At 42.4% G+C, this 214,687-nt stretch overlaps 1 protein-coding gene and 1 long non-coding RNA gene across 6 annotated transcripts; one reads left to right on the top strand and one right to left on the bottom strand.

Moving 5' to 3' along the window:
* Positions 1-42,421: 42,421 nt before the first annotated feature.
* On the bottom strand, positions 42,422-83,571 carry LOC148145988 (uncharacterized). Its single transcript, XR_015760954.1, has 5 exons — positions 83,434-83,571; positions 82,844-82,946; positions 59,620-59,738; positions 52,415-52,477; positions 42,422-42,528 (listed from the first exon to the last, which is right to left on the bottom strand). It is a non-coding gene; the product is annotated as an uncharacterized LOC148145988 (long non-coding RNA).
* minpp1b (multiple inositol-polyphosphate phosphatase 1b) lies at positions 81,740-185,923 on the top strand. Of its 5 annotated transcripts, none has more exons than XM_043712383.2 (6): positions 81,740-82,750; positions 105,826-105,923; positions 111,076-111,209; positions 166,434-166,785; positions 184,505-184,590; positions 185,129-185,923. In XM_043712383.2, the coding sequence occupies exons 1-5, from the start codon at positions 81,985-81,987 to the stop codon at positions 184,571-184,573; spliced, it is 1,419 nt and encodes a 472-aa protein (XP_043568318.2). In that variant the 5' UTR covers positions 81,740-81,984; the 3' UTR covers positions 184,574-184,590; positions 185,129-185,923. The 5 variants fall into 5 exon arrangements, with proteins under 5 accessions (XP_043568318.2, XP_043568316.2, XP_043568320.2 ...); XM_043712381.2 differs by having other exon boundaries at positions 166,434-166,789; XM_043712385.2 differs by lacking the exon at positions 184,505-184,590 and having other exon boundaries at positions 81,741-82,750; positions 166,434-166,789.
* The last annotated feature ends 28,764 nt before the right edge of the window (positions 185,924-214,687 follow it).

The following is a 214,687-nucleotide window of genomic DNA, read 5'->3' as shown; positions in this document are numbered from 1 at the left end:
AATTGATGCACTGATTGATTTATTATTGTCAGATGTACTGACATACATTGAAAAGTGTTATTTCTCATGCACCCAGATCCAACTGTCTGCCCATCTCTGCCTCTGGGCTCAGCACAGGGTCCAGTTCTGAGCACCACCAGCTCCTACAGTCGTTTGTCTCCGACACTGAAGGCCACTCTCGGCATTGCTGGGTATTACCACTTGTCACACTCCATATCTAGGGGTTACTCTCTCCAATTCCCGCTGTCCATTGTGCCACTGAATCCAACATCTAAACCTCAAACTCTGACTGCCATCTGATCCTCCATTTCCACTCAATATCCTGCATGCCTTTCACCTCCATGTCTTATCAGGTCTTTCCTATCACGTTCTTCACCTCTAAGCACCAACAGACCATTTAACTTACCTCTCTGCCTCTGGACATCATCAGGTCCTACCACTCAAACTACCACTGAGCAATGCTGCTTTATCTTTTTTTTGCCAGAACCCATGGAGAAACAACGGTGGCTGTCGGTTGCTAAGCACATACTATTCTCCAGCACTCTCATGCCAAAATGCATGTTTACTAACTACAGAGGACATAGCATACCAAACTGCAACAATACACTGACTCAACCTGGCACTTTTACAACTATTCCTTGTCCTCTGTAATCTGACCCTTACACACTGAACAACTGCATCCAATTCTGACACATTCCTGCAATGAGTGAGGACATACCTGGTATTAATGTACTGAATACTGGCTCCTAATTCTGTAGACATGCTTGTCACTAACACACGAACCAACTTGATGCATAAATGGGTGTGATAGTAACACATTGTGGACATTATGACTGACTCCAGGGACACGTGACACTGACACACTGATGATCTGTGTTTCACTTAAGTTATGTGCGTTCGAGACACACTGAGGAACTGTGTCTCACTCCAGGGACGCATGACACTGGCACACTGAGGAATAATGTCTTATTCCAGACACACAAGATACAGACATACTAAGGAACTGTGTCTCTGTCCAGGGAGACATGATACAGAAGCTCTGCGGTCCTGTGTCTCACTCTAATAACATGTGGTCTGAATACACTGAGGAACTATGTCGCTCCAGGGACATGTGGTGTGAACATTCTGAGGAACTATGTCTTATTGCAGGGACATGCTGTACAGATACACAGGGAACTGTATCACACTCCAGGAAAATCATGTATAATATACTCTCAAGTAATGTGTCCCACATGACACAAATTGGTTGGATGGTAAATAATGAGGATAATTGCTTTAGGTTACAGGGCTGGCCAGATGGGCTGATCAGTGATAAACAGACTTCAATCAAGATAGGTTTGAGGTGATGCACTTGGGCAGGACAAACAAGGGCTAGAGAATATGTGTTGAATAGTAGAACCTTGGGAATCACTGAAGATCAGAGGGACTTTGGTGTGCATGTACTCTGGATATGCTGAGACTGTATAAAATATTGGAGAAAGTGAGGACTGTAGATGCTGGAGCCCGAATGCTCATGCAGGAATATAAGATAGGAAGATTCTGAAGAACTCTATCTCACTCCAGTAACATGTGGTACACATACATTGAAGAACTGTGTTTCTCTTGAGGGATATGGTCTGATCACACAGACAAACTCTGTTTTATTGCAGTGACATGTTATACAGATACACGGGGAACTGTCCCACACTCCAGGAACACACTATACAGACACACTGAGGAACTGTGTCTCACTGAAGGAACACATGGCACTGATGCCCTGGGCTGGACATGTCTAGCTATGAGCGCATGCCTGAATGTCGAATCAATGATAAATAGACCTCATCAGTGACAGAAACAAAACTGAAATTGCTGGAAAACCCCAGCAGGTCTGGCAGCATCTAAGAACAGAAATCAATCTTCCGAACTCTGTTTCTGATTTCCAGCATACGTAGTTGTTTCGGTCTCACCAGTGACGGGATCAACTGTTAGGACAGGAAAAGTGCCAGACATGTTAACATAGTAGATCTCAGCTCAGAACAGATGTACAACACAACTGTGATCAGCAAAGGAAAACTTTGCGGGTATACTCCTGAGATTCACCTGAATTGATGCAGGCTGTTTCCAGTGACATAAGTGAAACTGAAACCCCAGTTGGAATACCTAATTTGAGGCACACCTGTAACATGAGACATCAAATGGAAGAAGCTCACTAGTGACCCTCACAGCAATGCCAAGCTAAGCTGCTGACATGGACTCCATCCAGGATATTGATGCCACCAGCATATTGAATGAAATCAAAAATAAACATGGTAATAGAATCCTTATGTTTTATAAACCAAAAACATTGATCGATGCAAAGTGCATATGTGCCAATTGTTGATTCCCAGCAACATCAATGGTCTTAATGGATGCCAACTTCAATCTGGATACAGTCCTTTGTGACTCTGTTGAAGGACAAATTTGAGCCACTTTTGTGGAAGGATGATCAGCTGAGTTACTTTACAGACACGTGTCCAATTTTCCAATATTTGCTGCACCCAGACAATCTCAGAAAATATCCCCGACCTCTCAGCACCAGGTAACTCTCCAAACGGAAAGCTATTAGCTCATCACAGCTCTGTACATCCATAGATTCATCATAGCACTGTACATCCATAGGTTCATCCTATCAATGTGGGCTTGTACTCAAACTAGGATTTGTTTGTTAGTATACTCCCAGGCAGGCTGTTTGGTCTGCTGTTGTCCTAGTTTAGCACTATCAGACTAAATTGTTTGAGATTCAAGGAAAAATAATCTTTCTAGCAATATGTCTATCACTTTTGGGTTATGCATTGCATTAACAGTGTCAGTTCCACAGGCACTTAGCACTGGAATGTTAAGACTTTTAACATATGAACCTCTGTTTTACAGTGACAACCGAAGAGTCTTGAAGGTTCCTTTTTCATCCAACTTCGGAATGATCACAGGTAGCAACAGTTCCAAACTATTGTATTGAGCTTGTTGATACCAAAAGCTTGTTGATACCATATCATTAATATGTGAAATTGTATGATATATATAGTTAATATAAGTAAGTTATGACTTTACTTTGAATCCAAAGACTGAATTAGCTAAATTGATTACCACAAATTTGTTGCAAGGATTGGATTCATTTCTCTCTTACATCATATTGCACTCTTCCAGTTTAAAAGAAGTTACCAACTGATTTGATCATATTTTGGCTTTAATGAAATATGCAACCATTTAGGTATGGTGAAGGATCTTTATGAAACCGTATGTGAGAGAGTTGTTGCTTCTACTTGTGAAGTTAACTATAACTTACTCAGAATATGCAACCTGTGGATTAGAACTGAAAGGTTTGGAGAACTACTGGGTTATAGCATTGCACAATTCAGAATAATGACAACTGAAGGCCTAATGGTGGTAGCAGCATGGACATAATTAGTCAGCATTTCACAGAGGATGCTGAAGTAGGAGCCAACAGCAACTCTCTCTAAAATAGGTGAGTGAAATTGCAGAGTTTCTTTAAAGTTTTGTCGCATAGATGGCAATAATTTAGGAATACTCGATGGAGAGTTAAAAATACCATATGTTTTTTCTCTCCAGCCTAGATTTTTTTAAAAACTAAAATACTTGTGTTTGTATCAGTGCACCCGTCAGCCTCAGCACAGTTGGTAGCATACTTGCCACTGAGGGAGAAGGTTCCATCCCAGACATTTGAACATAACATCAAGTTTGACTCTGCTGTACAGCTCTGACAAAGATGCTTCATCTCAAATGGGATGTTAAAATATTCAAGAGCATATGATAGATATTCTGGCACTATTTGAAGAAGAGCAGGGGATTCCTCCTGGCTCATCTTTATTCCTCAACTAACATCACAAAAATACAGATTTTATGATGATTAACTAACACACACGCACACACACACTCTCTCTCTTTCTCTGTCTCACAGGCACTCATACACCCTCTCGAACACACACACACATGTAAGTTTATGGGGTGAATTTGTACTTGCAGAGTTACGTTTTATTTTGCTCAAAAACTACATGAATCCATGTAAGATTCTGTAAATCTATTTTTTAGATTAGAATCAATCTGAACGTTGGGGCACAGACAGCCTTACACAGGGCAACTCACACCTTCAATGCGTTATCTGTGCCGATACGGCACCTATGTTTAAAGTTCACTTGAGAATGTAACTTTAAAAAACTTCAGGGATTTACATATGAAAGATGAGAAACTTAACAAATAATCCAGGTCTTTTTCAATATATAATTTCAGTTACATCACACTATAAACTTCTGTTATAAATTCTGTGTCTTATGATCTTATACTCCAGGACCACCTGATGAAGGAGAAGCGTACCGAAAACTAGTGCTTCCTGATAAATCTGGTGTTGTGTGATTTTTAAAAATGCGGTAATTTGAAATGATCTGAGGTCATCAAAGTCACCATATAAATATAAACGTAAATCCTTCTCTTTCTCTTTATATTATGGAATTTACTGACTAATTCAAGCATTTTCTGTATTTATTTCACATTTCCAGCCAGAGTACTTTGCTTTTCAGAGGTTGTTTATTTTAACCAGATGATAAACAGATTTAAGGTAATTGGCAAAACAATCAGAGGTGACCAGAGAAAACTGGGTGAGTTGGTTATTGTCAGGACTTGCAACATGCTCCCTGAAAAGGTACCTGAAGCAACATAAAAGTAACTTTCAAAAGGAAAGTGGTTAAAAACTCCGATGGGAAGGTTTCGGTGCCCCAAATTTATTCTATCTCCTAATCTTATTCTTGTGGTAAATGACTATCGGGGTGACTCTCCCATAGGTCTGCCATTGCAATTTGAAGTTGCTGTTGTGTAATCCATCCAGTGTGGACCTATTCCATTTCAGGGGTTAGACTATCAACTTAGTTGCACCCTATTCAACAAGGCTTAATGGTTAACATTGAAATTCACATCAAATCACTGATTCTGTGTTGATTGCCTCTGTAAATCCACAACAGCGAACCCAATAGAGGAGCAGAATCTCATTGACAGTAACTTTCAGATTTTAGAGTTGAATAGCACAGAGCAAATACCAGAAGTTGCTAATATTCTGCACTTTAATTGACTGTAAGTGCCGACAGCTTCACTGACTGCAATTTCTGGATCAATGGCTTTAGTCTTCACCATGTTTATTTGCAGAAAATTATAGATCAAAGATATCAGCTGGGTTTAATATTTTTAAAAATAACCTAGGGCTATAACATTCAATGTCAAACTGATGCAGTCCAATGTATTGTTGCCTCTTTTGTGTATGTTATTCAGCTCTGAGATCCCCAAATATCTTCCAACTAAGAAATTCCTGCTTGATGTTTATCTAGGTCTTGAGTAACAACTAGGTAAGTTAATGATTTTTGTTTCAGATTGCACGCTGAGCACAACAAAGATAAAGGCCAAGTTAAAAATAAAGTGTGATCCTGCTGAAATACACATTGATTCAAAGCAACCCAACATCATGAGGGTAAGGCCAGTCAGCCCTCCAATATGGTATACCACTCAATTAGATCATCATTCATCTGCATCTCAACTTCATCTTTCTATTTTTCTCTATATCCTTTGGTTCAAGTATCTGATGAAAACTTATTATTCTCAGTCTTGATAATTTTGATTGTTCCCCAACAAAGTTTGAAAGTTCTACCACTTCATTGTGTGAAAAAAGTTTCTTAACTTCAGTCCTATTGGCCCAACTCTAAAATTGCCCTAATGCTGAATACCCTATACACACCAGAAATACAAGCTAGTTTTATACAATTTCTCCTGGTAACTTAACTCTCCATTCCAAACTGTTGGAACATTCTGGTGAATCTGCACTGCATCCTTTCCAAGTCCATTATATCCTTGCCAACGTACTGTGGCCAAACCGAACAAAGAATCAGCTGTTTAAAGTGCCAGTGATTGGAGCTCATCATTGAATGTAATGTCACTGGTTGTTGATGTTCAATAAAATAATTTTCTCACAGAAATTATAAACAGTAATCAAATAAATCAAATTCCATGTTTACATGTACAAATCAGGCACACTAATCTTAAGGCTTGAATTCTTTAAATGTGCCCATTTTATGTAACTTTGACTGGGAGCACTACGTTAGAACATTTATCCTTATACATCAATAGTGATTTTCATTGAGCTGTAAAGCAGGAAGTTGAAGGAAACAGATCCCTCAGTCTGGAGAAAGTTACACATATCTGACAAACCTATATCAAGCTCTCCTATTACAATTGAAGGGTATGACAACTGAAAACACCACAAATATAAACAAGTTTATCAGTATAAAAATAAATTATTGCACAAGACCTTCAAGACTTTACACCAGCAGAAGTAGCTTTGTTTACCCTGGCAAAATCCACTATTGTTATTGAAGTTTTCACCCTGATGGAGAGAGGTTGACTGGCCAGAGAGCCTGAAGTAATCTTTTAATCCTGATAATTTACAGCACTTAAATTGAAGGGTGTTTAATTCAGCTATTTGAAAATGTAAATACTTTGATTTGAAAAGCATGAAGAACATTTTAACAAAATTAAAATTGCTAACAAGTACTATAAAAACTGTCAAAAATAAATTGAAAACTGTCATTTCAGTGTATTACTGTGTTCTCTGTACTAATGGATGTTTTAACCTGTTTAAATAAATGGGTTAATGTTTCTATTAAAGGAGCTAATTAGAAAAGAAATGTCATATGAATGTAAGAAGTGTTCACCCACCAGTGATTTCTAGTCTGTAATGTATGAGGCATGAAAGTGATAGCCAGAATTAAGAGCAAGAAAACAGTTCAGAAACCATGAAATGGGTGACTGCAAACGATTTCCTGAATCACAAAACCAATGCTTTGCAAGGGAAAGTGGAGCTGCTTTGAAAAAGCAGCTAATCATTATCTGATAAAAAAAATACGAGCAGATATCACATTCACTCCACCAAAGCGGTTGTCATCAACAGGAAAAGTATCATTGTTTCCTGTGATATCATTAGTTAATTCCTAGCATTGTAAACTGCTGAATGCGAAGAAACACAGGCTGAGTTTTACAGCTATGTGGTATATGCGTTAAATTCAGTTAAGATAATGACATTGTAATGCAGAAAGGAGTTGTTCACGTATTGAAATGAATCCAATTAACCGCACTGTTGGAATCCTGAAACCAATTGTTATGTTTGTGAAGATTGCTTTGACCATTCAATTATGATTGGCTGTGCTGAATGGGGGAATAAAATAACTAACTCTTCATATTTTGAAGACAAACTTGTAGGTTAAAAAGTATTTAAACCAATGTTGTACCAAATCCACACTACAGGTGCATGGTATTTCTTTAGAATGTAGTAAATTAATGCAAACACCATGACAAAAATAGCAATTCATTCTTTCATTTTCAAAGATTTTAAGTAATTACACCCACTTGATATTGAAGGTTGTATCAGTCAGATGCATCATATAAATGCATCTGCAGCAAATTTACTCTCTGTATTGCCAATCCACATGGATAACCTCATCAGCGTTAGGTTGATTAAATCTTCATGTGAGCCACTTGTCTATTGAATTCAGCAGTCACCTTGTCAATCGATTCATTGTGGGTGTGAATTAAATGCAGTTTCACTGTTTTATATCTATGTCCAGCTGCCAAAGCAAAGTGACTGTTTGTTCCCATAGAACCTCGACAAGGCCTTTGGATGTGAACGTATCAGTCTGAAAATCTAATTTCCAATTGTTGTCAGATTTTAAAGACAGACGAGTTGAAACATGTGTGAGTTACTGAGAAATTATTAGCAGCACGTTATTTATTGAGATGTTAGTCTCTTCAGGTGTTGTTTGTAGAGGTAGTCTTCAAAGGGGCAATTTCTATTGCAAAGGGATCCAATGTGTAAATGTCAGGCATGAGAAACATTCGTAAGTTCAAATCATTTCCTGTCACGTGTCAGATGTCACAAAATTTTGTTTGTAGCACTTATTGATGTTCCTTCAAACACTGACTTTTCAAGAAATTGCATCTCATGAATTGGAAAAAGAGGAACTTCAGACACTTTTTGAACAGTAAACACAGTCATATGTAACATAAATGACTATCTATGAAATATAACACTTTGAATAAGTATTTGCTTGTGTGTGTTATTTTCTATTGAAACAAATACTAAACAATAGTTTGCCCTTTACAAAATAGTCCAACAATATGATGTTTTCATTTGTACAAATAGACTGCTCATGTAATGGGTATCGTCTACATTTCCCCCAAAAATATGACAATTAGTTGTTGAAAGTGTTTAATGCTAAATTCACGCAACAACAACATTTTTATTTATACTGTATCTATAAAGTAACCAAATGCCCAAATATTCTTTGAATCTAAGGAGTATTAAAGGCAATCTTCAAATGGGCTGCAGCAGGAGTTTGCAATATAGAAATTGAGCGCAAGAGAGAATAAAAGACAGAAACAGGAATATTGAAAATAAGGAATCTGTCATCAAGTTGCTTCTGTGAGGAAAGGATGTTGGAAAGATATCAGAAATATTTAAGATCACAAATAAAGCCTAAGACGCATTTGTCAATTTGAATTCATTGTATGATATTGTGTTAAATTAAACAGCTGTTAAGGTGACTGCATAGCTAAAACAATGATAGTCAATGGAAAATGTTAACTATCTGCAGGCAAGGAGACACTGGGTGAATTATGGGACCCTACCTCCCTCCTATGACTGGGCATATTTTTGACTGAAGGGCATGCAAAATGTGATGGACAGCTCCTTCCCACCCAACCTTTTCCCCATAAGTGAACAGCAGTTGGGAGTAAACAACACTGACTTCCCTGTTAACTAGAATCTAAGCCTGTTGGGAAAGTGGGGCTCATGATAGCACTTTATAGATGGTTTTGGTCCCAGGGATTCCAGTCAATTCCAGGATACCCTAGCAGTGGTGAGTTGTTCCAGTAACGACATGGGGTAAAATGGGGATAGAATCAGGCAAGAGGAACACCATGGAGTGGGATGGGTAGTTCATCAGGCAAGTTTCATAAGATATAGCAAGAAAATCATTAGGCCGCACCACAAAAAAAATCCTCCTAAAATCTTGACGCAACTCACACTTAGCCAAAAAACTCATAAGATTTAGTTGACCTCCTTCACCTTCCACTCCATCTCTGTACCAAGCAAAATTTCAAAAGCCTTATTTGTCCATTTAGGACAATTCATCAATGACACAGGAAAACACTTGTTGACCATTCCCCAAGCATTCCTGGGGTTCATTTTCTGTTGTGGTTGCTGTGTTCCTGTTGTCTGCTGTAGTTACTATATGTCCTCCACTACTTTTAGTTACAATTCTCCTTTCATAAGTTGCTTGAGGTCCACATCTGGGTGACCTCACATTGTCACCACCATTGTCACCACCATTGTCACCTTCATTCTCTGCGTAACTGCTGCATGTCCCATTTGAGCCATGAAGCTGCCGGGGATGAGTGTTTCCCAGAATTTTTTTTTAAAGCTGCAAACATTTCTTCCAAAGGCATTCTTCTTCCTGAAAAGCAATCTTCATAAAACAAACAAGAAGCTTATCCACATTCAGCACTTTGTCACAACTGAAAGGAAAGCGCTGACTTCAGGATTTTCAAATAGAACCTTTTCAATCTTGAATATAATCCATTAAGTTCTACTATATCCACTGCTATAGAATAGATATCTGACTTTCTAAGTTTATCAAAGTTTAACTATGCCTTGTATGCACTTTAACAAATTGGTTTCCTTAAAAACATTCTCCATAAATGTTAAGGGATTATCCAAACCTTCTACAATATCCAATTATTAAGCCTCTGGCCCCGGAAATACCTGACATCTGATCCTGCTTCCAATGGCTACACTTTTTTTTTACTTTCTTATGGTCTTAATCCATACAGTAACTTCATTTTTCCATTGTTAAGATTCAGTTCCCCCGAACATGAATGGGAAATTATATCCTGACACGTCACACTAATTTTTTTTATCATTCTTCTTAAAAATAACTCACATTACTACCTTCTGTCTGAAAAAAACCCTCAAATTCCAACCTTTACCTTTAGGCAATCATCCTCCACAACCAATGCCTTTTGGTTTTCCTTAATGGATAGAATTTATTGACTATTTGTTACCCAGCTCCTACCACACCCAATTCCACTGGATTCCCCTTCATCATTAGACTGTCACTCAAATAATCAACTAACTCTGCTTAATTTGCATTAATTTCCATTGTACTGACACCTACTGTGTAAAGTCTTCTTTTCTGTTTCAGACATGGTCATTATTCTTTGCAGAACTTATCTTACACAAAAATGAAGAAATTAATCTGCACCGCATGGGTGCTACTATCCACCACAAAATCTGGTTGGACACCAGCCAACCCAGTCTCCAGGAGTCTTAACTGAATAAAGCTCCTAATTGGTAGCAGGAACTCTGTTGGTATGGATCCTGGCTCCCCTGGCTCATTAGATCACTGCAATCCTGACTATGGAATTGGTCTGCCACTCCCTTGAGCTGTTAGACATTCAAAGGCTGGCAGCTCTTCAGTGCCAGCAGCCATTATGGGAGTGTTGACCATCATACTGGACTGAGACTTACCTTGATGATCAACAATACTTTTTATGAAGACAAATAAGTTGAGTGGGTTGGGGTTACCAGGCAGTGGGCTATGACCAGGGAGGGGTATCTACTGCTTCTTGTGAGCACCCATACCTCTTTCCTAGCGTTATGCCCCTTGATCAGGATGTGATTATTAAACAAGGGTCCCCCGCAAAAGGCAATACAAAAACTCAACATGATTTTCTCGGTAGTCACCCTGCTCACTACTGATTGAATCCGCGTAGCACCAGGATAAGGCCCTAGCTTCTACGCACAAGCCTTGCCACCCCCGAGTTAATAATGGGGATGCAGGGAGGTGACAGTATCTTCACCTTCATTTCGGAACTCTGAGTTTGTCTTGTTGGGCGAGGGGGTTAAAATCTGTCTAATGTATGCTAATATACATCACATGGATGTTTACTTTACAAACATCTTTCCTCATCTGATGTGAATGTCTGAAGCCTTTCTCTCTTTCCCTCAAGCTTAGGATCATAGCAAAAAAAGTCAGATACACTACCTTCATGCTACGTTTAGGTTTTTGTCCAGCAATTAGAAGCGCTGTTTTAACTTTAACAGAGGGGCTGCTAAGAATGTTGACTCACACTGTTTGATGGCAGAGATACATGCTTGCTCTGTGTGTAATTTGTTGCCGTTTTGCCTTGCCAATAACTTGCTTTGTTATCGTGCTCACCACTGACACATCTGATTTCCTTCCTCTGGCCTCAGGAAATTGTCCCAGTTGGTGGGAGTTACCTTGTGATTCAATACTCTCACCACCACAACCCCATACAAGGTAAAGTTGCTCAGGTTCCATTCTGCATTTTCAACCATATTCCACATGTCCTTAATGGAAAACAGTAACCAAGGAAGTGAATATTCATTACAATAAACTAAGCATTTCAACACCAGATGCAAAAAATGCTAAAGTTCATAAGAAGACACTTTGCAAATGAGAGTATTCAGATTTCATGCTCCTTGATAATAATCATGGCTTTTTACTTATTGTTTACAAAGTCGCAATGCAGTAGTGTGACGATACTATGGCTTTCAGAGGTTATTTTGTCTTTTTTTTCAAAAGAAGTCTTAAGGCAGATGTGAAAAATGTGTTGCTGGAAAAGCACAGCAGGTCAGGCAGCATCCAAGGAGCAGGAGAAGGAAGGGCTTATGCCTGAAACGTCGATTCTCCTGCTCCTTGGATGCTGCCTAACCTGCTGCGCTTTTCCAGCAACACATTTTTCAGCTCTGATCTCCAGCATCTGCAGTCCTCACTTCCTCCTTAAGGCAGATGTGCCAAGCAGTCTCCACATAACCACTGGAGTAAACAGCTTGTGAGGCCTTGGCTTTTAGAAGCAGCCTGAATGGGTATTGTCAAGCTCTCACAGAACCAGGTGTTTTAGTTTGTTAATCTTTCAGAAGCAGTTGTTGGTGAGGTCTTGAGGAAGTGGAAGCCATTTTTAACCTTCCTTCAGCTAAAAGCTGGGGGTTCTGTTCCTGCTGCCAGAGTTGCATGTGAGACAATCTATTTCTCTGAATTTGCCTTATGCCAATGGTGTGTTCATAGGATGTTACTATATTGGAACAGCAGGTCAGCAAGTGGCAGGATTATGGGGAAGGTACACATTAGGACAAGTAAATTAGAAAGAAAGGATAGAAAGAGACAGGTAAATGAACATGATGGTAGTAATGGACTGAAGTGTGTTTACTTCATCGCAAGGAGTATTACAGGTAAGGCAGATGAGCTTCAAGCCTGGATCAATACATGGGACTATGATGTTGCAGCCATAGCAGAGACTTGGTTGAGAGAGGGACATGACTGGCAGCTCAATGGTTCATTATTTCAGATGAGATAGAGCGAAAGATAAAAGAGGTGCAGGAGTTGCGTAACCCATCAGGGAGAATGTTACATCTGAACTCAGAGAAGACATGCTGGAGGGCTCATTCACCGAGGCAATATGGGTAGAGATCACATGGGCAATGTAGTTAGATGTAATTATTCTGATAGGATTATACTATAGGCTCCCCAACAGCCACCAAGACATTGAGGAACAAATGTGTAGGAATTATGGAAAGATGCAATAAAAATGGAATTGTACAGTGGGTGACTTTAACTTCGAGGAGAAAGTGAGGGCTGCAGATGCTGGAGATCAGAGCTGAAAATGTGTTGCTGGAGAAGCGCAGCAGGTCAGGCAGCATCCAAGGAACAGGAGAATCGACGTTTCGGGCATAAGCCCTTCTTCAGGAATGAGGAAAGTGTGTCCAGCAGGCTAAGATAAAAGGTAGGGAGGAGGGGCTTGGGGGAGGGGCGTTGGAAATGCGATAGGTGGAGGGTGGTCAAGGTGAGGGTGATAGGCCGGAGTGGGGTGGGGGCAGAGAGGTCAAGAAGAAGATTGACTTTAACTTCCCCAATATTGACTGGGACTCTCTTACAGCAAGAGGATTAGATGAGGCAGAATTTGTTAAGTACATCCAAGAGGTTTCTTGAAACAGCATATGAATAGTCCAACGAGAGGAGAGGCCATACTGGACCTTGTTCTGACTAATGAATCTGGCCAGATGACTGCTTTTTCAGTGGGAGAGCATTTTGGAAACAGTGATCATAACTCTTTAAGCTTTAAGATAATTATGAACAAGGATAAGTCAGGACTTGTGCCAAGGTACTAAATTGGGGCGGCGAGTGCAAATTACGTCAGTAGTAGGCAGGAGTTTGGGACTGTTAATTGGGAGGAGCTGTTATCAGGCAAGTCCACATTTGACATGTGGGAACTGTTTAAAGACCTGCTGATCAGAGTTCAGGACCAGTATGCTCCAGTAAGGAGAAAGGACAAAGATGGCAAGGTACAGGATCCTTGGATAATGAGGGAGATTGTGAATTTAGTCAAAAGGAGAAAAGAAGTGCATGTACAGTATAGGAAGCTAAGATCAGGCAGGACCCATGAGGAACATAAAGAAAACAGGAAGGAACTCAAGCAGGGAATTAGGAGAATAAGAAGGGGCCATGAAATGAGCATGGCAAGTAGGGTTCTAGACAATCCCAAGGCATTCTATACATACATTAAAAAACAAAAGGATAACTAGGGAGAAGTTACAACCAATCAAGAATAAAGAAGGAAACTTGTGCTTGGAGGCAGAGGATGTTGGTGAGATCCTAATTGAGTATTTTACATCAGTATTCATCCAGGAGAAGGATACGGAAGATAGTGAGATTAGTGTGGAGTATGCTAATATGCTAGGGCATCAGTAGTTGGGAAGCTATTGGAGCGAATTCCTAGGAATAGAATTTTCATGCATTTGGAAAAGCATAGCCTAATTTGGGACAGTCAGCATGGTTTCGTGCAGGGAAGGTCATCCTCACTAACCTGATTAAATTTTTCGAGAAGGTCACAAACATGATTGATGAGGGTAGAACAGTGGGCATAGTCTACATGGATTTTAGTAAGGCTTTCAGCAAGTTCTGTCATGGTAGGCTCATCCAGCAGATGCTTGGGATCCATGGTGACTTCACCGCATGGACTCAGAATTGGCTTGCCCATACAATACAGAGGGTAATGGTAGAAGGGTGTTTTTTCAGACCGGAGGATGTGACTAGTGGTTCCACAGGGATCCATACTGGGACCTCTGCTCTTTGTGATATATGTAAATAACTGAGATGAAAATATAGATGGGATGGTTTGTAAGTTTGCAGACCATACAAAGATCATTGAGTTATGGACAGTGTAAAAGGCTGTCAAAGGATACAGTAGGATAGAGATCAGTTGCAAGTATGGGCGGAGAAATGGCAGATAGAGTTTAATTCATGTAAGTGTGAGGTGCTGCCCTTTGGGAGATCACATACTAAAGAACAGTATCCAGTCAAGGGGAGGACCCTGACCAGCATTGATGTATAGAGGGATCTTGGGGTTTAAGTCCATAGCTCCTTGAAAGTGGCCACGCAAGTAGATAGGGTGGTAAAGAAGGTATAAGGCATGCATGCCATTAATAGTCATGGCATTGACTACAAGACTCAGGAAGTGACGTTGCAGCTTTATAAAAGCTTAGTTCGGCTACACTTGGAGTACTGTGTTCACTTCTGGTCACCACATTACAGGAAGGATGTGGAGGCTTTGGAGAGGCTGCAGAAGAGGTTGCTAGGATGCTGCCTGGATTAAAGTGTATGAGCTGTAAGGAGTGGCTGGAAAAACTAGGGTTATTTTCTCTGGAGGGCAAAGGCTGAGGGGAGACTTGACAGCAGTCAAGAAAATTATGAGATGCATAGATAGTGTTGATGGTCAGAGTCTTTTTCCCAGAATTGTAATGTCTGAAGCTGGGGGGCATGCATTTAAGGTGAGAGGGAGAAAGTTCAAAGAAAATGTGAGAAGTGCTTTGAAGTTAAAGGCATGGACTGTACCTTTAAGAGAGAGACAATGTTGTTCTGGATGGACAGATTATGTATGTGACTAGATGGCAGTCCCACAGTGTATTGGAAAATTGAAAATATACAACATTTGGCTGTGAAATGGAGTTTTGGTTGCTATTTTGACAATAATTCAAATTTAACCAATCAGTTTAAACTTTGCACCAGGATACTAAAATCCAATCAAATTCAAATTTATTGTTTTGCCAACATCAAACCAATGAGACAATCCGATGTTGAGGTGGCATAAAATGCGGACAGTTTGAAAATTAATCAGAGAGCAATTGCCGTGGAGCCAGAGAGCTAAATGCCCATCTAACATCTTGCTCTCAAAAAAATTAGGAAACACTCTCTATCAAAGGTACCTTTTCACGTGAAACATGCTTGCAGTAAAAAGAAAGAATACAATCCACGGAAATTCGCAGTTGGAAATGTGAGGACACAGAAGAAGACAGGAACTGTGTTGTTTTGAAATTAAGTTGGTGTAATTTTAATTGGTATCTCATTGGAATAGCATCTTGTTATAAAGTTGAAGGCAGATAGTAAGCAGTTAAGAGAAAGGGGGGCTTAGAGTTGTGAATAGTTGTTGTTTGATATTGACTTTTGGAGTTAAAGGATAAGTTTATGTTATCTTCTTGAAATAGTGGAATTTAGAATTTCTCTGTCAGTCATGTTTTAACAGATTATGAGACAAGGCGAGCATTTCTGGGTGTTTGATTTAATTAACATAGGGGTTCAGTACCGTGTAGTAACACAAGTTTTTTCCACGGAGAGTGGTAGGAGTCTGGAATGTACTGGCATGGGTGGTGGTGCAGGCAAACACAAGAGAGGCATTTAAAGGAATTTTAGATGAGCACATGAATATGCAAAGCATTGAGGGATATAGACCAAGGGCAAGCGGAAAGGATTAGTTTAATTGAGCGTCATGTTCGGCACAACATGGTGGGCCAAAGAGCCTGCTCCTGTGCTGTACAGTTCCATGTTCTATGTTCCAGTAATAGTGACTGAAACTATAATTCTGCTAAGAATTTCACTACAGTTACAGCGAAGCCAATATTTTTCTTTTATTTTTTCTTCTGTGGTACTTTAATTAGCGAGCGTGAATAATAGACAATAGATAATAGGTGCAGGAGTAGGCCATTCTGCCCTTCGAGCCAGCACCACCATTTATTATGATCATGGCTGATCATCCTCAATCAGTATCCTGTTCCTGCCTTATCCCCATAACCCTTGATTCCACTATCCTTAAGAGCTCTATCCAACTCTTCCTTGAGAGTATCCAGAGACTTGGCCTCCACAGCCCTCTGGGGCAGAGCATTCCATACACCCACCACTCTCTGGGTGAAGAAGTTTCTCCTCAACTCTGTTCTAAGTGGCCTACCCCTTATTTTTAAACTGTGTCCTCTGGTTCAGGACTCACCCATCAGCAGAAACATGCTTCCTGCCTCCAGAGTGTCCAATCCTTTAATAATCTTATATGTCTCAGTCAGATCACCTCTCAGCCTTCTAAACTCAAGCACATACAAGCTCAGTCGCTCCAGTCTTTCAGTGTAAGATAGTCTAGCCATTCCAGAAATTGACCTCGTGAACCTACACTGCACTCCCTCAATAGCCAGAATGTCTTTCCTCAAATTTGGAGACCAAAATTGCACACAATATACCAGGTGCGGTCTCAACAGGGCCCTGTACAGCTGCAGAAGGACCTCTTTGCTTTCTTCACTACCTGCTGTACCTGCATGCTTGCTTTCATTGACTGATGTACAAGAACACCTAGATCTCGTTGTACTGCCCCTTTATCTAACTTGACTCTATTTAGGTAGTAATATGCCTCCCTGTTCTTGCCACCAAAGTGGATAACCACACATTTATCCACATTAAATTACATCTGCCATGCATCCATCCACTCACCTAGCCTGTCCAGGTCACCCTGTATTCTCCTAACATCCTCCTCACATTTCACCTTGCCACCCAGCTTTGTGTCATCAGCAAATTTGCTAATATTACTTTTAATATCTTCATCAATATCTATAAATTGTGTTTTGCTTAATATAGAGTAGTTTGGCCAATCAAATTGCATCTGGAACACAACACCTTGTATTTGCCTTTTAAAATAAGAAAACGTTAGGGTCTAGTCTACCTTCCAAATATATTTTGAGGGGGTTTGGTCTGGTCCATTACAGTAGCCACATCTGGAATGTAAATTTCATCTACCAACCACAGACAGGAATCGCTGCTTGCATCCAAAGTAACAACATTATGCCATTGTGTTTATTGTTATACCTTTTACTCTAAGAATCACAACTCAGACGGTTGTGTAAAATACTGAGTCATATCAATGTCAGATCATGTGGAACTGGACCTTTAGTATGTAAGATTCCAGAAGATATCCTTTCATGCAACCTTTTAAAAGAGTAGTGTTTAACAGGCAGTACGGTGGCTCAACAGGTGGCATGGCGACTCAGTGATTAGCACTACTGCCTCTCAGCACCAGGAACCCGGGTTCGACTCAAGCATTGGGCGACTGTCTGTGTGGAGTTTGCACATTCTCCCTGTGTCTATATGGGTTTCCTCCGGGTGCTCTGGTTTCCTCCCACAATCCTAAGATGTGCAGGTCAGGTGAATTGGCCATGCTAAATTGCCTGTAGTGTTAGGTGCATTAGTCAGGGGTAAATATAGGGTAGGGGAATGGGTCCAGGTGGGTTACTCTTCAGCGGGTTGGTGTGGACATGTTGGGCTGAAGGGCCTGTTTCCATATTGTAGGGGATCTAATCAGAAAGTCTGTTAATATTCACTTACCAGAGTGTAGACCTGATTTCATTACAATTATGATGTTATTATCTGCAATTGTGGTCCAGACCAACTCCAGGTTTCTGAGTTTAAAAATCAGATATGGAGATTGCTTGAAATTCCACTGCCCCAATTAGACATTGGGGATGAAATCAGCACCAAGGAAAGGAGCTTTTAAAAATCAATGACTTAACTGGAAGAGAAAATCAAGAAATCAAAAATCAAAGGGTGGTGCAAAATGGACTGTCTGTTCACCCAAAGCCAGTTTTATGCTGTTGATGTAAATTGATTTTATTGCACCTGACATACAGTGTGTTTAACTCTTATACCTGGGAAAAAAAACTGAGTCAACTCTTAATAATAATAAATGATAATATTTATTTATTTAACACAATTGATATTATAATAATAAAATACACTACAAACTAACAAATGACACTATAAATCTAATCAACTATCTTGTGCTTTAACGTAATTCTGGATGCTCATACCCCACCACACTAGATCTTGGCCTTGATCCACGTGGTGGTGATTGTGTAGTTTCCTTCTCCCGGTGGTCCTTGGAGTGTTTTCTCTTCTTGCTGATTGGTCTGGAGTTACCGCTCTGAGGATGATATTGCAGCGATTCTTATTCTTAGAAGTCTTTGAGCACTTTGGGAGGGTCTTTGAGTCCACCAATAGATTGGTCAGAGCTTGATCACACTGATCGATCTAACCCAACCAAGTGTTGACATGTCGATGGCAGGGTGTTCCTTGGGGATCCATTCCTGGAGGTGTTAGGCGCTCATAGGTCAGGTAGCCCTTTCCAATATAAGGGTGTGAGATGCTACTATGTCTAGTAAACAACTCGATGTTTCCAATTGTCCTGGGGATGGCATTCAGGTTGATTCTATTCAATTCCAATGCAAGAGTATTGTGTGCAGCTGTTGGGTCAGTTGCATACTATCTGTCTGTAGCTGCAGCCTGTCTGGATTCTGCAGCACGTTAATGCCAGAGTCTTTGAGCACAGACACTTTTAGTCAAGGCTTGTTTCAATTTCCCAGCATGCCTCATTTGTTGTCCGTTTTCCACAAATCCATCATTTTGAGCAGCCCATCCGGCCACAATTTCATCCCCCATTCCCTTTAATGTCACAGTAAAGTGTCGGATCACCGAAGGTGTATTGTGAATGTGCTGTTAACAAGTCCAGATGCTCTAAATCATATTAGTAAACAGTAACTCCAAGTTATCAAGCTGGAGTTTGGAGATGGAAATTGCATGGATTCAAGTTTAAAACATTGTCTCCAATGGCATTGCACTTGCTATTATTAAATCCAATGTAAATGTAGCTCAATGTAAATTCAAAGCTATTAATACAACACTGAGTACTGTTTCCATTAGTGTAAGAAGCTTTAAAACTTGGGTTTTTTTCCCAAAACACATGGGCAACATCAAAACAGTGCAGTTTGGGACCCGATAAAAAGAATAAAGGTTATTATACACCAAATGAGTGGAGGAGATTTAGTCTTGTTGCTACATGTTAACAGGAAACCTAAATATAGCTGAGATGGTATACTCCACTTCCATTACTATTTTGATCTTTTGTAGCACAATTTTACAGGAAACGGTTCACAAGCAAGAACATGAGAAATCCTTCCGCTATGTTTGCAATGACACATTATCAGGACTCATTATATAGAAACATTTCCTAAAATGAAATAGAAACTGACAGTCTGATTTTTGGATTTTGGAAAATACCTGAATATTTTCATTTGAACTTTATTTCATAATGTCAGATATTTTGAGTGACATTTATTTTTGAAGTGTTCATATCCCCTAATGCTCCACCCCCTTTACATTATTTTGCTTACAGGCTGTTGTCACACTATTCTGAGTAGGTCAGATTTCAGTTTCCCATTTTGAGAGAAGGGATTTGCCTGGAACTTTGCCTTTGTCATGTTTCAAGTGGATCAGTAGATCATGTCGCTGTTATTTCCCAGAATACTATTTGTACATAGAGTTTCATTCAGTTCTCTACTTTCTCAATTTGCAATCACACAAACTTAACTGACACTGTTCACAACGAAGAAAAAGTGATAAGCTTGAAAAATCATATCAAATAGGTGAGTACATAGAACATAGAACATTACAGCGCAGTACAGACCCTTCAGCCCTCGATGTTATGCTGACCTGTGGAACCAATCTGAAGCCCATCTAATCTACATTATTCCATTTTCATCCATTTGGTTATCCAATGACCATTTAAATGCCCTTAAAGTTGGTGAGTCTACTACTGTTACAGACAGTGTGTTCCACACCCCTACTAATCTATGAGTAAATAAACTACCTCTGAAATCTGTCCTATATCTATCACCCCTCAATTTAAAGCTAAGTCCCCTCATGCTAGCCATCAGCATTCGAGGGAAAAGGCTCTCACGGTCCACCCGATCTAGCCCTCTGATTATCTTATATGTCTCTATTAAGTCACTTCTCAACCTTCTCTCGAATAAAAACAACCTCAAATCCCTCAGCCTTTCCTCAAAACGCCTTCCCTCCATACCAGGCAACATCCTAGTAAATCTCCTCTGAACCCTTTCCAAAGCTTCCATATCCTTCCTATACTGCAGTGATCAGAATTGTACACAATACTCCAAGTGCAGCCGCACCAGAGTTTTGTACAGATGCAGCATGACCTCGTGGCTCCGAAACACAATCCCTCTACCAATAAAAGCTAACACACTATATGCCTTCTTAACAACCCTATTAACAAGGAGGTAATTTTCAGGGATCTATGTACATGGACACCGAGATGTCTCTGCTCATCTACACTACCAAGAATCTTATTATTAGCCCAGTACTCTTTATTCCTGTTGCTCCCTTCAAAGTAAATCACCTAACACTTTTCCACATTAAACTTGATTTACCACCGTTCAGCCCAGCTCTGCAGCTTATCTATGCCCCTCTGTAGCCTGTAACATCCTTCAGCACTATCCACAACTCCACCAACCCTAGTGTCATCTGCAAATTTACTAACCCATCCTTCTATGCCCTCATCTAGGTCATTTATAAAAATAACAAACTGCAGTGGTCCCAATACAGACCCTTGCAGTACACCATTCATAACTGAACTCCAGAATGAACATTTCCCATCAACCATCACCCTCTGTCTTCTTTCAACTAGCCAACTTCCAATCCAACCCACTAAATCACCCTCAATCCCATGCCTCCATATTTTGTGCAATGGGGAACCTTATCAAATGCTTTACTGAAATCCATATACACCACATCAACTGCTTTACCCTCAGCAGTTGAGGGTATCTATTTAGTCACCATCTCCAAGAACTCAATAAGGTTTGTGGGGCATGACCTACCCTTCACAAAACCAACTTGGGGATGCTCCCCCTCCCCCTCAAGGATCCCAAAAACACAATCCAAAACTACATGAACCTTGGCACCTGGATGGCAACACACCAACCGTGAGTCTGTCTCAATCCCACAGAACCTCCTATATGCCCCCCTAACTATGGAGTCCCCAATGACTAATGCTCTGCTCATCTCCCCCCTTCCCTTCTGAGCAACAGGGACAGACTCTGTGCCAGAGACCTGTATCCCATTGTTTACCCCTGGTAAGTCATCCCCCCCAAAGTATCCAAAACAGCATACTTGTTATTGAGGGGAATGGCCACAGGAGTTCCCTGCACTGCCTGCCGGTTTCCTTTCCGTCCCCTGACCGTAACCCATCTGCCTCCTTCTTGCACCTCAGGTGTGACTACCACCCTTTAACTCCTCTTAATAACTCCCTCCGCCTCCTGAATGATCTAAAGTTCATCCAGCTCCAGTTCCCTAACATTGTTTTCAAGGAGTTGGACTGCAGGTAAAGTCAGCAGGGACACTAGTGGTGATCCTTGCCTCCCACATTCTGCAGGAGGAACATTCACTGGCCCTAACCACCATCCTCACTTCTAATTGTCCAAAGAGACTGTAGAAAAATAAAGTAAAAAAGCACAGACCCTTGAATTTTGGTTAGAAGAGGAGGATGTGTGGGAGACACTACCTGAGTAGTGTTTCAGGTGATTACTTCACGTACTCAGCAGTCCCATGACCACTCCTGCTCAGAGTGCGCTCCGCCTATTCATGAGGTCAGTTAATACAATTTTAAATTTACCTTCCCAGCAGGCCCCTGGTCCTCACTGTCCCTCCACCCACTACTGCTGCTACTGGAAAAATGGAGTAACTTGTCACATTTAGCTACAATATATCATTGACATACAAACATGCACATGACAGCTGAAGATACACAAGACAATAAAAGGAACAAATTACTTCCTTACACAGAGAGCATTGGCTTTTGGAAGCAGTGCGATAGACATTCTAAACATAGAACAGTTCAGGACATGCACTAAGACTCCAAGATCTCTTTGCACATTAATGCTGTTAAGGGTCCCACCGTTAACTGTATGTTATACTGAACATGATGCCAAATTAAACTAGTCCCTTCTGCCTGCTCATGGTCCATATCCCTCCATTCCTTGCTTATTCATGTGCCTATCAAAAATGCCCTTAAATGCCCCTGTCATATCTGCCTCCACTACTACCCCTGATGCAATGGGGTGTTTAAGGGGTTTTTAGATAAGCACATAAATAAGCAAGGAATGGAGGGATATGGGCAGGCAGAAATGATTAGTTTAATTTAGCATCATGTTCCAGGTACCTACCACTCTCTGTGCAAAAAAAGTGTCCCTCACATCTCCTTTGGACTTTTGCCTTCTTACTTTAAATGCATGCACCCTAGTATTAGACATTTCAACTTTGTGAAAACGATTCAGACTATTAATCCTATTTAAATTTATAGACTTCTATCAAATCTCCCCTCAGCCTCCGCTGCTCCAGAGAAAACAACCCAAGTTTTTCAAGCCCCAAGTTATAGCTCATACCCTCTAATCCAGGCAGCATCCTGGTAAACCTTTTCTGCACCCTCTCCAAAGTCTCCACATCCTTCCTCTAATGTGGCGAACAGAACTGAACTCATTACTTCACGTGTGGCTGAACCAAACTTTTATAAACTTTTATGCGCTAAGACTCCAAGATCTCTCTGCACATTAATGCTGTTCAGGGTCCCACATTAACTGTATACTTTCCCCTAACATTTGATCTCCCAAACTGCAACATTCTATTCAAAACATTCCACTGTTTGTTGTTTTAAACAATGATCAGAAGAGGAGTTGATGAATGATCATGAAAAAAGAGATTCTAGTCCATAATGTGCTGCCAAAATAATCCATTAATTCATTTGATCTCAAAAATATTCAGTTTTTCCATTTTCCATCAGCAGGTACAAGGGCTGAAACATATCCTCAATGCCATGTTGGATTCAGCTTGAATTTCTCTCTTATACAGATTAAAATATTGAGCCATAATTAAATAAAAATGAGGTTAATAGAGCTTACCATTAGCTGTGTGTAAAAGGTACAGCAACTTTGGAAAAACAGCAGATGCTCCATTTCTTATTAATGCTTTGACCTCTACATGGGCAAAAGAGCTGAATTCCAGTGGTGCATTTGACAAAGTACAGCATTAAGAAATTCTATTAAAATTGAGTCCACTGGGAATCAATGTGAAAATTCTCCAATGGCTGTAGCCATACTAAACTCAAAAGAAGGCGACTATGGTTACTGAAGGCAAACCATCTCAGTCCCCTGACATCGCTGCAAAGTCTTTTCATGGTAATGTCCCACGTCCAGTTAATTAACAATGACTGTTGCTCCATCATAATGTCAGAATTGGAGCTGTGCACTGATGAGCCAATGTTCAATATCATTTACAATTTCTCAGATATTGACACATATTCAATTCGGTGAAAGTGGGTACTGCAGATGCTGGAGAATAGAGTCAAGATTAGAGCGGTGCGAGGGAAGCACAGCAGGTCAGGCAGCATCTGAGGAGCAGGAAAATCGATGTTTCGGACAAAAGCCCTTCATTCCTGATGAAAAGCTTTTGCTTGAAACATCGATTTTCCTGCTCCACGGAGGCTGCCTGACCTGCTGTGCTTTTCCAGCACCACTCTAATCTTGACATATTCCATTCGGTCCAATTAGTGGCAAGTTACAGTCATGTCACACATGAGCCAGGCAATAACCATCTCCAACAGAAGTCAAGTTAAATATTTCTTCTTGAGATTCAAAAGTGTTCCCATCACTGAAACACCCATCAGCAACATGGTAAATGTTACCAGAACTGAACTGGATAAGCCAAATGAATACAACTGTAGGTCAGAGAATGGGAAGTCTGCAGCAAGTAATGTACCTCTTGACTCCCAAAAATCATTTCACCATCTAGAAGGCATAAGGAAAAGTTTGAAGGGGGAAATGTTGGCTTAGCTAGGTGATTGCTGTTCCAGCAGCACTCAAGAAGCACAACAGTGTCTAAAGCAAAACAGTTCTGACTGGTATTATTTCACCACCTTAAACACTCAGCCCTTCCAACTTTCATCAAGGGCATAGCAACAGTAGTGTGCACCACCTACAACAATTAAGAACACTAGACTTCACAAGAGAATGATGCTTTAAAATGTCACCTTTAATGTGACAGAATTGGGAATACTGGAAACGACCCAGTTTAGAGAGATGCCTATGTAATCAGTTTGCCATGGTGTTGCAACTCAAAAAGAAATGCATTAAAATCAAATATTTTCACATCTTAATACAGTATCTCAATGTAAAATGATAGCTGCTTTGACTGGACACAGAGAAAGAGATAGAGAGAGACAAGGCAAATACTGCTGTGGATAAGTAGAATGCTTATGAGAATTCATTTTCTGTTCCAAAAATCTGAAGCAGGCCAAAGAAGACTTTTTGGAGACATGAGAATCAAGAAGTCAGTGAGATGGGCTTTGCTAGTGAAGGTAGAGATGTAAGAGTCTCAAGCTGAGGAGAATTGCGTTCAAAGGACTCTGGAAGTCACGACTTGGTGCAGCAGAGAGAACTGAGAGCGCTGGAGAGCTGGGAATAACTTCAGATGTTGTCTTGTAATGCCACATACCTGGCCAAAAGTCAGTATACAGTGAAATGAGTTGCAAATAATGTCAGTGATTGTGATTTCTTGAGTTCAATGCAGTATTTGCCCAGTATATTATGCTTATTTTATGTTGAATTTGGATTGCTTTTCACAGTAAAATGTGAAAAGTAACAAGTAAAACTTCTAGAATTTTGTCCTTCAATTATTCCCATGTGCGAGTTGAGAAATAAATCTCTTTTGAACAGTTATCAGCCTACTAGAATTGTGATAATGCAATGCAGTGTAGCACTCACCAAGGCTGCTTTGACAGCATCTTCCAAATTTGTGACACCTACCATCAAGAAGTAAGGGCAACAGGTGCAGAGGCAGCACCTGAAACCTCGCTCCCAACTTTCACAGCAACATGACTCGAAGATATATGATCATTCCTTCAGTAACAGGATTAGGCTCCTGTTGTTCCCTTCACCACAGCACTGAGCATGTGGACCTATCCCACAATCACTGCATTGGTTTAAAACAGTGACTCACTGCCATCTTCTAAAACACAAGAATGCGGCCAGAGCCAGCTATGTCCACATCAGAAGAAATTCTCAAGTTTGGTCTCAGAATCAGTGTGGAAAAGCCTGGATCCAGATCCATGGCTAAGAAGAACTGTAATGTTAAACTTTTAACTTTATTTCTTTATTTTTCTACTTTGTGGCTAAGATTTTGTACCTAGGTGCTTTCATAACTTAAATGGTGCCAGAAATGGCGACTTCATACACTTTTCACCTTGCTCCTGTATCCCTGTACTTGAGTACACATGACAATAAAACCTCATTCTAATTCAGTGTCATGCCACTGCACTGCTCATTTCACAAAACAATTTCCCGTTTTCGGGAATCAATTTCTGAACCATTGAATAGCATAAGGTTGCTGTAGTTGAATGGTAGATATGAACAGACCTTGCCATAGGAAATTAATCCTTATAGATTTTGGCCTGCAAACATTTTTAATATGGACTTTCAAATCATGTGGTCAGGATCCAGCGCAAGCTGGAATTAAAAATCACAGTCAAGGAGCTCACGTCAGAATCTCTTCGGGACAGTTTTGTAAGGAGTGGGGGAATGGAGAACACAGAGCGGGAAAGATCCCTGGAAAATATTTATGGAACTTGTTATGCGGAATCTTTAAAGCTTGGTTCAGTTCTCTCTGCCGCGCCAAGTTGGGACTTCCAGAGTTCTTTGAAAGCCATTCTCCACAGCTTGAGAGACTTACATCTCTACTTTCACCAGAACAGTCTGGTCCTGACAGAGAACAGCTGCTGCAAGCTCACCATAAACTCAATGTCATTGATTTATGAAGAAAAAGGAAAAGATTAATAATTGGCATCTCCTCGCAGCATATTGCACTGGAAACACACCTACATGGCTTCCTTGCATTGTCTTGGATGTTCTCTGTACGACTGCCTACTTTCCTCAGAAGCCCCTACAATGGTTATCATCTACCTTTGTTGCTGTCCCTCTCTTTAGGCACTGAGCTACCCAGTTTGGCTCTCACCTCTGAGCATATTGTCACCAAAAGTGACAAAGCTTGAGCAAAGAGTCAGAACTCAGAATTCACCTGGATGTTGGGTTTGGAGCCCACACCAAGACTGACTAAAAACAAGAGTAAGATTTACAAAGGTTGAGTCAAAAGTTTAGGTTGTAAGGGGTGCGTTAAAGGAGGAAAGGGAGGAAGTCAGGCAGTGAGGCTTTGTCGAAAATTTCAGAAGTCTGGGCAACAAAAGACACCAACAAATCTGCTGGTGGAGCAGTTAAAATTGTGAATCCACATGGGTTAAAATGAGAGGACTGCAGATATCTTGGAGGGCTGTGAGGCTGGAGGAGGTTAAAGGGATAGAGACGATCAAGGCAAGACATTTCAAAACAAGAATGACAATTATGTCAAACATCCTAAACAAAAAAAAAAGAAATGCGGATGCTGGAAGTCATAAACAAAAATAGAAATTGCTGGGAAAACTCAGCAAATCTGACAACACCTGTGGAAAGAAAGCAGAATTAAAGTTTTGGGTTGAGTGAGTCTTCTTCAGAATTGATTGTAGCTAGGAAACGGTTGGTATATATCATTGTTTCCCTGCTGAGTTTCCCAGCAACTTCTGTTTTTATTGTTGATGCCAACATCCATTCTGGCATTGAAAATTACTTATCAATAATGCAGAGTCTCATTGTTTCAGGCATTAATTGTGGCTGGGAATTTTACAGATCTAAAATGATAAAATTCCAATATTTCTTGCTCTCTCTTTAACTCGCTTTCTTGCACCTGATTTGACTTTTAGGTCACACATTGCAATTTATATTTCATTCTCTATCATGGAAGAATTGTGACATTGTCTGCAGAACCTGATTGGTGAGGATGTGCACAATTTCCTGCTCTGTGAATTGTATCCCACATGCCTGCTTCCCTCACAATTTCAGCTACTTGCTGTATTGAAAAACTTAACTGTGCATTGGCAAGTCTAATAAATTGCAGACCATTACGTGGCCTGTTGCAATAAATTAAATTTCAACGTGAATCAATTGGATTACAGAAAAGGAAAAGAATAATACACGTGTAATTTATTGTGCACCAAACAGACATGATGTTCTGTTGAACTCAGCAGGTCCTGTATTGAGCAACAATAATTTATATGTGTTTATAATTAGATTAGATTAATTACAGTGTGGAAACAGGCCCTTCGGCCCAACAAGTCCACACCGACCTGCCGAAGCGCAACCCACCCATTCCCTTACATTTACCCCTTTACGTAACACTACGGGCAATTTAGCATGGCCAATTCACCTGACCTGCACATCTTTGGACTGTGGGAGGAAACCGGAGGAAACCCACGCAGACACGGGGAGAATGTGCAAACTCCACACAGACGGTTGACCTGGTATAGTTTCAAACAATTGTTGCAGATGTAAATGGCAATCAGAAAGTACAAATGTTTGGTGGAGACTCAAGACGATGGATTAAATCTTCCCAATATTAAAACTGAGGAAATGGTTTGTCCCTTAATTTTGCTTTTAATAAGCACTTAAGTAGATATAAGTTCATTTGAATCCCATTTCTTTGCTGCCAAGAATATGAATAATACTAATACTGTTATTCATAACTGAGGCCAGCTGATGGTGTCACAATATTCAGTGAATACAGAATGTCACATTTATTGCATAGAAGTATGATCAGAAGAACTCACGCTTAATAGTACACATTATAAAGTGTCTTTTGGCAAATAATTCTAGCTAGATAATTTCTTATGTATTTAGTAACAAAACAGCAAAGTAAGTTAAAAGTTGCTTGAAAAGTGAGTAAAAAAAACCCAAATGTTTCACTGAATAAATATGTATAAGGATTTGAATATAAATTAATCTACAAGGTTAAGACAAATACACTCTAAAGAAATTATACTGGATTGTGAGCATAGCTTTATTTGAAGACTTAAAGTGGTTTGTATGGCAGACATCAACACTTTGTATCAATTTAAAGCACAGTCGTCATGTCATAACTACCTTTCGTATTCTATGATACAGTATTCATTCCTGTAATACAACTTAGAAATTATTCCTACAATAAAAATTCATGAGTAATGATAAAATTCATTGTAATCTTATCCTTAACTCCTCATGAGCTCACAACTAAACAACAAAATGTGGTTGAACATCCCAGAGACAATTTTAAATGGTCAATGTAATAAAAACAGCATCACCTAGATGTTAGTGACACTCTAGGTCTCATTAAATCTTTGTCTCCTTTATAAGGGATTGTAAATCTACATTTCATAAAATTCCATAAAAAACTGCTGACAGGACTGCTTCAATTCTCTTCCAGCACCACTAATCCAGGACTGCTTCAATGTCTGCTCATGTTCTGATAATTCAATATCTTTCACTGAGACTGCATTCCACTGTATTCCTAAGAATTCACTTCAGCATCAATTCATTTGCATATTTCCAGCTCTTTAGCAGGCAGCTATCTTTACCAAGTTGACACTGCCACTATTAAGACATTTAATAACCCTCAGAAAAACAAAACACTGTGACTTGGGTTTCTCGAATTCCCAATATTATGCAGCTGCAGCAAGGAAGTACTGCTTGTGGACCTCTGTCATTCTGACCCTCATGATACAGAACCATCAACGGCTTTCAGGGATTTCTCCTGCCCTAACAGCTTCAAACATGTTAATTACAATACTTGTAATACCTGAAGTCAAGTCTTTGTTTTAGCACTCTCCCAGCCTCAAATTGTAATTGCAACTAACTTCTCCCAGAAAACACACAGATAAATTAAATTCAGAGAAAGCTCTTAAGCTCCACCCATTTCAATAATCATGTAGCCTGTTCTGCCATCCTTAAATGAGGGTTTAATAGCTCTCATTTACAATTTCTTCTTTTCTGACGATGTAAATGGGTTTTATAGCCTTTCACAGTTCACTAAATGCTTTTAAATTTATTTAGTTCTAACTCTAAAATGAACAATCTCTACTGTTCTGATTCACTTTAACAAACATGTGTAACCTTTTAAAGCAACTTGACCTCAATCTTTTAAATACATTAGACTTCAAGCTGCTTCTTATGCATTCATCATATTTTTCCCGACTAACCTTTGATTCATAAAATTAAAAGATGTATACTGAAATAAATGAAGCATGAATCACATATTTGCAACATCTGCCTTTTTTAAGCCTTGCCTCAGTAACAGTAATTATATATTCCCACATATCAATCTTTGCTGCTTGTTTATTTACCTTATTCCCCAGAAAACTTGCATTGAAGTATATATAATTTGGCAATGCCAGGCTCCCTTTGTTATCTACTTTTATCCTGTGTCACCTCAGTCTTCAAAATTAATAGTTAAACTATTGTGCTCCACTCCCAACTTTTCTTCCATTCTTTCTGAAACTAGTCAAAGTATTCCATCACTGAGTCAAGAGCAGGACTAAAATTCCATGTAAGAATTTTGGGCATGGTCCAATTAGGTTTCAGGCCAGCAGGTAGCCCTAATGCCTCAGGAACCTAAACTCCCCCTCTCCTGCACTAATTCTCTACTCATAGAGTCATATAGCACGGAAATGTCCATGTTGAACATTATCCCAAACTAGACTAGTCCCATCTGCCTCCTCCTAGCCCATATCCCTCTTAATCTTCCATATTCATGTACTTATCCAAATGTTGTTTAAGTGTTGTTCCCACATCCAACACTTGCTCAAGAAATTCATTCCACACACAAACCACCCTCTGTATAAAAAAATTACCCCTCACATCTTTTAAAAATCTCTCTCCTCTCACCTTAAAAATGTGCCCCCTTGTCTTGAAATATCCCATCCTAAGGAAAAGAAAAATATCTAATAAAATAGATATTAACCTTATCTATATCTCTCATGATTTTGTAACCTTTTGTAAGGTCGCCTCTCAGGCTCTCATGCAGCAGTGAAAAGAAATCCCAGCCTAACCAGCCTTTCTTTATAACTAAAACCTTCCTGGTAAGTCTCTTCTGAACCCTCTCCACCTTAATAACATCCTTCCTATAACTGGGCACAGTATTCCTGAAGAGGCCTCTTCAATGTCTTGTACAACCTCAATATGATGTCCTAACTCCTACACTCAAAGAACTGAATAATGAAGGTAAGAATGCTAGTTGTTTTAACCACCATGTCTCACTGAAAGGCAAACTTCAAAGGATTATGTACCTGAACCCCTAGGTCCCTTTGAACTACAACACTACCCAAGGCCCTACTCTTTTTTGTTGTACCAAAGTGCAATACCTTGCATTTATCCAGACTGAACTCCATCTACCATTTTTCAGCCCATTGACCCATTTGATCAAGATCCCTTTGTAATTAGAAAACCTTCTTCATTGTTTAAAATGCCACCAATTTTGGTATCATCTACAAACTGACTGACCATGCCTTTGATATTCTCTTCCAAATCGTTTATATAAATGACAAACTAAACAGGTTCCAGAACCAATCTCCGTGGAACATCGCTGATCACAGGCCTTCTGTCTGAAAAGCAACCCTCCACCACCACTCTGTCTCCTGCCGTTAGGTTAATTATGTATCCAATTGGAAAGCTCACCCTGAATCTCATGTGACCTAACTTTACTAATTAGTCTACCGTGCGGAATCTTATCAAAAGCTTTACTAAAGTCCAAGTAAGCAACGTCTACTGCTCTGCCCTCATCAATCTTTTTTGGCAACTTCCTCAAAATACTCAATAAAGTTTGTGAGATACGATTTTCCTCATACAAAACCATGCTGACTAATCCTAATTGATTTTTGCCTCTCTAGATGTCCATAAATCCTATATTTTATAATCACCTCCAACAATTTACCTACAACCGAAATCAGACTCACCGGTCTATAGTTCCCTGGTTTCTCCTTACAACCTTTCTTAAACAAAGGTACATCATTAGCCACCCTCCAGTCATCAGACACCTCACTCATAGTTATCATTGATGCAAATATTTCTGCCCGGGGTTTCTCAATTTCGTCTCTTAGTTCCCATAACATTCTGGGATAAATTTGATCAGGTCTTGGAGAATTATCCACTCTAATATTCTCTAAGACCTCCAGAACTTTGCCTTCTGTAATATGAACTGTTTTTAAAACATCAAAATTTATTTCCCTGTGTTTTCTCATCTTCATTTCTTTCACCATAGTAAAAACTGTTGCGAAATATTCATTTATTATCTCTCCTGGGGTTCAACACAAGGACGATCACCTTGATCTTTAAAGGCCCTACCCCCTCTCTCTACTTATCTTCTTACTCTTAATGTACTTGCAGAATCTCTTTGGATTATCCTTAACCTTATCTGCCAATACTATTTCATATCCTCTCTTTGCCTTCCTGATTTCCTTCTTTAGAAAGCGCCTACACTCTTTATATTTATTAAGAGTGATTTAACTGAATCAAGTTGTCTTTATCTAAAAGTTGTCTATATCTTTTGTTCTTGACTAGGACTTCAATATCTTTATTCATTCATTGTTCCTTAATCTTACCAGCCTTACCCTTCCTTCTAACAGGACTATAACGCCTCTGACCTCTTCTCATCACACTACTAAAAGACTCCCATTTGTCCTTTGTCCTTTTACCAGAGAATATATTTTCATCAGCTCTATTTGCTATTTCAATATTCACTAATACATGACTCTAGTTGTAATCCTAAAATTATTCCCTCTGCTTTTCAATCTCTCTCCCAACTCTCTATACTCTGTCTGCAGGAACAAATTTCTTTTCCTGCCAATATCATTAGTACAGGTATGAACTATGACCCCTGGATATACCCCTTTCTTCTCAGAATATCCTGATGCTGCTCAGTAGATCCTTGACTGCAGCAATAGGGAAGAAATATACCATGTTCCTGCAGCAGCAGAAACTCTCATTTGTTCACCTTACATATCAAATTCTCTACCACTGTTACTCTTCCTCACATATTCCTCCTTCTGCATGCAGCTGAACTGCCCAGGGTTTATAAACCTGGGTTTGGCTGAACTCCATGAGAAACAGTGACTCTGAGCGCCATTCGGAACTGGGGAGCAAAATGCACTCAGGGAATGCCAGTGCTGCCTGCCTGATGCTCTTTGACATTCATACAATCACTCATTTCCTTGCTGAATACGTTTTTAAGCTGTAGTGTGATCATCTTTCAAAATATCAAGCTCTCAGCCTCCCAAGTGCCTTGCAATGATTCTAGCTCCTGCTCAAACTGTGAAACATAGAGATCTAAGCATCGACACTTCTAGCACAACAAGCTCATTCAGATTGATGAGAAGCATTAGGGATTTCCCACTTTAAACAGGAAACACTCTACGTGGCTCAGATTCCCTGCCTTTGCTCTTGGGACGATTAACCTGTAGCACTCACAGACTACTCCTTAATCTTCTTTCCTTGGTTGCGGCATCACTTTAGCTGTTTTATAGGTGTTGCTCTCTCTCTCACACTTCTACTTTTCAAACACTGTTCTCAGTCCTGCCGGGTCTCTAGCCAGCGGCTATCTGCCTGTTTGTCATGTCGGCCCAGACATCTACTGTCGAGGATGGGAATCTCAATGCTCGATAGAGAATGCAGGTCCCAGCAGTCCTGCAATCAGTGCTCCAGCAAGCTAAAGGAATAACTGAGCTGCAGTCCCATGGGGTTTGCCGTGGTACCATAGAGCCTTGTACTTTCAGGACGACAGTATTCGTGCTCCCACCATTGCTGTACTGCAAGCGCCCTAGAGATTTTTCCTCAGCCAGTCACCCATGCAGAGTTGGTGCACTCCAATGTCAGGCCCTCAAAATAGCTTGAGGATACCATTCCAGGCCATCGATAGTCTATCCCAATGCAGCTGCCATGCTGCAACCACTGGAGGGTTATAGCGTTAGAACACACAGAGAGATCGGCACAAAGGGAATGCACAACTGTTAGTTCAGTTAGAGAAAGGGGGAGATTTTACAGTTTGACGAGACTAATTCACTGTGCGGTGTTTGCTAGTCAGAGGCTAATAATTAGTAATTGTTGGTGGCTCCAAAAGGATAAATGTTCAACAGCCAGAGGCCTATTTCCCACCCAAAATAACAGGCGGCAAAGTGTTGAAAACTGGTGGGTAGGATGTTTGGTGTGGGGGTGGGGTTGACGGGAGGTGGGCAGTGGCGAGATTGAGCTTCCTAATAGCCAAAGCCCAGCTTCCTGCAACTTCTAGGCAGGCCGCTGAATAAATGAGTGACCTACCTACTGGAAACAGGCAGCAGGCTGTGTAAATTGAGGTGTGATTTTGGTTACAATTTTCAGCTACTCATGGCTACGAATGACCCCATGCACTCTGCCCATTTTAATAAGGCACTGACAGGGATTACACCTTCAGAGACCCCCATAAACCTTAGCATCGGAGAAGGCCATTCAACCCTCGAGCTATTGCTTTCTTCAGTTGGTGTCAGCCAGTACTCAGTTGGTCACACCACAGCAGCTGCTGGGTTCAATTGCAAAAGTACAAATATCAAAGTTGACTGTCCAGTGAGGTGCCACGGGAATGTTGTATTCTGGAAGATGCCATCTTTCAGGTAAAACCTCGAACCAAGACACCCATCTGCGCAATCAGATGGTCATAAGACATCCCAGATTACTAATTGAAGAAGAGCAGGAGAGTTATTTTCAGTGCTCTGGTCAATATTTATCCCATAATTAATGCCACTAAATATCTGGTTGTTATCCCATTACTGTAAACAGGAGTTTGTTAAATGCAAATTGGCTGTCTTGCTTCCAACATTTCAATAGTGAATATATTTCAAAACTACTTCCTCCAGTCTAAAGTGCTGTGATGTAAAAAGGTGCTTTATAAATGCAAGGATTTCTTCCAGATTGTGGTCAGTTCTGCTTATCCACCATAGTTCCACCCTTCAGGCAGATGTTTTAAAAATGGATAGCACAGTGGCTCAGTGGTTAGCAGTGCTGCCTCACGGTGCCAGGGACTTATGTTTGATTCCAGCCTCAGGTGACTGTGTGGAGTTTGCACATTCTCCCCGTGTCTGCGTAAGTTTCCTCCAGGTTCTCCAGTTTTCTCCCACAGTCCAAAGATGTGCAGGTTAGACGGGTTGGCCAAGCTAAGTTGCCCATAGTGTCCAGGTGGGTTAGCCATGGGAAATGCAGTTTTACAGGCATAAGACAATGGGGTCTAGGTGGAATCCTGTTCAGAGTATGTGGATTCAATGGGCCAAATAGCCTGCTTCCACATTGTAGGGATTCTATGATTTATGTTCTCTGCCCCCCACTCCCCACAGGCATGGACTAGCGTGTAGCTCATTGCAGGGGCCAAGTGATATCCTGTCCTCCCAGACCCAGCAAACTGTGAAGTGGGTTCCACTCACATTCTGTTCACAGGCTGCAGCCGGCAAGTTGGCCTTAGGCTCAGGTCTCCTGCCAGGCCGACCTGATTCAGCGGTGTCCATTTTGAGTGTGATGTGAAAATTAGCCGTAAATGTGTCCACAAAGTTTGTGAATAAAAGCAAGAGCAAAGCACCTATCACAGAGGTACGGGTGTGAACTCTAGACATCTGAGTCCCTAACAACACGATACCACTTTCCATGGTCAGAGCTTATTGATCAATAATTTGATGATAACGAAAGATTGACATGAAGTGACTCAACGCATATAATTCAGAATGTTTTGGCAAGAGTTCCTAAACATTCATGACCAAGCCTGGATACTGCTGATGACATCAGGGGAAAAAAATCATATGACAGGAAGGTTTATTTTAAGTGAATTAATGTTACAGTTTATTCAGCTGATGAATAGGAATTCCCAGCTAGTCTTTACTCTTTTAAGAATGCACCTAGACTTATTGATACTTAAAATATATTTAATTTTACGTCATTCACACAGTTAGCTCACATATAACTACCTATCACTGGGGTAATATCTTCTATTATTTCTGCAACTTCACTAATTGCGCATTACACTGGAGTTTCAGAATAGGTGTGAAATGATCTGTTATTGAAAATTTGCAGTGAAGAGAAAGACAAAGGCTTACATCGAGGCACAAAGAATCGAATACCTTTTCACCTCAGAATAGAAGGCTGGTATCCAATCATGTCTAAAATATAATTGGGATCCATTAGGATTTTTTAAACTGCTGGCTTAACAATGTGGCATTTTCCATTCAAGCTCCTTGGATATATTTCCTTTCTAACTACCAGAGGAAAAGTTCTGTGTGATGGCACCTGCACGCAGATCTCTCCTGAACTGACTGACTTGAGACAGAGCCAAGTAATACAAACAGGAGGCTGCTGGCCTGGAATTCATACTTCAACATCTTACTCCCAGCTGAGCTATAATATCAAGACAGCCTGAAACCTTTACTGGTGTAATTCTAAATATTGCTACTCAAATGAAGCACTCTAATCACCTCCATTGACACAGAATCCTGGTGCTGCCTCCCACAGATTTCTCTGGGCAGGATAATGGCACAAAAGCCGTATTCTCTGGAAGTTCTGGGGAAGATTCTGGGGTAAGTGGGACGATTACAAATTGGATGGTCTACACCTGAACCAGACTACCAGACTGGAACTAATGTCCTTGTGGGAGTTTTTGCTATTGTTGGGGAGGGTTTAAACTAATGTGACAGGGGGCTGGGAACCAGAGGAAAAAACTAGTGGACAGTGAGGTGGAAACGAGAGACTGTAAAGAACAGGATCATGAAGTTACCATTACCAAGGGGAAGAGTAGACAGACAGCAGATGAATGCAAAGGAACTAGTGGTCTGAAGTACATATGCTTTAATGCAAGAAGTATAGTGGGTAAGGCAGATGAACTGAGGGTTTGGATTGGTGCCTGGGAGTATGACATTATTGCGATCACAGAGACTTGGTTGAAGCAAGTGCATATTTGGCAACTAAATGTTCCAGGATGTAGATGCTTCAGACAGGACAGGGCGGGAAGTAAAAGTGGGGGAGGATTTGCATTTCTGGTCAGGGATGATTTCACGGCTGTGCTAAAGGAGGACACTATGGAGGGCTTGAGCAGTGAGGCATTATGGGTAGAGCTGAGAAATAAGAAGGGTGCAGTTACATTGTTGGGGCTGTATTACAGACCTCCCAACAGTGAGCATGAGGTAGAAGAACAAATAGGTAAACAGATTATGGAAAGATGTCGAGGCAATAGGGTAGTGGTGATGGGAGATTTTAATTTTCCCAACATTGACTGGGATACTCTTAGTGTCAGAGGTCTGGATGGGGCAGAATTTGTAAGGAGCATCCAGGAAAGTTTTCTAGAGCAGTATGTCGTAGTCCAACTAGGGAAGGGGTCATATTGGACCTGGTGTTGGGGAATGAGCCAAGCCAGATGGTAGAAGTTGCAGTGAGGGGTTTCTTTGGGAATAGAGACCACAATTCTGTAAGTTTTAGAATATTCATACACAAAGATGAGAGTGGTCCTAAGGGAAGAGTACTAAACTGGGCCAAGGCCAATTATGTCAAAATTCAGCAGGAGTTGGGAAATGTGAATTGGGGGCAGCTATTTGTAGGGAAGTCCACTTTGATATATGGGAGGCTTCCAAAGATAGGTTGAAGATAGTGCAGGATAGGCATGTCTCATTGAAGTTACAGGATAGGAAAGGCAAGATTCGTGAACCGTGGATGACTGGATAAAGGGCTTTTGCCCGAAACATCGATTTCCCTGCTCCTCGGATACTGCCTGAACTGCTGTGCTTTTTCAGCACCATTCTAATCCAGAATGGAGGAATTGTGCGATGAGCTAAGAGGAAAAGAGAAGCGTATATAAGGTCCAGGCGCTATGAACAGAATAGGCCTTGGAGGAATATCGGGAGAGTAGGACCAATGTTAAACGAAGAATCAAGCAGGCTAAAAGGGTCCTGAAATAACTTTAGTGAGCAGAATTCAGGAGAATCCCAAGGCCTTTTATTCATATATAAGAAGCAAGAGGGTAACTAGAGAAAGGGTTGGTCCACTAAAGGATAAGGAAGGAAGGGGTTATGTGTCGAACCTGAGAAAATGAGTGAGATTCTCAATGATTACTTTGCATCAGTGTTCACTGAGGAGAGGGACATGATGAATGTTGAGATTATAGAGTCATAGAGATGTACAGCATGGAAACAGACCCTTCGGTCCATCCCGTCCATGCCAACCAGATATCCCAACTCAATCTAGTCCCACCTGCTAGCACCCGGCCCGTATCCCTCCAAACTTTTCCTATTCATATACCCATCCAAATGCCTCTTAAATGTTGCAATTGTACCAGCCTCCACCACATCCACTGGCAGCTCATTCCATGCACGCACCATTCTCTGTGTGTAAAAGTTACCCATAGGTCTCTTTTATATCTTTCCCCTCTCACTCTAAACCTATACCCTCTAGCTCTGGACTCCCCAACCCCAGGGAAAAGACTTTGCCTATTTACCCTATCCATGCCCCTCATAATTTTGTAAACCTCTATAAGGTCACCCCTCAGCCTCCAACGCTCCAGGGAAAACAGCCCCAGCCTGTTAACCCCCCCCCCCCCCACCATAGCTCAAATCCTCCAACTCTGCATCACGTTGATATAAGGAGGGAGAAGTGTTGGGTAGGCTAAAGGATATTAATATGGACAAAACCCCAGGACTGGATGGGATCTATCCCAGGTTGCTAGTGGAGGTGAGAGAGGAAATAGCTGGGGCCCTGACAGATAGCTTTGTAGCATCCTTAAACAAGTGCCGGGGGACTGGAGAGTTGCTAATGTTGTCCCCTGTTCAAGAAGGTTAGCAGGGATATTCCAGGTAACTACAGACCAATGAGCCTGTTGTGGTGGGAACGTTGCTGGAGAAGATACTGAGGGATAGGATCTATATATATTTGGAAGAGAATGGGCTTATCAGTGATAGGCAACATGGCTTTGTGCAGGGGAGATCGTGCCTTACCAACTTAATAGAGTTCTTTGATAAAGTGACCAAGTTGATAGATGAAGGAAGGGTTGCAGATGTCATATACATGGACTTTAGTAAGGTGTTTGATAAGGTTCCCATGGTAAACTAATGGAGAAAGTGAAATAACATGGTGTGCAGGGTGTTCTAGCTAGGTGGATAAAGAACTGGTTGAGCAACAGGAGACAGACAGTAGTAGTTCAAAGGAGTTTCTCAAAATGGAGAAAGGTGACCAGTGGTGTTCCACAGGAGTCAGTGCTGGGGCCACTGTTGTTTGTAATATACATAAATAATCTGGAAGACGGCATTGGTGGTGTGATTAGTAAACTTGCAGATGACATAAAGATTGGTGGATTAGCAGAAAGCATAGGGGTCTGTCAAAGAATACAGGAAAATATAGATAGCCTGGAGAATAGGGCGGAGAAGTGGCAAATGGAGTTCAGTTGAGCAAATGTGAGGTGATGCATTTTGGAAGGCCTAATTCTAGAGCAAACTATACTGTAAACGGAAGAGCCGTGGGAAAAGTTGGTGAGCAGAGAGATCTGGGAATTCAGGTCCATTGTACCCTGAAGTTGGCTGGACATGTGGATAGAATGGTCAAGAAGGCATATGGTAGGTTTGTCTTCATCGGACGGGGTATTGAGTATTAGAGTTGGCAGGTCATGTTAAAATTGTTCAGCTGCATTTAAAATACTGGGTACAGTTCTGGTCGCCATATTACCAAAAGGATGTGGATGTTTGGAGAGGGTGCAGAGAAGGTTTACAAGGATGTTTCCTGGTATGGAAGCTGCTAACTATGAAGAGAGGTTGAGTAAATTAGGATTGTTATGAGAAAAAAGGAGATTGAGGGGGGCCCTGATTGAGGTCTAAAAATCATGAATGGTATAGACAGGATGGATAGAGATAAGTTTTTTCCCAGGGTGAGGGATTCAGTAATGAGAGGTCACGCGGTCAAGGTGAGAGGAGAAAAGTTTAAGGGGGTACACGCAGAAAGTACTTTACACAGAGGGTGGTAGGTGCCTGGAACATGTTGCCAGCAGAGTTAGTGGAGGCAAGCAGGATAGATTCATTTAAGATGAGTCTGGACAGATGCATGAATAGGTGGGGAGCAGAGGGATACAGAGGGATACAGATCCTTAGGAATTGGGTGATAGTTTCAGACTGTGGATTTGGATTGACACAGGCTTAGAGGGCCGAAGGGCCTGTTCCTGGGCTGTAAACTTTCTTTTTTTCTTTTTATTAGATTATAGCACTATAACCTCTCCCATCTGAATCACATGCTTTGTTATCAGATCTATTATGAACACGAGCCAGCAACATATGTTTAAAGAGCCTGATTATTTGCACCCATAAAACAATGAAATTGTTATTCTGGGAAAGCACTGTGATCCAAAATTGTGCAATGCAGGCTAATTCAATATTTATACACTTTAATTACAGTGGCAATAATGGATAAAGAATTGATCAAGAGTTTGAAATTTATGCTACCTTTTCTTCATAATTGTTGGCAGCATGGTTACCATCCAGCAGTGCACATTGGTACTGCCATTGCAGCTTACCAACACAATAAGTGGAGATGCCCTTTGATCTAGTCAAATAAGCATGAAGACAACCCAGTCATTTACATTACACTGTGCACCAGAGTATCATAGCAGGTCCAGCACAACGAGAAAACAAATTCACTGAAGTAACATAGAGTCATAGGGTCATAGAGGTGTAAAGCACGGAAACAGACCCTTCAGTCCAACTTATCCAGACTGACCAGATATCCCAACCCATCCTAGTCCCACCTGCCAGCACTTGGCCCATATCCCTCCAAACCCTTCCTATTCATATACCCATCCAAATGCCTTTTAAATGTTGCAATTGTACTAGCCTCCACCACTTCCTCTGGCAGCTCATTCCATACACGTACCACCCTCTGTGTGAAAACATTCCCCCGTAGGTCTCTTTTATATCTTTCCCCTCTCACCCTAAACCTATGCTCTCTAGTTCTGAACTCCACCACCCCAGGGAAAAGGCTTTGTCTATTTATCCTATCCATGCCCCTCATGATTTTATAAATCTCTATAAGGTCACCCCTCAGCCTCCGACGCTCCAGGGAAACCAGCCCTAGCCTATTCAATCTCTCCCTATAGCTCAATTCTTCCAATCCTGGCAATATCCTTGTAAATCTTTTCTGAACCCTTTCAAGTTTCAAACATCTTTCTGATAGGAAGGAGACCAGAAGCGCACGGAATATTCCAGCAATGACCTATCCAATGTCCTGTACAGCTGCAACATGACCTCCCAGCGTCTGTACTCAATACTCTGACCAATAAAGGAAAGCATACCAAACGCCTTCTTCACTATCCTATCTACCTCCAACTCCACTTTCAATGAGCTATGAACCTGCACTCCAAGGTCTCTTTGTTCAGCAACACTCCCCAGGACCTGACCATTAAGTGCATACGTCCTGCTAAGATTTGCTTTCCCAAAATGCAGCACCTCACATTTATCTAAATTAAACTCCATCTGCCACTTCTCAGCCCATTGGCCCATCTGATCAAGATCCTGTTGTAATCTGTGGTAACCTTCTTTCCTGTCCACTACACCTCCAATTTTGGTGTCATCTGCAAACTTACTAATCATACCTCTTATACTCACATCCAAATTATTTAAGTAAATTATGAAAAGTAGAGGACCCAGCACTGTTCCTTTTGGCACTCCATTGATCACAGGCCTCCAGTCTGAAAAATAACCCTCTGTCTTCTACTTTTGAGCCAGTTCTGTATCCAAATGGCTAGTTCTCCCTGTATTCCATGAGATCTAACCTTGCTAACCAGTCTCCCATGGGGAACCTTGTCAAACGCTTTACTGAAGTCCATATAGATCACATCTACTGCTCTGCCCTCATCAATCCTCTTTGTTACTTCTTCAAAAAACTCAATCAAGTTTATGAGACATGATTTCCCACACACAAAGCCACATTGACTATCCCTTATCAGTCCTTGCCTTTCCATCCTGTCCCTCAGCATTCCCTCGAACTATTTGCCCACCACCGACGTCAGGCTAACTGCGCGGCTACACCTTTCAGCCTGGAGGGCTGTAGGGCTTATGGGTAGGTGTTCTGAAATCTTCTGTTTTTCCAGAATATGGTTAAATAAGATTACAAAGAGATCTTGATCAATTGGGTCAATGGGTTGAGGAGTAGCAGCTGGACTTTAATTTGGATAAATATGTGATATAGTATTTTGGTAACACAAACAAGGGCAGAACTTATACAATTAAAAATAGGGCCTCTTTTAATTGTATAATGTTGTAGAACAGAGAGATCTAGGGGTTCAGGCACATAATTCTTTGAGGTTTGTGTCATGTGTAGAAAGGATGGTTAAGAAGGTATTTAGTACACTTGCCTTCGTTGCTCAGACCTTTGAATATAGGAATTGTGACTTCATGTTGAGGTTGTAAAGGACACTGGTGAGGCCTCTTCTGGAGGTTTGTGTGCAGTTCTGATCACTTTGTTATTGCAAGGATATTATTAAGCTGGAGAGGGTTCAGAGAAAATTTACCAGGATGTTGCTGGGAATGGAGGGTTTGAGTTAGGAGGTGCTGGGACTGTTTTCTCTGGAGCAAAGGAGGTATAAAATCATGAGGAGCATAAATAAGGTAAATTTCAAGGATATTTTCCCCGGGAGGGTGATGTCAACACTAGGGGGCATATTCTTAAGGTGAGAGGAGGAAGATTTGTTAAAGACATGAGGGACAACTTTTTTACACAGAGAGTGTGGAATGAACGTCCAGAGAAAGTGGTGGATGCAGATACAGTTACAATGTCTAAAAGACATTTGGATTGGTACATGAATAAGAAATGTTTGGTGGGATATAGGCCAAGCACAGGCAGATGAAACTCATTTAGTTTGGAATTATGGTTGGCATGGACTGGATGGACGGAAGGGTCTGTTTCCATGCTGAATTACTCTGTGCCAGACTCCCGGTACATTTTTTGCAACTGAGATTTCCGCTCAGCCAAATTGTCCGCCACTGACCATGATGATTAGCTGCTGTCAAAGTCATTGCTACATGTTATTGATCTCCAAATTTTCAGTTTGGTAGTCAATTCTTCTTCTTCATTTTTAGACTTAATGTCAAAATCTATTGAAGTCTACACTAACTTTGATTGTTCTTTGTTGCTTTCCTGTTGGCAAAATAGGCATGTCTAGTGAGTGTGCTGATGAGCAGTGTGGTCATGGTGTCACCATGGACTGAAATTTTGGGCTCAAGGTCCAGTTTTCCTGGAGCAGGCTGATGTATTACTTCAACAAACACTGAGAATGCTAGAGAACCTCTGCAGATCAGGCAGCATCTGAAAGTCTGGAGAGAGAAACAGAGTTAATGCTTCGAGTCTGATATGAGTTGTCTTCAGCGCTGGAGAAGAGTCTGAAAAAGTCTATAGAAATGTCACACTGGTCGTGAAATATTCACTCTGATTTTCTCTTCACCGATGCGGTGAGACCTGCTGACTTTTTTCAGTATTCCCTGTATTTGTTTCAGATTTCCATCATCCTCAATATTTTGCTTTCACTTGGTATGATGCTTCAGTTTGATTCATGCTGATCATAGGATGGAAGTTGCCAGACACATTGGACAAGAAATCCATTGCACATTGTATGTTCAGCTTTGAACAGGCAGCTGTTGCACGATCATCAGCAACTGGAAAATAGCGAAGTATCTCATAGGAGACCTTGATCTTGGTGATGTGTCAGTTTGCAGTTTCCCAGTCATGTTATATGTGTTTTCACAGCAATGAAAGAAGGTTTCGGAGAACATGGCAGTGAAAAGCACACTAAAAGGGTTGATGTTAGTACATAGCCCTTCAGTGACTAGGACTGGGTCAGAAAACACACCACCAACCAGGTGAACGAGCTGTCATGGAACTGTTGAACCATGGTGACACATTACAATAAACCTCCCCATTAACTTCCAAAAGCCCCTTACGCTAACTTTGTCGAAGGCTTTGGTCGGGTAAATAATGTGTTACACAAGTCCACATCCTGTTCTTGGCATTTCTCCTGGAGTTTTCTAACCACAAATACCATGTCAGTGGTTTCTTAAACCTTTCTGAAATTGCACTGCCTCTCTGGCAGCAGATTCAGGTCAAGATACTGCATTTAGTTGCTCAGAAGTAGACTGACAGTGATTATTTCAGCAATGGCGGAAAGTGAGATTCCTGCATACCTGTCACAAGCCTGGGGATTTCCTTTCCATGTCTATACGTAGACAATGGAGGCACTTTCCTGCTTACTTCAGTATGCATCTTGAGCAGACATTGACTTCCAGGTTTGTGGGCCTCAGCAGGAATAGCATCAGCTCCTATAAGCTCATTGCTTGATCAAGATTTTGATATGTGCATTTGTAGAACTCCTTCCTTTGTCAGGGAACTTCCCTTGTGATAAGGAAGGGTTGAAGCAAGGCTTTTCTCACAATCAAATCTTCAAATAGGAGGCACTAACATAAGTAGCCACTCACCATGATTCAAAACTGACTGAAATGACCAAGTGTCACAACCCTTCATTGATATTCCCTTTTGACCTCAGTACAAAGAATCTCCCACAGTAACTCAAATCCCTCATTCTGAACAATTCAAATTGTATTTCTCAAATTGTATTTAATGGTTTCAACTGATAATAAATTGCTATAACTTGAAATATTTTCATCTTAAGTGCTTTCTTCCTGCTTTTTTCAAAGTAATAAAGTCATTTTCAGCAAAGAAAGAGACTATTCAGCCTATCAAGACAGTGATAGATCCCCATGAAACAATCTAGTCAACTCCACATACCTGCTTAACCCCATAGCCATGCAAGTAAATTTTCTTTAGAAAATGTCAATTATGTTTGCATCTGCCACTCTCTGAAGCAGAAAATTCCAGGTCATTACCATGAGTTATATATAAAATGTCCTTCTCTATATCTCCACGTCTCTTTTACTATATAAAGATCTTTTGTCAGCGAGTGTTTTGGGGGAACCGGTTTCTCACCAAGATATCATTCCCAAATAAAATTATTTTCCATTGAATTAATAAGAAAGAAATGTGGGTGTGTCACAAAACAGGCTGATGCTCACCATCACCTGTTTTCACAGGATGATAAAAATTAAAGTAATCACCACAAATTTGTCGACAACAATCAGAACTCCCCAAAATTCAGACTTTCAACACAAGTCACCACCAAATTGTTTCCAGCATATCCGCAGTTTTGTAAGGGAGTATTTCTTGTAGGCATTTCTGAAATCAATTATTTCACAAGTTTGTAATTTAGGTAACATGTTCTCAAGTGACTGGTCTAAAATAATTAATTCCAACTGGAATAAGTTTACCTTTGCTTCCAGAATTGTGTCATTTCGCAATTCTGTTATAAGTTTTGTCTCGAGCTGAGTGAATATGAAAGTGAGATCTTGGCCTTTACATGCAATATCAATGCTCATTCAGTCCTTGTGGCATGCACTTATCCCTCTGAGTTAAAACTCAAGGGCTTTAGGGGGAGTTCCAAGATGGCTGTGATCTAGGAAGATCATGTTGCAAAGCTCTGCACCGCATAGCAAGTGGGACAAAGTCCTAACCCACCCTACCTGGACCACTGCGATATCCTGGGACTCCAGAAAGGTCATAGAGTCCCAGAAAACTGTTAGAGAGCAACTTACCTCAGCTTTTGCTGGCCAGGGATGCTGAAGAAAGGAGGAGGTACGTCCGAGGCTGGGCCTGCAGCTCAGCTGCAGGATCCTCGGACTCAGTTTCCTATCAGGCTCTGGTGAAGGAGCTCGCGAAATCTCATGAGATGTTGGGGACACAGATAGAGGAGAAGCTGGCCCCAATTTCTATCATACTGCAGAAGCATGAACAGCAGCTGGGAGACCTGGAAAAAAGGACAGAAGAGGTAGAACGCAGGGTCACAGTGGTGGAAGCTGATACCAATTCCTCCAAGGATAAGATCCAGGCCCTGGACATGCAGCTCCATAATTTTCTTGACCAGGTTGATAACCTCGAGAACAGGAACAGAAGAAATAATTTTCGGATCATCAGTCTGCTGGAGGGTAAGGAAGGTGAATTTATTGAGGACTGGTTGTTGAAATCCCTTAACTTGGAAGCTGGAATGAGAAGCTTGAAGATTGAGAGGGCTCACCGGGTCATGTCTGGACCAATGTCCTTGTCCTGTTTGGTGTGGTGTCATCACTATAGAAATACGGAGAGAATCATGGAAGCTTTCAGAATCCAGGGGAAGGATTCAAGACCCAAGTTTATGAGGGCTCTAAGATTATGTTCTTCCAGGACTTTTCGGCGGTGGTGATCCGGAAAAGAAAATCCTATGGTGGCATCAAGAGAAAATTGACGAAGCTCTCCGAGATATCCAGCTATGCTTCAGATCACATTAGATGGAGCTGTATATCTCTTTGACACGTCGGAGAAGGCAAGAGACTTTGTGGACAAATTAACTTAATCTGAACAATTTAGTATGTACAAATAGTCGTCTTGTTCAGGTATGTCTCTACTTTTCTTTAAAAAGAAGAGGAAGTCCGGTTGGGGCTTTATTTTCCTTTTGTTTAATTGGTAATAATCTGGTCTAAACTATGCTTGGGGGTTGTTAGGATGGGTGCTTTCACTTTCTAAGTTATGTTGTACCAAAGGAAAAGTGCGGTACTTACATTTTTTTTCAAAATTTCTTTGTTCACATTGTTATTCCATGGTTTATTTTCTTTCTTTCCTGCTTGAGTTTATGGTGCGGCTCTAGCTAGGACAAGAGAAAATGGTTGGGATGATTGGGTGCCTACTCACGGGCAGTTTATGCCCAGTTCAGTTCCTTAAATGCCCTGGCTGCAGTATTGGCAGCGGGGTAGAAAGTCAGGTTTTGGGATGTGTAGATGCCCTCTTTTGGCGCGGGTGAGTTCCCTTCTTTAGCGCCATTGGCACTTTATATGTTAGTTTGTTTTTGGTTTTGATTGTATATAGTCTTTGATAGCTTTGTAGGATTGTTAACTGTAGTAGTTTTAGTTCATGTAATTTTTATGTTCAATGGATCTTGTGACACTAAGGCTTGGCGATTTGTAATTTGAGTTCCTCCTCTCTGGAATCTAAATGTTATCACAGAAGGTTATGGCTAATGACTTGATTAAATGGTGTGCCTGGAACATCAAGGGGAGTCACTCACCAATTAAGAGAAAAAATTTACTCTCGAGTCTTAGAAAGGAAAAGGTGGATATTGCTTTATTACAGGAGACACACTTGGATGATGGGGAGCATTTAAAACTTCAGCAGAATGGCTTTGATATGGTTTACTTTTCACCTTTTAATACCAGAAGTAGGGGAGTGGCTATATTGGTTCGGAGGAATCTCACATTTCAGTTACTAGAGTGTGTTAAAGACACACACGGGAGGTTTGTAATTCTCAAAGCCCTAATAAACAGAGAAGAATATGATGTTTTAAATGTTTACTGCCCTCCGGCCCATCCTCTCAAACGTCTGGTAGATGCATTCTCTAAATTGATCAGTCTTAAGTCCCGGCATATCATTATACGGGAAGAGTTTAATTGTCTAATGAATCCCATGGTAGACAGGTTGCCCAAAAGACACACACCCCCACCTCCAACCCCCCCTTCGCGCCATCCCCCGTACCCTCTGTACAAACTAAACAATTAGTGGATCTGTATATGGAGTTAGAGTTGGTGGACAACTGGGGGTGTCTCCACCCTACAGGCAGGGATTTTACGATTTTTTCCAATCCACACAGATGTCACACCAGGATTCATTTTTTTTCTGACCCCCATGGCAACCCTGGACTTGGTGACATCTTGTACGATTGGTAATATTACAATCTCCGATCATATTCCAGTGTACCTGTCGGTTAAGATTAAGGACGCTATAGTGGGCCCGAGGCACTGGCGAATGGATCCCTTTATCCTTAAGGATAATAAGTTTGTGGAGTATTTCTCTAAGGAATTTAGGGGGTTCCTAGACTCAAGCTCGGTTAGTAGCCCGTCCATTCTTTGGGAAACTGCCAAAACCTATGCCCAGTGGTTAGTTATCTCCTAGTCTGCTAGTAGGAAGTGGCAGAAGGGTGAGCAGCAACGTCTCCTTGAAGCACGGTTGAAGGCATCCAAGAAGGCTTATTTTGAAAGGCCATCATTGGCAAAACTACAGAGGCACTGCTTGTCTGCATTGAATGCTGTGCTCACTCAGACAGCAAAGAAGAAGTTTAGTTTCCCAAGGTTGTATAAGCATGGTGACTAACTGGACAGGTACCTAATGTATCTCACCAAGAAAAAGAGTGCCCTCAAGCCATCATGTCCATTAGGGAAGGATCTGGGAACTTAACATGTGATTTGAAAAAGATTAATGCAACATTCCAGAGATTTTACTCTGAATTATACCAATCAGAGGGTTGTGAGGAGTGAGGGGAGTCTTTTTTCAAGGATCTGAAGCTCCTGAATGTGACCTCCGAACAAGAGTCTTTTCTCAATGCCCCCTTATCGGATCAAGAGGTGCAAGAGGCCATGAAGCAGCTTCAGAGTGGAAAGGGGCCCAGTCCTGATGGACCTCCCAGTGAATTTTATAAGAAATTTATAAGCACATTGTCGGGCCCGATGCTCAACATGTTCAATGACTCGAACAGTCATGATCATCTCCCGCCATCCAAAAGAGAAGCCAATATTTCGCTTATTCTTAGAAAAGGGAAGATCGTGGAGGACTGTGCTTCTTACAGACCCATTTCATTCTTGAATGTTGAACTTAAAATCCTTTCTAAGACTCTTGCGTTAAGGCTGAAGACTGTGTTACCTTCTATGGTTAAAGAGGACCAGACAGGCTTCATAAAGGGCCGCGGATCCTCCAATAGGAGGCTGGTTATTGTAATTCAAGCACGTCAACAAGTCAATATAGGGATTGGTGATCTCTCTAGATGCAGAGAAGGCATTTGATTGAGTAGAATGGCTGTACCTTTTTTATTCTCTCGGGCAGTTTGGCTTGGCGAAGCCTTTATAAAATGGGTAACGGTTCTCTACAGTAGCCCTTTAACTGCGGTCATCACCAATGGGGTACGATCAATAATTTTAGCACTTTTAGGGGCAGCTGACAGGACTGTCCCCTTTTGCTATTGCTTTTTATATTAGTGATTGAACCATTGGCAGAGACCATTCATAGACGTCCCAAAACATCGGCTCCAGAAGTGGGGTCAAAATCACATCGGATTTCATTGTACGCGGACGATGTCCTCATCTTTTTGTCAAATCTAGCAATTTCGGTGCCTCGTCTCATACAAAACATCAGCTCATTTGGCACCTTTTCAAGGTACAAGATTAATTTTACAAAATCAGAGGCTATGCCTGTGGGTGGTCTTACAAAGGTGTACGGGCTTGAGGGTGAATATCGATTCCCATTTAATTAGTCACGGGGGGTTTTTATATATTTGGGCATATCCATCACTCCAGTTCTTGATCAGTTGTTTAAAGCTAATTTTGTTCAATTATTTGACAAAATCAAACAAGACCTTCAAAGATGGGAGGCGCTTCCAGTCTCATGGTTAGGTCAGATAGCTCTTATTAAGATAAATATTCTCCCCCGTGTGTTTTACCCTATACAGATGCTCCCCCTAATTTTCGAAAAACAAACGTTCAGGAAACTGAACTGCTGGTTCAGCTCTCTTATTTGGCATCATAAGCAGCTCCTCATTAAATTAGCTAAACCGCAATTGCCTCACAGACTGGGGGGAGTGGATCTCCTGGACATGAAAAACTATTAACTCAGCTTGCTTTTATCTTACGTGAGTGATTAGGCACCTGGGGACCCTCTTTCAATATGGTTAGATATCAAAACCTCTCAGGCAAAGTGCCCCCTTACCAGTTTGCTGTTTTTGGACAAAATGAGGACTGTTAAGGAATAGTTATCTGAATAGATAACTCAATAGTTATCAATACTGTTAAAGCATGGAGGGCAATTCAGTAGAAGGAAGGCAATATTAGCAAAATATCTTCTCTTACACCTTTAGTGGATATGCTGAGTTTTCAGCTGGGGTGATGGATTCAGGATTCAAACATTCGGCAGCTAGGGGTGTGTCTTGCATGGGTGATTTATTTGAGGGAAACACAATGATGTCTTTTGATCCATTAGCACAGAAATGTGAACTATTTAGCACAGACCTCTTTCGTTTTTTTCAAGTTAGGGATTTTATTTTTTAAAAAACTACACTTTTGACTGATCCCTACAAATCTGACAGAGAAGAGGGTGCTCAGTGCTAACAGTACACTTTCTGTCAGCACTTTATATCGTAAACTGGGCCACGGTCCCTCAGATGAGATCCATTGACTCTGCAGGGTGTGGGAGACAGAGCTAGGCATTGAGGTCTCCTCAGAGGTATGCGAAGATATTTGGAGAAACGCAAGAAAGATATCAATTTGCAATAGGACCCATGCTTTACAGTTGAAGATTCACCACAGGGTCCACTTGGCTCTAGACCGTTTGTCAATATTTAAACCAGGAGTATCTTCAACATGCCCCAAGTATAGAGTTATTACGGTACTCTTGTCCATTGTCTCTGGCCCTGTGGTAGGCTTCAAACATACTGGAGTGCAGTGGCGGGTGCAATGGAGGGGATTTTGGGTGTAGGGGTGGAGAAGGACTCGATCTCTCTTCTTCTTGGCCTGCCCAGTGTATTCCCTATAGATGCGCATAAGAAAAAAAACCTTTCAACATCCTCACTTTCTGCACAAGAAAGAATATCTTGTTCGGTTGGGTGTCCGAAGATCCGTTGGGCCTGTCAGGTTGGCATAAGACTGTTACGGAGCATATCCCCTTGGATTTTCTTGCAAGTATGGTACACCACAGAACTGACAATTTCTGTAAGACATGGCGGCCCTTTTTCGAATACCTGTACACAGGTTTGTCTGCCACACTAATAGGGGTTTTATATAGCTATAACGATTGTGCTTTACGAGTCCGATATCCACAGGGGGGATCTGCGAATGTATCAATATGTGAATCTTAATGCTCTCGATATCCAAGAGTTAGTGCTTTGTTTTACTGAGCTGTATTATTATTATTTATTAGTTTGTTGTTAGTTATTATTTATTTAGTTAAGTAGTTAGTTGGGGTTTTTGTTTAAATATTTTAATACATTTATACATCTGTACATGAGAGCGGTTTGGGTTTTTTACATTCCTTTTTGGTGTTCTTTCTTTGTATTTTTTTGAGTTGTATTGTTTTGTATTTGTAGTAATATTAAAAAATTAATTTTTCAATAAAAATATATTTAAAAAATAAATCAATAGCCTAATTCATCCAATACAACAGATTATAATCTTCTGCTTCAGAGTTTTTTTTTAGATTCCCTACAGTGTGGAAACAGGCCCTTTGGCCCAACCAGTCCACACTAACCCTCCGAAGAGTAACCCACCCAGACCCATTTCCCTCTGACTAATGCAACTAATACTATGGGCAATTTAGCATAGCCAATTCACTTAACGTGCACATCTTCGGACTGTGGGTGGAAACCCTTGCAGACACAGGGAGAATGTGCAAACTCCACACAGACAGTCACCCAAGGCTGGAATCGAACCTGGGTCCCTGGTGCTGTGAGGCAGCAGTGCTAACCACTGAGTCACCGTGCCACAGATCATTCTGTTGCTTCCACCATAATGGTTCTGCATTATCTGCATGACTTTATTACAGTATATGTGTTTGCTTTTTTTAACTTGGCCAATTCGTTGTGAAATCTGCATTGTACTGCACCTTTCTGAAAAATGCTATTTTTCTGAGGATCTGTAGAGGCAAGAGGAAGCAAGAGGTTGTTTTTAAAGTTGTCTTTATAAAAAGATGTAAGAAAGAACCAGCTGAGACACACTGGCCTCCTCTTGTGCTGTGCCATTTGACATGCTCGGGATGCTAATGATAATATTACACTTTTTGAATTCTCTTTGATATGGTTTCTTGAGTGAAACAGCACTATTAGTCTAAGAGAGGTCTGAGACTGCACTTTTGTTGAGACAAATATATTGATGTTTATTAACTGCACAAGCTATTTCCACTACTCTAATACTCTAAGACTTAAATAGAGTCTGGGTTCTATGCTGACTGATGTTACAGCTACATTACATGATTTTAACTGTACCCACAGCTGACTGGACTGACTATATTGTACAGTGACTGCTGAAGGTGAGCAATGTGATTGGTTCATTGCATGGTTGCTGAGATAAACAGATCAAAGTTATTAGAAATTAGAAACAAACGATGAATTGAATTAGTTTTGCCTGGGGTCTTTTAGGAGGGTGCACTTGTGGAACCATTCCCCACAGTGTGCCTCAAAAGGTGAGTAGAGCCCTCACCATACTGGAGGCTATGTGAGGGGTCTGAGCACATCCAGCAACAGTGTGTTTTCTCTTCCTGAAATAGTGCTTTCTCAGTGGCTTCTTATTGCTGTTCTTTAGAAAAACTGAGATGAGTGAGCAGGAACTAGCTGCAAGCCTTGGCACCAATGATTGTGAATGTCAGAAGTCACATGACTAGGAGAAAGTGAGGACTGCAGAGCTTAAACATGTGTTGCTGGAAAAGCGCAGCAGGTCAGGCAGCATCCAAGGAGCAGGAGAATCGACGTTTCAGGCATAAGCCCTTCTTCAGGATTCCTGAAGAAGGGCTTATGCCCGAAACGTCGATTCTCCTGCCTCTTGGATGCTGCCTGATCTGCTGCGCTTTTCCAGCAACACATTTTTAAGAAGTCACATGACACCAAGTTATAGTCCGAAAGGTTTACTTGAAGTCCTGTTGGACTTTAACTTGGTGTCATATAATGCTGACTTTCTCCACCCCAGTCCAATACTGGCATCTCTACTTTATGATTCCCAACACAACGCTATAACAGACTGCAGTCTGGAGTCTGCGTACACCCAGGACACACTAGAAAGCAAAATGGAGAACACTTTGGCAGACAGAGCACATTTCAGTTATACATAAATATAAAGTGTTGGGGAGACTCAGCAAGTCTGGCAATACCTGTGGAGAGAGAAACAGAGTTAACATTTCGAGTCTTCAGTTTGAAATTGTAACTCTGCTATCTCCCCACAAGAGCAGCCAGAGCTGCTGTGTTTCTCCAACAATCTGTTTTTGTTTCAGAATTCCAGCATCTGCAGTTTTTTTTTATTTGGAACTTTACTTGTACCTCTTGTGTCTGATTCCGAATGAAAAATAGAAGTGAGATCAGTCCTATACTTCCATATCACTCACCAAATGAGATGAACAGCAATTTTCACGCAGCATGTCAAGATGTTTTGGTATTTCAGTGTATATCTGTCACAAAAAAGATTAATATTACCTCTTGTTGTAGAGCTTCAATAAACTTTGTTCTACATAAAACATTTCTGTTTTCACTATGATTTTCTCAATCCCTTTATTGTAGTTGACTGTTGCTGATTTATTTCTGTTATATTTTTTGGCTTTTTCATAACAGATTCTCATTGATATTCAGTGCAGTAGATTGTATTCTAGCAAGATATTCCTGCGCCCACTAATTATGAAAATTATTTTGCAAGTTAATGAGCTACATTGGAGTAAGTAACTTGCATCTACTGAAAATGACGCAGAAATATAGTAATGCCAGACAGTCAACCATATGTCAGGGGTAATGATCTCAACCAAGGGTAAGGAAAGGACCATGTCATTTTATTTTTGTTTTCAAAAACTGTTGGCTTAAATAAGAAAGTGTTTTAAAAACCAGTGTTTGAAAGAGCAGCTGCATGTTTTGAAAAGCAACTAACCGCTTACCTCTGCCAAACATTGTGTAAACAACTACTTGAACAAACAGTAATTGAAATTTGTATTGCAGATATTTGGGAACTGAGGGCATCTGCAGATGCAGCTTTTGCTGGCATCGAGAGATTGATTGGACAATGGAATAGGGAACAGCTATCAATGGCAGAGACCTTTTGACTTCCAACGATTGTGTGATTGGTTCTCATGTAAGTGAGCAGCTTGCAACTGGGAACAATTTAGAGAGAAAGAGAAAGGGAGAGAGAGAGAGAGAAGTGTTCACTTCTTCCCCAGCTCAGGAGTGATCTGCTGTTCTGAATGGTTAAAGCTCACTGTAAACATGTTTAAGTTACTGCAACAGCTGTGGTCTTCACTGAAAAGTCAGAGACCTTGTCTCTTTGAAACCAGTGAAAGCATCTGGAGAAAGATGACTGAAGCAATGTGTTGGTCAGCAGAAGAGTCATAAAGATCATCTCAACAAAGACTACTGAACTATTTTTCCACTTTTTCCTTCTGCCCAATCATTGTGTGTGTGTGCGTGAGTGGAAATTTATAAGACTATCCAGCTTAGTAAAAATAATTAAACCAGACACAGAAAGATATGAAGTCACTGTATTTCAGTCAACAACTTTAGGAGCATAACAGATATACAGTGTAAAAGGAAATTGATCCATAGCAGCAGAACTGAAGGTTTGCATTAGCTCTCCCTGTTTCTCTCAGGCTCTCAAAAAATGACACTTGGTGCTAAAGCAAATTGGAGAATGATCCATTTACCTGGAACTTAACATGTTGGAGCTTTCTTTTATTTGGCTATAGTCTAAAGCAAGTGGTCTGGCCAGTGCTGAAGTATCTGTTTTATTGATTTAAAACCTTGCACTGAAACAAGCCACTTCCAAGCATGAATGGTCTCTTTGATATGTCTGGGAGAATAAAGGAAGTCCATAGATGCAGCATGACAAATGGCTGGACTTAGAAGGAGGAATAGGGTTCCATACATCTATGGCAATCTTCAAGCAACATTTTGTACCTCAATGTCATTGGAGTTCAATACTTTGGTTATCACTGCTTCACCAAAGATTATGCTTGAGATCTGTCAACTGTTGCAGGCACAATCCCAACCTCAAAGCAAGGCATGGACTGAATTGCCTTAGTTGACAAGGTGTCCATGCCTCATAACTTCAATTTAGTTCCATCCAGGCTAGCACCAGACCTCTAAGCTATGTCTTGCAGTTTGGAGTGCAATGCTGCACAAAGAATGCCACTGAAGCACTGGAAATGCAGAGAAACAATTAATCTCATCAATTTAATCATGTTGAAGTTTGTGCCTCCTTTCCATGACACAGACAAAAATGCACATGGGGTCAGTATGGAGAGGCAGAGGAAACCATTACAGAACAGGCTCTTTGATGAGATGGAAATCACATTTGTACCTGGATGCTTCAAACTGCACAATCTTGCCATTCTGTTGTTCTTTCAATTGTGCACCAAGGCAAGAAGCTGAGGAAGTGATGAAGCTGGAGGTGGAGGAACAGGACAATTTGAACAAATGAGAAAGGCAAGCGGCTACAATACGGGCAGATTTATTGAATATGGTTGAAGTTGAAAGATAATTGAATAATTCTTCCAAACCTGTGAAATCAATCGTTTCTTCTGCTCTTCTGGTCGCAAAAAGTATTCAGACACCAATGCAGTGAATCGTGAGTTGTATATATCTTTTCATAAGTTCAGAAAAAAGTTCTTGTGAGGCCAAGGAAGTCTTCTTCCAGTTCAGCAAGTTTCCATTGATTACTGGTGCTTAGCTTCAGAGCTGATTGTGGTTTTCCTAAACATTGTAGACTTTTAAGAGGAACCTTGTTTTTTGGCTCTGCATGAGATGTGTTGGTTACTGATGATTGTCCACATAATACTGGCCTCTGCACTTTAAGACAGTTTTCAGCATTCATTTGGGTTTGTGTGGTATTCTGCTTGCAGATGGCAACAGTTTCGCTCCCTTCGAGCAAGGGATTTCTTTCAGCTGATAAACACTCACCCAGGGTCAGGTTTGGACCGAATTAGATGATATTGACCTGTATGATTTGGTTCAGATAAGTCACTTATTACCTCTAGGCAAGACTGATTCATAGTTTCCCAAGGTATCATTCTGTTACATAATGATATGTGATCCAATTCTTGGCAAAAGTGTTTTCTGTAAGATGTTAACCTCATTACGCACTGAAACATTCTTAGTTCTTTGGGTTCAATGGTTATTTTCTGACTTTTGTACATTCTCTGGAAATATCCTACTGTTCTTACAAAGGTTGCATTATTGACAAAACTGGCGTTTTATTTCTGGTCATGTGATTTTAAACTCGATCTGGAACAGTAACTTCTCACATCGAAAGATTTAATGATGCACTGTGCCAGTCTGTTATGTGATGTTTTGGCACATTTGTACCTAAATAACTTGACAAATTCTGATGGACTTCTTGAGCAAAGTTGACGTTTTTGAACTGTCTTTGAATTTTAGTTCCCACCAGACTCTCAATGCTTCTTTCCAATTTGAGATTCCCATTTAATTATAACTTATGTAAAAGAGTTGTATCAGAAATTTCGATGACTATTCTGTTTGGACTTCGTTTAATTACAAATGACCACAGTCACAAACTTCTGATAACATGCAAAGATCAAAAATTAATAAAGTTGTCAGTACGTTCTCCCAGAAGCTGTGTTCATCCATCAAGTCTTGCTCTCTCCATTGGCACTTGATGTAAAGTAATTGTCAAATGTTTTTATAATATTATCAAAAATACCTGTCTCATCTTTTACATCCTGGTGTTTTAAAATACAACCTGCTAACAGATTTACAGAATAAGAAATGTGTTTACTTGTTCTTCTCTGGGCTTCTTCTGTAATCCTGAACCAATTCTGTCTCACATGAATTGCCTCTTCCACATTATCCTATTTAATTTCCTGTCTGAAGGTACTGTGGCTTTAATTTTGTTTGGAGGTATAATGTCATTCTCCATTGTCATTGCATTTAACTCCAATTGTTTCTGTTATTTAAATGACTTACTTGAAAGTTGTTGCAGGATTTGATTTGTAAATGTAGCGAATTTTACTGTTCAGTTTTTTTTAATTGGTTAATCACTTCACATATATTAATTGTCTTCTTCCTTTAGTAAGTGAATAATAAAGATGAATTGCTAGTAAAGTTTTACTATTAAAGTTGTAAGCTTCTAAATATTTCAGAATTATTCTTCCATTTGTGCTGATAAAAGCATCTTCAAGCATTTAAAAATCATTGAAATGTGTTAAAATGAAGAAATACTATACAAATAGTTGGTTGATAGTACAGACCTGGAGTAGTGCTGAAAAAAAGACAAATTATGACAAGATTTTTGTGTTGCATTCATCAGGACAATATGCAAGAATACCAATTCATGAGGAAAACCAACATTTATGTTGCATGTGAGAATAGTGATTATGGGTTTGCAAGTGGACTCTGATTAATAGAGGTTTTGCCATAGAGAATGCAACAATTAATGATGATTAACAGTCAACTTCTAGACTTTGTTTACATTTGAATCCAGGCAGGACGATTCTGATTGGTCATTGCATCGCCCTGAAATACTAATTAGCGAATGGCTGTCACCTCTTTCATTCAGTTGTAACAGGCTTAGTGTACAGATATGTTCTTTCTGTCTGAATAGATCCTGTGTATACATATAACAGGCTTCCTGTAAATGCATGTTTGTCACACTGCTAGACTGACTGGCAATCGCAAATTGGTCAATGTAATTTTTCATGTAATCAGGCTTATCCAGAAAATGTCCAATTGCAGAATTACAACTAATGCAGGACACAGTGTTGCAAGTATGGTGCTCATCAGCTGGTTATTTGCAATCAACTGATGAAGGGCTTTGCCCAAAATGTCAATTTTCCTGCTTCTTGGATGCTGCCTGACCTGCTGTGCTTTTCCAGCACCACTCTGATCTAAACTCTGGTTTCCAGCATCTGCAGTCCTCACTTTTGCCTATTTGCAATCAACACCTTGCTTGTTGTGAACAGCTGAAGGCACATGCTGTTTGATAAGATCCGCTATACTTTTGGATGTATGACCTATACACCTTCTATCATAATGACACTGAAAGTGACATTCCATGTTACTGTTTTGTTTTGTTTTTTCGGCTCGATGGCAGCATCCTGTTAGTGACAAACACCAACTTATGTTGCCATTGCATAGCAGTGTGAAACAACTAGCTTCACCTGTTACTCCCACTTTTGAGATACTCTACCCAATTTTAAACCATTTTCCCCTCCCCTTCATGGCTTTCATGATCCTTCTGCTTTTTCTTCAATGGTTTCTGTGCCATTTTAGATTGAAAAAAATGGCGTTCCGCTGTTACTGAATCACTAAGGGAATCGTCAGTTGCACAATGAAAATCAGGTTTTCCCTCAAAACATTGAGTTTTACAAAACTCTTTACTTGTGATTTTATTTTCACTCTAATTGTCTGCTGTTTAACAAGTTTCTTAGCAAATATCCTTCTCTCAGGATCATTTTCACAGCCTTTCCCAATAATTTTAGAGGATTTTAACAACGATAATTTACTAACTGTATAAATTTCAGCACTTCCTTAGGTTTCCAGGCTTGAATATTTTCTCAAGTCTAAGGATTTTCACTCCCCTCTCCAAAGGAACTAATCTACTTGATGTAGCTGATACTGACAACTGTATTCGGGGTATCTCATCCTGATATTTCCCCTTACAGCTTTGGTTCAACTCTTCATGTGCTACTGAAGTATTTTCAATAGTTTTCCCTACAACTAGAACTTGTACAGACAGATTTTTTTAACCCGCTAGTTACACAGAGGTTTACAGGCTCTGGCTGATTTTGAGCTGCTGGGGATACATTGTCAGTTTTCTGACTGGAATTTCTTTCCTTGCTTCTTGTCTTCAGGTGGCTGTGGCTTTTATAGACCTGGCCATTTCATCGGACAGTGCTCTTCAGTCTATGTTAGGCACAGCCATGTTAGCAGTGGTACTAGTCTATGTTCGGCACAGCTAATTGAAATTTTCTGATGACCATTGCTGTTACTATTTACATTTAGCAAAATCCTCACCAATGTCACCATCTATGTTATGGGGTGCAGTTAAACAATCTGGGACACCTTTGGGTAGATTTGCTGCTCCCAGTCCTTCTTTTAGGTACTAGTCTCCAACATAAAATGGCTTCAATCTTGACAAATAGTAAAGACTTTGAAATAACTCCACAAAGGCTCATTTCCCATCAAGGTACTCTTTATTTACACATGCAAATTGCATGACACTGACCCAGCTAGCTCAGAGCCAACTCCTAGTGTGAGCAGAACTCTTGACCCTCCTGTTTATATCTGTCAGCCAGGGCTCCCTGCTTGGGCCATGTTAACTATGAGGTCCACCTGGCTGACCTCATTCCAATCACTATGGACTCATTACATAGTGGCTGCTCTTCCATTAGAGAGAGATGACTGGTGATAGTTTAACCTGAGGGACACTGCGCCTTAAACAAGGTTAATAAGGAGAGTCCTTCATGGTAACCTATGTGAGTCTCTTAGAAGATACTAGGCTCAATGTAAGGGTAGGTTGACACACTATCAGCTACAGTAAATTAGAACAGCTCGAACCCATCACACTGCACACCAGTATAACACTAACAATCCACATTAGCTCCTCCCAGGAACAATCTTTCATATCCTAATGGACGGTGTTTACCGATCACGTTATTAAACCTTTTCAGGTACTAAATTGGTTTCTACAATTTATGTATCACAACATGCTTGTACATAATTGCGCAACAACTTTTAGATTGCAAACTGGAAATTATGCCAGGACCTTCCTGCTGATCCCCTCCAGCAGCAGCCATACCAGGGTATACAAGGTCAGTGGGATGGCACTTCACATCTCTAGGACACCTAAATGCCTGCATCAGTACTGGCACAACTCCAATACCTGCCAGGCTGGTTGACATAGAAAAACAGACCCACATACCCCCACCATTCACTCCCCATGTACCGTAACATGTTGCAGCTTGGAAACATGACCTAAGTAGCCTTGAAAATGAGAAGAAACACTTTCTATCACTCTTACTGCATCTCTTGGTACTACTCTTACTTTCATCCCATTTGCAGTCCTGTCAAACTTTACACAGAGTCAAAAATAGGGCTCATGGGCTATCAGGCTCAAATACAACAAATACCCAAACTTCCTGTATCGCCTGATAGATAAAACATCCAAATACTTCAGCACAGTTCATTTTTATTGTGAAAATGCTATTCTTTAATAGCAAAAACATTTCACTAAAATATTCCATTATAATTCAGTCAAAGAATATAAATTGACATTGCTTATTATTTTGTCAATTACTTTGCAGGACTTGATTGGATTGCTGGAGTGCAAAGCTGCTGTATTAGCTGAACCAATGTTAAAAATAAATGAATCCAGCTCAAATATTATTTAAAAGAAAAGGAGGTATCAATGGCCTTACCTTTAGCCTCTGCCAAGCTGCTGTGGTTTTGTGGTTTAAAAACAACATTATGCTGTCTCTTGCCTGCAGGTTGTTAATCCAATTTATTGCTACATTACTCCATTGATTGGTAATGATGGAAATAAAAGTTTTTCAAGCCACTGCCTGGTTTTCCAGATGCCACTGCCAGAGTTGCTTACCTCACATCTTCAGACTGTAGAACGGCCAATGAGGTTGGATGTTTTTCTTTCCTGATCCACAACAGGAGCTGTCAGCTTGTCTAGGGCTGGAGGAGACTGGAATCGAGCAGCAAACAATGCTGGAGAGGCAATGCAAAAAGGTAGAGGAGGTTTTCATGACACTTTTATTTTTCTGTCTGCATCCCGCATCATGGGATGTGAACATTGCTGGTACTAATTGCCCATTCCGAATTGCCCTTGAGAAGGTGGTGGTGAGCAGCCTTAAAATTGTGAAAGCTGCAGGACTGAGGGAAATGATGTAGGTCTTTCTTCAGGAAAGCCAGTTAGATGGTAAAAGAAATGAAGTTTTGGATGTTTGGTGAGTGAGTGAGTAATAAGGAAAGAACTTGCATCTAAATCAATGCCTTTCACACCCTCGATACATTCCAAAGTGCTTTTTAGCCAATGAATCACAGTTTAAATGCTGCTATAAAACAAAACAGCAAGGATTCATATGTAACAATTGGATAAATGCCCAGATATTGTAGATTACTAGAACAGGCTGCAGATGAGTTCTAGTGGATCTGTGAGGATGGCACAAGACAGAGGAGTCTGGCACAGCAGATCTTCTGACAGACATAGCTACAAGTTTGAGAAACTCAAAGGGAAGATAGGGCTGATTAGAAACCAAAAAATGCAACTTGCTTGAGGAGGGAGATCAAGTGAGCATTCCAAAGGAATACTTTGTGTCTGTCTGCACAGAGGGGTATGATCCAAACATCATAGTTAAGGAGGAGTAGTGTGAAATATTTGATGGGATAAATACAGTGGAGGAGGAAGCATTAAGGGCACACATCCTTGAAAATTGATAAGTCACCAAGCCTGGATGAAAAATGTCTCAGGCTGCTAAGGAAAACAAGTGAGAAATAGTAGAGGCTAGGGCCATCACTCTCTAATCCTCTTTGGCTCATGACAATCTGTCAGAACATTGGAGGATTGCGAAGCTTGTCCTCTTGTTATAGACCTGTCAGCATGACATTCCAGTGGGGAATTCAAGGAATAAGGAATATGGAACATCTTTTCAGAAGGACACTCAAAGGTGGTGCCCCAAAACTGCCTGTGATCAAATGTATTCGGTATGGATCTTTCTGAAGCTCAAAGTGAGCAAGACAGTTTTAAATAATCCAGCAGCAAGCTTGTTGTCCCAGAGCTAGGAAACCACAACCAGAGCTCAGAAATGTTGCTATATCAGTTCCACATGATTGTTTTCACAATCTTGGAAGTTACTGAGAAACTCTCTCTCTCTCACTCACACACATAAAAATAATTCATTATGGATGAAAATGAAAACAATACTTTTAAAGGTTGAATGGAACTCACTCTCTATTTTGGGGCATGCCTGTTTTGTTTTTGATCAATATGTAAACTGCCAGAAGAATTTGGACTTGCAAAGGTTTCTTCAAAGTGTGACGACACTCACAGTTGATCTGCCAGGGTTGTTTTCACAGATGGCTTGCACATGGAATAAGGTAGGGAAAAAGAGATTCTCTTTTAAGGACTTGTGGCCTTATTATGGCCCAGTTGATTACAGCACTCTGATGGCAGGGCTTGTTAGGTCCTTCTATCTGAGGATTGGAGCGCTCTCAGCTTAGAGAATCTGCCAGTTTACAGCAGGATATTTTAACTCAAGTGATTATAAATAACGTCAAAATGGCCCACTCACATATACAAATGTAGCTGGTGAGGTCTCCTGGAGGCCACGGTGTCACAGGAAAGTTCTAATATGCACATGTTCCACTGTCACCAGGCTGTGGATGAGGAGGCTGGGAGCAAGATGGAGGCAGAAGGGGAGACTGAGCCAAATGAAAGGGAGCTTCCCCTCCCAGGAGCCCCTCATTTGACTTGATTGTCCTATCACTTGGTCCTGGGTGGCTGGGTTGCCAGGGGAGGGGCTGTCCCAGAGCAGGAAAACCACGCCTGGGGCTCGGAAATGCTGCTATATCAGTTCCACATGATTTCCTACTTACCCTCACTATCAAAGAAGGTGTGACTCAACTGGTCGACCTCCTGACTCATGAGCAGATGGGGTTGGGGATGTCAGCTGGTTTCAATACACTGTGTTCCAACATGTGTACGCTTGGTGCTCCATCTGGTGGTGGTATTTATAATAATATTAGCCCTTTTGAACAAGAGAAAAGATGGCTGCAGTGTCATGTGACTCCATAACAAATGTGCTATCTTGTGAGGCATCAAGGTCATTTATTTTCAGAGTCCCCCACCCTTGGCAGTAGTTGTCTTTTCAAACCTTAAAGTTTCACAACTGTCTTTGTGCTTGAAAGAAAGCCACCAAATTCCATTGGATCTGTTTACATTTGTGGATATAATCTGAGTTCTTTCACATCTGGAAATAAGGGGATGCTTGAATGTACCATTCGTACTGCACGTTCTGGGAGCCATTTTGTAAAATTGGTCTCTTGTTTTTACAAAGGTAACTGAAGTGATTATAACAAGGTCAGCCAGGTGGACCTCACAGAAGGTGAGTTCTCTAATTAGGGTTGTTAATCTAGTCCAATCAAGGAGCCCTGACTGACAAATATATATAAGGAATGTTACACCCTGGAGTTGTTCAAGGAGAGGTGGGCACCGCAGGGAGTGGAGTGCATTATTTCCCCCGCTAATTTAATCCCTACCCTCCCCTTCACTGTTTGATCACACAGCATTGCCCTTTGATGTGAAGGGCACTGCTTGTCACTGGCCACTCGGGTGTTTCCTTTCTTCCTGGTGGTGGAAATTGAATAAAGATTCGTACACCTTGTGTCTCTCACTGTGTCTCACACCTGCACACACACAACATGGGTGCTGGCGGGAAAAGTAATAAGCACTACCGCAATTAGGTAGTAATGTGGGGTGGGGGGAAATAAATAAATAAACAGTAATGTCATAAGCACTACCGCAGTTAGGCAGTAGTGTGGGGAAACAAAAAAAAAACAGGAGTGTCAGAGATTCTGTCCACTCTGAGAGCTGGCTTTGAGGGAACTGGATCAGTGCCAAGGACTGTAAGGCTGACTTGTTGATGGGATACCGGCTCTGTGGAGTTATTTCACTAATTGTCCTAAAAAAATAAACAGGAATGTCAGGGGCTCTGCTCACTCCGAGACCTGACTATAAGGAAGCTAGCTGAAAATGTGTTGCTGGAACAGCGCAGCAGGTCAGGCAGCATCCAGGGAACAGGAGAATCGACGTTTCGGGCATAAGCCCTTCTTCAGGAAGCTCTCTTCCTCCCTTCACTTTCTCCTATAAGGAAGCTAGATCAGTGTCAAGGACTCTCGCCATGTAAACAAAGGGTGACTTGGTGAGGGGGATATCAGCGTCTGTGGAGTTATTTCAGTAACATTCAAAACATTTTGTCTTTCAAATTCATAACACTGTCATGATAACTCTCTCACGACAAAAGATATGGATTAACGAAGGAGAGCTAGCATGGATTTGTTCAGGGAAAATTGTCTTTTATTAACCTGATTCCATTTTCCAGTATAGACCATGTCAGTAGCAATGTTTGATGCAGTCTGCATGAATTTTCACAAGGCTTTTTAACAAAAGCGTCTGGTCAGAAAAGTAACAGATCAAGGGGGATCCTAAATTGTCAGTGATATAAAGCAAAAATTTTTTCGTTTTGTGTCGAGAACGCTTTTTCCAATGAGGTACCAAATGTGCCAGCACTAGCCCCTTGCTTTTCCTGGTTTGTATCAATGATTTAAACTCCAATAAAAGGAGCATGATTTAAAACGTGGAAGATCTTATCAAAATTAGTGAGCAAGAAAGGTGCAAACTGTGAGGAGATATCAATAGACTGGCCAGGTGGCAGAAAAGTGGCAAATTGAATTCAATTGACTGAAGTGCATGGTATATATTTAGAAAGGCAAAAAGGCAAGAGTAAACGTAAAAAAATGTTGGGATGCTGACAAGTCGTGGAACAGAGGGGCCTTGCATTACATGTCTACAGATATGTGAAAGTAACAAGGTTAATGTGTAGGTTAATATATGATTAAGAAAGTTCATCAGATGGTTTCCTTTATTAAGCAAGATTTGGAGATGCCGGTATTGAACTGGGGTGTACAAAGTTAAAAGTCACACAACACCAGGTTAGAGTCCAACAGGTTTATTTGCTTCCAACTAAACCTGTTGGACTACAACCAGGTGTTGTGTGATTTTTAACTTTATTAGGCAAGGCACAGAAAATTTCAGAGAAAGGAGGTTATGTAAAAACCCAGTTAACCTATGGCCAGCATATCGTGTTAAGTTCTGACCACATTCGAGAGGGACAGAGGAATTGTTGCCAAGCTGGAATATTTTAGCTCTGAACAAAGATTAAATAGCCTGAATTTTTTTTCTTTGGAACAGGAGGCTATGAGAAGTTTTAACTTTGGTGTATAAAGTTATGAGGGGCCTGTTGAGAGTGGATGGGAAAGATCTATTTCCCTCTGCGGAGTGGAGCTTAAATTGAAAGTAATTGGCAAAGGGATCAGAGGAGCGTCAAGGAGAAATTTTTAACTCAGAGGGTGGTGAATATCTGGAACTTACTGCCTGATAGGGCAGTGATTGCAAGAAACTTTCATTGTATTTAAAACACACTTGGATATACACTTGAAGTACTATCATCCTCAGGGCTACAGACCAGGAGCTTTAAGTGGAATTAGACAGCAGAACTCTTAATCAGCCAGCCTCCATCTGTACCGTAAACGCTTCATCTTTCTATTACTGAGAATCCATCACCAACTAATCATTTGGCCCAACTGATCAATGCCAATACCTGTCCATGATTTGGAGATACCAGTGTTGGACTGGGGTGTACCAAGTTAAAAATCACACAACACCAGGTTATAGTCCAACAGGTTTATTTGGAAGCACATTAGCTTTCGGAGCTTCACTCCTTCATCAGGTGGTAGTGGAGGGCTCAATCCTAACTCACAGAATTTATAGCAAAAATTTACAGTGTGATGTAACTGAAATTATACATTGAAAAATTGATTGTCTGTTAAGCCTTTCATCTATGCCATGATGTTTAGATTGATTCTAATCTAAAAAGTGAGATAACGAAGTTTTACATGAATGCATGCAGTTTTTGAGCAAAGTACAATGTAACTCTGCAAGTACAAATTCACCCCACAAAATATATATGTGCATGTGGGTCTTTGTCTGTCTCTGTGTGTGTATGTGTCTGTCTGGGTTGGGGGTTGTGAGTGTGAGAAAGTGTGTGTGTAGGAGTGTTTAGGAGTATCTGTGTGTGTGTATAGTGCAATGGTGGTCACCTGTAATGTGACACGAACCCAAGGTCCCGGTTGAGGCCCTCCCTATGGGTACCAAACATAGCTATCAGCCTCTGCTCAGCCACTTTTCTCTGCTACCTGTCCCGAAGTCCACCTTGGAGGATGGTCACCCGAAGGTCTGAGGCTGAATGTCCTGGACCACTGAAGTGTTCCCCAACTGGGAGGGAACCCTCCTGTCTGTTGATCGTTGTGCGGTGCCCATTCATCCGTTGTCGTAGCCTTTGCTCGGTTTCCCCAATGTACCATGCCTCCGGGCATCCTTGCCTGCAACGTATAAGATAGACAACGTTGGCTGAGTCACATGAGTACCTGCCATGTACAAGGTGAGAGGTGTCCCCACATGTAATGGTGGTATCTATGTCCACACTCTGACACGTCTTGCAGCACCTACCGTGACAGGGCTGTATGGAGTTGTCCTGAGAGCCAGGCAGCTTGCTACGAACAATGATCTGTTTGAGGTTTGGCGGTTGTTTAAAGGCAAGTAGTGGAGGTGTGGGGAAGGTCTTGGTGAGGTGCTCATCCTCATTGATAATGTGTTGCAGGTCACGAAGAACATGGCGTAGTGTTTTAGCTCCTGGGAAATACTGAACAACCGAAGGGTACCCTGTCGGTTGCAGCACATGTCTGTCTCCTGAGGAGGTCATTACGGTTCCTTGCTGTGGCACATCGGAACTGGTGGTCGATGAGCTGGGCATCGTACTCCGTTCTTCTGAGGGCATCCCTGAGTACTTCCAGGTGTCCGTCACGTTCCTCCTCATCTAAGCAGATCTGGTGTACGCGTAGGGCTTGTCCATAGGGAATGGCTGTTTTAATATGTTTTGGGTGGAAGCTGGAGAAGTGTAGCATTGTGAGGTTGTCTGTGGGTTTGTGGTAGAGTGTGGTGCTGAGGTGTCTGTCCTTGATGGACACGCATGTGTCCAAGGATGAGACAGATAGTCGAGAGTAGTCCATGGTGAGTTTGATGGTGGGATTAAACTTGTTGGTGTCACTGTGTAATCTTTTCAGTGACTCCTCACCATGGGTTCAGAGGGAGAAACTGTCATCAATGTACCTGGTGTACAATGTTAGTTGGAGATCCTGCAGAGAGAAGAAGTCTTTTTCGAACCTGTGCATAAAAATGTTGGCATATTGGGGTGCAAATTTGGTCCCCATGGGTGTTCCGTGTGTCTGGATGAAGAACTGGTTGTCAAAGGTGAAGACGTTGTGATCAAGGATAAAGCGGATGAGTTGTAGGATGGTGTTTGGAGATTGGCAGTTGTTGGAGTTGAGTACTGAGGCTGTTGCCGCAATGCCATCATTGGGGAAATGCTGGTGTAGAGTGCGGAAACGACCATTGTGACGCGGAATGTTCCCGGTTCGACTAGTCCGTGGGTGCTGAGTTTCTGTAAGAAATCCATAGTGTCGCGACAGAAGCTGGAGATTCCCTGTACAATAGGTTTCAAGATGCCTTCCATATAACCGGAGAGATTCTCACATAGGGTCCCATTGCCCGACACAATGGGACATCCCGGTGTGTTGCCTTTGTGTACCTTTGGAAGGCAGTAGAAATCGCCTACACGAGAAGTACATGGGATGAGGGCGCGCAGGGAACTCTGAAGGACTGGATCCAAAGTTCTGATCAGTGTGTTTAATTCACAGGTGTGTTGTTTGGTCCGATCAGCTGGTAGTTACCTGTAGTATTCCTGGTTTTTCAATTGTCGGTACACTTCCTTGCAGTAATCTGTTCTATTCTGAATGACAATGTCTCTTCCTTTATCTGCTGGTTTGATGACAATGTTGTGATTAGTTTTGAGAGCCCGGATGGAATTGCGCTGTGAACAGGTGATGTTTTGCTCTACCTTGTGGGTACGGCTGAAGAATCTGGCATTTATATATTTCCTGACAGTTTGAGCATACATGTCACGCCCAGAGCAGCAGCCCTCCGGTGGGGTCCAAGTTGACACCTTCTTTGGTCGTTCCTCTACAGATCCCTGTGATGACTGTTCCAGTTCATCAGTGAGCTCATTGGGATCACTGCTGGCACCTTGAAAGAATTCCCGGAGTCTCATTTGTCTGATGAACTCCTCCGTGTCTGCTGCCGGAACCAACAGGTCCATTTTGGCGGTGGGGCAGAAGTTGAGACGCCTACTCAGGACTTCAATCTCTTCCGGTCGAAGGGTGTGGTCCGATAAGTTGATAATAGACTTCCCTGCAGTGATAATGTTAACACATACACACGGACACACATACACACAGACGCGCACACAGACACCCACGCACACCCTTACAGACACACACACTCCAACATTCACACATGCACCCCCTCACAGACTTAAGATACTCTGCACTCACTACACACACACACACACATACACTTTCTCACACTCACAACCCCCAACCCAGACAGACACACAAACACAGACAAAGACCCACATGCACACATATATTTTGTGGTGTGAATTTGTACTTGCAGAGTTACATTGTACTTTGCTCAAAAACTGCATGCATTCATGTAGAACTCCGTTATCTCACTTTTTAGATTAGAATCAGTCTAAACATCATGGCATAGACAGAGAACACAGGGGGCCAACAAGAAGCTCCTCGATGCTGCCTGAACTGCTGTGCTCTTCCAGCACCATTGATCCAGAATCTGGTTTCCAGCATCTGCAGTCATTGTTTTTAACTTCAACATACTGTCTAGCTATCACCATTGTTAACAGCTAACCCGAGAATACAACTTCTTAAAAAAAAGGACTTTGTGATTTACACATGAAAGAAGTGAAACTATCACAGTATTCTAACAGATGAAAGACTCAACAGACAATCAATTTTTCAATGTATAATTTCAGTTACATCACACTGTAAATTTTTGTTACAAATTCTGTGTGTTAGGATTGAACCTAATGAAGGAGTGTCGCTCCGAAAGCTAATGTGCTTCCAATTAAACCTGTTGGACTATAACCTGGTGTTGTGTGATTTATACCTGTCCAGTGCATGAGCCATGTCCAACTCTAATTAACTGTCCTGACCATGCCCCGTCTTACCTTCTATGTCCTTTTTCCACCTCTAAACATTCTCTTAAATGCATCAATATTAGCTACTTCAACTGTAGGTTCCCCAGTCTCATCACAGTGTAAAGAAATGAATGCTAACTTCTTTCCTTGATTGGTCTGTTGCTAACATAACTTTACTATGTCGCCTTGTTCTGAACTCATCTCGAAGTAGGTAATCCTCTTCACTAAAATGAACCAACGCACACCATTCTGTTGTGAACCCAGCCAATGTTTAATACTGGTTAGGCAGACCACAGAGCGAAGCTTGGCTTGTTTGATCTTAAGTTTGTATTTATTTTACTGTCGAGGTCAGTCACTGAGAAAAAGAGGCTGCCATTGTACTTGTTTACACAAAGAATAGTATGTTTTTAAACAAAAAAAGCATTAATTATATTATACTGGACGAATAAAAGGTGAGAAAGGTCTCATTACATAATCAGAATGGATTCTAATTCACCCCAGTCCCAGCAAGATCCTTTCAAATACCAGTTTTCTTTCGATTTCCATGCAGCCACTGGATGCTGTTTCTCTTCAGCTAGTACCTCTCCCTTTAAGCTTTACCACTAAAGCAACTATAAGTTCCCTAAACAGAGTGTTCGGTATTCCTTCGCTCTCTTGACAAAGGATACCAATAATATGTTAAAGAAGAAAATGTACGCTTATGACAAGTGCCATGTGAAATATAAAACTGAGAACCGAGATAAATATCAAAGATTCAGGGTCATAGAGTCATACAGCATAGAAACAGACCCCTCTGCCCAACCACCCCACACCGACCATGTTCCCAAACTGTACTCGTTCCACTTGCCTACACTTGGCCTATATCCCTCCAAACCTTTCCGAATGGTGAACTTATTCAAATATCTTTTAAATGTTGTAACTGTTCCTGTATTCGTCCCTTTCTCTGGCAGTTCATTCCATACATGAACTACTCTCTGTGTAAAAAATGACCCCTTATGTCCTTCTTAAATCTTTCTCAGCTCATCTTCAAAATATGCCCCCTAGTTTTGAACTCACCCACCCGAGGGAAAAGACCTTTGTCTTTCACCTTAGCTGTGCCCCTCATGATTTTATAAACCTCAATAAGGTCACCCCTCAATCACCTATGCTCCAGTGAAAAATGTCCCAGTCTTTCGATCTATTTTTATATCTCAAACCCTCCATTCCCAGCAAAATCCTGGTAAATCTTTTCCTAAACCTCTCTAATATCCTTCCTATAAAAGGTAAACTAGAACTCCATAAACTACTTCAGAAAAGGCCCCACTAACGTCCTGTACAACCTCAACATGATGTCCTATCCTCAGAGGGGAGGTAAAAGGTATGCGAAGCAAAAAGGAGTTATGGGAAAAGAGGTCCCTATTAAAGTTTTGTATGGCCATATAAATAGTAAAAGGGTGGTAAAAGGAGGAATGGGACAATTAGCGGCCAAAAAGGGGAGGTAAGGTCATGGCTGAGGCATTAAATGAATACTTTATAACTGCCTTTAGTAAAGCAACAGATGCTACCCAGGCCATGATGACAGATGAGGGAACTCAGTCATGATAAGGTTCAGCATTGTTATGGCAGAGATTTTGAATAGACTGTTGGTACTTAACATTGGCAAAGCACCAGCTTCTAGATTCAATTATCTAGGGTAGAATTAGTAGGTGGTTTGATTAGGAAGAGTTAGCATGGATTTCTAAGGGAAATCTGAAGGGGAAACTAACTGGCTGAAGTTTTTTTTGAAGAGGTAACAGGAAGGCTGAATAAGGGTAATACTGTTGATGTGGTGTATATGGACTTTCAGAAGATATTTGATAAAGTATTATACAACAGACTTGTGAGGAGAATTATAGGTCATTAACTAAAACTGACAGTACCAACATGGATATAAAACTAGCCCAGTGATAAACAAGAGAAAGTAATGCTCAATGGATATTTTTCAGGCTGGAGGAAGATTTTCAGTGGAATCAATATTGGGACTCATGTTTCTCCTGATATGTATTAATGCTCTGGATCTTGGTGCGCAGGGGATAATTTCAAAGTCTGCAGAGTATGCAAAACTCAGAAGGATAGTAAACGGTGAGGAAGATAGAGTAAAATACAAGAAGGATATTGGCAAATTGATGGAGCAGACAGAGATGTGTGAGGGGATGCATTTGGATGGAAAGAATATTGAAGGAATTACTAGTGGGGTGCAGGAACATAAGGGCCCAGGTATTAATACACATGGATCATTGACAGTAGCAGGACAAGTAGAAAGAGAAGAAAGTAAAGCAAACAGTATCCTTGGCTTTACTGATAAGGACAAGTGGTTAATATTGAGCTTATAGAAGACACTTGTTAGACCTCAGCTGGAGTAGTGTGTACAGTTCTGGATGTCACATTGTAGGAAGGATGTGATTGCATTGGAGAGAATGCAGGAGCAGTTTACAAGAATGGTTCCAGGGCTGACCCACTTTAGATATGAGAATAGACTGAAGAAGTTGGGTATGTTCTCCTTGGAGACAAGAAGGATTAGAGGAGATTTGATTGAGGTTTTCAAAACCTTGAATGGTCTAGATAGAGTTTATGGGGAGAGACTGTTTCCGCTCATAAAAGAACCAAGGGACAGAGATTCAAAGCAAGCTGCCAAGGAAGCATAGATAAAGCGAGGAAATACTTTTTCACTTATCATCTAATTAGAGAATAGAACTGCTTTGGCTGCAATTGTGATGGAATCGGATTCAATTGTGTCATTCAAGATGGCAGCAGATGATAATTTGGATAAAGCTAATGTACAAAGGGGAAAAAGCAGAGGGATGGTGTTGAGTATCTTTTAACTTCCCAGAGTCACTGAAGGTCTGTTTCACCCAGTGCACTCAATGTCATTGTCTATCTGTGACTGGGTATCTCTGTTTCTCAGTGTCACTGGGCATCTCTGTCTGGGTGTCACCATCTCTTTGGTGTCCCTGGGTGTCTGTGTCTCACCCAGTGTCACTGAGTGGCTCTGTCTTTCTCTCTCTCTCTCTCCGTTGTCACGGTATCCCTCCATCTTTCCCAGTATTATTGGCTGTCTCTCTCTCCCAGTATTGCTGGCTGTTTCTGTCTCACCCAGTATGACTGACTGTCTCTGTCTTTCCCAGTATTGCTGGATAAATCCAACTCTCCAGTATTACTGGCTGTCTCTGTCCCTCCCAGTATTACTGGCTGTCTGTGTCTTTCCCAGATAACTGGCTGTCTCCATCTCCCCCCGTGTCACTGGCTATCTGTGTCCCTCCTAATGTCTGGCTGTCTGTGTCTCTATAAAATTGACTGGCTGTCTCTGTCTCTCCCAGTATTGCTGGCTCGCTCTCTCTCCCTTCCAGTTTTATAGGCTGTCTGTGTCTCTCCCAGTATTTCTGACAGTCTCAGTTGCTCCCAGTATTACTGGCTGTCTCAGTCACTTCCAGCATGACTGACTGTCTCTGTCTCTCCCAGTATTACTGACTGTCTCTCCCAGTATTACTGACTGTCTCTCCCATATTACTGGCTGTCTCTGTCTCTCACAGTGTTATTGGCTGTCTGAATATTTCCCAGTGTTACTAGCTGTCTGTGTCTTTCCCAGTAATAGTGGGAAAATATGCAAAGAAAAAATAAGGTACGAAGGTAAACTGGCCAAAAATATAAAGGAGGATAATAACGGCTTTCTTAGATACGTGAAAAGAACAAAAAATGGTTAAGACTAAAATTGGGCCCTTGAAGACAGAAACGGGTGAATTTATTATGGGGAACAAAGAAATGGCAGAAGAGTTGAATAGGTAATTTGGATCTGTCTTCACTGGGGAAGACACCAGCAATCTCCCAGATGTAATAGTGGCTGAAAGACCTGAACTGAAGGGAATTTATATTAGGCAGGAAATGGTGTTGGAGAGACTGTCAGGTCTGAAGGCTGATAAGTCCCCAGGACCTGATGGTCTACATCCCAGGGTACTGAAGGAGGTGGCTCTAGAAATCGTGGATGCATTGGTGATCATTTTCCAATGTTCTATAGATTCAGGATCAGTTCCTGCGGATTGGAGGGTGGCTAATGTTGTCCCAGTTTTTAAGAAAGGAGGGAGAGAGAAAACAGAGAATTATAGACCAGTTAGTCTGACCTCAATGGTGGGAAAAATGCTGGACTCAATTATAAAGGACGAAATTACGACACATCTGGATAGCAGTAACAGGATAGGTTAGAGTCAGCATGGATTTATGAAGGGGAAATCATGCTTGACTAATCTTCTGGAATTTTTTGAGAATGTAACTCTGAAGATGGACAAAGGAGATCCAGTGGATGTAGTATACCTGGACTTTTAGAAAGCCTTTGATAAAGTCCCACATAGGAGGTTGGTGAGCAAAATTAGGGCACATGGTATTAGGGGCAAAATACTGACATGGATTGAAAATTGATTGGCTGATAGGAAACAAAGAGTAGTGATAAACGGCTCCCTTTCGGAATGGCAGGCGGTGACCAGTGGTGTACCGCAGGGATCAGTGCTGGGACCACAGCTTTTTACAATGTATATTAATGATATAGATGAAGGCATTAAAAGGAAGATTAGCAAATTTGCTGATGACACAAAGCTGAGTGGCAGGGTGAAATGTGAGGAGGATGTTAGGAGATTACAGGGTGACCTGGACAGGCTAGGTGAGTGGACAGATGCAAGGCAGATGCAGTTTAATGTGGATAAATGTGTGGTTATCCACTTTGGTGGCAACAACAGGCAGGCAGATTACTACCTAAATGGAGTCAAGCTGGGTAAAGGGGCAGTACAACGAGATCTAGGTCTTCTTGTACATCAGTCAATGAAAGCAAGCATGCAGGTACAGCAGTCAGTGAAGAAAGCTAATAGCATGCTGGCCTTCATAACAAGAGGAATTGAGTATAGAAGCAAAGAGGTCCTTCTGCAGCTGTACAGGGCCCTGGTGAGACCGCACCTGGAATATTGTGTGCAGTTTTGGTCTCCAAATTTGATGAAAGACATTCTGGCTATTGAGGGAGTGCAGCATAGGTTCACGAGGTCAATTCCCAGAATGGTGGGACTATTTTACGCTGAAAGATTGGAGCAACTGGGCTTGTAAAAGCTTGAGTTTAGAAGGCTGAGAGGTGATCTGATTGAGACATATAAGATTATTAAAGGATTGGACACTCTGGAGGCAGGAAGCATGTTTCCGCTGAAGGGTGAGTCCCGAACCAGAGGACACAGTTTAAAAATAAGGGGTAGGCCACTTAGAACAGAGTTGAGGAGAAACTTCTTCACCCAGAGAGTGGTGGGTGTGTGGAATGCTCTGCCCCAGGGGGCTGTGGAGGCCAAGTCTCTGGATACCTTTCAAGAAAGAGTTGGATAGAGCTCTCAAGGATAGTGGAATCAAGGGTTATGGGGATAAGGCAGGAACAGGATACTGATTGAGGATGATCAGCCATGATCATAATGAATGGTGGTGCTGGCTCAAAGGGCAGAATGGCCTACTCCTGCACCTATTGTCTATTGTCTAATAGTGGCTATTACTGTCTCTCCCAGTATTACCGGCTGTCCCTATCACTTGCGGTAGTCCTGGCTATCTCTCTCTCTCTCTTACTGGCTGTGTCTCTCCCAGTATTACTGACTGTCTCTGTCTCCCCCAGTGTTACTGGTTGTCTCTGTCTCTCCCAATATTACTGACTATCACTGTCTCCCCCAGTGTTACTGGCTGCCTCTGTCTCTCCCAATGTTACTGGCTATCACTGTCTCCCCCAGTTTTACTGGCTACCTCTGTCTCTCCCAGTATTACTGGCTTTCCCTATCTCTCGCAGTAACCCTGGCTGTCTCTTTCTCTCTGCCCCCAGTATTCCTGACTCTCTCTCTCTCCCAGTATTACTGACTGTTTCTGTCTATCTCTCTGAGTGATACTGACTGTATCTCTCTCTCCCAGTATTCTCATCTGTCCCTATATCTCCAAGTATTACTGGCTGGCTGTGTCTCTCCCAATATTCCTGACTGTCTCTATCTCTCTGAGTATTTTTGACTGTATTTCTCTCTCTCTCCCCCCCTCCCCGGTATTTCTGACTGTATTTCTCTCTCTCTCCCCCCCCCCCCCCCAGTATTTCTGACTGTATTTCTCTCTCTTCCCCCCACCCAGTATTTCTGACGATTTCTCTCTCTCTCCTTCTCTCCCCCCAGTATTTCTGACTGTATTTCTCTCATCCCCCGCCGAGTATTTCTGACTGTATTTCTCTCTCTCTCCCCCCCCCCCAGAATTTCTGACTGTATTTCTCCCTCTCTCCCCCCCAGTATTTCTGACTGTATTTCTCTTCCTCGTCCCCAGTATTTTTGACTGTAATACTCTCTCTCCCTGAGTATTTCTGACTGCATTTCTCTCTTCCCCCCAGTATTTCTGACTGTATTTCTCTCTCCCCCAGTATTTCTGACTGTATTTCTCTCTCCCCCCAATATTTCTGACTGTATTTCTCTCTCCCCCCAAGTATTTCTGACTGTATTTCTCTCTCTCTCCCTCTCCCACCCAGTATTTCTGACTGTATTTCTTTCTCTCTCCCACCCAGTATTTCTGACTGTATTTCTCTCTCTCCCTCTCCCACCCAGTATTTCTGACTGTATTTCTCTCTCTCTCCCTCTCCCCCCCAGTATTTCTGACTGTATTTCTCTCTCTCCCTCTCCCACACAGTATTTCTGACTGTATTTCTCTCTTTGCCTCTCCCACCCAGTATTTCTGTTTGTATTCCTCTACCTCCCGCTCCCACCCAGTATTTCTGACTGAATTTCTCCCCACCAGTATTTCTGACTGTATTTCTCTCTCTCCCTCTCCCCCCCCCCCCGTATTTCTGACTATATTTCTCTCTCTCCCCAGTAATTTTGACTGTATTTCTCCCCTCCCACTGTATTTCTCTCTTTCTCCCTATCACACCCAGTATTTCTGACTGTATTTCTCTCTCTCTCCCTCCCCCGCCAGTATTTCTGACTGTATTTCTCTCTCTCCCTCACCCCCAGTATTTCTGACTGTATTTATCTCTCTCTCCCTCTCCCCCCCAGTATTTCTGACCGTATTTCTCTCTCCCTCTCCCCCCAATATTTCTGACTGTATTTCTCTCTCCCTCTTCCCCCAATATTTCTGACTGTATTTCTCTCTCCCTCTCCCCCCAATATTTCTGACTGCAGTTCTCTCCCTCTCCCTCTACCCCCCAGTATTTCTGACTGTATTTCTCTCTCTCCCTCCCCCCAGTATTTCTGACTGTATTTCACTCTCTCTCCCTCTCCCACAGTATGTCTGACTGTATTTCACTCTCTCTCCCTCCCCCCCAGTATTTCTGACTGTATTTCTCCACCCCCAGTACTTCTGACTGTATTTCTCTCTCTCCCTCTCCACCCAATACTTCTGACTGTACTTCTCTCACTCACTCCCCCACCCAGTATTTCTGATTGTATTTCTCTCTCCCTCTCCCCCCCCAGTATTTCTGACTGTATTTCTCTCTCTCTCTCCATCTCTCCCGCCCCCTGTATTTCTCTCTCTCCCTCTCGCACAATATTTCTGACTATATTTCTCTCTCTCCCTCTCCCACCCAGTATTTCTGACTGTATTTCTTTCTCTCTCCCACCCAGTATTTCTGACTGTATTTCTCTCTCTCCCTCTCCCACCCAGTATTTCTGACTGTATTTCTCTCTCTCTCCCTCTCCCCCCCAGTATTTCTGACTGTATTTCTCTCTCTCCCTCTCCCACACAGTATTTCTGACTGTATTTCTCTCTTTGCCTCTCCCACCCAGTATTTCTGTTTGTATTCCTCTACCTCCCGCTCCCACCCAGTATTTCTGACTGAATTTCTCCCCACCAGTATTTCTGACTGTATTTCTCTCTCTCCCTCTCCCCCCCCCGTATTTCTGACTATATTTCTCTCTCTCCCCAGTAATTTTGACTGTATTTCTCCCCTCCCACTGTATTTCTGACTGTATTTCTCTCTTTCTCCCTATCACACCCAGTATTTCTGACTGTATTTCTCTCTCTCTCCCTCCCCCGCCAGTATTTCTGACTGTATTTCTCTCTCTCCCTCACCCCCAGTATTTCTGACTGTATTTATCTCTCTCTCCCTCTCCCCCCCAGTATTTCTGATCGTATTTCTCTCTCCCTCTCCCCCCAATATTTCTGACTGTATTTCTCTCTCCCTCTCCCCCCAATATTTCTGACTGTATTTCTCTCTCCCTCTCCCCCCAATATTTCTGACTGCAGTTCTCTCCCTCTCCCTCTACCCCCCAGTATTTCTGACTGTATTTCTCTCTCTCCCTCCCCCCAGTATTTCTGACTGTATTTCACTCTCTCTCCCTCTCCCACAGTATGTCTGACTGTATTTCACTCTCTCTCCCTCCCCCCCAGTATTTCTGACTGTATTTCTCCACCCCCAGTACTTCTGACTGTATTTCTCTCTCTCCCTCTCCACCCAATACTTCTGACTGTACTTCTCTCACTCACTCCCCCACCCAGTATTTCTGATTGTATTTCTCTCTCCCTCTCCCCCCCCAGTATTTCTGACTGTATTTCTCTCTCTCTCTCCATCTCTCCCGCCCCCTGTATTTCTCTCTCTCCCTCTCGCACAATATTTCTGACTATATTTCTCTCTCTCCCTCTCTCACCCAGTATTTCTGACTGTATTTCTCTCTCTCCCTCTCCCCAAGTAGTTCTGACAGTATTTCTCTCCCTCCCTCTCCCTCTAGTATTTCTGACATTATTTATCTCTCTCTCCCTCTCCCACCCCTCTATTTCTGACCGTATTTCTCTCTCTCTTCTCCCACCTAGTATTTCTGACTGTATTTCTCTCTCTCTCCCTCTCCCCCACTATTTCTGACTGTATTTCTGACTGTATTTCTCTCTCTCCCTCTCCCATCCAGTATTTCTGACTGTATTTCTCTCTCCCTCTCCCCCCAATATTTCTGACTGTATTTCTCTCTCTCCCTCTCCCCCCCCCCAGTATTTCTGACTGTATTTCTCCCTCTCCCTCCCCCCAGTATTTCTGATTGTATTTCTCTCTCCCTCTCCCCCCCAGTATTTCTGACTGTATTTCTCTCTTTCTCTATCTCCCTCCCAGTATTTCTGACTATATTTCTCTCTCTCCCTCTCTCCCCAGTATTTCTGACTGTATTTCTCTCTTTCTCCCTATCACACCCAGTATTTCTGACTGTATTTCTCTCTCACCCTCTCCCACCCAGTATTTCTGACTGTATTTCTCTCTCTCCCTCTCCCGCAAGTAGTTCTGACAGTGTTTGTCTCTCTCCCTCTCCCCCCCAGTATTTCTGACCGTAATTCTCTCTCCCTCTCCCCCCAATATTTCTGACTGTATTTCTCTCTCCCTCTCCCAATATTTCTGACTGTATTTCTCTCTCTCCTTCTCCCCCCCCAGTATTTCTGACTGTATTTCTCTCTTTCTCCCTATCCCACCCAGTATTTCTGACTGTATTTCTCTCACTCCCTCTCCCGCAAGTAGTTCTGACAGTGTTTCTCTCTCTCCCTCTCCCCCCCCAGTATTTCTGACCATATTTCTCGCTCCCTCTCCCCCCAATATTTCTGACTGTATTTCTCTCTCTCCCTCTCCCCCCCAGTATTTCTGACTGTATTTCTCTCTCTCCCTCCCCCCAGTATTTCTGACTGTATTTCTCTCTCCCTCTCCCCCCAGTATTTCTGACTGTGTTTCTCTCTTTCTCCCTATCCCACCCAGTATTTCTGACTATATTTCTCTCTCTCCCTCTCCCCCCAGTATTTCTGACTGTATTTCTCTCTTTCTCCCTATCCCACCCAGTATTTCTGACTGTATTTCTCTCTCTCCCCAGAGGGGTGGGAGAGGGAGAGAGAGAGATAAATAATGTCAGAAATACCGGGGGGAGAGGGAGTGAGAGAAATACTGTCAGAACTACTTGGGGGAGAGGGAGTGAGAGAAATACAGTCAGAAATACTGGGTGAGAGAGGGAGAGAGAGAAATATAGTCAGAAATATTGTGGGAGAGGGAGAGAGAGAAATACTGGGGGGGGGAGAGACGGAGAGAGAGAGAGAAATACAGTCAGAAATACTGGGGGGGGAGAGAGGAATACAATCAGAAATACTGGGTGGGGGAGGGAGTGAGAGAAGTACAGTCAGAAGTATTGGGTGGAGAGGGAGAGAGAGAAATACAGTCAGAAATCCTGAGGGTGAGAGGGAGAGAGAAATGCAGTCAGAAATACTTGGGGGAGAGGGAGAGAGAAATACAGTCAGAAATACTGGGTGGGAGAGGGAGAGAGAGAGAAATACAGTCAGAAATACTGGGGGTGAGGGAGAGAGAGAAATACAGTCAGAAATACTGGCGGGGAGGGAGAGAGAGAAATACAGTCAGAAATATTGGGGGGGAGAAGGAGAGAGAGAAATACTGGGGGGAGGGGGGAGGGAGAGGGAGAGAAATACAGTCAGAACTACTGGGGGGAGAGGGAGAGAAATATAGTCAGAAATATTGGGTGGGAGAGGGAGAGAGAGAGAGAAATACAGTCAGAAATACTGGTAGGGGGAGAAATACAGTCAGAAATACTGAGGGAGAGAGAGAAATACTGTCAGTAATACTGGGCGGGAGAGAGAGAGAAATACAGTCAGAACTACTGGTGGGGGAGAGAGAGAGAAATATAGTCAGATATACTGAGGTGGGTGGGAGAGAAATATAGTCAGAAATACTGGGGGGGAGAGATAGAGAAAAACAGTCAGAAATACTGGAGGGAGAGGGAGAGAAATACAGTCAGAAATACTGGAGGGAGAGGAAGAGAAATACAGTCAGAAATACTGAGGGAGAGAGAAATACAGTCAGAAATACTTGGGGAGAGGGAGGGAGAGAAATACAGTCAGAAATACCGGGGAAGAGAGGGAGAGAGAAATACAGTCAGAAATATTGCGGGGGGAGAGGGAGAGAGAGAATTACAGTCAGAAATACTGTGGGGGGAGAAATACAGTTAAAATTCCCCCCCCCCAGTATTTCAGACTATATTTCTCTCTCCCCCCAGTATTTTTGACTGTATTTCTCCCCTCCCACAGTATTTCTGACTGTATTTCTCTCTCTCCTTCTCCCCCCAATATTTCTGACTGTATTTCTCTCTCTCCCTCCCCGCCAGTATTTCTGATTGTATTTCTCTCTTCCTCTCCTCCCCATTATTTCTGACTGTATTTCTCTCTCCCTCCCACCAGTATTTCTGACTGTATTTCTCTCTCCCTCTCCCCCAAGTATTTCTGACTGTATTTCACTCTCCCTTTCACCCTCAGTATTTCTGACCGTATTTCTCTCCCTCTACCCCCCAGTATTTCTGACTGTATTTCTCTCTCTCCCCCTCCAGTATTTCTGACTGTATTCCACTCTCTCCCTCTCTCACCCAGTATTTCTGACTGTATTTCTCTCTCTCCCTCTCCCCAAGTAGTTCTGACAGTATTTCTCTCACTCCCTCTCCCCCCAGTATTTCTGACATTATTTCTCTCTCTCTCTCTTCCACCCCACTATTTCTGACCGTATTTCTCTCTCTCCTCTCCCACCTAGTATTTCTGACTATTTCTCTCTCTCTCTCCCTCTCCCCCACTATTTCTGACTGTATTTCGCTCTCCCTCTCCCACCCAGTATTTCTGACTGTATTTCTCTCTCCCTCTCCCCCCAGTATTTCTGATTGTATTTCTCTCTCCCTCTCCCCCCCCAGTATTTCTGACTGTATTTCTCTCTTTCTCCCTATCCCACCCAGTATTTCTGACTGTATTTCTCTCTCTCTCTCCCACCCAGTATTTCTGACTGTATTTCTCTCTCTCCCTCTCCCCCAAGTAGTTCTGATAGTGTTTCTCTCTCTCCCTCTCCCCCCCCCCCAGTATTTCTGACTGTATTTCTCTCTCCCTCTCCCCCAATATTTCTGACTGTATTTCTCTCTCTCCCTCTCCCCCCCCCAGTATTTCTGACTGTATTTCTCTCTCTCCCTCCCACCAGTGTTTCTGACTGTATTTCTCTCTCCCTCTCCCCCCAGTTTTTCTGACTGTATTTCTCTCTTTCTCCCTCTCCCACCCAGTATTTCTGACTATATTTCTGTCTCTCCCTCTCCCCCCAATATTTCTGACTGTATTTCTCTCTTTCTCCCTATCCCACCCAGTATTTCTGACTGTGTTTCTCTCTCTGTCCCCCTCTCTCACCCAGTATTTCTGACTGTATTTCTCTCTTTCTCCTTCTCCCCCAAGTAGTTCTGACAGTGTTTCTCTCTCTCCCTCTCCCCCCCAGTATTTCTGACTGTATTTCTCTCTCCCTCTCCCCCCAATATTTCTGACTGTATTTCTCTCTCTCCCTCTCCCCCCCAGTATTTCTGACTGTATTTCTCTCTCTCCCTCCCCCCAGTATTTCTGACTGTATTTCTCTCTCCGTCTCCATTTTTCTGACTGTATTTCTCTCTTTCTCCCTCTCCCACCCCAGTATTAATGACGGTATTTCTCTCTCCCCCTCTCCCCCCAGTATTTCTGACTATATTTCTCTCTCCCCCAGTATCTTTGACTGTATTTCTCCCCCCACAGTATATCTGACTGTATTTCTCTCTCTCTCTCCCCCCCACAATATTTCTGACTGTATTTCTCTCTCCCTCTCTCCCCCGGTATTTCTGACTGTATTTCTCTCTCCCTCTCCCCCCAGTATTTCTGACTGTATTTCTCACTCTCTCACTCTCCCACCCAGTATTTCTGACTGTATTTCTCTCTCTCCCTAAGTATTTCTGACTGTATTTCTCTCTCCTCCAGTATTTCTGACTGTATTTCTCTCCCTCTCCCTCCAGTATTTCTGACTGTATTTCTATCTCTCCCCCTCTCCCCCCCAGTATTTCTGACTATATTTCTCTCCCACCCACCCCAGTATTTCTGACTATATTTCTCTCTCCCCCAGTATTTCTGACTGTATTTCTCCCCCCACAGTATTTCCGACTGTATTTCTCTCTCTCCCTCTCCCCCCCAATATTTCTGACTGTATTTCTCTCTCCCTCTCACCCCCCCCCCCCCCCCGGTATTTCTGACCGTATTTCTCTCTCCCTCTCCCCCCAGTATTTCTGACTGTATTTCTCACTCTCTCACTCTGCAATCCAGTATTTCTGACTGTATTTCTCTCTCTCCCTCTCCGCAAGTATTTCTGACTGTATTTCTCTCCCTCTCCCTCCAGTATTTCTGACTGTATTTCTATCTCTCCCTCATCCCTCAGTATTTCTGACTGTATTTCTCTCTTTCTCCCTATCCCACCCAGTATTTCTGACTGTATTTCTCTCACTCCCTCTCCCACCCAGTATTTCTGACTGTATTTCTATCTCTCCCTCTCCCCCAAGTAGTTTTGACAGTGTTTCTCTCTCTCCCTCTCCCCTCCCAGTATTACTGACTGTATTTCTCTCTCCCGCTCCCACCAATATTTCTGACTGTATTTCTCTCTCTTCCTCTCCCACCAGTATTTCTGACTGTATTTCTCTCTCCCCCCCAGTATTTCTGACTGTATTTCTCTCCCCCTCTTCCCCCAGTTTTTCTGACTGTATTTCTCTCTTTCTCCCTATCCCACCCAGTATTTCTGACTGTGTTTCTCTCTCTGTCCCCCTCTCTCACCCAGTATTTCTGACTGTATTTCTCTCTTTCTCCTTCTCCCCCAAGTAGTTCTGACAGTGTTTCTCTCTCTCCCTCTCCCCCACAGTATTTCTGACTGTATTTCTCTCTCCCTCTCCCCCCAATATTTCTGACTGTATTTCTCTCTCTCCCTCTCCCACCCAGTATTTCTGACTGTATTTCTCTCTCCCTCCCCCCAGTATTTCTGACTGTATTTCTCTCTCTCCCCCCCCCCAGTATTTCTGACTATATTTCTCTCTCCCCCGAGTGTTCCTGGTTGTCCTGTCTCTCCCAGGGTGTGTTGGTCCAGAGCAGTTTCCGGATGTGTTCAGTGCTTTAGCGGCGCCGCTGCGCTAATCGGAGCCGGGGGCTACTCCTGTGTTCGAGCCGGCCTGGCTCCAGGGGCACGGCTGTCAGCTGCGGTGTGTTTCCCGGGACGGCCTGGCCTCTCCCGTTGTCTCTGGGCGATGCTGTGTATGAGCGGAGCGGCCCCGGGTGCTGGGGCTGGCAGCCCGGGCTCGCTGCTGCTCCTGCTCTGGCTGAGCATCCGATTGTGTTCCGCGTCAAGCGGCCGCCTCCCCTGGGCTGAGCATTACGGCACCAAGTCCAGGTATGAGGGACTGAGTGTGGAGCCGCTGCCTGGCACTAGCCGGCTGGCACCTGCCAACTGCACCGCCCTGCAGCTCAATGCTCTGGTTCGGCACGGCACCAGGTACCCCACCAGGAAGAATGTGCCCCGTATGAGGGAGGTGCACCAGCTGATCAAAGAGCAGGGTGACCCAGGCAACAGCCTGGTACAGGCTCTGGCTGACTGGCACATGTGGTACAACGAGCGCATGGACGGCAACCTCCACCCCCTGGGCACCGCCGAAATGGTCAGGCTGGCCAAACGGCTGGCCGCCCAGTTCCCCACCCTCTTCACCGCCCGGTGTTACCGGGAGAGCCGGCTCAAATTCGTCACCAGCTCCAAGCACAGGTGCGTCAACAGCACCAGGTCTTTTATCCAGGGGGTGGAGAGCCACCTGAGCTTGAGGGACCAGGCGGGCGGGCAGTGGGAGGTCAACGACAGGCTGCTGCGTTTCTTCGACCACTGCCAAAAGTTCATAAACCGAGTGGAAAACAACAACACAGCCCTGCATCAAGTGGAGCTCTTCAAGAGGGGCCCAGAGATGGAACGAGTGATGAGAAACATGGGAAAGAAACTTGGCATCTCAGCAGAGGCTCTAACCACCAGTAAGTACTATCAACTAATCCGTTTTCAACAAACAGTATAGGATCTTTGGTAAATAAAATGAGGGCAACCTCAAGAATGCATTAGTGCCTCACCTTGTCGTGTGACTACCACTCCAATTCCAGATTTCTTTCTGACCAATTTCACCCTCTGTATGATGGGCAGGTATTACTCAGCGACGGTCCGTCTTTACTTGGGCTTTGGGGTGAGAAAAAAGGAACAATGTTCACATAAAATGAAAATATGTAAAGTGTGGAAAAAAAATTGAGCTACATTCAAACCCAAAACAAGGTAAGTTGGTTTGTGACATTGGCTCACGATCCACAAAGCTCTAAATATGCACGAACCTCTGTGAATTTAAACAGAAGTAATTGCCAGTTTATATCACTGTCCCATTTCCACACTTCAGCAATTACTTGCAGTAACCTAATCTATTTAATTTTAACACCAACTGCCAGCCATACAACATAGGGAGAGCTAAAAATCTAGTCCCAGGCATGGGGCCTATGTTCAACAGTCTCCTTAAAAAGTAACTCAAAAGCAAGTTGAAAGAAACAGTTGACTGTCGGTTGGTACTGCCATGGCTTGTTTGATATTGTTGTGTAATTTACTTCTGCCTGTTTTCTTAACTTTGTTTATAGAACATCACAAAAGTTTTGTTGTGTAAACCCTAATGCTAACTTGCCTTGTGCGGTTCTGTGTATTCTCCTGTTTGTCCTCACAGCCAATGCAGAATCGCAGCTGTTGAGTTGGTTGTGTTCATTCGTGAAATTGAATGCATTTGAAAATACTGAATTCACAACTCAGTTGACAGCATTTTGAAGTTCTTCTGCTGAGTGATAACAGTGTTGACAAAGTCAGCAGAAGTTTTTAAACACAAGTTGTTACTAACCCCCCCCCCCCCCCCCCCGCTGTCCCAATGCCTTGATGTCTGTTGTTTATTTGTAAACTCTATAACAGTTTAGTTTCTGGTCTGTGAAGATTACCATGTCTAATTCTTGAGCTACAGAAGTATCTATTTTGCATGGTTCTGGCACAAATTCTACCATGAAGTAAGGTTTGTGGAGCCTGGCAGTCATTTTTCTGCTTTCCATTATGGGTTGAAATTGGCAATTTACTCTGGAAATAATCACAATGTTTTATGTTCCCCTGGGGGAATCACTTCTTTAAAAATCAAAAAAATCAAGAACACCATCAAAGTTGAAATTGGAAAGAGAGGTGAATAAGGAACTAGTGATTTGATAACGTTATGTTTAGGTTTTAAAAGCTTTTTAATTTGTCAGAGGAATGGAAGATGTGAGTCATACAGATGTACAGCATGGAAACAGACCCTTCGGTCCAACCCATCCACCCCGACTGGATATCCTAAACTAATTTAGTCCCATTTGCCAGCACCCGGCCCATATCCCTCCAAACCCTTCCTATTCATATACTCATCCAGATGCCTTTTAAATGTTGTAATTGTACTAGTCTCCACCACTTCCTCTGGCAGCTCATTCCATACTTGGACCATCCTCTGCCTGAAAATGTTCCCCCTCAGGTCCCTTTTACATTTTTCCCGTCGCACCCTAAATCTTTGCCATCTAGTTCTAGACTCCCCCACCCCAATGGAAAAGACTTTGTCTATTTATCCTATCCATGCCCCTTATGACTTTATAAATCTCTCCAAGGTCACCCCTCAGCCTCTGACGTTACAGGGAAAACAGCCCGGCCTATTCAGCCTCTACCTATGGCTCAAACCCTCCAACCCTGGCAACATCCTTGTAAATCTTTTCTGTGAGGGTGTAGACTTTAAGAATTCTTTTTACATCCTGGGACACTACCAGTACACCAATAAGAATCTTTTTTTGAGGTTAGATCATTGCTGCTATCAAGGACATTGGAATGAAGCGTTGTGTAAAGCTGAAATCCGTGTGTGGAACTAACTAACAGAGATGCAGGTACGGTTACACCTTATAGTAGACATTTGGATAAGTTCATGAATAGGAGAGGTTTGGAGGGTTATGGGCCAAATGCAGGCAGGTGGGGCTCATTTAGTTTGGAAACATGGTCAGCGTGGACGAGTTGGATGAAAGGGTCTGTTTCCATCTGTACTACTCTTCTAATGGTATTTCTCCTGGCTGCATATTTTGCACCTAAACAACTAATGCCTGTTATGGACTGAAATCTAAATACTAAGGTGTATGATTATAGGCAATGCTTATTATGTTATGCAATCTAGGATATTTGTTTTACGTTAGTGAGATAGACTTCATGAAGTCCGCAGCACAGAAACAAAAATTTGACTGAACTGGTCATGCCAGTATTAAAGCTACCTACAAACCTTATCTAATCCTAGCAGCCTTTTATTCTGTTCCCTCACTGATCTATTGAGCTTCAACTTAAATGCCTATATAACAAGCAACTAGGCCTACCTTTTCATGAGGAACATGGTATTTAAAAATAAATCGTTTTCACTTTTGGCAAGCTGCAACTATGGCAACTCTTTCAGCATGACTGCCAGCATGGAACCATCCACAAAATCCTCGTGCTGTAACACTGACTCATCAAGATCGAGTCCTGGTTAGCTATGGTACAATGACCATCAGCAAAATGAAGTATAATACTGTATCTGACATTAGCGAAACTTCCATGGTGGATTTAATTAGAAAGCCACATCTAAATAAATCTTGCAAAAAGATGTTGCTTCCCATATTCATTCTGCTTACACTTTACACAGGAACGGGAAGATGTAAACCGTCACTGCTAAGATTGTGGAGTTCAGGATGAATATTGTTCGAAACCCTGCTGCGCCCAGTTCTTATTCTGAGCCATGCATGATAGGATGGAGCAAATGTCAGCGTGGCTGTCTCCTGGGGCAGGAGAGTGACGTGAGACCCAATTTCTTCCAAAGCCATGCAGAGTTTGCCCCACGGTTGAATCTGTGCTAAGGTTCCTGTGCTTAGATAATGTACAAACACAAGGAAGTCCCCACCACCACCACCCAATTTTACCCTCCCCAGTTCTTTGTTCCCATGCTGTAGGTGGTCTTGACCAGATATCTATTTTGGAACAGTTTTTTGATGTAGTGTAACATGCCCCTATATCTACCTGAATTCAGTCTTTATATTTTCAGTTCTGTCATCTAAGGAAAGATATCTTGGCATTGGACACATTCCTGATAAAGAGCTTATGTTTGAAACGTCGACTCTACTGCACCTCAGATGCTGCCTGACTGGCTGTGCTTTTCCAGCGCCACACTTTTTGTCACAGTCCAGAGAAGGTTCATTAGGGTGATCCTGGGTTTGGAGGTATTGTACTGTCTTACAAGAAGAGGTTGAGTATGCTGGGCTGAGACTCATTGAAATTTTGAAGAATACGAGGCAAACTTACTGAAACATGTAAGGTCCTTGTCAGGGTAGATGCAGAGAGGTTGTTTCCCCTTAAGGGAAATCCCGGACTAGAGGGCATAATCTCAGAATAAAAGGCCACTTTATTAAGACAGAAGATTAGGATTCATAACCATCTTCTCTTTGATGGTTATGAATCTGTGAAATTCTTTCCTGAAGAGACTGGGTTGTTAAGTATATTCGAGGCTGAGATAGACAGATTTTTAATCAGTAAGGCAGTCTGGGTTACAGCGAAAAGGCAGAAAAGTGGAGTTGAGGATTTTTAAATATGCCATGATCACATTGAGTGGTAGAACAGACTTGGGCTGAATGGCCTCCATCTGCTTCTGTGTGTTACAATCTTATGGTCAATATTCAGTGGAGCTGACAAAATTGATTGTGGGCAAGTTAATGGATCGCTTTTCCTGTATTTCTTATAGCATGTGAAGCTGACATTGAAAATAATACTTTGAATTTCCACTAGACCACTCAAAGAATGACAGGGTTAATGTCTTGTGGCATTAGAACGGAAGGCACAGATTTTGTGTTCCTTGTTCTCATGCTGATCTCAACCTTGGCCAGAAGGAGAGGTCAGGTGGAGGTGAGACATTCTCTCCTGGGGAGGGGGTATGATTAATATTTGACTGGCGTCCAGTCCTTATTCTTAATCTAGTGGCTTGCTGTGAAAAGTCAACAAGGAATATTTGACCACATTCACTCCAAAGCTGTCAGTTGTTGGTGAATAAACGCCAGCTGAGAGAATCTTTGTTGCAGTACTTGATCCTAAATATAATGGCCGCGTGTGTCTGAACACTGCATGGCGATGTTTCATGTTTTGACATCTTTTGTTACACTTGGCTGCAGCAGCAGAATTAAGAGAAGGAACCTGAATTGATAATTTTGCACTTCCAAATGCAGGACACGGAGACTAACTCTAGGCTGACCCCTCCTGAATTCTGTCAAGGAGCTTTGTGTGGAATCAGCTTACCGAGGAAAGAAAGGGCACCGAAGTATTAGTTCAATGTTTGAACACCTTTTAGTGTTCAAACTCTGGCTTCATAAATGCTAAGTGCTGGGCACAGGAAAATTCGCAGAACATGTTCTCAGTAGTGTTCAGTGAAGCAAAGCTGCTGAAAAAGCAGTGCAGTTCAGTGATCACTTGCATTCTAATTCCCAGGATATGGGGGGTTGCTTTGAAGGCTGGCGTTTATTAGCCTTCCTTGTTGCCCCATGACAGGTGAAGTGGGCCTTTCTAGTGAATTGCTGCTGCCTCCTGGGGTGAATGTGCTCTTATAATGTGACCTTGTAATTCTTTGTAGCAGTTTGCCACAACTGAGTAGATTAGCAAGTGACTTCAGAGGATAGTTAGGAGTCAGCAGTGTTCATGTGGGACTGGCGTTGAATATAGACCCATATTAGATAAGGTCAGCTTGTCTCCTTCCCTAGAGCACAAGAGTGAACGAGTCAGGTTTTAAATCACAGTCTCACAGCTTCACAACCACTTTACTGCTACCAGGTTTTTATTTCTCCATTGTTCTTTAAACCGTGATCAAATTCTGAAATGAATATAGGGTTTAACCTCATGTTGTCCTGGATTACTGTTCTTACAAAGGATTGTATATCTTTGCTGAATTGAGACAAGGGCTAAAGGAAGCTCATTGAGTTACCACACTCTGTGCATCTTTGTTCTGTCATGTTTTATTTCCTTTTGTGAGAATGAGAGAGAGACAAACTGCAATTACTGGCTTTGTTTAAGCTTAGCCAGCTGATAACTTGTTGTTATCACCTTGGCAGTTTGTGCCTTTCTGTTAGGAGAGTGAATCCAGGTGAGTTTTGAGACCTGTCCCACAGAAAGAACAACTTATGTTTTCTTAGCGTTTTGGTCAAACTCAGGATGTGTAGACCTTGTTGCAATATGCCACATACAACAGCAACCTAACACAGCAAGTTCTCACAAACAGCAGATGTGACCCGATTATTTAAAAACCGAAAGAACTGCAGATGCTGCAAATCAGAAACAAAATTGCTGGAAAAGCTCAGCTGGTCTGGCAGCTTCTGTGGAGAGGAATCAGAGTTAACGTTTCAGGTCCAGTGACCCTTCCTCAGGACCTGAAATGTTGACTCTGATTTCTCTCCACATCTGTTATTCGGTGTTTAAAAAAAATAAAGGCCAGGAGACACCGACAATAACTCCTTTGCTTTTTTTGAAATAGCCGTGTGCGATTTCAATTGAATGTCTCACATAAGAGATGGCACCTGTGACAGCACAGCACTTGCTCAGAAACGTACTGGAGAATCAGCCTGATTTCGTCCTCCAGTCTTAGAGTTGAATTTGAAATCATACCTGTCTAATTCAGAAGGAAAAGTGCTATCTCAGAATCCTGGCTGAAAGTGAAAGATAGTCTAGTTCTCAAAGACTGCATAGAGGGCAACAGTTAAATAAGTGCATTAACCCAAAGTGCTGTCACCTCACATTTCGCGTGTGATGACAGCACTTTGGGTTAATGCACTTATTTAACTGTGAAGTGTGAGGTAGTATGTTTTAGATGTTTTAGATGTTTCAATAAAACAGAAATGTTTTAAGCTTTGGAAATTTTTACCAGTACGCCATCGACTTGGTAGTCTTTTAAACTATGTTGTCAGTTTATTCACATCAGATTCAATCAATCAGACATTAAGCTTGAGAATAATAAAATATGTTATGGATCCAACCAGGGATAAGGCTATTATTAATCTGGTAATGTGAAATGAGGCAGATTCAATAAATGATCTTAGAATAAGAGATCCCACAGGAAACAGTGACCATAACATGGTAGAATTTAGCATTCAGTTTGAGTGTGAGAAACTTGGCATGAAAATAACTGTGCTGAACTTAAATAGGGATCATTACATGTAGCGAAGAGGGTGAGTTTGATGGAGTGAACTGGAAAGGAGTTTAGCAAAAAAAAAGTTGAGAAACAATACGAGCCATGTAAGAAAATAGTTCAAGTCTCACACCAAAGGTATATCCCAGTGAGGAAGGAGGATTCTAGGAAGTGGACAAACTAAAGTTAACCAAGAAGGTTAAGGATAGTATCATATTGAAAGCAAAAAGATACAACGTGGCAAAGATTAGGAGTAAAGAAGAGAACTGGGAAAGTTTTAAAACCTTACAAAGAAATGACCAAATTAAAAATTAACATTAATCTATGAGGACAAACTAATAAGTAATATAAAAATGGACAATGATCTGTAAAAATATAAAAACAAAACGAGGGGCCAAATTGAACCAAGGTGAAGAGAATGAGGGTGAGGAAATGATAATAGGGAACCAGAAATGGTCATGGTTTAATGGAAGTACTTTGCATCATGCTTCACAATAGAGGACATTATTTAGTATTTTGGAATGCTATCAATCAACAGGCCCAAAGCAGGGACAAAATAAACACAGTAACTAGCATTCAGTGCAAAGTACTAGAGGATTTAAAGGGACTAAAGGCTGATGAGTCCCCTGGACGGGTAGGCTATCTCCTAGAATTTTAAAAGAAATAGCTACAGAGATAGTGATGCACAAGTAGTAATCTCTCAAGAATCCTTAGATTAAGAAAAAGCCTCAGAGGATCAGAAAACTGTCATTGTAACATCCTTATCCAAAAAAAAGAATGAGGAACAAGTAATTGTGTGCCAGCTTAATATCTGTCATTGAGAAAATGCAAGAGTCTAATATAAAGAATACCATAGAAATGCATTTAGAAATAAATAATAAAGTGAGCAAAACTTCATGAAAGGGAAAACATACCTGACATATTTCTTACAGTTCTTTAAGGAAGTAACAAACAGGATAGATAATGGGGAACTAGTCAGTGAAATATAGTTGGATTTCCATACGGTTTTTGGTGAAGAACTCCATATAAGGCCTCTTAATAAGAGAAGAGACCATGAAATTAGGGGTAGTATATTGTGCCAGAGGCTGTCCAGGGAATGTTCAATAAGTGAATCCCAGATATGGAAAGATTTTCTTATGAGGAGAGGTTGAGTAAGTTGGGCTTGTACTCCCTGAAGTTGAGAAGAATGAGAGGTAACCTTAATGAAAAATGTAAGATTCTCGGGGTGGCTTTACAGAGTAGATGCTGAGAGGTTGTTTTCCCTCATGAGCCTCTATCTGGGACCAGAGAGCACAATCTCAGAGAAAGGGGGCACACATTTAAGACAGAGATGGGGAGGAATTCTCTAGGAGGATAATGAATTGCTGGAATTTCTTTTTACACAAAGCTGGGTTGCTAAATATTTTTGAGGTTGACACAGACAAATTTGTAATCAGCAAGTAAATCAAAGGTTTTGGGGAAAAGGCAGGAAAGTGGAGTTGAGGATTATCCAGTCAGTCATGATCTCATTTAATGGTGGAACAGGTTGAAGGGGCCCAATGGCCTACGTTATGCTCCTACATCTTGTAGTCTTAAAGGACAGTGCACTGCTATGGTATCACACCAACAGGCAATGCAAGAATTATTTATCTCCAGAAAATAAAGGAAATTAAATACACCTAAATAACCTGAGAACAAGAATGGAGAAAACGAAACAGTCAAAGGCACTGCAGTATTTCAAACCCTGTAAAATGCTTTGGACCATCTTGAGATTGTGTAAGTTTTTATGTAAATTCAAAATTTCTCTGGGCAAGCAAACTTAAGAAATTAGACCATTGTAAGCTTTTAGGATAAAGATACAGTTTTAGAAGGTTAGTGTAAGTGACGGCTTAAAAGTAAAGTGACATGAACAATTACTGCAAAGTTATATTCCCTGTAGAGCAAAGTGCAAGGGAGATGCAACAAAACAGTGGAGCTGCAGGCAACAACGTTTGGTGAAACGCCCAAATGTTATAAGGCTGACTGAACTATTGGCAAGATAATAAAGAGGAATGGCAGCTAATTATCACAGCATATAAAGGGATCAAGAAAGAAGAAACTGGGTGTGAGATAATTACGTTGACTAGTGGCAACACAAAAACAGAATTTAACTTGCATTCAAGTAGAACAGAATCTATATGTATTGGGAATAAGGATAATAAAAGACCAAACAGATTAATTGGGGTATTGTGTAGACCTGAAAATGTGTTGCTGGAAAAGCGCAGCAGGTCAGGCAGCATCCAGGGAACAGGAGAATCAACGTTTCGGGCATAAGCCCTTCTTCAGGAATGAGGAAAGTGTGTCCAACAGGCTAAGATAAAAGATAGGGAGTAGGGACTTGGGGGAGGCTTGGGGGCATTGTGTAGACCACCTAATAATGGAAGTAAATTGGAGGAGGAATTTTAAAAAGTTAAAAAGCACACAACACCAGGTTGTAGTCCAACAGGTTTATTTGGAAGCACTAGTTTTCAGAACGCAGCTCCTTCATCAGTTGGTTGTGGAGTATAAGATCATAAGACACAGAATTTGTAGCAAAGGTTTACAGTGTAACTTATGATGGGAACTCGCAGATGATGATGTTCCTGTCTATGCACTGTCTTTGACCTTCTAAATGGTAGAAGTCTTGCATTTGGAATATGCTGCTGAAGGTGCCATGATGAGTCGCTGCAGTGCAGTTTGTAGATAGTATGCACTGTTGTCACTTGCGTCAGTGGTGAAGGGAGTGAATGTTGTAGATCGTGGATGAGGGGTACCTGTCCATTGGACTGCTTTATCTTGGATGGTGTGAAACTCGGTGAGTGTCATTGGTTAGGCTGCATTTATCCGGAAAAGTGGGGAGTATTCCATCATGTTTCAGACTTGTGTGTTTATTTTTCAATATTTTTGATTGTGGACTGAAATTGGAAAAGGACTGTTTTAAAAAAGCAAGGATTGTTGAAGGAGCACTGTGTGTTGGAAATCAAGCCCCACTATTCCTTGACATCACAAAAGTTAAACATGCAGAATTCCGCAATCTAGCTGAAGAAGAGTCACTGGACCCGGAATGTTAACTCTGCTTTCTCCGCACAGTTGCTGCCCAACCTGCTGAGTTTCTCCAGCAATTTCTGTTTTTGAATCATACCCACAAGTTTTTCAGTTCCCATTTATATTGTTGTTGGCAGGCAGAAAGCCTTTGTCATCAATAACCAGTCACCCTTCCACTGAGTAATCAGCTCCTTGTTGCTGGCTAAATCAACATTCATACACACTGCCTGACTCCAGCTCATCCACAGTAACCTTCCCCTCTTTTTGAATAAACAGCATTGTCTTGTGAATGTTTGAGTTTTTTTTTTAAACTGATGCACTGGGCTTCACCAGCAATTAGGATGGGGTTTATTGGTGGAGTATCCTCCTCCACTGAGCTGTTTAATTGCACACCACCATTCATGACTGAACGTAGAATCCCTATAGTGTGGAAAGAGGCCAGTTGGCCCATAGAGTCTGCCCTGATCCTCTGGAGAATATCCCACCCAGACGCAGTAGCCCCGCCCTGCTCCCACATTTACCATGGCTAACCCACTTAGCCTGCACCCCTCTGGACATTACGAATAATTTCCCATGGCCAATCCACCTAACCTGTACATCTTTGGACTGTGGGGGGAAACCCAACGCAGACACAGAGACAATATGCAAACTCACACAGACAGTTACCCAAGGGTGCTTGGCGCTCTGAGGCAGCTGTGCTAGCCACTGTGCTGCCCCATGTGGCAGGATTGTAGATCGTAGATCTGATTCGTTGGCTTAGGGATCACTAAGCCTTGACAATTGCTTGCTGCTTCTAATGATTGGAATGTAAGTAGTTTCACCAGTTGGCACCTTATTTTTTGGTATGTCTGTCGTTACTTCTGGCATGCCCTCCTGCGCTCTCTATTGAACCAGAGTTGATCTCCTAGCCTGATGTAAGGGTTGAGTTGGGGATCTGTTGGCCCATGAGGTTGCAGATTCTGCTGGAGTGCAATTCTGCTGCTATTGTTGATGGTTCACAATGCCTCATGGATGACCAAGTACAAAGCCAATCTTGGTGTTGAACATTGAATCCCCTCATTCAGTGCACTTTCAATGTGCTTGCTAACTGCACTGCTTCCTCCAAGTGGTTTTCAAATGGAGGACTACTAATTCACCAGCTGAGGGTAAAGAGAAGGGACGGTGTTGGAAGGTGTTTATCAGCATTAGTCTTTACCTGATACTGTGAGATTTCCTGGGGCCTGGAGTCACTCCTAGGGAATGCCCTCCCAACAATATAAAGTCATATAATCATAGAGATGTACAGCATGGAAACAGACCCTTCGGTCCAACCCGTCCATGCCGACCAGATATCCCAACCCAATCTAGTCCCACCTGCCAGCACGTGGCCCATATCCCTCCAAACCCTTCCTATTCATATACCCATCCAAATGCTTCTTGAATGTTGCAGTTGAACCAGCCTCTACCACTTCCTCTGGCAGCTCACTCCATACCCGTACCACCCTCTGTGTGAAAAAGTTGCCCCTTAGGTCTCTTTTATATCTTTCCCCTCTCACCCTAAACCTATGCCCTCTAGTTCTGGACTCCCCGACCCCAGGGAAAAGACTTTGCCTCCTTACCCTATCCATGCCCCTCATAATTTTGTAAACCTCTATAAGGTCACCCCTCAGCCTCCGACACTCCAGGGAAAACAGCCCCAGCCAGTTCAGCCTCTCCCTATAGCTCAAATCCTCCAACCCTGGCAACATCCTTGTAAATCTTCTGGAGAGTGTTGCCGAACAAAAGGACCTCGGCTTACAGGTGCAGAGTTCCTTGAAAATGGAGTCACAGGTGACAGGGTGGTGATAACATTGTTCATAATATTGAGTAAATTTCTTTTTAGGTTAGACTAGATTCCCTACAGTGCGGAAACAGGCCCTTTGACCCAATAAGTCCACACCTATCCTCCGAAGAGTAACCCTCCCAGTCCCATTCCCCTACTCATGCACCTATCACTATGGGCAATTTAGCTAAAGCCAATCCACCTAACCTGCACATCTTTGGACTGTGGGAGGAAACTGGAGCAGCTGGAGGAAATCCATGCAGACACGGGGAGAATGTGGAAACTCCACGCAGACAGTCACCTGAGGCTGGAATTGAACCCGGGTCCCTGGCACTGCGAGGCAGCAGTGCTAACCACTGAGCCACCGTGTAAATGAGTTGGGAGGTCATGTTGTGAGCTCGAAAGGCTTCAAAAAAGATTTACAAGGATGTTGCTGGGATTGGAAAGTTTGCGCGACAGGGGGAGATTGAATAGGCTGGGACTTCTTTCCCTGGAGCATCAGATGCTGAGGGGTGACCTTGAGTTTTATAAAATCATGAGGGGCATGGATAGGATGAATAGTCAGCGTCTTTTTACCCAGGATAGGGGAGTCCAAAACTGGGCGGCACGGTGGCACAGTGGTTAGCACTGCTGCCTCACAGCGCCAGAGACCCGGGTTCAATTCCCGACTGAGGCGACTGACTGTGTGGAGTTTGCACATTCTCCCCGTGTCTGCGTGGGTTTCCTCCGGGTGCTCCGGTTTCCTCCCACAGTGCAAAGATGTGCGGGGCAGGTGAATTGGCCATGCTAAATTGCCCGTAGTGTTAGGTTAAAGGGGTAAATATAGGGGTATGGGTGGGTTGCGCTTCGGCGGGTCGGCGTGGACTTGTTGGGCCGAAGGGCCTGTTTCCACACTGTAAGTAATCTAATCTAATCTAATCTTGAGCGCAGAGGTTTAAGGTGAGAGTGGAAAGATTTTATAGGGAACTGAGGGGCAGAGGGTGGTGCATGTATGGAATGAGCTGCCAGAGGAAGTGGTGGAACCGGGTACAATTACAACATTTAAAAAGCATCTGGATGGGTACATGAATAGGAAAGTTTTAGAGGGATATGGGCCAAACACTGGCAAATGGGACTAGATTAATTTAGGACATCTGGTCAGCATGGATGAGTTGGACCAAAGGGCCTGTTTCCATGCTATAAAACTCTATGAAACAGCCATGTTTGTTTTCCATTGCCAAATGATCTGTCCAGTTTCATTGCTTTGTTTAGACTTTGTAACAGTTTTGATTTAACAGTGTAGCTTACTTGGCCATTTCAAAGGGAAGGCAAGAGTCAACTTCATTGCTATGAGGTAACATATGTCAGTCAGACCAGGTAAAAATGGCAGGCTCCTTCCCAAATGGAATTAATGTGCCAGATGGGTTTTGACAGCAGTGGTTACATGATCATCATGAGGCTAGCCTTGAATTCCAGGTATTTATTGAATTTAAATTCTATATCTGCTGGGATTTGACTCATGTCTCTGTGACGATATTGTGCTTTAAGAGGTGTGTCCTGGTTTCTTTTAGAGGGAGAGAGAGAGACTGCGGGACAAATGCCAGGCAGTCTAAAAGAAGATAAACAGCTTTTTTTCTAATGTTGAAATAATAGAAGCAGCCTGAGTGAGCGTCGTCAAGCTCTCACAGTTCTAGGATTTTTAGTTAGCTTTCGGCAGTTGTTGCTAAGTCTCAGCTGGGTTGGAAGGCAGTGGATCTCTTCTGGCTGCAACAGTCTGGGGAGCTGCTGCATGTATCTCTGTCTTGCTGCCAGGATTGCACCGGAGACAGTCTGTTGTTCTGAATTTGTCTTTTTGCCTCGGATTACTACAATAAAACAGTTACTGTTTATTAGTAAAATAATCCATTATTCTGTTAAGTTTTCTAATAGAGTTAAGCTATCCCTCTTTATTGTATTTTAACTATAGTGTTTAAATAAATTGAGTTTTGCCTAACATTAAGGAGTTTGACGAATCAAGTTGCACCTGGAACACAGTACCTCACATTTGCCTTTGAAATAAGAAAAAGTTAGGACTTAGGCCACCTTCTTAATATATTTTGAGGGGGCCTGGTCTGGGCCATAACACCCCAGGATATTTGCCTGGGATTCTGGATGGCTAGTGTAGTGATATTATCAGTAAATCACCAACTCTCCATAAGCCACCCCCCCCCCCCCCCCATGGAGAAAACATCTATGCTACAAATAAATTACAAAGTAGATCAATTCCCCATCTTTCCTTTCCAAATACTTTGTATGTGCTGTCATCTTTCAAATCCTTCCCCAACTCTCCCATGCTATTGTCCATGCAAAGACTCAAATCTTTTTAAAATGGAATGAAGCAAGGAATTGCACAGCAAGGTACTATATTTTAAGACTTTTACTGTAACAAATAAAATCAACATTGACCAAACATTACTTAGTAGGAAATTAAGAAAAGGGACAGTATTCCCTCACTTAAAATTATCTGTCTGAAAATCACAACTTTAAGTGAAGGATTGTTTCCCATAGAAATTGATACTAAAGCCAGAATTAGTTTCCTGCAGAGATTTCTTTGCTTAGAAGAAATAATTAATAAGTTGAAGTACTCTACTATATTTATGTATTTACAGTTGAAATAACTCACAAAACAAAAAAAATCAATAAATACAGAAGAATCCCTTTACAGCTGGGCACATCCAGACTTTCTCACTGGAAAAATAAATTAACAACATTATTCAGTTGAAATGGTGTGTATTTCTAAATGTAAATTTGTAAATGAAATAACTGCTAGAAGAAAATAAATTAAATGCAGAATAACTTCAAATACAGGTATGGTAAGTACAGTGTACGTTAAAATTACACTCAATGTGTAATAGGGAAAAACAAATAGAATGCTGCCATTTATTTCAAAAGGAAAGGAGCATAAATATAGGGACGTTTTGCTAAAAATATATGTCACACTAGCCAGACCACAGTAGGAATACTATGAACAGGTTTGGTCCCTTTATCTAAGGAAAGACATACTGCCATTGGAGGCAGTCCAGAGAAGATTCACTTGGCTGATACCTGGTACGGGGGGATTGCCTCATGAGGAGAGGTTGAGTAGATTGGCCCTGTAATTAATTTAGTTTAGAAGAATGAGAGGCGATCTTATTGAAGCATACAAAATTCTTCAGAGCTTGAGAGCATAGATGCAGAATGGTGGTTTGTCACTGTGGGAGAGTCCAAGCTCAGAGGACATCATCTCAGAATAAGGGATTGCACATTGGGCTGACACGGTGGCTCAGTGGTTAGCACTGCTGCCTCACAGCACCAGGGACCAGGATTTGATTCCCACCTTCAGTGACTGTCTGTGTGGAGTTTGCACATTCTCCCCGTGTCTGCAAGGATTTCCTCCAAGGGGTCTGGTTTCCTCCCACAATCCAAAGATGCGCAGGTCAGGTGAAGTGGCCATACTCAATTACCCATAGTGTTAGGTGCATTAGTCAGAGGTAAAAGTCGGGGAATGGGTCTGGGTGGGTTACCCTTCAAAGGGTCGGTGTGGACTTGTTGGGCCGAAGGGCCTGTTTCCATTCTGTGGGGAATCTAATCTAATATAATTTAAGGCCAGGATGAGGAGGAGTTTCTTCTTTGAGCAGATAGTGAATCTGTGAAAATCTTTACCACAGAGAGCTGTTGAGGTTGTGTTATATTTACGGCTGAGACAGACAGATTGTTAATGAGTAAGGGAATCAAGGGTTACCGAATAAGGTTGGAAAGTGGAGTTGTGGATTGTCAGATGAGCGATGATCTCATTTAAGGGGAGAGCAGATTCAATGGGACAAATGGCCTTGGTTTTATGGTCTGTTGAAGCTTTAATTGACCAACTGGTGTCAGAAACTGGTCAGTACAGTGAGAATGACCCTCAGTGCAAATTCAGAATGGGAGACAGGTCAGAAGCAGGCACTGGAGAGATTAAAGGTCAGAGGAGAGTGGAAACGAGCTGGGCTATGGTGGAGAAGGGCAGGTAGTAAAAAGGGACTGGAGACATAGCAGGAACAGGAGGCAGACCAAAGGGAGCACAACATGAGGAAAGGCCTGGAAAGCAGGCTTGCCACAGAACAGGAACCTTGACAAATAGTGTTAAACTGGAACTCCCAGCCTGGCCTGTGCCTTTGTTCTCTCCAGACTTGACTATTGCAGAGCACTCATTTCTGGTCATCTGCATTCTGGCCTCCAGATGAACTTCAATTACATCTTTGATTAAATATTCCATTATCTTTTCTGCCACTGGGTTTATAGTTCCTCAGTCTTAATCCACCTCCCCTTTTAAATCGAGAAATCCCATTTGTTATCTGCCAGTCATCTGGCACCATTCTTAGTTTTTTAAGTCATAAAGTCAGACAGCACGGAAACAAGCCCTTTGGCCCAGCTCAACCATACTGACCAGATTTCCTAAACTGAACGAGTCACACTTGCCTGAATTTGGCTCATATCCTGCTAAACCTTTTCTATCTATGTACCTGACCAAATGTCTTTTAAATGTTATAACTGTACCTGCCTCCACTGCTTTCTCTCGCAGCTCATTCCATCAATTAGTTTACTAAGTAAAATGAAAACTTTGGAAATCTGCTGTCTGTCCCAATTTAGACCTAGAACAAATTCCTCTGTGGCCTTGCACCTCCAATCCCAGGTAATCTCTCGCTTCAGAATCTCAGAAGAATTGGACACTCATCTAATCCAGTTTTAATCTTTCCAGCAGTGGTGAATGAGACCTCAGCTGCTCAAGGCCTAGACTATGAATTCCATCCGTAAACCTCTCTGCCCCTCTTTTCTTCTTTAAGATGTTGCTTAAAACTAACCTCTTTTATCAAACCTTTGATTATTTCACGTACGATCTCCAAATTAGTTCCAAATTTGGTTTTGCAATTCGCCCCTGTGAAGCGCATCGTGATGTTTTAGATTAAAGGTGTTATATAAAGGCAAATTGTTTCTGCTGTGGAAGAGTTCGGTAAAGAATGAAATTTTTGTAGTGTGATCAGGAGCCTTATTACTCAGTGTACAAAAGACTCAACTAGAGAAATGTCATGCTGGATATGGTAATGTAAAGTGAACCAGAGTGGATAACAAAGCTAGCTATGCAAAGTCTAGGCAATGACATTCATAATGTGTCTGTCTCAGTCAATTAATTATCAATCAGTCAAAGTATGACAAATATCAAAGATTGTTAAGCAGCGCTCCGAAAGCTAGTGCTGCCAATTAAACCTGTTGGACTATAACCTGGTGTTGTGTGATTTTTAAACTTTGTACACCCCGGTCCAAATCAAAGAAAATTTCCAAATCAAAGAAAATGCCAGTTTGGAGAGAATGAGAGAAAGTAATTTGGAAAGTGTACTGGAAATAAAGAGATGAAATATTGAGTAGAAAATTTGTTGAAAAGCATATTCCTCTCAAAAACAGAAAACAAGCAAGCCAATAATGCTTAATAGAAAATAAAGAAGTTATAAAAGAAAAAAATGTGCAAGCATTGAAGAACTATGAGATTAAGTTCTCAAAAGCTATAAAAATAAAAGCGGAGGGAACCTACAGATTAATTGATAAAGAAAGATCGGGAGTGGGGGCTATCAACAACTGCTCAAGATAAAGATGCAAGGTCTGACAGTGATCTGGTTGGAATATTATATATTTACTTTTCTAGAGCTGGATAAGGCAGAAGAAGGGAACAAATTAGAAAGTGGGATTAAATTGTTAAACTAATCAAACTGAGAAAAGATAAACCCCTGGGTGAGATGGATTGTGTCGAGCACATTAAAACAATTTGGGAAGAAATGGAAGTCATTTTAGATATAAATAAAAAATAATTATAAAATACAGTGCCAATTAATAAACACGAGTTTTAGGAATAAAAGGGAGCATAGAAGAAGACCAGAGAATTATAGGCTCAATTACTTGAATATTGGTGGCAGGAAAGATAATGGAATATTTAATCAAAGATGTAATTGAAGTACTGAAGAAACTGAATATCTTGCAAAGAGTAGACAGCCCATATTTCAAAGGAGATCCTTTAAAACTTACCAAACTTATGTAATTATTTTGAGAAGTACGGAACTGCTAGATAATTGCAATCAGTAGATGCAGTATTTATATTGGTGATATAAAATTTCCATAAGGCCTTCGATAATGTCATACATAGTAAGTCATGAGCAGGATCAACTCAGAGCATGCAAAGTCAGGGACAAAAATAAAGTGAATAGTGTCTGGCTACCAAACAGGAAATAGTGATGATTAAAGTGCAATAGTTACTAGCAAAAGGTGGGAACACCTGTTCCATAAAGATTGGTGCTGGCATCATCATATCGAGTCATAGAGATGTATAGCACAGAAACAGAACCTTTGGTCCAACTTGTTGATGAAAATGTGTTGCTGGAAAAGCCGCAGCAGGTCAGGCAGCATCCAAGGAACAAGAGAATCGACGTTTTGGGCATAAGCCCTTCTTCAGGAATGAGGAAAGACCTCACTTTCTCCAGTCCTCACTTTCTCCAACTTGTCGATGCCAATCCTAAATTAATCTTGTTTCATTTGCCTGCATTTGGGCCATATCTCTCCAAACCCTTCCTAATCATATACCCATCCAGATACCTTTTAAATGCTGTCATTGTACCAGCCTCCACCACTTCCTTTGGTAGCTCATTCCATACATCTACCACCCTCTATGTGACAAAGTTGCCCCTCCCGGTCCCTTTTAAATCTTTCACCTCTCACCTTAAACCTATGCCCTCTAGTTTTGGAATCCCTTACCCTGGGAAAAGACCTTAGCTATTCACCCTATCCACACCCCTCATAAACCTCCATAAGGTCACTCCTCAGCCTCCGACACTCCAGGGAAAATAGCCACAGTCTATTCAGCCTCTCCCTGTAGCTCAAACCCTCCAACTTTGGCAACATCCTTGTAAATCTATTCTGAATCCTTTCAAGTTTCATAGCATCCTTCCTACAACACAGAGACAAGAATGGCACACAGTATTCCAAAAGTGGCCTAATCAATGTCCTAAACAGCCGCAACATGACCTCCCAACTCCTGTACTCAATGCACTAGCCAATGACAGCAAGTTAACCAAACTTGTGTACCCTGTCTGCCTGCAACTCCACTTTCATGGAACTATGAGCCTGCACCCCTAGGTCTCTTTGTTTGGGAACACTCCCCAAACCCTACCATTAAGTGAAAATGTCCTGCACTGATTTGATTTAACTAAAATGCTACACTTTAGATTTATCTGAATTAAACTCCATCTGCCATTCCTTAGTCCACCGCCCCATCTAATCAAAGTCCATTGTACTCTGATAATACCTTCTTCACTGTCCACTACACCACCAAATTTACTAACTATACCGTCTATGTTCACATCCAAATCATTTACATAAATGATAAAAAGCAGCGGACCCAGCACCGATCCTTGCAGCACAACACTGGTCACAGCCTGCAGCCTGAAAAACAGCCCTCTACCACCACCCTGTCTCCTATCTTCAAACCAATCTTGTATCCAAATGACTAGCTCTCCCAGGATTCCATTGGATCTAATAGTGCTGACTAATCTACCATGTGGAGCCTTGGCAAATGCTTTGCTAAAGTCCCTGTTCATGCTTTGCCTTCATCAATCTTCTTGGGAAACTTGAAAAGGTTCAGAAAAGATTTACAAGGATGTTGCCAGGGTTGGAGGATCTGAGCTACAGGGAGAGGCTGAACAGTGTGGGGCTGTTTTCCCTGAAGCGTCGGAGGCTGAGGGGTGACCTTATAGAAGTTTACAAAATTATGAGGGGCAAGGATAGGATAAATAAGCAAAGTCTTTTCCCTGGGGTCGGGGAGTCCAGAACTAGAGGTCATAAGTTTAGGGTGAGAGGGGAAAGATATAAAAGAGACCTAAGGGGCAACTTTTTCACGCAGAGGGTGGTACATGTATGGAATGAGCTGCCAGAGGATGTGGTGGAGGCTGGTACAATTGCAACATTTAAGAGGCATTTGGATGGGTATATGAATAGGAAGGGTTTGGCAGGATATGCGCCAGGTGCTGGCAAGAGGCGCTAGATTGGGTTGGGATATCTGGTCGGCATGGACGGGTTGGACCGAAGGGTGTGTTTCCATGCTGTACATCTCTATGACTCTATGACTTCTTCAAAAAACTCACTCAAATTAGTGAGATGTGATTTCCCACACACAAAGCCATGTTGACTATCCCTAATCAGTCCTTGCATTTCCAAATGGATGTAAATCCTGTCCCTCAGAATCCCCACCAACAACTTACCCATCACTGACGTCAGCCTCACCGGTCTATAGTTCCCTGGCTTTTCCTTAGCATCTTTCTTAATTGATGGCACCACATTAGCCACTCTCCAGTCTTGTGGCACCTCATCCGTGGCTTGTAATAGAACATAGAACATAGAAGAATACAGCGCAGTACAGGCCCTTTGGCCCTCGATGTTGCGCCGATCCAAGCCCACCTAACCTATACTAACCCACTATCCTCCATATACCTATCCAATGCCCGCTTAAATGCCCATAAAGAGGGAGAATCCACCACTGCTACTGGTAGGGCATTCCATGAACTTACGACTCGCTGAGTGAAGAACCTACCCCTAACTTCAGTCCTATATCTACCCCCCCTTAATTTAAAGCTATGCCCCCTTGTAATACCCGACTCCATACGCGGGAAAAGGTTCACACTGTCAACCCTATCTAACCCCCTAATCATCTTGTACACCTCAATTAAGTCACCCCTAAACCTTCTTTTCTCTAATGAAAACAGCCCCAAGTGTCTCAGTCTTTCCTCATACGATCTTCCTTCCATACCAGGCAACATCCTGGTAAACCTCCTCTGCACCCGTTCCAGTGCCTCCACATCCTTCCTATAGTTTGGCGACCAAAACTGCACACAATATTCCAGATGCGGCCGCACCAGAGTCTTATATAACTGCATCATGACCTCAGGACTCCGGAACTCAATTCCTCTACCAATAAAAGCCAATACGCCATATGCCTTCCTCACCGCACTATTTACCTGGGTGGCAACTTTCAGAGATCTGTGTACATGGACACCAAGATCCCTCTGCTCATCCACACTACCAAGTATCCGACCATTAGCCCAGTACCCCATCTTTTTATTATTCTTCCCAAAGTGAATCACCTCACACTTAGCTACATTGAATTCCATTTGCCACCTTTCTGCCCAGCTCTGCAGCTTCTCTATATCCTGCTGTAACCTGCCACATCCTTCCTCACTGTCAACAACTCCTCCGACTTTCGTATCATCCGCAAACTTGCTCACCCAACCTTCTAACCCCTCTTCCAGGTCATTTATAAAAATGACAAACAGCAATGGTCCCAAAACAGATCCTTGCGGAACACCGCTAGTGACGGCACTCCATGAAGAAACTTTGCCATCAACTACTACCCTCTGTCTTCTTCCATCCAGCCAATTCCTAATCCAAACCTCCAACTCACCCTCAATGCCATATCTCCGTATTTTCTGCAGTAGCCTACCATGGGGAACCTTATCAAACGCCTTACTAAAATCCATATATACCACATCTACCGCTTTCCCCTCATCAACCTCCTTCGTCACCTTTTCAAAGAATTCAGTAAGGTTTGTGAGGCACGACCTGCTCTTCACAAAACCATGCTGACTATCCTTGATCACATTATTCCTATCCAGATGTGCATAAATCCTATCCCTTACAATTCTCTCTAAGACTTTGCCCACAACAGAAGTGAGACTCACCGGCCTATAGTTACTAGGGTTATCCCTACTCCCCTTTTTGAACAAGGGAACCACATTTGCTATCCTCCAGTCTTCTGGCACTACTCCTGTAGACAAAGAGGACATAAAAATCAAGGCCAATGGCTCTGCAATCTCCTCCCTTGCTTCCCAGAGATACAAATATCTCAGCAAGGAGCCCAACAATCTCTGTTGTTCACATTATTGACATTACATTAACTCCAGAATCAAAAGATAAATCAACATCTGTGAGGTGATACTGAATTGGGAAAGTGTGATAACACAGAGGAAGAAAGTAATAAAATTCAAGAAGATATTAATGAACTGGAAGAATGGTTAATTGGCAAATTGTTTTGTTGCAGATAAATGAGAGGTGCTGTATTTTGGTTGAAAGAATAACGAGGTCATCTACTGTTTAGATAATAAAAGCCTAAATGAGGTAGGAGAGGAAAGGGACTTGGGGGATTAAAAAAGCCAGAAATCAATTAAAACAGTCTCGCATGGTAATCAGGCCATAGCAAAGCAAACCCAATCGAGGGTTTCTTCCTACAGGATGGTATTAACAGCAGGAAGATTACGTCAAATGTATTATGATGTTAAAGAGAGGGACGTTGGTGTGAATACAATACGAATAGTGTTTTTGTGTACTTTATAGCATATGTTTTTGGGTACTGGAATAGAGACTACACAAGAGCTGTCCCTTCGTTTCAAATTATAAAATGTTTTGGGATTAATGGAGTTATATTCTACTGCTAATTTTAAAAATCTTTAAATTTTTATTATTAATAGATAGTTTAGTTTGTTTTATTTTTAGGTTAGATTAGATTCCCTACAGTGTGGAAACAGGTCCTTCGGCCCAACAAGTCCACACCGACCCTCTGAAGAGCAACCCACCCAGACCCATTCCCCTACATTTTACCCCTGATTAATCCACCAGTCACTACAGGCAATTTAGCATGGCCAACTCACCTGACCTGCACATCTTTGGACTGTGGGAAGAAACCGGAGCGCCCAGAGGAAACCCACGCAGACACGGGGAGAATGTGCAAACTCCACACAAACAGTGGCCCAAGGCGGGAATTGAACCTGGACCCTTGGTGCTGTGAGGCAGCAGTGCTAACCACTGAGCCACTGTGCCTCCCCCTTCATTTCTTTGTAAATAAACCTCTGTTTTGCTATTACCGCAAAGTCTGCTGCGCTGCATGGATTATGTTTCAGCAAGAGACCATATTGACAAAATCAAAGAACAACATCTATCAAACCAGATATCACTCTGGGATCTGACTCGTTCAATATTACCATTGGCTGAGGTCATACCACATTACATATTAATAAGTGCAATATACAAAGAGGTGTTATTGAGAAAATAAACTGAGAGGCTTATTAACTGAAGTCTCTGAATCAGCTTGCTTTTCTGAATTGCTTTTTCTTTTGGCTTACTCATGTTAATATTTTTTCTTTTACGAATAATTTCAATTTTTAAATAATATGTGATTCTCCAGGGATATTGCTGGTTGTCTTTGGTTACCATCGATTATGGGAATCTGCAGTGATTCAGGCATAGAGATTCCATTCCCTAACTACTGACTGCAGCCCTCCATGTCCCTGGAACCTCTATTTGTGGCTGAATTAGACTGTTAACAGTATTAATTTCACAACGGACTCTGAGATGAGCTTCTGACCATATATTCATGGCAGCGTTTCCACCTCTGTAATGTCAGCTAATTCTGCCCCGATGCCAGCTCATCAACTGAATGCAGTTAGGGCATATCGTAGATTGTGTCATTTTGCAAGTCACTGAGTGTCCTGTGAAATGCTTGTTCTTTTTTTTTAATCTGATTCTGCTTTAAGAACTATCAGCTGAAATTGAACCAAAGGTTCAATTAAACACCTTGTGTTTAATTTGTCCACTTGCTGTCATATACGGTATAGACCACATGGTGGTGCTAAACTCCTTCTGATTTGCTTCCAATGCAAAATTTCAAATTACTCGAGCAGTTTGGAAATGTCACCTGGGTGCTGCCCTAAGTACCGAACCAAATTTAGAATGGTAGGAGTTAAATCTAATCTGCATTTTCAATCAGATTAATGAGAAAATTAATTTCCTTAATGAGCATTATGTTTTGTGAAGTAAAGTAACTCCTCTGACTTGAGTTCAACATGGCTAAATTATAATCTGTTGTCTCAGCACGGAATGGGGCATTATTTAAGTGCAGAGAATTGTAACTTAGATATGCTGTTTTTCTTCTGCTACAGATATGGTGGAAGCAACGTTTTATCTTTGCACTTATGAGTTCATCCTTAAAGGCATCGTTTCCCCCTGGTGTGACGTGTTTGAAAAGGAAGATGTCGAGGTAAAAATTTAAAGAGAATCCCAGCAGTATTTCTTACTGGCGACACTTGCCAAATAAGTCCTTCAAAAATTAATGTTAGAAAAAATGTTTTTGTGTTAGGGGAAAATCTCATCTTTGAGGAAGTTACAGAGCAAGACATGTAAAGGGAAGTCTGTAGATGTGGTGTACTTGGGTTTCCAAAAGTATTTCGATAAGATGTCACATCAAAGGAAACTGCACAAAATAAAAGCTTGTGGTCTTGGGAATAGCAGAGGATCTGGGATAGAGGATCGCTTAGCCAGTAGGAAGCAGAGAGTAGGGATGAATGGACTGTAACTGTTGGAGTGCCCCAGGGTCTAGTGCAATGCCTTTAACTAGTTACAATCTGGATGAATAACTTGGAAGGAAAGATTGAATGTATGCAATTCAGTGTGCTGATGACAGAAAGGTAGGAAGATAGGTGGTCAGGAAAACATAGAGTCTACAAAGGGATCTGGATATGTCACATTAGTGGGAATAATTTGGCAGCTGGTGTATAATATTGGAAAGTGTTAAAATTGTCCACTTGCAGAATAAAAACAGAAAAGCAGTATAATATTTAAACAGAAAGAAACTGCAGAGTTACACAGAGGATTCTGAATGTGCTCATACATAAATTACAGAATATTGGTGTGCAGATGCAGCAAGTGATTCAAAATGCAAATTTAATGTGTTTATTGTGAGGGTGGCACAGTGGCTCAATGGTTAGCACTGCTGCCTCATAGCACTAGGGACCCGGGTTCAGTTCCAACCTTGGGTGTCTGTCTATGTGGAGATTGCACCCCCTGTGTCCGCGTGGGTTTCCTCTGGTTTCTTCGCATGGTCCAGAGATGTGCAGGTTAGGGTGGATTGGCCACACTAGATTGCCCACAGTATCCAGGGATGTACAAGTAAGGTGGCTTAACCATGGGAAATTCGGGCTCACAGTGATAGGGTGGGGTGCTGGGTCTGGATGGGATGCTCTTCAGAGGGATTGTGTGGACTTGATGGGCTGAGGGATTCTGAAGAGGAACAGAATATATAAGTATTGAAAATTTACCATAGTTGTACATTGTGTTAGTAATACCAAACTTGGAGTACTGTGTACAGTTTTAGTTCCCTTACATAAGAACGCATATAATTCTTTTAAAAGCAGTTCAGAGAAATTTTGTTTTTACTAATCACTGGGATGAAAGAGTTAATGTATAGAGTCATAGAGATGTACGGCACGCAAATATACCCTTCGGTCCAACTCTTCCATGCTGACCAGCTATCCGAAATTAATTTAGTCCCATTTGCCAGCACTTGGCCCATATACCCATCCAGATGCCTTTTAAATGTTTTAATTGTCCCAACCTCCATCACTTCCTCTGGCAGCTCATTCCATACACGCACCACCCTTTGCGTGAAAAAGTTGCCCCTTAGGTCCCTTTTAAATTTTTTCCTCCTCATCCTAAACCTATGCCATCTAGTTGTGGCCTCTCCCACCCCAGGGAAAAAACCTTGTCTATTTACCCTATCCATGCCCCTCATGATTTTATAAACCTCTATAAGGTCACCCCTCAGCCTCCGATGCTCAAGAGAAAACAGCCCCAGCCTGTTCAGCTTCTCCTATAGCTCAAATCATCCAATCGTGGCAACATCCTTGTAAATCTTTTCTGAACCCTTTCACGTTTCATAACAGCTTTCCTATAGCAGGAAGACCAGAATTGCACACAATATTCCAAAAGTGGCCTAACCAATAGCAGCCGCAATATAACCTCCCAACTCCTGTACTCAATGCTCTGTCCAATAAAGGAAAGCATACCAAACGCTGTCTTCACTATCCGATCTATTGTGACTCCACTTTCAAGGAACTTATGAGGAAAAAGTTGCACCATTTGGGCCTATACCTGTTTAGACAAATGAGAGGTGATCTTATTGAAGGATGTCAGATCCAGAGAGGACTGGATGCTGAAAGGGTGTTTGCTCTTGTGGAAGAGGATTCAACTGGGGGGGATACAGGTTAACTATTAGGGTCTTGCATTTAAGACTGAGATGAAGAGTTTTGTTTCTGTCTCAGAGGATGGTTAGCCTGTAGAATTTTATTCCCCAGGATGTGATGGAGGCTAGATCATTGCATAGGTGGAGTCTTGATTGATAATGGAGGCAAGTATTATTGGGAGAAGACAGACATGAGCTACTGAGGCCCCAGTCCTATCGATCATGTTCTTACCTTTGGACAGAGCAGGCCCAAAACGCAGAATAGCCTATTATCTGGTTCGAATTCTTGTTTTCTTGGAGTGGAGGAGTGAAGAGTTACAGAAAACTTGAAACATTCCTTTTTTTTTGGAGGAAACAGTAATACTGCAAATGACAAGCTTTTCTTGCTTTCCTGGAAGAGAAGAAAAAGCGAGCACTTTTCACACCCTCTGGATGTCCTGAAACATTTGCTACTCAGTGAAGTACTTTCGTAGAGTTGGTCCTGTTGTAAAGTAAGGAGGCTGACCTGCTGAAGGCAAATTCCCACCAACCACGATATGGAAATAGTTATCTTGTTTAAAACGATTGATTGAGGGACAAATGTTGGCCGAGGGCTAATCAAAACGAAACAGAAATTTATGAAGAAGAGTCACTGAACCCGAATCATTAACTCTTTCTTTCCTCCGACGCTGCCAGACCCTCATCAAATCTAGTTCTTGTTTCAGATTTCCAGTATCCACAGTCCTTTGTTTTGCTTCGTGGGATAATTTTTCTCCTTTTGGTTTTGGAATGATGTCATGTATCTTTGACACCTTACTGTGAGTCTGTTACCAATACTGCAGCACATTACACTTTGGATTTTATAATTTGCTGTTATTCTGGAACAGTATCACAGGCTCAGTGTTAGTTCAGTTGATCAGATATTTGCCTTTGGCCTTGTTTTCCCTACAGTCGCTTTCTGAAGGCGTCACCTTACCTGCTGAATGCTCGAGGATGCCTTTTCTGAAACATTTCATTTTTTTCAGTGATGTGGGCGTCACTGACCAGTTTTTATTATTCAGACTGCCTGTTAAAGTAGCGGTGGGTCATCACATGGAGAAGATCACGAGTCACTAATGTTGAGGATACGTTTGGAACCATTATTCTTCCTCACTCTTATTATCCTGTAATTTTGTTCCCCTCCGTTCCTGAAGGCTGTATCCGACAGGCTTCATTCATGGGTGTGTCTTGAACAACAATGGTCAGCAGGCAAAAAGACCATCATGGCCAAGTCTTAACTCTCACAGTGTCTAGCAACAAGACCTCGGCAAGGACCAGTAGACTGAGTATAGGCCCAACAAGGACCACAGGAATGATCACAGGCTTCACTAATGCTGGTGATGTAGTTTAACATCAGTGGACTTATAGTGCAGAGTTATACATCGGAGAATGTGGGTTTAAATCCCACCATAGCAGATGGCGAAATCATTTTTTTAATTTAAAGAAAATTAAAAGCTCATCCATTGGCAGCCATTATCAATTGCTGTAAAGACCTAATCTCCTTTCAGGAAAAGAAATCTGCCATTCTTACTTGGTTCAGCCTCCATGTAAATTCAGACCCACAGCAATGTGGTTGACTCATCATAGCTCTCTCAAATGGCCTTGCAAGCTATTCATGTTTGAGGTGGGACAATAAATGCTGAATAAGAAAAATTCCAACCAGGATTGTTAAAACGATTGCGGTCATAAAAGAGATGATTGGAATGTCCACAGTCAGCGCCATTAGAATGATCTTAGTGCCAGCAGACAGCAGGAACCTGAACTTTTCATTTCTCTATTTTCTAATTTATTTCTGCAATCTGTGATACTGGACTGTTTATTTCTTCTCTAATTTTTTTTCTCTAAGAACTTGTACTGAAGAATCTGTACTCGGTACCTCGAACCTAAAATGGTGCTGTAAGTGGTGACTTGTAAACTTTTCACTGTATTCATGTGAGTACATGTGACAATGAAACTAATTCTAAGTCTAAGTGATCACCTCTCCAGGAAGTAACGCAGAATTAAAATTCAATCTGCCCTTTATGAGCCCAGTGACTCATCAAAATACAATGATTTGATGTCAGCACCAATACTTGGTCAAAAAGGACAGCTGCTATAAGGTTCTGTATGATTTATACATTTTTTTTTTAGAGTTCGATGTTGTCAAGTGCTTTTTTTTTACTACTTGTTGTTATAAAATCTGTGTGTGCATTCACACTGGACAGGTCGTTCTCCTGTAATGTGTGGTTCGTTAACTCAAATTCATGATTGAAGAATTGGAGACACTGATTCTAAAGTGCAAACTTTTAAAACCTGAGTTGGCTGTAACGCGATTATATCGCCAACACTCTTAAACGCTGTTTCTAAAGCGTAATTTTTCTACAATGCGGAGTGCACAAGAACACAACCATCATGTTACAGAAGAACTACCTGTAGGCATAGAACCATAGAATCCTTACAATGCAGATAGACTCCATTTGATTTATTTGATTTGATTTGATTTATTTATTGTCACGTATATCTTGTTCCAAGGTAGTGAAAAGGGCACCATCTTAAAACACAGAAAACTAAAATAAACCGAAGCACTGAATATAAAGGTAGAAAAATGAAGAAATAAAAGAAGTGTCCAGTTTTACAGTCCTTCTTGTTAAGAGCTATGTCACAGGCTGTCGGCCTGGTGGCGAGGCATGAGTCCTCTTTGCCACACCACTAACACTGGAACAACAACCATCACCCTTTGGCACCATCTCACCTCCACGGACACCCTCACCACTATGAGTTCTCGCTGGCCTGTCGAGTCTGCACCAGCCCTCCAAAGAGCATCCCATGCAGACCCACCCCCTTACCCAATGCCTTGCATTTCCCTTGGCGAACCCACCTAGCTTACGCGTCCCTGGACATTACGGGGCAATTTCGCATGGCCAATCCACCCAACCTGCACATCTTTGGACTGTGGTAAACGTGCAGACTCCTCACCGAAAATTCAATAAAGCATCAGCAAGGATTAAGAACCATTGTTTTGGTTCCAGCAAGACATTTGCAAGTCTGATTGTGAGCTCTGTTCATTTAAAGGTGATTATTTCCTTGAATAAGTATTAATTAGCATAAACAATGTTTCCATGTGAAATAAAGAAAAATTAGAATTAATTATTCTAATTATCAATTTGTCCCTCAGGTATTGGAATATCTGGGTGATCTGAAGCAATACTGGAAGAGAAGCTATGGATACAAAATTAATGGTCTGTCTAGCTACAAGCTGTTCCAAGATCTCTTCCACTATATGGACCAGACCATTGAGGAGAGTGAGAGGTAAAGATCATCATCTCTGAAGCTTGCTGCAGAATGGATGAACTGTTAGTGCCTCAGCCCTAATGAGAATCCCTGGTACATTTTGCACATTTATCACAGTGAATGAATGTGTCCAAATGGCTGCAGCTATTTATGCTGTGATGAATTCATTTTGCAATTAAATTTTATGTAGCTTTTCTTAATATATTCATGAAGTGGCTGCGTCTGCACTTGTTGTCCATCCCTAATTGCCCCTACAAAGGAGATGGGTGTGTGCCTTCCTAACCGTACTGCAGTCAGGGTGGTGTAGGGGCAGTGTTGCTACCGAGATGGAAGCACAAAAGCAGAAATTGTAGCCGGATTTGCGGTATCTATGCAGAGAAAGCAGAGATTCTCTTCACAGATGCTGCCAGACCTGCTGAGTTTCTCCAGCAATTTTTGCTTTCCTTTCAGATTTCTGGTATTCACAGTTCTTTGTTTAATGCCAGAATGTTAGCTCCTGGGATGCAGTTGATTTCATTTGGTACTTGATTGGAGCTCTCTCCAGTCTCCTTGAATTTAAAATGCAGAGGTTCATCTGTGTGGTCAGGTCGAAATGCTGATAATACTTCTGCCTCCAATTTATTAACTCTGATGTCCATTTGCGTTGGCCAGTACAAACTTAGAATAAAACTGAATGCCTATCTGATTATACTTTGCAGTGAACTCAGTCTATTCAAGAGTAAATCTAAACAGGAGCCCTGAAGGGTGAAACTTTGCCCCAGTTCAGTTGATCGGCAGATGACTATAATGTTAGAGTGCTTGAGGAGTTCATTGGACTGGTGATGGTAAAGGCAAGGCAAGAATTATGCAATGTTCTCTGGGTTCCAGTTAACTGAACCAGAAACTACTACCACTGGTGCGAAAACTGCAAAGGAGGCATCTGAAGTAAAAGTCATTATAGTCTCAAAGGACCATAGGCTGCTCCCTCTTTAGAGAGTGACGGCTAGTGGTGAGTTTTACCTCAAGGTCATTGTGCCTCAGGACGAAGTTGAGAGTTAGGGTTCACATGGTGATCTTAGCCAGCATGGGAATTGAACCTCCCCTGTTGGCATCATTCGGCATTGTGAGAAGTCATGTGATTTTACAGTCCAGCCAACTGAACGACGCGAGCCTAAGGAGTGCAGTCAGTGTTGGAATGGTCTCACACCTCTCAGCGAAAGGATGGTGCCCCTTTTCCTCCTCACGTGGAACGTGGGCATTGCTGCCAGGACCCAGTCAACTCTGGGATCAAACTGGAAGTATTTCAGGAGCCAACATCCTGGCATCAATCTGAAGGACTGTGGTAGCTGGGAACCTGAAAGAAAAGCAAAATTTTTTGGAGAACCTCAGCAGGTCTGGCTGCATCTGTAGAGAGAAACTCAACCATTTGCTGCCCCCCCCCCCCCCCCCCCCCCCCCCCCTCCCTCCCCTCATGTTTGTCCTTTGTGGCCATTTCAGAAGGCAATTCAAAATCCGATTCGTTGCTGTGGGTATGGTGTCATGTGGAGGCCAAACTGAGTAAGTTGGCACTGTTCTTTGCCAAGAATGTTGGAGAACTTGATTGTTACATTTTTGACAATCCTTTAATCATCATCAGTACTGATGTGAGGTGTTATATTCCACATTTAATTAACTGAATTAAAATGAAATTCAACCAACTGCAGTGGTGGGTATTGAACCCACTTCTCCAGATCACTAGCCTAGGCCTTTGCATTTATCGTCCAGTGACATTAGCACCACCCCACTGTCTGCTCACCTTCCAGCCAGCTTGATCCGTGTACAGGTGAAAACAATGGCCACATGAGGATTCAACCAAGACGCAGGAGAACTGAGCTTTGTCAATATACATTTCCAAAGAATAGGAAATTAGATTCCTGGAGAAAGATCACAAGGTCGTCACAAGATGATTTGCAAAGAAAATAATTTCTGCTTCTCTTGTAGGGACATGATTCTTTTAAGTTTTATTTGGTCAAGCTCAAGACTCTTTGCTTGATGCTGTGCAATATTCCTGTCAACAGATGGCGATATGGCACCATGAACCATCACCTGTGTATACCCATTTCTTTTTCCATCTGATCTTGTGGAGGGGAACACTCTGGTATCAACATATTCCAAATGAAATAAAAGTACAGGAGGCCCTTGTACAAACTTCACTTTTGTCTTTAGGAAATTAGTTCAATTCTGTCTGACATAGCAACTTTGTTTTTCTTAGCTCAGGGGTTCCTGTGACATTGAAGCCCTAATCTGGAAGATAAATATCATTAAGAGTGCTTTCAAAGTTTTGTTAGTCAATTCTATTCCAAGTACAGTTTATTATATGGGAGTACATGAGGCCCTAATATGTGAATTGAAATGGTATCTTGTGCCTGCAATCTCCACTGACTATATAAACCTTGGATGTACTATAGTACTGTTTGTACTGTTCTATAAAAACAGCAAGAACAACTTGCCTTGATATAGTTTCTTTAATGTTATAAAAAAAAATACATGCTTCACTTCAGCGTTATCAAACAAACTTTGACAACCAGCTGCATAATATTTTTGTATATTGGAACCACTGACCACCACGAGGTATAAGGTGCATCTTAAAGAAGGCAGAGACACGTATGGAGGCGGAGAGGTGTGAGGAAGGAATTCTAGAGCTTAGAGCCTGGGCAGCTGAGGGCTTGGAGCTGGTGCTGGAAAAGCACAGCAGGTCAGGCAGCATCCGAGGAGCAGGAAAATCGACGTTTTAGGTACAAGCCCTGATGAAGGGCTTTTGCCCGAAACATCGATTCTCCTGCTCCTCAGATGCTGCATGACCTGCTGTGCATTTTCCAGCACCACACTCTCTACTCTGATTTCTAGCATCTGCAGTCCTCACTTTCTCCCAGATGAGGGGTTAGTTGATAATAGAGTCATAGAGATGGACAGCATGGAAACAGACCCTTCGGTCCAACCCGTCCATGCTGACCAGGCATCCCAACCCAATCTAGTCCCACCTGCCAGCACGCGGCCCATATCCCTCCAATCCCTTCCTATTCATATACCCATCCAAATGCCACTTAAATGTTGCAATTGTACCAGCCTCCACCACTTCCTCTGGCAGCTCATTCCATACACGTACCACCCTCTGTGTGGAAAAAATTGCCCCGTAGGTTTCTTTTATATCTTTCCACTCTCACCCTTAGCCTTTGCCCTCTAGTTCTGGACTCCCCGACCCCAGGGAAAAGACTTTGCCTATTTATCCTATCCATGCCCCTCATAATTTTGTAAACCTCTATAAGGTCACCCCTCAGCCTCCGACGTTCCAGGGAAACCAGCCCTAGCCTGTTCAGCCTCTCCCTGTAGCTCAAATCCTCCAACCCTGGCAACATCCTTGTAAATCTTTTCTGAACCCTTTCAAGTTTCACAACATCTTTCCGACAGGAAGGAGACCAGAATTGCACGCAATATTCCAACAGTTTATTGCACACAATATTCCAACAGTAGCCTATAATGATGCAGTCCTGAGAGCTAGGGTTATGCAAGAGGACAAAGTTGGTGAAGCGCAGAGATCTCGGAGAGCGATGGTCTTGGGAGGCTCAGAATGCGGTGAAAGTTCCACTGCACTTGAACTCTGAATTATTTGCCTTTGTGTGCCATTGGGCCTAGGATGACAGATGTTTTTCAGCTGTTAGCCTTTGCTGGGTTTCTTGCTTGACATAAGTGTGGTTAGTCTGGGAGGTATGCTGAGATAGCTCTTGTCCATTTCATGTCCATATTCAGAAAATAATGCTGATAGTGGATAAATTATATTGATCTTTTATACTGTTGCTTAACAAGCTTGGAGTCTTGAACTCTGGTGTAATCAGTACAGTAAGATAAATAGAAAGAACATGTTATCTTGTAACTTTTTAACCTAGTTTTTTTTAAGTTATTGCTGCAGTTTATAGGATAATAATAGTAACGGTTTGCACTCCAAGTAAGCATGTGTATATAGTTTATTAAAGTTCATCAGTCTGTGGAATTTGCTGTTACAGCAAATAACAGAGGCTTGGAGAGTCTCCGATTCTCCTGAATTGACCTGAGATCTGCAAAAATATGAAGACTTGTTTTGTTATTAATAAATGCTTGATTTCAAGTATTGCCTGCACCAAATTGCCCTTGAGAAGGTGCTGGTGAGCTGCAATCTCAGAGTATTGCAATCTATGTGGTGTACTTTGTACCCTCAGCACTGTGAGCAGGAGAGCTTCGGGACTTTGGACCCAATGATGGCGAAGTCAGACTGGTGTGTGACTTGAAGGGAAATGTCCAGGGGATGTTCTCCTGAATCTGCTGCTCTTGTCTTTCTATTGGTAAAGGTTGTGTGTTTGGAAGGTATTCTCAAAACAGCTTTGGTAAATTGGTGCAGTGCATCTTATAGTTGATATTGATGGCAAATGCATCAATGGTGGGGGCAGTGCAGATTTTGTAAAAGCCCTTTCAGAACCTGGAGCAACCTTTTGATGATGTCATGGAGCTGCTGTTCACTGGGTATAAATAGCACAGAATGGGAATTCTGCTAGAGAGAAGCACATGGAAAGTTTTTCAGTAGTGGAATAGGAAATTTACAGTCTGGTATATCTCTGATTACCAAATGTAGTAGGATCTAGACTCAATATGTCATAAAGTCTGTTAAAAAAGAAGCCCAAAGACCGTTCTTGACCATTCCTGTTCTTCAAACAGAATGTCTTGAACTCAAACACCTACATGTGGCATAAAAACACATGACAAACAATAGTGACAGTGATGGGATTGGCTGTCTTCAATATTGTGCCAGGAGACAGACAAAAGGCAATGACCACATGATCAGTGAGGGAGAGAGAGAAAGAAATCTACACTGCTAACTGACACAGCAGTGAATCTGCACAGTTACTGCCTTTGCTGTTTGAGTTCATGTATCTCTGGACATCAGAGTGCGTCTAGGAAAGATTAAAAGATAAGTGCATAGCTTTTAAGTGTAACCTTGCTGTGAGTCTACAGTAGTGAGTAGATTGGGTTCTTTCTTGATTATATGTTCTATTGAGATCTGTTTCTTGATGAAACTTTAAAGACATCAACCATAAGTACTAAGTTAGCCCAGCAAACAAGACAGTGCTATTTTCTGGGTCTGTAGATTGTAAAGAAGCAAAGATGGCCTTGAGTAGAGTGATATGTACTTCCTGTTGGATGTGGGAGATTGGGGAGAGTTTCCATGTTACTGGTGATTCTGTCTGCAGGAAGTGTCTTTGGTTGCGAATCCTATAATATTGCATGGATCAGTTGGACCGGCAGTTAGAGGCAATAAGGAATTTTCGAGGGTGGGGGGGTGTGATGGATGGCAGTTACAGGAAGGCAGAAAACCCCCCACAGGTACAATCAGGTAGATGGGTTACCTCCAGGAAAGGTAGGAAGGGTAGGTAGGTAGTGCATGAGTCTTCTGTGGCTATCCCCATCTCAAACAAGTATGCTGTTTTTGAAAATATTGGGGGTGATGGACTCTCAGGGGAATGTAGCACAAACAGCCAAGTTTCTGGTACCGAGGCTGGTTCTAATGTAATGAGGCATACGTCAGGTTCCAAGCGATCGATTGTGATAGGGACTCTCTGGTCAGAGGTACAGAGGAAAGAGCAGCTGAATGCTTTGTTGTGGAGATGGTACATGGGAGAAGGTTTGATATTTTGGATCATTGGAATCTCTTCTGGGGTAGAAGTGACCTGTCCAAGAAGGATGATTATACCTAAATTGGAAGGGGACTAATACACTGGCAGGGAGATTAGCTAAAGTTGCTTGGGAGGATTTAAACTAGTAAGAATTTTATTCACTCAGATAGTGGTGAGCTCATGGAATTCACAGCTACAGAAAGTGGTTAAGGCCAAAACTTTGGATGTTTTCAAGAAGGAGTCAGATATCGTTCTTAGGACATAAATTGGAGGATAAAGCAAGAACAGGATACTGACTTGAATATTAGCCACCATTTTATTAAATGGCAATGCAGTCTCAAAGGCCTACTTCTGTTGCTATTTTCTGTGTTTCTATGATCCAGAGAGCTGTGAAAGGTTTTGTTTTACATCTTGGACTTCAAAGTCATGATTGATTCCTCTCATAAGCATTTGATCGCCTGACTCAATCAATAAGAGTGAGTAAAAATGTATTTTTGTGTACAATGATTTTGCCTCAGACTCAGTATGTCCAGGGCAAACTCAAGCATTGGCAGATGCTCTTTCTGGAGCCGCTGTTGATGTGCTCAATCTGTGATGAAGATCTTGGGGCAACAGCGTTATCTTGGCCAAATTCACCAAACAAGCTTCACTTAGTCTGGGAAGATCAAAAGAAGGATCAAGAATGTCCTGGAGCTTGGTTTACAGTCTGTTCTGATTAGGTTACTTACAGTGTGGAAACAAGTCCTTCAGCCCAACAAGTCCACACTGACCCTCCAAAGAGCAACCCACCCAGACCCATTCCCCTACATCTAACACCACGGGCAATTTCGCATGGCCAATTCACTAACCTGCACATTTTTGGACTGTGGGAGGAAACGGGAGCACCCGGAGGAAACCCACACAGACACGGGGAGAATGTGCAAACTCCACACAGAGGTGGGAATTGAACCCGGGTCTCTGGCGCTGTGAAGCAGCAGTGCTAACGACTGTGCCATCGTGCCGCCCACATTGAAGTACTATTGAAGTACAATTGATACTTCTCTACTGTTAAGGATTCGTGGTTTTTGATGATCAACAGATAATTAACAGTCATTGTGGAATGACACTCTCCAGAGTATTCACGAATGTATGACCATGTGCAGAGCAAGTGCTTATGATGCCAGTTGGTGGCCAGGAGGACCTTGTCATTCATTGTATTGCACATGCCATACACAGTACCAAATGGCAGCATCTTCTATTCTTACAGGATTTCCTGAAGGACCCTGGGTCTGTTCTTGGTTCTTGTATGAAGGCTGTCCTTACTTCATCGTGGTTGGTTACTAAAGATTGTTTAAGGTTAAAAAGCTGACATCAGTGAACACTGAATCAGTTGTGAGAGTCCAGTGGAAGAAGCTCACCACCAATAGTATTCCAGTTGGTGTTGTTTCTGACAGTTTACTAATGAGATGTTCAAAGTATTTGCAAAAACCCTTGCGCTCAGCATGTCACACATTCACCCAGATACCCTCAGTCAAACAGAAAGGCAGAATGAGTGGGTCTGACAGCAAATGGTCCACAGATTAAAAACTCAGTCTTCGACATTACCAAATAACTTCGTTCTAAGAGAAACAAATAATTAGAGCAATTCCGAATACTTCCCAGAAGTAAACCCTGGCATGACCCTGAAGAGATGTCAGTGCTGGAAGTCAAGTCCCACTTTTCCATAAGTTGTTCCAAATAATAAGAAAATGGTCAGTTTGCATGACTGTGACCACTTTCTAAGGTCAGCCCAGATTTCATTACAAACAAGAAAATGAAAACTTATTTATTATAACAAACCCATCCTCTACCATGTAATCACTTGCAGGCAAACCTAAACTAGACCCACTTTAATTCCGGATGTCAACATTCATTTGCAAATTGTACAGACAAAACAAATGGGATAACTGAGCTTCGTTTTACAGGAGGATTGTGAGAGGAAAATCTAAGCAACAAGGAACACAGTGTGTGGATCAAGAATCTGAACCATAATGAGGAACGAGGTGACTTTCTCACACCTCTCTGTTTTTGGTGAAGATGTGATTTCAAAGTCTTCTATTGCAAGGTTCCTTTTCTGAAAGAGAAAGAATGAGATTTGACTTGGCTTGCAGTCTTTTGGAAGTCTGAGTTTAACTTGCTGTTCTCTCAGTTCTGCGACAAAGCTGCTATTTAAAACCAATCCATTAGTTGTTGTCAGGCAGTTTCTTTATTATATTTCAACTCGAAGGCACTGGTGCCAACAGGTGTCACAAAATGATCAAATCCCACTTCAATGAAGATTATATGTTCATCTGTAATCACTATGTGAATGTTACATATTTTCTCTTTTGCATTGCATTCTTTTAAGGAAATCAGTTTTTCCCCTGCAAGACACAGTCCAAAGTTCCATTTTTCTAGTTTACTTTTGAATTAGGAGGAGCGTCTTATCTTCCGACTGGGAACCCTCCAACCACAGGGGATGAACTTGGACTTCACCAGTTTCTTCATCCCCCCTCCCCCCAACTTGTCTCAGCCGAATCCCTCCAGCCCGGCACCGCCTTCCTGACCTGCAGTCTTCTTCTTGACCTCTCCGCCTCCACCCTACTCCGACCTATCACCCTCACCTTGACCTCTTTCCACCTATCACATTTCCAACGCCCCTCCTCCAAGTCCCTCCTCCCTACCTTTTATCTTCTCCTGCTGAACACTCTCTGCTCATTCCTGAGGAAGGGCATGTGCCCGAAACGTCGAATCTCCTTTTCCCTAGATGCTGTCTGACCTGCTGAGCTGTTCCAGCAATAAAGTTTCAGCTTTGATCTCCAGCGTCTGCAGACCTCACTTTCTCCTACTTTTGAATTAGCCACTGTTGAAGTATTGCGTGCAATTCTGGTCTCCTTCCTATCAGAAAGGTGTTGTAAAACTTGAAAGGGTTCAGAAAAGATTTACAAGGATGTTTCCAGCGTTAGAGGATTTAATCTGCAGGGAGAGGCTGAACGGGCTGGGGCTATTTTCCCTGGAGCGTCGGAGGCTGAGGGGTGACCTTATAGAGGGTTACAAAATTATGAGGGGCATGGATAGGGTAAATAGGCAAAGTCTTTTCCCTGGGGTCAGGGAGTCCAGAATTAGAGGGTGAGAGGGGAAAGATATAAAAAAGACCTAAGGGGCAACCTTTTCAAACAAAGGGTGGTATGGGTATGGAATGAGCTTCCAGAGGAAGTGGTGGAGGCTGGTACAATTGCAACATTTAAAAGCCGTCTGTTTGGGTATATGAATAGGGAGGGTTTGGAGGGATATGGGCCGGGTGCTGGCAGGTGGGACTAGATTGGGTTTGGATATCTGGTCGGCATGGACAGGTTGGACTGAAGGGTCTGTTTCCATGCTGTACATCTCTATGACTCTATGACCTACTCTTGGGAAATAAGGCAGTGCGTGTGACTGAGGTGTCAGTGGGGGAGCACTTTGGGGCCAGTGATCATAATTTTATTATTTTTAGAATAGTGATGGTAAAGAATAGCCAAGATCTAAAAGTTGAAGTTCTAAATTGGAGGAAGGCCAATTTTGATGGTATTAGGCAAGAACATAGGCGGCACGGTGGCACAGTGGTTAGCACTGCTGCCTCACAGCGCCAGGGACCAGGGTTCAATTCCCGCCTCAGGCGACTGTCTGTGTGGAGTTTGCACATTCTCCCCGTGTCTGCACGGGTTTCCTCCGGGTGCTCCAGTTTCCTCCCACAGTCCAAAAATGTGCAGGTTAGGTGAATTGGCCATGCTAAATTGCCCGTAGTGTTAGGTGAAGGGGTAGCTGTAGGGAAATGGGTCTGGTTGGGTTGCTGTTCGGAGGGTCGGTGTGGACTTGTTGGGCCGAAGGGCCTGTTTCCACAATGTAAGTTAGTAAAGTAAATAATCTAGTAAACTTTCAAAAGTTGATTGGGGGAAGATGATTGCAGGTAAAGGGTTGGCTGGAAAATGGCAAGCCTTCAAAAATGAGATAACAAGAGTCCAGAGACAATTTGTTCCTGTTAGAATGAAGGGCAAGGCTGGTAGGAAGCAAGGAATGCTGGAAGTTGAGAGAAATTGATGCTTCGGTCAAGAAGAAAGAAGAAGCATATAAGTATAGACAGCTGAGATTAAGTGAATCCTGAGAAGAGTATAAAGGCAGTAGGAGTATACTTAAAAGGGAAATCAGGAGCGTGAAAAGGGAACATGAGATAGCTATGGCAAGCAGGGCCAAGGAGAATTCAAAGGGATTTTATAAATACATTAAGGATGAAAGGGTAATAGGACCCCTCAAAGATCAGCAAGCAGCCTATGTGCGGAACCACTGGGGATGGGGGAGATTCTAAGCAAGTATTTTTGCATCAGCAAAAGGACATGGAAGATATAGAATGTGGGGGAATAGATGGTGACATCTTGAAAATGTCCATTTTACAGAGGAGGAGGAGCTGGAATTCTTGAAACGTATAAGTGTGGATAAATCCCCAGGACTTGATCAGGTGTACCCGAGAACTCTGTGTGAAGCTAAGGAAGTGACTGCTCGGCCCGTTGCTGAGAAATTTTATCACCGATAGTCACAGATGGGGTATCGGAAAACTGGAGGTTGGCTAACATGGTGCCACTATTTAAGAAAGGTGGTAAGGATAAACCAGGGAACTATAGACCAGTGAGCATGATGTCGGTGGTGGGCAAGTTGTTGGAGGGAATCCTGAGGGACAGGATTTATATGTATTTGGAAAGGCAAGGACTGATTAGGGATAGTCAACACGGCTTTATGCGTGGGAAATCATGTCTCACAAACTTGATTGAGTTTTTTGAAGAGGTAAGAAAGAGGATTGATGAGGGCAAAGTGGTGGACTGATCTATATGGACTTCAGTAAGGTGTTTAACAAGATTCCTCAAGGTAGACTGGTTATGAAATACAGGGAGAACGAGCCATTTGGATACACAACTTTGAGGTAGAAGACAGAGGGTGGTGGTGAAGGGTTGCTTTTCAGACTAGAGGCCTGTGACCAGTGGTGCACTACAAGGATCGGTGCTGGGTCCACTGCTTTTTGTCATTTATATCTTTACAAAGTGAAAACAGTGTATGGTCACTTTAAGAGAGGTGCCCTTTCTGAGCTTTGCGATTGTGACGGTACATGTGACTGTGATTAGCTGACAGGTGCTGAGAATTGATAATATGTAACCATCATCTTGTGGTTGTGTTTTGATGTTAAGGCAACCAGATTTGGATTTAACCAATTAATTTAAATTCTGCACAGGATACCAAAAAACTATTTGAATTTGAATTTTATTGTTTTTGCAACAGCAGACCAATGGGAAGGTAGGATTTTGGGAGTGTAAAAGGAAGGGCATTTTGAATATTGGTCAGAGCTAACTGCGCATCAAGCATGAGAGCCAACTGCTGTCTGAAGAAAGAAACATTTTGCTCTCAAAAGAAAGCTCTCAGAAGACATCATCTATTAAAGGTACCAAAGAAATTGTGTACAAAGACACTCAGAGAGAAAAAGTAAGACCACCCAGGGAGAAGACAGCAGAATCGGAAATACAGAAAGAAGACAGCATAAAAGACTGTGTGGATAAATAGAGAGAAGCACATATGAGAATAGTTTTTCAATAATGTAACAGTAAGATGAAAGCCTGGTACATCTCTGACTATCGTGTATGGTAGTATTTAGCCTTAATAGGTCATAAGCTGTGTTATAAAGAAGGTTAAATCTAAAGACAGTTGTTGACTTCACCTTCTCCTTGACCAGTCTGTCTTGAAGCCAAACTCTTGGATGTGGACATCAAACCCCCACATGACAAAAGACCAGTTAAATCATCTGCCTTGTCCTGGATGGTGTTGAGTTTCCCGAGGGTTTTTGGAGCTGTAACCATCCAGGCAAGTGGGGTGCATGTCACCACAGACTGCTGGATGGTGGGGAAACCTTGGAGAGGCAAGAGGTGAATTACTTCTGAATTCCCTACCTTTGACCTGTTCTTGCAATGAGTAGGCAACAGTGTAAACTTTGACCTAGTTAAAACAAAGATGTAAATTTAAAAAGAGCCACAAACATTTGTTTTCTGCTCTGTGAGGTGTTGTCTGCATTAAGTGGTGAAAGACAAGAAGCTGACATTTTTATTACTCCGGGCTTTCCAAAAGCATTCATTTCAGCTCTCTGTTGAAATGAGCTGCAGCACACAGCCTTGCAGCAGAGAAAAGTGAATGTGATCTTCCCAGTTTGTGCCTGATCAGCCTAACCCAACAGCTCAGGCTGCACAGTTGGCCTCAGCACCCCCTAGGCTGGGGTTAGGGAGCCTCTGAGGACCTGTCAGTGGTCCTGCTGGCAAGCACATAGACAGCAACAGTCTGGAACAGACTTGACAGCTTCTGGAAAGCTGTATGATTGGAAAAAGCTGCTTCATCCTCTCGAACTGAGCAGGGATCAAAGGGAGAATTATTTAAGATAGTTTCATCTTGACATCCTCTGCACGTTAATATTTTCCATTCCTAGCTTTCAAACCTGACTTCAATAGTTCAGTTCTTACTTTATTTCTGGTCTGTAATTGTTATTTATACCAAATGTTTGTAAAAGTAACAAAACTATTCCTCAAAACCACAAAGTCTTGAAAATGGTGCCTGGAAGCAGCCAGAAAGAAATCACTTGTTACTAAACTTTACTCAACTCTTCCAGCTATTAAAGTCTTTTTGCATCATGTAACAAGGCAAAAAATCTATACAACTATAACTTAGCATCAGCATTGCTCTTGCTCATTGCTTATGATGTATAAAAGGTTATTTAGTTTTGAGGGGAAGGGTTCTGGCATATGGGCGAATGACAGCAATGGTCTAAAAATATTTGGAAAGAGTTTGATGAAAGATCCTCCAACAGTCAGTCACTTCGATGTTGTCTTGGTTCTTGGACAAAAAGTATTTTGTTTTTCTTACTGGCTACGCAGAGATGGATATGTTCCCTGAAAGATAGTGTTTGTCCAAATACATCCATACTTGTAAAAGTGTATTGTTGCCATTTACTTTGTTTGTGCATTTACAGAAAAGGCCAAAATTTTATGACCATTAACCTATTGTTGAAGTCAAGTATGTCTGTAGTAATGCATTGTGTATTTAAGCAAAACTGTTCACCCAAGAGTTGATTTTAAGGGACGAGTGTAACTGGAATGGCACAGAATGGAAAATGGTATCTGGTCAACAATAGCCACCTGCCCACTGGTGTTCTCGCCATCACCGTCTTGGGTGAGGCTTTGAAATCGGCAGCCTGAGCATCCCCATGTTTCAGGCACATGGTCACTATATCCAGTAAGTCCAGGTTCTGCGTTGTACATGATTCCCTGACTGTAATTATCCACTGATCCGATTAACTGGTGAACCTTATATTGTCGATTAGAACTGCTATGAAATTGTCACAGCTGCTGCTTCATGATTTTCCTGGGACTGCACAAATCTCCGCTGCTCCAGCATCAGCACGCTGTCCTGGCTGGTATCCTACTCTCAGGCCTCCGCCAACTCACCAGTACCATCTGGGTAACATCTGGACTCCATAATAGTAAAACAGATTGGGCACAGTCTGCCCATCTGAACAGTCCATTATTCTGTTCCAGCCTAACTCACTTTTCATTTGGAACTGCCCTCCAAAACCTTCATAGTCTTCCACTCCTCCATGCAGTGTTTGTAAGGGCACTCATTTTCTGAATGTAAGCATAAATCCATGTAATTTTACCCTCACAGTATCGCACAATATGTAAAGTTGCACTTGAAAATTTTGAGCATGGTATGGTGTTTGATTTGTAACATGGAAGAAAGGAACCCTTGAATATTATAAGCCACACTTTGTTGTTCTGGCAAATAACCTAAAAAAAAAAGGAAGGGCCAAAAGCACATTTTGTGAATGGCCATTCATTGACAACAAGGAAGTGGGACAAAGGGAATGCTGGGAAGGAAAGCACGTCCTCTTAAGCCAATAAGGACAGGTCTGGCAATTGGCATGAACTTGAGGTGCAGTCTTCTCAAAGAGACCTAGGCCAGCAATCAAAGCCATCATCCACAATCAGTGCCTCCCTTCCCCATTTAGTGGTAGTGGGGTAATGTAAACAAATAGGGAGTGAAGTAACTCCACTGAGACCACTATCCCAAGACGAAGTTTTACATGTTGAGAGTCCTCCATGCAAGTCTATGGAGTGAATTTGCATTTACAGATACGTTATATTTTGTTCAAAAAGCACATAAACTGCAGGCAGTCAATCCTAGTAACATTTTTTATAAATTCCTGCTTTGGAAATAGAACCAGTTTGACTCAAGATTGGAATATGGACAGACTCTAACTTCATACTTTTAATGCATTTTCTGAGCTGAGATGTCACCTTGTTTTTAATAAAACCTTAAGTTATCTCTGGAATGTGACTTGAAAGAAGTTCTGGGATTTCCATATTAATAAATCAAAGCCTTGAACCCATTCTAAGTGATTAAGACTTAACAGCAATCTAGATTTGTTCAATACATTGTATCAATTGTATAACACTTTGATCGTTTACTATAAATTCTGCGTCTTATGATCCTACCCCACTAGCCACCTGATGAAGGAGCAGCACTTTGAAAGCTAGTACTCCCAAATAAATCTGTTGGACTATAACTGTATGATTTTTAACTTTATCCATCCAGTCCAACACTGGCTCCTCCGCTTCACAATGCTGAAATTCATCCTACAATCTTTGCTTTTAAAACAGTTATTTTCCCATTTTAGTCCACAAAATAAAATAAATTAAAAGCTGCAGTTATTCTGTAGAATTTAAGGGAATGCTTCAGAGGCCTGCTTGGGGTAAGGACAGGAGATTGCAAGCTCAAAGTATAGCTGCAGAGTCACAGACACAAATCCAGGCTTTGTCTGACCCATAACACAACTGAAGTCACACTTTTCCCTTTTAATCACTTAGTATCAGAGTTACACATGAGTTGATGTTCAGTCTTATGTATTACAGAAAGGTCATTGTAGAGCTGGAACAGTGCACTGACTTAATACTATCAGATGAGGAAAGCTTTTGTTGAATTTAACAAACTTGAACTTTCTAAATCTAATGGAAAGATGTTACAGAACCATCTCTTAGCAGATGCCTGTCTTCTTTCGTGATTAATATCGATATTAGCCTGCAACAAATATCCATCTTTTTGAAATTTAATGTACTACAAAAGTCCACCCTGCCACTGTCATTGATCTAATATTAGTGCTGGTATTTGACTAGGCAGTTTAGTACAACACTGTACCACTAATAGCTGTATAGTGGGTTAAAAAATCCACAATGGACTAATGAAAGGACTGGAATTCCTTTGACAAAGCTGTTATTTTAGCAGGCAGGCAAGTTGATTCGCAATCCCAGACTTTGCAAGGTTTGTTGGAAGTCAGGATTTCATTGGCGGTTGTGATTATTTCTGGCAGTGTGCTACAGATTGAGCAACTCTAATCCAACCAGATTGTCAGCAGGGCAGAACCTGGAGTGATCTTGCCCAGGGGGCCAACAATTACTGCTCTGTTTGAGTACGACACCAGAATCCTCAGTGCATTTTCCTCAATATCCTGGAAGCTGGTGAGATGCAGAGTGAGCAGCCAGTTTCAGGAGCCTGAGGTGGTTGATTGCTGCCAGACACGCTTTGTGTCCGATCTCCAACTTTTATGTGTGTGCTTGCTGTCACCAGCCATTCTCACAGGATCACTAGCCTCCCCGTAACAAGGTTTCCAGTGCACTGGTCTTTCTCCTTACAGTCTGTCAGAATTCCCTGAGTCTGAGAACCTCACCAGCATGCTCCCTCCCCTGCTGTTTGACCTCATAGGTCCATTGTCAACCTTCTCCTCCAAACGCCCTCCACCACCTCCTTCACATACACACCAGCAACCCTATCTCCCACCGATATAATCACACCAGAATGCTCCACACCCCACCCTCTACCTGTCAACTACCAACTTGAATGGCAGAACATTCCTTAATTAATTCCCTTGGTAAGATCAGTTACTGAATGGACAATGTCACGTTTTTCCAATGCTCACTGCTGCAAGGTAAGGGAGAGGCAAAAAGTCCTTACAATAACAAGTAAGTGTGCAAGTATCAGTAATTTATCAGTAATTTACTGATATGTTCAGATTCTCATGATGGTGACCTTGTCTAGTGCTGTTGACTTTTCTCAGTAGCTACTAGGTCTTTAATATGATGTCACTTGAAGGGGACCTCATATAGAGTTACTGTTAGGTCTTTCGCACAATTGAGATAATTCAACATGGAGAAATAAAGATCACTAGTCGTCATATTGATGCTCCTACTTGCATAAAGGTGCCAGAACCACTGAAAGTGCATTTGAGACACTTGCTAGGTATTGAAATGGCATCTTGACTTATTCCTGATTATCAGTCAATATTTTAAAACAACAAGTGATTCAGATTACAATGGGATCTTGATCAGATGGGCCAATGGGCTGAGAAGTGGCAGATGGAGTTTAATTCAGATAAATGCGAGGTGCTGTATTTTGGGAAAGCAAATCTTAGCAGGACTTGTACACTTAATGGTAAGGTCCTGTGGAGTATTGTTGAGCAGAGACCTTGGAGTGCAAGTTCATAGCTCCTTGAAAGTAGAGTTGCAGGTAGGTATGATAGTGAAGAAGGCGTTTGGTATGCTTTCCTTTATTGGTCAGAGTATTGAGTACAGGAGTTGGGAGGTCATGTTGTGGCTGTACAGGACATTGGTTAGGCCACTGTTGGAATATTGCATGCAATTCTGGTCTCCTTCCTATCAGAAAGATGTTGTGAAACTTGAGAGAGTTCAGAAAAGATTTCCAAGGATGTTGCCAGGGTTGAAGGATTTGAGCTACAGGGAGAGGCTGAACAGGCTGGGACTGTTTTCCCTGGAGTGTCAGAGGCTGAAGGGTGACCTTATAAAGGTTTACAAAATCATGAGGGGCATGGATAGGATAAATAGACAAAGTCTTTTCCCTGGTGGGAGAGTCCAGAACCAGAGGGCATAGGTTTAGGGTAAGAGGGGAAAGGTATGAAAGAGACCTAAGGGGCAACCTTTGCATACAGAGGGTGGTACGTGTATGGAATGAGCTGCCAGAGGATGTGGTGGAGGCTGGTACAATTGCAACATATTAGATTAGATTAGATTAGATTCCCTACAGTGTGGAAACAGGCCCTTCAGCCCAACAAATTCACATCGATCCTCTGAAGAGTAACCCAGACCCATTCGCTCTAACTGATGCACCCAACACTATGGGCAATTTATAACGGCAAATTCACCAGACCTGCACATCTTTGGACTGCGGGAGGAAACCGGAGCTCCTGGAGCAAACCCACACAGACACGGGGAGAATGTGCAAACTCCACACAGACAGTCACCCGAGGTAGGAATCGAACCTGGGACCCTGGTGCTGTGAGGCAGCAGTACTAACCACTGAGCCACTGTGCCACCCAAAAAGGATTCTGGATGGTATATGAATAGGAAGGGTTTGGAGGGATATGGGCCGGGTGCTGGCAAGTGGGACTAGATTGGGTTGGGATGTCTGGTCGGCATGGATGGTTGGACCAAAGGGTCTGTTTCCGTGCTGTACATTCTCTGACTCTATGACTAATTTTTTTTGGTGCCTTTGTGGTTCAAGCATTTTAAAGGAAATTAATTAATGTGTGCATCGAAACAATTGAAGATATTTTCTCATAAACCTGTTCAGGAATGTTATGACACACCTCTGGAAGTGGGGGAGTGTGGCTCTTGAACTCCTTGTAGCCCAGAGGTATGGACATTACCAGTGCACCATAGAAACTCTTCCTAACAATTGAAACCTCGCCTTTGAATGGTAAACAGGATTTGCAATTAGTGGGTATTAATTGCTAATTTGCAATTAGCAAATCAAATGCCATTGGTGTCCAGAGGATAAGTAACAAGAGCTTGTAAACACTGATTAATGCACCAATCTATACATCTACACTATGACTATTTGACTTATTGAAAGGGGGGAGGCACTGATTCACAGGAATTAACAATGAGGTAATGGCTTTTTCACTGCTCAAGGAAATCCATGACAGAATCAAATAATAGTTTAGAGAGAAGTGGAAAGTATTGAGAAGGTGCATGTTGTTTCTAGATCAATGGAACAGTCACAGGGAAGCACAGACTGTGAATTGTTACTAAAGGATAAAAGAGATTGTAGGAAGAACTCTCTTTCACAGAGGGCTTTGAACATGGAACATCTTACTGTAAATGACTGTTGCAACACGGACTGCGCACTAGAAAAGAGCAGGACACCAGTTGAGAAATAAGCATGAGTTGAAACTTTATTGCTGGAACAGCACAGCAGGTCAGGCAGCATCCAGGGAACAGGAGATTCGACGTTTTGGGCACAGGCCCTTCTTCAGGAAGAAGGGCCTGTGCCCGAAACATCGAATCTCCTGTTCCCTGGATGCTGCCTGACCTGCTGTGCTGTTCCAGCAATAAAGTTTCAACTTTGATCTCCAGCATCTGCAGACCTCACTTTCTCCTCGAAGAAATAAGCATGATACAAGTAAATCGCCTTAAAGTAGTTAACTCTGGCGGATGTGTAAATACCAGTCCAGGTGTATTGATCCATGTAGCTTAGCGCTGCAGTGTAATCTCTCTGCTAACTTTTTCATGCAGGTACAATAAAAATTCTGCCCTTGCTAGGATACTTTGTAATTCGGTTCATAGCTAGATTGCAGCTGTCCTTGTAACAATAAGATTAATGATCAGAAATGTCGATTTCATGAAGCTAAAACTGGAATCATACAGGTAATAATATGGCAGTTCTTAAATCTTTCACAAAATAAATGGCATCTTCAAGCTGCATTTGAAGCCAAGGTCACAAAGCTTTTTCTACTTTTAGAAGATTGAATTATATATCATCAGTCATCCAAAAGGATAATAGGAACTGCCTGTTGGAAGAGCCATGGGAAGATTCTATAATGCTTGATGTACATGGTGTATTTTTATATCTGAAGTACATAGGAGGATAACATTGATGGAGTCACAAACATGATTTCTGCCTAGACCAAACAAGTCCAATAGGCAGCCTGTGGGCCACAATGGGCCATACCAAAGGTCCTCTGAGGTTCATGATTCTGGGTCCAGTAAATTGTCACAACAAGACTATACAATGAGCTGCTTCTCCAAACAGGTTGTTTCTCTCCTGCAGCTAGGTTCCCTAGTGAACTTGTCAACAATAAACATGGGCGTGAAAGAGTGTTTCATTGAAAGAGCAGTGCGTGGGAAGGTGTGACTGTCTCAGCCCAGCCTGAGGCTGGAGCTTGACATATTTTTGATAATATCCTCATAATCAGTTGCTCATCAGGCACTTTATTAACTGTGTAGGTTTGTAATTTAAAACAGTCAAACACAAGTTATAAAGCAGACCAACTAGTTTCTATGTGCGTAGCTTGCAAACCCATAGAAAGAGGAGAAAGTGAGGTCTGCAGATGCTGGAGATCAAAGTTGAAACTTTATTGCTGGAACAGCACAGCAGGTCAGGCAGCATCCAGGGAACAGGAGATTCGACGTTTCGGGCACAGGCCCTTCTTCAGGAAGGGCCTGTGCCCGAAACGTCGAATCTCCAAACCCATAGAAATCCAACTGACAGAATTACAATATTGCATACACACAGCACTTCAAGTTGGACTTCTTAAAGGCAAGGTACACATACAATGCCTTTCTAAAAAAGTTTAACTCTTTATAGACTTAATACAGCATAGAAACAGACTCTTCAGTCCAACTTGTCCGTGCTGACCAGACACCCCAATCAGGCCTAGTCCCATTTGCCAGCACTTGGCCCATATCCTTCTAAATTCTTCCTATTCATATACTCATCCAGATGCCGTCCTCTAGCACCACCCTCTATGTGAAAAAATTACCCCTCAGGCTCTTTATAAATGTTTCCCTCTCACCTTAAACCTATGTCCTCTCTAGTTTTGGACTCCCCCACCCTATGATAAAGGGGTTGAGTATTCACCCTATCCATGCCCCTGATAATTTTATAAACCACTATAAGATAACAACTCAGCTTCTGATGCTCCAGGGAAAACAGCCCCAGCCTATTCAGTCTCTCCCTATAGCTGAAGCCCTCCAACCCTAGCAACATCCTTGTAAATCTTTTCTGAGCCTTTTCAAGTTGAACAACATCCTTCCTATAGAAGGGAGACCAGAATTACATGCATATCTAAAAATGGCCTAACCAATGGACCGTTCAGCCATTACATGACATCCCAACTCCTGTACTCAGTCTTCTGACCAATGAAGGTAACCGTACCAAATGCATTCTTCACCTCCCTGTCTACTTGCTACTCAACTTTCATGGAACAGTGCACCTGCACCCCTTGGTCTCTGTGTCCAGCAATACTCCCTACGGTGCCTGCCATTAACTGTATAGGTCCTGTCCAGGTTTGCCTTACCAAAATGCAATACCTCCCCTTTATGTAAGTTAAACTGCATCTGTCACTCATTGGTCCATCTGATCAAGGTCCCATTGTATTCTACGATAATGTTCTTCACTGTCCACTGCACCACCAATTTAGTGTCATCTGCAGACTTACTAATCATATCTTCGATATTCACATCCAAATCATTTATTTATCCAAGATTTAGCCTTCTGTTCATCCCATACCATTTTCTCTTTCTTAACCTGCTTGAATAACTGTCCAGCCTGTTCAAGTCTTTTTCTTTCTATCTTAATGCTGCTTTCTTCGAAGCCGAGACCCTCGACCTCTTGCTGCTGCAGTGCTTATTTGATTCCCTCTGTATCTTAATTGAGTTGTTGACTAAAGCATCATTGTTGACATTTATTTCTGATCTCTCATTAGTGATTTCTAGCTCTTTATTGTGTGCATTGTTTTAGCAGGGCTGTTGTTTTCTCCAACATTGCTTTCAACATAACCCATTGTATCTGCAGCTCCTCCTGTTGAGCCTGATGTGTGCACGTTGTTCTAGATCTTCCTGTAAAATGGCAATCTTTACACTGAATTGAGATTGAAGGTGATAGTTCATGTTGCTTTAATTCTCTTTTAGTACTTCATTCATCTTTACGAGCTGGTCATGGAATTGATTAACCATTGTGTGCTGACATTTGCATGGACACATCTGTTTCAACCTTCGCCAAAAATAACAGTATTATGGACCAAACCAGAACCCTTCAAAATACTTTAAGAAGATAACCTAAACCCTAACACTTTTTTTTTTATTTTAAAGGTAAATGTAAAGTGTGTTCCTGATGTAATGCGACTGGTCAAACTACTCACGTTAAACAAAACACAACTTATTTACACACAACCAAAGAAAGAGGAATTTAGAATAACAACTTGACTGGAAACAGAATAATAGATACAGTAACTATTACTATTTAATTGTTCCACTATAGCAACATCTCATAAACACATCCCTTGACAAAGAAATAAAAATTCAGACTAAGATTCTCACATGCAGTTCTCCAATCCAGGAGGAAAGTTCTTCAAGAGAAAATTAGGAGAGAATAGCAGCCAGGAGGCATTCACTGAAGCTTCCAACTGTGTAAAGGCCCCAATAGCTTCAGATGTTACTGAAAATCCAAAACCCAGAAATCTTAATCTTTAAGAGCTTGCCACACCTATTCAGGCTTCTTTAAAAAAAAACAACCAAAGGCCTCCCAAGCTGTTTACTCAAGTGGTGTTCAGTCACAAACTCGGCATCTCTCATTCCATCTCTCTCTCAAATGAAATCAGGGCAAAATAACCCCTTGAAGCTATAGGATTGTCACGATAGTCATCGTTTCTGGGGACAACTAATAAAATGTGCAAATACTTCAGGCAGTGTCATGACATTAATGTTTTCCACAAGGTTGACAGTACAGAATATGTGTCTAGATTAGAGTGGTGCTGGAAAAGCACAGCAAGTCAGGCAGCATCCGAGGAGCAGGAAAATCGACGTTTCGGGCAAAAGCCCTTCATCAGGAAAGGGCTGATGAAGGGCTTTTGCCCGAAATGTCGATTTTCCTGCTCTTCGGATGCTGCCTGACCTGCAGTGCTTTTCAAGCACCACTCTTATCTAGACTCTGATCTCCAGCATCTGCAGTCCTCACTTTTGCCTAGCCGTACAGAACATGTGTTTACCACTCTTGTCGTGTAAATCATCAGATTCTGGTTTGTCAGACGCTTCATGTATACTGCTCTGATGTTATCCCAGATAGTCTTCATTTTAGCTTGTAGATACTCCTTGCGCTTAGTTGGTTTGAGTCAGCGTGCAGCTGATGGTGGCTGCATCAGCCATTGATCTGGTGCATTGCTGCTGTCAACAGCCTTGCCTGTCACATGTCCTTCCAGATTGATTGATTGAAAGCAGGACTTTTCATGATGCAAGTAAGAAAGCTACACTTCATACATGTTTAAGTGTTCCAGTGATTGTATCAAATGTCAACTCTGTACTTAGGGCCTATTAGTTTTGTAGAACTGGGCAGATCATTTTGTACTTGCATCCATCATTTAGCCTTTGCTGTAAGTCTTCAGTTTGTTTCCCAAGTCTTTCTGGAAAGCTTTCAAGTGCATCTGCTCACAAAACATAGGCTACTGTCCAAATGAGATGGATTCTAGTCAATGAGATCAGAAATTTAATCTGACTTTGAATTGATCTTCTAATATGATTCATAACTTTTGCGGATCTATTAGCACCTCGGTTGTTACTCCACACATGTTAAATCTATGCAGACTTTCATTCCCAAATACTAGGCAAATCCTCACAGCTACTTTTCTGCATTGGATGCACAGGAATGTAGAAGCTCTAATTCTGAAGGTTGTTTAAACATTTTAAATTATGTTAAGAAGTCTGTCCTGCTCACCAATTTAAACAAGGAAAGTTTTGTGCAGACTCTGACAATATTCCTTTCACACTTCCTTGCTTGCTATTAAACTGGCATGTACTCTGATCAGTCAGTTACCATTTTCAAGTCAGCTAAAGTGGCCTGGTAAGGATTTGTCTCCTTATCACCAAACTATGGTCTCAACACTCTCAAGTGAAAAAGATATTGAAGGTGATCTCGTGTGTTTACCATAATTTAGTATGGCTGGATGCTGGTCTTTTTTTTAATTCATTCATTGGATGAGAGTGTCACTGTCTCGACCAGCATTTATTGCCCACCCCTAACTGCCCAGAGGCAGTTAAGAGTCAACCACATTGCTGTGGGTCTGGAGTCACATGTAGGCCAGACCAGGTAAGGATGGCAGTTTCCTTCTCTGAAAGACATTATGAACCAGATGGGTTTTTTTTCCCGACAACCAACAATGGATTTGTGGTCATCATCGTTGTCTGAATTCCAAACCTTTTATTGATTCAAATTCTTCCATCTGCCATTCCTGTCCCCGGAATATTGTCTGAGTCTCTGCATTAACAGTCCAATGATAATATCACTAGGTCATTTTGTCCTGGTTTGCACTGTAGAGTAATGCTAACGACATAGCTTCAATTCCTGCACCGGCTGGGGTGACTCTCCTTCTCAACATCTCCATTGCCTGAGGCATGTTGGCCCTCAGGTTAAACCACTACCAGTCTTCTCTCTCTAATGAGAGAGTCGCCCAGTAGTCCAACAGGACTGTGGTAACTTTGCAGTTATTTGCCTAGGACGGAGCAGTTTAGCTCAGAAAAGATGCTAGATAAGCTCAGGTTGTTTTCTTTGGAATAGAGAATGTTGAAGGGTGACCTGATAGAGTTGTATAGGATTGAGGGACATGGACAGGGCGAATAAAAAGCATCTGTTTCCCTTAGTCAAAGGGTCAACAACAAGGAGGCATACTTGTAAAGTGAAAGGCAGGAAGTTTAAAGGGGTTTTTAGGAAAAATATTTTCCCCAGTGGGTGGTGGGGATCTGGAAAGCACTGCCTGGGAGTGTAATTGATGTGGGAAACCTCACATCTTTTAAAAGTACTTGGATGAGCACTTGAAGTATCATAACATTCAAGGCCTCGGTGTGGGAAATTGGTACTGGTAAAGTAGTATTTTGGGTGGTATAGACCCAGTGGGCAAAAGGCCCTCTTTGGTACTGTAGGATTCTGTGTTTGTATGAGACTGTTGACCATGTGCTTACCCTGTAGAATAACAAGAAGGATAAGCCTCTCCATGATATTTCCCACTGCTGTTTCACCATGTTGTGTTAATGGTAATGGTCAAATGATCAGTCACTGATCAGGGACCGATTAACTCCATGGGTTAGTTTATTGAAAACGGTAAAACACATTATAGTTTATGAAGCAGATATTGCAGCAAACCAACTGGTTTCTGTGTATGCGGCTTGCAAACTGCCACAGACTAATTAGCAGTACACAGCACATGGATTCTGTAAAGGTGAATTCACTTAAAGTCCATATACGACAGAGTGACAGCATTCTGTGCTGGGTCTGGAGAGAAAGCGGAGTGAGATTCAGTGCAGAAGGTGATGGGGAGTTGGAGGGTTGGGGGGAGGTGCAGAGAATAGGGCAGAATAGGCCCTAGTAATTTCCTCTCTCTTGAGCTCTGTTTCTGAACTGGAAGTGAGGAGAGACTTTTATTCTGTTAGCTTGGCTACTTTTGAATGTTCATTTTTATGAATCAATTCACTTAAAGGATCAATTTATTGTTCCAGAACTTCCCCCCGCCCCTCTAAAATACATGTTGATTGTTGTGACAAATGTTCCCTTTCTGAAAGTTGCTCAGCACCTATGTGGAGAGGTTGGACTAGCCTGATGTAGCTGACTGACTTGTCTCAAAAATGAGTCAAAGATTTTTCCCAGAGCTTTCTTACCCAATGTAGGCATGGGTTGAAAGGGGGTCACCTATAAGCAGGAAAAAGTGAGGACTGTGGATGCTGGAGATCAGAGTCGAGAGTGTGGTGCTGGAAAAGCACAGCAGGTCAGGCAGCATCCGAGGAGCAGGAGAATCGACGTTTTGGGCATAAGCTGTTCATCAGGAATCCTGATAAGCAATCAGAGTCGGAGCCATAGGATTGAAATGTTACATCGACTGAGATGAATGGGTGTGAAGTCACTGGAATGTTAAAGTAGCACAAAATGTCATTTTGCTGGGAAGCTCATTGACTTGGACATTTAACATGTTACAGTGGGGAAAACCTCAAGAGGAAAAACGAGTTTGACTGCATCTTTTATCTCTAATTTTGGCTTTAACTGTCGGGGTTTCCCAGTTGTGTGGAACTTGCTAACTTCCCAACATGGGAAGGGGACGACAGGGTGTTGTAGGTTAGAGAAATTAGTCAATTGGAATGCTTTCAAATACAGAGTTTGTACAGCTGCCTCACAATCGGTCTCTATGACTGAGATGAGGAATTCAGTGTGATGTATCTAAGGTTCTGAACAGTACTCTGGTGCAAAAATAAGCTGTTAGGAAGACACAAAGCTATAAACAGATGACAGGAGTGGTGAAGAAAATGGAAGATAAAATATTATTTGGGGATGAGTGAAGTTATTACTTCTGCTTTAAAATAAAAAATATTTAAAAAGAGCAGAATATCGGTCCACATCTTTGGGACTCCAGATTGTCAGAAACCGGGCATGTCCTGAAATCCTGGTGCCCTGGCTATGCCTGAGAGGTTTAAACTTTGTCTGGGCAATCGCCTTCTATCTGGAACACTTCAAAAACCCTCTCTAACTCTAAGTCAGAGATTTTGAAGGTTTCTAAATTGCTTGCTTTAATAGTCAGCCAGGAAATGTTAAACAGATTAAAATCTGCTCTAACCTCTGACATAGAACATAAAACTGTACAGCACAGGAACAGGCCCTTCGGCCCAAGATGTGTGCTAAACGTGATGCCAAATTAAACAATCTCTTCTGCCTGTCCTTGGTCCATATCCCTCTAGTCCTTGCATATTGATGTCATAGGGTCATAGAGATGTACAGCATGGAAACAGACCCTTCCGTCCAACCCGTCCATGCCGACCAGATCTCCCAACCCAATCTAGTCCCACCTGCCAGCGCCCGGCCCATATCCCTCCAAACCCTTCCTATTCATATACCCATCCAAATGCCTCTTAAATGTTGCAGTTGTACCAGCCTCCACCACTTCCTCTGGCAGTTCATTCTATACACGTACCACCCTCTGTGTGAAAAGGTTGCCCCTTAGGTCTCTTTTATATCTTTCCCCTCTCACCCTAAACCTATGCCCTCTAGTTCTGGACTCCCCAACCTCAGGGAAAAGACTTTGCCTATTATCCTATCCATGCCCCTCATAATTTTGTAAACCTCTATAAGGTCACCCCTCAGCCTCCGACGCTCCAGGGAAAACAGCCCCAACCTGTTCAGCCTCTCCCTGTAGCTCAGATCCTCCAACCCTGGCAACATCCTTGTAAATCTTTTCTGAACCCTTTCAAGTTTCTCAACATCTTTCCGATAGGAAGGAGACCAGAATTGCACGTAATATTCCAACAGTGGCCTAACCAATGTCCTGTACAGCCGCAACATGACCTCCCAACTCCTGTACTCAATATTCTGATCAATAAAGGAAAGCATACCAAACGCCTTCTTCACTATCCTATCTACCTGTGACTCCACTTTCAAGGAGCTATGAACCTCCACTCCAAGGTCTCTTTGTTCAGCAACACTCCCTAGGACCTTACCATTAATTGTATAAGTCCTGCTAAGATTTGCTTTCCCAAAATGCAGCACCTCGCATTTATCTGAATTAAACTCCATCTGCCACTTCTCAGCCCATCTGATCAAGATCCTGTTGTAATCTGAGGTAACCCTCTTTGCTGTCCTCTACACCTCCAATTTTGGTGTCATCTGAAAACTTACTAACTGTACCTCTTATGCTCACATCCAAATCATTTATGTAAATGACAAAAAGTAGAGGGCCCAGCACCGATCCTTGTGGCACTCCACTGGTCACAGGCCTCCACATCTGAAAAACACCCCTCCACCACCACCCTCTGTCTTCCACCTTTGAGCCAATTCTGTATCCAAATGGCGAGCTCTCCCTGTATTCCATGAGATCTAACCTTACTAATCAGTCTCCCATGGGGAACCTTGTTGAACGCCTTACTGAAGTCCATATAGATCGCATCTACTGCTCTGCCCTCATCAATTTTCTTTGTTACTTCATCAAAAAACTCAATTAAGTGCCTTAAATGCTCATAATGTATCTGTCGCCCACACCAGCTCTGGCAGTGCATTCGAGGCTCCTAAATTGCAGCTCACATCTCCTTTGAACGTTCTCCCTCTTGCCTGAAATGAATGTCCCTGGTATTAAACATTTCAACTCTGAGATAAATATTCTGACAACCCTATCTATGCATCTCATAGATTTAGAGACTTCTATCAAGCCTCCCCTCCACCTCCAGAGAAAACAACCCGAGTTTTTCCCGCCTCTCCTGATAGCTCATACTCTCTAATCCAGGCAGGATCCTAATAAACCTTTTCTGCACCCTCTCCAAAGCCACCATATCCTTGCTGTAATGTGGTGACCGGAATTGAATGCAGTTTGATCTATAAAACAGAACAACCTCCCCTTCCCTATTCCCAATCTCCACTGCACTCCCCAAACTCTCATATCGATCCCAAGCCTCAGGACCTGATCTTATACTCTAACCTGAGCCTAACACCTGACCGACCCTCACACCCACTTACATGGCACTTCACAGCCACGTTTGAGTCTGCCTTGCTGATTCGATCACAAAGCTTCTCAGAAAGACAAGAGGTCACAAAAACTAGGAGCAGGATTAGACCCTTCAGCCTCTTGAGTCTTCTCTGCCATTCCATGTGATCTCGGCTGATCATCCAACTTAGAACCCTGTCTTGCTTTCTTCCCATACCCTTTGATCCTTTAGAATCCTATCTAACTTTTCTTGAAAATGTTCAATATATTAGCCTCAACTGCTCTCTGACAGGGAAGGGATCTGGAATTAATTTTGAGTGCTCCCTGCTCAACTCGCTCCCGACTGTATACCACTGAGCCGCCACCTCTGCTGAGTCTGTCCTGCCGGTGGGGCAGGACATCAGCGATGGTAATGGTGATGTCTGGGACATTGTCTGTAAGATGTAACTCTGAGTATGACTACATAAGGCTGTTGTTTAACCACTCTGTGAGGCAGCTGTCCCAATATTTGCAGTTGTTGGTAAGGAGGACTCTCCCAGATTGGTAAGGCTGAATTTGCCAACACGATTTCCAGTACCTAGGTCAATGCTGGGTAGTCCATCCAGTTTCATTCTATTTTGGAGATTTTCAGGCGGTTTCAATTCAGCTGAATGTCTTGCTTGGCCAGTGAGTGAAAATCATCCATATTGTATTGGGCCTGGAGCCACATGTAGACCATACCAGGTATCGACTTACTTCCCTAAAGGATATTAGAGAACCGTGGACACCATTAGACTAGCTTTTGATTCCCTATTGAATTCAAATTCCATCAACTACAATGCTAAGATTTGAACCCATGCCTAGAGTGTCAGCCTGGATCTCTAATATAAATCCAATGAAGTTATCACAACACAGCTGCCTCCCTTGAAAATTCAATTAAATGTTGAAACAAGCCTGACAGCCTAAATGCCAACGCCTTTTTCTATCTTCTTGCACATTTAGTGAGATTTATTAGGTCTGTTAGAAGTGCATCTCCAGGAAATTGCACCTTGCTACTGGTATAACAAACTGGGGGGACAACAAGTGTACCATTTTGGATACTGCTGGTGGGGACGGCCTACAAGTGGATAGCCATCGTTGTCAGGTCTCTGGCAGTGAGCCTGGCATTGAGACTCAGAAGGAAAGGGGGGAGAATAGAAAAGTGCTAGTGGTAGGGGACTCAATAGTTAGACAGATTGACAGGAGATTTTGTGGTCAGGAACGGGACTTCGGTAAGGTATGTTGCCTCCCTGGTGCCAGGGTCCGGGATGTCACTGATCGGGTTTACAGGATTCTGAAGGGGGAGGGGGAGCAGCCAGAAATCGTGGTACATATTGACACCAATGATATAGCCAGGAAAGGGACTGAGGATCTGAAAATGGACTACAGCGAACTAGGGTGGAAGCTGAAGGACGGGACCAGTAGAGTAACGTTCTCAGGTTTGCTACCAGTGCCACGAGACAGTGAGGTGAGGAATAGTCAGTGAGTGCAGCTTAACACGTGGCTGCGAGGCTAGTGCAGGAGGAAAGGCTTCAAATATTTAGACCAATGGGAGACCTTCTGGGGAAGGTGGGACCTGTACATGAAGGACAGGTTGCACCTGAACAGGGAGGGCACAAATGTCCTGGGTAGGAGATTTGCTCATGTGATTCAGGAGGGTTTAAACTAGTTTGGTAGGTGTTTGTGGGAATCAGAACTACATATCTGAGGGCAGAGGTAGTTGTAGATGAGGCAGTGACAGGATGTAGTAAATCTATCGGGAAGGTTTCTCATGCGCTGGAACAAAGGGATTGGTTAAAGTGTGTCTACGTTAACGCAAGGAATGCCAGAAATAAGAGTGACGAACTCAGAGCATGGATCAGTACTTGGGACTATGATGTCGTGGCCATAATGGAGACGTGGGTTTCACAGGGACAGGAATGGTTGCTATTTGTTCCAGGGTTTAGAACATTTAAAAAGAACAGGGAGGTGGGTGGGTGGGTGGGGGTAAGAAAAGGGGGTGTAGCATTGCTAATCAGCGAGTGCATCATAGCTACAGAAATGAAGGTTGTCGAGGAAGGCTTGTCTACTGAGTCAGTATGGGTGGAAGTTAGGAACAGCCACCGCAATGGGGTTTTTTTTTTTTACAGACCCCCTAATAGCAGTAGGGAAATCAAAGAACTCATAGGCTGGCAGATTTTGGAAAAGTGCACATGTAGCGGGGTTTTCCCAATATTGATTGGAACCTCCTTAGTGCAGATGGTTTGGACGGAGCCATTTTTGTCAGGTGTGTTCAGGAGGGGTTCCTTACTCAGTATGTAGACAGACCAACGAGGGTATAGGCCATTTGGATTTGGTGCTCGACAATGAGCCTGGACAGCTGTCAGATCTTGCAGTGGGAGAACACTTTGGTGACATTGACCACAACTGCCACACATTTACCATAGCAGTTAGCATGGGAAGATATTTAATTGGGGAAAAGGAAATGATGACGCTATCAGACTGGAGTTGGGAAGTGCAGATTGAGAGAAATTGTTCCACAGAAAGGGCACAACAGACATGTGGAGACTGTGTTTAAGGAGCAGTTGTTGCGAGTGATGTATAAATTTGTTCCTCTGAAACAGGCAAGAAGGGGTAAGATTAAGGAGCCTTAGATGATGAGAACAGAGGCCCTTTGGAATAAGCCACCTTATATAAGGTGGAGGAAGCAATGGTCTAGCAAAGCTTTAGAGGATTACAAGCTTGCTAGGAAGGAGCTCAATAATGGACTGAGGAGAGCCTGGAGGGGGCATGATAAAGGCTTGGAAAGAAGAATTAGGGAGAACCCAAAGGCATTTTACTCATATGTGAGAAATAAGAGAATGATCAGGGAGAAGGTAGGGGCCGGTCAGGGATAGCGTAGGGAACTTGTGCCTGGAGTCTGAGCTGATAGGGGAAGCCCTAAATGAGTTTTTTGCTTTGGGCTTGAACAGATCGAGATTGAGGAAGTTGATGTGCATGAAATTTTGGCAAACATTAAAATTGATAAGTCCCCAAAGCCAGACCAAATTTATCCTAGGCTGCTCCGGGAAGCAAGAAATGACATTGCTAAGCCGCTGGCAAAGATCTTTGCTTCCTCACTCTCTATGGGAGTCGTACCAGAGGATTGGAGGGAGGCAAGTGTTGTTCCTATTTTCAAGAAAGGGGATAGGGAAATCCCTGGCAATTACAGAGCAGTCAATCTTGTGTCTGTGGTCAGCAAGGTTTTAGAAAAAATTCTGAGGGATAGGATTTATGACTATTTGGAAAAGCACGGTGGCACAGTGGTTAAGCTGCCTCACAGCACCAGGGTCCCAGGTTCGATTCCAGCCTCAGGCGATTGTCTGTGTGGAGTCTACACATTCTTCTTGTGTCTGCGTGGGTTTCCTCCAGGTGCTCTGGTTTCCTCCCACAGTCCAAAGATGTGCAGGTTAGGTGAATTGCCCATGCTAAATTGCCCATAGAGTTAGGTGCATTAGTCAGAGGGAAATGGGTCGGGGTGGGTTACCAGCCCGACCCATTTCTGAGCGTTTACCAGCAGCTATTGTTGTGTAGTGATAGGTGCAGAAGTGTTGGCTGTTTTCACTCTCCTCCCCAGTTCGTGGAGTGCTAAAACAATCTCAACAGGCCAATTGCTGCTTTCACTGTGAAACTATCACTGTATTCTAACAGATGAAAGGCTTAACAGACAATCAGTTTTTCAATGTATAATTTCAGTTACATCACACTGCAAATTTATGCTATAAATTCTGTGTTACGATCAAGCCCTCCACAATCACCTGATGAAGGAGCGTCACTCCGAAAGCTAGTGTGCTTCCAATTAAATCTGTTGGACTATAACCTGGTGTTGTGTGATTTTTAACTTCAGCTACGAGGTTCTGGCTCTGGAATTCCTCAGCTGAGATTTTCTCCCATTTCTCCCTAATTCAATCTCTCTTCCTCCTCCCAGAAATCTCAGGTTGACTCAAAATATTGCCAACACCTTTCTGCTGCACATGGATCCTACACACCTCCAGTCTCTTCTGAAGTGTTTGTAGTTTTGAACTCTTATTTATAGCTAATTTAGATCAGAAGTATTTCCTAGATAACTTTTTCTGCTGATTTCAAACTAGTCAAAACCACAAATGTCGTGGGTCTGTAGGATTTACATTACTGTTCCAAAGTGAGATAAGATGGCCAAGACTGATACTTCTTCCTTCCAACTAAACCTTAGCTATTCTGTAAATGTCCTAGATTGTTGAAGAGTTTGGAGTTTCTTTGCACAAAATCTATACTTCCCCATTTAACAAATGGAAAGAGAGCTAGAAATGAGATGAGGAGAAACTTGTTTACTCAGAGACATTAGCAAGTTAGAATCCCTACAGTGTGGAAACAGGCCCTTCAGCCCAACAAGTCTGATCTTCCGAAGAGTCTCCCACCCAAACTCTATATTTACCCCTGACTAATGAACCTAACCTACACATCTTTGGATTGTGGGAAGAAACCGGAGCACCCGGAGGAAACCCACGCAGACATGGGGGGAATGTGCAAACTCCACACAGACAGTCGCCAAAGGCTGGAATTGAACCCGGGTCCCTGGTGCTGTGAGGCAGCAGTGCTAACCACTTAGCCACCGGACTAAGGACTTAGTTATGAGGAGAGTCTGGATGGACTGGGTTTGTTTTCCTTGGACGAGTGCAAGCTGAGGGGGATCTGCTTGAGATATACAAAATCATGTCAGGCATAGACAGCGAAGATCATGAGAATCCTTTCCCCATGCAAGCCATGTCTAACACCATAGGACATAAGTTTACATCTAAACAATATTTAATTAAACTGTAGCAAAACTTGCTTGCTTCTATATTTTACACCCTGGCTAATGAAGCTAAGCATCCTGTATCCCTTCTTCACCACACAATGTACCTGTGCTGACACCTTCAGGGATTTATGGATTTATAAACTGAGATCCCTTCGTTCCCCAGTACTCCCTCGGAACTTATCATTCATTGTGTATATCCTGCCCTTATTAGACCTTCCAAAATGCATCAACTCATATTTATCAGAATTAAATTCCATCTGCCATTGCTCATCCCAATTTACCAGCTGTAACTGAAGCCATCCTACTCACTATCGACACCAACACCAAATTTTATGTAATCTGCAAATTTACCAGTATACCTTCTACATTCACATCCAAGATGTTGATGTGCATTACAATCAACAAGGGTCCCAGCATTGATCACTGTGGTACACCACTGGTCACACGCTTCCAATTACAAAAACATCCCTCCACTATTACCCTTTGCCTCCTATTTGCAAGTCAGTTTAGGGTCCAGTTTGCCAACTTGCCTTAGATCTCATGGATTCTTACCTTTTGGGACAGTATCCATGTAGGACCATGTCAAAGGCCTTACTGAAGTCTAAGTAGACTGTATCAACTGCACTATCCTCATTATTAGATTTAGTCACCTTTTCAAAAATCTCAAATTAGTCAGACATGATCTCCCTCGAACAAATCCAGGTTGACTATCCCTAACCAATCGCTACCTTTCCAAGTGTTAATAAATCTTGTCCCTCAGAATGTTTTCCAATAATTTCCCTACCACAGATGTCAGACTAATTGGTGTGTGACCTATTCCTGATCTATTCCTGCTGCCTTCTTGAACAAAAGAACTATGTTAACTATCAGCACTCTACCACCTGTGGCCAGCAAAGTGTTAGATGTATTCCAGGGCCCCAGCAATCCCCACCCTTACCTTTCATAGCAACCTAGGATGCACCTCATCAGGCTCTGGGGATTTATGTACCTGTATGCATGTTAAAGCATCTAATATCTCCTCCTTATTAGTCTCAACATTTTCTAAAACTTCACCATCCCAACTGAAATCCCTGGCTATAATGCTTTTTCCCTCTGTAAATACAAGTGAGAAGTACTAAGACCCTATCCATGTCCTCTGGCTTCACACACAGCTTGTGTCTTTGGTTTCAGTAGGCCCCACCTTTCCCTGGTAATCCTCTTACTCTTAACATACTTATAAATTCCTTGGGGCTTTCCTTAATCCTATCTGCCAAAGATATTTCATAGCCTCTTTTTGCCCTCTGAATGTTATTTTTAAGTAATATCTACACTCTGTATACTTTTGAAAGGCCTCCTCTGTTTTTAATGTATAGTATCTGACATATGCTTTCCTTATCAAGATCTCAGTATCCCTTGACATCCAGGGTTCCCTAGACTTGCTGCCCTTGCCCTTTAGTCTTAGAGGAATGTGCTGGCCCTGAATTCTTGCCACACTATTTTTAAAAGACTTCCACTGTTCCAGTGTAGACGTCCCTGCAAGTAGGTGCTCCTAGTTGATGATTGTCAAAACATGCCTAAAGGTATTGAAATTGGACTTCCCCAAATTTTAGACACTTAACTTCTGCACTATCCTAATCCCTTCCAGTAATGACTTTGAAACTTACAAAGTTGTGATCACTATCCCCCAAAATGTTCACCCACCGAAACTTCTACCACTTAACTGGCTTCATTCCCTAGGATTAGGTTGAGCACTGTTCCATCTCTCATTGGACTATCTACCTACTGGCAGAAAAAGCTCTCCTTGATGCACTTTAAAAATTCCACCCTGTTTCAAGCTTTTGTGTTAATTTCCTGAAATGCCATGTTCAGTTAGGTTCCTATCACTGCCACGGGACCAAAATGGCTCTTCTCAAAACCATGGCGAAAGTGAGTACTGCAGATGCTGGAGATTAGAGTCAAGAGTGTGGTGCTGGAAAAGCATCCAGGGAGCAGGAAAACTAACATCTCGGGCTAACATTCCTGATGAATGTTGATTTTCCTGCTCCTCGGATGCTGCCTGACATGCTATGCTTTTTCAGCACCACACTGTTGACTTTTCAAAACCATAGAACATAGAACAATACAGCACAGAACAGGCCCTTCGGCCCACGATGTTGTGCCGAACATTTGTCCTAGCTTAAGCACCCATCCATGTACCTATCCAATTGCCGCTTAAAGGTCACCAAAGATTCTGACTCTACCACTCCCACAGGCAGCGCATTCCATGCCCCCACCACTCTCTGGGTAAAGAACCCACCCCTGACATCTCCCCTATACCTTCCACCCTTCACCTTAAATTTATGTCCCCTTGTAACACTCTGTTGTACCCGGGGAAAAAGTTTCTGACTGTCTACTCTATCTATTCCTCTGATCATCTTATAAACCTCTATCAAGTCACCCCTCATCCTTCGCCGTTCCAATGAGAAAAGGCCTAGCACTCTCAACCTATCCTCGTACGACCTATTCTCCATTCCAGGCAACATCCTGGTAAATCCCCTCTGCACCCTCTCCAAAACTTCCACATCTTTCCTAAAATGAGGTGACCAGAACTGCACACAGTACTCCAAATGTGGCCTTACCAAGGTCCTATACAGCTGCAACATCATCTCACGACTCTTGAATTCAATCCCTCTACGAATGAACGTTAATACACTATAGGCCTTCTTACAAGCTCTATCCACCTGAGTAGCAACTTTCAAAGATCTATGAACATAGACCCCAAGATCCCTCTGTTCCTCCACCTCACTAAGAACCCTACCGTTAACCCTGTATTCCGCATTCTTATTTGTCTTTCCAAAATGGACAACCTCACACTTGGCAAGGTTGAACTCCATCTGCCACTCCTCAGCCCAGCTCTGCATCATATCCAAGTCCCTTTGCAGCCAACAAGAGCCCTCCTCACTATCCACAACTCCACCAATCTTCGTATCATCTGCAAATTTACTGACCCACCCTTCGACTCCCTCATCCAAGTCATTAATAAAAATTACGAACAGCAGAGGACCCAGAACTGATCCCTGCGGAACTCCACTTGTAACTGGGCTCCAGGCTGAATATTTACCATCTACCACCACTCTCTGACTTCGACCGGTTAGCCAGTCTTCTATCCAATTTGCCAAATTTCCCTCTATCCCATGCCTCCTGACTTTCCACATAAGCCTACCATGGGGAACCTTATCAAATGCCTTACTAAAATCCATGTATACTACATCCACTGCTCTACCCTCATCCACATGCTTGGTCACCTCCTCAAAGAAATCAATCAGACTTGTAAGGCAAGACCTACCCTTCACAAATCCGTGCTGGCTGTCCCTAATCAAGCAGTGCCTTTCCAGATACTCATAAATCCTATCCCTCAGTACCCTTTCCATTACTTTACCTACCACCGAAGTAAGACTAACTGGCCTGTAATTCCCGGGGTTATCCCTATTCCCTTTTTTGAACAGGGGCACAACATTCGCCACTCTCCAGTCCCCTGGTACCACCCCTGTTGACAGTGAAGATGAAAAGATCATTGCCAATGGTACTGCAATTTCCTCTCTTGCTACCCACATAATCCTAGGATATATCCCATCAGGCCCGTGGGACTTGTCTATCCTCAATTTGTTCAAAATGTCCAACACATCTTCCTTCCTAACATGTATCTCCTCTAGCTTACCAGTCCGTTTCACACTCTCCTCTTCAACAATACGGTTCCTCTCATTCGTAAATACTGAAGAAAAGTACTCATTCAAGACCTCTCCTATCTCTTCTGACTCAGTACACAGTCTCCCACTACTGTCCTTGATCGGACCTACCCTCATTCTCGTCATTCTCATGTTTCTCACATACGCATAAAATGCCTTTGGGTTATCCTTGATCCTATCCGCCAGAGATTTTTCATGCCCTCTCTTGGCTCTCCTAATCCCTTTCTTCAGGTCCCTTCTGGCTATCCTGTATCCCTCCACTGCTCTGTCTGAACCCTGTTTCCTCAACCTTATGTAAGCCTCCTTCTTCCTCTTTACAAGACATTCAACCTCCCTCGTCAACCAAGGTTCCCTCACACGACCATTTCTTTCCTGCCTGACCGGTACATACATATCAAGGACACATCGTATCTGTTCCTTGAAAAAGTTCCACATTTCCACGACATCCTTCCCCGACAGCCTATGCTCCCAACTTATGCTCCTCAGATCCTGTCTTACAGCATCGTAATTACCCTTCCCCAATTGTAAAACTTACCCTGTTGCACGCACCTATCTCTCTCCATAACCAAGGTGAAAGTCACAGAATTGTGGTCACCATCATCAAAATGTTCACCCACTAACAAGCCCATCACTTGTCCCGGTTCATTACCGAGTACCAAATCCAAAATGGCCTCCCCTCTGGTCGGACAATCTACATACTGTGTTAGAAAAGCTTCCTGGACACACTGCACAAACACCGCCCCATCTAATCTACTTGATCTAAAGAACTTCCAATCAATATTTGGGAAGTTGAAATCGCCCATGACTACTACCCTGTGGCTTCTGCACCTTTCCAAAATCTGTTTCCCAATCTGTTTCTCCACATCTCTGCTGCTATTGGGGGGCCTATAGTAAACACCCAACAAGGTGACTGCACCTTTCCTATTTCTGACTTCAGCCCATACTACCTCTAAAGGCAGATTCCCCCCTCGAACTGCCTTTCTGCAGCTGTTATACCATTTCTAATTAGCAACGCCACCCCCCCCTCCTTTTTTACCACCCTCCTTAATCTTACTGAAACATCTGTAACCAGGAACCTCCAACAACCATTCCTGTCCCTCTTCTATCCACGTTTCCGTGATGGCCACAACATCGTAGTCCCAGGTACCTATCCACGCCTTAAGTTCACCGACCTTATTTCTGATACTCCTTGCGTTGAAGTATACGTACTTGAACCCATCTCTGTGTCCGCAAGTATTCCCTGTCAGTGCTATCTTCTTCACAGCCTCTCCACACACTTGGACATCCTGACAAACAGCTAGCCTACTTGCTGGACTACAAGTCCGGATCCCATCCCCCTGCCAAGTTAGTTTAAACCCCCCCGAAGATAGCTAGCAAACCTACCCCCCAGGATATTGGTGCCCTTCTGGTTCAGGTGCAACCCGTCCTGCTTGTACAGGTCCCACCTTCCCCAGAATGCAGTCCAATTGTCCAAACACCTGAAGCCCTCCCTCCTACACCATCCTTGCAGCCACGTGTTCAACTGCACTCTCTCCCTATTCCTTGCCTCACTGTCACGTGGCACCGGCAACAACCCAGAGATGACGACTCAGGCTGGAAGCTGAAAGCTAGGACAGACAAACTCCCTGAGCTCTTGAATGACCTCCCCACCTCTCTTCCTACCTATGTCGTTGGTGCCAACGTGCACCACGACTTCTGGCTGCACACCCTCCCCCTTAAGGATTCTGAAGACACGGTCCGAGACGTCTCGGACCCTGGCACCCGGGAGGCAACAAACCATCCGAGAGTCTCACCCATGCCCACAGAATCGCCTGTCCGTCCCTCTAACTAGAGAGTCTCCTATAACTAGCGCTCTCCTCCTCTCCCCCTTTCCCTTCTGAGTCTCAGAGCCAGACCTCACACCACAGACCCGGTCACTGCAGCTTACCCCTGCTAGGCTGTCCCCCCCACCAGTATCCAAAGCGGTATACCTATTGTTTAGGGGAATGACTACAGGGGATCCCTGCACTGCCTGCTTCCTCCCCTTCCCACCTCTAACTGTTACCCAGCTACCTCTGTTCTCTGGCGTAACTATGTCCCTGTAGCTTCTATCTATCACCTTCTCAGCCTCTCGAATAATCCTCAGTTCATCCAACTCCAGTTCCAGTTCCCTAACTCGTTCTGTGAGAAGCAGGATCTGACTGCATTTCCTGCAGATGAAGTCGGCAGGAGTATCGGTGGTCACCCCTACCTCAAACATCCGGCAGGAGGAACATTCCACTGCCTGCGCTGCCATTACTCTACACTTCGTCTCCAAAGCAAGAACACTGAGTAGCTTACCTGTGAACTTTAAAGTTAGGTTAGAGGAGGAGGATGGGAGGGAGGCCCTACTATGTAGGGCCTGGGGTATAGAACACACCCACTCAAATATCAATCACTTACCTTCCCGACCAGCTCTGCGCTCCAACCTCACTTCCTTCCAGCTCGCGCCGCTCTCTGCTGAGAAAAGACCGATGGCGTCGAGGTAAGTTCTTTATATATCACTTACCTTCCCGACCAGCTCTGCGCTCCAACCTCACTTCCGCCCATGTAAGGCCATAAGACATAAGAGCATAATTAGGCCATTCAGCCTATCAATTACTTGTAGTAAGATCACGGCTGACCCGATAATACTCCATTCCACTTTCCTGCCTTTTTCCCTATAATCTTTGATCCCCCCTTACCGATTAAAATTTGGTCTACCTCAGCGTTGAATATTCTTGACATCCTGCACGACGTGCAAAAATAAACTCTCCTCTCTTGTCCTACTCAATCTATCTGCAGCTTTTGACAGTTGACTACACCACCTCCATCATTGCCTCACTGTTGTCATCCAGCTGGATGCATTAGTTCCAAACTCATTTAATTTTTCTTATTTACGTGTCATTTGCCCATTTAATTTCTCTTCACATTCCTGCACCATCATCTTGGAACTTCCTCAAGAATGTATCCGATTTCATATTTATGTTTTGTCCATCAATAAAATAGCCTGACCAGTATACTGTCAGTAACCATATATTCACTGATGTATATCATTGCCAGCTTTCTTATCACTTCTCTCTTCTCTGAATTCTTAGGTGGTTCATCCAAAATGCAGCACTAAATGAGCATTAATATTCTGCAATTGAACAATCAAGTGGTTGCCTTTCAGTCTCCATTACAATCCCTGGGTTCCAGCTACCAGCTTCTCTCTGATAAGTGTCTGATACTGAAGCAGACTCCCACAACCTTGGTGCCAGGCCAGACCCTGAGATCAGCTTGCTATCAGACATCACCACCCTCACCAAGATGGGCCCTACCGCCACCTACACCACACTATTACAACTTCTACCTGCCTCAGCTCATCTCCTGCTGAAACCCTCAGTGGTGGAGGCTGGTACAATTGCAACATTTAAAAGGCATTTGGATGGGTGTATGAATAGGAAAGGTTTGGAGGGATATGGGCTGGGTGCTGGCAGGTGGGACTAGATTGGGTTGGGATATCTGGTTGGCATGGACGGGATGGACCGAAGGGTTTGTTTCCGTGCTGTACATCTCTATGACTCTACGACTAAATCTTTGTCACCTCTATTCTTGACTGTCTTTGCATGCCTCTCACCTTACATGAGGGCATCCAAACCTTTGGTACCTGTGCCTGAGTCCATAAAAATGCTATTCATGTGCATACTGACCTACATTAGCTGCTTGTTAATAACTTGAAAGATTGTTATTAATTCTTATAATTCCATACATTGCCGCTCCCTACTTTTGTAATGTGAGCATCACTAACTTTAATAACGGAGAACAAAGAATAGTACAGCAAAGTAACAGGCCCTTCAGCCCCCAAACTGTGCCGACATAATGCCTTTGTAAACTAGAAACCTTCTGCCTGAGGCAGTCCAAACCCTCCATTCCCTGCCTATTCATATCTGTCAAGATGCCTCTTAACCTTTGCTATTATGTTTGCCCCCACCAACTCCTCTGTCACCACATTCCAGGCACTTATCACCCTGTTTTTAAAAAAAAATGTACCCCTCATACTTCCTTTAAATGCACCTCTTTTTACCTTAAACTTATGGCTTCTGGTAATTGACTTTGCTACCCTGGAAAAGACACTCCAACGATACATTCTATCTGTGCCCCTCATAATTTTGTAAACTTTTACCAGGTCACCCCCTCATCCTTCGATGTTCGAGTGAAACCAACCCAAGATTTTCCAGTCTGTCTTCCTAGCTAATACCCTCCAAGCCAGACAACATTCTGGTAAACCATTTCTGTACCCTCTCCAAAACCTCCATCTGGTAGTATGGCAACCAGAACTGTACACAATATTCTAAATGTGATCTGATTAAAGTTCAATATGACTTGCCAATTTTTACACTCTGTGCCCCGACCGATGAAGGCAAGCATGCTATTCCTTCTTGACCCCTTATCCACAAGTCTTCCCACTTCCAGGGATCCGTATGCCTAGTTCCCTCTGTATGTTGATGCTTCTAAAGGTTTTGACATTTACTGTATGCTCCCCTCCCGCGTTAGATTTTCCAAAATGCATCACCTTGCATTTGTCCAGATTAAATCTTTTTTGACAATCCGTGATGGTTTCATGCTCATTGTTAATGAGACTAACTTTTATTTCCAGATTAATGAATTTAATTTAAATTAAACGAGCTGCTGTGGTGGGATAATGTCTGAGGACATTACCCTCGTGTCTGGTTAACTAGTCCAATGACACCATGGTTGTGGCACCATCTCCCCACAAGATTTCCTCCATTACATAAACAAAGTACAGTTTGTCATTGTTTGCTTATCAAAGGTAAGGAGTTCAGAGGCATTTACTCTGAACTGCAGAATGTTGTTATCGTTTTGAGTTCAGTGACCTTTTTCAGAACGTATGTTGTTATCATCGCTGTCTTTGTTGGAGAGGATGTACCATGAATTTTCACCTTTCACGAGCTTCTACAACAAGGTCAGACAGAATACTTTACCGGTGATACATTTTTAGCAGAACTCTCTCCTGCTCATGATTATAAGACAGAGCGACAGTCTTTTTGTGGTTATGGAGACTGCGGTGGTGTCCCACTTGCCATTGTAGAAATGCAGTAATTCAGTGGTTATTTTGGGGAACTGGGAAACGTCCAGGCTTTATATTTCTGATTATGAATAGGAAGGGGCATTTAACAACAGGATGTATTTTGTGATATCCTGGTATTTTAAAGAGATTTGCTGCATTTGAAATATGCTATATTGTATTCAATATCAATGTTAAATGTTTACCAAGGTGTAAAGGTTTGCATGATCATTTAAACCTCTACGTAAATATTTTCAGGGAGAATGAAAGTGTTTGTTTGCTGTCTAAGTCTAGTAAAAGTAAAATTGCTTGCTTGTTCAGTATTTGGTTTCAGGGTGGAGTAAAACATCTTGGTGAAGAAGACCATGAATCACTATGCACTTCATAGTCAGTCTATTTTCCAAACTACATTTCATGAAGAGAGGTCATATATGCAATTTTGTTTCCTTGCAGAACTAGTGGCCAGTTTAAATAATGCATGCTGTGGACTTACAAAAGGGTGAATTGTTATCTAATGTTACATGACAACTATACTATTCATATTTCTGCTGTTCATGGAAGGGTATTGCTCTGAAATAAACCTGGGAGGTAAATTCATTAGGATATCAATTTCATATTGGAAGATGGTCAATTAATCTTCTTTTTCAATTTATACATTCATGGGAAGTTAGCGTCACTGGCCAGGCTAGCATTATAGTCATAAAGTCATTGAGATGTACAGCACGGAAACAGACTCTTCAGTCCAACTAGTCCATGCCGACCAGATATCCCAAATTAATCTAGTCCTATCTGCCAGCACACGGCCCATATCTCTCTCAACCCTTCCTATTCATATTCCCATTCAGATGCCTTTTAAATGTTGTGTTTGTACCAGCCTCCACCACTTCCTCTGGCAGCTTGTTCCCTACATGTACCAGCCTCTGTGTGAAACAGTTACCCTTAGGTCTCTTTTAGATCTTTCCCCTCTCACCCCAAACCTATGGCCTCAAATTCTGGACTCCAAGTAAAAGTCCTTATCTATTTATCCTATCCATGCCCCTCATGATTTTACAAGCTTCTCTAAGGTCACCCCTCAGTGCTCCAGGGAAAACAGCCCCAGCCTATTCAGCCTCTCCCTATAGCTCAAAACCTCCAATTCCGGCAACATCCATGTAAATCTTTTCTGAACCCTTTCAAGTTTCACAACATCCTTACTGCCCATTCCTAGTTGCCCTTGAGAAGGTGGTAATGAGCTGCCTTGTTGAACCACAGTCCATGCGCTACAGCGATGCCCACAGTGCTGTTATGAAGCGCTTTTCAGGACCTTGGCCCAGTGACACTGAAGGAAAGGCAATGTAGTTCCAAGTCAGGATGGTTAGTGGCTCGGAGAGGAACTTGTATGTGTTAGTGTTTCCATAAGTCAGTTACAGCAGCTTTTGGTCATCTTATTTATTTACTTTCTTCTGCCACTGGATTTGTTTTAAGGTGAGAGGGGCAAGATTTAAAAGGGATCTAAAGGGACACCTTTTTCATGCAGAGGGTGGTGCACGTATGGAATGAGATGCCAGAGGAGGTGGTGGAGACTGGTACAATTACAACATTTAAAAGGGATCTGGATGTGTACATGGATAGGAAGGAATTAGAGGTTTATGGGCCAAATGATGGCAAATTGGACTAGATTAATTCAAGATATCTGGTTTGCATGGATGAGTTGGACCAAAGGGTATGTTTCTATGCGGTACATCTCTATGATTCTACACTTGACAAATAGTTGGGTTCAAGAATACCTCTGTATATTATTTACGTGTGAGTGTTTCATCAATTTAATATTTCAAGTTCATGAGCTAACGTCTGGTGCAATTAACTTGTGAGTACAGGGAATGACTTCCCTCCAGGAAGGCAAGTAACTATTTCCTCATAAAATTAATGGCTGTGTATACAGATTTATTTCTTGTATAATTTCTCCCATGTAAACAATGCAACTGTTTTGAGACTAAAGCCTTGAGGTGACCATTCCAAATTCACAGTGTCTGTCAAAAACATCATTGGGACGATGCAGTGTCAAAATATTATACGTTAAAACAAAAGTCTGATGCTTTTGGATCTGACATAAATTTCATTCTGCCTATCACTCAAGAGGCAGGTGTTTCCTTTATTTAGGTTTGTCTGACTTGCTATCATGGAATCTATAGTTGTACTGTATTTGAGTGGGAGTAACTTAATCTCTCTTACCAGGGGGAGTTAGTATGGAACATCCACTTCTACCTAAAGATTTCATTTTGTTATGGCTGCAGTTTTTGTCACACTATAATGCACTTTGGATTACCCAGACATCTGCGGCATAGTTTAAAATACTGCCAGAGAATGCTTTCAGATATTGAGGCTCAGTTTTCGGGTTCAGACCAGTATAAAGAGAAATTAAGAACAGCAGGCAAAACCTGAAAAAAACCCTAAACATCTGTTGGAGACTAAATCATGTAAGTGTTAGCATGCAGAGAAAAAGGAAATATACACAAAAATATGGAGCTCATTTGCTATAAGGTACTTAGTAAAAGCAGAACTGTTCACTCACAGAGATCCCAACACTTCAACATAAATAGGCTATTTGTTCCATTGTATTAAATGCATTAGAAAGTTCTGTAATTAAATGTAAGTTAATAACTTTTGTGGTGAGTTGCAATTTGTGTTCCTTATAATAGAAAAAAACAAGGACCTTATCTCTGTAGTAGGCTAAATATATATTTTAGTAACTAGCATTTTCCTGAAACTAGACAGTACCAATTTGAGCGCATTGTCTGACGTTGCTACCTCTTGACATTGTAGCAGCTTGCCCTCGAAGCCACAACTTGACCTCTGACCCATCCATTCCTCTCAATATCCAGGATCGTGCCCAGATAACCCTGGGTACACCAGCTCTCACCCCCGCCACTACCTTTGGTGTGAGAAACATGACAAAGACTTTGAGCTCAGCATGAATTCCAGATAGTGAGACAAACAAACAGGACACTTCCAGCACTGATCTCCTTTCTGAAATGTGCCATTGAATTCCATTATCGGAATCTGTTGTTGATAATAAAGAAGACTATTCTAGATGAGGGCTTTGACTGCTTCCCGTTGTATAGGTTTTTATCAATTCAGCCCTTTATAAACAAATTTAATTTTTTAAAAAAATTCAATATTTTAATAACTGAGCTGAAAGTCCTCCTACCTCAAATATCAAGAAAATCTTAATATGTGGCTGTTAATTAGTTGCCAAACGTCCATGATTAAACTAGTGAGATAATATTAGTGATGTAAATTTGGATGCAAACTAGTCAGGAAAAGAAATGCAGTCATATGAAACAAAATATATTTGGACAATCTCTTCAGAGTGAAAAAATATTTTGCTTAAGTTCTTCAAACTCTGGTTTGTTGAAAACTACTGGAGACAAAATAAGAACGTAGAGCAATGACTACAGAAATATAGTTCACTGCTCTTGTTCATTACTCAAGGCAAATATGACCATGTTTATCATTTGGATGTTTGGTAGGTACATATGTGATTGCTGTGGCTGGTCCGACAGCCAGAACATCTGACGCTGACATACCAAAGTCAGGGGTATACTCTGATGGTGACAAAGGAAGTGCTACAAGAACACTAAGGCCTAATGGTAGTACCGCTGGACCGATAACCTCGCAACCCCCAGGTTCGAATCCCACCACAGCAGATAGTGGAATTTCAAATCAATAAAAATCTGAAATTAAGAATCTAATGATTCCCATGAATCTATTATCGATTGCCGGGAAAAACTCATCTGGTTCACTAATGTCATTTAGGGAAGGATACTGAATTCCTTGCTTGGTTTGGCCTACATGTGACTCCAGAATCACAGCAATATGGATGACTCTTTACTGCCCTCTGGCCAATTAGGAATTGGTAATAAATACTGGCCCAGCCAGCAACACCCACATCCTATGAATGAATGAAAAAAAGACACCGAAGGCTTCACTGAGGAGTTTTGGCTCTGACCTGAGTCCACAAGGCCCTCCAGGATTGCTGTACCTGGAACACCTAATTAAAAAGGCTGTGGCGTATTTCAAAGGCAAGAAATATCAGAGACAAAGAAAAATCACAAGAAGAGGAAATCTTGAGTCAGCAAATCATCTGAAACTCTAATCGTTTGCACTATCCTGTCCTGTTCACAGCAGCACTCAAAGGTTCAGCTATGAACAGGACAGGATAGTGCAAACGATTAGAGTTTCAGATGATTTGCTGACTCAAGATTTCCTCTTCTTGTGATTTTTCTTTGTCTCTGATATTTCTTGCCTTTGAAATACGCCACAGCCTTTTTAATTAGGTGTTCCAGGTACAGCAATCCTGGAGGACCTTGTGGACTCAGGTCAGAGCCAAAACTCCTCAGTGAAGCCTTCGGTGTCTTTTTTTCATTCATTCATAGGATGTGGGTGTTGCTGGCTGGGCCAGTATTTATTACCAATTCCTAATTGGCCAGAGGGCAGTAAAGAGTCATCCATATTGCTGTGATTCTGCAGTCACATGTAGGCCAAACCAAGCAAGGAATTCAGTTTCCTTCCCTAAATGACATTAGTGAACCAGATGAGTTTTTCCCGGCAATCGATAATAGATTCATGGGAATCATTAGATTCTTTGCCCACCATCAGAGCATACCTCTGACTTTGGTATGTCAGTGTCAGACGTTCTGGCTGTCGGACCAGCCATACTCAGTTGTGACTGTCTCAGTGTGGTGGAGATATGCCAGCTCAGGTGAGTTTATCAGTGTCTGGCTTGTTGAGCTATCTGCTGATCTTTAGGAGCCTTTGAAGTAGTTCAAGTGAAAGTGGTTGAGCTTAATGGACATGCCACTGGTACACAGGCTAACCTTCACATTCTTGCAGCAGAGTAGCCAGGGCTATGACCTAATCAACTCTTAGTTTGGTATGCAGAATGACTTCCATTCATTCCTAGAATGGCATTCAAAGTGTGTTGAAGGCTACACTTCTGACCATTCTTGCTTGAGTCTTGTTGTCAACAATGGCAGCTTGAGAGAGTACGATACATATGCAGATCCTGAAATCTCTGAATCCAGATTTTATGTTTTTAGTTGCCTGAACTGCCTCCATATTTGGGAACAGTCTGCATAAACAGCAAAGCTGAACAGCAGCTTGTGTATTCATTGAGGAAAAAGTGAGGTCTGCAGATGCTGGAGATCAGAGCCGAAAATGTGTTGCTGGAAAAGCGCAGCAGGTCAGGCAGCATCCAGGGAACAGGAGAATCGACGTTTCGGGCATAAGCCCTTCTTCAGGAATCCTGAAGAAGGGCTTATGCCCGAAACGTTGATTCTCCTGTTCCCTGGATGCTGCCTGACCTGCTGCGCTTTTCCAGCAACACATTTTCAGCTTGTGTATTCAGCCAACTGTATCATAGAGAATGGCAGGTTACCACTAGAGGTGGTATTCACACTGTCTTTGTGGTAACAGGAAAGCACCATTTCACAAGGATCTTGAAAATAATGTCACCTCATTTATTTTACATCATTGTGAGGAATATTGTAAGATAAATAAACACCATAGGAAGCAAAGTAAACATTAAGAGCACCAGAGGTAGATCACATGTCAAACATAATCTGCTATTCAGTACAATGGTGGCTGATTTTAGGTTTTAACTTCACTTTGTCACCCACTTTATGTAATCTCTTAATTAGGTGAGAGAACCAGAAAGTGTGGTCCTGAAATCTCCACCACCTCACCAATGTCCCACCTTTAAATTAAATTCAATTCAATTCATTAAGCTCTGTAAATGGAGTTACATTGTAAACATTTCTTTCAATAATTACTCTGAATTGTTTGGCTGAAGGAATCTTTGGAGGCTGTTTTTGTGTTGTGTACATTTTCACTTCATAACCTTTCATCCTCTATAAAATACAGAGCACATTTAAACACAGGAACATCTGTGGTGTTACACATTTCTCCTTGGAAACTTCTAACAATCCTTTCGATGTGAATTAGTTTTACTATTGTATTTTCTCCTTTCAATATCTGAATGAATCAAGATTACACACATAACTGACCAGTCTAGGGATTAAAACCAGGATATCCCAAAGCCATTGCCTGCTTTTTTTGATAATGCACTTACGAGTTATTCCTGTAGTTCCATCTGAATAAAACAGTCCTCTGTTTTGTTGTGGTAACTTGCATTACCCTTTGGAACTTACGACACAGCTTCGTGGAAGTCTCTCAAGGTTTTAACACAGAAGCAGTTGAGAAACCATTGGTACACAGCTCTGATGATATCCAGATTTTTATTTTAGCAATGTTCAACTCTGGCCCTTTATAAATAAAATGTTTTTCCAGTAAAATTTCAGTTCATAGTTAACTTTATGTAAATAGGAGAGAAAAGCAGCTGCTGGTAAGGGGCAGGAGGTCTGGTAGCATCTGCGAAGAAAGAAAAGAGTGAAAATTTCAGTCAATTAACTTCCATCAGAACTGGAAACCCTTCGAGTGTGAGCAGTCCATAACCAAATATATAGTCAGAGAAAAAAAGAGGAGGGAGGGGATGAGGAGAAAAGAACAAATCCTTCCATGTTGTCGAATATATCCTGTGGCTTCCTGCAGATCTCAAGCTTGCTGCATTCACATTCTGGTACTGTCTCTGGCGCAAATTAGTGTCATATCAAAAGGAGCATCTTGAAATGATTATGCAAGTTGGGATCACTGACATGCAACTGGTTAAATCCAAAAAGCTCAGCTCCTGCTCTGCTTGCTGTTTTTATTCCTAGAACAAATATTCAACTGAGAACCACAGGCAGGAGTTATTATTCATTGAATATCTTCCTGTTTTTGATTAAAGTTATCATTCACATTGACCACAATGCTGAGGAACAACTTGAGAAGCAGTGTTCCTAACATCCTCTCTCTGTGAGGTCCCAAATAGGTCCCTCAGTGTGTACAGCGTTAGAGACCCAGGCCTACTGACTGCTTCACCTAATACAGCTCTCAATGGTTTATTTATATGATAGCTCAGTGCCTCTTAGCAGACTACCAAAACAGATGCAAACTGTTAACTGTTCAAAATGGTTCTGTGTTAAGCAGCTGAACAGTTCACACATATTTCACATCTATTCCAAACAGTTTTACCAGAGCTAGGTGAGTGTGGCCAGCCTTCTTCATAACTGTCAACCAAGTACCCGGCAAAGACCTCTGTTCCCTGGCAAAGGCTTTTTGATATCCCATAGGAGATCCACTTGACAAGATATGACTTTGCTGCTGACATTGTTTTGCAGGTGACTGCATTCCTCCTTCAAGTGTGACACCAGTGTCTACAATGAAGGCATTCATGTATGGGAATTGGTATTGGTAATCATAGGGTCTTGGAATCATACAGCACAGAAACAGACCCTTCAGTCCAACCAGTCCATGCCAAACATAATCCCAAACTAAATTCGTCCCACCTGCCATATCCCTCCTCATTTCTTATTCATGTACTTATCTAAGTGCCTGTTAAACATTATAACTGTACCCACATCCACTGCTATCTCTGGAAGTTCATTTCACACACGAACCATTCTCTGTGTAAAAAATTGCCCCTCACTCCTTTTCTAAATCTCTCTTCTCGCACCTTAAAAATATGTCCCCTAGTTTTGAAATGCCCACCCTAGGAAAACTACATCTGCCATTCACTTTATCTATCCCCTCACTATTTGAGAAGTCTCTTTTAAGGTCACCACTCAACCCCATGCTACATACAGTGAAATAAGTTCAACCTCTCCTTATATCTCAAACCCTCCATTCCTGACAACATCCTGACAAATCTCTTCTGAACCCTCTCCAGCTTAATTATATCCTTTCTATAAGAGGGAGACAGAACGACCCAACTCCTATACTCTGAGCAGTGAACAATCATGATGGGCAATTTCTTAGTTTATTACCCTAACATTTTCTGCTTGCTTGTTATTCAGACCATTATCATAGAATCCCTACAGTGCAGAAGCAGTCCATTCAGCCTATTGAGTCCACACCCAACCCTCCAAAGAGCATGCCATCCAGCCTGTAACCAGCCCATCCCCGTAATCCTGCACTTCCCCGGACACTATGGGCATGTTAGTATGGCCGATACGCTTAACCTGCACATCTTTGGACTGTGGGAGGAAACCGGAGTATTCGGAGGAAATACATGCAGATGCTGGGAGAATGTGCAATCTCCACACAGACTGTGGCCCGAATTTGGGTATCTTGCACTGTGGGGCAGCAGTGCAAAGCATTGAACCACCGTGCCACCCCTAAATCTAAGATAAGTTCATTAACAGGCTCGTAACTGCATGAAGCTAACAGTCTAGCAGCATGTTATATTAATCTATTGTGTTCTACAGCTGATATGGCTAACAAGTAATATTTAGCTTTTTATCATGTCCACTGATTATGTGTAAATCAGACCAAACTTGGTGTTCCTAGGATATCCAGGAATCTGGAGAATTATTAAGACATCTGTTTCTGACAGCGAGCACTCACACAAAAGCAGTTTGAATATCACACGCTGATATAGATTTTGTTTCAGGGCAACTGTACTCTTCCATGATTGGTTTTCACTTAGTTGAAGCCCATCTGAAAGTAAGGAAAATAACCTACCCAAAATGGCACTGACCCCAGCTAAGGTGAATACCTTCTTTGTCATTTATTTTAACAAAAACATCATTTTAGCCATTTTGTTTGGTAGAAATCAATGACCCAGTGTATTCATAGCTCTGTAGTTAAAAAGAACTGTAGTGCCCCACCAACTTGAGACTGAGGCTGGAGTTTGTAACCCATGGTTAGCTGCTACAGAAGAGGGTCTTGGTGAATTCTGCAGGTATAGAGGGCTGTCAAAGTGATACGAGAGGAAGGGACAATGGGCCGTGCGTCAGTAGTGTGCAAGGGTGAGAATGTTAAACAAGACTGTCCGTGCTGAAGTCTTTAAGTTGAAAGTGCAGCACAAAGCTGTTCATGCACGCTTAGCATGTAATGAGTTAATAAGGCTACTGTTAAACCAAATTTTAACCCTCTAATAGCAGACAAACAAAATTCATGTTGTTTTGCAGTAGGTAGGAATGAATGGGGGGGGGGTGGGGGTGAAGGAATGGTTTGCGGGTGGGAGGTTGGGAACTGCAGTCAGACTGAACGAAGGTGAAGTCCACAAGCTTTCGTATCAACTAGAATCACGTAAGTAGCCCTGGGATACAAGAATTTTTTGAAAGTCCTACTGTTTCAAAGATTCCGGTCCCTGTCCTTTTTGGAGCTAATGAAGATGGAAAGGGCCATGGGGGATATGTAAGAGAGTAAGTCTCCAGGTTTGTCACCATTTAAGACCTTTGATGTAGAATGTGTCTCAAAATATGCTTCACTGATGCAGGCAGACTTTGAGCGAAGGTTTGGGTCAAAGAGACGAGTTTCCAGAAAGCTTTTAAATGCATTTAAATGGAAGGGAAGTAGACCAGCAGAGGAATTGAAGAAATAGATTCAAGAAAGTACAATCAAGCCAGCTGAGGGCTCTGACACCAGGAATGGAGGAGGGAGGGTGCTGACTGAGCACTGGGATAGACAAGAGGATTTAAAAAGCTGGAAGCAATCACTGCTGCAGAAGGGAGGAAGGACATTCTGTACTTGGATTCATACACAGCAACTGCTAAGTAATCCTGAGTCAGTGCCATCCATCAGTACAAGAAAAGCAGGAAAGTCTTACCAGATTTAGGAAGTGGTAAAAGGTATTCTTGAAACACAAGGCTAAAGGAGGTAGATGAGGATCCTATGATTACAAATGTTACGATACAACAAAATGACTGACTTATTCTTTTCCTGTTGTGGTTCTGTTCGCTGAGCTGAGAATTTATGTTGCAGACGTTTCATCCCCTGTCTAGGTGACATCCTCAGTGCTTGGGAGCCTCCTGTGAAGCACTTCTGTGAAGTTTCCTCCGGCATTTATAGTGGTTTGTCTCTGCCGCTTTCGGTTGTCAGTTCCAGCTGTCCGTTGCAGTGGCCGGTATACACAGTAGTGTACAAAATCCCATGCAAGGACTGCACAAAACACTACATGGGACAAACAGGAAGACAGCTAATGATCCACATCCATGAGCACCAACTAGCCACAAAACGACACGACCAGCTATCCTTAGTAGCCACACACGCAGATGACAAGCAACATGAGTTCGACTGGGGCAACACTACTATTGTAGGACAAGCCAAACAGAGAACAGCCAGGGAATTCCTGGAGGCATGGCACTCATCCACAGATTCAATCAATAAGCACAATGACCTGGACCCAATATACCGGCCACTGCAGCGGACAGCTGGAACTGACAACCGGAAGCGGCAGAGACAAACCACTATAAATGCCGGAGGAAACACCACAGAAGCGCTTCACAGGAGGCTCCCAAGCACTGAGGATGTCACCTAGACAGGGGACGAAACGTCTGCAACACAAATTCCCAGCTCGGCGAACAGAACCACAACAACGAGCACCCGAGCTACAAATCTTCTCACAAACGTATTATTTTCCTTTTATTCTGGTTTTACGCTTTCCTTTTACTTCGCTGGTTGATTAAAAAGACATCTTCCCTGGAGGTCACTCAGTGTTCCTTATTGCTGAGAATATGGTTCCTTTTTTTTATTTATAAGAAGCAATTGTGAACCATTCAGCAATTATCGTTCTCATAGGAGATGTTAAGAGATCATCTTAATAAACTCAAAGGTTCTCAACTTTGTGAGAACCCCCATTCTATGTCCACCTGTAACACAAAACAAGTACCTTTATCTTATATAAGACTTAGCTATGTAATTAAAATTCATCTTAGTTTTGTTTAATTTATTTAACATGAAAGTTGTTGATACTGGACAGATAAGGGCTGTTGTGATGAAAGGTATATGAGTTTGATAAAGACAGTAGCATCACTTTTTGCCAAGAGTTTGGATTTCAATCTGGTGACAAATGGGTGTTTGTCTGTTTCTGGGAAGGGGTGAAGAAGGGCTACACCTGAAATGTTGACTTCTGCACTTCCTAATGCTGCCTGGCTTGCTGTTTTTTTCCAGCTTTCTGTCTGTCTACTAATAATTAACTAGCGCAGTCGTGCCAAAACCATGCAGTGGTATTAGTTTGAGGCAGGAGGCCTATGGTTAAGTCCCACCTGCTCCTGAGGTGTGAACAAGTTGATGAGAAACAGTATTTGCCTCCCAGGGTACATCAGACTCCACTACTGTAGCAGTCTCATTTACAGTTATCTTTTACATTTAGACTATCAAAGTTAGAAACGCAATATAATAAAACCAAAGCATTGCCAAATTATTCCTCCTCTAAGTCAGAGTTGTTCCTGCTCAATGAAGCAAGAGGCCTGATCTGAAAATGTTTAACAGTCACTCTGTGGTAAGGTGTTGCCATTTCAAGGAAACACACTGATCACCAAGTTAAGTAACATCCAACCCCAGAAAGTATCCTCCAACACAGTCCATGCATGTTGAAATTCCTATGTTCCTGCAATAAATCATTATTACAACCTCCTCCCTCAACTGCTCAACAAATATCTTCTCCTCTGTCATCATCCCCTCAGTGAGAGAATTCTCAGTTTCTCTGTGCAGTCCATGTATGGACTGGCTGTTCCAGACCTGTCTCACCAATTTCAAACCCCACTCACCCACATATCGACAGCAATAAATAATCCATTACTTTCTGCCCACCTAAAAGAAACAAGTCCTGGGAAACTCTACCCCTCAGTATCCTCTGCAGAGCCAGGTCTGTGAGTCCACTATTTTACCTTCCTCTCTCACCTTTTAACTATCACCTTGATATCATACTTTCCTGATCATCCCTACTCTTCTTTCCTCTTGTTTTCTATGCCCATGTTTCATTATTGTTATCTTTATAGTCCACCCTTTCTTCCTATCCCTCTAATTTCTTCATTCCCTCTGTCACCATCTTCTCCTTAGCAACTTTTTTTTCCTTTCCTCCTCAATTCCATTCTTTACCCCTTCTCCAATTTACTCCCTCCCCTTCTTCCTGCATTCATGTCTGCCCAACTGCCTTCATCTTCTTCATTCCCCTTGCACACAGACTATTGCCCATCTATACCTCTCCTCTTTCCTCTTCCAATCCATTGCCCCTTTCTCCTCTATGCTTAAACTGTTCCCAGCATCACTCTTAATCTTCCCAACTACATTCTGTTCTCATCTCCCCTTGGATCCAATTACCTCACTTTCACTCATTGTGCTGTGCTTGACCTGTGTGCTAACAGTAGATCAACTGGTCATTCAAAACCTCATACCCTTCATAAGGCGGTAACAATAAAACAAAAATATACTGTAGTGTGTGTTCTGGTATTAATGCAATGTTAGAATCATAGAATCCCCACAGTATGGAAACTGGCCATTCGTTGTTCCACCTCAACCCCCTGAAGCTGCACTAGCCCCCAACCCGAGACCTGCATTTCCCATGGCCAATCCACCTAAGCTGCACAACTTGAGGTTGTGGGAGGAAACCGAAGCACCCGGACGGAACCCACACCGATGTGGGGAGAATGTACAAACTCCACACAGATAGTTGCCCAAGGTTGGAATCAAACCCGGGTCCCTGGTGTTGTGAGGCAGCAATGCTAACCACCAAGACACATGCCACCTAGTAATGACATGGGAAAGAGGATTTCAGTCATAATACTGGAAATTGTGTTAGATCAGGCTGAGGACAGACAATTTTATTGTAAAGCGTTAGTTAGCATAGGAAGTAGGAGGATTCTGTAACAGAATTTGAATGATCATTGCATTCATATAATAATGGTTCTATTAGTTTTATCATGAAAGCATTGATTAGTAAACAATAAATTACTGGTCTAGTTTAAATCTGCACTGAAGATGGGCAGGAAGCCTGCAGTCCAAGGCATGGTGTACTAGCTATACCCCTAGAGCAGATGGATGCGTACCATTCTAATCAGAATGAGTGTCCTGGCTGTATATATATACTAATACAGTCACATACCAGAGTTGTCCTGTGATGAATGTTACTGTTTCAAAGTCTTTACTGTTTCAAAGTTACTGTTTAAAATAAGTCTTTTTTTTAATTACCTTAGATTGTTACATGAGTTTATTTGTGTGTCAAACATAACTTTTCATTCAATTCCACCTGAATTGTGCCTTGCCCATCAATACTGCACAATCCGTTAAATCTATTGTGTACTTGGTCCCAGGTTCCTGTGTTTTCTCTGACTTGGGTAAGTGAGAAGACATTGGACATAGTCCTGCAGGACAAAGCTGATAGTAATTTGGAGCAGCTTGTCAGGAAGAGGTGGGAAGTTGTTGTTGGAAATGGGAAACGTTACACTGGCTCTGAAAATGACGCTTCACTGAGATAGGATCCAGTTTGCAGTGGGGAAGTTGTCCACTTCACCTCTTGTACCCCCAACCAAATGTGTGTGCAGTTGCCAACTCAAACTGAGAACCTACTCATCTGTCAGAGGTATGATCCACGATCAATGATGAAGAACTTAAGGAATAGGAGCAAGAATAGGCTATTCAGCCCTTCAGGCCTGCTCTACCATTCAATGAGATCATTTCTGAACTTCTCCTGCAACCTCATTTTGCTGCACTATCCCCATATCCCTTAATAAGTTGTCTTTTAATATTTAGAATTCTTATTAATTTCTGTCATGAACATTCTCAATGACTGAGTTTCTCCAGACCTTGAGGCAGAGAATTCCGAAGATTCACCACCCGCTCAGTGAAGAAATTCCTTCTCATCTCACTCACAAATGGCCTGATCCTTGTCCTGAGATCGTGACCTTAGTTCTAGACCAATACTCATTCCCCACCTTGCTTTTCCTCTCCTCACTACCAATGTCCATCCTGCATCTGCAGTGCAAGAATTTTGTGTTCGAGCTAAGACGATTTTCTTTGTTAAAGACGTGCTTCTCTTCTTCTCTGATGTGGTGCCTTTTTCCTATGACTTGTGTGTTGCTTTGTAGAACAGTTGCACCATCATCAGTGATGTACAGGCTAACCTTGGGAAATGCAGGGGGTTTGGGTGGGATGCTGTTCGGAGGGTTGGTGTTGGCTTGATGAGCTGAATGGCCTGCTTCCACACCATAGGGATTCTATCATGGACAAAGGAGTCAGGTAGACAGACGGAAGTGATTTTGGGGATTGGCAGTCACTGAGCATGTGGAGGAAAGTTGTGTTGAGCCACATAATAAGGGGATACAACTGTCCCGAGTGATCCATTAAACAAGAGCGACGAGGGAGGGAAAATAAATGCCAGATTCATCACTGGTCCTGAAATAATTTCAAAATCCTGGACAGCACATTCATTTGCAGACTTCCTGAGGCTTGGAACCCCAGTTGAATGTGTCTTTGTACAGTAACATGGAAACTCTGTTACTAAAATGGTCATGCTAGCAAACGTGCAGAAAAGCTGCTGATTAACACTGTCTTTTCTCTTCTGCACACAGGAACCAGTCCATATCTCACACCGCTGTCATACGCTTCGGACACGCAGAGACTCTCCTGCCGGTCCTGACTCTCATGGGTTACTTTAAGGACAAATACCCATTACAAGCGAATAATTTTGAAGCACAGAGAGGTCGCAAGTTCCGAAGCGGATGGATTTCTCCATTTGCTGCAAACCTTGTTCTCGTGCTGTACAGGTGCAATGAAGCACGGGGCCTGGGAGAAAAGTACAAACTCCAGTTGTTTCTGAATGAGAAGCCACTGCCATTTGCTCACAGTGGAAACCTTGTGACCGACTATGAGGAAGTAAAGTACAGCTATGAGCACCTTACCGAATCACTGAAATTCAACAATGTATGTGAGTTTGCCACAAGAGAGGACTTAATTTCACTAGAACATGATGAATTATGAGTTAGCTGTGTCTGTTTGCTCTGATGGGCTCAGGTTGGCCACCAAGTCACTAAAATATGGATTTGTTTTGTTTTTAATGGGAAGGTTTCCTCAGGTACTTGACACACACTGTAAATGTCGCTGAATCTGCTTTGTTAGCACTTGGGACAAATCACTCTGTTTTGAGGCAGGAATTTATCCTGTGGGTTTTTGAATGTCACAACCCACTTCAACTGACAGTGTCTCTAAGCAGTATCCTGTATATTTCACCTTTCTTGACTCTATCAGAAAGTACATTAATAATGGACATTTGAAGGACTGAAACTGCTGCTAAACCTCCAATGTCAGAAAACTGAATTGTAAGTAACTTTGACAATGAACCAATGGTTCTGGTGAAATAAAAACTAAAAGCACTCAGCTAGTTGGAAGGTATTTGTTCATAGAGCAACAGAGTTTCTGGTTGATCTGGGGATTAGAAGAGATGTGGGTGGCACGGTGGCACAGTGGTTGGCACTGCTGCCTCACAGCGCCAGAGACCCGGGTTCAATTCCCGCCTCAGGCGACTGTCTGTGTGGAGTTTGCACGTTCTCCCCGTGTCTGCGTGGGTTTCCTCCGGGTGCTCCGGTTTCCTCCCACAGTCCAAAGATGTGCAGGTCAGGTGAATTGGCCATGTTAAATTGCCCATAGTGTTAGGTAAGGGGTAAATGTAGGAGTATGGGTGGGTTACGCTTCGGCGGGTCAATGTGGACTTGTTGGGCCGAAGGGCCTGTTTCCACACTGTAATCTAATCTAATCTAGATGAACATCCAAAATCAACTGCAAAATTTGGCTTTTTTTTGAGCTTGTACTGCTGAGATTGTTTATAACAGACTAATGTTTTAATTGGCCAAGTTTCATGAAATGATGCAGCCAAGTAAGTTTAAGTTTACAAATAACCTTTTTTTGTTTGTTGAAGTTTTTGTGTAATAACTTAATGTAGTAGTTGGTTCCCAGGGATTGCAGACGGTTAGATTGAGCTGACAGTTAAGACCAACATAGTCATAGAGTCATAGAGATGTACAGCATGGAAATAGACTCTTTGGTCCAACCCGTCCACGCCGACTCGATATCCTAACCTGCTAGCACCCGGCGCATATCCCTCCAAACCCTTCCTATTCATATACCCATCCAAATGCCTTTTAAATGTTGCAATTGTACTAGCCTCCACTACTTCCTCTGGCAACTCATTCCATACACGTACCACCCTCTGCATGAAAAAGTTGCCCCTTAGGTCTCTTTTATATCTTTCTCCTCTCACCCTAAGCCTATGCCCTCCAGTTCTGGACTCCCCCACCCCAGGGAAAAGACTTTGTCTATTTATCCTCTCCACCCCTCATGATTTTATAAAACTCTGTAAGGTCACCCCTCAGCCTCCAACGCTCCAGGGAAAACAGCCCCAACCTGTTCAACCTCTCTTTGTAGCTCAAATCCTCCAACCCTGGCAACATCCTTGGAAATCTTTTCTGAACCCTTTCATGTTAAACACAGGATACAATTTCTTCTGGATCATCATGACAAACCTTATTTGTCCCATTTTTCACAAGGATTTGGCTCCGAACTTGCTAAAATTTGACTGTGATGATTTGTGTTTTGTTCACATCACTGTGAGAAAGAGGATGAGGGATAAAATCCTTTCCTATTTATGCAGTCATAGTTATTCTATAACTGTACCTGATCATACCATACGAAATATATTCGTCCCTCATTAGGATCAGGAAATCAAACTGGAAGCACTAAGCCCAGTATTAATGGGGAAGAAGGTGAAGCAATATGTTTAGTGGCAGCTGAGTTATTGGTAGCTGTAGTAGTAATGGACACATATGACGGTAACCGAAGAAATGTCTCATTACTGGGGTTTGTTTCACAAGATCACCTAAAAAGCAGCCTACTCCTGCCTTATATAATCATTTGATTTATTATTGCCACATTTATTCAGGTACAGAGAAAAGTTTTGTTTTGCAGTACAGACAGACCATAAGACATAGCAGCAGAAATTAGGCCATTCAGCTCATCAAGTCTGCCCCACCATTCAATCATGGCTGATACTTTTCTCAACCCCATTCTCCAGCTTTCTCCCTGTAACCTTTGACCCATTTACAATCAAGAACCTATCTATTTCTGTCTTACATACTCAATGACCTGGCCTCCACAGCCTTCTGTAGCAGTGAATTCCATCGATTCACCAGAGATTTCTCCTTATCTCTGTTGTAAACAGTATTCCCTTTACTCTAAGGCTGTGCCCTCAGGTCCTAGTCTCTCCTACCAAGGGAAACACCTTTCCAACATCCACTTTGCCCATGCTATTTAGTATTCTGTAAGTTTCAATTAGATCCCCTCACATCCTTCTAAACTCGACTGAGCATAGACCCAGAGTCCTCAAATGTTCCTCATTTGTTAAACTGTTCATTCCTTAGACCATTCTCATGAATCTTCTCTGAACACGCTCCAGGGCCAGTACATCCCTCCTGAGATATGGGGCCCAAAACTGCACACAGTCGTACCAGACAAAGTGCATAAGAGTAATAGAATAGAGTGAACAATATAATATTACTGCTGCAGAGAAAGTGCACAAAGAGTGAAGTCAGTATTAAATTTGAGAGGTCCATTCAGAAGTCTAATCACAGCAGGGAAGAAGCTGTTCTTGAATCTGTTGGTACATGTGTTTAAGCTTTTGTGTCTTCTGCCTGACGGATGATGTTGGAAGAGATTATAACTGGGCTGGGGGCGAATGGAATGTTTGTAATATCTGACAGGAATCTTGTGATAGTCACATTGAGTTTAAGAAAATGGATAAATAACTCAATCCCGTCACATCTCTAAGCCATGTTAGCAACAGCATAGTCACAAACCTTGAGGCCAATATTTGTGCAATTTTCTCTAGATGCAGATCATTATTTGTAAGTCCAAGCAGACACATAATTGGAAACGAAGACGTACAAAAAGCAATCAAAAAGATGCTGCAATGTCGAAGATGCTGGCTTTCTGCTGAGAAGCTAAACCCTGGTCCCCAATCCCCACAAGATATAAAACTTCCACCCGCATTATACTGAAGACGATCCCCAGTGTCAGAACAAACATTTGTCTCTCAGTCAGCATCACTAAAATAGATTATCTGTTCACTATCTCATTGCTTTCCGTGGGACATTTCTGGGGATGACCTAATGACATGAAAGCTCCTCTAAAAAACCACGTCTTCCAGAGGACCAATAAAGAACAAGGGGGACGTAATCTTAATATTCAAGTTTGACTATTCAGGTGTAAAATTTGAATCATTGGTTTCTTCCTAAGTTTTAAGTTTCAATCAGTTTGTCTTTCTGTGAGTTTGATTGTGCATAGTCCCATTTCCCAGCTCTTCAGGAGGTTTCTCGATATACCATCTAACTCCCTTTTAAAATTGTTCTGCATATCAGCTTCTACCTTGTATTCAAGGACAACATTTCAGATCTTGACACACTTTGAGTGAAATAATTCCCTTGCTGCAAATCATCGATTTTGAAGTCTATAATGTCTGGGTAATGGCCAACTCTCAAGAAAGAATAGATTTTCCTCTGTCAGAACCCCTCAATGCCTTGAACATTTCCAGGAAGTCACTTCTTAACATTCCATGCTCCAAACAGAACATTTCTAACATTTCCAACTTCTCATCATAACTAAAGTCCATCATTCTTGGAAACCCAAGTCTGATCCTAATTTTAGCTTCTAAACCCTTTCCTCTCACACTCACTATCTGACATCAGTTGTCCTGCTTTAATATTGGCCTCTGATACTGTATCTCCTCAGGTAACCATAATCTAGTTGAATAATGGGGCAGGACTGAAGAGCTCAGTGGCCCACTCTTGTTTCTAATGATTAGAAATGCAGAGATTACTAATTAAGATTCTCCCAGTGATAAACCATGGAACCGAGTTCAATAAATCCCCAGAACAAAGAGACCATAACATTTGTCAGATTTTCATAAACTCTCAACTGTGTCACTAATACTGACCAGGGAATCCTAGCCTCCAGTTTGTCTGTGGCTCTAGATCAAACTACGTGGTCAATTCTTACTGAAGCTACTCAGTTGTAAACATCTGAAATGACCCACAGAAGTAACTCACACTCCTTTATAAAAGTATTCTTGTCAGGGTCATCCATATCTTGAAAACAAATTGTAATCAACAGAATGTCTGCATTGGTGAGGAGAATCCCTCTTTATCCTCCTCAATTGAGGTGTTTCTGCTAAAACCTTGATTCTTTTAGAGGTTCACCATCCTTCCTGTTTTATCAGGAGCCTGACAGCTGGTCATCATCTTCAAGCTTGTTTGCAATGGCGGTGCTACACTGCCTGCAAATTTGGCTCATTATTCTCATTGTTCCCTCCGGCTTGCGTTGTGGACTTTCCATGGACACTCTAACTTTGAAATGCTGCTGTAAGAGGTTACCCTACTTTCTTCCTCTCACTATTCCAAAGCTTATTGAATATTTTATGCTGAGAGCTACAGAATCCTGCAAGACCATCTGTGACCACTTGAAGTTGCAACCGAATGATCGTTGGCTAAAGCAGTAAAGGATGGTATTTGAAGAATTGGCCCATTATAGAGTGCATTTAACAAGGTAACCCAAATGTGAAGAGGATTACTGACAGTGGACCTTTGTTTCCTCCAGCCAATATCTCCAATTAATAACCTGTCAAGCTTTAATGCGAGGCTAAAATCTTGCATTGCTGTCCATTTGCTTACAGGTCAGGGATCATTCCCTATCTTTGGTGCTCATTTCAAAGTCAGGTGTCAAATAGACATTTAGTTCTAAAAATCCTTTGGGTAGTACTAAGCCTTTAGGTTCTGCCTGACACTTTAAACTCCCCAAGACCTGTCCATGCTTCATGTTCTGCAATATATCCAGCAATAATGCTGTGTTTGTGCTGCTGTGGGTCACCTTTGTTCTAAGTATTGAACATCATCTCTGAATGTGTTAGTTGTGCTGGTTTCTTCAACTGCTTTGATATTTTCTTTTTGAAATGATAAATAAATCAAGCTGGCCACATAACTAACAATTAAAAGACCGTATTCATGAGATAAATGTTAGCTCCTAGTTCCTCCCGCATATTCAAAAATGAATGCCACTTTTAGCCTTATTGTTAATTCTCACCAAATTAGCCACATTGGGAGAGGTATGAGAAATACACGTGTGGTCGATACACCAATTGGAGGAGGTTTAGCCCCGAGTCATGCAGCGTGAGAGCTCACCAATGTTGGAGCCCGCTGCCTTGTGGATACTTTGCGAGAGATGAAGTCTAAGGGAGTAAATAATTAATCTGGTGTGGGGTCATAAACGTGCCCATGTCAAATTGTCTCTCAACATCTGCAACCAAGCCAGTGCCCAGCGTTAAGCTGTGCTTTCCTTTGGTTCCAATGAGGGAAGGTGAAAAGCAGACCCTGATATTTATAAGCCAAAGTGTCCATTGATTTTTTCCCCAGGTTTGTGCTTATAAAGGTTTGTGTTTTTCCTATCTCCACAGAGGCTGTCATCCCTGCTGAGTTTCTCCAACATTCTCTGCTTGTTTGAGGAAAACAAGGCACCAGTTAGAGTTTTTTAAAAAAATGCTGCTGGGGTTCATTGGTTGACAGGCCACCTGGTGTAGTTCGGATTTTGCTGAACACAAAGTTGACCAGAAAGTATAGGAATCCTCACCAAAATAGACAGTGTCACATCAGGTTGAGCAGCTGTGGCTGAGAAAATAAAGAGAGAGTGCTGACAGATTGGAGGTGGGGTTTGGAGATGAGGAAATCCAGGGCAAAGCAAATCCCTGGAAGGTATGATCCAGGAAACAATACAAAAGGCCCTGACTGGACAGGACATCACTCTGCTCCATATGCACAAGAATCCAACTTAACTGCCAGAACTTTGCTGAAAAAGAGAGATATCATCAAACCAATCCAATACCTAGTTATCTTTCCAACAGTCAGTATTAGACATATTGTATGGGGAGAGAACCACTCTCATTTGTACTTGTTAGAAAGCCTGGATCCAAACTTCACATTTGGATATTCATCAGAAGCTCTTACATATTTGTATGTGTTCTGTGAAGTAATTGTAGTGATTGGACAAGGTCAGCCAGGAAGATTTCATAGAATACGAGTTCCCTGACTGAAGCTGCTAACTTGATCCAGTCAGGGAGCCCTGGCTGATGGACAGATATAAACAGGAGTATCGGGGTTCGGCTCACTGTCGGAGTCAGTTCTGAGCTAGATGAGTCAGTGTCATGTATTATGCACATGTAAATAAAGGGGAACTTGGTGACAGGATACCGGCCTATGTGGAGTTATTTCAGTGCCGTCGAGGGAAAAACATGCCCCTGAAGAGATTCACTTGCAACAGTTGTCTTTGAGTTGGGGTATGCTTTTCTGGCATTATGCCATTATTTGGGAAGCTTGACTTATTTGATCCTGCCATCAAAGACTGGGCTCAGTATGTGGAAAGTATGTGTTTCTTTATCTGAGCAAATGATATTGGGGCAGATGAGAAACAATAAGTAATTCTCCTGAAAGCTAGTGGACCCACAGCTTTTTTTGGTATTAGGAACCTACCCTTTCCCAGGCGCATCAGATACTAAAATGTTTCAGGAGCCGATGGATTGAGCTACAGATTATTACAACCCATAACCTTCTATAATTCTGAGATGCTATTGATTTTACTCAACAATTCAAGAATCAGAGGAATCCATATCAGGATTTTTGACAAGTTTAAGATGACTGGCAGAAGCATGTGATTTTGGTTTAACCTTAAGTGAGATGCTGACAGACCATTTGGTATGTGGATTAATGATAGAACCATGCAGAAGTGCCTACTAGCTGAAACTCAATTGGACTTCAAACAGGCATTCACATTGGCTTTGTCATTAGAAAATGCAGCAATTGGAGCTTATGAATTACAGGGATTTCCAATGGAAGTGGACACCCTTGCTAGTCCAACTAAGTTTGTTGAACACCGCTTGAATGAAGGCAATTGCATAGCCTCACTCAGCACATATCCTGAACTGAGGGACCCTACGTCAGCTCACAGCAAGCTCCAAATCAAAACTCAGCCTCAGCCAAACAGTTAGAATTTTCTCAAGAATCCAGGCCAATAGGCCATTGGAGTTGCTGCCCATATGCTTACTTGAGACAGCAAGAGGGTTCCACCAAGCCCAAATTGAGTAAGAGAATTCAAAAGTTGGTATACCGGACAGTGCACGCGCTGGAAAGCTCGCCTACAGCTGGTTTGAAACAGTTAAATTGCTTAACAACTTCCAAATCAGAACCAATCAAAATAAACAACTGTTTAAATGGTCACCCAGTTCTAATGGAGGTTGAAATCAGTGCGGTTATATCAGTGATTGTGGGACCAGTTTTTCCCAAAATTCACTCTGAACTCCAACCCTTAAGTTTGCTAAGCCCTCAGCCAGACTGAGAACCCATACTGGGGAACCTTTACAGATTCAAGGTACAACTTCAGTTCCAGTCTCTCATAAGAAGCAGCTGGTTCAGTTCCCAACTGATTATATTAAAAGGCTCGGGCCCAAGCTTGAAGGACGAAATTGGTCGAGAAAGATTCACCTAGATTGGCCCAATGTTGTTCAATTAGACTATGGCTGACTGAATGAAGTCCAAATTAAATAGCTACAAGCTTTTCAGGGAGTTCTAGGGACTACCAAAGGGGCCAAGGCCACCTTCCATGTTGACCAAGAAACAATTCCAGAATTCTGCAAGCGCCCCCCCATCTCCAGTTCCATTTGCCTTGCGTGCAAAACTAGAGGCAGAAATCAGAAGGCTGGCAAGTGAATAAATCATCAAACCAGTGCAGGTTGCTGAATGGGCGCACCAGTCGTAAAGCCCAATGGGTCAGTTTGCTTTTGTGGGGATTTTAATCAAACGGCAAACCAGTTTTTGCAGCTGGATAAATATTAATGCCTCACATGGAGGATTTATTGCCAGGGGAGGGATCAGCCTTTCACAAAGCTGGGCAAAAGCCAAGCATACGTGCAATTATGATGAAATAACGATTCACATAAGTATGCTACAATTAATACCCATAAGGGTTTGTAGCAATATACAAGACTGCCTTCTGGGGTATCATCAGCCTGTGCCATTCTCCAGTGGACGATGGAGAACATTTTACAAGGTCTATCCCAGGTCGTTGAACGATGTGCTCATAACTGGGAAGACTAATAAAGAGCACTTAGAAAACTTGGGCAAAGTGCTTAAATGTTTTTCCAAGGCAGGGGTACATCCTCGGACAGAAAACTGTGTATGACCTACTTGTGCTGCAAGTATAGCCTTTAATGAAGTGAAGAAGCAGCTATTGTCTAAGGTGTTGGCCCACTACGATTCCAAGTGAGATGTGACACATGTAGATACATTGAGCTGCCTCCCACTGGCACATACATCAGCGGTGGTACCACCACTGGAAGAGTCCATTCTGGTTTTAACCTTTCTGGACATGCTTCCGGTCACTACTGACTATCAAAATGTGGACACATGAAGATCTGTTCCTGGCAAAACTAAAACAACAGGTGGTGATGGGGGAAACAGAAGGGCCATCAAAACCAGAACTGAAACCTGTCCAGACCCAGAGAGACCAGATCACTGTAGAGGATGCCATATTACTGTGGGGAGCAAGAGTGATTGCAAAGGCCACCAGCAGATACTAGCTGTTGGTATAGCCAGTGAACTCCACCAGGGTCATCCAGGGGTTTCCAATGGTTAGGCATTATATATGGCAGCCAAGATTGGATAGAGACATGGCTGCATTGGTGGGGCAGTGCCCAGAGTACCAGCAAAGACAAATATTACTGCCAGCAGCACCCCACATTTGTGGGAATGGCCGGGTAAACCCTGGACTCGATTACACTTCAACTATGCGGGTCTTTTCATGGGCTCAAAGTGGTTGGATGTGCATCGATTTCATTTGTCAAACACGAGGATGATGATTGAAAAGTTGCGAGCATCCTTTGCAGTACGCAGACTCCCAGATTGATCACAGATAACTGGCCATCATTTACCAGCAGGCAATTTGACAATTGCACATCTCGGACATACCTGTAATCTGGGCTAGGTTCAGTATATAATGGATGGAGCTTCAGTTGGAATCTGAGAGGGGTAAGGCGGAGATGGAGACAGTCATCAAGGTTAAAAGATGTGGTTGTGGAAGTGAGTTTAACAAACATTTTATTCAACACTAGGGGTGGGATATTGAAAGCAACAAAGGTTAATGAGCCAAAAGATTAAAACAAAAGTCCAGACAGAGGACAGGTGAGCGTACTTGGAAGAGACGTGTCAGTGGAGTTCTGAAGAAGAGTCAAACCAGATTCAAAACATTAACACTGTCTCTGTCTCTCTCTCTCCATAGATGCTGACAGACCTGCTGAGTTTCTCTAGCATTTTTCTGTGTTCTGAAGGCAAACAAGCACTAGTAACAGTTAAGAACATGCTGCTGAGAGGGCATTAGTTGACAGGCCAGGTGGTGTAGCTTAGAATTGCAATGGCCATTAGTTCATTTCAGGTTGATTGTTGCCATTTGCCGAGGGCTGTTACTGCAGCCGTGCCCATTCAGAATGCTTGACTGACCGTCAAACCTTCAAAATAACTGATCTCAGTGAGGAAAGGGGAGGCTGAGTTCACATTTTGATTGAAGAGTTTTAAGACCAGATTTAAATGATTAGTCATCTTTGAGATGGTTATAGAATAGAAGTTTGTTTTTCAATATATTGAGCACTTAAAATGATTTAAAATCTTTGAATGGGTTTCATGGATGAGAAGTTTTTGAGTAGGGGTGAGAGTTCTGCAGTTCATTAGAAATTTAACCTTTTTTTTGCATCTCCACATGGCTCCTGAGGTCTGCCCAGAAGAAATATTGGGTGAATGGCCTGAGAGGTGACATGGGACACGAGGGGGCATGATGAATGAGTGGGGAAATGAGAGCTGAACAGCTGTCGACACAATTGGGGTGACGTCCTGAAAAACCAAGCTGGACCTTCCAGCTGCTTAGGTCAGTATTGAAACTCTGTCCTGTGTGTTACCAGCTTTTTTTTAACATTTGGTCATAGGATATGGGTATCACTGGCTATACCAACATCATAGATCATAGAACAATACAGAACAGAACAGGCCCTTCGGCCCACGATGTTGTGCCGAACATTTGTCCTAGACTAAGCACCTATCCATGCACCTATCCAATTGCCGCTTTAAGGTCACCAATGATTCTGAGTCTGCCACTCCCACAGGCTGCGCATTCCATGCCCCCACCACTCTCTGGGTAAAGAACCTACCCCTGACATCCCCCTATACCTTCCACCCTTCACCTTAAATTTATGTCCCCTTGTAACACTCTATTGTATCCAGGGAAAAAGTCTCTAACTGTCTACTCTATCTATTCCCCTGATCAGCTTATAAACCTCGATCAAGTCACCCCTCATCCTTCGCTGTTCCAACGAGAAAAGGCCTAGCACTCTCAACCTATCCTCATACAACCTATTTTCCATTCCAGGCAACATCCTGGTAAATCCCCTCTGCACCCTCTCCAAAACTTCCAGATCTTTCCTAAAATGAGGCGACCAGAACTGCACACAGTACTCCAAATGTGGCCTTACCAAGGTCCTATACAGCTGCAACATCATCTCACGACTCTTGAATTCAATCCCTCTCCGAATGAACGCTAATACACTATAGGCTTTCTTACAAGCTCTATCCACCTGAGTAGCAACTTTCAAAGATCTATGAACATAGACCCCAAGATCCCTCTGCTCCTCCACCTCACTAAGAACCATACCGTTAACCCTGTATTCCGCATTCTTACTTGTCCTTCCAAAATGGACAACCTCACACTTGACAGGGTTGAACTCCATCTGCTACTCCTCAGCCCAGCTCTGCATCATATCCAAGTCCCTTTGCAGCCGACAACAGCCCTCCTCACTATCTACAACTCCACAATCTTCGTATCGTCTGCAAATTTACTGACCCACCCTTTAACTCCCTCTTCCAAGTCATTAATAAAAATTACAAACAGCAGAGGACCCAGAACTGATCCCTGCGGAACTCCACTTGTAACTGGGCTCCAGGCTGAATATTTACCATCTACCACCACTCTCTGACTTCGACCGGTTAGCCAGTTCTCTATCCAACTGGCCAAACTTCCCACTATCCCATGCCTCCTGACTTTCCACATAAGCCTACCATGGGGAACCTTATCAAATGCCTTACTAAAATCCATGTACACTACATCCACTGCTTTGTCACCACCTCAAAGAATTCAGTAAGACTTGTAAGGCAAGACCTACCCCTCACAAATCCGTGCTGGCTGTCCCTAATCAAGCAGTGTCTTTCCAGATATTCATAAATCCTATCCCTCAGTACCCTTTCCATTACTTTGCCTACCACCGAAGTAAGACTAACTGACCTGTAATTCCCGGGGTTATCCCTATTCCCTTTTTTGAACAGGGGCACAACATTCGCCACTCTCCAGTCCCCTGGCACCACCCCCATTGACAGTGAAGACGAAAAGATCATTGCCAACGGTTCTGCAATTTCCTCTCTTGCTTCCCACATAATCCTAGGATATATCCTGTCAGGCCCGGGGGACTTGTCTATCCTCAAGTTTTTCAAAATGCCCAACACATCTTCCTTCCTAACAAGTATCTCCTCTAGCTTACCAGTCAGTTTCGTACTCTGCTCTTCAATAATATGGTCCCCCTCATTTGTAAATACTGAAGAAAAGTACTCATTCAAGACCTCTCCTATCTCCTCCGACTCAATACACAGTCTCCCACTACTGTCCTTGATCGGACCTACCCTCGTTCTCGTCATTCTCATGTTTCTCACATAAGCAAGGATCAAGGATAACCATCGAGGATCAAGGTTATCCTTGATCCTACCCGCCAAAGATTTTTCATGCCCTCTCTTAGCTCTCCTAATCCCTTTCTTCAGCTCCCTCCTGACTATCCTGTATCCCTCCAACGCTCTGTCTGAACCTTGTTTCCTCAACCTTATGTAAGCCTCCTTCTTCCTCCTTACAAGACATTCAACCTCCCTCGTCAACCAAGGTTCCCTCACATGACCATTTCTTTCCTGCCTGACCGGTACATACATATCAAAGACACGCCGTATCTGTTCCTTGAAAAAGTTCCACATTTCCACGACATCCTTCCCTGACAGTCTATGCTCCCAACTTATGCTCCTCAGATCCTGTCTTGCAGCATCGTATTTACCCTTCCCCCAATTGTAAAACCTGCCCTGTTGCACGCACCTATCTCTCTCCATAACCAAGATGAAATTCACAGAATTGTGGTCACCATCACCAAAATGCTCACCCACTAACAAACCCATCACTTGTCCCGGTTAGTTACCAAGTGCCAAATCCAATATGGCCTCCCCTCTGGTCGGACAATCTACATACTGAGTTAGAAAAGCTTCCTGGACACACTGCACAAACACCGCCCCATCCAATCTACTTGATCTAAAGAGCTTCCAATCAATATTTGGGAAGTTGAAATCACCCATGACTACTACCCTGTGGCTTCTGCACCTTTCTAAAATCTGTTTCCCAATCTGTTTCTCCACATCTCTGCTGCTATTGGGGGGCCTATAGTAAACACCCAACAAGGTGACTGCACCTTTCCTATTTCTGACTTCAGCCCATACTACCTCCAAAGGCAGATCCCCCTCGAACTGCCTTTCTGCAGCCGTTATACCATTTCTAATTAGCAACGCCACCCCCCCTCCTTTTTTACCACCCTCCTTAATCTTACTGAAACATCTGTAACCAGGAACCTCCAAAACCCATTCCTGTCCCTCTTCTATCCACATTTCCGTGATGGCCACAACATCGTAGTCCCAAGTACCGATCCACGCCTTAAGTTCACCCACCTTATTTCTGATACTCCTTGCATTGAAGTATACACACTTGAGCCCATCTCTGTGTCCGCAAGTATTCCCTGTCAGTGCTACCTTCTCCACAGCCTCCCTACATTCTTGGACATCCTGAAAAACAGCTAACCTACTTGCTGGACTACAAGTCCGGATCCCATCCCCCTGCCAAATTAGTTTAAACCCCCCCGAAGAGTGCTAGCAAACCTACCTCCCAGGATATTGGTGCCCTTCTGGTTCAGGTGCAACCCGTCCTGCTTGTACAGGTCCCACCTTCCCCAGAATGCAGTCCAATTGTCCAAATTTCAGGGGACATAAATTTAAGGTGAAGGGTGGAAGGTATAGGGGGGATGTCAGGGGTAGATTCTTTACCCAGAGTGGTGGGGGCATGGAATGCGCTACTTGTGGGAGTGGCAGAGTCAGAATCATTGGTGACCTTTAAGCGGCAATTGGATAGGTACATGGATGGGTGCTTAAGCTAGGACAAATGTTCGGCACAACATTGTGGGCCGAAGGGCCTGTTCTGTGCTGTATTGTTCTATGTTCTATGTACCTGAAGCCCTCCCTCCTACACCATCCTTGCAGCCACGTGTTCAACTGCACTCTCTCCCTATTCCTTGCCTCACTGTCACGTGGCACTGGCAACAACCCAGAGATGACGACTCTGTCCGTCCTAGCTTTTAGCTTCCAGCCTAACTCCCTGAGCTCCTGAATGACCTCCCCACTCCTCTTCCTACCTATGTCGTTGGTGCCAATGTGCACCACGACTTCTGGCTGCACACCCTCCCCTTAAGGATTCTGAAGACACAGTCCGAGACAGGTCGGACCCTGGCACCCGGGAGGCAACAAACCTCCGAGAGTCTTGCCCAAGTCCACAGAACCGCAGGTCTGTCCCTCTAACTATAGAATCTCCTATACTAGCATTCTCCTCCTCTCCCCCTTTCCCTTCTGGGCCTCAGAGCCGGACCTCGTGCTAGAGACCCGGTCACTGCAGCTTACCCCTGCTAGGCCATCCCCCCCAACAGTATCCAAAGTGGTATACTTATTGTTGAGGGGAATGACCACAGGGGATCCCTGCACTGCCTGCTTCCTTCCCTTCCCACCTCTAACTGTTACCCAGCTACCTCTGTTCTCTGGCGCAACTATGTCCCTGTAGCTTTTATCTATCACGCTCTTAGCCTCTCAAATAATCCTCAGTTCATCCAACTCCAGCTCAAGTTCCCTAAAGCGGTCTTGAGGAGCTGGAGCTGGCTGCACTTCCTGCAGGTGAAGTCGGCAGGAGCATCGGTGGTCACCCCTACCTCAAACATCCTGCAGGAGGAACATTCCACTGCCTGCGCTGCCATAACTCCACACTTAGTCTCCAAAACAAGAACATTAAGTAACTTACCTGTTCAGCCGACTGAGTCCTTTTTATTTTAGGTTAGAGGTTGAGGGAGTTATTGCTCACCAGTAATTGCTCCTCACTGGTTGCCCTTGAGAAGGTGGTTGGGAACCGACTTCTTGAGTCACCAAAGACCATTTGGTGTAGATAGAGATGCCTTTACAGAGAGAGTTCCAGGAATTTGACCCAGCAACGTGATGGAATGATGATATATTTCCAAATCAGGATGGTCAGTGGCTTGGAGCGGAACATGCATATTATGGTGTTCCCATCTGCAGCCCTTGGCGTTCAGGATGGTAATGTTCATGGCTTTGGAAGGTGCAGTCTGTAGGACTGCAAATAATTTATGTAAATGACAAAAAGTAGAGGACCCAGCACCGATCCTTGTGGCACTCTTCTTGTAGATGGTGCAGACAGCTATGACTGAGCATTAGTGGTGGAGAGACTGAATGCTTGTAGATGTGGTGTGAATCAAGCAGTCTGCTTTGTCTGAATGGTATCAAGCTGCACCCATCCAGACAAGTGAGGAGTATTCCATCATACTCCTGACTTGTGCCTTGTAGATGCTGGACAGGCTTTGGGAAATTACTGCAATATTCCTGACCTCTGACCTGCTGTGGTAGCCTCATTTTTTTTTAAACGTCCAGTTGTGTTTCTTGTCAATGGTAACCACCAGGATGTTGATAGTGGGAAATTCAGTGATAGTGATTGAATGCCAAGAGGTAATGATTAGATTCTTTTTTCTGGAAATGGCCATTACCTGGCAGTTCCATGGCAGGAATTATAGTTGTCACTTAGAGTCATAGAGATGTACAGCATGGAAACACCCTTCGGTCCAACCCGTCCATGCTAACCAGATATCCCAACCCAATCTAGTCCCATGTGCCAGCACCAGGCCCATATCCCTCCAAACCCTTCCTATTCATATACCCATCCAAATGCCTCTTAAATGTTACAATTGTACCAGCCTCCACCACTTCCGCTGGCAGCTCATTCCATACACATACCACCCTCTGTGTAAAAACGTTGCCCCCTAGGTCTCTTTTATATTTTTCCCCTCTCAGCCTAAACTTATGCCCTCTAGTTCTGGACTACCCCATCCCAGGGAAAAGATTTCACCTATTTACCCTATCCATGCCCCTCATAATTTTGTAAACCTCTATAAGGTCACCCCTCAGCCTCAGACGCTCCAGGGAAAACAGCCCCAACCTGTTCAGCTTCTCCCTATAGCTCAAATCCTCCAACCCTGGCAACATCCTTATAAATCTTTTCTGAACCCTTTCAAGTTTCACAACATCTTTCCGATAGGAAAGAGACCAGAATTGCATGCAATATTCTAACAATGGCCTAACCAATGTCCTGTACAGCCGCAACATGACCTCCCAACTCCAGTACTCAATACTCTGACCAATAAAGGAAAGCATACCAAACGCCGCCTTCACTATCCTATCTACCTGTGACTCCACTTTTAAGGAGCAATGAACCTTCACTCCAAGGTCTCTTTGTTCAGCAACACTCCCTAGGACCTTACCATTAAGTGTATAAGTCCTGCTAAGATTTGCTTTCCCAAAATGTAGCACCTCACATTTATCTGAATTAAACTCCATCTGCCACTTCTCAGCCCATTGGCCCATCTGGTCCAGATCCTGTTGTAATCTGAGGTAACCCTCTTCACTGTACCTCTTATGCTCACATCCAAATAATTTATGTAAATGACAAAAAGTAGAGGACCCAGCACCGATCCTTATGGCACTCCACTGGTCACAGGCCTCCAGTCTGAAAAACAACCCTCCACCACCACCCTCTGTCTTCTACCTTTGAGCCAGTCCTCTGTCCAAATGGCTAGTTCTCCCTGTATTCCATGAGATCTAACCTTGCTAATCAGTCGTCCATAGGGAACCTTGTCTAACGCCTTACTGAAGTCCATATAGATCACATTTACTGCTCTGCCCTCATCAATCCTCTTTGTTACTTCTTCAAAAAACTCAATCAAGTTTGTGAGACATGATTTCCCATGCACAAAGCCATGTTGACTATCCCTAATCAGTCCTTGCCTTTCCAAATAAATGTACATCCTGTCCCTCAGGATTCCATCCAACAACTTTCCCACCACCGAGGTCAGGCTCACCGGGCTATAGTTCCCTGGTTTGTCCTCACCGCCCTTCTTAAACAGTGGCACCACATTTGCCAACTTCCAGTCTTCCTGTCAGCCCAAACCTGGATGTGTCCATATCTTGTTGCATCTGGACATGGACTGCTTCAGTATCTGAGGAGTTGCAAATGGTGCTGAACTTTGTGCAGTCATGAGCGAACATACCCACTTCTGACCTTATGATGGAGGGAAAGTCATTGATGAAGCAGCTGAAGATGGTTGGGCCAAGGACACTGGATGACTCAGTGGCTAGCACTGCTGCCTCACAGCATCAGGGACCCAGGTTCGATTCCAACCTCAGGTGACTGTCTGTGTGGAGTTTACATATTCTCCTTGTGTCTGCATGGGCTTCCTCTGGGTGCTCTGATTTCCTCTCACAGCCCAAAAGATGTGCAGGTTAGGTGGATTGGCCATGCTAAATAGCCCATAGTATCCAGGGATGTGCAGGCTCGGTGGGTTAGCCTTGGGAAATGCAGGGTTGCAGGGATAGGGTAGTGGTATGGGTCTGGGTGGGATGCTGCTTGGAGGGTCGATGTGAACGCAATGGGCCGAATGTCCTGTTTCCACACAGTAGGAATTCTATGATTGTTTCCAATATGCATTAATGACTTTGAGGAAGAAGCAAGTGTACTGTGGCCAAATTTGGAGAGGACATAGATTTAAGGGAAGGAGGAGAAGGTTTAGAGAGTCTACGAGCAAACCTTTTCTCCCCCAGAGTGTGATGCGAATCTAGAATTCACTACCTGTAAGGCTGGGAGAAGCAGAAACCCTCTTAACATTTAGAAGTGTTCAGTTGTGCACTTTCAATGCCAAAGCATATAAGGCTACCGACCAAGTGTGGGAATGTGGGATTTGAATAAATAGGTGGTTGTTGCAGACCTGACAGGCTGAAGGGCCTTTTTTTGTGCTGTCAATCTCCATAACCCGATGACAAATTCATTTTTAAAACAAAGGTTTAGTTAATCAAATCAGTTGAGTGCAGTAGATTAGAAATCACCTGTCACTCAGTGTGCTTGGGTGCGAAATTAATACTAACACAAGTATTTTTATTTTTACTTCAAAAAAATTTTAATTATGTTGTATTGTGTTCGATGTGTTAATTTGAGTGTATACATTTCACAGGTTAATCTGCTAATTTTTGGACCGCACCTTCATATCTGAAGTAAAATGAATAGAACTCATTCTTAAATAGGAACATATTGTAACATAATCATTTTCTACCTGCCTCAGACCTTGACCCCTCCAGTGTTATATCTCTTGCTAGAGCAGTTTATAGAACTTGCGGTTTGGAATGGATAACAGTACTTCCCATGTTGGCAAGTATTTTACTTTTAATTCACATAGTTTAAGACACAACATGAGAAAATATCTCTTAAGCAAAAAAAGTTGAGAGGTGACTTAATAAAGGTCTGTAGAGTTATGAATAGTTATGAATATAGAGAGCAAGAGAAAAATAACAGGCCAGTAATACAAGCCAGTTACTAAGAAGAAAATAGCAAATCAAGAAGAAATGTCTTTGCACAAGGACTAATGAGAATATGGAACTTGCTCTTACAGGGAGTAGTTGAAGTGAATAGAATAGAATAGAACATCTTTTATTGTAGAATATTACAGATTAAGGGGAAACTGGACAAAGATCTAAGGAAGAAGGGAATAGACACTTATGTTTGCTTTAATGGGAGAAAGCTTAGATAGATATTAAAAACCAGCATGGAACTGTTGGGTAGAATGGTCTGTTTCAGTGTGTTTGTCAGACATAATCCTATATGGATACTAATGATAATTAGTGTTCCTCATTTTTAAAATGATATTTGTTCCTGCACACTAATAATTTTCTCTCTCTCTCTTTTACAGGTGTGTGATGACCACCGTTACTTCCATTTCATTTTATTTCTCTTTCTCCTTCTTTTGTTTCTAATTTATTATTAAAATTGCATCAATTAGACTTTTTCCATCTTTGTTTTCTGCTTATACAATTGATTCAGAATTTGTAGTTCTGTACATATAATTATCCAGCACCTTAAGTCTTTGAAGGAAATTTGTGATTAAACACAGTAACTTGCTGTGTAAATAAATTTCTCCACGTCCCCACACTATACCTTTTGACATGACAGGACGGAGGTGAAATCATGTTACAACCTGATTTCTCTCGGAGTAGAACAGTGAACTTCTTGTTTTGGGTATTAATTATGACCTTTACAAGCAATGACATTAGCACTTCTCAGTCATTCAAATTTATCAGGAACAATTCCCTTTCACACAAGTGCCTAAGCCAGGAATTGGGTTAAGGGGATAGATGTAAAAGAAAGACAGTTCAGAAGGAGAGAAAGATTAAAAGGAGAAAGAGAAAACTGCAACTTTGTTTCAGTCAACTCCTAAAATAACAAGCCCAAATTGGAAGGAAATACAATGGACAACATGTGACAAAAAGTGCAACACGGTTCATTCTTTGATATGGCCTGTATCTGAAGAAATGGGAACAAAAGAGCTTTGGAAGAATGAGTGAATTCTCGCAAGTCACAGTTTGATTATAATGACTATTAACTGTTGACAGATTAATCCTTTGCAAATTGTGAAGATGAATTACATCCATTGTGAATTTCTCTGTACATTGATAATCATTCTGATTAAATGGTACTAACTAATCTATATTGGGCTGTAAATGCGATCATGTATTTAAGAAAGGTGGTAAGGACAAGCTAGAGAACTATAGACTGGTGAGCCTGACGTCGGTGGTGTGCAAGTTGTTGAGGGAATCCTGAGGAACAGGATGTACATGTATTTGGAAAGGCAAGGACTGATTAGGGATAGTCAACATGGCTTTGTGTGTGGGAAATCATGTCTCACAAACTTGATTGAATTTTTTGAAGAAGTAACAAAGAGGATTGATGAGAGCAGAGCAGTAGATGTGATCTACATGGACTTCAGTAAGGCATTCGACAAGGTTCTCCATGGGAGACTGATTCGCAAGGTTAGATCTCAAGGACTACACGGAGAGCTAACTATTTGGATAGAGAACTGGCTCAAAGGTAGAAGACAGAGGGTGGTGGTGGAGGGTTGTTTTTCAGACTGGAGGACCGTGACCAGTGGAGTGCCACAAGGATCGGTGCTGGGTCCACTACTTTTCATCATTTATATAAATGATTTGGATGTAAACATAAGAGGAATAGTTAGTAAGTTTGCAGGTGACACCAAAATTGAAGGTGTAGTGGACAATGGGATCGTGATCAGATGGGCGATTGGCTGAGAAGTGGCAGATGGAGTTTAATTCAGATAAATGTGAGGTGCTGCATTTTAGGACCGCAAATCTTAGCAGGCCTTAATGGTAAGTTCCTAGGGAGTGTTGCTGAACAAAAAGACCTTGGAGTGCAGCTTCATTGCTCTTTGAAATTAGAGTCGCAGGTAGATAGGATCATGAAGACGTTTGGTATGCTTTCCTTTATTGGTCAGAGCATTGAGTACAGGGGTTGTGAGGTCATGTTGCAGCTGTACAGGACATTGGTTAGGCCACTGTTGGAATATTGCATGCAATTCCGGTCTCCTTCCTATCGGAAAGATGTTGTGAAACTTGAAAGGGTTCAGAAAAGGTTTACAGACATGTTGCCAGGGTTGGAGGATTTGAGCTGTTGGGGAGAGGTTAAATCGGCTAGGGCTGTTTTCTCTGGAGTGTCAGATGCTGAGGGATGACCTTATAGAGGTTTATAAAATCGTGAGGGACATGGATAGGACAAATAGACAAAGTCTTTTCCCTGGAGTGGGGAGTCAAGAACTAGAGGGCATTGGTTTAGGGTGAGAGGGGAAAGATATAAAAGAGACCTCAGGGGCAACTTGTTCAAGCAGAGGGTGGTGCATGTGTGGAATGAGCTGCCAGAGGAAGTGGTGGATGCTAGTACAATTGCAACATTTAAAAGACATCTGGATCAGTATATAAATAGGAAGGGTTTGGAGGGATATAGGCTGGATGCTGGCAGGTGGGACTAGATTGGGTTGGGATATATGGTCGGCATGGATGGGTTGGACCGAAGGGTCTGTTTCCGTGCTGTGCATCTCTATGATTCTATGACATATTGAAAATCCACAATACAATAACATGCATTTATACAGCACCTTTAACATGCAAAAATACGAAGTGGGGATTCAAAATGGCAGCGACCCAGCAAGTCTGAGTTTGTAGTGCTCTGCCTAAGACTCGGACGAGGTGGGGCACCCACCTTCACCTCAACCTTTAAATCATTTAAAATAGCTTTTGCCCAGTCCAGTTAGTCATTAAACTTGGATAGTTTGCTGTTTTGAAAATGTCTAAAGGCAAAACTTCCCGCAGTTCGCAACAGGCAGGGATCCCTCCCCCACCCCCTCCCACAGCAGCAGAGATGTCTGCAGCCGCTTCTGGGGACTTACCAGCGGAGGCGCACCTGATCTCCGGGATCAACAAACTTCAAGAGAAGATCGACGCCTTTATTGAAGAGTTCAGGTCCAGGTGGGAGTTGTGTTTGGTCATTCTGCAGAAGCATGACCGAGAAATTGAAAAGCTTGAACAGTGCGACGGAGGGGCGGAGCAATGGGCCACAGCCTCTGAGACTGCGGGTGCCGAGTCACCCGTGGGTCTGGTCCAGGCTCTCGAGCGATGAGTCCGGACCTTGGAGGAGCAATCGACGACCTCAATAATCGGGGCTGTCAAAAAAATATTCGGTTACTGGGCCTTCCCGAACAGGAAGAGGAAGGCCAGCTTGTAGACTTTCTGGAGTGACGGCTCCCATAATTATTGAAGTTGGTGTCAGGACCGGGCCGTGTGCAGGTGGAGTGGGTCCACCGGGTTGTTATACGCAGACCCGGGTCAGACAAGCGCCCCCACCCGGTTCTATTCCGACTCCAATGTTATAGAGAAAAACAAATGCTCCTCAAAGCCTCCAGATTCTGGGGAAGGATCCCCAAGCCATGATGCACAAGGATTCCAGGATAATGTTATTTCAGGACTTCTCTTCAGCCGTGGTCCACAAGAGGCGGGCTTTTGATGAGGCAAAGAAGTGTCTGAGAGAGCTCAATATCCAATACTCCATGCGTTACCAGGCAACACTGCACTTCAGCCATGGAGGATCCATTTACAACTTTGGGTCGCTGGAAAAAGCAAAAGAATTCTTAGACTGTCTTAAATAGACTGCGGGACTCGAACCGTATGGATAGTGATTTACCAGCCCCCCTTTGTTTACACCCATTTTTTTTTCTTTTTTTTCATCCTTCTTCCACTCATTTTTCCCTGGGGGTGGGGGTGGGCTTATTCTTTACTCTTCCTTTGGTTTCCTTTTTATAGTTTGTGCGGATTACTCGATTTGTGGGCGCGGGGGGGGTTAGTTTTGTCTTGCCCTTTTCTTAAGAGCGGGGTTTCTTCTTTCCTTGTTTTACTTAATTGCCTAATAATTTGCTGAGGTTGTAATATTGTAAGTTTGTAATTTTATATATTTCTATATTTTTTTTACTGTGTTTGCTCAACGCACCAGATGTTGGTGTGGGGGGGTGGTGTGGGAGGGGGGGTTACTCACTTTTAACTCTGGTTTTATATAATATTTGAATAATGCCTGAGCCGAGGGCAGGGCCCTAGCTAGGAGAGGTTATGGTGGGGTTATCGATAGGTAGTTATGCCCCCTGGGAGCAAGGGGGAAGGTCTCCTTTCAAATATGTTTTGTGTTGTTTTTTTCACTGAGGAATAGCTTTTAATTGCGTTGGTTTAAATGTTTTAAAGAATTTTTGTATTTGTGAAATTCGTACGGTCTTTATTCAAGTTTGTTTGAGTGGGGTTCTTCCTCTTGGGGGTCTCGGGCTTGCCTGGACGATCATGGCTAGCCATTCCAGGCGCACCGTCCAGGCGAATGGCAAGGGGAGTAATTCACCAATCAAAAGGAAAAAGAGATTATCAAGTCTCAAAAAAGAAAGGGTTGATGTAGCTCTCTTACAGGAGACACATCTACTTGACAAAGAACATATAAAGCTGCAACAGGGCAGATTTGATCAGGTTTTATTCTCATCTTTCAGTTCAAAAAGTAGGGGAGTAGCCATTCTTATTCGGAAGAATCTTCCTTTCCAAATGTTAAGCCAGATAAAAGATGAGTCAGGACGGTATATATTGATCAAAGCCCTAATACATGGAGAGGAATATGGAATTTTGAATCTCTATTGCCTCCCGGTGCACCCTTTTAAATTTGTAACGGAAGCGTTCTCTAAGTTGATGGCGTTTGGAGTCCACCACACAATTATAGGAGGAGATTTTAACTGTATTATGGACCCAGAGATAGATAGGATACATAGGAGCACTATGGGTATATCTCTGAGATCTAGACAACTGGCGGATCTGAATAAGGAGCTTGGGCTAGTAGATATGTGGAGGTGTCTTCACCCCCCAGGGTAGAGACTTTGCTTTCTACTCTAACTCACATAAGCGCCATACCAGAATTGATATGTTTTTTGCCCCCTCGACCCTTTTGAATTCCATACTGTCTTGTAAAATAGGTAACATAGCTATTTCTGATCATGCCGCAGTATATATGGAAGTCAAGACTAGGGATGATGGGATAGGCCCCCAACATTGGTGTATGGATCCCTTCTTATTGAAGGATAGCAAATTTATAAAGTACTTTTTGCAGGAATTCAAAACCTTCTGGGAAATTAACTCAGGTATGGCCAGTAACCCGTTGACGATGTGGGAGACCATTATGGCACATGCGTGAGGTTTGGTCATCTCATATGCTGCGACCCAGAAAAGACAAAAGGAGAGCAACAGCGCCAAGGCAGCTGAGACAGTGTATGTTGTCAGGCCTTCCATTACTAAGCTACAAAGGATCACAGCCCTTAGGGCAACCTTGAATACCGCACTTACCCAAACAGCAAAGAGGGAAATATTATTTGCAAAGCAGAAATTATATGTATATGGCGACAAGCCTGGCAGATACCTAGCACACCTTGTTAGAAAGAAAAAGACTGGTCAAGCCATTACGTCCATTAGAGAAAGTGCTGATACCTTGACTTGTGATCATAAAAAGATCAATACAGCCTTTAGAAAGTTCTATTTTGAACTGTATAAATCGCAGGATTGTGAGGATAGAACTGAGAAGATGGAATCCTTTTTTAAAAACCTGATCCTTCCGGACTTAACCCTCGGAGCAGGTGTCGATCTTGAATGACCCCGACAACCCAGGAAGTACTCAACGTAGTTAGGCAGTTTCAGAGTGGCAAAGCGCCTGGACCAGGCGGATTCCAGGTCAAGTTCTATAAAGAATTTATAGGGGAACTGGCCGGGCCACTCATAAATATGTATAATTATTCACATAGTCAGGGCTGCCTCCTGCCTTCATTGAGACAAGCAAACATCTCTCTTATTCTTATAAAGGGAAAGGCCCCAGAAGATTGCTCATCATATAGACCCATATCCTTGCTAAATGTGGATTTCAAAGTTCTTTCTAAAATGTTAGCATTAAGATTGGAGAGGGTCTTACCATACATCGTAAAAGAGGACCAGACGGGGTTTATAAAAGGCCATAGGTCAATTAATAATATCAGAAGGGTCTTAAATATGATATAAGCCTATCAACAGGGTTTAGTTGTCTCCTTGAACGCAGAGAAGGCATTTGATCGGGTCGAATGGCCATATCTTTTTTATACACTGGAAAGGTTCAGTGTTGGAGAGGTATTTGGTAAATGGGTTTCAGTATTATATAATGATCCCAAAGCAGCGGTGATCACTAATGGTCTAAGTTTGGATAGCTTTAGTGTTGGCAGGGGATGTCATCAGGGATATCCTCTCTCACCATTATTATTCACGCTAGTGATTGAACCACTAGCGGAAGCTATACCAACTGACCCTAACGTAACGGCTCCAAGGGTTAGATCAGGTAAAATCACCCTATATGCGGACGATGTCCTCCTCTTCTTAAGTGATCCGTTGATATCCGTGCCCCGCCTAACCCAAGTGATCAGCTTATTTGGTATGTTCTCAGGCTTTAAAATCAATTTCATGAAATCTGAGGCCATGCTGTTGGGAGGTCTTGCCAGTGTATCTAATTTACCAGACGGATCTTGTTTTCCCTTTCGGTGGTCACTGGAAGGTTTCTGTACTTAGGTATTTTTATCACTCCAGCATTTGCACAGCTATGTAAAACTAACTTTGTGCACTTATTCGAGAAAATAAGACAGGACCTTCAATGCTGGGGAGATTTTCCAATATCCTGGTTAGGCAGAGTAGCCCTAATTAAGATGAATATCCTACCTCATCTTTTATACCCTATTAGAATGCTCCCCCTGATGCTGCCGAGACAGGCGTTGTGTAAGCTCTACGGCTGGCTCGGCTCTTTTATTTGGAATCATAGACGGCCCCTTATTAAATTAGAAAAAGCCACAGCTTCCACAAGCAAGGGGAGGATTGGACTTTCCAGATTTTAGGAGGTATCAATTGAGCTCTTTATTACCTTATGTAACTGATTGGGTCTCTTGTGACCCACAATCGATCTGTCTAGATATTGACACCTCCCAAGCAAAATGTCCCCTCATCAATCTTTTATTTGTGGACAAGATGAGGGTTATTATGGGCTCTTGTAAAAACCCTATTATATTAAATACAATGAAAGCCTGGAGGATAATGCGACAAGGTGAGGGTAACCTGCAAAAAACCTCTCCTTATACTCCAATAGTGGGAGCATTGGGATTCAGCCAGGGCTGACAGACGTTACATTTAAAACTTGGGACTCCAGAGCTATCTCCTGCTTGGAGGACCTCTTCGATGGGGAGGTTATGATGTCCTTTGAGCAGCTGCACCAGAAGTTTGGATTACCTAACAGGGACCTTTTTCAGTATTTCCAAATAAGAGACTATATACAAAAGAAGACCACACTGATAATTAACCCCTACAAATCGGATAGGGAAAGGAGAGTGCTATGGCTGATGGGGCCCCACCCTCGGTCAGTACTCTTTATCACTCATTATATAATAAAGTATCTAAAGATATGGAATGAGTATTTAAAACCTGCAATCAAGAATTAGGGTTGGAATTCTCATCAGAAATGTGGGAGGACATCTGGGAAAATGCCAGAAATATCTCTTTTTTTAAAGAACTCAGGTTATTCAATTAAAAATACTCTACAGGGCTCATATGGCACCTGAACGACACTCAAGATTCAAGGCAGGAGTATCCCCAATGTGTCCTAAATGCAATATAGAAGTTGACACTCTCACCCATTGTCTATGGACATGCCATAAGATCCGTAGGTATTGGGATAGAGTAGCGAATGCCTTGACAGGGATCTTGGGTACGGAGATTAGATCGGATCCAGCTTTTGGGGTCTTTGGATTTTCCCTCCCTGGATGTGCACGGGAGGAAATTATTTACCATTCTTTCCTTTTGTGAAAGGAAAAATATTTTAGTGAATTGGGTAGCTGAAGGCCCCCCAGGACTCTCGAGCTGGCATAGGTTAATCATGGAATATATCCCCTTGACTTCCTTACAAATATGGTGCACCAAAAAATGGAATTATTCTATAAAACACGGTAACCCTTCTTGAACTATATCGACACAGATATTTCAGTCATACTGTCCAGGGCTTTTGTCTAGCCGTGGTAGGGGTTCTGGATTGTTTGGAGACGTCCGGGAGGAGGAATCCCATATAAATACGGGTTTTATTATGACTTGATGTAAATCTATTTAGAGCATGCATCTAGTTATTTAATTATTTTGTTGTTTACTGCTAGTAACGTATGATATTTTATTTTATGTTTTGTTTGTTTGTATAATAGATTAGTAGTTAGTTGGGGTTTTTCTTTTTTTTGGTTATTATTTTTTAAAATTTATTTAATTTTATATTGATTATATTTCTTCATATTACTTTTGTAATTTTGTAAAAAATCTTAAAAATTTTCATTGTTCAATAAAAATATCTATAAAAAACCATGCAAAAATACACAGGGACAATTTACAGAAGCATAATTGGACAAATATTCTGTAACTTGAGAACTTGGTTGTCCCATTGTAAAGAGAGGTCATATTGTATGAATGAAAGTTTTCGACTCATAATAGAACATTGAGAAGCAGAGGTTACAGGTTGAGGTGGAATAAGAAAGAATTTGGGGGAAATAGATGAGCTAAGAGGAAAAGGGAAATCACTCCTTACTTCAGAACTGGAATTTATTTGTATGATCACAACAGGATAAGGTTCTAGACCATGTTATCTGAGCTCCCTGGATTTAATTCAGTTGTACACCCTTTGCAAACCCAGAAATTTTAGGGCATTTAACTTTGCAATCATCTATGAAGGAATATGTTTCAATGTTTAAGTGTTGAAGCGTATCTATTGTGGAATGCAAAAAACTGAAATAACATCAACCGCAATTTGCATTTGTATAATATCTTTAATATAGAAGAGAGTCACAAATCTTCAGAGCTGTCAAGTAAAATGCAGCTGGTACTGAGTAAAAAGATGTAAAGGCTTGATCAATAAGGTGGCTCTTAGAGTCATCAAGGGAAAGGCAGTGGAGGACTTAGTGGTGAGATATTCAGGCTGCACAGCCGAGGCAGCTGAAGAGTTGACAATACACAAAGCCAGACACAGACAATGGGAAATCAAGGGAACTGTAGGCCTACAGCAAGTTATACAGATGGGGAACAGGGAAAGCATAAAATGATCTAAACATAAGGCTCAGGCGGGTGGGTTGGGGGGGAGGGAAGGTGGATGTCTGCAGTTTGAGGTAAGTTATCTACATTTCCATTACTGCCTGGTAATGGGGAAAACTCCTGAGCCTCATCCCAGTATAGGCCATGAGGCTTCCACTCAAATACACCAGGAGCCTCAACCCACTGACCGGTAGGAGGTTGACGGTGCTTGGAGGGATTGGTCGGTTTTGTGGTCATGGAAGACAAGGTAGGAGGCCTGAGAGCAGAAGAGGCTCGAGATTCTCTCGGGGAGCAAAGAAAAGAATTGGCTTCTTTTGATGCTAAACTCTGCTCCAGAATCAATCACATCAACTCCACTTTCCTGCCTCTCCCTCTGACCCTGATTCTTATAGATTGAACAATTGTCTCATTCAGCCTTGAACACCAATAATCTAGGCTAGTGACCCTAAGAGAGAAGGACTTCATCCCCCTGTCCATCTATGTTCCTTAGTTCGTCAGTCAACATCTCAGGGTCACTAGATCCGAAACATTGACTCTGTGACCCTGTTTCTCTCTCAACAGATGCTGCCAGACCTGCTGAGTTACTCCAACAATTTCTGTTTATGTTTTTAGATTTTCAACATCCACAGTCCTGTGTTTTATTCCCTCGTTCTCGATTTCCTCTCACGATGGGAACTCTCTGAAGTTACCCTATCAAGCTCCCTGTCAGATATTTCAGCCAAGATGGAGAATTGTTACAACACAGAAGGTGGCCATTTGCACCATCGTGTCTTCATCATGGCTCGAAATGAGCCTTTTCCTTATTGCCATCCTCCCACCTTCTTCCCCATAACCCTGCACATTCTTCTTTTCACATACCAGTCTAAGTTTTTTTTGAATGTTACATGTGATGCATTCCAGAGTTTAGTCATTCACTGCATGAAAAATGTTTCTAATTTTCCTTTTGCTTTCCTTACCAATTACTTTGAATCTGTGCCATGTTGTTCTCATTTATTTCAGCAATGGAAACGGTTTCTCTTTGTCGACTCTGGCCAGACCACGCATGACTTTGAATACCTTGGTCAAATCTCCTTTCTTTTCCTCCAAGGAATTGTCCAACCTGCCTACGTTACCTAAGTTCCTCATTGCTCCAATCATTCTTGTGAAGTTTTTCTGAATTCTGTCAAAAGCCTTCAAATCCTTCCTAAAGTGTGGCACACAGAAATTACAACAATATTGGTACTGAACTACTGTCCTATATATGGTCAATGCCTCCCTGCTCCTGGTCTCTATTCCCTCAGGATATCATATGCTTTGTAAAAACAAACTGTTTCAATCTATTTTGTCACCTTCAGTGACCTATGCACATATATCCCAAGGCTTTTTATACCTATATATGAGCAAGAGGGTAGCTAGAGAAAGGATAAGTCCACTCAAGGATAAAGGGAGTGGGTGAGCTCCTTAATAAATATATTAGTATTCACAAAGGAGAAGGACACAGTGGATGTTGAGTCGCAGGAAAGGTACGTAATATTCGAGGGCATGTCAATATAGAAAAAAAGTTGATGGGTGTTTTGAAGGCATTAAAGTATACAAGTCCCCTGTACCTGATGAGATCTATCCCAGAATGCTGAGGGAGGAAATCGCTGGGGCCTCCTATCCTCTAGAAACAGGTGAGGTCCTACAGGATTGGAGAGCAGCCAATATTGTTTATTGGAGAAGATTCCTAGGTACAGGATTTATTCATATTTGTAAAAACATGGACTTATTAGCAACAGACAGCATGACTTTGTGTAGGGGAGGTCAAGTCTCACAGACTTGATTGAGTTTTTTGTGGAAGTGGCAAAGATGATTGATGAGGGCAGGACGGTGAATGTTGTCTATATGGACTTTAGCAAGGCCTTTGACAAGGTGCTTTGTGGCAGTCTGATGCAGAAGGTGAAGTCACATGGGATCTGGGGTGAGCTAATCCAATGGATACAGAGCTGGCTTTGTCATAGAAGACAGAGTAGTAGTAGAGGGGTATTTTTCTGAGTGGAGATCTGTGACCAATGGTATGTCGCAGGGATCGGTGTTGGGAACCCTGATGGTTGTGAAGTATATATGGTTTGGTAGAGATTATAGGTGGCCTGATAAGTAAGTTTGCAGATGACTCAAAGATTCAGGAAGTTGTGGATAGTGAGGAAGGTTGCCAAAGGATACAGCAGGATATCGATAAGCTGGAGACTTGGATGGAGAAATGGCAAAAGGAATTTAATCCAGACAAATGTGAGGTGATGCATTTTGGAAGGTGTGATGCAGGAGGGAAGTATACAGTAAATGGAAGAACCCTTAGTAGTGTCAGCATCGAGAGGGATTTAAATAGATCCACAGTCCCGTAAGTGGCAACACCACTGGATAAGAAAAACAGAACTTACTGCACCATGTCAACAGGTCTGGCAGCATCTGTGGAGGGAAATCAAAGTTAACCTTTCAGATCCAGTGACCTATTTTTTGTCTGCAGAAAAGACCCTAAGCTTCCAGTTGCCTGCCACTTGAACACACCATCTTGCTCCCCAGCCAACATCTCTGTCTCAAGTTTGCTGCAGTGCTCCACTGAAGCTCAGTACAAGCTGGAAGAATAGCACCTCACTTTCCGCATGGGAACACTGCAGCCTTCTGGACTCAATATCGAGTTCAACAATTTTAGGACTTGAGGCATCTTCTTCAATATCGTCAGTCCATCCCCACACACCAGATCTTGTTGCCCCATGCTATTACACATAATCCATTCTTAGCCACTAATAGTCCCCATTAGCAGCTATTCATTCTCCTAGCGAGACCATCATCCACTCCTTTATCTGCCCAACTGCTTTGCTCTCTCTTTGGGCTCTATCTCCACCTATTGTTTGCTCCTTAACCCCTCCTCACCCTATCTTCTGCTTAAAAACTTTTTTGTAGCTTACCATCAGTTCTGAAGAAGGGTCACACAACGTTAACTCTGATTTCTCTCCAAAGATGCTGCCAGACCTGATGAGAGATTTCAACGATTTCTGTTCTTGTTTCTGATTTCCAGCCTCCACAGTTCTTTGGGGATTTTTTAATTTTGTGTTCCATACCACCAGATAAAGTGATCAAGAAAATCTTACGGCATGCTTATCTTCGTCAGTCTGGGCACAGAGTATAGGACTTGGCTAGCCATATTGCAGCTGTATAGAATGTTATTAAGGGCACGTTTGGAATATTGTGTACAGTTCTAGTCGCCACACTACCAAAAGGATGTGGAGGTTTTGGAGAGGATACAGAAACGGTTTATAAGTTCATAAGATATAGGAACAGAATTACGCCATTCAGCCCATCAAGTCTGCTCCGCAATTCGATCATGGCTAATATACGCCTCACCCTCATTTTCTTGCCTTCTTTCCATATCCCTTCAACCCATTACCAATTCAAATGTGTCCAATTGCTCCCTAAATGAACTCACTGTATCAGCATCCACCGCGCTTTGAGGTGCAAATTCCACAGATTCACAACCCTTTGGGAGAAGTAGTTGCATTTCAACGCTGTTTTAAATTTGCTACTCCTTATCCTAAGACTATGACCTCTTGTTCTAGAGTGGCCCACAAGAGGAAGCGTTCGTTCCACATCTATTTCATACCTTTTATCATCTTGAATACCTCAATTTGATTTCCCCTCATTCTTCTAAATTCAGAGAGAATAGACCTAAACTGTTCAATCTCTCATCATACGACAAACCCCTCATCTCTGGGATCAATTTAGTGAACTTCCTCTGAACTTCCTCCAATGCTACTACTTCTTTGCTCAAATAAGGGAACCAAAACTGCGAACAATACTCCAGGTGCAGTCTCACCAATACCTTGAATAGTTGCAACAGCACTTCCTTACCATTTATATTCTATTCCTTTAGTTACAAAGTTAAAAATCACACAACACCAGGTTATAGTCCAACAGGTTTATTTGAAAGTACAAGCTTTCAGAAAGCTTGTGATTTCAAATAAACCTGTTGGACCTTCACGTGGCGTTGTGCAATTTTTAATTTTGTCCACTCCAGTGCAATACTGGCTCCTCCATATTTTATCTATAAAAGCCAACATTCCATTCCCTTTCTTTATTATCTGCTGTACCTGCATGCTAGTTTTCTGTGACTCATGAATAAGGACTCCCAGATCCATCTGCACTGGAGCACCCCAAAGTCTATCCCCATTAAGATAATAAATAGGTCACCTTCCAATTTTTTCGACCAAAATGCATGACTTCACACTCATCCATGTTAATTTCCATCTGCCACATTTTGACCCACTCTCCTAATCTATCTATATCTATTTGTAAGGTTCTTATTTCCTCATTGTAATTTACCTTTTCGCCTATTTTTGTGGTATCCACAAATCTGGCTATAGAACTTTCTATCCCTGTTTACCAGAACGTCGTCTGGTTTGGAGGGTATTAGTGAGAAGACAAACTTGGTTTGTTTTCACTTAAACATCGAAGGATGTGGGGGAACCTGATAGAAATTTATAAAATTAAAAGAGACCTGGATAGAGTGGATAGTCAGAGTCTTTTTCCCAGGTAGAAATGTTAATTACTATGGGACTTACATTTAGGGTTAAACAGTGTACGGTCAAAGGAGATGTGAGGAGCAAGTTTTTTTTTAAACAGAGCGTGGTAAGTGCCTGGAATGTGTTGCCAGAGGAGGTGGATACAACAGCAACAGGTAAGAGGCATCTTGACAGATACATGAATAGGCAGGGAATTGAGGGATATAAATTGCAGAGAGGTAAAAGATTCTAAGTTTAGAAAGGAGTTGTTTTTCAGCACAGATTTGGTGGGCAGAAGGGCCGGTTGCTGTGCTGTACTGTTCTTTGTTTTATAAACCTGCAGGTCCCTCTACTCCTGCACCCCCTTTATTTTATATTGTCCATAAACTCTTTTGATCCCAGCTGATGGTATTACTGGATACATCAGATCCCAAAATTAAACATGGTTTGATCATCCATTAACAAATACCGAATATGCTAGAAAAACATGGAAGGTCTGACATCATCTGGGGAGAGAGAAACAGAGTTAATGTTTCTAGTCTGGTATGACCCTTCTTCAGAACTTGTCTATCAGAGAGAGTCATATTAGACTCAAAATATTAACTTGGGGTTTCTCTCTCCACAGATGCTGCCAAACCTACTGAGGTTATCCAGCATTCTCTGTATTTGTTTCCAATATCTATAGTATTTTGTTTTTAATCATAATCCATAAGTATTTTTCTTTTCATTTACCTGAGTGGTTAGTCACTAAGTACATTCACTAGAGGCTGCCAGTGTACCTTTAAGAAAAGAAAAAAGTTTGTTACACTCATAAAACATTACGACATTATAATCTACAAGAGCTATTTGAAATGGTCTTGTTGCAAATATCTGTAAGAAAGATTCAACCCTTTCACCTCCCAATAACGTTACAGACAATGTAACCACAGTAAAGGGTCTCCCAACACCATGGTAAAGCTCTTTGTTCAGCTTACTTGCCTGTATTCAGTTTCTTTTTGGCAGATTTCTACATTCACCCAAGGCCATTTTCTTCACTTAATGTCTCATCCTGTGACCCTTAAACTGCCAATTCACTTACAGCTTAACCTGTGTTCCTTAAATTTAATACCTTCACCAGCCTTCTTTCTCTCTGACAGCTCCGCAGCCTGGATTGAATGCTTACTGTTGTTTGGTAAGGAAGTCGATGAGTTGAATCTTAATTTTTTGGCTAAGTGCCATTTATGCTGAGGTTTTTTTGGAGAGTTTGTCACTGTGAGATCCCAAATACACCTCATTAACTCCTCACTCCCCACTCCCCACTCACCCAAGCTGCTGTGGCATCCTTCATGTCTTATTGCAGCCCCACCTTAATATATGCCATCCCTGGAGCAACTCTCCACTCACTGGATATCTGCCAAAAGATTGGCATTCCTTATACCAGTGCCATCTTTAAAAGCCCACTGTGCATCTGGGAAATTGTTGGCATTGGCTTTGCCCCTCATTGGCAATGTAATGGGACAGCAGCTGCAAAGGAACATGCTTACAGCACTTAGCTTGGCCTATCTGTGGGCCTCTGAAGTACTATACTAGCCTTCTCAAAGTTCACAATATTTCCAAATTTTGCATTGTTTACAGACTTTAAAATTGCTCCCTGCATTTCTCCTCATTCTTCTACCACTACCATCAGTACAGTTCCAACCTACTCAACTTGTCCTCATAAGATAACATTTTCATTCCAGGAATCAGCCAAATGAACCTTCTCTGGACTGCTTCCAATGCACGTTTATCCCTCCTTAAGTGAATAATGATCTCATTGTGAAATCAATGGCCTGCACAGCTGGGATAAGACTTCCTGGCCTTTACATTATACCCTCCTTACAATCAAGGCCAACAGTCCAAGTGTCTTCCTAATTACTTACTGTACCTTAATGCAAAATTGTGATTCAGGTTTGAGGGTGGTGTGATTCCTCTATACTTCAGTTCATCTTGCTCTCTATTTAAGTAATGTTCTTCTTTCCTGTCAAAGTGAGCGACCTCACTGGTTCCCACATAACCTATTCCTATTCTATTGCAGGGGATGCATGCTGTTAGTTTTTTTAACCACCCACACTCTCATTTCATGAGCAGGGTTAAAAACAGCTCTCTATATTTATATTATATTTATTTATCTTTGTGCCTCACACCATTTATTCTCTCCTCTGAAAGGGAGAGAGGGTGAAGAGATAAAAAGATTGCAAAAGGTGTAGCATCTGCCCTTTTACTTCCTCCCTCTTCACTATCCAAAGTCCCAAATAGACCTAACGATAAAGCAGCGATTTTCTTGCACTTTTTTTCAATCCAGTCAACCATATTCACTGCTCACAACGTGCTCTTCCCTCAGTCAATAGAATCAAATAAAGACTGGGTGTCAACCTTATGGACAATCTCTACCCTGTCTGAACAAACCTGATCTCACCCACATGGCAGAGGAGAACTTTAACAATGAAGAAGGATTGGCAAGACTGGGGTTTATTTTCCTTGAAATAGGGGAGGCTGACTTAATTGAGGTTTAAAGTTATGGGCCTAGATAAAGAAAATAGAAATGAACCAATTTAGCTGAGCAACGGGGCTGAAACCTGGAGGCATGGATTTAAAGTAATGGGTGAAGACACCAAAAGGGAGTTGAGACTTGTTTCTTTTAAACCTGGGAATACAAAGGGCCTGTAGCTCACTGTCTGAAAAGGTGGTAGAGATAGAGATGCTCATCACATATTAAGTATTTAGGTGTCTGTTCGATGACAATGGCAATGAACATAATGCAAAAAGGTGCTGAGTTGACTGGCACAGAAATAACAGGCCAGAGAAACTTATTTGTGTCATTTATGTTCTAGCTTTTAGATATTTTTCAATACCATGTTCAGTGACATTATTGCACATCTCTGAAGTAACTGAGATTGAACCCAGTCCTCCTCGTCCACAGGTAGTACAGTAAGGCCCCTATGTTATACATTGAGGCTAGGTGAGGTTGAATATGGCCCAAAAGTAAGGACACTACCACAAGACCCCCTACCTTCTGTGCTTTTAGGCTCTCAATGAACATCACAAAAAAAATTGTTTTGTCATTATCATTTTGCTGTTTGCGGGATTTTGTCATACAAATTGGCTGCTGCATTTTGTACATAACAGGGACTACACTTCAAAAATGCTTATTGACGGTCAAGCAATTTGGGAGCCCCACTGTTTATAAAGGGCACCTTATGAATGCAGTTATTTCCTTCCAAACCTATCCAGTTTGTCTACTCAGTCCCCATTGTTTTGGTCTGCCAGGCCTTCCTGAAAGTCACAGATGTAAGCTCTTTTAATGTCATTTTGGAAGCCTTTTTAATACCTTCTTTGGGTTTCCACTTTTACGCTTTTCTTAATTTGGAAGCACCGAAGCACTAGCTTTCGGTGCGCTGCCCCTTCATCAGGTGGTTGTGGAGTATAAGATCGTAAGACACAGAATTTATAGCAAAGTTTACAGTGTAATGTAACTGAAATTATACATTGAGAAAGACCTGGATTGTTTGTTAAGTGTCTCATCTTTTAGTCTCTCATGGTCATTCTAAAGGATGAGAGACTTAACAAAGAATCCAGGTCTTTTTCAACATATCATTTCAGTTACATCACACTATAAACTTTTGCTATAAATTCTGTGTCTTACAATCTTATTCTCCACAACCACCTGATGAAGGAGCAGCGCTCCAAAAGCTAGTGCTTCCAAATAAACCTGTTGGACTATAACCTGGTGTTGGGTGATTTTTAACTTTGTACACCCCAGTCCAACACCCAGCTCCTCCAAATCATAGCTTTTATTCATGGTTGGGATGATACTGTTTAAAATAAACTCTGTCTCAATACACGCTTTTGGTGTATATTGTCATGCTGATAGCTTGGCTGAAGTTAGAAAGACTCATGACTGAGTTGGCACCTGCAATTCTTAGATTTGGATTTATTGTTACACGTATATAAAAATACAGTGAAAAATGTTGCACATGTTACACATAAAGTGTTACGACACCCTGGCGCCATCTTGAAACAATGAATTTAAGGCAAGACTTTACTGCAATAGATTCCATCTTTCTCTCTTCTTCCTCTTCCTCCTCCGCTGCTCCTCCAGTCACTGCATGGCATCAGCTGGAGTCTCTAAAATGCAGCCCTGGATCTCAGTCACAGGTTCTGGGGTCTCAGTCACAAGCCTCCATCACTGCCACAAACACCAACGCCGCATCTGAGCTGGAGCCATGGGTCTGGGGATGCACGGATTCAATCCCTGCTGCTCCTCATCTGATGCTCCTCTGGAAGCTGCCATTGGTCATCGGTGGTTATGGGTCATCGGTGGTTATGATTCCCCGTCCGTCCTTCTCAGGCGCTGTGGGCCTAGAGCCTCAGCACAGCCTGCAAGTCCAGGCTGGGGGTATCAGCCTGGGACCTGCTCCTCACTCACTGGGTTGGGGTGGGGCGGGGCCATGTCCGGCTCAGCCTGGCGTTGCTGCCGGGGCTGGATGAGACCCAGGCTCAGCCCTGCTACATTGATGCCATCTTGGAGTTATTTGATAATAAGTAGTCACCACATATTACCTTTAACTAGCCATTCTGATCGAACCAAGAGGCCTCTTAATTATTGATCAGGAGAAGACATTTTGTGACATGCATTTAAAACCATTAAACTACTTAACAATCACACTTTGACTTTTATGTTGTTATTATTCAAGGTGTTCACTGAGTTCCATTCACATTCCACTTTCAGCCTGCCTGCCATCTGTTACAATAAATGCACCAGAAGAAAGATTAAATATTAGCATTTCTTGGGCAATCCTGATCCTGTCATTCACTTTGCTTTCAACAAAATTAATTCGAGTACATGGGAAACTCCAACTGTTTCAACAAAGATTGTGCAATGTGCTACTGAACCTAAAGCATTCATATGAATAGGAGTGAAGTGAGTCACAAAACCAGTCACCCATTTTCAGGTTGTTGTCACTTGATATGCTGCCTGGATTCCAACAGATGGTGGCTTCTAGTTGGGATTGGGATCACCAATCCTCCTTTTTAATCTGTTCCATCGAACTGTGGAGGAGCATTGGCCAAAGAAAAATCTTAGCAAAGGAGGCATTTCTCCCTGATAACAGGATGCAGTTTATTACATCTCAGTAACGCTGTAAACATTACCTCTTGAAAGCATGAACAATTACTAGCAAGAGATACAGAAAACACGTGTCTCCATCAGCAGACTGTCCCAAATATGCCTCTATTCTTGCTATCAAAGTGCATTACCTCACACTTTCCCAATCATATTCCATCTGCCACTTCTTTGCCCATTCCCCCAGCTTGTCCAAGTTCTTTTACAGCCTCAAGCTCCCTCAACACTCCCTACCCCTCCACCTGACTTTATGTCATCTGCAAACTTAGCAACAATGCCCTCAATTCATTTGTCCTCATCCTTCGAAACTACAGCGAGTACAGATCCAAAGTCTTCAACTGGTCATTATATGATAGCAACAGTTTTCTTATTTAGATAATTGTAGCAAGTGTAACTAAAGTGGATGAGAAGAAAATGGGAATTAAAGGTAAGTAAGAAGGAAATAGTGGATGAAATGAATAAATACTGTGCTTTTGCCTTCACTATAGAAAATACAAACAAAACATCCCAGTGATAGCTGTAAGTTAGGATGTGGAAAGAAATAAGGAAGCTGGTGAAATTTCATTCATTAGTGGAGCAGTAATGAATAAATTGATGGAACTGATGGACTTCATCCTTGAGTTTTAAAGAGGTGGATAATGAGGTGATTGATGTGATGGTGTTAATTTTCTAAAAGTTAAGAGATTCTGGAAATGTCGCATCTCACTATAAAGTGGCAAAGATAATTCCTATATTCGAGAAGAGAGGGAGCCAGAAAACAACACCATGATCATTCAGTTAACTTGGCATCTGTTGTGGAGAAACTATTAGAATCAAGCATTAAGGCAGTCATATCTGTTGAAGGACATTCATTTGAACATGTAACTTGATTTATTTTCATTGGAAAATACTTGCTTAAGTTTAAATTAAGTGTTTGAATTAACCTTTAGCCTGTACTATTCTAAGAATGACAACATTTTAACTTTCAACTTAATTTCTTTATTTTTCCACTTTATAATAAGAAGAACTGTAATGTTTAACTTTTAACTTTGTTTCTGTATTTTTCGACTTTGTATCTCGGATTTTCTACCAAAGATTTAGTACCAAGGTACTTTGTATCGAAGATGGTGCCAGGAATGAGAATTGCCAAAGAAATGGCAGATGGAATACAATTTTGGAAAGTGTGCAATTATGAACTTTGGTAGCAAAAGTAGTGGTGTAGACTATTTTCCAAATGGCAAACACTTTGGAAATCTGAAGCATAAAGGGATTTGGAAGACCTAGTTTAGGATTCTGTTAAGGTTAGCTTGCAAATTCAGTTGGCGGTTAGGAAGGCAAATGCAATGTTAGCATTAATTTCAAGTGAACTAGAATACAAGAGCAGAAATGTACTACTAAGGCTGTATCAGGCTCTGGGAGGACTGCATTTGGAATATTGAGAGCAGTTATGGGCCTCCTGCTTCCTCAATGCTACCAGTCCCGCCACCCATCTTTGTATCATCTGCAAATAATGCCTTCAGTTCATTCATCCAGATCGTTAATGTATAATGTGAATAGTTGTGGTCCCAACACTGATCTGTGGAGAACTCCACTATCACTGGCTGCCATCCTCTTCCCATTTTTAAAGGCTTCCCAAACCTCTAGCTTCCCACTAATCTTCACCACATTGTGTACTTTTTCTTTTGTTTTTATACTATCCCTGACATTCCTTATCAGCCATGGTTGCCTCACCCTCATATGAGTATGTTCTTCTTCCTTGGGATGAATTTCCACCGTGCCTCCCAAATTATCCCCAGAATTTCCTGCCACTGATGCTCTACGATCTTCCCTGCTAGACTCCTTTCCCAATCAACTCCGGCCAGCTCCTCCCTCATGTCTTTGTAGTCACCTTTACTCTATTGTAATAGTGTTACATCTGGTTCCAGCTTCTCCCTCTCAAACAGCAGGGTGTATTCGATCATATTACAGTCACAGCCCCATTTTGGAAATCTGAAGCATAAAGGGACTTGCAAATCCTAGTTTAGGATTCTGTTAAAGTTAGCTTGCAAATTCAGTTGGCAGTTAGGAAGGCAAATTGGAGGGAATCTGCAATTGGATCAGACTGCTCTGCACCAACATTGTCAGTGCAGTCTCAATCAATGGGTGGGAATCAGATAGCTTCCCAGTCAGATCTGGAGTCAGGCAGGGCTGCCCTCTCTCTCCTGCATTGTTTGTGTGCTGCATAGAGCCATTTGCCGAGTCCATCAGGAAGGATGCGAGCCTGAGAGGGGTGACTAGTCCTGGCAACGGGGGCCTGCAGGTTAAGGCCTCCCTGTACATGGATGATGTCGCCATTTTCTGCTTGGATCCGCTGTCCGTGCGCAGACTCATGTGCATATGTGACCAGTTCGAACAGGCCTCGGGGGCGAAGGTAAACTGAGGCAAGAGCGAGGCTATGCTCTTCGGGAACTGGGCCGACCAATCCTCGATCCCCTTCACTGTCAAGACCGACCACCTGAAGGTACTGGGTATTTGGTTCAGGGGGGCTGGGGCGTGCGCCAAGTCTTGGGAGGAGCGTATCAGCAAAGTGAGGCAGAAACTGGGCAGATGGGAGCTATGGTCGTCCTCCATCGCGGGAAAAAACCTGGTCATCAGGTGTGAGGCACTGTCATTGCTATTATACGTGGCACAGGTCTGGCCTATTCCCAGAACCTGTGCCGCTGCAGTCATCTGGGCCATCTTCCAGTTTATATGGAGGTCAAAGATGGACCGGGTCTGAAGGGACTCGCTGTACAAAGATCTGGGCAACAGGGGAAAAAATACACCCAATGCCACCCTCACCCTGATGGCCACCTTTGTGTGTTGCTACATCAAGCTGTGCGTGGATCCCCGGTACGCAAACACCAAGTGTCACTACGTACTGAGGTTCTACCTGTCCCCGGTGTTGCGAAGGATGGGCCTGCCCTTGCACCGAGTAGTTGGACCGTTCCGTATCACCTGTTCTTCGTGGAGAAGTTTATGAAGAAAAACATCTTTGACCACCAGTCCATCAGGAAGTGGTCAGCACGTAGTGTCCTCGAAACCCTTCGGAAAAAGGAGAGGGCGGATCCTATCGAGTGGTTCCCTGAGCAGACTGTCAAAGCCATTTGGCAGAATGCCTCATCGCCAGAACTTTCGAACAAGCACCAAGACATGGCTTGGCTGGTGGTGAGAAGGGCTCTGCCTGTGAGATCCTTTATGCATGCCCGGACTCTCAGCCGCACCGCACGCTGCCCTTGAAGCGGCTGCGGGGGGGACGAGACTGTCACACACCTCCTTCTGGAATGTGCCTACGCAGAAGAAGTCTGGAGAGGAATGCAGTGGTGTTGGTCGAGGTTCATCCCGAGCAGCGCCGTGACGCGAGATTCCGTGCTCTACGGTCTGTTCCCCGAGATGCACAGCGAGACGAACATCAACTGTGCCTGGAGGATCATCAACTCGGTGAAGGACGCTCTCGGTGAAGGAACCTGTTGATCTTCCAGGAGTTGACCCTGACTGAGTGTTGCAGACTGACACATTCCAAGGTCCAGGACTACGTGTTGAGGGACGCGCTGAAGCTTGGGGCAGCTGCCGCCAAGGTGCGGTAGGGAAAGACCACCGTGTAACATCTGCCTGCCTAAAAAGAACAGGGGGCCTACGCAGTCATTTGGGCTCCGCTGATGCCTCAGCTAAATATATGGGCATATGATTGAAAAACATACAGACCTGTATATAAAAATGATAAGTTCTGATCTCTGTATGTAAATGTTTACATATGTATGGCATGACCAACTGTACAGACCATCAAATTATTTTATGAATAAAGTATATTTTTGAAATAAAGAAAAGTTCCTTCACCATTAGCTCCCTAATCAAGTCTACCTCTTTACACATCACCAAATCCAGTATTATCTGTTCCAACACAAGCTGCTCCAAAACAACCATCTTGTAGACATTCCACAAATTCCTTTTGTTGAGATCCATTACGATCTTAATTTCCCATTCCATCTGCATGTTGAAGCTCCCCCATGAATGTTGGACTATTGCCTTTCTTACATGCCTTTTCTATCTCCTGATAAATTTGCTTCCCCACAAGCTGTCTATTGCTAGGAGACCAGTATGCAAATGCCATCAGAGTATTTTCTTTTGCAGTTCTTCCACTCTACCCAGACTGATTCTATGCCTTCTGACTCTATACCACTTTTTGCTATCTATTTAATTTCATTTCTGACTAACAAGGCAATCCCAACCTCTCTGCCCATCTGTCTCACCTTTCAATAGAACCTGTATGCTTGGATGTTTATTCCCAGTCCTGATTCCCTTATAGTCACATCTCTGTGATACCCACAAATATTGTATCAATTTCAGTCCCTGCTATAAGCTCATTTACCTTGTTTAATATACCGTTCACATTAAAGTAGAACATGCTCTGTGTTGCACTGACTGTCCCCTTCTCATAGTTGCCCCCTTATCTGCTATGCCTGAAGTTAAATTGCTGACCCTTTCCATACTCTCTGTCCTATTACTTGTGCTAGAAACTTTAATAACCTCTCCTGAGCCCTTTCCCCTTCCATAGTTTTCCATGATCCCTCGCCTCTCACTATTTACTTTAAAGCCGTATCCACAGGCCTAGTTACACTAAACACCAGAACTTTGGTCACAGCATGATTCAGGTGAACCCTATCCCAACAGAACAGCTTCCCCTTCTCCAGTACTGATGCCAATGTCCCATGATTTGAATCTGATTCCCCTACACCAATATTTGAGCCACGCATTTACTTCTTTATTCTTGTGACCTTATGCCACTTTGATTAGATTCCCTGCAGTACAAAAACAAGGTCTTTAGCCCAACAAGTCCACACTGACCCTCCGAAGAGCAACCCACCCAAACTCACCCCCCTAATCACGCACTTATCACTATGGGCAATTTAGTATGGCCAATTCACCTAACCTGCACATCTTTGGACTGTGGGAGGAAACCGGAGCACCCGGAGGAAACCCATGCAGACACGGGGAGAATGTGCAAACTCCACACAGACAGTCACCCGAGGCTGGAATCGAACCAGAGTCCCTAGCACAGTGAGGCAGCAGTGCTAACCGCCTTTATTTTGCTCGTGACTCAGATAGCAATACAGAGATTATTATCTTTTCAGCTCAGCATTTTAAATTTAGCTCCGAGCTGCTCCTATATCGTCAATAGAAACTCTTTCCTTTTTCTGCCTATATTGTTAGTATCTACATGGACCATGACAACTGGATCCCTCTCTTCCCACTCCACATTCCTCTGCAGCCCAGAGATTGTCAAGAAGGTTTTGTCCACAGAGTCAGTATGGGTGGAAGTCAGAAACAGAAAAGGTGGAGTCACTTTGATGTGAGTTTTCTACAGATCCCCATCAATAGCAACAGAGACACAGGGGAGGAGATTGGGAGGCAGATTTTGGAAAGGTGCAGAAGTAACAGGGTTGTTGTCATGGGTGACTTTAACTCCCCTATTATTGATTGGGACCTCCTTCGTGCAAATAGTTTGGATGGAGCAGTTTTGTCCAGGTGTGTCCAGCAAGGGTTCCTGTCTCAATATGTAGATTGGCCACCTAGAGGGGAGACCATATTGGACTCAGTGCTTGGCAAAAAACCATGCATAGGGGTCAGCTCTCTTGGTGGGAGAGCATTTTGGTGATAGTGATCACAACTCCCTGACCTTTACTGTAGTCATGGAGAGGGATAGGAGCAGATGGTGTAGAATCATAGAATCCCTACAGTGGGGAAACAGGCCTTTCGGCCCAACAAGTCCACACTGATCCTCTGAAGTGTATCCCAGTAAGACCCCTTCCCCTACCCTATTACTTTATATTACTCCTAGCTAATGCAACTAACCTACACATTCCTGAACATTATGGGCCATTTAGCACCTGACCTGCACATCTTTGGACTGTGGGAGGAAACCAGAGCACTCAGAGGAAACCCACGCAGACACAAGGAGAATGTGCAAACTCCTCACTGTCACCTGAGTCTGGAATTAAACCGGGGTTCCTGGCGTTGTGAGGCAGCAGTGCTAACCATTGAGCCACCATGCTGCCCAGGCCTGCCCATCAAAACAAAAGTGATCTGGAAGTTTCAGGATTCTTCCAGAATGCAGTTGTTTTGGAACTTGAAAGATTTTGGTGACCTCGATTCTGTTGTTTATGCCCTTTCTCCACTGAAGGAGACACCTTGTAAGCTGTTTGTGTCTGTTTGGGTTTACAGGAATCCATTTCAATCTCAAAAATTCATCACGCTTCATGGAAAAGTGGGCCAAGGCTTTCTCCCACATAGAATGTAGATTTGGCTGGCCTACTTCATCTGTCAATGCATCTATAGTACACACAGTATACTTATATATTATCGTTGACGGGCCTTAGTGCAATGATCCACTTTGGAGTGATTGTCAGGCTTTGGAATTTTTTGACAATTTGACCTAAATAGAATGTTGCATTTTTTTAAATTAATATTATGTCATTGTCAACTTCAGACAATAAGAGGTTAAATCTACATCACATACAAGGTCTGAAAATGCCATAAAGATGTTTAAAAATCATAGAATTCCTATAGGCCCAACAAGATCACACTCATCCATTCCCCTATATTCCCCCCAACTAATGCACACATCCCTGAACACTACGGGATCATTTAGCATGGCCAATTCACCTAACCTGCACATGTTTGGATTGTGGGAAGAAACCAACACAGACACAGGGAGAATGTACAAACTCCACACAGACAGTTGCCCGAGGCTGGAATCAAACCCGAGTTCCTGGCACTGGTGCCACTGAGCCACCATGCCACCATATGCCCCCCTCTGAATTGACAGTTCTTTAGGTGCTAACAGGACCTCAAGACAAACTTCTTAATAACAGTCAGACTCTGTTTATTGCTAAACTGTATATGACAGTAAGGCCAGGGATCAGCATACTGAGAGTAGTACAGGATCTAGCTTCTTAGCAGAACACTACAGAAATCACAGCTTACCTTCGAAGCACATCAAACCCATTCACAATTAAAACTATCTGTTCTGGATGGTGTGGGGGTGCACTACCTTGTTCAGTACACTTTAACATGAGTTAGTGGCAGGTATTCCTTGCTCAACTGATGAGTCTGTCATGTTATTATTGCTCCTCCTTTTTGTTGTCCAAAAAAGCTGAATTTCCAATAGAAACTTGATTTTGGCCTTCCTCACAGTAAGAGGTGCAAAGCAGCAGAAGGCTCAAAGATACTTGGTAACAAATAAAGGTCAATCGTAGAAACCAAGTCATGACTAATGTATTGACATCATCACTATTACAACAGTTAAACGTCAATCCTCTTACACAGAAACAAGAATGGGACTGAATTCTGGCTCGTATGAATAGAATTCGCCAAGTCTTTCACAATCAACCTTTGGCAACACTTGCAGGATTGATTATGATGTTCGAGACAAGGTGTGGCATTTTAAGCTATAGTTTTGCGAGTCTTCAAGACCAACCGGGAATGCAACAAAGCTGTGGCTGCAAGCATGTTTAGTGTACAAAGTCTATTATCGCTACCTGCTGAGGTTTTACCTCTGTCCAGTGTTGCACTGGATGTCCATGTCAAAGATGATATGTAACACTCCATACAGTTGGGCCACATTGGCAGCACAGTGGCTCAGTGGCTAGTACTGCTGCCTCATGGCACCAGGGACCAGGGTTTGATTCCAGCCTCAGGCAACTGTCTGTGTGGAGTTTGCATATTCACTCCATGTCCGTGTGGGTTTGCTCTGGTTTCTTCCCACAATCCAAAGATGTGCAGGTTAGGTGAATTGGCCATAGTATATGCAGGGTTACAGTGCAACGAAGTGGGTATATGTGGGATGCTGTTTGGAGGGTTGGTGTAGACTCAAAGGGCTGAATAGCCTGCTTCCACACTATAGGGATTTCATGCCATATTACCTATTCTTAATGGAAACGTGTACATAGAAAATAGGCTTTTGGTTTTGTTCTACCTTTAATATGCCTGGGATCTTTCTTTGGGTATTTATTGCCTTTTCTGCAATGACAGGGTTTCCCTCTATCTATGAGTGACTTTGGTCCAACTCCAGTGTTCAACCACCTCTTTAGTCACATCATAGAACATTCTATATTCCTTTGTAAGTACATCTCTCTCCTGTGCAGACTGTTTCATTGTCCCATTTCTCCTCTCAGACTCTTGCACATGATTGCAAATGTCACTGTTACATTATGATGTATACCACAACCACATTAAAATAACCATCAATCCATTATTTTATACTTTTGACCACAAGGCCTCCAGGCAGTAATGCGTATGGAATGTCATTGAGGTTCTGTGGGAAAAGAGGATTCAATCAGATGGTTCCTGAGCAGACCGCCAAAGCCATTTTGCAGGTGGCTCCATTGCCAGAACTTCCAAACCAAGATGTAGCTTCCATCACATTCTCCCTACATGCCTGAAGTCCCTCCGCAAGTCACTCTGAAGGCAGCTGTTCTGGAGAAGAGACTGTTGTCCACTTCCTTCTGCATTTTCAAAAAAGGTGCGGAGAGAGATGCAGTGGTTTTGATTGCAGTTTAACCTGAGCAGCCCCATCTGTGCTCTATAGTCTATTTCCAGGCACCAAGACAAGCATCAACTGTGAGTGGAGTGCAAAGAGTTGCCCTTGACCAAGTGTTGCAAACTGGCGCATGTGAAGGTCCAGGATTTTGTGCTGACAGACGTATTAAAGGTTTTGGCTGCCTCCTCACAGGCATAATGAGGACAGGTTGATATCTGAGGCCTTTCAGCCATAGTCTGCCAAAAGGCTGCAAATTGGGTATAATTCCACAGCTAACGATCAATATTGCATGGACATTGCCAATATCAAGAATCTTGAAGTTGTATTTCGGAGCACTAAATGCTCTTTGGAGAAGCTGAAATTTAATGCCTTGTTTGCAATATATAATTTGAAGAATTTGCCTTTCATGCAACATTTTGCCTCTTGGTGCTCATATATAATGCCTTTGAGCATTTAGTACAGGTGTAGTTTAAAGGTGCTTTAAAAACATGTCAATACCTTCGATTTCAAATAGTGATATCTGGGATTACTTTTCTTTCTAAGAGCTATAATTTTGAACTCTAATTGTAGTATGAGTCCGAACAAAGATGGGGGACACCAAGCATGACCTGTTCTTACTGTAGTTATCTCATTATTTCAGACTACATAAGCTTTGTGTTAAGTAACATTGCCACATCCACAAATACAATTCACCATTTCCATTTCTAAAAGGAGAAGTATTTTCCGTATTCTGTTCTTTGACACATACTCCAATGGCTGTGAATTTTATGAAAAGCAGATTCTTTGTTCTTTAAACAGGTGCAGTACACGCACTTAATATTTCTTGCTGCCAGAGCTACGACTAATTATTTTTAACTATACTGACAAAACTTGTTTGGCAAGTAGTTTGCAAGGCTTTGCAGATCTTTTTATTGGCGTGCAGTCAAGATGTTAGTGATTAGTTTTAACTCCATTTCTTTCTCAGGAATAGATTTTTCGAACATTGAAACATTCTGGTAACAACATGTGACCAAGTGAATCGTGCTTATGTTTTAGTTCATTCTTGGCAGGGATCGTGCAATCTACAGGAATACATCTCGCCTTTCCACCGATTTCAAACCACATTAACGTCTTTGGGTTCTGTAGAAATGTATCATATTACCCATATCCTTCTTGAGGACACCCAAATCACATACCTGCTCATTTTACCTGGAGCTGCATTCCCTTTCATAGAATCATAGAATCCCTACAGTGTGGAAGAAAGCCATTCAGCCCATTGAGTTCACACTGACCCTCCAAAGAGCATCCCATCCAGACCCAACCCCCTGACCCGATCCCTGTAACCCTGAATTTCCCATCCCTGTACATCGCTGGACACCATGGGTAATTTAACATGGCCAATTCACCTGACCTGCACATCTTTGGACTGCGGGAGTAAACCGGAGCACCTGGAGGAAACCCACATAAACATGGGGAGAATGTGCAAACTCCACACAGACAGTCGCCCGAGGCTGGGATCAAACTTGGGTCTCTGGCACTGTGAGGCAGCAGAACTAGCCACTGAGCCACCATGCCACCCTTTGTTTGTGTTATATTGACCTTTTTGATGAATTGTTGGTATTCAGCTGTAATAGTTCAAATTTACATATTGGATGCAGTGATGTCAGTACAACTGTCAGCATGATGACAGCAGTTCATATTGCAGTTTGAAAGAGGATGCTATTGCTGACATACCATCATTCTTACTGTACAAGAATTCAGATATAGACTATGAAGGTACAACTTTCACAATAGGTAGATGATGACTTTCTTATCACAGCAGCTGAAATTGTAACTGAAGCCCAGAAAGACTCAAGTTTTGTGGAACCAGACTCAGACATGACCTATCCATTTTGTCATCAGAAACATTGCCTGTACAAGTGTTTAGCATTATTATTTTAAGACCTTGTTATAAGATCTAGATAACCTAATAAGCCAAATACCAGTGTGAAACCACTTGATCAACATCCATGTGCAGAATAGTAGAAGCATGCGAGAAGCACACTGCATTGCTAGTTATCTGTAACCACACATTGTGTTAAATAAACCTGTATGAGATTTTCAAGTGAACTAAATCTGTGCAACATAATCTGCATTGCTTACTAACATCAGAAGGATTATGATAGAAGGTGGGATTGTTCAATTCTTCAACAAAAATTAGGCAGTTGCCATCTTATAATGAAATTTGAACATGTTTGCAGCATCTGGCTTATTTTTTTGAATGTTTATTTAACTTTATCCAAGTGGATCTTTCAGCTGCTTCATTTAATGTCAATGGCTGAAAGAGGTAAGGGTATGTCTGATACAATTTTGTTTCATGAAATTCTAGAATGCAATTGAGCATTGTTATCTAAGACAAATCACTCAGCAAACCATAGAGTCATACAGATCAATAGCACAGAAAAAAAGCCCTCTAGTCCATTGCACCCGCACTGCTCAAAAACAACCACCTAAATATTCCAATCCCATTTTCCAGCACTTGACCTATAGCTATGAATGCCGTAAATTGTGTCAAGCAACATTACACTGTAATACATTTAATGCTTGCTGAGTATTA

This window comes from Chiloscyllium plagiosum, unplaced genomic scaffold (genome assembly GCF_037043375.1).
Source record: "Chiloscyllium plagiosum isolate Xiang-an unplaced genomic scaffold, Cpla_swu_hap1 HiC_scaffold_22, whole genome shotgun sequence".
Lineage (NCBI taxonomy): Eukaryota > Metazoa > Chordata > Chondrichthyes > Orectolobiformes > Hemiscylliidae > Chiloscyllium > Chiloscyllium plagiosum.
Note: the sequence above shows the minus strand (reverse complement) of the source record. Positions and strands in the feature narration are given on the sequence as shown.

What these genes read in the sequence shown, in the direction of transcription:
- minpp1b (XM_043712381.2), top strand. Translation starts at nt 81,985, where the DNA reads ATGCTGTGTATGAGCGGAGCGGCCCCGGGTGCTGGGGCTGGCAGCCCG. An exon ending in AGCAGAGGCTCTAACCACCA is followed by an intron (nt 82,751 to 105,825) that starts GTAAGTACTATC and finishes CTTCTGCTACAG; the next exon opens with ATATGGTGGAAGCAACGTTT. An exon ending in ACCATTGAGGAGAGTGAGAG is followed by an intron (nt 111,210 to 166,433) that starts GTAAAGATCATC and finishes TTCTGCACACAG; the next exon opens with GAACCAGTCCATATCTCACA.